Source organism: Petromyzon marinus, unplaced genomic scaffold (assembly GCF_048934315.1).
Source record: "Petromyzon marinus isolate PM22_M1 ecotype Great Lakes invasive population unplaced genomic scaffold, UKy_Petmar_22M1.pri1.0 PM_Scaffold_47, whole genome shotgun sequence".
In the NCBI taxonomy this organism is placed as follows: Eukaryota; Metazoa; Chordata; class Hyperoartia; order Petromyzontiformes; family Petromyzontidae; genus Petromyzon; species Petromyzon marinus.
The window spans coordinates 9105-297462 of record NW_027423468.1 but is presented as its reverse complement, the minus strand read 5'-3'; the positions used below and the strand labels follow the sequence as shown (position 1 = coordinate 297462).

At 42.2% G+C, this 288358-nt stretch overlaps 1 long non-coding RNA gene across 1 annotated transcript; it reads right to left on the bottom strand.

Moving 5' to 3' along the window:
- Positions 1 to 202059: 202059 nt before the first annotated feature.
- Positions 202060 to 202873, bottom strand: LOC142923376 (uncharacterized). The gene is made up of 2 exons (XR_012940707.1): positions 202722 to 202873; positions 202060 to 202264 (listed from the first exon to the last, which is right to left on the bottom strand). It is a non-coding gene; the product is annotated as an uncharacterized LOC142923376 (long non-coding RNA).
- Between the last annotated feature and the right edge of the window lie 85485 nt (positions 202874 to 288358).

The window sequence follows — 288358 nt, the reverse complement described above, 5'->3', positions numbered from 1 at the left end:
TCTACCACAGGCCGTGCCGACGAATGTGGCCTTGGGATAGCTCCCGGTAGAACTTTCAAAGACATCCCAATAGGTTTTGTAGTGAGTCCAACCGAATGGCGAGACGTTGCCTTGGGAGCAACGCTATTCATTAAATCGATGTAACACAACGCCACCCACACTTTGGGTGTTGAGTGCTCACCTGGCCACGCCACGACAGAACTGGACAAGGTTCCCTATCCCCGGCCCGGACTCCATGAGCCGGGTCCTGGACCGCGTGGCCAGAGGCTTCGTTTACCCCACCGTGGATCTTCATCGCCAGCAACACGAAGGACCCCCGAGCCCCTTCACGGGGGCCCCCCCCCCCCGTTACATCGGCCTGGGGCTGGGCCCGGCTCCACCCCTTGCCCCGCCCACCTTCCAGACCTCTCCGGCTCTTTCCCAAAGGGCTCCCCGAGAGCTCCTCTAGACCACGTGACCGCCCAGCGGCCCCCCCCCCCCGGTCCACCGGCGGGCCCCCCCCCCCCCGCCCGATATCGTCCGGTCGCGCGTCGGCAGGTCAGCCGGCGTACCGTGCCCCAACGTGACCCTGGCTGGCCGACGCTCAACCCAGGCCCCGCCGGGGCCGGTGGTACTACGATCAGTGAGCGGGGCTGCACGTGATGGCAACACGTTACCCGCCGTGGCTTCGTAAGCCCGGCGCCACGCGGTGACGGTCGCAGTCACCGCAGATTCGCAGATATTCCCAATGGTTTTACGGATGTCCCCTTAGTTTAGTTTCACAGATATTCCCAATGGTTTCACGGATGTCCCCTTAGTTTAGTTTCACAGATATTCTCAATGGTTTCACGGATGTCCCCTTAGTTTAGTTTCACAGATATTCCCAATGGTTTCACGGATGTCCCCTTAGTTTAGTTTCACAGATGTCCAGGCGGTTTCACAGATTTAACACGTAGGCTTTCGTGACCAACATCGTCCACAATATATATTTTTTATGCGCGCGCTGTGCCAGCCTTCATGGACGCTGCTAGTCGCCAACAGCGCGAGCACCGACAGCCATGCTAACTCTACACGGGGGTGGGGGGGGGGGATTTTTGTCTTTATCCACAGACGCCAAAGCCTCCTGCCGTGAGCAAGAGCATCTCGGATGTCTGGAGCAGGATGAGGGAGCCAGTTAAAAGGGTAAAAACCTATTCCTGTATCTTGTTACTGGCAAAGGAGGTCCCATAATGTAAATGCTCACCCCGAGCCCTCAATACTCTGATAGTGGCGCTGTTTTTGAGTTGTACGCCTTTTGGCGTCTTCTGGTCCAACACCAATGGAGACTAGGCTCTTAAGAAAAGCCGTCTCGGGTGTGGACCAATCAAATTCAAGGACAGTGCCAATATTATTATCAGAGTTGTCTTTTTTTTTTGCATTTTTACTGCTTGTGTTGTGGTTATTGCAAACATGATGCCTTGAATAAAGGTGTCAGTTTTTGTGCCAGTTAAAAGGGTAAAACCTATACCTATACAGGGACATCTGTTAAACTCCTGGGACATCTGTGAAACTATTGGGACATCTGTGAAACTACTGGGACATCTGTGAAACTATGGGGACATCTGTGAAACTAATGGGACATCTGTGAAACTATTGGGACATCTGTGAAACTATTGGGACATCTGTGAAACTATGGGGACATCTGTGAAATTAATGGGACATATGTGAAACTATTGGGACATCTGTGAAACTACTAGTACATCTGTGAAACTATTGGGACATCTGTGATACTATGGGGACATCTGTGAAACTAATGGGACATATGTGAAACTATTGGGGTGTCTGTGAAACTACTGGGACATGTGTGAAACTACTGGGACATCTGTAAAACTACTGGGACATCTGTTAAACTATTGGGACATCTGTGAAACTATGGGGACATCTGTGAAACTAATGGGACATATGTGAAACTATTGGGACACGTGTGAAACTATTGGGACATCTGTGAAACTATTGGGACATCTGTGAAACTACTGGTACATCTGTGAAACTATGGGGACATCTGTTAACCTACTGGGACATCTGTGAAACTACTGGGACATCTGTTAAACTACTGGGAGATCTGTTAAACTATTGGGACATCTGTGAAACTACTGGGACATCTGTAAAACTACTGGGACATATGTGAACCTATTGGGACATCTGTGAAACTATTGGGACATCTGTGAAAGTATTGGGACATCTGTTAAACTCCTGGGACATCTGTGAAACTATTGGGACATGGGTGAAACTATTGGGACATCTGTTAAACTATTGGGACATCTGTGAAACTACTGGTACATCTGTGAAACTATTGGGACATCTGTGAAACTATGGGGACATCTGTGAAACTAATGGGACATATGTGAAACAACTGGGACATCTGTTAAACTATTGGGAGATCTGTTAAACTCCTGGGACATCTGTGAAACTATTGGGACATGGGTGAAACTATTGGGACATCTGTTAAACTATTGGTACATCTGTGAAACTATTGGTACATTTGTGAAACTATTGGGACATCTGTGAAACTATGGGGACATCTGTGAAACTAATGGGACATATGTGAAACTATTGGGGCGTCTGTGAAACTACTGGGACATGTGTAAAACTACTGGGACATCTGTAAACTACTGGGACATCTGTTAAACTATTGGGACATCTGTGAAACTATAGGGACATCTGTGAAACTAATGGGACATATGTGAAACTGTTGGGGCGTCTGTTTAACTACTGGGACATGTGTGAAACTACTGGGACATCTGTTAAACTATTGGGACATCTGTGAAACTATGGGGACATCTGTGAAACTAATGGGACATATGTGAAACTATTGGGACATCTGTGAAACTACTGGTACATCTTTGAAACTATCAGGACATCTGTTAACCTACTGGGATGTCTGTAAAACTTCTGGGACATCTGTGAAACTATTGGGACATCTGTGAAACTATCGGGACATCTGTGAAACTATGGGGACATCTGTGAAACTATTGGGACATCTGGGAAACTACTAGTACATCTGTGAAACTATTGGGACATCTGTGAAACTATTGGGACATCTGTGAAACTACTGGTACATCTGTGAAACTATGGGGACATCTGTGAAACTATTGGGACATCTGGGAAACTATTGGGACATCTGTGAAACTATGGGGACATCTGTGAAACTAATGGAACATCTGTGAAACTACTGGGACATCTGTAAAACTACTGGGACATATGTGAACCTATTGGGACATCTGTGAAACTATGGGGACATCTCTTAACCTACTGGCACATCTGTGAAACTACTGGGACATCTGTTAAACTACTGGGACATCTGTTAAACTATTGGGACATCTGTGAAACTATGGGGACATCTGTTAACCTACTGGGATATCTGTAAAACTACTGGGACATCTGTGAAACGATTGGGACATCTGTGAAACTATGGGGACATCTGTTAACCTACTGGGACATCTGTGAAACTGCTGGCACATCTGTTAATCTACTGGGACATCTGTTAAACTATTGGGACATATGTGAAACTACTGGGACATATGCGAACCTATTGGGACATCTGTGAAACTATTGGGACATTTGTGAAACTATTGGGACATCTGTGAAACAACTGGGACATCTGTTAAACTATTGGGACATCTGTTAAACTCCTGGGACATCTGTGAAACTATTGGAACATGGGTGAAACTATTGGGACATCTGTTAAACTATTGGGACACCTGTGAAACTATTGGTACATCTGTGAAACTATTGGGACATCTGTGAAACTATGGGGACATCTGTGAAACTAATGGGACATATGTAAAACTATTGGGGCGTCTGTGAAACTACTGGGACATGTGTGAAACTACTGGGACATCTGTAAAACTACTGGGACATCTGTTAAACTATTGGAACATCTGTGAAACAATGGGGACATCTGTGAAACTATGGGGACATCTGGGAAACTAATGGGACATATGTGAAACTATTGGGGCGTCTGTGAAACTACTGGGACATGTGTGAAACTACTGGGCCATCTGTAATACTACTGGGACATCTGTTAAACTATTGAGACATCTGTGAAACTATGGGGAGATCTGTGAAACTAATGGGACATATGTGAAACTATTGGGACATCTGTGAAACTACTGGTACATCTGTGAAACTATCGGGACATGTGTTAACCTACTGGGATGTCTGTAAAACTTCTGGGACATCTGTGAAACTATTGGGACATCTGTGAAACTATTGGGACATCTGTGAAACTACTGGTACATCTGTGAAACTATTGGGACATCTGTGAAACTATGGGGACATCTGTGAAACAAATGGGACATAGGTGAAACTATTGGGACATCTGTGAAACTATTGGGACATCTGTGAAACTATTGGGACATCTGTGAAACTAATGGGACATATGTGAAACTATTGGGACATCTGTGAAACTATGGGGACATCTGTTAACCTACTGGGATATCTGTAAAACTACTGGGACATCTGTGAAACGATTGGGACATCTGTGAAACTATGGGAACATCTGTTAACCTACTGGGACATCTGTGAAACTACTGGGACATCTGTGAAACTACTGGGACATCTGTTAAACTATTGGGACATCTGTGAAACTACTGGGACATCTGTAAAACTACTGGGACATATGTGAACCTATTGGGACATCTGTGAAACTATTGGGACATCTGTGAAACTATTGGGACATCTGTGAAACAACTGGGACATCTGTTAAACTATTGGGACATCTGTGAAACGATTGGGACATCTGTGAAACTATGGGGACATCTGTTAACCTACTGGGACATCTGTGAAAAAAACTGGGACATCTGTTAAACTACTGTGACATTTGTTAAACTATTGGGACATCTGTGAAACTACTGGGACATCTGTAAAACTACTGGGACATCTGTTAAACTATTGGGACATCTGTGAAACTATGGGGACATCTGTGAAACTAATGGGACATCTGTGAAACTATTGGGAGATCTGTGAAACTATGGGGACATCTGTGAAACTAATGGGACATATGTGAAACTATTGGGACATCTGTGAAACTACTAGTACATCTGTGAAACTATTGGGACATCTGTGAAACTATGGGGACATCTGTGAAACTAATGGGACATATGTGAAACTATTGGGGCGTCTGTGAAACTACTGGGACATGTGTGAAACTACTGGGACATCTGTAAAACTACTGGGACATCTGTTAAACTATTGGGACATCTGTGAAACTATTGGGACATCTGTGAAACTACTGGGACATCTGTAAAACTACTGGGACATGTGTGAACCTATTGGGACATCTGTGAAACTATTGGGACATCTGTGAAACTATTGGGACATCTGTGAAACAACTGGGAAATCTGTTAAACTATTGGGACATCTGTTAAACTCCTGGGACATCTGTTAAACTATTGGGACATCTGTGAAACTATTGGTACATCTGTGAAACTATTGGGACATCTGTGAAACTATGGGGACATCTGTGAAACTAATGGGACATATGTGAAACTATTGGGGCGTCTGTGAAACTACTGGGACATGTGTGAAACTACTGGGACATCTGTAAAACTACTGGGACATCTGTTAAACTATTGGGACATCTGTGAAACTATTGGGACATCTGTGAAACTACTGGGACATCTGTAAAACTACTGGGACATATGTGAACCTATTGGGGCGTCTGTGAAACTACTGGGACATGTGTGAAACTACTGGGACATCTGTAAAACTACTGGGACATCTGTTAAACTATTGGCACATCTGTGAAACTATGGGGACATCTGTGAAACTAATGGGACATCTGTGAAACTATTTGGAGATCTGTGAAACTATGGGGACATCTGTGAAACTAATGGGACATATGTGAAACTATTGGGGCGTCTGTGAAACTACTGGGACATGTGTGAAACTACTGGGACATCTGTAAAACTACTGGGACATTTGTTAAACTATTGGGACATCTGTGAAACTATGGGGACATCTGTGAAACTAATGGGACATCTGTGAAACTATTGGGACATCTGTGAAACAACTGGGACATCTGTTAAACTATTGGGACATCTGTTAAACTCCTGGGACATCTGTGAAACTATTGGGACATGGGTGAAACTATTGGGATATCTGTTAAACTATTGGGACATCTGTGAAACTATGGGGACATCTGTGAAACTAATGGGACATCTGTGAAACTATTTGGAGATCTGTGAAACTATGGGGACATCTGTGACACTAATGGGACATGCAAAACTATTGGGGCGTCTGTGAAACTACTGGAACATGTGTGAAACTACTGGGACATCTGTAAAACTACTGGGACATCTGTTAAACTAGTGGGACATCTGTGAAACTATGGGGACATCTGTGAAACTAATGGGACATCTGTGAAACTATTGGGAGATCTGCGAAACTATTGGGACATCTGTTAAACTAGTGGGACATCTGTTAAACTATTGGGACATCTGTGAAACTATTGAGACATCTGTGAAACAACTGGGACATCTGTGAAACAACTGGGACATCTGTTAAACTATTGGGACATCTGTTAAACTATTGGGACATCTGTTAAACTCCTGGGACATCTGTGAAACTATTGGGACATGGGTGAAACTATTGGGACATCTGTTAAACTATTGGGACATCTGTGAAACTATTGGTACATCTGTGAAACTAATGGGACATATGTAAAACTATTGGGGCGTCTGTGAAAATACTGGGACATGTGTGAAACTACTGGGACATCTGTAAAACTACTGGGACATCTGTTAATCTATTGGGACATCTGTGAAACTATGGGGACATCTGTGAAACTATGGGGACATCTGTTAACCTACTGGGATATCTGTAAAACGACTGGGACATCTGTGAAACAATTGGGACATCTGTGAAACTACTGGTACATCTGTGAAACTATTGGGACATCTGTGAAACTACTGGGACATCTGTTAAACTACTGGGACATCTGTTAAACTATTGGGACATCTGTGAAACTACTGGGACATCTGTAAAACTACTGGGACATATGTGAACCTATTGGGACATCTGTGAAACTATTGGGACATCTGTGAAACAACTGGGACATCTGTTAAACTATTGGGACATCTGTTAAACTCCTGAGACATCTGTGGGACATCTGTGAAACTACTGGGACATCTGTAAAACTACTGGGACATCTGTTAAACTATTGGGACATCTGTGAAACTATTGGGACATCTGTGAAACTACTGGGACATCTGTAAAACTACTGGGACATATGTGAACCTATTGGGGCGTCTGTGAAACTACTGGGACATGTGTGAAACTACTGGGACATCTGTAAAACTATTGGGACATCTGTTAAACTATTGGCACTTCTGTGAAACTATGGGGACATCTGTGAAACTAATGGGACATCTGTGAAACTATTTGGAGATCTGTGAAACTATGGGGACATCTGTGAAACTAATGGGACATATGTGAAACTATTGGGGCGTCTGTGAAACTACTGGGACATGTGTGAAACTATTGGGACATCTGTGAAACTATGGGGACATCTGTGAAACTAATGGGACATCTGTGATACTATTGGGACATCTGTGAAACTACTGGGACATCCGTAAAACTACTGGGACATATGTGAACCTATTGGGACATCTGTGAAACTATTGGGACATCTGTGAAACTATTGGGACATCTGTGAAACAACTGGGACATCTGTTAAACTATTGGGACATCTGTTAAACTCCTGGGACATCTGTGAAACTATTGGGACATGGGTGAAACTATTGGGATATCTGTTAAACTATTGGGACATCTGTAAAACTATGGGGACATCTGTGAAACTAATGGGACATCTGTGAAACTATTTGGAGATCTGTGAAACTATGGGGACATCTGTGACACTAATGGGACCTATGCAAAACTATTGGGGCTTCTGTGAAACTACTGGAACATGTGTGAAACTACTGGGACATCTGTAAAACTACTAGGACATCTGTTAAACTAGTGGGACATCTGTGAAACTATGGGGACATCTGTGAAACTAATGGGACATCTGTGAAACTATTGGGAGATCTGGGAAACTATTGGGACATCTGTTAAACTAGTGGGACATCTGTTAAACTATTGGGACATCTGTGAAACTATTGGGACATATGTGAAACAACTGGGACATCTGTGAAACAACTGGGACATCTGTTAAACTATTGGGACATCTGTTAAACTATTGGAACATCTGTTAAACTCCTGGGACATCTGTGAAACTATTGGGACATGGGTGAAACTATTGGGACATCTGTTAAACTATTGGGACATCTGTGAAACTATTGGTACATCTGTGAAACTAATGGGACATATGTAAAACTATTGGGGCGTCTGTGAAAATACTGGGACATGTGTGAAACTACTGGGACATCTGTAAAACTACTGGGACATCTGTTAAACTATTGGGACATCTGTGAAACTATGGGGACATCTGTGAAACTATGGGGACATCTGTTAACCTACTGGGATATCTGTAAAACGACTGGGACATCTGTGAAACGATTGGGACATCTGTGAAACTACTGGTACATCTGTGAAACTATTGGGACATCTGTGAAACTACTGGGACATCTGTTAAACTACTGGGACATCTGTTAAACTATTGGGACATCTGTGAAACTACTGGGACATCTGTAAAACTACTGGGACATATGTGAACCTATTGGGACATCTGTGAAACTATTGGGACATCTGTGAAACAATTGGGACATCTGTTAAACTATTGGGACATCTGTTAAACTCCTGAGACATCTGTGGGACATCTGTGAAACTACTGGGACATCTGTTAAACTACTGGGACATCTGTTAAACTCTTGGGACATCTGTGAAACTACTGGGACATCTGTAAAACTACTGGGACATATGTGAACCTATTGGGACATCTGTGAAACTATTGGGACATCTGTGAAACAATTGGGACATCTGTTAAACTATTGGGACATCTGTTAAACTCCTGAGACATCTGTGGGACATCTGTGAAACTACTGGGACATCTGTTAAACTACTGGGACATCTGTTAAACTCTTGGGACATCTGTGAAACTACTGGGACATCTGTAAAACTACTGGGACATATGTGAACCTATTGGGACATCTGTTAAACTTTTGGGACATCTATGAAACTAATGGGACATCTGTTAAACTACTGGGACATCTGTTAAACTATTGGGACATCTTTAAAACTACTGGGACATCTGTAAAACTACTGGAACATATGTGAACCTATTGGGACATCTGTGAAACTATTGGGACATCTGTGAAACTATTGGGACATCTGTGAAACAACTGGGACATCTGTTAAACTATTGGGACATCTGTTAAACTTCTGGGACATCTGTGAAACTATTGGGACATGGGTGAAACTATTGGGACATCTGTTAAACTATTGGGACATCTGTGAAACTACTGGTACATCTGTGAAACTATTGGGACATCTGTGAAACTATGGGGACATCTGTGAAACTAATGGGACATATGTGAAACTATTGGGGCGTCTGTGAAACTACTGGGACATGTGTGAAACTACTGGGACATCTGTAAAACTACTGGGACATCTGTTAAACTATTGGGATATCTGTGAAACTATGGGGACATCTGTGAAACTAATGGGACATCTGTGAAACTATTGGGACATCTGTGAAACTAATGGAACATATGTGAAACTATTGGGGCGTCTGTGAAATTACTGGGACATGTGTGAAACTACTGGGACATCTGTAAAACTACTGGGACATCTGTTAAACTATTGGGACATCTGTGAAACTATGGGGACATCTGTGAAACTAATGGGACATCTGTGAAACTATTGGGACATCTGTGAAACAACTGGGACATCTGTTAAACTATTGGGACATCTGTTAAACTCCTGGGACATCTGTGAAACTATTGGGACATGGGTGAAACTATTGGGATATCTGTTAAACTATTGGGACATCTGTGAAACTATGGGGACATCTGTGAAACTAATGGGACATCTGTGAAACTATTTGGAGATCTGTGAAACTATGGGGACATCTGTGACACTAATGGGACATGCAAAACTATTGGGGCGTCTGTGAAACTACTGGAACATGTGTGAAACTACTGGGACATCTGTAAAACTACTGGGACATCTGTTAAACTAGTGGGACATCTGTGAAACTATGGGGACATCTGTGAAACTAATGGGACATCTGTGAAACTATTGGGAGATCTGCGAAACTATTGGGACATCTGTTAAACTAGTGGGACATCTGTTAAACTATTGGGACATCTGTGAAACTATTGAGACATCTGTGAAACAACTGGGACATCTGTGAAACAACTGGGACATCTGTTAAACTATTGGGACATCTGTTAAACTATTGGGACATCTGTTAAACTCCTGGGACATCTGTGAAACTATTGGGACATGGGTGAAACTATTGGGACATCTGTTAAACTATTGGGACATCTGTGAAACTATTGGTACATCTGTGAAACTAATGGGACATATGTAAAACTATTGGGGCGTCTGTGAAAATACTGGGACATGTGTGAAACTACTGGGACATCTGTAAAACTACTGGGACATCTGTTAATCTATTGGGACATCTGTGAAACTATGGGGACATCTGTGAAACTATGGGGACATCTGTTAACCTACTGGGATATCTGTAAAACGACTGGGACATCTGTGAAACAATTGGGACATCTGTGAAACTACTGGTACATCTGTGAAACTATTGGGACATCTGTGAAACTACTGGGACATCTGTTAAACTACTGGGACATCTGTTAAACTATTGGGACATCTGTGAAACTACTGGGACATCTGTAAAACTACTGGGACATATGTGAACCTATTGGGACATCTGTGAAACTATTGGGACATCTGTGAAACAACTGGGACATCTGTTAAACTATTGGGACATCTGTTAAACTCCTGAGACATCTGTGGGACATCTGTGAAACTACTGGGACATCTGTAAAACTACTGGGACATCTGTTAAACTATTGGGACATCTGTGAAACTATTGGGACATCTGTGAAACTACTGGGACATCTGTAAAACTACTGGGACATATGTGAACCTATTGGGGCGTCTGTGAAACTACTGGGACATGTGTGAAACTACTGGGACATCTGTAAAACTATTGGGACATCTGTTAAACTATTGGCACTTCTGTGAAACTATGGGGACATCTGTGAAACTAATGGGACATCTGTGAAACTATTTGGAGATCTGTGAAACTATGGGGACATCTGTGAAACTAATGGGACATATGTGAAACTATTGGGGCGTCTGTGAAACTACTGGGACATGTGTGAAACTATTGGGACATCTGTGAAACTATGGGGACATCTGTGAAACTAATGGGACATCTGTGATACTATTGGGACATCTGTGAAACTACTGGGACATCCGTAAAACTACTGGGACATATGTGAACCTATTGGGACATCTGTGAAACTATTGGGACATCTGTGAAACTATTGGGACATCTGTGAAACAACTGGGACATCTGTTAAACTATTGGGACATCTGTTAAACTCCTGGGACATCTGTGAAACTATTGGGACATGGGTGAAACTATTGGGATATCTGTTAAACTATTGGGACATCTGTAAAACTATGGGGACATCTGTGAAACTAATGGGACATCTGTGAAACTATTTGGAGATCTGTGAAACTATGGGGACATCTGTGACACTAATGGGACCTATGCAAAACTATTGGGGCTTCTGTGAAACTACTGGAACATGTGTGAAACTACTGGGACATCTGTAAAACTACTAGGACATCTGTTAAACTAGTGGGACATCTGTGAAACTATGGGGACATCTGTGAAACTAATGGGACATCTGTGAAACTATTGGGAGATCTGGGAAACTATTGGGACATCTGTTAAACTAGTGGGACATCTGTTAAACTATTGGGACATCTGTGAAACTATTGGGACATATGTGAAACAACTGGGACATCTGTGAAACAACTGGGACATCTGTTAAACTATTGGGACATCTGTTAAACTATTGGAACATCTGTTAAACTCCTGGGACATCTGTGAAACTATTGGGACATGGGTGAAACTATTGGGACATCTGTTAAACTATTGGGACATCTGTGAAACTATTGGTACATCTGTGAAACTAATGGGACATATGTAAAACTATTGGGGCGTCTGTGAAAATACTGGGACATGTGTGAAACTACTGGGACATCTGTAAAACTACTGGGACATCTGTTAAACTATTGGGACATCTGTGAAACTATGGGGACATCTGTGAAACTATGGGGACATCTGTTAACCTACTGGGATATCTGTAAAACGACTGGGACATCTGTGAAACGATTGGGACATCTGTGAAACTACTGGTACATCTGTGAAACTATTGGGACATCTGTGAAACTACTGGGACATCTGTTAAACTACTGGGACATCTGTTAAACTATTGGGACATCTGTGAAACTACTGGGACATCTGTAAAACTACTGGGACATATGTGAACCTATTGGGACATCTGTGAAACTATTGGGACATCTGTGAAACAATTGGGACATCTGTTAAACTATTGGGACATCTGTTAAACTCCTGAGACATCTGTGGGACATCTGTGAAACTACTGGGACATCTGTTAAACTACTGGGACATCTGTTAAACTCTTGGGACATCTGTGAAACTACTGGGACATCTGTAAAACTACTGGGACATATGTGAACCTATTGGGACATCTGTGAAACTATTGGGACATCTGTGAAACAATTGGGACATCTGTTAAACTATTGGGACATCTGTTAAACTCCTGAGACATCTGTGGGACATCTGTGAAACTACTGGGACATCTGTTAAACTACTGGGACATCTGTTAAACTCTTGGGACATCTGTGAAACTACTGGGACATCTGTAAAACTACTGGGACATATGTGAACCTATTGGGACATCTGTTAAACTTTTGGGACATCTATGAAACTAATGGGACATCTGTTAAACTACTGGGACATCTGTTAAACTATTGGGACATCTTTAAAACTACTGGGACATCTGTAAAACTACTGGAACATATGTGAACCTATTGGGACATCTGTGAAACTATTGGGACATCTGTGAAACTATTGGGACATCTGTGAAACAACTGGGACATCTGTTAAACTATTGGGACATCTGTTAAACTTCTGGGACATCTGTGAAACTATTGGGACATGGGTGAAACTATTGGGACATCTGTTAAACTATTGGGACATCTGTGAAACTACTGGTACATCTGTGAAACTATTGGGACATCTGTGAAACTATGGGGACATCTGTGAAACTAATGGGACATATGTGAAACTATTGGGGCGTCTGTGAAACTACTGGGACATGTGTGAAACTACTGGGACATCTGTAAAACTACTGGGACATCTGTTAAACTATTGGGATATCTGTGAAACTATGGGGACATCTGTGAAACTAATGGGACATCTGTGAAACTATTGGGACATCTGTGAAACTAATGGAACATATGTGAAACTATTGGGGCGTCTGTGAAATTACTGGGACATGTGTGAAACTACTGGGACATCTGTAAAACTACTGGGACATCTGTTAAACTATTGGAACATCTGTGAAACTATGTAGAAATCTGTGAAACTAATGGGACATTTTTGAAACTACTAGTACATCTGTGAAACTATTGGGACATATGTGAAACTATTGGGGCGTCTGTGAAACTACTGGGACATGTGTGAAACTACTGTGATAACTGTAAAACTACTGGGACATCTGTTAAATATTGGGACATCTGTAAAACTACTGGGACATCTGTTAAAATATTGGGACATCTGTGAAACTATGGGGACATCTGTGAAACAAATGGGACATAGGTGAAACTATTGGGACATCTGTGAAACTATTGGCACATCTGTGAAACTATGGGGTCATCTGTGAAACTAATGGGACATATGTGAAACTATTGGGACATCTGTGAAACTACTGGTACATCTGTGAAACTATCAGGACATCTGTTAACCTGCTGGGATGTCTGTAAAACTTCTGGAACATTTGTGAAACTATTGGGACATCTGTGAAACTATTGGGGCATCTGTTAAACTACTGGTTCATCTGTGAAACTATTGGGACATCTGTGAAACTATGGGGACATCTGTGAAACAAATGGGACATAGGTGAAACTATTGGTACATCTGTGAAACTATTGGGACATCTGTGAAACTATGGGGTCATCTGTGAAACTAATGGGACATATGTGAAACTATTGGGACATATGTGAAACTTTTGGGACATCTGTGAAACTATTGGGACATCTGTGAAACTACTGGTACATCTGTGAAACTGTCGGGACATCTGTTAACCTATTGGGATATTTGTAAAACTACTGGGACATCTGTGAAACTATGGGGACATCTGTGAAACTATGGGGACATCTGTTAACCTACTGGGACATCTGTGATGCTACTGGGACATCTGTTAAACTACTGGGACATGTGTTAAACTATTGGGACATCTGTGGAACTATGGGGACATCTGTTAACCTACTGGGATATCTGTAAAACTACTGGGACATCTGTGAAACGATTGGGACATCTGTGAAACTATGGGGACATCTGTGAAACAACTGGGACATCTGTTAAACTATTGGGACATCTGTTAAACTATTGGGACATCTGTTAAACTCCTGGGACATCTGTGAATCTATTGGGACATGGGTGAAACTATTGGGACATCTGTTAACCTACTGGGATATCTGTAAAACTACTGGGACATCTGTGAAACGATTGGGACATCTGTGAAACTATGGGGAAATCTGTGAAACAACTGGGACATCTGTGAAACAACTGGGACATCTGTTAAACTATTGGGACATCTGTTAAACTTCTGGGACATCTGTGAAACTATTGGGACATGGGTGAAACTATTGGGACATCTGTTAAACTATTGGGACATCTGTGAAACTACTGGTACATCTGTGAAACTATTGGGACATCTGTGAAACTATGGGGACATCTGTGAAACTAATGGGACATATGTGAAACTATTGGGGCGTCTGTGAAACTACTGGGACATGTGTGAAACTACTGGGACATCTGTAAAACTACTGGGACATCTGTTAAACTATTGGGATATCTGTGAAACTATGGGGACATCTGTGAAACTAATGGGACATCTGTGAAACTAATGGGACATCTGTGAAACTAATGGGACATATGTGAAACTATTGGGGCGTCTGTGAAATTACTGGGACATGTGTGAAACTACTGGGACATCTGTAAAACTACTGGGACATCTGTTAAACTATTGGAACATCTGTGAAACTATGTAGAAATCTGTGAAACTAATGGGACATTTTTGAAACTACTAGTACATCTGTGAAACTATTGGGACATATGTGAAACTATTGGGGCGTCTGTGAAACTACTGGGACATGTGTGAAACTACTGTGATAACTGTAAAACTACTGGGACATCTGTTAAATATTGGGACATCTGTAAAACTACTGGGACATCTGTTAAAATATTGGGACATCTGTGAAACTATGGGGACATCTGTGAAACAAATGGGACATAGGTGAAACTATTGGGACATCTGTGAAACTATTGGCACATCTGTGAAACTATGGGGTCATCTGTGAAACTAATGGGACATATGTGAAACTATTGGGACATCTGTGAAACTACTGGTACATCTGTGAAACTATCAGGACATCTGTTAACCTGCTGGGATGTCTGTAAAACTTCTGGAACATTTGTGAAACTATTGGGACATCTGTGAAACTATTGGGGCATCTGTTAAACTACTGGTTCATCTGTGAAACTATTGGGACATCTGTGAAACTATGGGGACATCTGTGAAACAAATGGGACATAGGTGAAACTATTGGTACATCTGTGAAACTATTGGGACATCTGTGAAACTATGGGGTCATCTGTGAAACTAATGGGACATATGTGAAACTATTGGGACATATGTGAAACTTTTGGGACATCTGTGAAACTATTGGGACATCTGTGAAACTACTGGTACATCTGTGAAACTGTCGGGACATCTGTTAACCTATTGGGATATTTGTAAAACTACTGGGACATCTGTGAAACTATGGGGACATCTGTGAAACTATGGGGACATCTGTTAACCTACTGGGACATCTGTGATGCTACTGGGACATCTGTTAAACTACTGGGACATGTGTTAAACTATTGGGACATCTGTGGAACTATGGGGACATCTGTTAACCTACTGGGATATCTGTAAAACTACTGGGACATCTGTGAAACGATTGGGACATCTGTGAAACTATGGGGACATCTGTGAAACAACTGGGACATCTGTTAAACTATTGGGACATCTGTTAAACTATTGGGACATCTGTTAAACTCCTGGGACATCTGTGAATCTATTGGGACATGGGTGAAACTATTGGGACATCTGTTAACCTACTGGGATATCTGTAAAACTACTGGGACATCTGTGAAACGATTGGGACATCTGTGAAACTATGGGGAAATCTGTGAAACAACTGGGACATCTGTGAAACAACTGGGACATCTGTTAAACTATTGGGACATCTGTTAAACTCCTGGGACATCTGTGAATCTATTGGGACATGGGTGAAACTATTGGGACATCTGTTAAACTATTGGGACATCTGTGAAACTACTGGTACATCTGTGAAACTATTGGGACATCTGTGAAACTATGGGGACATCTGTGAAACTAATGGAACATATGTGAAACTATTGGGACATATGTTAAACTATTGGGACATCTGTGAAACTATTGGGACATCTGTGAAACTATTGGGACATCTGTGAAACTACTGGTACATCTGTGAAACTGTGGGGACATCTGTTAACCTATTGGGATATCTGTAAAACTACTGGGACATCTGTGAAACTATTGGGACATCTGTGAAACTATTGGGACATCTGTGAAACTACTGGTACATCTGTGAAACTATTGGGACATCTGTGAAACTATGGGGACATCTGTGAAACAAATTGGACATAGGTGAAACTATTGGGACATCTGTGAAACTATTGGAACATCTGTGAAACTATGGGGTCATCTGTGAAACTAATGGGACATATGTGAAACTATTGGGACATCTGTGAAACTATTGGGACATCTGTGAAACTACTGCTACATCTGTGAAACTATGGGGACATCTGTTAACCTATTGGGATATCTGTAAAACTACTGGGACATCTGTGAATCTATTGGGACATCTGTGAAACTGTGGGGACATCTGTTAACCTAATGGGACATCTGTGAAACTACTGGGAAATCTGTAAAACTTCTGGGACATCTTTTAAACTATTGGGACATCTGTGAAACTATGGGGACATCTGTTAACCTACTGGGATATCTGTAAAACTACTGGGACATCTATGAAACTATTGGGACATCTGTGAAACTATGGGGACATCTGTTAACCTACTGGGACATCTATGAAACTAATGGGACATCTGTTAAACTACTGGGACATCTGTTAAACTATTGGGACATCTTTGAAACTACTGGGACATCTGTAAAACTACTGGAACATATGTGAACCTATTGGGACATCTGTGAAACTATTGGGACATCTGTGAAACTATTGGGACATCTGTGAAACAACTGGGACATCTGTTAAACTATTGGGACATCTGTTAAACTCCTGGGACATCTGTGAAACTATTGGGACATGGGTGAAACTATTGGGACATCTGTGAAACTATGGGGACATCTGTGAAACTAATGGGACATATGTGAAACTATTGGGGCGTCTGTGAAACTACTGGGACATGTGTGAAACTACTGGGACATCTGTAAAACTACTGGGACATCTGTTAAACTATTGGGATATCTGTGAAACTATGGGGACATCTGTGAAACTAATGGGACATCTGTGAAACTATTGGGACATCTGTGAAACTATGGGGACATCTGTGAAACTATGGGGACATATGTGAAACTATTGGGGCGTCTGTGAAACTACTGGGACATGTGTGAAACTACTGGGACATCTGTAAAACTACTGGGTCATCTGTTACACTATTGGGACATCTGTGAAACTATGGGGACATCTGTGAAACTAATGGGACATATGTGAAACTATTGGGACATCTGTGAAACTACTGGTACATCTGTGAAACTATTGGAACATCTGTTAACCTACTGGGATGTCTGTAAAACTTCTGGGACATCTGTGAAACTATTGGGACATCTGTGAAACTATTGGGACATCTGTGAAACTACTGGTACATCTGTGAAACTATTGAGACATCTGTTAAACTATTGGAACATCTGTGAAACTATGGGGTCATCTGTGAAACTAATGGGACATATGTGAAACTATTGGGACATCTGTGAAACTACTAGTACATGTGTGAAACTATTGGGACATCTGTGAAACTATGGGGACATCTGTGAAACTAATGGGACATATGTGAAACTATTGGGGCGTCTGTGAAACTACTGGGACATGTGTGAAACTACTGGGACATCTGTAAAACTACTGGGACATCTGTTAAACTATTGGGACATCTGTAAAACTACTGGGACATCTGTTAAACTATTGGGACATCTGTGAAACTATGGGGACATCTGTGAAACAAATGGGACATAGGTGAAACTATTGGGACATCTGTGAAACTACTAGTACATCTGTGAATCTATTGGGAAATCTGTGAAACTATGGGGACATCTGTGAAACTAATGGGACATATGTGAAACTATTGGGGCGTCTGTGAACTACTGGGACATGTGTGAAACTACTGGGACATCTGTAAAACTACTGGGACATTTGTTAACTATTGGGACATCTGTGAAACTATGGGGACATCTGTGAAACTATTGGGACATCTGTGAAACAACTGGGACATCTGTTAAACTATTGGGACATCTGTTAAACTCCTGGGACATCTGTGAAACTATTGGGACATGGGTGAAACTATTGGGACATCTGTTAAACTATTGGGACATCTGTGAAACTACTGGTACATCTGTGAAACTATTGGGACATCTGTGAAACTATGGGGACATCTGTGAAACGAATGGGACATATGTGAAACTATTGGGGCGTCTGTGAAACTACTGGGACATGTGTGAAACTACTGGGACATCTGTAAAACTACTGGGACATCTGTTAAACTATTGGGATATCTGTGAAACTATGGGGACATCTGTGAAACTAATGGGACATCTGTGAAACTATTGGGACATCTGTGAAACTATGGGGACATCTGTGAAACTATGGGGACATATGTGAAACTATTGGGGCGTCTGTGAAACTACTGGGACATGTGTGAAACTACTGGGACATCTGTAAAACTACTGGGTCATCTGTTAAACTATTGGGACATCTGTGAAACTATGGGGACATCTGTGAAACTAATGGGACATATGTGAAACTATTGGGACATCTGTGAAACTACTGGTACATCTGTGAAACTATTGGAACATCTGTTAACCTACTGGGATGTCTGTAAAACTTCTGGGACATCTGTGAAACTATTGGGACATCTGTGAAACTATTGGGACATCTGTGAAACTACTGGTACATCTGTGAAACTATTGAGACATCTGTTAAACTATTGGAACATCTGTGAAACTATGGGGTCATCTGTGAAACTAATGGGACATATGTGAAACTATTGGGACATCTGTGAAACTACTAGTACATGTGTGAAACTATTGGGACATCTGTGAAACTATGGGGACATCTGTGAAACTAATGGGACATATGTGAAACTATTGGGGCGTCTGTGAAACTACTGGGACATGTGTGAAACTACTGGGACATCTGTAAAACTACTGGGACATCTATTAAACTATTGGGACATCTGTAAAACTACTGGGACATCTGTTAAACTATTGGGACATCTGTGAAACTATGGGGACATCTGTGAAACAAATGGGACATAGGTGAAACTATTGGGACATCTGTGAAACTACTAGTACATCTGTGAATCTATTGGGACATCTGTGAAACTATGGGGACATCTGTGAAACTAATGGGACATATGTGAAACTATTGGGACATCTGTGAAACTATGGGGACATCTGTGAAACTATGGGGACATATGTGAAACTATTGGGGCGTCTGTGAAACTACTGGGACATGTGTGAAACTACTGGGACATCTGTAAAACTACTGGGTCATCTGTTAAACTATTGGGACATCTGTGAAACTATGGGGACATCTGTGAAACTAATGGGACATATGTGAAACTATTGGGACATCTGTGAAACTACTGGTACATCTGTGAAACTATTGGAACATCTGTTAACCTACTGGGATGTCTGTAAAACTTCTGGGACATCTGTGAAACTATTGGGACATCTGTGAAACTATTGGGACATCTGTGAAACTACTGGTACATCTGTGAAACTATTGAGACATCTGTTAAACTATTGGAACATCTGTGAAACTATGGGGTCATCTGTGAAACTAATGGGACATATGTGAAACTATTGGGACATCTGTGAAACTACTAGTACATGTGTGAAACTATTGGGACATCTGTGAAACTATGGGGACATCTGTGAAACTAATGGGACATATGTGAAACTATTGGGGCGTCTGTGAAACTACTGGGACATGTGTGAAACTACTGGGACATCTGTAAAACTACTGGGACATCTATTAAACTATTGGGACATCTGTAAAACTACTGGGACATCTGTTAAACTATTGGGACATCTGTGAAACTATGGGGACATCTGTGAAACAAATGGGACATAGGTGAAACTATTGGGACATCTGTGAAACTACTAGTACATCTGTGAATCTATTGGGACATCTGTGAAACTATGGGGACATCTGTGAAACTAATGGGACATATGTGAAACTATTGGGACATGGGTGAAACTATTGGGACATCTGTGAAACTATGGGGACATCTGTGAAACTAATGGGACATATGTGAAACTATTGGGGCGTCTGTGAAACTACTGGGACATGTGTGAAACTACTGGGACATCTGTAAAACTACTGGGACATCTGTTAAACTATTGGGATATCTGTGAAACTATGGGGACATCTGTGAAACTAATGGGACATCTGTTAAACTATTGGGACATCTGTGAAACTATGGGGACATCTGTGAAACTATGGGGACATATGTGAAACTATTGGGGCGTCTGTGAAACTACTGGGACATGTGTGAAACTACTGGGACATCTGTAAAACTACTGGGTCATCTGTTAAACTATTGGGACATCTGTGAAACTATGGGGACATCTGTGAAACTAATGGGACATATGTGAAACTATTGGGACATCTGTGAAACTACTGGTACATCTGTGAAACTATTGGAACATCTGTTAACCTACTGGGATGTCTGTAAAACTTCTGGGACATCTGTGAAACTATTGGGACATCTGTGAAACTATTGGGACATCTGTGAAACTACTGGTACATCTGTGAAACTATTGAGACATCTGTTAAACTATTGGAACATCTGTGAAACTATGGGGTCATCTGTGAAACTAATGGGACATATGTGAAACTATTGGGACATCTGTGAAACTACTAGTACATGTGTGAAACTATTGGGACATCTGTGAAACTATGGGGACATCTGTGAAACTAATGGGACATATGTGAAACTATTGGGGCGTCTGTGAAACTACTGGGACATGTGTGAAACTACTGGGACATCTGTAAAACTACTGGGACATCTGTTAAACTATTGGGACATCTGTGAAACTATGGGGACATCTGTGAAATTAATGGGACATATGTGAAACTATTGGGACATCTGTGAAACTACTGGTACATCTGTGAAACTATTGGAACATCTGTTAACCTACTGGGATGTCTGTAAAACTTCTGGGACATCTGTGAAACTATTGGGACATCTGTGAAACTATTGGGACATCTGTGAAACTACTGGTACATCTGTGAAACTATTGAGACATCTGTTAAACTATTGGAACATCTGTGAAACTATGGGGTCATCTGTGAAACTAATGGGACATATGTGAAACTATTGGGACATCTGTGAAACTACTAGTACATGTGTGAAACTATTGGGACATCTGTGAAACTATGGGGACATCTGTGAAACTAATGGGACATATGTGAAACTATTGGGGCGTCTGTGAAACTACTGCGACATGTGTGAAACTACTGGGACATCTGTAAAACTACTGGGACATCTGTTAAACTATTGGGACATCTGTGAAACTATGGGGACATCTGTGAAACAAATGGGACATAGGTGAAACTATTGGGACATCTGTGAAACTACTAGTACATCTGTGAATCTATTGGGACATCTGTGAAACTATGGGGACATCTGTGAAACTAATGGGACATATGTGAAACTATTGGGACATGGGTGAAACTATTGGGACATCTGTGAAACTATGGGGACATCTGTGAAACTAATGGGACATATGTGAAACTTTTGGGGCGTCTGTGAAACTACTGGGACATGTGTGAAACTACTGGGACATCTGTAAAACTACTGGGACATCTGTTAAACTATTGGGATATCTGTGAAACTATGGGGACATCTGTGAAACTAATGGGACATCTGTTAAACTATTGGGACATCTGTGAAACTATGGGGACATCTGTGAAACTATGGGGACATATGTGAAACTATTGGGGCGTCTGTGAAACTACTGGGACATGTGTGAAACTACTGGGACATCTGTAAAACTACTGGGTCATCTGTTAAACTATTGGGACATCTGTGAAACTATGGGGACATCTGTGAAACTAATGGGACATATGTGAAACTATTGGGACATCTGTGAAACTACTGGTACATCTGTGAAACTATTGGAACATCTGTTAACCTACTGGGATGTCTGTAAAACTTCTGGGACATCTGTGAAACTATTGGGACATCTGTGAAACTATTGGGACATCTGTGAAACTACTGGTACATCTGTGAAACTATTGAGACATCTGTTAAACTATTGGAACATCTGTGAAACTATGGGGTCATCTGTGAAACTAATGGGACATATGTGAAACTATTGGGACATCTGTGAAACTACTAGTACATGTGTGAAACTATTGGGACATCTGTGAAACTATGGGGACATCTGTGAAACTAATGGGACATATGTGAAACTATTGGGGCGTCTGTGAAACTACTGGGACATGTGTGAAACTACTGGGACATCTGTAAAACTACTGGGACATCTGTTAAACTATTGGGACATCTGTGAAACTATGGGGACATCTGTGAAATTAATGGGACATATGTGAAACTATTGGGACATCTGTGAAACTACTGGTACATCTGTGAAACTATTGGAACATCTGTTAACCTACTGGGATGTCTGTAAAACTTCTGGGACATCTGTGAAACTATTGGGACATCTGTGAAACTATTGGGACATCTGTGAAACTACTGGTACATCTGTGAAACTATTGAGACATCTGTTAAACTATTGGAACATCTGTGAAACTATGGGGTCATCTGTGAAACTAATGGGACATATGTGAAACTATTGGGACATCTGTGAAACTACTAGTACATGTGTGAAACTATTGGGACATCTGTGAAACTATGGGGACATCTGTGAAACTAATGGGACATATGTGAAACTATTGGGGCGTCTGTGAAACTACTGGGACATGTGTGAAACTACTGGGACATCTGTAAAACTACTGGGACATCTGTTAAACTATTGGGACATCTGTAAAACTACTGGGACATCTGTTAAACTATTGGGACATCTGTGAAACTATGGGGACATCTGTGAAACAAATGGGACATAGGTGAAACTATTGGGACATCTGTGAAACTACTAGTACATCTGTGAATCTATTGGGAAATCTGTGAAACTATGGGGACATCTGTGAAACTAATGGGACATATGTGAAACTATTGGGGCGTCTGTGAACTACTGGGACATGTGTGAAACTACTGGGACATCTGTAAAACTACTGGGACATCTGTTAACTATTGGGACATCTGTGAAACTATGGGGACATCTGTGAAACTATTGGGACATCTGTGAAACAACTGGGACATCTGTTAAACTATTGGGACATCTGTTAAACTCCTGGGACATCTGTGAAACTATTGGGACATGGGTGAAACTATTGGGACATCTGTTAAACTATTGGGACATCTGTGAAACTACTGGTACATCTGTGAAACTATTGGGACATCTGTGAAACTATGGGGACATCTGTGAAACGAATGGGACATATGTGAAACTATTGGGGCGTCTGTGAAACTACTGGGACATGTGTGAAACTACTGGGACATCTGTAAAACTACTGGGACATCTGTTAAACTATTGGGATATCTGTGAAACTATGGGGACATCTGTGAAACTAATGGGACATCTGTGAAACTATTGGGACATCTGTGAAACTATGGGGACATCTGTGAAACTATGGGGACATATGTGAAACTATTGGGGCGTCTGTGAAACTACTGGGACATGTGTGAAACTACTGGGACATCTGTAAAACTACTGGGTCATCTGTTAAACTATTGGGACATCTGTGAAACTATGGGGACATCTGTGAAACTAATGGGACATATGTGAAACTATTGGGACATCTGTGAAACTACTGGTACATCTGTGAAACTATTGGAACATCTGTTAACCTACTGGGATGTCTGTAAAACTTCTGGGACATCTGTGAAACTATTGGGACATCTGTGAAACTATTGGGACATCTGTGAAACTACTGGTACATCTGTGAAACTATTGAGACATCTGTTAAACTATTGGAACATCTGTGAAACTATGGGGTCATCTGTGAAACTAATGGGACATATGTGAAACTATTGGGACATCTGTGAAACTACTAGTACATGTGTGAAACTATTGGGACATCTGTGAAACTATGGGGACATCTGTGAAACTAATGGGACATATGTGAAACTATTGGGGCGTCTGTGAAACTACTGGGACATGTGTGAAACTACTGGGACATCTGTAAAACTACTGGGACATCTGTTAAACTATTGGGACATCTGTAAAACTACTGGGACATCTGTTAAACTATTGGGACATCTGTGAAACTATGGGGACATCTGTGAAACAAATGGGACATAGGTGAAACTATTGGGACATCTGTGAAACTACTAGTACATCTGTGAATCTATTGGGACATCTGTGAAACTATGGGGACATCTGTGAAACTAATGGGACATATGTGAAACTATTGGGACATGGGTGAAACTATTGGGACATCTGTGAAACTATGGGGACATCTGTGAAACTAATGGGACATATGTGAAACTATTGGGGCGTCTGTGAAACTACTGGGACATGTGTGAAACTACTGGGACATCTGTAAAACTACTGGGACATCTGTTAAACTATTGGGATATCTGTGAAACTATGGGGACATCTGTGAAACTAATGGGACATCTGTTAAACTATTGGGACATCTGTGAAACTATGGGGACATCTGTGAAACTATGGGGACATATGTGAAACTATTGGGGCGTCTGTGAAACTACTGGGACATGTGTGAAACTACTGGGACATCTGTAAAACTACTGGGTCATCTGTTAAACTATTGGGACATCTGTGAAACTATGGGGACATCTGTGAAACTAATGGGACATATGTGAAACTATTGGGACATCTGTGAAACTACTGGTACATCTGTGAAACTATTGGAACATCTGTTAACCTACTGGGATGTCTGTAAAACTTCTGGGACATCTGTGAAACTATTGGGACATCTGTGAAACTATTGGGACATCTGTGAAACTACTGGTACATCTGTGAAACTATTGAGACATCTGTTAAACTATTGGAACATCTGTGAAACTATGGGGTCATCTGTGAAACTAATGGGACATATGTGAAACTATTGGGACATCTGTGAAACTACTAGTACATGTGTGAAACTATTGGGACATCTGTGAAACTATGGGGACATCTGTGAAACTAATGGGACATATGTGAAACTATTGGGGCGTCTGTGAAACTACTGGGACATGTGTGAAACTACTGGGACATCTGTAAAACTACTGGGACATCTGTTAAACTATTGGGACATCTGTGAAACTATGGGGACATCTGTGAAATTAATGGGACATATGTGAAACTATTGGGACATCTGTGAAACTACTGGTACATCTGTGAAACTATTGGAACATCTGTTAACCTACTGGGATGTCTGTAAAACTTCTGGGACATCTGTGAAACTATTGGGACATCTGTGAAACTATTGGGACATCTGTGAAACTACTGGTACATCTGTGAAACTATTGAGACATCTGTTAAACTATTGGAACATCTGTGAAACTATGGGGTCATCTGTGAAACTAATGGGACATATGTGAAACTATTGGGACATCTGTGAAACTACTAGTACATGTGTGAAACTATTGGGACATCTGTGAAACTATGGGGACATCTGTGAAACTAATGGGACATATGTGAAACTATTGGGGCGTCTGTGAAACTACTGGGACATGTGTGAAACTACTGGGACATCTGTAAAACTACTGGGACATCTGTTAAACTATTGGGACATCTGTAAAACTACTGGGACATCTGTTAAACTATTGGGACATCTGTGAAACTATGGGGACATCTGTGAAACAAATGGGACATAGGTGAAACTATTGGGACATCTGTGAAACTACTAGTACATCTGTGAATCTATTGGGACATCTGTGAAACTATGGGGACATCTGTGAAACTAATGGGACATATGTGAAACTATTGGGGCGTCTGTGAACTACTGGGACATGTGTGAAACTACTGGGACATGTGTGAAACTACTGGGACATCTGTAAAACTACTGGGACATCTGTTAAACTATTGGGACATCTGTGAAACTATGGGGACATCTGTGAAACTAATGGGACATATGTGAAACTATTGGGACATCTGTGAAACTACTGGTACATCTGTGAAACTATTGGAACATCTGTTAACCTACTGGGATGTCTGTAAAACTTCTGGGACATCTGTGAAACTATTGGGACATCTGTGAAACTATTGGGACATCTGTGAAACTACTGGTACATCTGTGAAACTATTGAGACATCTGTTAAACTATTGGAACATCTGTGAAACTATGGGGTCATCTGTGAAACTAATGGGACATATGTGAAACTATTGGGACATCTGTGAAACTACTAGTACATGTGTGAAACTATTGGGACATCTGTGAAACTATGGGGACATCTGTGAAACTAATGGGACATATGTGAAACTATTGGGGCGTCTGTGAAACTACTGGGACATGTGTGAAACTACTGGGACATCTGTAAAACTACTGGGACATCTGTTAAACTATTGGGACATCTGTAAAACTACTGGGACATCTGTTAAACTATTGGGACATCTGTGAAACTATGGGGACATCTGTGAAACAAATGGGACATAGGTGAAACTATTGGGACATCTGTGAAACTACTAGTACATCTGTGAATCTATTGGGACATCTGTGAAACTATGGGGACATCTGTGAAACTAATGGGACATATGTGAAACTATTGGGGCGTCTGTGAACTACTGGGACATGTGTGAAACTACTGGGACATCTGTAAAACTACTGGGACATCTGTTAACTATTGGGACATCTGTGAAACTATGGGGACATCTGTGAAACTATTGGGACATCTGTGAAACAACTGGGACATCTGTTAAACTATTGGGACATCTGTTAAACTCCTGGGACATCTGTGAAACTATTGGGACATGGGTGAAACTATTGGGACATCTGTTAAACTATTGGGACATCTGTAAAACTACTGGGACATCTGTTAAACTATTGGGACATCTGTGAAACTATGGGGACATCTGTGAAACAAATGGGACATAGGTGAAACTATTGGGACATCTGTGAAACTACTAGTACATCTGTGAATCTATTGGGACATCTGTGAAACTATGGGGACATCTGTGAAACTAATGGGACATATGTGAAACTATTGGGACATGGGTGAAACTATTGGGACATCTGTGAAACTATGGGGACATCTGTGAAACTAATGGGACATATGTGAAACTATTGGGGCGTCTGTGAAACTACTGGGACATGTGTGAAACTACTGGGACATCTGTAAAACTACTGGGACATCTGTTAAACTATTGGGATATCTGTGAAACTATGGGGACATCTGTGAAACTAATGGGACATCTGTTAAACTATTGGGACATCTGTGAAACTATGGGGACATCTGTGAAACTATGGGGACATATGTGAAACTATTGGGGCGTCTGTGAAACTACTGGGACATGTGTGAAACTACTGGGACATCTGTAAAACTACTGGGTCATCTGTTAAACTATTGGGACATCTGTGAAACTATGGGGACATCTGTGAAACTAATGGGACATATGTGAAACTATTGGGACATCTGTGAAACTACTGGTACATCTGTGAAACTATTGGAACATCTGTTAACCTACTGGGATGTCTGTAAAACTTCTGGGACATCTGTGAAACTATTGGGACATCTGTGAAACTATTGGGACATCTGTGAAACTACTGGTACATCTGTGAAACTATTGAGACATCTGTTAAACTATTGGAACATCTGTGAAACTATGGGGTCATCTGTGAAACTAATGGGACATATGTGAAACTATTGGGACATCTGTGAAACTACTAGTACATGTGTGAAACTATTGGGACATCTGTGAAACTATGGGGACATCTGTGAAACTAATGGGACATATGTGAAACTATTGGGGCGTCTGTGAAACTACTGGGACATGTGTGAAACTACTGGGACATCTGTAAAACTACTGGGACATCTGTTAAACTATTGGGACATCTGTGAAACTATGGGGACATCTGTGAAACTAATGGGACATATGTGAAACTATTGGGACATCTGTGAAACTACTGGTACATCTGTGAAACTATTGGAACATCTGTTAACCTACTGGGATGTCTGTAAAACTTCTGGGACATCTGTGAAACTATTGGGACATCTGTGAAACTATTGGGACATCTGTGAAACTACTGGTACATCTGTGAAACTATTGAGACATCTGTTAAACTATTGGAACATCTGTGAAACTATGGGGTCATCTGTGAAACTAATGGGACATATGTGAAACTATTGGGACATCTGTGAAACTACTAGTACATGTGTGAAACTATTGGGACATCTGTGAAACTATGGGGACATCTGTGAAACTAATGGGACATATGTGAAACTATTGGGGCGTCTGTGAAACTACTGGGACATGTGTGAAACTACTGGGACATCTGTAAAACTACTGGGACATCTGTTAAACTATTGGGACATCTGTAAAACTACTGGGACATCTGTTAAACTATTGGGACATCTGTGAAACTATGGGGACATCTGTGAAACAAATGGGACATAGGTGAAACTATTGGGACATCTGTGAAACTACTAGTACATCTGTGAATCTATTGGGACATCTGTGAAACTATGGGGACATCTGTGAAACTAATGGGACATATGTGAAACTATTGGGGCGTCTGTGAACTACTGGGACATGTGTGAAACTACTGGGACATGTGTGAAACTACTGGGACATCTGTAAAACTACTGGGACATCTGTTAAACTATTGGGACATCTGTGAAACTATGGGGACATCTGTGAAACTAATGGGACATATGTGAAACTATTGGGACATCTGTGAAACTACTGGTACATCTGTGAAACTATTGGAACATCTGTTAACCTACTGGGATGTCTGTAAAACTTCTGGGACATCTGTGAAACTATTGGGACATCTGTGAAACTATTGGGACATCTGTGAAACTACTGGTACATCTGTGAAACTATTGAGACATCTGTTAAACTATTGGAACATCTGTGAAACTATGGGGTCATCTGTGAAACTAATGGGACATATGTGAAACTATTGGGACATCTGTGAAACTACTAGTACATGTGTGAAACTATTGGGACATCTGTGAAACTATGGGGACATCTGTGAAACTAATGGGACATATGTGAAACTATTGGGGCGTCTGTGAAACTACTGGGACATGTGTGAAACTACTGGGACATCTGTAAAACTACCAGGACATCTGTTAAACTATTGGGACATCTGTAAAACTACTGGGACATCTGTTAAACTATTGGGACATCTGTGAAACTATGGGGACATCTGTGAAACAAATGGGACATAGGTGAAACTATTGGGACATCTGTGAAACTACTAGTACATCTGTGAATCTATTGGGACATCTGTGAAACTATGGGGACATCTGTGAAACTAATGGGACATATGTGAAACTATTGGGGCGTCTGTGAACTACTGGGACATGTGTGAAACTACTGGGACATCTGTAAAACTACTGGGACATCTGTTAACTATTGGGACATCTGTGAAACTATGGGGACATCTGTGAAACTATTGGGACATCTGTGAAACAACTGGGACATCTGTTAAACTATTGGGACATCTGTTAAACTCCTGGGACATCTGTGAAACTATTGGGACATGGGTGAAACTATTGGGACATCTGTTAAACTATTGGGACATCTGTGAAACTACTGGTACATCTGTGAAACTATTGGGACATCTGTGAAACTATGGGGACATCTGTGAAACGAATGGGACATATGTGAAACTATTGGGGCGTCTGTGAAACTACTGGGACATGTGTGAAACTACTGGGACATCTGTAAAACTACTGGGACATCTGTTAAACTATTGGGATATCTGTGAAACTATGGGGACATCTGTGAAACTAATGGGACATCTGTGAAACTATTGGGACATCTGTGAAACTATGGGGACATCTGTGAAACTATGGGGACATATGTGAAACTATTGGGGCGTCTGTGAAACTACTGGGACATGTGTGAAACTACTGGGACATCTGTAAAACTACTGGGTCATCTGTTAAACTATTGGGACATCTGTGAAACTATGGGGACATCTGTGAAACTAATGGGACATATGTGAAACTATTGGGACATCTGTGAAACTACTGGTACATCTGTGAAACTATTGGAACATCTGTTAACCTACTGGGATGTCTGTAAAACTTCTGGGACATCTGTGAAACTATTGGGACATCTGTGAAACTATTGGGACATCTGTGAAACTACTGGTACATCTGTGAAACTATTGAGACATCTGTTAAACTATTGGAACATCTGTGAAACTATGGGGTCATCTGTGAAACTAATGGGACATATGTGAAACTATTGGGACATCTGTGAAACTACTAGTACATGTGTGAAACTATTGGGACATCTGTGAAACTATGGGGACATCTGTGAAACTAATGGGACATATGTGAAACTATTGGGGCGTCTGTGAAACTACTGGGACATGTGTGAAACTACTGGGACATCTGTAAAACTACTGGGACATCTGTTAAACTATTGGGACATCTGTAAAACTACTGGGACATCTGTTAAACTATTGGGACATCTGTGAAACTATGGGGACATCTGTGAAACAAATGGGACATAGGTGAAACTATTGGGACATCTGTGAAACTACTAGTACATCTGTGAATCTATTGGGACATCTGTGAAACTATGGGGACATCTGTGAAACTAATGGGACATATGTGAAACTATTGGGACATGGGTGAAACTATTGGGACATCTGTGAAACTATGGGGACATCTGTGAAACGAATGGGACATATGTGAAACTATTGGGGCGTCTGTGAAACTACTGGGACATGTGTGAAACTACTGGGACATCTGTAAAACTGCTGGGACATCTGTTAAACTATTGGGATATCTGTGAAACTATGGGGACATCTGTGAAACTAATGGGACATCTGTTAAACTATTGGGACATCTGTGAAACTATGGGGACATCTGTGAAACTATGGGGACATATGTGAAACTATTGGGGCGTCTGTGAAACTACTGGGACATGTGTGAAACTACTGGGACATCTGTAAAACTACTGGGTCATCTGTTAAACTATTGGGACATCTGTGAAACTATGGGGACATCTGTGAAACTAATGGGACATATGTGAAACTATTGGGACATCTGTGAAACTACTGGTACATCTGTGAAACTATTGGAACATCTGTTAACCTACTGGGATGTCTGTAAAACTTCTGGGACATCTGTGAAACTATTGGGACATCTGTGAAACTATTGGGACATCTGTGAAACTACTGGTACATCTGTGAAACTATTGAGACATCTGTTAAACTATTGGAACATCTGTGAAACTATGGGGTCATCTGTGAAACTAATGGGACATATGTGAAACTATTGGGACATCTGTGAAACTACTAGTACATGTGTGAAACTATTGGGACATCTGTGAAACTATGGGGACATCTGTGAAACTAATGGGACATATGTGAAACTATTGGGGCGTCTGTGAAACTACTGGGACATGTGTGAAACTACTGGGACATCTGTAAAACTACCAGGACATCTGTTAAACTATTGGGACATCTGTAAAACTACTGGGACATCTGTTAAACTATTGGGACATCTGTGAAACTATGGGGACATCTGTGAAACAAATGGGACATAGGTGAAACTATTGGGACATCTGTGAAACTACTAGTACATCTGTGAATCTATTGGGACATCTGTGAAACTATGGGGACATCTGTGAAACTAATGGGACATATGTGAAACTATTGGGGCGTCTGTGAACTACTGGGACATGTGTGAAACTACTGGGACATCTGTAAAACTACTGGGACATCTGTTAACTATTGGGACATCTGTGAAACTATGGGGACATCTGTGAAACTATTGGGACATCTGTGAAACAACTGGGACATCTGTTAAACTATTGGGACATCTGTTAAACTCCTGGGACATCTGTGAAACTATTGGGACATGGGTGAAACTATTGGGACATCTGTTAAACTATTGGGACATCTGTAAAACTACTGGGACATCTGTTAAACTATTGGGACATCTGTGAAACTATGGGGACATCTGTGAAACAAATGGGACATAGGTGAAACTATTGGGACATCTGTGAAACTACTAGTACATCTGTGAATCTATTGGGACATCTGTGAAACTATGGGGACATCTGTGAAACTAATGGGACATATGTGAAACTATTGGGACATGGGTGAAACTATTGGGACATCTGTGAAACTATGGGGACATCTGTGAAACTAATGGGACATATGTGAAACTATTGGGGCGTCTGTGAAACTACTGGGACATGTGTGAAACTACTGGGACATCTGTAAAACTACTGGGACATCTGTTAAACTATTGGGATATCTGTGAAACTATGGGGACATCTGTGAAACTAATGGGACATCTGTTAAACTATTGGGACATCTGTGAAACTATGGGGACATCTGTGAAACTATGGGGACATATGTGAAACTATTGGGGCGTCTGTGAAACTACTGGGACATGTGTGAAACTACTGGGACATCTGTAAAACTACTGGGTCATCTGTTAAACTATTGGGACATCTGTGAAACTATGGGGACATCTGTGAAACTAATGGGACATATGTGAAACTATTGGGACATCTGTGAAACTACTGGTACATCTGTGAAACTATTGGAACATCTGTTAACCTACTGGGATGTCTGTAAAACTTCTGGGACATCTGTGAAACTATTGGGACATCTGTGAAACTATTGGGACATCTGTGAAACTACTGGTACATCTGTGAAACTATTGAGACATCTGTTAAACTATTGGAACATCTGTGAAACTATGGGGTCATCTGTGAAACTAATGGGACATATGTGAAACTATTGGGACATCTGTGAAACTACTAGTACATGTGTGAAACTATTGGGACATCTGTGAAACTATGGGGACATCTGTGAAACTAATGGGACATATGTGAAACTATTGGGGCGTCTGTGAAACTACTGGGACATGTGTGAAACTACTGGGACATCTGTAAAACTACTGGGACATCTGTTAAACTATTGGGACATCTGTGAAACTATGGGGACATCTGTGAAACTAATGGGACATATGTGAAACTATTGGGACATCTGTGAAACTACTGGTACATCTGTGAAACTATTGGAACATCTGTTAACCTACTGGGATGTCTGTAAAACTTCTGGGACATCTGTGAAACTATTGGGACATCTGTGAAACTATTGGGACATCTGTGAAACTACTGGTACATCTGTGAAACTATTGAGACATCTGTTAAACTATTGGAACATCTGTGAAACTATGGGGTCATCTGTGAAACTAATGGGACATATGTGAAACTATTGGGACATCTGTGAAACTACTAGTACATGTGTGAAACTATTGGGACATCTGTGAAACTATGGGGACATCTGTGAAACTAATGGGACATATGTGAAACTATTGGGGCGTCTGTGAAACTACTGGGACATGTGTGAAACTACTGGGACATCTGTAAAACTACTGGGACATCTGTTAAACTATTGGGACATCTGTAATACTACTGGGACATCTGTTAAACTATTGGGACATCTGTGAAACTATGGGGACATCTGTGAAACAAATGGGACATAGGTGAAACTATTGGGACATCTGTGAAACTACTAGTACATCTGTGAATCTATTGGGACATCTGTGAAACTATGGGGACATCTGTGAAACTAATGGGACATATGTGAAACTATTGGGGCGTCTGTGAACTACTGGGACATGTGTGAAACTACTGGGACATGTGTGAAACTACTGGGACATCTGTAAAACTACTGGGACATCTGTTAAACTATTGGGACATCTGTGAAACTATGGGGACATCTGTGAAACTAATGGGACATATGTGAAACTATTGGGACATCTGTGAAACTACTGGTACATCTGTGAAACTATTGGAACATCTGTTAACCTACTGGGATGTCTGTAAAACTTCTGGGACATCTGTGAAACTATTGGGACATCTGTGAAACTATTGGGACATCTGTGAAACTACTGGTACATCTGTGAAACTATTGAGACATCTGTTAAACTATTGGAACATCTGTGAAACTATGGGGTCATCTGTGAAACTAATGGGACATATGTGAAACTATTGGGACATCTGTGAAACTACTAGTACATGTGTGAAACTATTGGGACATCTGTGAAACTATGGGGACATCTGTGAAACTAATGGGACATATGTGAAACTATTGGGGCGTCTGTGAAACTACTGGGACATGTGTGAAACTACTGGGACATCTGTAAAACTACCAGGACATCTGTTAAACTATTGGGACATCTGTAAAACTACTGGGACATCTGTTAAACTATTGGGACATCTGTGAAACTATGGGGACATCTGTGAAACAAATGGGACATAGGTGAAACTATTGGGACATCTGTGAAACTACTAGTACATCTGTGAATCTATTGGGACATCTGTGAAACTATGGGGACATCTGTGAAACTAATGGGACATATGTGAAACTATTGGGGCGTCTGTGAACTACTGGGACATGTGTGAAACTACTGGGACATCTGTAAAACTACTGGGACATCTGTTAACTATTGGGACATCTGTGAAACTATGGGGACATCTGTGAAACTATTGGGACATCTGTGAAACAACTGGGACATCTGTTAAACTATTGGGACATCTGTTAAACTCCTGGGACATCTGTGAAACTATTGGGACATGGGTGAAACTATTGGGACATCTGTTAAACTATTGGGACATCTGTGAAACTACTGGTACATCTGTGAAACTATTGGGACATCTGTGAAACTATGGGGACATCTGTGAAACGAATGGGACATATGTGAAACTATTGGGGCGTCTGTGAAACTACTGGGACATGTGTGAAACTACTGGGACATCTGTAAAACTACTGGGACATCTGTTAAACTATTGGGATATCTGTGAAACTATGGGGACATCTGTGAAACTAATGGGACATCTGTGAAACTATTGGGACATCTGTGAAACTATGGGGACATCTGTGAAACTATGGGGACATATGTGAAACTATTGGGGCGTCTGTGAAACTACTGGGACATGTGTGAAACTACTGGGACATCTGTAAAACTACTGGGTCATCTGTTAAACTATTGGGACATCTGTGAAACTATGGGGACATCTGTGAAACTAATGGGACATATGTGAAACTATTGGGACATCTGTGAAACTACTGGTACATCTGTGAAACTATTGGAACATCTGTTAACCTACTGGGATGTCTGTAAAACTTCTGGGACATCTGTGAAACTATTGGGACATCTGTGAAACTATTGGGACATCTGTGAAACTACTGGTACATCTGTGAAACTATTGAGACATCTGTTAAACTATTGGAACATCTGTGAAACTATGGGGTCATCTGTGAAACTAATGGGACATATGTGAAACTATTGGGACATCTGTGAAACTACTAGTACATGTGTGAAACTATTGGGACATCTGTGAAACTATGGGGACATCTGTGAAAATAATGGGACATATGTGAAACTATTGGGGCGTCTGTGAAACTACTGGGACATGTGTGAAACTACTGGGACATCTGTAAAACTACTGGGACATCTGTTAAACTATTGGGACATCTGTAAAACTACTGGGACATCTGTTAAACTATTGGGACATCTGTGAAACTATGGGGACATCTGTGAAACAAATGGGACATAGGTGAAACTATTGGGACATCTGTGAAACTACTAGTACATCTGTGAATCTATTGGGACATCTGTGAAACTATGGGGACATCTGTGAAACTAATGGGACATATGTGAAACTATTGGGACATGGGTGAAACTATTGGGACATCTGTGAAACTATGGGGACATCTGTGAAACGAATGGGACATATGTGAAACTATTGGGGCGTCTGTGAAACTACTGGGACATGTGTGAAACTACTGGGACATCTGTAAAACTGCTGGGACATCTGTTAAACTATTGGGATATCTGTGAAACTATGGGGACATCTGTGAAACTAATGGGACATCTGTTAAACTATTGGGACATCTGTGAAACTATGGGGACATCTGTGAAACTATGGGGACATATGTGAAACTATTGGGGCGTCTGTGAAACTACTGGGACATGTGTGAAACTACTGGGACATCTGTAAAACTACTGGGTCATCTGTTAAACTATTGGGACATCTGTGAAACTATGGGGACATCTGTGAAACTAATGGGACATATGTGAAACTATTGGGACATCTGTGAAACTACTGGTACATCTGTGAAACTATTGGAACATCTGTTAACCTACTGGGATGTCTGTAAAACTTCTGGGACATCTGTGAAACTATTGGGACATCTGTGAAACTATTGGGACATCTGTGAAACTACTGGTACATCTGTGAAACTATTGAGACATCTGTTAAACTATTGGAACATCTGTGAAACTATGGGGTCATCTGTGAAACTAATGGGACATATGTGAAACTATTGGGACATCTGTGAAACTACTAGTACATGTGTGAAACTATTGGGACATCTGTGAAACTATGGGGACATCTGTGAAACTAATGGGACATATGTGAAACTATTGGGGCGTCTGTGAAACTACTGGGACATGTGTGAAACTACTGGGACATCTGTAAAACTACTGGGACATCTGTTAAACTATTGGGACATCTGTAAAACTACTGGGACATCTGTTAAACTATTGGGACATCTGTGAAACTATGGGGACATCTGTGAAACAAATGGGACATAGGTGAAACTATTGGGACATCTGTGAAACTACTAGTACATCTGTGAATCTATTGGGACATCTGTGAAACTATGGGGACATCTGTGAAACTAATGGGACATATGTGAAACTATTGGGGCGTCTGTGAACTACTGGGACATGTGTGAAACTACTGGGACATCTGTAAAACTACTGGGACATCTGTTAACTATTGGGACATCTGTGAAACTATGGGGACATCTGTGAAACTATTGGGACATCTGTGAAACAACTGGGACATCTGTTAAACTATTGGGACATCTGTTAAACTCCTGGGACATCTGTGAAACTATTGGGACATGGGTGAAACTATTGGGACATCTGTTAAACTATTGGGACATCTGTGAAACTACTGGTACATCTGTGAAACTATTGGGACATCTGTGAAACTATGGGGACATCTGTGAAACGAATGGGACATATGTGAAACTATTGGGGCGTCTGTGAAACTACTGGGACATGTGTGAAACTACTGGGACATCTGTAAAACTACTGGGACATCTGTTAAACTATTGGGATATCTGTGAAACTATGGGGACATCTGTGAAACTAATGGGACATCTGTGAAACTATTGGGACATCTGTGAAACTATGGGGACATCTGTGAAACTATGGGGACATATGTGAAACTATTGGGGCGTCTGTGAAACTACTGGGACATGTGTGAAACTACTGGGACATCTGTAAAACTACTGGGTCATCTGTTAAACTATTGGGACATCTGTGAAACTATGGGGACATCTGTGAAACTAATGGGACATATGTGAAACTATTGGGACATCTGTGAAACTACTGGTACATCTGTGAAACTATTGGAACATCTGTTAACCTACTGGGATGTCTGTAAAACTTCTGGGACATCTGTGAAACTATTGGGACATCTGTGAAACTATTGGGACATCTGTGAAACTACTGGTACATCTGTGAAACTATTGAGACATCTGTTAAACTATTGGAACATCTGTGAAACTATGGGGTCATCTGTGAAACTAATGGGACATATGTGAAACTATTGGGACATCTGTGAAACTACTAGTACATGTGTGAAACTATTGGGACATCTGTGAAACTATGGGGACATCTGTGAAAATAATGGGACATATGTGAAACTATTGGGGCGTCTGTGAAACTACTGGGACATGTGTGAAACTACTGGGACATCTGTAAAACTACTGGGACATCTGTTAAACTATTGGGACATCTGTAAAACTACTGGGACATCTGTTAAACTATTGGGACATCTGTGAAACTATGGGGACATCTGTGAAACAAATGGGACATATGTGAAACTATTGGGACATCTGTGAAACTACTAGTACATCTGTGAATCTATTGGGACATCTGTGAAACTATGGGGACATCTGTGAAACTAATGGGACATATGTGAAACTATTGGGACATGGGTGAAACTATTGGGACATCTGTGAAACTATGGGGACATCTGTGAAACGAATGGGACATATGTGAAACTATTGGGGCGTCTGTGAAACTACTGGGACATGTGTGAAACTACTGGGACATCTGTAAAACTGCTGGGACATCTGTTAAACTATTGGGATATCTGTGAAACTATGGGGACATCTGTGAAACTAATGGGACATCTGTTAAACTATTGGGACATCTGTGAAACTATGGGGACATCTGTGAAACTATGGGGACATATGTGAAACTATTGGGGCGTCTGTGAAACTACTGGGACATGTGTGAAACTACTGGGACATCTGTAAAACTACTGGGTCATCTGTTAAACTATTGGGACATCTGTGAAACTATGGGGACATCTGTGAAACTAATGGGACATATGTGAAACTATTGGGACATCTGTGAAACTACTGGTACATCTGTGAAACTATTGGAACATCTGTTAACCTACTGGGATGTCTGTAAAACTTCTGGGACATCTGTGAAACTATTGGGACATCTGTGAAACTATTGGGACATCTGTGAAACTACTGGTACATCTGTGAAACTATTGAGACATCTGTTAAACTATTGGAACATCTGTGAAACTATGGGGTCATCTGTGAAACTAATGGGACATATGTGAAACTATTGGGACATCTGTGAAACTACTAGTACATGTGTGAAACTATTGGGACATCTGTGAAACTATGGGGACATCTGTGAAACTAATGGGACATATGTGAAACTATTGGGGCGTCTGTGAAACTACTGGGACATGTGTGAAACTACTGGGACATCTGTAAAACTACTGGGACATCTGTTAAACTATTGGGACATCTGTAAAACTACTGGGACATCTGTTAAACTATTGGGACATCTGTGAAACTATGGGGACATCTGTGAAACAAATGGGACATAGGTGAAACTATTGGGACATCTGTGAAACTACTAGTACATCTGTGAATCTATTGGGACATCTGTGAAACTATGGGGACATCTGTGAAACTAATGGGACATATGTGAAACTATTGGGGCGTCTGTGAACTACTGGGACATGTGTGAAACTACTGGGACATCTGTAAAACTACTGGGACATCTGTTAACTATTGGGACATCTGTGAAACTATGGGGACATCTGTGAAACTATTGGGACATCTGTGAAACAACTGGGACATCTGTTAAACTATTGGGACATCTGTTAAACTCCTGGGACATCTGTGAAACTATTGGGACATGGGTGAAACTATTGGGACATCTGTTAAACTATTGGGACATCTGTGAAACTACTGGTACATCTGTGAAACTATTGGGACATCTGTGAAACTATGGGGACATCTGTGAAACGAATGGGACATATGTGAAACTATTGGGGCGTCTGTGAAACTACTGGGACATGTGTGAAACTACTGGGACATCTGTAAAACTACTGGGACATCTGTTAAACTATTGGGATATCTGTGAAACTATGGGGACATCTGTGAAACTAATGGGACATCTGTGAAACTATTGGGACATCTGTGAAACTATGGGGACATCTGTGAAACTATGGGGACATATGTGAAACTATTGGGGCGTCTGTGAAACTACTGGGACATGTGTGAAACTACTGGGACATCTGTAAAACTACTGGGTCATCTGTTAAACTATTGGGACATCTGTGAAACTATGGGGACATCTGTGAAACTAATGGGACATATGTGAAACTATTGGGACATCTGTGAAACTACTGGTACATCTGTGAAACTATTGGAACATCTGTTAACCTACTGGGATGTCTGTAAAACTTCTGGGACATCTGTGAAACTATTGGGACATCTGTGAAACTATTGGGACATCTGTGAAACTACTGGTACATCTGTGAAACTATTGAGACATCTGTTAAACTATTGGAACATCTGTGAAACTATGGGGTCATCTGTGAAAAAAATGGGACATATGTGAAACTATTGGGACATCTGTGAAACTACTAGTACATGTGTGAAACTATTGGGACATCTGTGAAACTATGGGGACATCTGTGAAACTAATGGGACATATGTGAAACTATTGGGGCGTCTGTGAAACTACTGGGACATGTGTGAAACTACTGGGACATCTGTAAAACTACTGGGACATCTGTTAAACTATTGGGACATCTGTAAAACTACTGGGACATCTGTTAAACTATTGGGACATCTGTGAAACTATGGGGACATCTGTGAAACAAATGGGACATAGGTGAAACTATTGGGACATCTGTGAAACTACTAGTACATCTGTGAATCTATTGGGACATCTGTGAAACTATGGGGACATCTGTGAAACTAATGGGACATATGTGAAACTATTGGGACATGGGTGAAACTATTGGGACATCTGTGAAACTATGGGGACATCTGTGAAACTAATGGGACATATGTGAAACTATTGGGGCGTCTGTGAAACTACTGGGACATGTGTGAAACTACTGGGACATCTGTAAAACTACTGGGACATCTGTTAAACTATTGGGATATCTGTGAAACTATGGGGACATCTGTGAAACTAATGGGACATCTGTTAAACTATTGGGACATCTGTGAAACTATGGGGACATCTGTGAAACTATGGGGACATATGTGAAACTATTGGGGCGTCTGTGAAACTACTGGGACATGTGTGAAACTACTGGGACATCTGTAAAACTACTGGGTCATCTGTTAAACTATTGGGACATCTGTGAAACTATGGGGACATCTGTGAAACTAATGGGACATATGTGAAACTATTGGGACATCTGTGAAACTACTGGTACATCTGTGAAACTATTGGAACATCTGTTAACCTACTGGGATGTCTGTAAAACTTCTGGGACATCTGTGAAACTATTGGGACATCTGTGAAACTATTGGGACATCTGTGAAACTACTGGTACATCTGTGAAACTATTGAGACATCTGTTAAACTAGTGGAACATCTGTGAAACTATGGGGTCATCTGTGAAACTAATGGGACATATGTGAAACTATTGGGACATCTGTGAAACTACTAGTACATGTGTGAAACTATTGGGACATCTGTGAAACTATGGGGACATCTGTGAAACTAATGGGACATATGTGAAACTATTGGGGCGTCTGTGAAACTACTGGGACATGTGTGAAACTACTGGGACATCTGTAAAACTACTGGGACATCTGTTAAACTATTGGGACATCTGTGAAACTATGGGGACATCTGTGAAACTAATGGGACATATGTGAAACTATTGGGACATCTGTGAAACTACTGGTACATCTGTGAAACTATTGGAACATCTGTTAACCTACTGGGATGTCTGTAAAACTTCTGGGAAATCTGTGAAACTATTGGGACATCTGTGAAACTATTGGGACATCTGTGAAACTACTGGTACATCTGTGAAACTATTGAGACATCTGTTAAACTATTGGAACATCTGTGAAACTATGGGGTCATCTGTGAAACTAATGGGACATATGTGAAACTATTGGGACATCTGTGAAACTACTAGTACATGTGTGAAACTATTGGGACATCTGTGAAACTATGGGGACATCTGTGAAACTAATGGGACATATGTGAACTATTGGGGCGTCTGTGAAACTACTGGGACATGTGTGAAACTACTGGGACATCTGTAAAACTACTGGGACATCTGTTAAACTATTGGGACATCTGTAAAACTACTGGGACATCTGTTAAACTAGTGGGACATCTGTGAAACTATGGGGACATCTGTGAAACTAATGGGACATCTGTGAAACTATTGGGAGATCTGGGAAACTATTGGGACATCTGTTAAACTAGTGGGACATCTGTTAAACTATTGGGACATCTGTGAAACTATTGAGACATCTGTGAAACAACTGGGACATCTGTGAAACAACTGGGACATCTGTTAAACTATTGGGACATCTGTTAAACTATTGGGACATCTGTTAAACTCCTGGGACATCTGTGAAACTATTGGGACATGGGTGAAACTATTGGGACATCTGTTAAACTATTGGGACATCTGTGAAACTATTGGTACATCTGTGAAACTAATGGGACATATGTAAAACTATTGGGGCGTCTGTGAAAATACTGGGACATGTGTGAAACTACTGGGACATCTGTAAAACTACTGGGACATCTGTTAATCTATTGGGACATCTGTGAAACTATGGGGACATCTGTGAAACTATGGGGACATCTGTTAACCTACTGGGATATCTGTAAAATGACTGGGACATCTGTGAAACAATTGGGACATCTGTGAAACTACTGGTACATCTGTGAAACTATTGGGACATCTGTGAAACTACTGGGACATCTGTTAAACTACTGGGACATCTGTTAAACTATTGGGACATCTGTGAAACTACTGGGACATCTGTAAAACTACTGGGACATATGTGAACCTATTGGGACATCTGTGAAACTATTGGGACATCTGTGAAACAACTGGGACATCTGTTAAACTATTGGGACATCTGTTAAACTCCTGAGACATCTGTGGGACATCTGTGAAACTACTGGGACATCTGTAAAACTACTGGGACATCTGTTAAACTATTGGGACATCTGTGAAACTATTGGGACATCTGTGAAACTACTGGGACATCTGTAAAACTACTGGGACATATGTGAACCTATTGGGGCGTCTGTGAAACTACTGGGACATGTGTGAAACTACTGGGACATCTGTAAAACTACTGGGACATCTGTTAAACTATTGGCACTTCTGTGAAACTATGGGGACATCTGTGAAACTAATGGGACATCTGTGAAACTATTTGGAGATCTGTGAAACTATGGGGACATCTGTGAAACTAATGGGACATATGTGAAACTATTGGGGCGTCTGTGAAACTACTGGGACATGTGTGAAACTATTGGGACATCTGTGAAACTATGGGGACATCTGTGAAACTAATGGGACATCTGTGATACTATTGGGACATCTGTGAAACTACTGGGACATCCGTAAAACTACTGAGACATATGTGAACCTATTGGGACATCTGTGAAACTATTGGGACATCTGTGAAACTATTGGGACATCTGTGAAACAACTGGGACATCTGTTAAACTATTGGGACATCTGTGAAACTATTGAGACATCTGTGAAACAACTGGGACATCTGTGAAACAACTGGGACATCTGTTAAACTATTGGGACATCTGTTAAACTATTGGGACATCTGTTAAACTCCTGGGACATCTGTGAAACTATTGGGACATGGGTGAAACTATTGGGACATCTGTTAAACTATTGGGACATCTGTGAAACTATTGGTACATCTGTGAAACTAATGGGACATATGTAAAACTATTGGGGCGTCTGTGAAAATACTGGGACATGTGTGAAACTACTGGGACATCTGTAAAACTACTGGGACATCTGTTAATCTATTGGGACATCTGTGAAACTATGGGGACATCTGTGAAACTATGGGGACATCTGTTAACCTACTGGGATATCTGTAAAACGACTGGGACATCTGTGAAACAATTGGAACATCTGTGAAACTACTGGTACATCTGTGAAACTATTGGGACATCTGTGAAACTACTGGGACATCTGTTAAACTACTGGGACATCTGTTAAACTATTGGGACATCTGTGAAACTACTGGGACATCTGTAAAACTACTGGGACATATGTGAACCTATTGGGACATCTGTGAAACTATTGGGACATCTGTGAAACAACTGGGACATCTGTTAAACTATTGGGACATCTGTTAAACTCCTGAGACATCTGTGGGACATCTGTGAAACTACTGGGACATCTGTAAAACTACTGGGACATCTGTTAAACTATTGGGACATCTGTGAAACTATTGGGACATCTGTGAAACTACTGGGACATCTGTAAAACTACTGGGACATATGTGAACCTATTGGGGCGTCTGTGAAACTACTGGGACATGTGTGAAACTACTGGGACATCTGTAAAACTACTGGGACATCTGTTAAACTATTGGCACTTCTGTGAAACTATGGGGACATCTGTGAAACTAATGGGACATCTGTGAAACTATTTGGCGATCTGTGAAACTATGGGGACATCTGTGAAACTAATGGGACATATGTGAAACTATTGGGGCGTCTGTGAAACTACTGGGACATGTGTGAAACTATTGGGACATCTGTGAAACTATGGGGACATCTGTGAAACTAATGGGACATCTGTGATACTATTGGGACATCTGTGAAACTACTGGGACATCCGTAAAACTACTGAGACATATGTGAACCTATTGGGACATCTGTGAAACTATTGGGACATCTGTGAAACTATTGGGACATCTGTGAAACAACTGGGACATCTGTTAAACTATTGGGACATCTGTTAAACTCCTGGGACATCTGTGAAACTATTGGGACATGGGTGAAACTATTGGGATATCTGTTAAACTATTGGGACATCTGTAAAACTATGGGGACATCTGTGAAACTAATGGGACATCTGTGAAACTATTTGGAGATCTGTGAAACTATGGGGACATCTGTGACACTAATGGGACATATGCAAAACTATTGGGGCTTCTGTGAAACTACTGGAACATGTGTGAAACTACTGGGACTTCTGTAAAACTACTGGGACATCTGTTAAACTAGTGGGACATCTGTGAAACTATGGGGACATCTGTGAAACTAATGGGACATCTGTGAAACTATTGGGAGATCTGGGAAACTATTGGGACATCTGTTAAACTAGTGGGACATCTGTTAAACTATTGGGACATCTGTGAAACTATTGGGACATATGTGAAACAACTGGGACATCTGTGAAACAACTGGGACATCTGTTAAACTATTGGGACATCTGTTAAACTATTGGAACATCTGTTAAACTCCTGGGACATCTGTGAAACTATTGGGACATGGGTGAAACTATTGGGACATCTGTTAAACTATTGGGACATCTGTGAAACTTTTGGTACATCTGTGAAACTAATGGGACATATGTAAAACTATTGGGGCGTCTGTGAAAATACTGGGAAATGTGTGAAACTACTGGGACATCTGTAAAACTACTGGGACATCTGTTAAACTATTGGGACATCTGTGAAACTATGGGGACATCTGTGAAACGATTGGGACATCTGTGAAACTACTGGTACATCTGTGAAACTATTGGGACATCTGTGAAACTACTGGGACATCTGTTAAACTACTGGGACATCTGTTAAACTATTGGGACATCTGTGAAACTACTGGGACATCTGTAAAACTACTGGGACATATGTGAACCTATTGGGACATCTGTGAAACTATTGGGACATCTGTGAAACAATTGGGACATCTGTTAAACTATTGGGACATCTGTTAAACTCCTGAGACATCTGTGGGACATCTGTGAAACTACTGGGACATCTGTTAAACTACTGGGACATCTGTTAAACTCTTGGGACATCTGTGAAACTACTGGGACATCTGTAAAACTACTGGGACATATGTGAACCTATTGGGACATCTGTGAAACTATTGGGACATCTGTGAAACAATTGGGACATCTGTAAAACTACTGGGACATCTGTTAAACTATTGGGATATCTGTGAAACTATGGGGACATCTGTGAAACTAATGGGACATCTGTTAAACTATTGGGACATCTGTGAAACTATGGGGACATCTGTGAAACTATGGGGACATATGTGAAACTATTGGGGCGTCTGTGAAACTACTGGGACATGTGTGAAACTACTGGGACATCTGTAAAACTACTGGGTCATCTGTTAAACTATTGGGACATCTGTGAAACTATGGGGACATCTGTGAAACTAATGGGACATATGTGAAACTATTGGGACATCTGTGAAACTACTGGTACATCTGTGAAACTATTGGAACATCTGTTAACCTACTGGGATGTCTGTAAAACTTCTGGGACATCTGTGAAACTATTGGGACATCTGTGAAACTATTGGGACATCTGTGAAACTACTGGTACATCTGTGAAACTATTGAGACATCTGTTAAACTATTGGAACATCTGTGAAACTATGGGGTCATCTGTGAAACTAATGGGACATATGTGAAACTATTGGGACATCTGTGAAACTACTAGTACATGTGTGAAACTATTGGGACATCTGTGAAACTATGGGGACATCTGTGAAACTAATGGGACATATGTGAAACTATTGGGGCGTCTGTGAAACTACTGGGACATGTGTGAAACTACTGGGACATCTGTAAAACTACTGGGACATCTGTTAAACTATTGGGACATCTGTGAAACTATGGGGACATCTGTGAAACTAATGGGACATATGTGAAACTATTGGGACATCTGTGAAACTACTGGTACATCTGTGAAACTATTGGAACATCTGTTAACCTACTGGGATGTCTGTAAAACTTCTGGGAAATCTGTGAAACTATTGGGACATCTGTGAAACTATTGGGACATCTGTGAAACTACTGGTACATCTGTGAAACTATTGAGACATCTGTTAAACTATTGGAACATCTGTGAAACTATGGGGTCATCTGTGAAACTAATGGGACATATGTGAAACTATTGGGACATCTGTGAAACTACTAGTACATGTGTGAAACTATTGGGACATCTGTGAAACTATGGGGACATCTGTGAAACTAATGGGACATATGTGAAACTATTGGGGCGTCTGTGAAACTACTGGGACATGTGTGAAACTACTGGGACATCTGTAAAACTACTGGGACATCTGTTAAACTATTGGGACATCTGTAAAACTACTGGGACATCTGTTAAACTAGTGGGACATCTGTGAAACTATGGGGACATCTGTGAAACTAATGGGACATCTGTGAAACTATTGGGAGATCTGGGAAACTATTGGGACATCTGTTAAACTAGTGGGACATCTGTTAAACTATTGGGACATCTGTGAAACTATTGAGACATCTGTGAAACAACTGGGACATCTGTGAAACAACTGGGACATCTGTTAAACTATTGGGACATCTGTTAAACTATTGGGACATCTGTTAAACTCCTGGGACATCTGTGAAACTATTGGGACATGGGTGAAACTATTGGGACATCTGTTAAACTATTGGGACATCTGTGAAACTATTGGTACATCTGTGAAACTAATGGGACATATGTAAAACTATTGGGGCGTCTGTGAAAATACTGGGACATGTGTGAAACTACTGGGACATCTGTAAAACTACTGGGACATCTGTTAATCTATTGGGACATCTGTGAAACTATGGGGACATCTGTGAAACTATGGGGACATCTGTTAACCTACTGGGATATCTGTAAAATGACTGGGACATCTGTGAAACAATTGGGACATCTGTGAAACTACTGGTACATCTGTGAAACTATTGGGACATCTGTGAAACTACTGGGACATCTGTTAAACTACTGGGACATCTGTTAAACTATTGGGACATCTGTGAAACTACTGGGACATCTGTAAAACTACTGGGACATATGTGAACCTATTGGGACATCTGTGAAACTATTGGGACATCTGTGAAACAACTGGGACATCTGTTAAACTATTGGGACATCTGTTAAACTCCTGAGACATCTGTGGGACATCTGTGAAACTACTGGGACATCTGTAAAACTACTGGGACATCTGTTAAACTATTGGGACATCTGTGAAACTATTGGGACATCTGTGAAACTACTGGGACATCTGTAAAACTACTGGGACATATGTGAACCTATTGGGGCGTCTGTGAAACTACTGGGACATGTGTGAAACTACTGGGACATCTGTAAAACTACTGGGACATCTGTTAAACTATTGGCACTTCTGTGAAACTATGGGGACATCTGTGAAACTAATGGGACATCTGTGAAACTATTTGGAGATCTGTGAAACTATGGGGACATCTGTGAAACTAATGGGACATATGTGAAACTATTGGGGCGTCTGTGAAACTACTGGGACATGTGTGAAACTATTGGGACATCTGTGAAACTATGGGGACATCTGTGAAACTAATGGGACATCTGTGATACTATTGGGACATCTGTGAAACTACTGGGACATCCGTAAAACTACTGAGACATATGTGAACCTATTGGGACATCTGTGAAACTATTGGGACATCTGTGAAACTATTGGGACATCTGTGAAACAACTGGGACATCTGTTAAACTATTGGGACATCTGTGAAACTATTGAGACATCTGTGAAACAACTGGGACATCTGTGAAACAACTGGGACATCTGTTAAACTATTGGGACATCTGTTAAACTATTGGGACATCTGTTAAACTCCTGGGACATCTGTGAAACTATTGGGACATGGGTGAAACTATTGGGACATCTGTTAAACTATTGGGACATCTGTGAAACTATTGGTACATCTGTGAAACTAATGGGACATATGTAAAACTATTGGGGCGTCTGTGAAAATACTGGGACATGTGTGAAACTACTGGGACATCTGTAAAACTACTGGGACATCTGTTAATCTATTGGGACATCTGTGAAACTATGGGGACATCTGTGAAACTATGGGGACATCTGTTAACCTACTGGGATATCTGTAAAACGACTGGGACATCTGTGAAACAATTGGAACATCTGTGAAACTACTGGTACATCTGTGAAACTATTGGGACATCTGTGAAACTACTGGGACATCTGTTAAACTACTGGGACATCTGTTAAACTATTGGGACATCTGTGAAACTACTGGGACATCTGTAAAACTACTGGGACATATGTGAACCTATTGGGACATCTGTGAAACTATTGGGACATCTGTGAAACAACTGGGACATCTGTTAAACTATTGGGACATCTGTTAAACTCCTGAGACATCTGTGGGACATCTGTGAAACTACTGGGACATCTGTAAAACTACTGGGACATCTGTTAAACTATTGGGACATCTGTGAAACTATTGGGACATCTGTGAAACTACTGGGACATCTGTAAAACTACTGGGACATATGTGAACCTATTGGGGCGTCTGTGAAACTACTGGGACATGTGTGAAACTACTGGGACATCTGTAAAACTACTGGGACATCTGTTAAACTATTGGCACTTCTGTGAAACTATGGGGACATCTGTGAAACTAATGGGACATCTGTGAAACTTTTTGGCGATCTGTGAAACTATGGGGACATCTGTGAAACTAATGGGACATATGTGAAACTATTGGGGCGTCTGTGAAACTACTGGGACATGTGTGAAACTATTGGGACATCTGTGAAACTATGGGGACATCTGTGAAACTAATGGGACATCTGTGATACTATTGGGACATCTGTGAAACTACTGGGACATCCGTAAAACTACTGAGACATATGTGAACCTATTGGGACATCTGTGAAACTATTGGGACATCTGTGAAACTATTGGGACATCTGTGAAACAACTGGGACATCTGTTAAACTATTGGGACATCTGTTAAACTCCTGGGACATCTGTGAAACTATTGGGACATGGGTGAAACTATTGGGATATCTGTTAAACTATTGGGACATCTGTAAAACTATGGGGACATCTGTGAAACTAATGGGACATCTGTGAAACTATTTGGAGATCTGTGAAACTATGGGGACATCTGTGACACTAATGGGACATATGCAAAACTATTGGGGCTTCTGTGAAACTACTGGAACATGTGTGAAACTACTGGGACTTCTGTAAAACTACTGGGACATCTGTTAAACTAGTGGGACATCTGTGAAACTATGGGGACATCTGTGAAACTAATGGGACATCTGTGAAACTATTGGGAGATCTGGGAAACTATTGGGACATCTGTTAAACTAGTGGGACATCTGTTAAACTATTGGGACATCTGTGAAACTATTGGGACATATGTGAAACAACTGGGACATCTGTGAAACAACTGGGACATCTGTTAAACTATTGGGACATCTGTTAAACTATTGGAACATCTGTTAAACTCCTGGGACATCTGTGAAACTATTGGGACATGGGTGAAACTATTGGGACATCTGTTAAACTATTGGGACATCTGTGAAACTTTTGGTACATCTGTGAAACTAATGGGACATATGTAAAACTATTGGGGCGTCTGTGAAAATACTGGGACATGTGTGAAACTACTGGGACATCTGTAAAACTACTGGGACATCTGTTAAACTATTGGGACATCTGTGAAACTATGGGGACATCTGTGAAACGATTGGGACATCTGTGAAACTACTGGTACATCTGTGAAACTATTGGGACATCTGTGAAACTACTGGGACATCTGTTAAACTACTGGGACATCTGTTAAACTATTGGGACATCTGTGAAACTACTGGGACATCTGTAAAACTACTGGGACATATGTGAACCTATTGGGACATCTGTGAAACTATTGGGACATCTGTGAAACAATTGGGACATCTGTTAAACTATTGGGACATCTGTTAAACTCCTGAGACATCTGTGGGACATCTGTGAAACTACTGGGACATCTGTTAAACTACTGGGACATCTGTTAAACTCTTGGGACATCTGTGAAACTACTGGGACATCTGTAAAACTACTGGGACATATGTGAACCTATTGGGACATCTGTGAAACTATTGGGACATCTGTGAAACAATTGGGACATCTGTTAAACTATTGGGACATCTGTTAAACTCCTGAGACATCTGTGGGACATCTGTGAAACTACTGGGACATCTGTTAAACTACTGGGACATCTGTTAAACTCTTGGGACATCTGTGAAACTACTGGGACATCTGTAAAACTACTGGGACATATGTGAACCTATTGGGACATCTGTTAAACTTTTGGGACATCTATGAAACTAATGGGACATCTGTTAAACTACTGGGACATCTGTTAAACTATTGGGACATCTTTGAAACTACTGGGACATCTGTAAAACTACTGAAACATATGTGAACCTATTGGGACATCTGTGAAACTATTGGGACATCTGTGAAACTATTGGGACATCTGTGAAACAACTGGGACATCTGTTAAACTATTGGGACATCTGTTAAACTTCTGGGACATCTGTGAAACTATTGGGACATGGGTGAAACTATTGGGACATCTGTTAAACTATTGGGACATCTGTGAAACTACTGGTACATCTGTGAAACTATTGGGACATCTGTGAAACTATGGGGACATCTGTGAAACTAATGGGACATATGTGAAACTATTGGGGCGTCTGTGAAACTACTGGGACATGTGTGAAACTATTGGGACATCTGTTAAACTATTGGGACATCTGTGAAACTATTGGTACATCTGTGAAACTAATGGGACATATGTAAAACTATTGGGGCGTCTGTGAAAATACTGGGACATGTGTGAAACTACTGGGACATCTGTAAAACTACTGGGACATCTGTTAAACTATTGGGACATCTGTGAAACTATGGGGACATCTGTGAAACTATGGGGACATCTGTTAACCTACTGGGATATCTGTAAAACGACTGGGACATCTGTGAAACGATTGGGACATCTGTGAAACTACTGGTACATCTGTGAAACTATTGGGACATCTGTGAAACTACTGGGACATCTGTTAAACTACTGGGACATCTGTTAAACTATTGGGACATCTGTGAAACTACTGGGACATCTGTAAAACTACTGGGACATTTGTGAACCTATTGGGACATCTGTGAAACTATTGGGACATCTGTGAAACAATTGGGACATCTGTTAAACTATTGGGACATCTGTTAAACTCCTGAGACATCTGTGGGACATCTGTGAAACTACTGGGACATCTGTTAAACTACTGGGACATCTGTTAAACTCTTGGGACATCTGTAAAACTACTGGGACATATGTGAACCTATTGGGACATCTGTGAACCTATTGGGACATCTGTGAAACAATTGGGACATCTGTTAAACTATTGGGACATCTGTTAAACTCCTGAGACATCTGTGGGACATCTGTGAAACTACTGGGACATCTGTTAAACTACTGGGACATCTGTTAAACTCTTGGGACATCTGTGAAACTACTGGGACATCTGTAAAACTACTGGGACATATGTGAACCTATTGGGACATCTGTTAAACTTTTGGGACATCTATGAAACTAATGGGACATCTGTTAAACTACTGGGACATCTGTTGAACTATTGGGACATCTTTGAAACTACTGGGACATCTGTAAAACTACTGAAACATATGTGAACCTATTGGGACATCTGTGAAACTATTGGGACATCTGTGAAACTATTGGGACATCTGTGAAACAACTGGGACATCTGTTAAACTATTGGGACATCTGTTAAACTTCTGGGACATCTGTGAAACTATTGGGACATGGGTGAAACTGTTGGGACATCTGTTAAACTATTGGGACATCTGTGAAACTACTGGTACATCTGTGAAACTATTGGGACATCTGTGAAACTATGGGGACTTCTGTGAAACTAATGGGACATATGTGAAACTATTGGGGCGTCTGTGAAACTACTGGGACATGTGTGAAACTACTGGGACATCTGTAAAACTACTGGGACATCTGTTAAACTATTGGGATATCTGTGAAACTATGGGGACATCTGTGAAACTAATGGGACATCTGTGAAACTATTGGGACATCTGTGAAACTAATGGGACATATGTGAAACTATTGGGGCGTCTGTGAAACTATTGGGACATCTGTGAAACTATTGGGACATCTGTGAAACTATTGGGACATCTGTGAAACTATTGGGACATCTGTGAAACAACTGGGACATCTGTTAAACTATTGGGACATCTGTTAAACTTCTGGGACATCTGTGAAACTATTGGGACATGGGTGAAACTGTTGGGACATCTGTTAAACTATTGGGACATCTGTGAAACTACTGGTACATCTGTGAAACTATTGGGACATCTGTGAAACTATGGGGACATCTGTGAAACTAATGGGACATATGTGAAACTATTGGGGCGTCTGTGAAACTACTGGGACATGTGTGAAACTATTGGGACATCTGTTAAACTATTGGGACATCTGTGAAACTATTGGTACATCTGTGAAACTAATGGGACATATGTAAAACTATTGGGGCGTCTGTGAAAATACTGGGACATGTGTGAAACTACTGGGACATCTGTAAAACTACTGGGACATCTGTTAAACTATTGGGACATCTGTGAAACTATGGGGACATCTGTGAAACTATGGGGACATCTGTTAACCTACTGGGATATCTGTAAAACGACTGGGACATCTGTGAAACGATTGGGACATCTGTGAAACTACTGGTACATCTGTGAAACTATTGGGACATCTGTGAAACTACTGGGACATCTGTTAAACTACTGGGACATTTGTTAAACTATTGGGACATCTGTGAAACTACTGGGACATCTGTAAAACTACTGGGACATATGTGAACCTATTGGGACATCTGTGAAACTATTGGGACATCTGTGAAACAATTGGGACATCTGTTAAACTATTGGGACATCTGTTAAACTCCTGAGACATCTGTGGGACATCTGTGAAACTACTGGGACATCTGTTAAACTACTGGGACATCTGTTAAACTCTTGGGACATCTGTGAAACTACTGGGACATCTGTAAAACTACTGGGACATATGTGAACCTATTGGGACATCTGTGAAACTATTGGGACATCTGTGAAACAATTGGGACATCTGTTAAACTATTGGGACATCTGTTAAACTCCTGAGACATCTGTGGGACATCTGTGAAACTACTGGGACATCTGTTAAACTACTGGGACATCTGTTAAACTCTTGGGACATCTGTGAAACTACTGGGACATCTGTAAAACTACTGGGACATATGTGAACCTATTGGGACATCTGTTAAACTTTTGGGACATCTATGAAACTAATGGGACATCTGTTAAACTACTGGGACATCTGTTAAACTATTGGGACATCTTTGAAACTACTGGGACATCTGTAAAACTACTGAAACATATGTGAACCTATTGGGACATCTGTGAAACTATTGGGACATCTGTGAAACTATTGGGACATCTGTGAAACAACTGGGACATCTGTTAAACTATTGGGACATCTGTTAAACTTCTGGGACATCTGTGAAACTACTGGTACATCTGTGAAACTATTGGGACATCTGTGAAACTATGGGGACATCTGTGAAACTAATGGGACATATGTGAAACTATTGGGGCGTCTGTGAAACTACTGGGACATGTGTGAAACTACTGGGACATCTGTAAAACTACTGGGACATCTGTTAAACTATTGGGATATCTGTGAAACTATGGGGACATCTGTGAAACTAATGGGACATCTGTGAAACTATTGGGACATCTGTGAAACTAATGGGACATCTTTGAAACTACTGGGACATCTGTAAAACTACTGAAACATATGTGAACCTATTGGGACATCTGTGAAACTATTGGGACATCTGTGAAACTATTGGGACATCTGTGAAACAACTGGGACATCTGTTAAACTATTGGGACATCTGTTAAACTTCTGGGACATCTGTGAAACTATTGGGACATGGGTGAAACTATTGGGACATCTGTTAAACTATTGGGACATCTGTGAAACTACTGGTACATCTGTGAAACTATTGGGACATCTGTGAAACTATGGGGACATCTGTGAAACTAATGGGACATATGTGAAACTATTGGGGCGTCTGTGAAACTACTGGGACATGTGTGAAACTATTGGGACATCTTATTCTTAGTTTTTTCGGTAAAGTCACGTTGAAGAGAAACAACAAAATAACAAAATATATATAAAACTAAGAATATGAATTACTGCAGTCACGAAAGCTTTAAATCAAAATTTATTGGGACATCTGTTAAACTATTGGGACATCTGTGAAACTATTGGTACATCTGTGAAACTAATGGGACATATGTAAAACTATTGGGGCGTCTGTGAAAATACTGGGACATGTGTGAAACTACTGGGACATCTGTAAAACTACTGGGACATCTGTTAAACTATTGGGACATCTGTGAAACTATGGGGACATCTGTGAAACTATGGGGACATCTGTTAACCTACTGGGATATCTGTAAAACGACTGGGACATCTGTGAAACGATTGGGACATCTGTGAAACTACTGGTACATCTGTGAAACTATTGGGACATCTGTGAAACTACTGGGACATCTGTTAAACTACTGGGACATCTGTTAAACTATTGGGACATCTGTGAAACTACTGGGACATCTGTAAAACTACTGGGACATATGTGAACCTATTGGGACATCTGTGAAACTATTGGGACATCTGTGAAACAATTGGGACATCTGTTAAACTATTGGGACATCTGTTAAACTCCTGAGACATCTGTGGGACATCTGTGAAACTACTGGGACATCTGTTAAACTACTGGGACATCTGTTAAACTCTTGGGACATCTGTAAAACTACTGGGACATATGTGAACCTATTGGGACATCTGTGAACCTATTGGGACATCTGTGAAACAATTGGGACATCTGTTAAACTATTGGGACATCTGTTAAACTCCTGAGACATCGGTGGGACATCTGTGAAACTACTGGGACATCTGTTAAACTACTGGGACATCTGTTAAACTCTTGGGACATCTGTGAAACTACTGGGACATCTGTAAAACTACTGGGACATATGTGAACCTATTGGGACATCTGTTAAACTTTTGGGACATCTATGAAACTAATGGGACATCTGTTAAACTACTGGGACATCTGTTAAACTATTGGGGCATCTTTGAAACTACTGGGACATCTGTAAAACTACTGAAACATATGTGAACCTATTGGGACATCTGTGAAACTATTGGGACATCTGTGAAACTATTGGGACATCTGTGAAACAACTGGGACATCTGTTAAACTATTGGGACATCTGTTAAACTTCTGGGACATCTGTGAAACTATTGGGACATGGGTGAAACTGTTGGGACATCTGTTAAACTATTGGGACATCTGTGAAACTACTGGTACATCTGTGAAACTATTGGGACATCTGTGAAACTATGGGGACATCTGTGAAACTAATGGGACATATGTGAAACTATTGGGGCGTCTGTGAAACTACTGGGACATGTGTGAAACTACTGGGACATCTGTAAAACTACTGGGACATCTGTTAAACTATTGGGATATCTGTGAAACTATGGGGACATCTGTGAAACTAATGGGACATCTGTGAAACTATTGGGACATCTGTGAAACTAATGGGACATATGTGAAACTATTGGGGCGTCTGTGAAACTATTGGGACATCTGTGAAACTATTGGGACATCTGTGAAACTATTGGGACATCTGTGAAACTATTGGGACATCTGTGAAACAACTGGGACATCTGTTAAACTATTGGGACATCTGTTAAACTTCTGGGACATCTGTGAAACTATTGGGACATGGGTGAAACTGTTGGGACATCTGTTAAACTATTGGGACATCTGTGAAACTACTGGTACATCTGTGAAACTATTGGGACATCTGTGAAACTATGGGGACATCTGTGAAACTAATGGGACATATGTGAAACTATTGGGGCGTCTGTGAAACTACTGGGACATGTGTGAAACTATTGGGACATCTGTTAAACTATTGGGACATCTGTGAAACTATTGGTACATCTGTGAAACTAATGGGACATATGTAAAACTATTGGGGCGTCTGTGAAAATACTGGGACATGTGTGAAACTACTGGGACATCTGTAAAACTACTGGGACATCTGTTAAACTATTGGGACATCTGTGAAACTATGGGGACATCTGTGAAACTATGGGGACATCTGTTAACCTACTGGGATATCTGTAAAACGACTGGGACATCTGTGAAACGATTGGGACATCTGTGAAACTACTGGTACATCTGTGAAACTATTGGGACATCTGTGAAACTACTGGGACATCTGTTAAACTACTGGGACATCTGTTAAACTATTGGGACATCTGTGAAACTACTGGGACATCTGTAAAACTACTGGGACATATGTGAACCTATTGGGACATCTGTGAAACTATTGGGACATCTGTGAAACAATTGGGACATCTGTTAAACTATTGGGACATCTGTTAAACTCCTGAGACATCTGTGGGACATCTGTGAAACTACTGGGACATCTGTTAAACTACTGGGACATCTGTTAAACTCTTGGGACATCTGTGAAACTACTGGGACATCTGTAAAACTACTGGGACATATGTGAACCTATTGGGACATCTGTGAAACTATTGGGACATCTGTGAAACAATTGGGACATCTGTTAAACTATTGGGACATCTGTTAAACTCCTGAGACATCTGTGGGACATCTGTGAAACTACTGGGACATCTGTTAAACTACTGGGACATCTGTTAAACTCTTGGGACATCTGTGAAACTACTGGGACATCTGTAAAACTACTGGGACATATGTGAACCTATTGGGACATCTGTTAAACTTTTGGGACATCTATGAAACTAATGGGACATCTGTTAAACTACTGGGACATCTGTTAAACTATTGGGACATCTTTGAAACTACTGGGACATCTGTAAAACTACTGAAACATATGTGAACCTATTGGGACATCTGTGAAACTATTGGGACATCTGTGAAACTATTGGGACATCTGTGAAACAACTGGGACATCTGTTAAACTATTGGGACATCTGTTAAACTTCTGGGACATCTGTGAAACTATTGGGACATGGGTGAAACTATTGGGACATCTGTTAAACTATTGGGACATCTGTGAAACTACTGGTACATCTGTGAAACTATTGGGACATCTGTGAAACTATGGGGACATCTGTAAAACTAATGGGACATATGTGAAACTATTGGGGCGTCTGTGAAACTACTGGGACATGTGTGAAACTACTGGGACATCTGTAAAACTACTGGGACATCTGTTAAACTATTGGGATATCTGTGAAACTATGGGGACATCTGTGAAACTAATGGGACATCTGTGAAACTATTGGGACATCTGTGAAACTAATGGGACATATGTGAAACTATTGGGGCGTCTGTGAAATTACTGGGACATGTGTGAAACTACTGGGACATCTGTAAAACTACTGGGACATCTGTTAAACTATTGGAACATCTGTGAAACTATGTGGAAATCTGTGAAACTAATGGGACATTTTTGAAACTACTAGGACATCTGTGAAACTATTGGGACATATGTGAAACTATTGGGGCGTCTGTGAAACTACTGGGACATGTGTGAAACTACTGTGATAACTGTAAAACTACTGGGACATCTGTTAAATATTGGGACATCTGTAAAACTACTGGGACATCTGTTAAAATATTGGGACATCTGTGAAACTATGGGGACATCTGTGAAACAAATGGGACATAGGTGAAACTATTGGGACATCTGTGAAACTATTGGCACATCTGTGAAACTATGGGGTCATCTGTGAAACTAATGGGACATATGTGAAACTATTGGGACATCTGTGAAACTACTGGTACATCTGTGAAACTATCAGGACATCTGTTAACCTGCTGGGATGTCTGTAAAACTTCTGGAACATTTGTGAAACTATTGGGACATCTGTGAAACTATTGGGGCATCTGTTAAACTACTGGTTCATCTGTGAAACTATTGGGACATCTGTGAAATTATGGGGACATCTGTGAAACAAATGGGACATAGGTGAAACTATTGGTACATCTGTGAAACTATTGGGACATCTGTGAAACTATGGGGTCATCTGTGAAACTAATGGGACATATGTGAAACTATTGGGACATATGTGAAACTTTTGGGACATCTGTGAAACTATTGGGACATCTGTGAAACTACTGGTACATCTGTGAAACTGTCGGGACATGTGTTAACCTATTGGGATATTTGTAAAACTACTGGGACATCTGTGAAACTATGGGGACATCTGTGAAACTATGGGGACATCTGTTAACCTACTGGGACATCTGTGATGCTACTGGGACATCTGTTAAACTACTGGGACATGTGTTAAACTATTGGGACATCTGTGGAACTATGGGGACATCTGTTAACCTACTGGGATATCTGTAAAACTACTGGGACATCTGTGAAACGATTGGGACATCTGTGAAACTATGGGGACATCTGTGAAACAACTGGGACATCTGTTAAACTATTGGGACATCTGTTAAACTATTGGGACATCTGTTAAACTCCTGGGACATCTGTGAATCTATTGGGACATGGGTGAAACTATTGGGACATCTGTTAACCTACTGGGATATCTGTAAAACTACTGGGACATCTGTGAAACGATTGGAACATCTGTGAAACTATGGGGAAATCTGTGAAACAACTGGGACATCTGTGAAACAACTGGGACATCTGTTAAACTATTGGGACATCTGTTAAACTCCTGGGACATCTGTGAATCTATTGGGACATGGGTGAAACTATTGGGACATCTGTTAAACTATTGGGACATCTGTGAAACTACTGGTACATCTGTGAAACTATTGGGACATCTGTGAAACTATGGGGACATCTGTGAAACTAATGGGACATATGTGAAACTATTGGGACATATGTGAAACTATTGGGACATCTGTGAAACTATTGGGACATCTGTGAAACTATTGGGACATCTGTGAAACTACTGGTACATCTGTGAAACTGTGGGGACATCTGTTAACCTATTGGGATATCTGTAAAACTACTGGGACATCTGTGAAACTATTGGGACATCTGTGAAACTATTGGGACATCTGTGAAACTACTGGTACATCTGTGAAACTATTGGGACATCTGTGAAACTATGGGGACATCTGTGAAACAAATTGGACATAGGTGAAACTATTGGGACATCTGTGAAACTATTGGAACATCTGTGAAACTATGGGGTCATCTGTGAAACTAATGGGACATATGTGAAACTATTGGGACATCTGTGAAACTATTGGGACATCTGTGAAACGACTGCTACATCTGTGAAACTATGGGGACATCTGTTAACCTATTGGGATATCTGTAAAACTACTGGGACATCTGTGAATCTATTGGGACATCTGTGAAACTGTGGGGACATCTGTTAACCTAATGGGACATCTGTGAAACTACTGGGAAATCTGTTAAACTTCTGGGACATCTTTTAAACTATTGGGACATCTGTGAAACTATGGGGACATCTGTTAACCTACTGGGATATCTGTAAAACTACTGGGACATCTATGAAACTATTGGGACATCTGTGAAACTATGGAGACATCTGTTAACCTACTGGGACATCTATGAAACTAATGGGACATCTGTTAAACTACTGGGACATCTGTTAAACTATTGGGACATCTTTGAAACTACTGGGACATCTGTAAAACTACTGGAACATATGTGAACCTATTGGGACATCTGTGAAACTATTGGGACATCTGTGAAACTATTGGGACATCTGTGAAACAACTGGGACATCTGTTAAACTATTGGGACATCTGTTAAACTCCTGGGACATCTGTGAAACTATTGGGACATGGGTGAAACTATTGGGACATCTGTGAAACTATGGGGACATCTGTGAAACTAATGGGACATATGTGAAACTATTGGGGCGTCTGTGAAACTACTGGGACATGTGTGAAACTACTGGGACATCTGTAAAACTACTGGGACATCTGTTAAACTATTGGGATATCTGTGAAACTATGGGGACATCTGTGAAACTAATGGGACATCTGTGAAACTATTGGGACATCTGTGAAACTATGGGGACATCTGTGAAACTATGGGGACATATGTGAAACTATTGGGGCGTCTGTGAAACTACTGGGACATGTGTGAAACTACTGGGACATCTGTAAAACTACTGGGTCATCTGTTAAACTATTGGGACATCTGTGAAACTATGGGGACATCTGTGAAACTAATGGGACATATGTGAAACTATTGGGACATCTGTGAAACTACTGGTACATCTGTGAAACTATTGGAACATCTGTTAACCTACTGGGATGTCTGTAAAACTTCTGGGACATCTGTGAAACTATTGGGACATCTGTGAAACTATTGGGACATCTGTGAAACTACTGGTACATCTGTGAAACTATTGGGACATCTGTGAAACTACTAGTACATGTGTGAAACTATTGGGACATCTGTGAAACTATGGGGACATCTGTGAAACTAATGGGACATATGTGAAACTATTGGGGCGTCTGTGAAACTACTGGGACATGTGTGAAACTACTGGGACATCTGTAAAACTACTGGGACATCTGTTAAACTATTGGGACATCTGTAAAACTACTGGGACATCTGTTAAACTATTGGGACATCTGTGAAACTATGGGGACATCTGTGAAACAAATGGGACATAGGTGAAACTATTGGGACATCTGTGAAACTACTAGTACATCTGTGAATCTATTGGGACATCTGTGAAACTATGGGGACATCTGTGAAACTAATGGGACATATGTGAAACTATTGGGGCGTCTGTGAACTACTGGGACATGTGTGAAACTACTGGGACATCTGTAAAACTACTGGGACATCTGTTAACTATTGGGACATCTGTGAAACTATGGGGACATCTGTGAAACTATTGGGACATCTGTGAAACAACTGGGACATCTGTTAAACTATTGGGACATCTGTTAAACTCCTGGGACATCTGTGAAACTATTGGGACATGGGTGAAACTATTGGGACATCTGTTAAACTATTGGGACATCTGTGAAACTACTGGAACATCTGTGAAACTATTGGGACATCTGTGAAACTATGGGGACATCTGTGAAACGAATGGGACATATGTGAAACTATTGGGGCGTCTGTGAAACTACTGGGACATGTGTGAAACTACTGGGACATCTGTAAAACTACTGGGACATCTGTTAAACTATTGGGATATCTGTGAAACTATGGGGACATCTGTGAAACTAATGGGACATCTGTGAAACTATTGGGACATCTGTGAAACTATGGGGACATCTGTGAAACTATGGGGACATATGTGAAACTATTGGGGCGTCTGTGAAACTACTGGGACATGTGTGAAACTACTGGGACATCTGTAAAACTACTGGGTCATCTGTTAAACTATTGGGACATCTGTGAAACTATGGGGACATCTGTGAAACTAATGGGACATATGTGAAACTATTGGGACATCTGTGAAACTACTGGTACATCTGTGAAACTATTGGAACATCTGTTAACCTACTGGGATGTCTGTAAAACTTCTGGGACATCTGTGAAACTATTGGGACATCTGTGAAACTATTGGGACATCTGTGAAACTACTGGTACATCTGTGAAACTATTGAGACATCTGTTAAACTATTGGAACATCTGTGAAACTATGGGGTCATCTGTGAAACTAATGGGACATATGTGAAACTATTGGGACATCTGTGAAACTACTAGTGCATGTGTGAAACTATTGGGACATCTGTGAAGCTATGGGGACATCTGTGAAACTAATGGGACATATGTGAAACTATTGGGGCGTCTGTGAAACTACTGGGACATGTGTGAAACTACTGGGACATCTGTAAAACTACTGGGACATCTGTTTAACTATTGGGACATCTGTAAAACTACTGGGACATCTGTTAAACTATTGGGACATCTGTGAAACTATGGGGACATCTGTGAAACAAATGGGACATAGGTGAAACTATTGGGACATCTGTGAAACTACTAGTACATCTGTGAATCTATTGGGACATCTGTGAAACTATGGGGACATCTGTGAAACTAATGGGACATATGTGAAACTATTGGGACATGGGTGAAACTATTGGGACATCTGTGAAACTATGGGGACATCTGTGAAACTAATGGGACATATGTGAAACTATTGGGGCGTCTGTGAAACTACTGGGACATGTGTGAAACTACTGGGACATCTGTAAAACTACTGGGACATCTGTTAAACTATTGGGATATCTGTGAAACTATGGGGACATCTGTGAAACTAATGGGACATCTGTTAAACTATTGGGACATCTGTGAAACTATGGGGACATCTGTGAAACTATGGGGACATATGTGAAACTATTGGGGCGTCTGTGAAACTACTGGGACATGTGTGAAACTACTGGGACATCTGTAAAACTACTGGGTCATCTGTTAAACTATTGGGACATCTGTGAAACTATGGGGACATCTGTGAAACTAATGGGACATATGTGAAACTATTGGGACATCTGTGAAACTACTGGTACATCTGTGAAACTATTGGAACATCTGTTAACCTACTGGGATGTCTGTAAAACTTCTGGGACATCTGTGAAACTATTGGGACATCTGTGAAACTATTGGGACATCTGTGAAACTACTGGTACATCTGTGAAACTATTGAGACATCTGTTAAACTATTGGAACATCTGTGAAACTATGGGGTCATCTGTGAAACTAATGGGACATATGTGAAACTATTGGGACATCTGTGAAACTACTAGTACATGTGTGAAACTATTGGGACATCTGTGAAACTATGGGGACATCTGTGAAACTAATGGGACATATGTGAAACTATTGGGGCGTCTGTGAAACTACTGGGACATGTGTGAAACTACTGGGACATCTGTAAAACTACTGGGACATCTGTTAAACTATTGGGACATCTGTGAAACTATGGGGACATCTGTGAAACTAATGGGACATATGTGAAACTATTGGGACATCTGTGAAACTACTGGTACATCTGTGAAACTATTGGAACATCTGTTAACCTACTGGGATGTCTGTAAAACTTCTGGGACATCTGTGAAACTATTGGGACATCTGTGAAACTATTGGGACATCTGTGAAACTACTGGTACATCTGTGAAACTATTGAGACATCTGTTAAACTATTGGAACATCTGTGAAACTATGGGGTCATCTGTGAAACTAATGGGACATATGTGAAACTATTGGGACATCTGTGAAACTACTAGTACATGTGTGAAACTATTGGGACATCTGTGAAACTATGGGGACATCTGTGAAACTAATGGGACATATGTGAAACTATTGGGGCGTCTGTGAAACTACTGGGACATGTGTGAAACTACTGGGACATCTGTAATACTACTGGGACATCTGTTAAACTATTGGGACATCTGTAAAACTACTGGGACATCTGTTAAACTATTGGGACATCTGTGAAACTATGGGGACATCTGTGAAACTATGGGGACATATGTGAAACTATTGGGGCGTCTGTGAAACTACTGGGACATGTGTGAAACTACTGGGACATCTGTAAAACTACTGGGTCATCTGTTAAACTATTGGGACATCTGTGAAACTATGGGGACATCTGTGAAACTAATGGGACATATGTGAAACTATTGGGACATCTGTGAAACTACTGGTACATCTGTGAAACTATTGGAACATCTGTTAACCTACTGGGATGTCTGTAAAACTTCTGGGACATCTGTGAAACTATTGGGACATCTGTGAAACTATTGGGACATCTGTGAAACTACTGGTACATCTGTGAAACTATTGAGACATCTGTTAAACTATTGGAACATCTGTGAAACTATGGGGTCATCTGTGAAACTAATGGGACATATGTGAAACTATTGGGACATCTGTGAAACTACTAGTACATGTGTGAAACTATTGGGACATCTGTGAAACTATGGGGACATCTGTGAAACTAATGGGACATATGTGAAACTATTGGGGCGTCTGTGAAACTACTGGGACATGTGCGAAACTACTGGGACATCTGTAAAACTACTGGGACATCTGTTAAACTATTGGGACATCTGTGAAACTATGGGGACATCTGTGAAACTAATGGGACATATGTGAAACTATTGGGACATCTGTGAAACTACTGGTACATCTGTGAAACTATTGGAACATCTGTTAACCTACTGGGATGTCTGTAAAACTTCTGGGACATCTGTGAAACTATTGGGACATCTGTGAAACTATTGGGACATCTGTGAAACTACTGGTACATCTGTGAAACTATTGAGACATCTGTTAAACTATTGGAACATCTGTGAAACTATGGGGTCATCTGTGAAACTAATGGGACATATGTGAAACTATTGGGACATCTGTGAAACTACTAGTACATGTGTGAAACTATTGGGACATCTGTGAAACTATGGGGACATCTGTGAAACTAATGGGACATATGTGAAACTATTGGGGCGTCTGTGAAACTACTGGGACATGTGTGAAACTACTGGGACATCTGTAATACTACTGGGACATCTGTTAAACTATTGGGACATCTGTAAAACTACTGGGACATCTGTTAAACTATTGGGACATCTGTGAAACTATGGGGACATCTGTGAAACAAATGGGACATAGGTGAAACTATTGGGACATCTGTGAAACTACTAGTACATCTGTGAATCTATTGGGACATCTGTGAAACTATGGGGACATCTGTGAAACTAATGGGACATATGTGAAACTATTGGGGCGTCTGTGAACTACTGGGACATGTGTGAAACTACTGGGACATCTGTAAAACTACTGGGACATCTGTTAACTATTGGGACATCTGTGAAACTATGGGGACATCTGTGAAACTATTGGGACATCTGTGAAACAACTGGGACATCTGTTAAACTATTGGGACATCTGTTAAACTCCTGGGACATCTGTGAAACTATTGGGACATGGGTGAAACTATTGCGACATCTGTTAAACTATTGGGACATCTGTGAAACTATGGGGACATCTGTGAAACGAATGGGACATATGTGAAACTATTGGGGCGTCTGTGAAACTACTGGGACATGTGTGAAACTACTGGGACATCTGTAAAACTACTGGGACATCTGTTAAACTATTGGGATATCTGTGAAACTATGGGGACATCTGTGAAACTAATGGGACATCTGTGAAACTATTGGGACATCTGTGAAACTATGGGGACATCTGTGAAACTATGGGGACATATGTGAAACTATTGGGGCGTCTGTGAAACTACTGGGACATGTGTGAAACTACTGGGACATCTGTAAAACTACTGGGTCATCTGTTAAACTATTGGGACATCTGTGAAACTATGGGGACATCTGTGAAACTAATGGGACATATGTGAAACTATTGGGACATCTGTGAAACTACTGGTACATCTGTGAAACTATTGGAACATCTGTTAACCTACTGGGATGTCTGTAAAACTTCTGGGACATCTGTGAAACTATTGGGACATCTGTGAAACTATTGGGACATCTGTGAAACTACTGGTACATCTGTGAAACTATTGAGACATCTGTTAAACTATTGGAACATCTGTGAAACTATGGGGTCATCTGAGAAACTAATGGGACATATGTGAAACTATTGGGACATCTGTGAAACTACTAGTACATGTGTGAAACTATTGGGACATCTGTGAAACTATGGGGACATCTGAGAAACTAATGGGACATATGTGAAACTATTGGGGCGTCTGTGAAACTACTGGGACATGTGTGAAACTACTGGGACATCTGTAAAACTACTGGGACATCTGTTAAACTATTGGGACATCTGTAAAACTACTGGGACATCTGTTAAACTATTGGGACATCTGTGAAACTATGGGGACATCTGTGAAACAAATGGGACATAGGTGAAACTATTGGGACATCTGTGAAACTACTAGTACATCTGTGAATCTATTGGGACATCTGTGAAACTATGGGGACATCTGTGAAACTAATGGGACATATGTGAAACTATTGGGACATGGGTGAAACTATTGGGACATCTGTGAAACTATGGGGACATCTGTGAAACTAATGGGACATATGTGAAACTATTGGGGCGTCTGTGAAACTACTGGGACATGTGTGAAACTACTGGGACATCTGTAAAACTACTGGGTCATCTGTTAAACTATTGGGACATCTGTGAAACTATGGGGACATCTGTGAAACTAATGGGACATATGTGAAACTATTGGGACATTTGTGAAACTACTGGTACATCTGTGAAACTATTGGAACATCTGTTAACCTACTGGGATGTCTGTAAAACTTCTGGGACATCTGTGAAACTATTGGGACATCTGTGAAACTATTGGGACATCTGTGAAACTACTGGTACATCTGTGAAACTATTGAGACATCTGTTAAACTATTGGAACATCTGTGAAACTATGGGGTCATCTGTGAAACTAATGGGACATATGTGAAACTATTGGGACATCTGTGAAACTACTAGTACATGTGTGAAACTATTGGGACATCTGTGAAACTATGGGGACATCTGTGAAACTAATGGGACATATGTGAAACTATTGGGGCGTCTGTGAAACTACTGGGACATGTGTGAAACTACTGGGACATCTGTAAAACTACTGGGACATCTGTTAAACTATTGGGATATCTGTGAAACTATGGGGACATCTGTGAAACTAATGGGACATCTGTTAAACTATTGGGACATCTGTGAAACTATGGGGACATCTGTGAAACTATGGGGACATATGTGAAACTATTGGGGCGTCTGTGAAACTACTGGGACATGTGTGAAACTACTGGGACATCTGTAAAACTACTGGGTCATCTGTTAAACTATTGGGACATCTGTGAAACTATGGGGACATCTGTGAAACTAATGGGACATATGTGAAACTATTGGGACATCTGTGAAACTACTGGTACATCTGTGAAACTATTGGAACATCTGTTAACCTACTGGGATGTCTGTAAAACTTCTGGGACATCTGTGAAACTATTGGGACATCTGTGAAACTATTGGGACATCTGTGAAACTACTGGTACATCTGTGAAACTATTGAGACATCTGTTAAACTATTGGAACATCTGTGAAACTATGGGGTCATCTGTGAAACTAATGGGACATATGTGAAACTATTGGGACATCTGTGAAACTACTAGTACATGTGTGAAACTATTGGGACATCTGTGAAACTATGGGGACATCTGTGAAACTAATGGGACATATGTGAAACTATTGGGGCGTCTGTGAAACTACTGGGACATGTGTGAAACTACTGGGACATCTGTAAAACTACTGGGACATCTGTTAAACTATTGGGACATCTGTGAAACTATGGGGACATCTGTGAAACTAATGGGACATATGTGAAACTATTGGGACATCTGTGAAACTACTGGTACATCTGTGAAACTATTGGAACATCTGTTAACCTACTGGGATGTCTGTAAAACTTCTGGGACATCTGTGAAACTATTGGGACATCTGTGAAACTATTGGGACATCTGTGAAACTACTGGTACATCTGTGAAACTATTGAGACATCTGTTAAACTATTGGAACATCTGTGAAACTATGGGGTCATCTGTGAAACTAATGGGACATATGTGAAACTATTGGGACATCTGTGAAACTACTAGTACATGTGTGAAACTATTGGGACATCTGTGAAACTATGGGGACATCTGTGAAACTAATGGGACATATGTGAAACTATTGGGGCGTCTGTGAAACTACTGGGACATGTGTGAAACTACTGGGACATCTGTAATACTACTGGGACATCTGTTAAACTATTGGGACATCTGTAAAACTACTGGGACATCTGTTAAACTATTGGGACATCTGTGAAACTATGGGGACATCTGTGAAACTATGGGGACATATGTGAAACTATTGGGGCGTCTGTGAAACTACTGGGACATGTGTGAAACTACTGGGACATCTGTAAAACTACTGGGTCATCTGTTAAACTATTGGGACATCTGTGAAACTATGGGGACATCTGTGAAACTAATGGGACATATGTGAAACTATTGGGACATCTGTGAAACTACTGGTACATCTGTGAAACTATTGGAACATCTGTTAACCTACTGGGATGTCTGTAAAACTTCTGGGACATCTGTGAAACTATTGGGACATCTGTGAAACTATTGGGACATCTGTGAAACTACTGGTACATCTGTGAAACTATTGAGACATCTGTTAAACTATTGGAACATCTGTGAAACTATGGGGTCATCTGTGAAACTAATGGGACATATGTGAAACTATTGGGACATCTGTGAAACTACTAGTACATGTGTGAAACTATTGGGACATCTGTGAAACTATGGGGACATCTGTGAAACTAATGGGACATATGTGAAACTATTGGGGCGTCTGTGAAACTACTGGGACATGTGCGAAACTACTGGGACATCTGTAAAACTACTGGGACATCTGTTAAACTATTGGGACATCTGTGAAACTATGGGGACATCTGTGAAACTAATGGGACATATGTGAAACTATTGGGACATCTGTGAAACTACTGGTACATCTGTGAAACTATTGGAACATCTGTTAACCTACTGGGATGTCTGTAAAACTTCTGGGACATCTGTGAAACTATTGGGACATCTGTGAAACTATTGGGACATCTGTGAAACTACTGGTACATCTGTGAAACTATTGAGACATCTGTTAAACTATTGGAACATCTGTGAAACTATGGGGTCATCTGTGAAACTAATGGGACATATGTGAAACTATTGGGACATCTGTGAAACTACTAGTACATGTGTGAAACTATTGGGACATCTGTGAAACTATGGGGACATCTGTGAAACTAATGGGACATATGTGAAACTATTGGGGCGTCTGTGAAACTACTGGGACATGTGTGAAACTACTGGGACATCTGTAATACTACTGGGACATCTGTTAAACTATTGGGACATCTGTAAAACTACTGGGACATCTGTTAAACTATTGGGACATCTGTGAAACTATGGGGACATCTGTGAAACAAATGGGACATAGGTGAAACTATTGGGACATCTGTGAAACTACTAGTACATCTGTGAATCTATTGGGACATCTGTGAAACTATGGGGACATCTGTGAAACTAATGGGACATATGTGAAACTATTGGGGCGTCTGTGAACTACTGGGACATGTGTGAAACTACTGGGACATCTGTAAAACTACTGGGACATCTGTTAACTATTGGGACATCTGTGAAACTATGGGGACATCTGTGAAACTATTGGGACATCTGTGAAACAACTGGGACATCTGTTAAACTATTGGGACATCTGTTAAACTCCTGGGACATCTGTGAAACTATTGGGACATGGGTGAAACTATTGCGACATCTGTTAAACTATTGGGACATCTGTGAAACTATGGGGACATCTGTGAAACGAATGGGACATATGTGAAACTATTGGGGCGTCTGTGAAACTACTGGGACATGTGTGAAACTACTGGGACATCTGTAAAACTACTGGGACATCTGTTAAACTATTGGGATATCTGTGAAACTATGGGGACATCTGTGAAACTAATGGGACATCTGTGAAACTATTGGGACATCTGTGAAACTATGGGGACATCTGTGAAACTATGGGGACATATGTGAAACTATTGGGGCGTCTGTGAAACTACTGGGACATGTGTGAAACTACTGGGACATCTGTAAAACTACTGGGTCATCTGTTAAACTATTGGGACATCTGTGAAACTATGGGGACATCTGTGAAACTAATGGGACATATGTGAAACTATTGGGACATCTGTGAAACTACTGGTACATCTGTGAAACTATTGGAACATCTGTTAACCTACTGGGATGTCTGTAAAACTTCTGGGACATCTGTGAAACTATTGGGACATCTGTGAAACTATTGGGACATCTGTGAAACTACTGGTACATCTGTGAAACTATTGAGACATCTGTTAAACTATTGGAACATCTGTGAAACTATGGGGTCATCTGTGAAACTAATGGGACATATGTGAAACTATTGGGACATCTGTGAAACTACTAGTACATGTGTGAAACTATTGGGACATCTGTGAAACTATGGGGACATCTGAGAAACTAATGGGACATATGTGAAACTATTGGGGCGTCTGTGAAACTACTGGGACATGTGTGAAACTACTGGGACATCTGTAAAACTACTGGGACATCTGTTAAACTATTGGGACATCTGTAAAACTACTGGGACATCTGTTAAACTATTGGGACATCTGTGAAACTATGGGGACATCTGTGAAACAAATGGGACATAGGTGAAACTATTGGGACATCTGTGAAACTACTAGTACATCTGTGAATCTATTGGGACATCTGTGAAACTATGGGGACATCTGTGAAACTAATGGGACATATGTGAAACTATTGGGACATGGGTGAAACTATTGGGACATCTGTGAAACTATGGGGACATCTGTGAAACTAATGGGACATATGTGAAACTATTGGGGCGTCTGTGAAACTACTGGGACATGTGTGAAACTACTGGGACATCTGTAAAACTACTGGGTCATCTGTTAAACTATTGGGACATCTGTGAAACTATGGGGACATCTGTGAAACTAATGGGACATATGTGAAACTATTGGGACATTTGTGAAACTACTGGTACATCTGTGAAACTATTGGAACATCTGTTAACCTACTGGGATGTCTGTAAAACTTCTGGGACATCTGTGAAACTATTGGGACATCTGTGAAACTATTGGGACATCTGTGAAACTACTGGTACATCTGTGAAACTATTGAGACATCTGTTAAACTATTGGAACATCTGTGAAACTATGGGGTCATCTGTGAAACTAATGGGACATATGTGAAACTATTGGGACATCTGTGAAACTACTAGTACATGTGTGAAACTATTGGGACATCTGTGAAACTATGGGGACATCTGTGAAACTAATGGGACATATGTGAAACTATTGGGGCGTCTGTGAAACTACTGGGACATGTGTGAAACTACTGGGACATCTGTAAAACTACTGGGACATCTGTTAAACTATTGGGACATCTGTAAAACTACTGGGACATCTGTTAAACTATTGGGACATCTGTGAAACTATGGGGACATCTGTGAAACAAATGGGACATAGGTGAAACTATTGGGACATCTGTGAAACTACTAGTACATCTGTGAATCTATTGGGACATCTGTGAAACTATGGGGACATCTGTGAAACTAATGGGACATATGTGAAACTATTGGGACATGGGTGAAACTATTGGGACATCTGTGAAACTATGGGGACATCTGTGAAACTAATGGGACATATGTGAAACTATTGGGGCGTCTGTGAAACTACTGGGACATGTGTGAAACTATGGGGACATCTGTGAAACTAATGGGACATCTGTTAAACTATTGGGACATCTGTGAAACTATGGGGACATCTGTGAAACTATGGGGACATATGTGAAACTATTGGGGCGTCTGTGAAACTACTGGGACATGTGTGAAACTACTGGGACATCTGTAAAACTACTGGGTCATCTGTTAAACTATTGGGACATCTGTGAAACTATGGGGACATCTGTGAAACTAATGGGACATATGTGAAACTATTGGGACATCTGTGAAACTACTGGTACATCTGTGAAACTATTGGAACATCTGTTAACCTACTGGGATGTCTGTAAAACTTCTGGGACATCTGTGAAACTATTGGGACATCTGTGAAACTATTGGGACATCTGTGAAACTACTGGTACATCTGTGAAACTATTGAGACATCTGTTAAACTATTGGAACATCTGTGAAACTATGGGGTCATCTGTGAAACTAATGGGACATATGTGAAACTATTGGGACATCTGTGAAACTACTAGTACATGTGTGAAACTATTGGGACATCTGTGAAACTATGGGGACATCTGTGAAACTAATGGGACATATGTGAAACTATTGGGGCGTCTGTGAAACTAGTGGGACATGTGTGAAACTACTGGGACATCTGTAAAACTACTGGGACATCTGTTAAACTATTGGGACATCTGTAAAACTACTGGGACATCTGTTAAACTATTGGGACATCTGTGAAACTATGGGGACATCTGTGAAACAAATGGGACATAGGTGAAACTATTGGGACATCTGTGAAACTACTAGTACATCTGTGAATCTATTGGGACATCTGTGAAACTATGGGGACATCTGTGAAACTAATGGGACATATGTGAAACTATTGGGACATGGGTGAAACTATTGGGACATCTGTGAAACTATGGGGACATCTGTGAAACTAATGGGACATATGTGAAACTATTGGGGCGTCTGTGAAACTACTGGGACATGTGTGAAACTACTGGGACATCTGTAAAACTACTGGGACATCTGTTAAACTATTGGGATATCTGTGAAACTATGGGGACATCTGTGAAACTAATGGGACATCTGTTAAACTATTGGGACATCTGTGAAACTATGGGGACATCTGTGAAACTATGGGGACATATGTGAAACTATTGGGGCGTCTGTGAAACTACTGGGACATGTGTGAAACTACTGGGACATCTGTAAAACTACTGGGTCATCTGTTAAACTATTGGGACATCTGTGAAACTATGGGGACATCTGTGAAACTAATGGGACATATGTGAAACTATTGGGACATCTGTGAAACTACTGGTACATCTGTGAAACTATTGGAACATCTGTTAACCTACTGGGATGTCTGTAAAACTCCTGGGACATCTGTGAAACTATTGGGACATCTGTGAAACTATTGGGACATCTGTGAAACTACTGGTACATCTGTGAAACTATTGAGACATCTGTTAAACTATTGGAACATCTGTGAAACTATGGGGTCATCTGTGAAACTAATGGGACATATGTGAAACTATTGGGACATCTGTGAAACTACTGGGACATGTGTGAAACTACTGGGACATCTGTGAAACTATGGGGACATCTGTGAAACAAATGGGACATAGGTGAAACTATTGGGACATCTGTGAAACTACTAGTACATCTGTGAATCTATTGGGACATCTGTGAAACTATGGGGACATCTGTGAAACTAATGGGACATATGTGAAACTATTGGGACATGGGTGAAACTATTGGGACATCTGTGAAACTATGGGGACATCTGTGAAACTAATGGGACATATGTGAAACTATTGGGGCGTCTGTGAAACTACTGGGACATGTGTGAAACTATGGGGACATCTGTGAAACTAATGGGACATCTGTTAAACTATTGGGACATCTGTGAAACTATGGGGACATCTGTGAAACTATGGGGACATATGTGAAACTATTGGGGCGTCTGTGAAACTACTGGGACATGTGTGAAACTACTGGGACATCTGTAAAACTACTGGGTCATCTGTTAAACTATTGGGACATCTGTGAAACTATGGGGACATCTGTGAAACTAATGGGACATATGTGAAACTATTGGGACATCTGTGAAACTACTGGTACATCTGTGAAACTATTGGAACATCTGTTAACCTACTGGGATGTCTGTAAAACTTCTGGGACATCTGTGAAACTATTGGGACATCTGTGAAACTATTGGGACATCTGTGAAACTACTGGTACATCTGTGAAACTATTGAGACATCTGTTAAACTATTGGAACATCTGTGAAACTATGGGGTCATCTGTGAAACTAATGGGACATATGTGAAACTATTGGGACATCTGTGAAACTACTAGTACATGTGTGAAACTATTGGGACATCTGTGAAACTATGGGGACATCTGAGAAACTAATGGGACATATGTGAAACTATTGGGGCGTCTGTGAAACTACTGGGACATGTGTGAAACTACTGGGACATCTGTAAAACTACTGGGACATCTGTTAAACTATTGGGACATCTGTAAAACTACTGGGACATCTGTTAAACTATTGGGACATCTGTGAAACTATGGGGACATCTGTGAAACAAATGGGACATAGGTGAAACTATTGGGACATCTGTGAAACTACTAGTACATCTGTGAATCTATTGGGACATCTGTGAAACTATGGGGACATCTGTGAAACTAATGGGACATATGTGAAACTATTGGGACATGGGTGAAACTATTGGGACATCTGTGAAACTATGGGGACATCTGTGAAACTAATGGGACATATGTGAAACTATTGGGGCGTCTGTGAAACTACTGGGACATGTGTGAAACTACTGGGACATCTGTAAAACTACTGGGTCATCTGTTAAACTATTGGGACATCTGTGAAACTATGGGGACATCTGTGAAACTAATGGGACATATGTGAAACTATTGGGACATTTGTGAAACTACTGGTACATCTGTGAAACTATTGGAACATCTGTTAACCTACTGGGATGTCTGTAAAACTTCTGGGACATCTGTGAAACTATTGGGACATCTGTGAAACTATTGGGACATCTGTGAAACTACTGGTACATCTGTGAAACTATTGAGACATCTGTTAAACTATTGGAACATCTGTGAAACTATGGGGTCATCTGTGAAACTAATGGGACATATGTGAAACTATTGGGACATCTGTGAAACTACTAGTACATGTGTGAAACTATTGGGACATCTGTGAAACTATGGGGACATCTGTGAAACTAATGGGACATATGTGAAACTATTGGGGCGTCTGTGAAACTACTGGGACATGTGTGAAACTACTGGGACATCTGTAAAACTACTGGGACATCTGTTAAACTATTGGGACATCTGTAAAACTACTGGGACATCTGTTAAACTATTGGGACATCTGTGAAACTATGGGGACATCTGTGAAACAAATGGGACATAGGTGAAACTATTGGGACATCTGTGAAACTACTAGTACATCTGTGAATCTATTGGGACATCTGTGAAACTATGGGGACATCTGTGAAACTAATGGGACATATGTGAAACTATTGGGACATGGGTGAAACTATTGGGACATCTGTGAAACTATGGGGACATCTGTGAAACTAATGGGACATATGTGAAACTATTGGGGCGTCTGTGAAACTACTGGGACATGTGTGAAACTATGGGGACATCTGTGAAACTAATGGGACATCTGTTAAACTATTGGGACATCTGTGAAACTATGGGGACATCTGTGAAACTATGGGGACATATGTGAAACTATTGGGGCGTCTGTGAAACTACTGGGACATGTGTGAAACTACTGGGACATCTGTAAAACTACTGGGTCATCTGTTAAACTATTGGGACATCTGTGAAACTATGGGGACATCTGTGAAACTAATGGGACATATGTGAAACTATTGGGACATCTGTGAAACTACTGGTACATCTGTGAAACTATTGGAACATCTGTTAACCTACTGGGATGTCTGTAAAACTTCTGGGACATCTGTGAAACTATTGGGACATCTGTGAAACTATTGGGACATCTGTGAAACTACTGGTACATCTGTGAAACTATTGAGACATCTGTTAAACTATTGGAACATCTGTGAAACTATGGGGTCATCTGTGAAACTAATGGGACATATGTGAAACTATTGGGACATCTGTGAAACTACTAGTACATGTGTGAAACTATTGGGACATCTGTGAAACTATGGGGACATCTGTGAAACTAATGGGACATATGTGAAACTATTGGGGCGTCTGTGAAACTAGTGGGACATGTGTGAAACTACTGGGACATCTGTAAAACTACTGGGACATCTGTTAAACTATTGGGACATCTGTAAAACTACTGGGACATCTGTTAAACTATTGGGACATCTGTGAAACTATGGGGACATCTGTGAAACAAATGGGACATAGGTGAAACTATTGGGACATCTGTGAAACTACTAGTACATCTGTGAATCTATTGGGACATCTGTGAAACTATGGGGACATCTGTGAAACTAATGGGACATATGTGAAACTATTGGGACATGGGTGAAACTATTGGGACATCTGTGAAACTATGGGGACATCTGTGAAACTAATGGGACATATGTGAAACTATTGGGGCGTCTGTGAAACTACTGGGACATGTGTGAAACTACTGGGACATCTGTAAAACTACTGGGACATCTGTTAAACTATTGGGATATCTGTGAAACTATGGGGACATCTGTGAAACTAATGGGACATCTGTTAAACTATTGGGACATCTGTGAAACTATGGGGACATCTGTGAAACTATGGGGACATATGTGAAACTATTGGGGCGTCTGTGAAACTACTGGGACATGTGTGAAACTACTGGGACATCTGTAAAACTACTGGGTCATCTGTTAAACTATTGGGACATCTGTGAAACTATGGGGACATCTGTGAAACTAATGGGACATATGTGAAACTATTGGGACATCTGTGAAACTACTGGTACATCTGTGAAACTATTGGAACATCTGTTAACCTACTGGGATGTCTGTAAAACTCCTGGGACATCTGTGAAACTATTGGGACATCTGTGAAACTATTGGGACATCTGTGAAACTACTGGTACATCTGTGAAACTATTGAGACATCTGTTAAACTATTGGAACATCTGTGAAACTATGGGGTCATCTGTGAAACTAATGGGACATATGTGAAACTATTGGGACATCTGTGAAACTACTGGGACATGTGTGAAACTACTGGGACATCTGTGAAACTATGGGGACATCTGTGAAACAAATGGGACATAGGTGAAACTATTGGGACATCTGTGAAACTACTAGTACATCTGTGAATCTATTGGGACATCTGTGAAACTATGGGGACATCTGTGAAACTAATGGGACATATGTGAAACTATTGGGACATGGGTGAAACTATTGGGACATCTGTGAAACTATGGGGACATCTGTGAAACTAATGGGACATATGTGAAACTATTGGGGCGTCTGTGAAACTACTGGGACATGTGTGAAACTATGGGGACATCTGTGAAACTAATGGGACATCTGTTAAACTATTGGGACATCTGTGAAACTATGGGGACATCTGTGAAACTATGGGGACATATGTGAAACTATTGGGGCGTCTGTGAAACTACTGGGACATGTGTGAAACTACTGGGACATCTGTAAAACTACTGGGTCATCTGTTAAACTATTGGGACATCTGTGAAACTATGGGGACATCTGTGAAACTAATGGGACATATGTGAAACTATTGGGACATCTGTGAAACTACTGGTACATCTGTGAAACTATTGGAACATCTGTTAACCTACTGGGATGTCTGTAAAACTTCTGGGACATCTGTGAAACTATTGGGACATCTGTGAAACTATTGGGACATCTGTGAAACTACTGGTACATCTGTGAAACTATTGAGACATCTGTTAAACTATTGGAACATCTGTGAAACTATGGGGTCATCTGTGAAACTAATGGGACATATGTGAAACTATTGGGACATCTGTGAAACTACTAGTACATGTGTGAAACTATTGGGACATCTGTGAAACTATGGGGACATCTGTGAAACTAATGGGACATATGTGAAACTATTGGGGCGTCTGTGAAACTAGTGGGACATGTGTGAAACTACTGGGACATCTGTAAAACTACTGGGACATCTGTTAAACTATTGGGACATCTGTAAAACTACTGGGACATCTGTTAAACTATTGGGACATCTGTGAAACTATGGGGACATCTGTGAAACAAATGGGACATAGGTGAAACTATTGGGACATCTGTGAAACTACTAGTACATCTGTGAATCTATTGGGACATCTGTGAAACTATGGGGACATCTGTGAAACTAATGGGACATATGTGAAACTATTGGGACATGGGTGAAACTATTGGGACATCTGTGAAACTATGGGGACATCTGTGAAACTAATGGGACATATGTGAAACTATTGGGGCGTCTGTGAAACTACTGGGACATGTGTGAAACTACTGGGACATCTGTAAAACTACTGGGACATCTGTTAAACTATTGGGATATCTGTGAAACTATGGGGACATCTGTGAAACTAATGGGACATCTGTTAAACTATTGGGACATCTGTGAAACTATGGGGACATCTGTGAAACTATGGGGACATATGTGAAACTATTGGGGCGTCTGTGAAACTACTGGGACATGTGTGAAACTACTGGGACATCTGTAAAACTACTGGGTCATCTGTTAAACTATTGGGACATCTGTGAAACTATGGGGACATCTGTGAAACTAATGGGACATATGTGAAACTATTGGGACATCTGTGAAACTACTGGTACATCTGTGAAACTATTGGAACATCTGTTAACCTACTGGGATGTCTGTAAAACTCCTGGGACATCTGTGAAACTATTGGGACATCTGTGAAACTATTGGGACATCTGTGAAACTACTGGTACATCTGTGAAACTATTGAGACATCTGTTAAACTATTGGAACATCTGTGAAACTATGGGGTCATCTGTGAAACTAATGGGACATATGTGAAACTATTGGGACATCTGTGAAACTACTGGGACATGTGTGAAACTACTGGGACATCTGTAAAACTACTGGGACATCTGTTAAACTATTGGGACATCTGTGAAACTATGGGGACATCTGTGAAACTAATGGGACATATGTGAAACTATTGGGACATCTGTGAAACTACTGGTACATCTGTGAAACTATTGGAACATCTGTTAACCTACTGGGATGTCTGTAAAACTTCTGGGACATCTGTGAAACTATTGGGACATCTGTGAAACTATTGGGACATCTGTGAAACTACTGGTACATCTGTGAAACTTTTGAGACATCTGTTAAACTATTGGAACTTCTGTGAAACTATGGGGTCATCTGTGAAACTAATGGGACATATGTGAAACTATTGGGACATCTGTGAAACTACTAGTACATGTGTGAAACTATTGGGACATCTGTGAAACTATGGGGACATCTGTGAAACTAATGGGACATATGTGAAACTATTGGGGCGTCTGTGAAACTACTGGGACATGTGTGAAACTACTGGGACATCTGTAAAACTACTGGGACATCTGTTAAACTATTGGGACATCTGTAAAACTACTGGGACATCTGTTAAACTATTGGGACATCTGTGAAACTATGGGGACATCTGTGAAACAAATGGGACATAGGTGAAACTATTGGGACATCTGTGAAACTACTAGTACATCTGTGAATCTATTGGGACATTTGTGAAACTATGGGGACATCTGTGAAACTAATGGGACATATGTGAAACTATTGGGGCGTCTGTGAACTACTGGGACATGTGTGAAACTACTGGGACATCTGTAAAACTACTGGGACATCTGTTAACTATTGGGACATCTGTGAAACTATGGGGACATCTGTGAAACTATTGGGACATCTGTGAAACAACTGGGACATCTGTTAAACTATTGGGACATCTGTTAAACTCCTGGGACATCTGTGAAACTATTGGGACATGGGTGAAACTATTGGGACATCTGTTAAACTATTGGGACATCTGTGAAACTACTGGTACATCTGTGAAACTATTGGGACATCTGTGAAACTATGGGGACATCTGTGAAACGAATGGGACATATGTGAAACTATTGGGGCGTCTGTGAAACTACTGGGACATGTGTGAAACTACTGGGACATCTGTAAAACTACTGGGACATCTGTTAAACTATTGGGATATCTGTGAAACTATGGGGACATCTGTGAAACTAATGGGACATCTGTGAAACTATTGGGACATCTGTGAAACTATGGGGACATCTGTGAAACTATGGGGACATATGTGAAACTATTGGGGCATCTGTGAAACTACTGGGACATGTGTGAAACTACTGGGACATCTGTAAAACTACTGGGTCATCTGTTAAACTATTGGGACATCTGTGAAACTATGGGGACATCTGTGAAACTAATGGGACATATGTGAAACTATTGGGACATCTGTGAAACTACTGGTACATCTGTGAAACTATTGGAACATCTGTTAACCTACTGGGATGTCTGTAAAACTTCTGGGACATCTGTGAAACTATTGGGACATCTGTGAAACTATTGGGACATCTGTGAAACTACTGGTACATCTGTGAAACTATTGAGACATCTGTTAAACTATTGGAACATCTGTGAAACTATGGGGTCATCTGTGAAACTAATGGGACATATGTGAAACTATTGGGACATCTGTGAAACTACTAGTACATGTGTGAAACTATTGGGACATCTGTGAAACTATGGGGACATCTGAGAAACTAATGGGACATATGTGAAACTATTGGGGCGTCTGTGAAACTACTGGGACATGTGTGAAACTACTGGGACATCTGTAAAACTACTGGGACATCTGTTAAACTATTGGGATATCTGTGAAACTATGGGGACATCTGTGAAACTAATGGGACATCTGTGAAACTATTGGGACATCTGTGAAACTATGGGGACATCTGTGAAACTATGGGGACATATGTGAAACTATTGGGGCATCTGTGAAACTACTGGGACATGTGTGAAACTACTGGGACATCTGTAAAACTACTGGGTCATCTGTTAAACTATTGGGACATCTGTGAAACTATGGGGACATCTGTGAAACTAATGGGACATATGTGAAACTATTGGGACATCTGTGAAACTACTGGTACATCTGTGAAACTATTGGAACATCTGTTAACCTACTGGGATGTCTGTAAAACTTCTGGGACATCTGTGAAACTATTGGGACATCTGTGAAACTATTGGGACATCTGTGAAACTACTGGTACATCTGTGAAACTATTGAGACATCTGTTAAACTATTGGAACATCTGTGAAACTATGGGGTCATCTGTGAAACTAATGGGACATATGTGAAACTATTGGGACATCTGTGAAACTACTAGTACATGTGTGAAACTATTGGGACATCTGTGAAACTATGGGGACATCTGAGAAACTAATGGGACATATGTGAAACTATTGGGGCGTCTGTGAAACTACTGGGACATGTGTGAAACTACTGGGACATCTGTAAAACTACTGGGACATCTGTTAAACTATTGGGACATCTGTAAAACTACTGGGACATCTGTTAAACTATTGGGACATCTGTGAAACTATGGGGACATCTGTGAAACAAATGGGACATAGGTGAAACTATTGGGACATCTGTGAAACTACTAGTACATCTGTGAATCTATTGGGACATCTGTGAAACTATGGGGACATCTGTGAAACTAATGGGACATATGTGAAACTATTGGGACATGGGTGAAACTATTGGGACATCTGTGAAACTATGGGGACATCTGTGAAACTAATGGGACATATGTGAAACTATTGGGGCGTCTGTGAAACTACTGGGACATGTGTGAAACTACTGGGACATCTGTAAAACTACTGGGACATCTGTTAAACTATTGGGACATCTGTAAAACTACTGGGACATCTGTTAAACTATTGGGACATCTGTGAAACTATGGGGACATCTGTGAAACAAATGGGACATAGGTGAAACTATTGGGACATCTGTGAAACTACTAGTACATCTGTGAATCTATTGGGACATCTGTGAAACTATGGGGACATCTGTGAAACTAATGGGACATATGTGAAACTATTGGGACATGGGTGAAACTATTGGGACATCTGTGAAACTATGGGGACATCTGTGAAACTAATGGGACATATGTGAAACTATTGGGGCGTCTGTGAAACTACTGGGACATGTGTGAAACTACTGGGACATCTGTAAAACTACTGGGACATCTGTTAAACTATTGGGATATCTGTGAAACTATGGGGACATCTGTGAAACTAATGGGACATCTGTTAAACTATTGGGACATCTGTGAAACTATGGGGACATCTGTGAAACTATGGGGACATATGTGAAACTATTGGGGCGTCTGTGAAACTACTGGGACATGTGTGAAACTACTGGGACATCTGTAAAACTACTGGGTCATCTGTTAAACTATTGGGACATCTGTGAAACTATGGGGACATCTGTGAAACTAATGGGACATATGTGAAACTATTGGGACATCTGTGAAACTACTGGTACATCTGTGAAACTATTGGAACATCTGTTAACCTACTGGGATGTCTGTAAAACTTCTGGGACATCTGTGAAACTATTGGGACATCTGTGAAACTATTGGGACATCTGTGAAACTACTGGTACATCTGTGAAACTATTGAGACATCTGTTAAACTATTGGAACATCTGTGAAACTATGGGGTCATCTGTGAAACTAATGGGACATATGTGAAACTATTGGGACATCTGTGAAACTACTAGTACATGTGTGAAACTATTGGGACATCTGTGAAACTATGGGGACATCTGTGAAACTAATGGGACATATGTGAAACTATTGGGGCGTCTGTGAAACTACTGGGACATGTGTGAAACTACTGGGACATCTGTAAAACTACTGGGACATCTGTTAAACTATTGGGACATCTGTAAAACTAATGGGACATCTGTTAAACTATTGGGACATCTGTGAAACTATGGGGACATCTGTGAAACAAATGGGACATAGGTGAAACTATTGGGACATCTGTGAAACTATGGGGACATCTGTGAAACTAATGGGACATATGTGAAACTATTGGGGCGTCTGTGAAACTACTGGGACATGTGTGAAACTACTGGGACATCTGTAAAACTACTGGGACATCTGTTAAACTATTGGGACATCTGTAAAACTACTGGGACATCTGTTAAACTATTGGGACATCTGTGAAACTATGGGGACATCTGTGAAACAAATGGGACATAGGTGAAACTATTGGGACATCTGTGAAACTACTAGTACATCTGTGAATCTATTGGGACATCTGTGAAACTATGGGGACATCTGTGAAACTAATGGGACATATGTGAAACTATTGGGGCGTCTGTGAACTACTGGGACATGTGTGAAACTACTGGGACATCTGTAAAACTACTGGGACATCTGTTAACTATTGGGACATCTGTGAAACTATGGGGACATCTGTGAAACTATTGGGACATCTGTGAAACAACTGGGACATCTGTTAAACTATTGGGACATCTGTTAAACTCCTGGGACATCTGTGAAACTATTGGGACATGGGTGAAACTATTGGGACATCTGTTAAACTATTGGGACATCTGTGAAACTACTGGTACATCTGTAAAACTTCTGGGACATCTGTGAAACTATTGGGACATCTGTGAAACTATTGGGACATCTGTGAAACTACTGGTACATCTGTGAAACTATTGAGACATCTGTTAAACTATTGGAACATCTGTGAAACTATGGGGTCATCTGTGAAACTAATGGGACATATGTGAAACTATTGGGACATCTGTGAAACTACTAGTACATGTGTGAAACTATTGGGACATCTGTGAAACTATGGGGACATCTGTGAAACTAATGGGACATATGTGAAACTATTGGGGCGTCTGTGAAACTACTGGGACATGTGTGAAACTACTGGGACATCTGTAAAACTACTGGGACATCTGTTAAACTATTGGGACATCTGTAAAACTAATGGGACATCTGTTAAACTATTGGGACATCTGTGAAACTATGGGGACATCTGTGAAACAAATGGGACATAGGTGAAACTATTGGGACATCTGTGAAACTATGGGGACATCTGTGAAACTAATGGGACATATGTGAAACTATTGGGGCGTCTGTGAAACTACTGGGACATGTGTGAAACTACTGGGACATCTGTAAAACTACTGGGACATCTGTTAAACTATTGGGACATCTGTAAAACTACTGGGACATCTGTTAAACTATTGGGACATCTGTGAAACTATGGGGACATCTGTGAAACAAATGGGACATAGGTGAAACTATTGGGACATCTGTGAAACTACTAGTACATCTGTGAATCTATTGGGACATCTGTGAAACTATGGGGACATCTGTGAAACTAATGGGACATATGTGAAACTATTGGGGCGTCTGTGAACTACTGGGACATGTGTGAAACTACTGGGACATCTGTAAAACTACTGGGACATCTGTTAACTATTGGGACATCTGTGAAACTATGGGGACATCTGTGAAACTATTGGGACATCTGTGAAACAACTGGGACATCTGTTAAACTATTGGGACATCTGTTAAACTCCTGGGACATCTGTGAAACTATTGGGACATGGGTGAAACTATTGGGACATCTGTTAAACTATTGGGACATCTGTGAAACTACTGGTACATCTGTGAAACTATTGGGACATCTGTGAAACTATGGGGACATCTGTGAAACGAATGGGACATATGTGAAACTATTGGGGCGTCTGTGAAACTACTGGGACATGTGTGAAACTACTGGGACATCTGTAAAACTACTGGGACATCTGTTAAACTATTGGGATATCTGTGAAACTATGGGGACATCTGTGAAACTAATGGGACATCTGTGAAACTATTGGGACATCTGTGAAACTATGGGGACATCTGTGAAACTATGGGGACATATGTGAAACTATTGGGGCATCTGTGAAACTACTGGGACATGTGTGAAACTACTGGGACATCTGTAAAACTACTGGGTCATCTGTTAAACTATTGGGACATCTGTGAAACTATGGGGACATCTGTGAAACTAATGGGACATATGTGAAACTATTGGGACATCTGTGAAACTACTGGTACATCTGTGAAACTATTGGAACATCTGTTAACCTACTGGGATGTCTGTAAAACTTCTGGGACATCTGTGAAACTATTGGGACATCTGTGAAACTATTGGGACATCTGTGAAACTACTGGTACATCTGTGAAACTATTGAGACATCTGTTAAACTATTGGAACATCTGTGAAACTATGGGGTCATCTGTGAAACTAATGGGACATATGTGAAACTATTGGGACATCTGTGAAACTACTAGTACATGTGTGAAACTATTGGGACATCTGTGAAACTATGGGGACATCTGAGAAACTAATGGGACATATGTGAAACTATTGGGGCGTCTGTGAAACTACTGGGACATGTGTGAAACTACTGGGACATCTGTAAAACTAATGTGACATCTGTTAAACTATTGGCACATCTGTAAAACTACTGGGACATCTGTTAAACTATTGGGACATCTGTGAAACTATGGGGACATCTGTGAAACAAATGGGACATAGGTGAAACTATTGGGACATCTGTGAAACTACTAGTACATCTGTGAATCTATTGGGACATCTGTGAAACTATGGGGACATCTGTGAAACTAATGGGACATATGTGAAACTATTGGGACATGGGTGAAACTATTGGGACATCTGTGAAACTATGGGGACATCTGTGAAACTAATGGGACATATGTGAAACTATTTGGGCGTCTGTGAAACTACTGGGACATGTGTGAAACTACTGGGACATCTGTAAAACTACTGGGACATCTGTTAAACTATTGGGATATCTGTGAAACTATGGGGACATCTGTGAAACTAATGGGACATCTGTTAAACTATTGGGACATCTGTGAAACTATGGGGACATCTGTGAAACTATGGGGACATATGTGAAACTATTGGGGCGTCTGTGAAACTACTGGGACATGTGTGAAACTACTGGGACATCTGTAAAACTACTGGGTCATCTGTTAAACTATTGGGACATCTGTGAAACTATGGGGACATCTGTGAAACTAATGGGACATATGTGAAACTATTGGGACATCTGTGAAACTACTGGTACATCTGTGAAACTATTGGAACATCTGTTAACCTACTGGGATGTCTGTAAAACTTCTGGGACATCTGTGAAACTATTGGGACATCTGTGAAACTATTGGGACATCTGTGAAACTACTGGTACATCTGTGAAACTATTGAGACATCTGTTAAACTATTGGAACATCTGTGAAACTGTGGGGTCATCTGTGAAACTAATGGGACATATGTGAAACTATTGGGACATCTGTGAAACTACTAGTACATGTGTGAAACTATTGGGACATCTGTGAAACTATGGGGACATCTGTGAAACTAATGGGACATATGTGAAACTATTGGGGCGTCTGTGAAACTACTGGGACATGTGTGAAACTACTGGGACATCTGTAAAACTACTGGGACATCTGTTAAACTATTGGGACATCTGTAAAACTACTGGGACATCTGTTAAACTATTGGGACATCTGTGAAACTATGGGGAAATCTGTGAAACAAATGGGACATAGGTGAAACTATTGGGACATCTGTGAAACTACTAGTACATCTGTGAATCTATTGGGACATCTGTGAAACTATGGGGACATCTGTGAAACTAATGGGACATATGTGAAACTATTGGGGCGTCTGTGAACTACTGGGACATGTGTGAAACTACTGGGACATCTGTAAAACTACTGGGACATCTGTTAACTATTGGGACATCTGTGAAACTATGGGGACATCTGTGAAACTATTGGGACATCTGTGAAACAACTGGGACATCTGTTAAACTATTGGGACATCTGTTAAACTCCTGGGACATCTGTGAAACTATTGGGACATGGGTGAAACTATTGGGACATCTGTTAAACTATTGGGACATCTGTGAAACTACTGGTACATCTGTGAAACTATTGGGACATCTGTGAAACTATGGGGACATCTGTGAAACGAATGGGACATATGTGAAACTATTGGGGCGTCTGTGAAACTACTGGGACATGTGTGAAACTACTGGGACATCTGTAAAACTACTGGGACATCTGTTAAACTATTGGGATATCTGTGAAACTATGGGGACATCCGTGAAACTAATGGGACATCTGTGAAACTAATGGGACATCTGTGAAACTATTGGGACATCTGTGAAACTATGGGGACATCTGTGAAACTATGGGGACATATGTGAAACTATTGGGGCGTCTGTGAAACTACTGGGACATGTGTGAAACTACTGGGACATCTGTAAAACTACTGGGTCATCTGTTAAACTATTGGGACATCTGTGAAACTATGGGGACATCTGTGAAACTAATGGGACATATGTGAAACTATTGGGACATCTGTGAAACTACTGGTACATCTGTGAAACTATTGGAACATCTGTTAACCTACTGGGATGTCTGTAAAACTTCTGGGACATCTGTGAAACTATTGGGACATCTGTGAAACTATTGGGACATCTGTGAAACTACTGGTACATCTGTGAAACTATTGGGACATCTGTGAAACTATGGGGACATCTGTGAAACTAATGGGACATATGTGAAACTATTGGGGCGTCTGTGTTCTACTGGGACATGTGTGAAACTACTGGGACATCTGTAAAACTACTGGGACATCTGTTAACTATTGGGACATCTGTGAAACTATGGGGACATCTGCGAAACTACTGGGACATCTGTAAAACTACTGGGACATCTGTTAAACTATTGGGACATCTGTGAAACTATGGGGACATCTGTGAAACTAATGGGACATATGTGAAACTATTGGGACATCTGTGAAACTACTAGTACATCTGTGAAACTATTGGGACATCTGTGAAACTATGGGGACATCTGTGAAACTAATGGGACATATGTGAAACTATTGGGACATCTGTGAAACTACTAGTACATCTGTGAAACTATGGGGACATCTGTGAAACTATTGGGACATCTGGGAAACTATTGGGACATCTGTGAAACTATGGGGACATCTGTGAAACTACTGCTACATCTGTGAAACTATGGGGACATCTGTTAACCTATTGGGATATCTGTAAAACTACTGGGACATCTGTGAATCTATTGGGACATCTGTGAAACTATGGGGACATCTGTTAACCTAATGGGACATCTGTGAAACTACTGGGAAATCTGTTAAACTTGTGGGACATCTGTTAAACTATTGGGACATCTGTGAAACTATGGGGACATCTGTTAACCTACTGGGATATCTGTAAAACTACTGGGACATCTATGAAACTATTGGGACATCTGTGAAACTATGGGGACATCTGTTAACCTACTGGGACATCTATGAAACTACTGGGACATCTGTTAAACTACTGGGACATCTGTTAAACTATTGGGACATCTTTGAAACTACTGGGACATCTGTAAAACTACTGGAACATATGTGAACCTATTGGGACATCTGTGAAACTATTGAGACATCTGTGAAACTATTAGGACATCTGTGAAACAACTGGGACATCTGTTAAACTATTGGGACATCTGTTAAACTCCTGGGACATCTGTGAAACTATTGAGACATGGGTGAAACTATTGGGACATCTGTTAAACTATTGGGACATCTGTGAAACTACTGGTACATCTGTGAAACTATTGGGACATCTGTGAAACTATGGGGACATCTGTGAAACTAATGGGACATATGTGAAACTATTGGGGCGTCTGTGAAACTACTGGGACATGTGTGAAACTACTGGGACATCTGTAAAACTACTGGGACATCTGTTAAACTATTGGGATATCTGTGAAACTATGGGGACATCTGTGAAACTAATGGGACATCTGTGAAACTATTGGTACATCTGTGAAACTATGGGGACATCTGTGAAACTATGGGGACATATGTGAAACTATTGGGGTGTCTGTGAAACTACTGGGACATGTGTGAAACTACTGGGACATCTGTAAAACTAGTGGGTCATCTGTTAAACTATTGGGACATCTGTGAAACTATGGGGACATCTGTGAAACTAATGGGACATATGTGAAACTATTGGGACATCTGTGAAACTACTGGTACATCTGTGAAACTATTGGAACATCTGTTAACCTACTGGGATGTCTGTAAAACTTCTGGGACATCTGTGAAACTATTGGGACATCTGTGAAACTATTGGGACATCTGTGAAACTACTGGTACATCTGTGAAACTATTGAGACATCTGTGAAACTATTGGAACATCTGTGAAACTATGGGGTCATCTGTGAAACTAATGGGACATATGTGAAACTATTGGGACATCTATGAAACTACTAGTACATGTGTGAAACTATTGGGACATCTGTGAAACTATGGGGACATCTGTGAAACTAATGGGACATATGTGAAACTATTGGGGCGTCTGTTAACCTACTGGGACATCTGTGAAACTACTGGGACATCTGTTAAACTACTGAGACATCTGTTAAACTATTGGGACATCTGTGAAACTACTGGGACATCTGTAAAACTACTGGGACATATGTGAACCTTTTGGGACATCTGTGAAACTATTGGGACATCTGTGAAACAACTGGGACATCTGTTAAACTTTTGGGACATCTGTTAAACTCCTGGGACATCTGTGAAACTATTGGGACATGGGTGAAACTATGGGGACATCTCTTAAACTCTTGGGACATCTGTGAAACTATTGGTACATCTGTGAAACTATTGGGACATCTGTGAAACTAATGGGACATATGTGAAACTATTGGGGCGTCTGTGAAACTACTGGGAAATGTGTGAAACTACTGGGACATCTGTAAAACTACTGGGACATCTGTTAAACTATTGGAACATCTGTGAAACTATGTGGACATCTGTGAAACCAATGGGACATCTGTGAAACTATTGGGAGATCTGTGAAACTGTGGGGACATCTGTGAAACTAATGGGACATATGTGAAACTATTGGGGCGTCTGTGGAACTACTGAGACATGTGTGAAACTACTGGGCCATCTGTAATACTACTGGGACATCTGTTAAACTATTGGGACATCTGTGAAACTATGGGGACATCTGTGAAACTAATGAGACATATGTGAAACTATTGGGACATCTGTGAAACTACTGGTACATCTGTGAAACTTTCGGGACATCTGTTAACCTACTGGGATGTCTGTAAAACTTCTGGGACATCTGTGAAACTATGGGGACATCTCTGAAACTAATGGGACATATGTGAAACTTCTGGGACATCTGTAAAACTACTGGAACATATGTGACCCCATTGGGACATCTGTGAAACTATGGGTACATCTGTTAACCTACTGGGACATCTGCGAAACTACTGGGACATCTGTTAAACTACTGGGACATCTGTTAAACTATTGGGACATCTGTGAAACTATGGGGACATCTGTTAACCTACTGGGATAACTGTAAAACTACTGGGACATCTGTGAAACGATTGGGACATCTGTGAAACTATGGGGACATCTGTTAACCTACTGGGACATCTGTGAAACTACTGGGACATCTGTTAAACTACTGAGACATCTGTTAAACTATTGGGACATCTGTGAAACTACTGGGACATCTGTAAAACTACTGGGACATATGTGAACCTATTGGGACATCTGTGAAACTATTGGGACATCTGTAAAACAACTGGGACATCTGTTAAACTTTTGGGACATCTGTTAAACTCCTGGGACATCTGTGAAACTATTGGGACATGGGTGAAACTATGGGGACATCTCTTAAACTATTGGGACATCTGTGAAACTATTGGTACATCTGTGAAACTATTGGGACATCTGTGAAACTAATGGGACATATGTGAAACTATTGGGGCGTCTGTGAAACTACTGGGAAATGTGTGAAACTACTGGGACATCTGTAAAACTACTGGGACATCTGTTAAACTATTGGAACATCTGTGAAACTATGTGGACATCTGTGAAACCAATGGGACATCTGTGAAACTATTGGGAGATCTGTGAAACTGTGGGGACATCTGTGAAACTAATGGGACATATGTGAAACTATTGGGGCGTCTGTGGAACTACTGAGACATGTGTGAAACTACTGGGCCATCTGTAATACTACTGGGACATCTGTTAAACTATTGGGACATCTGTGAAACTATGGGGACATCTGTGAAACTAATGAGACATATGTGAAACTATTGGGACATCTGTGAAACTACTGGTACATCTGTGAAACTTTCGGGACATCTGTTAACCTACTGGGATGGCTGTAAAACTTCTGGGACATCTGTGAAACTATTGGGACATCTGTGAAACTATTGGGACATCTGTGAAACAAATGGGACATAGGTGAAACTATTGGGACATATGTGAAACTATTGGGACATCTGTGAAACTATTTGGACATCTGTGAAACTACTGGTACATCTGTGAAACTATGGGGACATCTGTTAACCTATTGGGATATCTGTAAAACTACTGGGACATTTGTGAAACTATGGGAACATCTGTGAAACTATGGGGACATCTGTTAACCTACTGGGACATCTGTGAAACTACTGGGACATCTGTTAAACTACTGGGACATGTGTTAAACTATTGGTACATCTGTGAAACTATGGGGACATCTGTTAACCTACTGGGATTTCTGTAAAACTACTGGGACATCTGTGAAACGATTGGGACATCTGTGAAACTATGGGGACATCTGTTAACCTACTGGAACATCTGTGAAACTACTGGGACATCTGTTAAACTACTGGGACATCTGTTAAACTATTGGGACATCTGTGAAAAAACGCCAACCCATAAACAAACCCTTTAACGCCAACCCTTAAACGCCAACCCTTAAACGCCAACCCTTAAACGCCAACCCTTAAACGCCAACCCTTAAACGCCAACCCTTAAACGCCAACGTTTAAAGGCCAACCCTTAAAAACCAACCCTTAAACGCCATCCCTTAAACACCAAGTTTTAAACACCAACCATTTGAACGCCAACCCATAAACGCCCACCTCTAAACACCAACCCTTAAACGCCAACCCTTAAACACCAACCCTTAAACTCCAAGCCTTAAACGCCAACCCTTAAACGCCAACCCGTAAACACCAACCCTTAATCGCCAACCCTTTAACGCCAGCCGTTAAAGGCAAACCTTTACACGCCAAACCCTTAAACACCAACCCTTAAACGCCATCCATTAAACACCAACCATTAAACGCCAACCATTAAACGCCAAAACCTAAACACGCTTTTAACGCCAACCCTTAAATGCCAACCCTTAAACGCCAACCCTTAAACCCCAACCATTAAACGTCAACGCTTAAACGCCAACCCTTAAACGCCAACGTTTAAAGGCCAACCCTTAAACACCAACCCTTAAACGCCAACCCTTAAACACCAAGCCTTAAACACCAACCGTTTGAACGCCAACCCATAAACGCCCACCCCTAAACACCAACCCTTAAACGCCAACCCTTAAACGCCAACCCTTAAATGCCAACCCTTAAATGCCAACGTTTAAATGCCAACCCTTAAACACCAACACTTATACGCCAACCCTTAAACACCAACCCTTAAACGCCAACCCGTAAACGCAAACCCTTTTACGCCAACCCTTAAACACCAAGCCTTAAACACCAACCGTTTGAACGCCAACCCATAAACGCCCACCCCTAAACACCAACCCTTAAACGCCAACCCTTAAACGCCAACCCTTAAACGCCAACCCTTAAACGCCAACCCTTAAACGCCAACGTTTAAATGCCAACCCTTAAACACCATCCCTTGAACGCCAACCCTCAAACACCAAGCCTTAAACACCAACCGTTTTTAATGCCAACCCATAAACGCCCACCCCTAAACACCAACCCTTAAGCGCCAACCCTTAAACGCCAACCCTTAAACGCCAAGCCTTAAACACCAACCGTTTGAACGCCAACCCATAAACGCCCACCCCTAAACACCAACCCTTAAACGCCAACCCTTAAACGCCAACCCTTAAACGCCAACCCTTAAACGCCAACCCTTCAACGCCAACGTTTAAATGCCAACCCTTAAACACCAACCCTTGAACGCCAACCCTTGAACGCCAACCCTTAAACGCCAACCCTTAAACGCCAACCCTTAAACGCCAACCCTTAAACGCCAACCCTTAAACGCCAACCCTTAAACATCAACCCTAAAACGCCAACCCGTAAACACCAACCCTTAAACGCCAACCCTTAAACGCCAACCCTTAAATGCCAACCCTTAAACGCCAACCCTTAAACACCAACCCTTAATGGCTAACTCTTTAAATGCCAACCCTTAAACGCAAACCCTTAAACACCAATCCTTAAACGCAAAACCCTTAAACACCAACCTTTAAACACCAACCCTAAAACGCCAACCCTTAAACGCCAACCCTTAAACACCAACCTTAAACGTCAACCCTTAAAGGCCAAACTTACATGCCAAACCTTTAAACACCAACCTGTAAACACCAACTCTTAAGCACCAACACTTAAACGAAAACGCTTAAACACCAACCCTTAAACACCAACCCTTAAATGCCAACCCTTAAACACCAACCCTAAATCGCCAACCCTTAAAAACAAACCTTAAAACACCAACCTTTAAACACCAACCGTTAAAGACAAATCTTAAACGCCAAACCCATAAACACAAACCCTTAAACGCCAACCCTTTAAAACGCCAACCCTTAAACGCCAACCCTTAAACCCCTACCCTTAAACGTCAACGCTTAAACGCCAACTATTAAAGACCAACCCTTAAACACTAAACCCTAAAACACCAACCCTATAACGCCAACCCATAAACAAACCCTTTAACGCCAACCCTTAAACGCCAACCCTTAAACGCCAACCCTTAAACGCCCACCCTTAAATGCCAACCCTTAAACGCCAACCCTTAAACACCAACCCTTAATGGCTAACTCTTTAAATGCCAACCCTTAAACGCAAACCCTTAAACACCAATCCTTAAACGCAAAACCCTTAAACACCAACCTTTAAACACCAACCCTAAAACGCCAACCCTTAAACGCCAACCCTTAAACACCAACCTTAAACGTCAACCCTTAAAGGCCAAACTTACACGCCAAACCTTTAAACACCAACCTGTAAACACCAACTCTTAAGCACCAACACTTAAACGAAAACGCTTAAACACCAACCCTTAAACACCAACCCTTAAATGCCAACCCTTAAACACCAACCCTAAATCGCCAACCCTTAAAAACAAACCTTAAAACACCAACCTTTAAACACCAACCGTTAAAGACAAATCTTAAACGCCAAACCCATAAACACAAACCCTTAAACGCCAACCCTTTAAAACGCCAACCCTTAAACGCCAACCCTTAAACCCCTACCCTTAAACGTCAACGCTTAAACGCCAACTATTAAAGACCAACCCTTAAACACTAAACCCTAAAACACCAACCCTATAACGCCAACCCATAAACAAACCCTTTAACGCCAATCCTTAAACGCCAACCCTTAAACGCCAACCCTTAAACGCCAACCATTAAACGCCCACCCTTAAACGCCAACGTTTAAAGGCCAACCCTTAAACACCAGCCCTTAAACGCCATCCCTTAAACACCAAGCCTTAAACACCAACCATTTGAACGCCAACCCATAAACGCCCACCTCCAAACACCAACCCTTAAACGCCAACCCTTAAACGCCAACCCTTAAACTCCAACCCTTAAACGCCAACCCTTAAACGCCAACCCGTAAACACCAACCCTTAATCGCCAACCCTTTAACGCCAACCGTTAAAGGCAAACCTTTACACGCCAAACCCTTAAACACCAACCCTTAAACGCCATCCATTAAACACCAACCATTAAACGCCAATCCTTAAACGCCAAACCCTTAAACCCCAACCCTTAAACGTCAACGCTTAAACGCCAGCCCTTAAACGCCAACGTTTAAAGGCCAACCCTTAAACACCAAGCCTTAAACACCAACCGTTTGAACGCCAACCCATAAACGCCCACCCCTAAACACCAACCCTTAAACGCCAACGCTTAAACGCCAACCCTTAAATGCCAACGTTTAAATGCCAACCCTTAAACACCAACCCTTAAACGCCAACCCTTAAACACCAACCCTTAAACACCAACCCGTAAACGCAAACCCTTTAACGCCAACCCTTAAACACCAAGCCTTAAACACCAACCGTTTGAATGCCAACCCATAAACGCCCACCCCTAAACACCAACCCTTAACCGCCAACCCTTAAACGCCAACCCTTAAACGCCAACCCGTAAACGCCAACCCTTAAAACGCCAACCCTTAAACGCCAACCCTTAAACACCAACCCTTAATCGCCAACCCTTTAAACGCCCACCCCTAAACACCAACACTTAAACGCCAACCCTTAAACGCCAACCCTTAAATGCCAACCCTTAAACGCCAACCCTTAAACGCCAACCCTTAAAAGCCAACCCTTAAACGCCAACCCTTAAACGCCAACCCTTAAACGCCAACCCTTAAATGGCAACCCTTAAACGCCAAACCTTAAACAACAACCCTTAATCGCTAACTCTTTAAATGCCAACCCTTAAACGCAAACCCTTAAACACCAATCCTTAAACGCCAACCCTTAAACGCCAACCCTTAAACGCCAACCCTTAAACGCCAACCCTTAAACGCCAACCCTTAAAATGCCAACCCTTAAACGCCAACCCTTAAACACCAACCCTTAATCACTAACTCTTTAAATGCCAACCCTTAAACGCAAACCCTTAAATACCAATCCTTAAACGCAAACCCTTAAACACCAACCTTTAAACACCAACCCTAAAACGCCAACCCTAAAACGCGAACCCTTAAACACCAACCGTAAACGTCAACCCTTAAAGGCCAAACTTACACGCCAAACCTTTAAACACCAACCTGTAAACACCAACTCTTAAGCACCAACACTTAAACGAAAACGCTTAAACACCAACCATTAAACGCCAACCCTTAAAACGTCAACCATCATCCGGAAAACCTTAAACGCTAACACTTTAAAGACCAACCCTTAAACACCAACCCTTAAATGCCAACCCTTAAACACCAACCCTAAATCGCCAACCCTTAAAAACAAACCTTAAAACACCAACCTTTAAACACCAACCGTTAAAGACAAACCTTAAACGCCAAACCCTTAAACACCAACCCTTAAACGCCATCCATTAAACACCAACCATTAAACGCCAACTCTTAAACGCCAAACCATAAACACGCTTAAACACCAACCCTTAAAAGCCAACCCTTAAACGCCAACCTTTAAACACCAACCTTTAAACATCAACCCTAAAACGCCAACCCTTAAACGCCAACCCTTTAAAACGCCAACCCTTAAACGCCAACCCTTAAACCCCAACCCTTAAACGTCAACGCTTAAACGCCAACTATTAAAGACCAACCCTTAAACACTAAACCCTAAAACACCAACCCTAAAACGCCAACCCATAAACAAACCCTTTAACGCCAACCCTTAAATGCCAACCCTTAAACGCCAACCCTTAAATGCCAAACCTTAAACGCCAACCCTTAAACACCAACCCTTAATCGCTAACTCTTCAAATGCCAACCCTTAAACGCCAACCCTTAAACACCAATACTTAAACGCAAACCCTTAAACACCAACCTTTAAACACCGACCCTAAAACGCCAACCCTTAAACGCCAACCCTTAAACACCAACCCCTTAAAGGCCAAACTTACACACCAAACCTTTAAACATCAACCTGAAAACACCAACTCTTAAGCACCAACACTTAAACGAAAACGCTTAAACGCCAACCCTTAAACACCAACCATTAAACGCCAACCCTTAAACGCCAACCCTTAAACGCCAACCCTTAAACGCCAACCCTTAAATACCAACCTGTAAACACCACCTCTTAAGCACCAACCCTTAAAGGACAACCCTTAAACGCCAAAACCTAAACACGCTAAAATTCAAACCCTAAAACGTCAACCTTTAAACACCAACCCTTAAACACCAAGCCTTAAACACCAACCATTAAACGCCAATCCTTCAACACCAAACCTCATCCGGCAAACCTTAAACGCTAACTCTTTAAAGACCAACCCTTAAACACGAACCCTTGAAAGCCAACCCTTACAAACCGACGGTTAAACACCAACCCTTAAATGCCAACCATTGAACACCAACCCTAAATCGCCAACCGTTAAAAACCAACCTTAAAACACCAACCTTTAAACACCTACCGTTAAAGCTAACCCTAAAACGCCAACCCGTAAACGCCAACCCTTGAACACCAAACCTTAAACGCCATCTCTTAAACACCAACCTTTAAACACCAACCCTTAAAGGCCAAACCTTACCCGCCAAACTATTAAACACCAACCTGTAAACACCAACTCTTAAGCACCAACCCTTATACGCCAACCCTTAAACACCAACCCTTAAACGCCAACCCGTAAACGCAAACCCTTTTACGCCAACCCTTAAACACCAAGCCTTAAACACCAACCGTTTGAACGCCAACCCATAAACGCCCACCCCTAAACACCAACCCTTAAACGCCAACCCTTAAACGCCAACCCTTGAACGCCAACCCTTAAACACCAAGCCTTAAACACCAACCGTTTTTAATGCCAACCCATAAACGCCCACCCCTAAACACCAACCCTTAAGCGCCAACCCTTAAACGCCAAGCCTTAAACACCAACCGTTTGAACGCCAACCCATAAACGCCCACCCCTAAACACCAACCCTTAAACGCCAACCCTTAAACGCCAACCCTTAAACGCCAACCCTTAAACGCCAACGTTTAAATGCCAACCCTTAAACACCAACCCTTGAACGCCAACCCTTGAACGCCAACCCTTAAACGCCAACCCTTAAACGCCAACCCTTAAACGCCAACCCTTAAACGCCAACCCTTAAACGCCAACCCTTAAACGCCAACCCTTAAACATCAACCCTAAAACGCCAACCCGTAAACACCAACCCTTAAACACCAACCCTTAAACGCCAACCCTTAAACGCCAACCCTTAAATGCCAACCCTTAAACGCCAACCCTTAAACACCAACCCTTAATGGCTAACTCTTTAAATGCCAACCCTTAAACGCAAACCCTTAAACACCAATCCTTAAACGCAAAACCCTTAAACACCAACCTTTAAACACCAACCCTAAAACGCCAACCCTTAAACGCCAACCCTTAAACACCAACCTTAAACGTCAACCCTTAAAGGCCAAACTTACACGCCAAACCTTTAAACACCAACCTGTAAACACCAACTCTTAAGCACCAACACTTAAACGAAAACGCTTAAACACCAACCCTTAAACACCAACCATTAAACGCCAGCCTTAAACGTCAACCATCATCCGGCAAACCTTAAATGCTAACACTTTAAAGACCAACCCTTAAACACCAACCCTTAAATGCCAACCCTTAAACACCAACCCTAAATCGCCAACCCTTAAAAACAAACCTTAAAACACCAACCTTTAAACACCAACCGTTAAAGACAAATCTTAAACGCCAAACCCATAAACACAAACCCTTAAACGCCAACCCTTTAAAACGCCAACCCTTAAACGCCAACCCTTAAACCCCTACCCTTAAACGTCAACGCTTAAACGCCAACTATTAAAGACCAACCCTTAAACACTAAACCCTAAAACACCAACCCTATAACGCCAACCCATAAACAAACCCTTTAACACCAACCCTTAAACGCCAACCCTTAAACGCCAACCCTTAAACGCCCACCCTTAAACGCCAACGTTTAAAGGCCAACCATTAAACACCAACCCTTAAACGCCATCCCTTAAACACCAAGCCTTAAACACCAACCATTTGAACGCCAACCCATAAACGCCCACCTCCAAACACCAACCCTTAAATGCCAACCCTTAAACGCCAACCCTTAAACTCCAACCCTTAAACACCAACCCTTAAACGCCAACCCTTAAACGCCAACCCGTAAACACCAACCCTTAATCGCCAACCCTTTAACGCCAACCGTTAAAGGCAAACCTTTACACGCCAAACCCTTAAACACCAACCCTTAAACGCCATCCATTAAACACCAACCATTAAACGCCAATCCTTAAACGCCAAACCCTTAAACCCCAACCCTTAAACGTCAACGCTTAAACGCCAACCCTTAAACGCCAACGTTTAAAGGCCAACCCTTAAACACCAACCCTTAAACGCCAACCCTTAAACACCAAGCCTTAAACACCAACCGTTTGAACGCCAACCCATAAACGCACACCCCTAAACACCAACCCTTAAACGCCAACGCTTAAACGCCAACCCTTAAATGCCAATGTTTAAATGCCAACCCTTAAACACCAACCCTTAAACGCCAACTCTTAAACACCAACCCTTAAACACCAACCCGTAAACGCAAACCCTTTAACGCCAACCCTTAAACACCAAGCCTTAAACACCAACCGTTTGAATGCCAACCCATAAACGCCCACCCCTAAGCACCAACCCTTAAACGCCAACCCTTAAACGCCAACCCTTAAACGCCAACCCGTAAACGCCAACCCTTAAAACGCCAACCCTTAAACGCCAACCCTTAAACACCAACCCTTAAACACCAACCCTTAATCGCCAACCCTTTAAACGCCCACCCCTAAACACCAACACTTAAACGCCAACCCTTAAACGCCAACCCTTAAATGCCAACCCTTAAACGCCAACCCTTAAACGCCAACCCTTAAAAGCCAACCCTTAAACGCCAACCCTTAAACGCCAACCCTTAAACGCCAACCATTAAATGCCAACCCTTAAACGCCAAACCTTAAACAACAACCCTTAATCGCTAACTCTTTAAATGCCAACCCTTAAACGCAAACCCTTAAACACCAATCCTTAAACGCTAACCCTTAAACTTCAACCCTTAAACGCCAACCCTTAAAATGCCAACCCTTAAACGCCAACCCTTCAACACCAACCCTTAATCGCTAACTCTTTAAATGCCAACCCTTAAACGCAAACCCTTAAATACCAATCCTTAAACGCAAACCCTTAAACACCAACCTTTAAACACCAACCCTAAAACGCCAACCCTAAAACGCGAACCCTTAAACACCAACCTTAAACGTCAACCCTTAAAGGCCAAACTTACACGCCAAACCTTTAAACACCAACCTGTAAACACCAACTCTTAAGCACCAACACTTAAACGAAAACGCTTAAACACCAACCATTAAACGCCAACCCTTAAACGTCAACCATCATCCGGAAAACCTTAAACGCTAACACTTTAAAGACCAACCCTTAAACACCAACCCTTAAATGCCAACCCTTAAACACCAACCCTAAATCGCCAACCCTTAAAAACAAACCTCAAAACACCAACCTTTAAACACCAACCGTTAAAGACAAACCTTAAACGCCAAACCCTTAAACACCAACCCTTAAACGCCATCCATTAAACACCAACCATTAAACGCCAACTCTTAAACGCCAAACCATAAACACGCTTAAACACCAACCCTTAAAAGCCAACCCTTAAACGCCAACCTTTAAACACCAACCTTTAAACATCAACCCTAAAACGCCAACCCTTAAACGCCAACCCTTTAAAACGCCAACCCTTAAACGCCAACCCTTAAACCCCAACCCTTAAACGTCAACGCTTAAACGCCAACTATTAAAGACCAACCCTTAAACACTAAACCCTAAAACACCAACCCTAAAAGGCCAACCCATAAACAAACCCTTTAACGCCAACCCTTAAATGCCAACCCTTAAACGCCAACCCTTAAATGCCAAACCTTAAACGCCAACCCTTAAACACCAACCCTTAATCGCTAACTCTTCAAATGCCAACCCTTAAACGCCAACCCTTAAACACCAATACTTAAACGCAAACCCTTAAACACCAACCTTTAACACCGACCCTAAAACGCCAACCCTTAAACGCCAACCCTTAAACACCAACCCCTTAAAGGCCAAACTTACACACCAAACCTTTAAACATCAACCTGAAAACACCAACTCTTAAGCACCAACAGTTAAACGAAAACGCTTAAACGCCAACCCTTAAACACCAACCATTAAACGCCAACCCTTAAACGCCAACCCTTAAACGCCAACCCTTAAACGCCAACCCTTAAATACCAACCTGTAAACACCACCTCTTAAGCACCAACCCTTAAAGGACAACCCTTAAACGCCAAAACCTAAACACGCTAAAATTCAAACCCTAAAACGTCAACCTTTAAACACCAACCCTTAAACACCAACCCTTAAACACCAACCATTAAACGCCAATCCTTCAACACCAAACCTCATCCGGAAAACCTTAAACGCTAACTCTTTAAAGACCAACCCTTAAACACGAACCCTTGAAAGCCAACCCTTACAAACCGACGGTTAAACACCAACCCTTAAATGCCAACCATTGAACACCAACCCTAAATCGCCAACCCTTAAAAACCAACCTTAAACACCAACCTTTAAACACCTACCGTTAAAGCTAACCCTTAAACGCCAACCCGTAAACGCCAACCCTTAAACACCAAACCTAAAACGCCATCTCTTAAACACCAACCTTTAAACACCAACCCTTAAAGGCCAAACCTTACCCGCCAAACTATTAAACGCCAACCTGTAAACACCAACTCTTAAGCACCAACCCTTTAAACACCAACCTGTAAACACCACCGCTTAAGCACCAACCCTTAAACGACAACCCATGAACGCCAAAACCTAAACACGCTAAAACGCCAACGCTTAAACACCAACCCTTAAATGCCAACCCTTAAACACCAACCCTAAATCGCCAAACCTTAAAAACCAACCTTAAAACACCAACCCTAAACGCCATCTATTAAACACCAAGCTTTAAACACCAACACTTAAAGGCGAAACTTACACGCCAGACCTTTAAACACCAACCTGTAAACACCAACTCTTAAGAACCAAACCTTAAACGACAACCCTTAAACGCCAAAGCCTAAACACGATTAAACACCAACCCTTAAACACCAAGCCTTAAAAGCCAACCCGTAAACGCCAACCCTTTAACGCCAACCCTTAAACACCAACCCATTAAAGGCCAAACTTACATGCCAAACCTTTAAACACCAACCTGAAAACACCAACTCTTAAGCACCAACACTTAAACGAAAACGCTTAAACGCCAACCCTTAAACACCAACCATTAAACGCCAACCCTTAAACGCCAACCCTTAAACACTAACCGTTAAACACCAACCCTTTAACGCCAACCCTTAAACGCCAACGTTTAAAGGCCAACCCTTAAACACCAACCCTTAAACGCCAACCCTTAAACACCAAGCCTTAAACACCAACCGTTTGAACGCCAACCCATAAACGCACACCCCTAAACAACAACCCTTAAACGCCAACGCTTAAACGCCAACCCTTAAATGCCAATGTTTAAATGCCAACCCTTAAACACCAACCCTTAAACGCCAACTCTTAAACACCAACCCTTAAACACCAACCCGTAAACGCAAACCCTTTAACGCCAACCCTTAAACACCAAGCCTTAAACACCAACCGTTTGAATGCCAACCCATAAACGCCCACCCCTAAGCACCAACCCTTAAACGCCAACCCTTAAACGCCAACCCTTAAACGCCAACCCGTAAACGCCAACCCTTAAAACGCCAACCCTTAAACGCCAACCCTTAAACACCAACCCTTAAACACCAACCCTTAATCGCCAACCCTTTAAACGCCCACCCCTAAACACCAACACTTAAACGCCAACCCTTAAACGCCAACCCTTAAATGCCAACCCTTAAACGCCAACCCTTAAACGCCAACCCTTAAAAGCCAACCCTTAAACGCCAACCCTTAAACGCCAACCCTTAAACGCCAACCATTAAATGCCAACCCTTAAACGCCAAACCTTAAACAACAACCCTTAATCGCTAACTCTTTAAATGCCAACCCTTAAACGCAAACCCTTAAACACCAATCCTTAAACGCTAACCCTTAAACTTCAACCCTTAAACGCCAACCCTTAAAATGCCAACCCTTAAACGCCAACCCTTCAACACCAACCCTTAATCGCTAACTCTTTAAATGCCAACCCTTAAACGCAAACCCTTAAATACCAATCCTTAAACGCAAACCCTTAAACACCAACCTTTAAACACCAACCCTAAAACGCCAACCCTAAAACGCGAACCCTTAAACACCAACCTTAAACGTCAACCCTTAAAGGCCAAACTTACACGCCAAACCTTTAAACACCAACCTGTAAACACCAACTCTTAAGCACCAACACTTAAACGAAAACGCTTAAACACCAACCATTAAACGCCAACCCTTAAACGTCAACCATCATCCGGAAAACCTTAAACGCTAACACTTTAAAGACCAACCCTTAAACACCAACCCTTAAATGCCAACCCTTAAACACCAACCCTAAATCGCCAACCCTTAAAAACAAACCTCAAAACACCAACCTTTAAACACCAACCGTTAAAGACAAACCTTAAACGCCAAACCCTTAAACACCAACCCTTAAACGCCATCCATTAAACACCAACCATTAAACGCCAACTCTTAAACGCCAAACCATAAACACGCTTAAACACCAACCCTTAAAAGCCAACCCTTAAACGCCAACCTTTAAACACCAACCTTTAAACATCAACCCTAAAACGCCAACCCTTAAACGCCAACCCTTTAAAACGCCAACCCTTAAACGCCAACCCTTAAACCCCAACCCTTAAACGTCAACGCTTAAACGCCAACTATTAAAGACCAACCCTTAAACACTAAACCCTAAAACACCAACCCTAAAAGGCCAACCCATAAACAAACCCTTTAACGCCAACCCTTAAATGCCAACCCTTAAACGCCAACCCTTAAATGCCAAACCTTAAACGCCAACCCTTAAACACCAACCCTTAATCGCTAACTCTTCAAATGCCAACCCTTAAACGCCAACCCTTAAACACCAATACTTAAACGCAAACCCTTAAACACCAACCTTTAACACCGACCCTAAAACGCCAACCCTTAAACGCCAACCCTTAAACACCAACCCCTTAAAGGCCAAACTTACACACCAAACCTTTAAACATCAACCTGAAAACACCAACTCTTAAGCACCAACAGTTAAACGAAAACGCTTAAACGCCAACCCTTAAACACCAACCATTAAACGCCAACCCTTAAACGCCAACCCTTAAACGCCAACCCTTAAACGCCAACCCTTAAATACCAACCTGTAAACACCACCTCTTAAGCACCAACCCTTAAAGGACAACCCTTAAACGCCAAAACCTAAACACGCTAAAATTCAAACCCTAAAACGTCAACCTTTAAACACCAACCCTTAAACACCAACCCTTAAACACCAACCATTAAACGCCAATCCTTCAACACCAAACCTCATCCGGAAAACCTTAAACGCTAACTCTTTAAAGACCAACCCTTAAACACGAACCCTTGAAAGCCAACCCTTACAAACCGACGGTTAAACACCAACCCTTAAATGCCAACCATTGAACACCAACCCTAAATCGCCAACCCTTAAAAACCAACCTTAAACACCAACCTTTAAACACCTACCGTTAAAGCTAACCCTTAAACGCCAACCCGTAAACGCCAACCCTTAAACACCAAACCTAAAACGCCATCTCTTAAACACCAACCTTTAAACACCAACCCTTAAAGGCCAAACCTTACCCGCCAAACTATTAAACGCCAACCTGTAAACACCAACTCTTAAGCACCAACCCTTTAAACACCAACCTGTAAACACCACCGCTTAAGCACCAACCCTTAAACGACAACCCATGAACGCCAAAACCTAAACACGCTAAAACGCCAACGCTTAAACACCAACCCTTAAATGCCAACCCTTAAACACCAACCCTAAATCGCCAAACCTTAAAAACCAACCTTAAAACACCAACCCTAAACGCCATCTATTAAACACCAAGCTTTAAACACCAACACTTAAAGGCGAAACTTACACGCCAGACCTTTAAACACCAACCTGTAAACACCAACTCTTAAGAACCAAACCTTAAACGACAACCCTTAAACGCCAAAGCCTAAACACGATTAAACACCAACCCTTAAACACCAAGCCTTAAAAGCCAACCCGTAAACGCCAACCCTTTAACGCCAACCCTTAAACACCAACCCATTAAAGGCCAAACTTACATGCCAAACCTTTAAACACCAACCTGAAAACACCAACTCTTAAGCACCAACACTTAAACGAAAACGCTTAAACGCCAACCCTTAAACACCAACCATTAAACGCCAACCCTTAAACGCCAACCCTTAAACACTAACCGTTAAACACCAACCCTTTAACGCCAACCCTTAAACGCCAACCTTTAAACACCAACCCTTAAACGCCAACCCTTAAATACCAACCTGTAAACACCACCTCTTAAGCACCAACACTTAAAGGACAACCCTTAAACGCCAAAACCTAAACACGCTAAAATTCAAACCCTAAAACGTCAACCTTTAAACACCAACCCTTAAACACCAACTCTTAAACACCAACCATTAAACGCCAATCCTTCAACACCAAACCTCATCCGGCAAACCTTAAACGCTAACTCTTTAAAGACCAACCCTTAAACACGAACCCTTGAAAGCCAACCCTTACAAACCGACGGTTAAACACCAACCCTTAAATGCCAACCATTGAACACCAACCCTAAATCGCCAACCCTTAAAAACCAACCTTAAAACACCAACCTTTAAACACATTACCGTTAAAGCTAACCCTAAAACGCCAACCCGTAAACGCCAACCCTTAAACACCAAACCTTAAACGCCATCTCTTAAACACCAACCTTTAAACACCAACCCTTAAAGGCCAAACCTTACCCGCCAAACTATTAAACACCAACCTGTAAACACCAACTCTTAAGCACCAACCCTTTAAACACCAACCTGTAAACACCACCTCTTAAGCACCAACCCTTAAACGCCAACCCTTAAATGCCAACCCTTAAACGCCAAACCTTAAACAACAACCCTTAATCGCTAACTCTTTAAATGCCAACCCTTAAACGCAAACCCTTAAACACCAATCCTTAAACGCAAACCCTTAAACACCAAACTTTAAACACCAACCCTAAAACGCCAACCCTAAAACGCGAACCCTTAAACACCAACCTTAAACGTCAACCCTTAAAGGCCAAACTTACACGCTAAATTTTAAACACCAACCTGTAAACACCAACTCTTAAGCACCAACACTTAAACCAAAACGCTTAAACACCAACCCTTAAACACCAACCATTAAACGCCAACCCTTAAACGTCAACCATCATCCGGCAAACCTTAAATGCTAACACTTTAAAGACCAACCCTTAAACACCAACCCTTAAATGCCAACCCTTAAACACCAACCCTAAATCGCCAACCCTTAAAAACAAACCTTAAAACACCAACCTTTAAACACCAACCGTTAAAGACAAACCTTAAACGCCAAACCCTTAAACACCAACCCTTAAACGCCATCCATTAAACACCAACCATTAAACGCCAACCCTTAAACGCCAAAACATAAACACGCTTAAACACCAACCCTTAAAGGCCAACGCTTTAATGCCAACCTTTAAACACCAACCCTTAATACCAACCCTTAAACGCCAACCCTTAAACACCAACCTTTAAACACCAACCCTTAATGCCAACCCTTAAACACCAACCCTAAAACGCCAACCCTTAAACGCCACCTCTTTAAAACGCCAACCCTTAAACGCCAACCTTTAAACCCCAACCATTAAACGTCAACGCTTAAACGCCAACTATTAAAGACCAACCCTTAAACACTAAACCCTAAAACACCAACCCTAAAACGCCAACCCATAAACAAACCCTTTAACGCCAACCCTTAAACGCCAACCCTTAAACGCCAACCCTTATATGCCAACCCTTAAACGCCAACCCTTAAACACCAACCCTTAATCGCTAACTCTTCAAATGCCAACCCTTAAACGCCAACCCTTAAACACCAATACTTAAACGCAAACCCTTAAACACCAACCTTTAAACACCGACCCTAAAACGCCAACCCTTAAACGCCAACCGTTAAACACCAACACTTAAAGTCCAAACTTACACGCCAAACCTTTAAACACCAACCTGTAAACACCAACTCTTAAGAACCAAACCTTAAACGACATCCCTTAAACGCCAAAGCCTAAACACGATTAAACACCAACCCTTAAACACCAAGCCTTAAAAGCCAACCCGTTAACGCCAACCCTTTAACGCCAACCCTTAAACACCAACCCCTTAAAGGCCAAACTTACACGCCAAACCTTTAAACATCAACCTGAAAACACCAACTCTTAAGCACCAACACTTAAACGAAAACGCTTAAACGCCAACCCTTAAACACCAACCATTAAACGCCAACCCTTAAACGCCAACCCTTAAACGCCAACCCTTAAACGCCAACCCTTAAATACCAACCTGTAAACACCACCTCTTAAGCACCAACCCTTAAAGGACAACCCTTAAACGCCAAAACCTAAACACGCTAAAATTCAAACCCTAAAACGTCAACCTTTAAACACCAACCCTTAAACACCAACCCTTAAACACCAACCATTAAACGCCAATCCTTCAACACCAAACCTCATCCGGAAAACCTTAAACGCTAACTCTTTAAAGACCAACCCTTAAACACGAACCCTTGAAAGCCAACCCTTACAAACCGACGGTTAAACACCAACCCTTAAATGCCAACCATTGAACACCAACCCTAAATCGCCAACCCTTAAAAACCAACCTTAAAACACCAACCTTTAAACACCTACCGTTAAAGCTAACCCTTAAACGCCAACCCGTAAACGCCAACCCTTAAACACCAAACCTTAAACGCCATCTCTTAAACACCAACCTTTAAACACCAACCCTTAAAGGCCAAACCTTACCCGCCAAACTATTAAACGCCAACCTGTAAACACCAACTCTTAAGCACCAACCCTTTAAACACCAACCTGTAAACACCACCGCTTAAGCACCAACCCTTAAACGACAACCCATGAACGCCAAAACCTAAACACGCTAAAACGCCAACGCTTAAACACCAACCCGTAAATGCCAACCCTTAAACACCAACCCTAAATCGCCAAACCTTAAAAACCAACCTTAAAACACCAACCCTAAACGCCATCTATTAAACACCAAGCTTTAAACACCAACACTTAAAGGAGAAACTTACACGCCAGACCTTTAAACACCAACCTGTAAACACCAACTCTTAAGAACCAAACCTTAAACGACAACCCTTAAACGCCAAAGCCTAAACACGATTAAACACCAACCCTTAAACACCAAGCCTTAAAAGCCAACCCGTAAACGCCAACCCTTTAACGCCAACCCTTAAACACCAACCCATTAAAGGCCAAACTTACATGCCAAACCTTTAAACACCAACCTGAAAACACCAACTCTTAAGCACCAACACTTAAACGAAAACGCTTAAACGCCAACCCTTAAACACCAACCATTTAACGCCAACCCTTAAACGCCAACCCTTAAACACTAACCGTTAAACACCAACCCTTTAACGCCAACCCTTAAACGCCAACCTTTAAACACCAACCCTTAAACGCCAACCCTTAAATACCAACCTGTAAACACCACCTCTTAAGCACCAACACTTAAAGGACAACCCTTAAACGCCAAAACCTAAACACGCTAAAATTCAAACCCTAAAACGTCAACCTTTAAACACCAACCCTTAAACACCAACCCTTAAACACCAACCATTAAACGCCAATCCTTCAACACCAAACCTCATCCGGCAAACCTTAAACGCTAACTCTTTAAAGACCAACCCTTAAACACGAACCCTTGAAAGCCAACCCTTACAAACCGACGGTTAAACACCAACCCTTAAATGCCAACCATTGAACACCAAACCTAAATCGCCAACCCTTAAAAACCAACCTTAAAACACCAACCTTTAAACACCTACCGTTAAAGCTAACCCTAAAACGCCAACCCGTAAACGCCAACCCTTAAACACCAAACCTTCAACGCCATCTCTTAAACACCAACCTTTAAACACCAACCCTTAAAGGCCAAACCTTACCTGCCAAACTATTAAACACCAACCTGTAAACACCAACTCTTAAGCACCAACCCTTTAAACACCAACCTGTAAACACCACCTCTTAAGCACCAACCCTTATACGCCAACCCTTAAACACCAACCCTTAAACGCCAACCCGTAAACGCAAACCCTTTTACGCCAACCCTTAAACACCAAGCCTTAAACACCAACCGTTTGAACGCCAACCCATAAACGCCCACCCCTAAACACCAACCCTTAAACGCCAACCCTTAAACGCCAACCCTTAAACGCCAACCCTTAAACGCCAACGTTTAAATGCCAACCCTTAAACACCAACCCTTGAACGCCAACCCTTAAACACCAAGCCTTAAACACCAACCGTTTTTAATGCCAACCCATAAACGCCCACCCCTAAACACCAACCCTTAAGCGCCAACCCTTAAACGCCAACCCTTAAACGCCAAGCCTTAAACACCAACCGTTTGAACGCCAACCCATAAACGCCCACCCCTAAACACCAACCCTTAAACGCCAACCCTTAAACGCCAACCCTTAAACGCCAACGTTTAAATGCCAACCCTTAAACACCAACCCTTGAACGCCAACCCTTGAACGCCAACCCTTAAACGCCATCTCTTAAACACCAACCTTTAAACACCAACCCTTAAAGGCCAAACCTTACCCGCCAAACTATTAAACACCAACCTGTAAACACCAACTCTTAAGCACCAACCCTTTAAACACCAACCTGTAAACACCACCTCTTAAGCACCAACCCTTAAACGCCAACCCTTAAATGCCAACCCTTAAACGCCAAACCTTAAACAACAACCCTTAATCGCTAACTCTTTAAATGCCAACCCTTAAACGCAAACCCTTAAACACCAATCCTTAAACGCAAACCCTTAAACACCAATCTTTAAACACCAACCCTAAAACGCCAACCCTAAAACGCGAACCCTTAAACACCAACCTTAAACGTCAACCCTTAAAGGCCAAACTTACACGCTAAACTTTTAAACACCAACCTGTAAACACCAACTCTTAAGCACCAACACTTAAACCAATACGCTTAAACACCAACCCTTAAACACCAACCATTAAACGCCAACCCTTAAACGTCAACCATCATCCGGCAAACCTTAAATGCTAACACTTTAAAGACCAACCCTTAAACACCAACCCTTAAATGCCAACCCTTAAACACCAACCCTAAATCGCCAACCCTTAAAAACAAACCTTAAAACACCAACCTTTAAACACCAACCGTTAAAGACAAACCTTAAACGCCAAACCCTTAAACACCAACCCTTAAACGCCATCCATTAAACACCAACCATTAAACGCCAACCCTTAAACGCCAAAACATAAACACGCTTAAACACCAACCCTTAAAGGCCAACGCTTTAATGCCAACCTTTAAACACCAACCCTTAATGCCAACCCTTAAACGCCAACCCTTAAACACCAACCTTTAAACACCAACCCTTAATGCCAACCCTTAAACACCAACCCTAAAACGCCAACCCTTAAACGCCAACTCTTTAAAACGCCAACCCTTAAACGCCAACCCTTAAACCCCAACCGTTAAACGTCAACGCTTAAACGCCAACTATTAAAGACCAACCCTTAAACACTAAACCCTAAAACACCAACCCTAAAACGCCAACCCATAAACAAACCCTTTAACGCCAACCCTTAAACGCCAACCCTTAAACGCCAACCCTTAAACGCCAACCCTTAAACGCCAACCCTTAAACACCAACCCTTAATCGCTAACTCTTCAAATGCCAACCCTTAAACGCCAACCCTTAAACACCAATACTTAAACGCAAACCCTTAAACACCAACCCATTAAAGGCCAAACTTACATGCCAAACCTTTAAACACCAACCTGAAAACACCAACTCTTAAGCACCAACACTTAAACGAAAACGCTTAAACGCCAACCCTTAAACACCAACCATTAAACGCCAACCCTTAAACGCCAACCCTTAAACACTAACCGTTAAACACCAACCCTTTAACGCCAACCCTTAAACGCCAACCTTTAAACACCAACCCTTAAACGCCAACCCTTAAATACCAACCTGTAAACACCACCTCTTAAGCACCAACACTTAAAGGACAACCCTTAAACGCCAAAACCTAAACACGCTAAAATTCAAACCCTAAAACGTCAACCTTTAAACACCAACCCTTAAACACCAACCCTTAAACACCAACCATTAAACGCCAATCCTTCAACACCAAACCTCATCCGGCAAACCTTAAACGCTAACTCTTTAAAGACCAACCCTTAAACACGAACCCTTGAAAGCCAACCCTTACAAACCGACGGTTAAACACCAACCCTTAAATGCCAACCATTGAACACCAAACCTAAATCGCCAACCCTTAAAAACCAACCTTAAAACACCAACCTTTAAACACCTACCGTTAAAGCTAACCCTAAAACGCCAACCCGTAAACGCCAACCCTTAAACACCAAACCTTCAACGCCATCTCTTAAACACCAACCTTTAAACACCAACCCTTAAAGGCCAAACCTTACCTGCCAAACTATTAAACACCAACCTGTAAACACCAACTCTTAAGCACCAACCCTTTAAACACCAACCTGTAAACACCACCTCTTAAGCACCAACCCTTATACGCCAACCCTTAAACACCAACCCTTAAACGCCAACCCGTAAACGCAAACCCTTTTACGCCAACCCTTAAACACCAAGCCTTAAACACCAACCGTTTGAACGCCAACCCATAAACGCCCACCCCTAAACACCAACCCTTAAACGCCAACCCTTAAACGCCAACCCTTAAACGCCAACCCTTAAACGCCAACGTTTAAATGCCAACCCTTAAACACCAACCCTTGAACGCCAACCCTTAAACACCAAGCCTTAAACACCAACCGTTTTTAATGCCAACCCATAAACGCCCACCCCTAAACACCAACCCTTAAGCGCCAACCCTTAAACGCCAACCCTTAAACGCCAAGCCTTAAACACCAACCGTTTGAACGCCAACCCATAAACGCCCACCCCTAAACACCAACCCTTAAACGCCAACCCTTAAACGCCAACCCTTAAACGCCAACGTTTAAATGCCAACCCTTAAACACCAACCCTTGAACGCCAACCCTTGAACGCCAACCCTTAAACGCCATCTCTTAAACACCAACCTTTAAACACCAACCCTTAAAGGCCAAACCTTACCCGCCAAACTATTAAACACCAACCTGTAAACACCAACTCTTAAGCACCAACCCTTTAAACACCAACCTGTAAACACCACCTCTTAAGCACCAACCCTTAAACGCCAACCCTTAAATGCCAACCCTTAAACGCCAAACCTTAAACAACAACCCTTAATCGCTAACTCTTTAAATGCCAACCCTTAAACGCAAACCCTTAAACACCAATCCTTAAACGCAAACCCTTAAACACCAATCTTTAATCACCAACCCTAAAACGCCAACCCTAAAACGCGAACCCTTAAACACCAACCTTAAACGTCAACCCTTAAAGGCCAAACTTACACGCTAAACTTTTAAACACCAACCTGTAAACACCAACTCTTAAGCACCAACACTTAAACCAATACGCTTAAACACCAACCCTTAAACACCAACCATTAAACGCCAACCCTTAAACGTCAACCATCATCCGGCAAACCTTAAATGCTAACACTTTAAAGACCAACCCTTAAACACCTTCCCTTAAATGCCAACCCTTAAACACCAACCCTAAATCGCCAACCCTTAAAAACAAACCTTAAAACACCAACCTTTAAACACCAACCGTTAAAGACAAACCTTAAACGCCAAACCCTTAAACACCAACCCTTAAACGCCATCCATTAAACACCAACCATTAAACGCCAACCCTTAAACGCCAAAACATAAACACGCTTAAACACCAACCCTTAAAGGCCAACGCTTTAATGCCAACCTTTAAACACCAACCCTTAATGCCAACCCTTAAACGCCAACCCTTAAACACCAACCTTTAAACACCAACCCTTAATGCCAACCCGTAAAACACCAACCCTAAAACGCCAACCCTTAAACGCCAACTCTTTAAAACGCCAACCCTTAAACGCCAACCCTTAAACCCCAACCGTTAAACGTCAACGCTTAAACGCCAACTATTAAAGACCAACCCTTAAACACTAAACCCTAAAACACCAACCCTAAAACGCCAACCCATAAACAAACCCTTTAACGCCAACCCTTAAACGCCAACCCTTAAACGCCAACCCTTAAACGCCAACCCTTAAACACCAACCCTTAATCGCTAACTCTTCAAATGCCAACCCTTAAACGCCAACCCTTAAACACCAATACTTAAACGCAAACCCTTAAACACCAACCTTTAAACACCGACCCTAAAACGCCAACCCTTAAACGCCAACCGTTAAACACCAACACTTAAAGTCCAAACTTACACGCCAAACCTTTAAACACCAACCTGTAAACACCAACTCTTAAGAACCAAACCTTAAACGACATCCCTTAAACGCCAAAGCCTAAACACGATTAAACACCAACCCTTAAACACCAAGCCTTAAAAGCCAACCCGTTAACGCCAACCCTTTAACGCCAACCCTTAAACACCAACCCCTTAAAGGCCAAACTTACATGCCAAACCTTTAAACACCAACCTGAAAACACCAACTCTTAAGCACCAACACTTAAACGAAAACGCTTAAACGCCAACCCTTAAACACCAACCATTAAACGCCAACCCTTAAACGCCAACCCTTAAACACTAACCTTAAACACCAACCATTAAACGCCAACCCTTAAACGCCAACCCTTAAACACTAACCGTTAAACGCCAACCCTTTAACGCCAACCCTTAAACGCCAACCTTTAAACACCAACCCTTAAACGCCAACCCTTAAATACCAACCTGTAAACACCACCTCTTAAGCACCAACACTTAAAGGACAACTCTTAAACGCCAAAACCTAAACACCCTAAAATTTCAACCCTAAAACGTCAACCTTTAAACACCAACCCTTAAACACCAACCATTAAACGCCAATCCTTCAACACCAAACCTCATCCGGCAAACCTTAAACGCTAACTCTTTAAAGACCAACCCTTAAACACGAACCCTTGAAAGCCAACCCTTACAAACCGACGGTTAAACACCAACCCTTAAATGCTAACCATTGAACACCAACCCTAAATCGCCAACCCTTAAAAACCAACCTTAAAACACCAACCTTTAAACACCTACCGTTAAAGCTAACCCTAAAACGCCAACCCGTAAACGCCAACCCTTAAACACCAAACCTTAAACGCCATCTCTTAAACACCAACCTTTAAACACCAACCCTTAAAGGCCAAACCTTACCCGCCAAACTATTAAACACCAATCTGTAAACACCAACTCTTAAGCACCAACCCTTTAAACACCAACCTGTAAACACCACCTCTTAAGCACCAACCCTTAAACGCCAACCCTTAAATGCCAACCCTTAAACGCCAACCCTTAAATACCAACCCTTAATCGCCAACCCTTTAAACGCCAACCCTTAAACGCCAACCCTTAAACGCCAACCCTTAAACGCCAACCCTTAAACGCCAACCCTTTAACGCCAACTCTTAAACGCCAACCCTTAAATGCCAACCCTTAAACGCCATCTCTTAAACACCAACCTTTAAACACCAACCCTTAAACGCCAACCCTTAAATACCAACCTGTAAACACCACCTCTTAAGCACCAACACTTAAAGGACAACTCTTAAACGCCAAAACCTAAACACCCTAAAATTTCAACCCTAAAACGTCAACCTTTAAACACCAACCCTTAAACACCAACCATTAAACGCCAATCCTTCAACACCAAACCTCATCCGGCAAACCTTAAACGCTAACTCTTTAAAGACCAACCCTTAAACACGAACCCTTGAAAGCCAACCCTTACAAACCGACGGTTAAACACCAACCCTTAAATGCTAACCATTGAACACCAACCCTAAATCGCCAACCCTTAAAAACCAACCTTAAAACACCAACCTTTAAACACCTACCGTTAAAGCTAACCCTAAAACGCCAACCCGTAAACGCCAACCCTTAAACACCAAACCTTAAACGCCATCTCTTAAACACCAACCTTTAAACACCAACCCTTAAAGGCCAAACCTTACCCGCCAAACTATTAAACACCAATCTGTAAACACCAACTCTTAAGCACCAACCCTTTAAACACCAACCTGTAAACACCACCTCTTAAGCACCAACCCTTAAACGCCAACCCTTAAATGCCAACCCTTAAACGCCAACCCTTAAATACCAACCCTTAATCGCCAACCCTTTAAACGCCAACCCTTAAACGCCAACCCTTAAACGCCAACCCTTAAACGCCAACCCTTTAACGCCAACTCTTAAACGCCAACCCTTAAATGCCAACCCTTAAACGCCATCTCTTAAACACCAACCTTTAAACACCAACCCTTAAAGGCCAAACCTTACCCGCCAAACTATTAAACGCCAACCTGTAAACACCAACTCTTAAGCACCAACCCTTTAAACACCAACCTGTAAACACCACCGCTTAAGCACCAACCCTTAAACGACAACCCATGAACGCCAAAACCTAAACACGCTAAAACGCCAACGCTTAAACACCAACCCTTAAATGCCAACCCTTAAACACCAACCCTAAATCGCCAAACCTTAAAAACCAACCTTAAAACACCAACCCTAAACGCCATCTATTAAACACCAAGCTTTAAACACCAACACTTAAAGGCGAAACTTACACGCCAGACATTTAAACACCAACCTGTAAACACCAACTCTTAAGAACCAAACCTTAAACGACAACCCTTAAACGCCAAAGCCTAAACACGATTAAACACCAACCCTTAAACACCAAGCCTTAAAAGCCAACCCGTAAACGCCAACCCTTTAACGCCAACCCTTAAACACCAACCCATTAAAGGCCAAACTTACATGCCAAACCTTTAAACACCAACCTGAAAACACCAACTCTTAAGCACCAACACTTAAACGAAAACGCTTAAACGCCAACCCTTAAACACCAACCATTAAACGCCAACCCTTAAACGCCAACCCTTAAACACTAACCGTTAAACACCAACCCTTTAACACCAACCCTTAAACGCCAACCTTTAAACACCAACCCTTAAACGCCAACCCTTAAATACCAACCTGTAAACACCACCTCTTAAGCACCAACACTTAAAGGACAACCCTTAAACGCCAAAACCTAAACACGCTAAAATTCAAACCCTAAAACGTCAACCTTTAAACACCAACCCTTAAACACCAACCCTTAAACACCAACTATTAAACGCCAATCCTTCAACACCAAACCTCATCCGGCAAACCTTAAACGCTAACTCTTTAAAGACCAACCCTTAAACACGAACCCTTGAAAGCCAACCCTTACAAACCGACGGTTAAACACCAACCCTTAAATGCCAACCATTGAACACCAACCCTAAATCGCCAACCCTTAAAAACCAACCTTAAAACAACAACCTTTAAACACCTACCGTTAAAGCTAACCCTAAAACGCCAACCCGTAAACGCCAACCCTTAAACACCAAACCTTAAACGCCATCTCTTAAACACCAACCTTTAAACACCAACCCTTAAAGGCCAAACCTTACCCGCCAAACTATTAAACACCAACCTGTAAACACCAACTCTTAAGCACCAACCCTTTAAACACAAACCTGTAAACACCACCTCTTAAGCACCAACCCTTAAACGCCAACCCTTAAATGCCAACCCTTAAACGCCAAACCTTAAACAACAACCCTTAATCGCTAACTCTTTAAATGCCAACCCTTAAACGCAAACCCTTAAACACCAATCCTTAAACGCAAACCCTTAAACACCAACCTTTAAACACCAACCCTAAAACGCCAACCCTAAAACGCGAACCCTTAAACACCAACCTTAAACGTCAACCCTTAAAGGCCAAACTTACACGCTAAACTTTTAAACACCAACCTGTAAACACCAACTCTTAAGCACCAACACTTAAACCAAAACGCTTAAACACCAACCCTTAAACACCAACCATTAAACGCCAACCCTTAAACGTCAACCATCATCCGGCAAACCTTAAATGCTAACACTTTAAAGACCAACCCTTAAACACCAACCCTTAAATGCCAACCCTTAAACACCAACCCTAAATCGCCAACCCTTAAAAACAAACCTTAAAACACCAACCTTTAAACACCAACCGTTAAAGACAAACCTTAAACACCAACCATTAAACGCCAACCCTTAAACGCCAAAACATAAACACGCTTAAACACCAACCCTTAAAGGCCAACGCTTTAATGCCAACCTTTAAACACCAACCCTTAATGCCAACCCTTAAACGCCAACCCTTAAACACCAACCTTTAAACACCAACCCTTAATGCCAACCCTTAAACACCAACCCTAAAACGCCAACCCTTAAACGCCAACTCTTTAAAACGCCAACCCTTAAACTCCAACCGATAAACGTCAACGCTTAAACGCCAACTATTAAAGACCAACCCTTAAACACTAAACCCTAAAACACCAACCCTAAAACGCCAACCCATAAACAAACCCTTTAACGCCAACCCTTAAACGCCAACCCTTAAACGCCAACCCTTATATGCCAACCCTTAAACGCCAACCCTTAAACACCAACCCTTAATCGCTAACTCTTCAAATGCCAACCCTTAAACGCCAACCCTTAAACACCAATACTTAAGCGCAAACCCTTAAACACCAACCTTTAAACACCGGCCCTAAAACGCCAACCCTTAAACGCCAACCGTTAAACACCAACACTTAAAGTCCAAACTTACACGCCAAACCTTTAAACACCAACCTGTAAACACCAACTCTTAAGAACCAAACCTTAAACGACATCCCTTAAACGCCAAAGCCTAAACACGATTAAACACCAACCCTTAAACACCAAGCCTTAAAAGCCAACCCGTTAACGCCAACCCTTTAATGCCAACCCTTAAACACCAACCCCTTAAAGGCCAAACTTACATGCCAAACCTTTAAACACCAACCTGAAAACACCAACTCTTAAGCACCAACACTTAAACGAAAACGCTTAAATGCCAACCCTTAAACGCCAACCTTTAAACACCAACCCTTTAACGCCAACCCTTAAATACCAACCTGTAAACACCACCTCTTAAGCACCAACACTTAAAGGATAAGTCTTAAACGCCAAAACCTAAACACCCTAAAATTTCAACCCTAAAACGTCAACCTTTAAACACCAACCCTTAAACACCAACCCTTAAACACCAACCATTAAACGCCAATCCTTCAACACCAAACCTCATCCGGCAAACCTTAAACGCTAACTCTTTAAAGACCAACCCTTAAACACGAACCCTTGAAAGCCAACCCTTACAAACCGACGGTTAAACACCAACCCTTAAATGCTAACCATTGAACACCAACCCTAAATCGCCAACCCTTAAAAACCAACCTTAAAACACCAACCTTTAAACACCTACCGTTAAAGCTAACCCTAAAACGCCAACCCGTAAACGCCAACCCTTAAACACCAAACCTTAAACGCCATCTCTTAAACACCAACCTTTAAACACCAACCCTTAAAGGCCAAACCTTACCCGCCAAACTATTAAACACCAATCTGTAAACACCAACTCTTAAGCACCAACCCTTTAAACACCAACCTGTAAACACCACCTCTTAAGCACCAACCCTAAAACGCCAACCCTTAAATGCCAACCCTTAAACGCCAACCCTTAATCGCCAACCCTTTAAACGCCAACCCTTAAACGCCAACCCTTAAACGCCAACCCTTAAACGCCAACCCTTAAACGCCAACCCTTAAATGCCAACCCTTAAACGCCATCTCTTAAACACCAACCTTTAAACACCAACCCTTAAAGGCCAAACCTTACCCGCCAAACTATTAAACGCCAACCTGTAAACACCCACTCTTAAGCACCAACCCTTTAAACACCAACCTGTAAACACCACCGCTTAAGCACCAACCCTTAAACGACAACCCATGAACGCCAAAACCTAAACACGCTAAAACGCCAACGCTTAAACACCAACCCTTAAATGCCAACCCTTAAACACCAACCCTAAATCGCCAAACCTTAAAAACCAACCTTAAAAGACCAACCCTAAACGCCATCTATTAAACACCAAGCTTTAAACACCAACACTTAAAGGCGAAACTTACACGCCAGACCTTTAAACACCAACCTGTAAACACCAACTCTTAAGAACCAAACCTTAAACGACAACCCTTAAACGCCAAAGCCTAAACACGATTAAACACCAAGCCTTAAAAGCCAACCCGTAAACGCCAACCCTTTAACGCCAACCCTTAAACACCAACCCATTAAAGGCCAAACTTACATGCCAAACCTTTAAACACCAACCTGAAAACACCAACTCTTAAGCACCAACACTTAAACGAAAACGCTTAAACGCCAACCCTTAAACACCAACCATTAAACGCCAACCCTTAAACACCAACCCTTAAACGCCAACCCTTAAATACCAACCTGTAAACACCACCTCTTAAGCACCAACACTTAAAGGACAACCCTTAAACGCCAAAACCTAAACACGCTAAAATTCTAACCCTAAAACGTCAAACTTTAAACACCAACCCTTAAACACCAACCCTTAAACACCAACCATTAAACGCCAATCCTTCAACACCAAACCTCATCCGGCAAACCTTAAACGCTAACTCTTTAAAGACCAACCCTTAAACACGAACCCTTGAAAGCCAACCCTTACAAACCGACGGTTAAACACCAACCCTTAAATGCCAACCATTGAACACCAACCCTAAATCGCCAACCCTTAAAAACCAACCTTAAAACACCAACCTTTAAACACCTACCGTTAAAGCTAACCCTAAAACGCCAACCCATAAACGCCAACCCTTAAACACCAAACCTTAAACGCCATCTCTTAAACACCAACCTTTAAACACCAACCCTTAAAGGCAAAACCTTACCCGCCAAACTATTAAACACCAACCTGTAAACACCAACTCTTAAGCACCAACCCTTTAAACACCAACCTGTAAACACCACCTCTTAAGCAGCAACCCTTAAACGCCAACCCTTAAATGCCAACCCTTAAACGCCAAACCTTAAACAACAACCCTTAATCGCTAACTCTTTAAATGCCAACCCTTAAACGCAAACCCTTAAACACCAATCCTTAAACGCAAACCCTTAAACACCAACCTTTAAACACCAACCCTAAAACGCCAACCCTAAAACGCGAACCCTTAAACACCAACCTTAAACGTCAACCCTTAAAGGCCAAACTTACACGCTAAACCTTTAAACACCAACCTGTAAACACCAACTCTTAAGCACCAACACTTAAACCAAAACGCTTAAACACCAACCCGTAAACACCAACCATTAAACGCCAACCCTTAAACGTCAACCATCATCCGGCAAACCTTAAATGCTAACACTTTAAAGACCAACCCTTAAACACCAACCCTTAAATGCCAACCCTTAAACACCAACCCTAAATCGCCAACCCTTAAAAACAAACCTTAAAACACCAACCTTTAAACACCAACCGTTAAAGACAAACCTTAAACGCCAAACCCTTAAACACCAACCCTTAAACGCCATCCATTAAACACCAACCATTAAACGCCAACCCTTAAACGCCAAAACATAAACACGCTTAAACACCAACCCTTAAAGGCCAACGCTTTAATGCCAACCTTTAAACACCAACCCTTAATGCCAACCCTTAAACGCCAACCCTTAAACACCAACCTTTAAACACCAACCCTTAATGCCAACCCTTAAACACCAACCCTAAAACGCCAACCCTTAAACGCCAACTCTTTAAAACGCCAACCCTTAAACGCCAACCCTTAAACCCCAACCGTTAAACGTCAACGCTTAAACGCCAACTATTAAAGACCAACCCTTAAACACTAAACCCTAAAACACCAACCCTAAAACGCCAACCCATAAACAAACCCTTTAACTCCAACCCTTAAACGCCAACCCTTAAACGCCAACCCTTATATGCCAACCCTTAAACGCCAACCCTTAAACACCAACCCTTAATCGCTAACACTTCAAATGCCAACCCTTAAACGCCAACCCTTAAACACCAATACTTAAACGCAAACCCTTAAACACCAACCTTTAAACACCGACCCTAAAACGCCAACCCTTAAACGCCCACCGTTAAACACCAACACTTAAAGTCCAAACTTACACGCCAAACCTTTAAACACCAACCTGTAAACACCAACTCTTAAGAACCAAACCTTAAACGACATCCCTTAAACGCCAAAGCCTAAACACGATTAAACACCAACCCTTAAACGCCAACCCTTAAATGCCAACCCTTAAACGCCAAACCTTAAACAACAACCCTTAATCGCCAACTCTTTAAATGCCAACCCTTAAACGCAAACCCTTAAACACCAATCCTTAACCGCAAACCCTTAAACACCAACCTTTAAACACCAACCCTAAAACGCCAACCCTAAAACGCGAACTCTTAAACACCAACCTTAAACGTTAACCCTTAAAGGCCAAACTTACACGCCAAACCTTTAAACACCAACCTGTAAACACCAACTCTTAAGCACCAACACTTAAACGAAAACGCTTAAACACCAACCCTTAAACACCAACCATTAAACGCCAACCCTTAAACGTCAACCATCATCCGGCAAACCTTAAACGCTAACACTTTAAAAACCAACCCTTAAACACCAACCCTTAAATGCCAACCCTTAAACACCAACCCTAAATCGCCAACCCTTAAAAACAAACCTTAAAACACCAACCTTTAAACACCAACCGTTAAAGACAAACCTTAAACGCCAAACCCTTAAACACCAACACTTAAACGCCATCCATTAAACACCAATCATTAAACGGCAACCCTTAAACGCCAAAACATAAACACGCTTAAACACCAACCCTTAAAGGCCAACCCTTTAATGCCAACCTTTAAACACCAACCCTTAATGCCAACCCTTAAACGCCAACCCTTAAACACCAACCTTTAAACACCAACCCTAAAACGCCAACCCTTAAACGCCAACCCTTTAAAACGCCAACCATTAAACGCCAACCCTTAAACCCCAACCCTTAAACGTCAACGCTTAAACGCCAACTATTAAAGACCAACCCTTAAACACTAAACCCTAAAACACCAACCCTAAAACGCCAATCCATAAACAAACCCTTTAACGCCAACCCTTAAACGCCAACCCTTAAACGCCAACCCTTAAATGCCAACCCTTAAATGCCAACCCTTAAACACCAACCCTTAAACACCAACCCTTAATCGCTAACTCTTCAAATGCCAACCCTTAAACGCCAAACCTTAAACACCAATACTTAAACGCAAACCCTTAAACACCAACCTTTAAACACCGACCCTAAAACGCCAACCCTTAAATGCCAACCGTTAAACACCAACCCCTTAAAGGCCAAACTTACACGCCAAACCTTTAAACACCAACCTGTAAACACCACCTCTTAAGCACCAACCCTTAAACGACAACCCATGAACGCCAAAACCTAAACACGCTAAAACGCCAACGCTTAAACACCAACCCTTAAATGCCAACCCTTAAACACCAACCCTAAATCGTCAAACCTTAAAAACCAAACCTTAAAACACCAACCCTAAACGCCATCTATTAAACACCAAGCTTTAAACACCAACACTTAAACGAAAACGCTTAAACGCCAACCCTTAAACGCCAACCTTTAAACACCAACCCTTAAACGCCAACCCTTAAATACCAACCTGTAAACACCACCTCTTAAGCACCAACACTTAAAGGATAAGTCTTAAACGCCAAAACCTAAACACCCTAAAATTTCAACCCTAAAACGTCAACCTTTAAACACCAACCCTTAAACACCAACCCTTAAACACCAACCATTAAACGCCAATCCTTCAACACCAAACCTCATCCGGCAAACCTTAAACGCTAACTCTTTAAAGACCAACCCTTAAACACGAACCCTTGAAAGCCAACCCTTACAAACCGACGGTTAAACACCAACCCTTAAATGCTAACCATTGAACACCAACCCTAAATCGCCAACCCTTAAAAACCAACCTTAAAACACCAACCTTTAAACACCTACCGTTAAAGCTAACCCTAAAACGCCAACCCGTAAACGCCAACCCTTAAACACCAAACCTTAAACGCCATCTCTTAAACACCAACCTTTAAACACCAACCCTTAAAGGCCAAACCTTACCCGCCAAACTATTAAACACCAATCTGTAAACACCAACTCTTAAGCACCAACCCTTTAAACACCAACCTGTAAACACCACCTCTTAAGCACCAACCCTAAAACGCCAACCCTTAAATGCCAACCCTTAAACGCCAACCCTTAATCGCCAACCCTTTAAACGCCAACCCTTAAACGCCAACCCTTAAACGCCAACCCTTAAACGCCAACCCTTAAACGCCAACCCTTTAACGCCAACCCTTAAACGCCAACCCTTAAATGCCAACCCTTAAACGCCATCTCTTAAACACCAACCTTTAAACACCAACCCTTAAAGGCCAAACCTTACCCGCCAAACTATTAAACGCCAACCTGTAAACACCAACTCTTAAGCACCAACCCTTTAAACACCAACCTGTAAACACCACCGCTTAAGCACCAACCCTTAAACGACAACCCATGAACGCCAAAACCTAAACACGCTAAAACGCCAACGCTTAAACACCAACCCTTAAATGCCAACCCTTAAACACCAACCCTAAATCGCCAAACCTTAAAAACCAACCTTAAAAGACCAACCCTAAACGCCATCTATTAAACACCAAGATTTAAACACCAACACTTAAAGGCAAAACTTACACGCCAGACCTTTAAACACCAACCTGTAAACACCAACTCTTAAGAACCAAACCTTAAACGACAACCCTTAAACGCCAAAGCCTAAACACGATTAAACACCAAGCCTTAAAAGCCAACCCGTAAACGCCAACCCTTTAACGCCAACCCTTAAACACCAACCCATTAAAGGCCAAACTTACATGCCAAACCTTTAAACACCAACCTGAAAACACCAACTCTTAAGCACCAACACTTAAACGAAAACGCTTAAACGCCAACCCTTAAACACCAACCATTAAACGCCAACCCTTAAACACCAACCCTTAAACGCCAACCCTTAAATACCAACCTGTAAACACCACCTCTTAAGCACCAACACTTAAAGGACAACCCTTAAACGCCAAAACCTAAACACGCTAAAATTCAAACCCTAAAACGTCAAACTTTAAACACCAACCCTTAAACACCAACCCTTAAACACCAACCATTAAACGCCAATCCTTCAACACCAAACCTCATCCGGCAAACCTTAAACGCTAACTCTTTAAAGACCAACCCTTAAACACGAACCCTTGAAAGCCAACCCTTACAAACCGACGGTTAAACACCAACCCTTAAATGCCAACCATTGAACACCAACCCTAAATCGCCAACCCTTAAAAACCAACCTTAAAACACCAACCTTTAAACACCTACCGTTAAAGCTAACCCTAAAACGCCAACCCGTAAACGCCAACCCTTAAACACCAAACCTTAAACGCCATCTCTTAAACACCAACCTTTAAACACCAACCCTTAAAGGCAAAACCTTACCCGCCAAACTATTAAACACCAACCTGTAAACACCAACTCTTAAGCACCAACCCTTTAAACACCAACCTGTAAACACCACCTCTTAAGCAGCAACCCTTAAACGCCAACCTGTGAACACCACCTCTTAAGCACCAACCCTTAAACAACAACCCTTAAACGCCAAAACCTAAACACGCTAAAACACCAACCCTTAAACACCAACCCTTAAACGCCAACCCATAAACGCCAACCCGTAAACGCCAACCCTTTAACGCCAACTCTTAAACACCAACCCTTAAATTCCATCTCTTAAACACCAACCTTTAAATACCAACCCTTAAAGGCCGAACTTACACACCAAACCTTTAAACACTAACCTGTCAATACCAACTTCTAAGCACCAACCCTTAAACGAAAACCCTTAAAACGCCAACCCTTAAACACTAACCCTTAAACGGCAACCCTTAAACGCCAACCTTTAAACGCCAACCCATAAATGCCAACCCTTAAATACCAACCCTTAAACACCAACCCTTAAACGCCAACCCTTTAAAGCCAAGCCTTAAAAACCAACGTTTAAATGCCAACTGTTACACGCCAAACCTTAAATGCCAACCCTTAAACACCAACTCTTAAACGCCAACCCTTTTTCGCCAACCCTTAAACGCCAACCCTTAAACACCAACCTGTAAACACCAACTCTTAAGCACCAACCCTTAAACGAAAACCCTTAAACGCCAACCCTTAAACACCAACCCTTTAACGCCAACCCTTAAACGCCAACCCTTAAACACGAACCTTTAAACACCAACCCTTATACGCCAACCCTTAAACGCCAACCCTTAATAGCCAACCCTTAAATGCCAACCCTTTAACGCCAACCCTTAAACGCCAAACGTTAAACACCAACCTGTAAACACCAACACTTAAGTACCAACCTTTGACAACCTTTAAACGCCAAAACCTAAACACGCTTAAACACCAACCTGTAAACACCAACCCTTAAACGCCAACCCTCGAACGCCAACTCTTTAAACACCAACCTTTAAACGCCATCTCTTAAACACTAACCTTTAAACACCAACCCTTAAAGGCAAAACTTACACGCTAAACATTTAAACACCAACCTGTAATCACCAACTCTTAAGCACCAACCCTTAAACGAAAACCCTTAAACGCCAACCCTTAAACACCAACCTTTAAACACCAATCCTTTAATGCCAACCCTTAAACGCCAACCCTTAAACGCAAACCCTTAAATACCAACCCTTAGTCGCCAACCCTTTAAATGTCAACCCTTAAACGCCAACCCTTAAACACTAATCCTTAAACGCAAACCCTTAAACACCAACCTTTAAACACCAACCCTAAAACGCCAACCCTTAAACGCCAACCCTTTAAATGCCAACCCTTAAACGCCAAGCCTTAAACACTAATCCTTAAACGCAAACCCTTAAACACCAACCTTTAAACACCAACTTTTAAACACCAACCCTTAAAGGCCAAACCTTACCCGCCAAACCTTTAAACACTAACCTGCAAACACCAACTCTTAAGCACCAACCCTTTAAACACCAACCTGTGAACACCACCTCTTAAGCACCAACCCTTAAACAACAACCCTTAAACGCCAAAACCTAAACACGCTAAAACACCAACCCTTAAACACCAACCCTTAAACGCCAACCCGTAAACGCAAACCCTTTAACGCCAACCCTTAAACGCCAACCCTTAAACGCCAACCCGTAAACGCCAACCCTTAAACGCCATCCATTAAACACCAACCATTAAACGCCAACCCTTAAACGCCAACGTTTAAATGCCAACCCTTAAACACCAACCCTTAAACGCCAACCCTTAAACACCAAGCCTTAAACACCAACCGTTTGAATGCCAACCCATAAACGCCCACCCCTAAACACCAACCCTTAAACGCCAACCCTTAAACGCCAACCCTTAAACGCCAACCCGTAAACGCCAACCCTTAAACGCCATCCATTAAACACCAACCATTAAACGCCAACCCTTAAACGCCAAAACCTAAACACGCTTAAACGCCAACCCTTAAATGCCAAACCTTAAACGCCAACCCTTAAACCCCAACGCTTAAACGTCAACGCTTAAACGCCAACCCTAAACGCCAACGTTTAAAGGCCAACCCTTAAACACCAACCCTTAAACGCCAACCCTTAAACGCCAACCCTTAAATGCCAACCCTTAAATGCCAACGTTTAAATGCCAACCCTTAAACACCAACCCTTATACGCCAACCCTTAAACACCAACCCTTAAACGCCAACCCGTAAACGCAAACCCTTTTACGCCAACCCTTAAACACCAAGCCTTAAACACCAACCGTTTGAACGCCAACCCATAAACGCCCACCCCTAAACACCAAACCTTAAACGCCAACCCTTAAACGCCAACCCTTAAACGCCAACGTTTAAATGCCAACCCTTAAACACCAACCCTTGAACGCCAACCCTTAAACACCAAGCCTTAAACACCAACCGTTTTTAATGCCAACCCATAAACGCCCACCCCTAAACACCAACCCTTAAACGCCAACCCTTAAACGCCAACCCTTGAACGCCAACCCATAAACGCCTACCCTTAAACGCCAACCCTTAAACGCCAACCCTTAAACGCCAACCCTTAAACGCCAACCCTTAAACGCCAACCCTTAAACGCCAACCCTTAAACGCCAACCCTAAAACGCTAACCCTTAAACACCAACCTTTAAACGCCAACCCTTAAACGCCAACCCTTTAAACGCCAACCCTTAAACGCCAACCCTTAAACGCCAACCCTTAAACGCCAACCCTTAAACACCAACCCTTAATCGCTAACTCTTTAAATGCCAACCCTTAAACGCAAACCCTTAAACACCAATCCTTAAACGCAAACCCTTAAACACCAACCTTTAAACACCAACCCTAAAACGCCAACCCTTAAACGCCAACCCTTAAACACCAACCTTAAACGTCAACCCTTAAAGGCCAAACTTACACGCCCAAACCTTTAAACACCAACCTGTAAACACCAACTCTTAACCACCAACACTTAAACGAAAACGCTTAAACACCAACCCTTAAACACCAACCATTAAACGCCAACCCTTAAACGTCAACCATCATCCGGCAAACCTTAAACGCTAACACTTTAAAGACCAACCCTTAAACACCAACCCTTAAATGCCAACCCTTAAACACCAACCCTTAATCGCAAACCCTTAAAAACAAACCTTAAAACACCAACCTTTAAACACCAACCGTTAAAGACAAATCTTAAATGCCAAACCCTTAAACACAAACACTTAAACGCCAACCCTTTAAAACGCCAACCCTTAAACGCCAACCCTTAAACCCCTACCCTTAAACGTCAACGCTTAAACGCCAACTATTAAAGACCAGCCCTTAAACACTAAACCCTAAAACACCAACCCTAAAACGCCAACCCATAAACAAACCCTTTAACGCCAACCCTTAAACGCCAACCCTTAAACCCCAACCCTTAAACGCCAACCCTTAAACGCCCACGTTTAAAGGCCAACCCTTAAACACCAACCCTTAAACGCCATCCCTTAAACACCAAGCCTTAAACACCAACCATTTGAATGCCAACCCATAAACGCCCACCTCCAAACACCAACCTTTAAACGCCAAACCTTAAACGCCAACCATTAAACTCCAACCCTTAAACGCCAACCCTTAAACGCCAACCCGTAAACACCAACCCTTAATCGCCAACCCTTTAACGCCAACCGTTAAAGGCAAACCTTTACACGCCAAACCCTTAAACACCAACCCTTAAACGCCATCCATTAAACACCAACCATTAAACGCCAACCCTTAAACGCCAAAACCTAAACACGCTTAAACGCCAACCCTTAAATGCCAACCCTTAAACGCCAAACCCTTAAACACAAACCCTTAAACGCCAACCCTTTAAAACGCCAACCCTTAAACGCCAACCTTTAAACCCCTACCCTTAAACGTCAACGCTTAAACGCCAACTATTAACGACCAACCCTTAAACACTAAACCATAAAACACCAACCCTAAAACGCCAACCCATAAACAAACCCTTTAACGCCAACCCTTAAACGCCAACCCTTAAACCCCAACCCTTAAACGCCAACCCTTAAACGCCCACGTTTAAAGGCCAACCCTTAAACACCAACCCTTAAACGCCATCCCTTAAACACCAAGCCTTAAACACCAACCATTTGAACGCCAACCCATAAACGCCCACCTCCAAACACCAACCCTTAAACGCCAACCCTTAAACGCCAACCCTTAAACTCCAACCCTTAAACGCCAACCCTTAAACGCCAACCCGTAAACACCAACCCTTAATCGCCAACCCTTTAACGCCAACCGTTAAAGGCAAACCTTTACACGCCAAACCCTTAAACACCAACCCTTAAACGCAATCCATTAAACACCAACCATTAAACGCCAACCCTTAAACGCCAAAACCTAAACACGCTTAAACGCCAACCCTTAAATGCCAACCCTTAAACGCCAAACCCTTAAACACAAACCCTTAAACGCCAACCCTTTAAAACGCCAACCCTTAAACGCCAACCTTTAAACCCCTACCCTTAAACGTCAACGCTTAAACGCCAACTATTAACGACCAACCCTTAAACACTAAACCATAAAACACCAACCCTAAAACGCCAACCCATAAACAAACCCTTTAACGCCAACCCTTAAACGCCAACCCTTAAACCCCAACCCTTAAACGCCAACCCTTAAACGCCCACGTTTAAAGGCCAACCCTTAAACACCAACCCTTAAACGCCATCCCTTAAACACCAAGCCTTAAACACCAACCATTTGAACGCCAACCCATAAACGCCCACCTCCAAACACCAACCCTTAAACGCCAACCCTTAAACGCCAACCCTTAAACTCCAACCCTTAAACGCCAACCCTTAAACGCCAACCCGTAAACACCAACCCTTAATCGCCAACCCTTTAACGCCAACCGTTAAAGGCAAACCTTTACACGCCAAACCCTTAAACACCAACCCTTAAACGCAATCCATTAAACACCAACCATTAAACGCCAACCCTTAAACGCCAAAACCTAAACACGCTTAAACGCCAACCCTTAAATGCCAACCCTTAAACGCCAAACCCTTAAACCCCAACCCTTAAACATCAACGCTTAAACGCCAACCCTTTAACGCCAACGTTTAAAGGCCAACCCTTAAACACCAACCCTTAAGCGCGAACCCTTAAACACCAAGCCTTAAACACCAACCGTTTGAACGCCAACCCATAAACGCCCACCCCTAAACACCAACCCTTAAACGCCAACCCTTAAACGCCAACCCTTAAATGCCAACGTTTAAATGCCAACCCTTAAACACCAACCCTTAAACGCCAACCCTTAAACACCAACCCTTAAGCGCCAACCCGTAAACGCAAACCCTTTAACGCCAACCCTTAAACACCAAGCCTTAAACACCAACCGTTTGAACGCCAACCCATAAACGCCCACCCCTAAACACCAACTCTTAAACGCCAACCCTTAAACGCCAACCCTTAAACCCCAACCCTTAAACGCCAACCCTTAAACGCCCACGTTTAAAGGCCAACCCTTAAACACCAACCCTTAAACGCCATCCCTTAAACACCAAGCCTTAAACACCAACCATTTGAACGCCAACCCATAAACGCCCACCTCCAAACACCAACCCTTAAACGCCAACCCTTAAACGCCAACCCTTAAACTCCAACCCTTAAACGCCAACCCTTAAACGCCAACCCGTAAACACCAACCCTTAATCGCCAACCCTTTAACGCCAACCGTTAAAGGCAAACCTTTACACGCCAAACCCTTAAACACCAACCCTTAAACGCAATCCATTAAACACCAACCATTAAACGCCAACCCTTAAACGCCAAAACCTAAACACGCTTAAACGCCAACCCTTAAATGCCAACCCTTAAACGCCAAACCCTTAAACACAAACCCTTAAACGCCAACCCTTTAAAACGCCAACCCTTAAACGCCAACCTTTAAACCCCTACCCTTAAACGTCAACGCTTAAACGCCAACTATTAACGACCAACCCTTAAACACTAAACCATAAAACACCAACCCTAAAACGCCAACCCATAAACAAACCCTTTAACGCCAACCCTTAAACGCCAACCCTTAAACCCCAACCCTTAAACGCCAACCCTTAAACGCCCACGTTTAAAGGCCAACCCTTAAACACCAACCCTTAAACGCCATCCCTTAAACACCAAGCCTTAAACACCAACCATTTGAACGCCAACCCATAAACGCCCACCTCCAAACACCAACCCTTAAACGCCAACCCTTAAACGCCAACCCTTAAACTCCAACCCTTAAACGCCAACCCTTAAACGCCAACCCGTAAACACCAACCCTTAATCGCCAACCCTTTAACGCCAACCGTTAAAGGCAAACCTTTACACGCCAAACCCTTAAACACCAACCCTTAAACGCAATCCATTAAACACCAACCATTAAACGCCAACCCTTAAACGCCAAAACCTAAACACGCTTAAACGCCAACCCTTAAATGCCAACCCTTAAACGCCAAACCCTTAAACCCCAACCCTTAAACATCAACGCTTAAACGCCAACCCTTTAACGCCAACGTTTAAAGGCCAACCCTTAAACACCAACCCTTAAGCGCGAACTCTTAAACACCAAGCCTTAAACACCAACCGTTTGAACGCCAACCCATAAACGCCCACCCCTAAACACCAACCCTTAAACGCCAACCCTTAAACGCCAACCCTTAAATGCCAACGTTTAAATGCCAACCCTTAAACACCAACCCTTAAACGCCAACCCTTAAACACCAACCCTTAAGCGCCAACCCGTAAACGCAAACCCTTTAACGCCAACCCTTAAACACCAAGCCTTAAACACCAACCGTTTGAACGCCAACCCATGAACGCCCACCCCTAAACACCAACTCTTAAACGCCAACCCTTAAACGCCAACCCTTAAACGCCAACCCTTAAACGCCAACCCTTAAACGCCAACGTTTAAATGCCAACCCTTAAACACCAACCCTTAAACGTCAACCCTTAAACACCAAGCCGTAAACACCAACCGTTTGAATGCCAACCCATAAACGCCCACCCCTAAACACCAACCTTTAAACGCCAACCCTTAAACGCCAACCCTTAAACGCCATCCCGTAAACGCCAACCCTTAAAACGCCAACCCTTAAACGCCAACCCTTTAAACGCCCACCCCTAAACGCCAACACTTAAACGCCAACCCTTAAACGCCAACCCTTAAACGCCAACCCTTAAACGCCAACCCTTAAACGCCAACCCTTAAACGCCAACCCTTAAACGCCAACCCTTAAACGCCAACCCTTTAAACGCCCACCCCTAAACACCAACACTTAAACACCAACCCTTAAACGCCAACCCTTAAACGCCAACCCTTAAACGCCAAACCTTAAACAACAACCCTTAATCGCTAACTCTTTAAATGCCAACCCTTAAACGCAAACTCTTAAACACCAATCCTTAAACGCAAACCCTTAAACACCAACCTTTAAACACCAACCCTAAAACGCCAACCCTAAAACGCGAACCCTTAAACACCAACCTTAAACGTCAACCCTTAAAGGCCAAACTTACACGCCAAACCTTTAAACACCAACCTGTAAACACCAACTCTTAAGCACCAACACTTAAACGAAAACGCTTAAACACCAACCCTTAAACACCAACCATTAAACGCCAACCCTTAAACGTCAACCATCATCCGGAAAACCTTAAACGCTAATACTTTAAAGACCAACCCTTAAACACCAACCCTTAAATGCCAACCCTTAAACACCAACCCTAAATCGCCAACCCTTAAAAACAAACCTTAAAACACCAACCTTTAAACACCAACCGTTAAAGACAAACCTTAAACGCCAAACCCTTAAACACCAACCCTTAAACGCCATCCATTAAACACCAACCATTAAACGCCAACTCATAAACGCCAAAACATAAACACGCTTAAACACCAACCCTTAAAGGCCAACCCTTTAATGCCAACCTTTAAACACCAACCCTTAATGCCAACCCTTAAACGCCAACCCTTAAACACCAACCTTTAAACATCAACCCTAAAACGCCAACCCTTAAACGCCAACCCTTTAAAACGCCAACCCTTAAACGCCAACCCTTAAACCCCAACCCTTAAACGTCAACGCTTAAACGCCAACTATTAAAGACCAACCCTTAAACACTAAACCCTAAAACACCAACCCTAAAACGCCAACCCATAAACAAACCCTTTAACGCCAACCCTTAAACACCAACCCTTAAACGCCAACCCTTAAATGCCAACCCTTAAACGCCAACCCTTAAACACCAACCCTTAATCGCTAACTCTTCAAATGCCAACCCTTAAACGCCAACCCTTAAACACCAATACTTAAACGCAAACCCTTAAACACCAACCTTTAAACACTGACCCTAAAACGCCAACCCTTAAACGCCAACCCTTAAACACCAACCCCTTAAAGGCCAAACTTACACGCCAAACCTTTAAACACCAACCTGAAAACACCAACTCTTAAGCACCAACACTTAAACGAAAACGCTTAAACGCCAACCCTTAAACACCAACCATTAAACGCCAACCCTTAAACGTCAACCTTTAAACGCCAACCCTTAAACGCCAACCCTTAAACGACAACCCTTAAACGGCAAAGCCTAAACACGATTAAACACCAACCCTTAAACACCAAGCCTTAAAAGCCAACCCGTAAACGCCAACCCTTTAACGCCAACCCTTAAACACCAACCCCTTAAAGGCCAAACTTACATGCCAAACCTTTAAACACCTATCTGAAAACGCCAACTCTTAAGCACCAACACTTAAACGAAAACGCTTAAACGCCAACCCTTAAACACCAACCATTAAACGCCAACCCTTAAACGCCAACCCTTAAACACTAACCGTTAAACACCAACCCTTAAACGCCATCCCTTAAACACCAAGCCTTAAACACCAACCATTTGAACGCCAACCCATAAACGCCCACCTCCAAACACCAACCCTTAAACGCCAACCCTTAAACGCCAACCCTTAAACTCCAACCCTTAAACGCCAACCCTTAAACGCCAACCCGTAAACACCAACCCTTAATCGCCAACCCTTTAACGCCAACCGTTAAAGGCAAACCTTTACACGCCAAACCCTTAAACACCAACCCTTAAACGCCATCCATTAAACACCAACCATTAAACGCCAACCCTTAAACGCCAAAACCTAAACACGCTTAAACGCCAACCCTTAAATGCCAACCCTTAAACGCCAAACCCTTAAACCCCAACCCTTAAACGTCAACGCTTAAACGCCAACCCTTTAACGCCAACGTTTAAAGGCCAACCCTTAAACACCAACCCTTAAGCGCGAACCCTTAAACACCAAGCCTTAAACACCAACCGTTTGAACGCCAACCCATAAACGCCCACCCCTAAACACCAACCTTTAAACGCCAACCCTTAAACGCCAACCCTTAAATGCCAACGTTTAAATGCCAACCCTTAAACACCAACCCTTAAACGCCAACCCTTAAACACCAACCCTTAAGCGCCAACCCGTAAACGCAAACCCTTTAACGCCAACCCTTAAACACCAAGCCTTAAACACCAACCGTTTGAACGCCAACCCATAAACGCCCACCCCTAAACACCAACTCTTAAACGCCAACCCTTAAACGCCAACCCTTAAACGCCAACCCTTAAACGCCAACCCTTAAACGCCAACGTTTAAATGCCAACCCTTAAACACCAACCCTTAAACGTCAACCCTTAAACACCAAGCCGTAAACACCAACCGTTTGAATGCCAACCCATTAACGCCCACCCCTAAACACCAACCCTTAAACGCCAACCCTTAAACGCCAACGCTTAAACGCCATCCCGTAAACGCCAACCCTTGAAACGCCAACCCTTAAACGCCAACCCTTTAAACGCCCACCCCTAAACGCCAACACTTAAACGCCAACCCCTAAACGCCAACCCTTAAACGCCAACCCTTAAACGCCAACCCTTAAACGCCAACCCTTTAAACGCCCACCCCTAAACACCAACACTTAAACGCCAACCCTTAAACGCCAACCCTTAAACGCCAACCCTTAAACGCCAAACCTTAAACAACAACCCTTAATCGCTAACTCTTTAAATGCCAACCCTTAAACGCAAACTCTTAAACACCAATCCTTAAACGCAAACCCTTAAACACCAACCTTTAAACACCAACCCTAAAACGCCAACCCTAAAACGCGAACCCGTAAACACCAACCCTTAATCGCCAACCCTTTAACGCCAACCGTTAAAGGCAAACCTTTACACGCCAAACCCTTAAACACCAACCCTTAAACGCCATCCATTAAACACCAACCATTAAACGCCAACCCTTAAACGCCAAAACCTAAACACGCTTAAACGCCAACCCTTAAATGCCAACCCTTAAACGCCAAACCCTTAAACCCCAACCCTTAAACGTCAACGCTTAAACGCCAACCCTTTAACGCCAACGTTTAAAGGCCAACCCTTAAACACCAACCCTTAAGCGCGAACCCTTAAACACCAAGCCTTAAACACCAACCGTTTGAACGCCAACCCATAAACGCCCACCCCTAAACACCAACCCTTAAACGCCAACCCTTAAACGCCAACCCTTAAATGCCAACGTTTAAATGCCAACCCTTAAACACCAACCCTTAAACGCCAACCCTTAAACACCAACCCTTAAGCGCCAACCCGTAAACGCAAACCCTTTAACGCCAACCCTTAAACACCAAGCCTTAAACACCAACCGTTTGAACGCCAACCCATAAACGCCCACCCCTAAACACCAACTCTTAAACGCCAAACCTTAAACGCCAACCCTTAAACGCCAACCCTTAAACGCCAACGTTTAAATGCCAACCCTTAAACACCAACCCTTAAACGTCAACCCTTAAACACCAAGCCGTAAACACCAACCGTTTGAATGCCAACCCATTAACGCCCACCCCTAAACACCAACCCTTAAACGCCAACCCTTAAATGCCAACGCTTAAACGCCATCCCGTAAACGCCAACCCTTGAAACGCCAACCCTTAAACGCCAACCCTTTAAACGCCCACCCCTAAACGCCAACACTTAAACGCCAACCCCTAAACGCCAACCCTTAAACGCCAACCCTTAAACGCCAACCCTTAAACGCCAACCCTTTAAACGCCCACCCCTAAACACCAACACTTAAACGCCAACCCTTAAACGCCAACCCTTAAACGCCAACCCTTAAACGCCAAACCTTAAACAACAACCCTTAATCGCTAACTCTTTAAATGCCAACCCTTAAACGCAAACTCTTAAACACCAATCCTTAAACGCAAACCCTTAAACACCAACCTTTAAACACCAACCCTAAAACGCCAACCCTAAAACGCGAACCCTTAAACACCAACCTTAAACGTCAACCCTTAAAGGCCAAACTTACACGCCAAACCTTTAAACACCAACCTGTAAACACCAACTCTTAAGCACCAACACTTAAACGAAAACGCTTAAACACCAACCCTTAAACACCAACCATTAAACGCCAACCCTTAAATGTCAACCATCATCCGGAAAACCTTAAACGCTAATACTTTAAAGACCAACCCTTAAACACCAACCCTTAAATGCCAACCCTTAAACACCAACCCTAAATCGCCAACCCTTAAAAACAAACCTTAAAACACCAACCTTTAAACACCAACCGTTAAAGACAAACCTTAAACGCCAAACCCTTAAACACCAACCCTTAAACGCCATCCATTAAACACCAACCATTAAACGCCAACTCATAAACGCCAAAACATAAACACGCTTAAACTCCAACCCTTAAAGGCCAACCCTTTAATGCCAACCTTTAAACACCAACCCTTAATGCCAACCCTTAAACGCCAACCCTTAAACACCAACCTTTAAACATCAACCCTAAAACGCCAACCCTTAAACGCCAACCCTTAAACCCCAACCCTTAAACGTCAACGCTTAAACGCCAACTATTAAAGACCAACCCTTAAACACTAAACCCTAAAACACCAACCCTAAAACGCCAACCCATAAACAAACCCTTTAACGCCAACCCTTAAACACCAACCCTTAAACGCCAACCCTTAAATGCCAACCCTTAAACGCCAACCCTTAAACACCAACCCTTAATCGCTAACTCTTCAAATGCCAACCCTTAAACGCCAACCCTTAAACACCAATACTTAAACGCAAACCCTTAAACACCAACCTTTAAACACCGACCCTAAAACGCCAACCCTTAAACGCCAACCCTTAAACACCAACCCCTTAAAGGCCAAACTTACACGCCAAACCTTTAAACACCAACCTGAAAACACCAACTCTTAATCACCAACACTTAAACGAAAACGCTTAAACACCAACCATTAAACGCCAACCCTTAAACGTCAACCTTTAAACGCCAACCCTTAAACGCCAACCCTTAAACGACAACCCTTAAACGACAACCCTTAAACGGCAAAGCCTAAACACGATTAAACACCAACCCTTAAACACCAAGCCTTAAAAGCCAACCCGTAAACGCCAACCCTTTAACGCCAACCCTTAAACACCAACCCCTTAAAGGCCAAACTTACATGCCAAACCTTTAAACACCAACCTGAAAACACCAACTCTTAAGCACCAACACTTAAACAAAAACGCTTAAACGCCAACCCTTAAACACCAACCATTAAACGCCAACCCTTAAACGCCAACCCTTAAACACTAACCGTTAAACGCCAACCCTTTAACGCCAACCCTTAAACGCCAACCTTTAAACACCAACCCTTAAACGCCAACCCTTAAATACCAACCTGTAAACACCACCTCTTAAGCACCAACCCTTAAAGGACAACCCTTAAACGCCAAAACCTAAACACGCTAAAATTCAAACCCTAAAACGTCAACCTTTAAACACCAACCCTTAAACACCAACCCTTAAACACCAACCATTAAACGCCAATCCTTCAACACCAAACCTCATCCGGAAAACCTTAAATGCTAACTCTTTAAAGACCAACCCTTAAACACGAACCCTTGAAAGCCAACCCTTACAAACCGACGGTTAAACACCAACCCTTAAATGCCAACAATTGAACACCAACCTTAAATCGCCAACCCTTAAAAACCAACCTTAAAACACCAACCTTTAAACACCTACCGTTAAAGCTAACCCTTAAACGCCATCTCTTAAACACCAACCTTTAAACACCAACCCTTAAAGGCCAAACCTTACCCGCCAAACTATTAAACACCAACCTGTAAACACCAACTCTTAAGCACCAACCCTTTAAACACCAACCTGTAAACACCACCTCTTAAGCACCAACCCTTAAACGCCAACCCTTAAATGCCAACCCTTAAACGCCAACCCTTAAATGCCAACCCTTAAACGCCAAACCTTAAACAACAACCCTTAATCGCTAACTCTTTAAATGCCAACCCTTAAACGCAAACCCTTAAACACCAATCCTTAAACGCAAACCCTTAAACACCAACCTTTAAACACCAACCCTAAAACGCCAATCATAAAACGCGAACCCTTAAACACCAACCTTAAACGTCAACCCTTAAAGGCCAAACTTACACGCCAAACCTTTAAACACCAACCTGTAAACACCAACTCTTAAGCACCAACACTTAAACGAAAACGCTTAAACACCAACCCTTAAACACCAACCATTAAACGCCAACCCTTAAACGTCAACCATCATCCGGCAAACCTTAAACGCTAACACTTTAAAGACCAACCCTTAAACACCAACCCTTAAATGCCAACCCTTAAACACCAACCCTAAATCGCCAACCCTTAAAAACAAACCTTAAAACACCAACCTTTAAACACCAACCGTTAAAGACAAACCTTAAACGCCAAACCCTTAAACACCAACCCTTAAACGCCATCCATTAAACACCAACCATTAAACGCCAACCCTTAAACGCCAAAACATAAACACGCTTAAACACCAACCCTTAAAGGCCAACCCTTTAATGCCAACCTTTAAACACCAACCCTTAATGCCAACCCTTAAACGCCAACCCTTAAACACCAACCTTTAAACACCAACCCTAAAACGCCAACCCTTAAACGCCAACCCTTTAAAACGCCAACCCTTAAACGCCAACCCTTAAACGCCAACCCTTAAACCCCAACCCTTAAACGTCAACGCTTAAACGCCAACTATTAAAGACCAACCCTTAAACACTAAACCCTAAAACACCAACCCTAAAACACCAACCCATAAACAAACCCTTTAACGCCAACCCTTAAACGCCAACCCTTAAACGCCAACCCTTAAACGCCAACCTTTAAACACCAACCCTTAAACGCCAACCCTTAAATACCAACCTGTAAACACCACCTCTTAAGCACCAACCCTTAAAGGACAACCCTTAAACGCCAAAACCTAAACACGCTAAAATTCAAACCCTAAAACGTCAACCTTTAAACACCAACCCTTAAACACCAACCCTTAAACACCAACCATTAAACGCCAATCCTTCAACACCAAACCTCATCCGGAAAACCTTAAATGCTAACTCTTTAAAGACCAACCCTTAAACACGAACCCTTGAAAGCCAACCCTTACAAACCGACGGTTAAACACCAACCCTTAAATGCCAACCATTGAACACCAACCTTAAATCACCAACCCTTAAAAACCAACCTTAAAACACCAACCTTTAAACACCTACCGTTAAAGCTAACCCTTAAACGCCATCTCTTAAACACCAACCTTTAAACGCCAACCCTTAAAGGCCAAACCTTACCCGCCAAACTATTAAACACCAACCTGTAAACACCAACTCTTAAGCACCAACCCTTTAAACACCAACCTGTAAACACCACCTCTTAAGCACCAACCCTTAAACGCCAACCCTTAAATGCCAACCCTTAAACGCCAACCCTTAAATGCCAACCCTTAAACGCCAAACCTTAAACAACAACCCTTAATCGCTAACTCTTTAAATGCCAACCCTTAAACGCAAACCCTTAAACACCAATCCTTAAACGCAAACCCTTAAACACCAACCTTTAAACACCAACCCTAAAACGCCAATCATAAAACGCGAACCCTTAAACACCAACCTTAAACGTCAACCCTTAAAGGCCAAACTTACACGCCAAACCTTTAAACACCAACCTGTAAACACCAACTCTTAAGCACCAACACTTAAACGAAAACGCTTAAACACCAACCCTTAAACACCAACCATTAAACGCCAACCCTTAAACGTCAACCATCATCCGGCAAACCTTAAACGCTAACACTTTAAAGACCAACCCTTAAACACCAACCCTTAAATGCCAACCCTTAAACACCAACCCTAAATCGCCAACCCTTAAAAACAAACCTTAAAACACCAACCTTTAAACACCAACCGTTAAAGACAAACCTTAAACGCCAAACCCTTAAACACCAACCCTTAAACGCCATCCATTAAACACCAACCATTAAACGCCAACCCTTAAACGCCAAAACATAAACACGCTTAAACACCAACCCTTAAAGGCCAACCCTTTAATGCCAACCTTTAAACACCAACCCTTAATGCCAACCCTTAAACGCCAACCCTTAAACACCAACCTTTAAACACCAACCCTAAAACGCCAACCCTTAAACGCCAACCCTTTAAAACGCCAACCCTTAAACGCCAACCCTTAAACGCCAACCCTTAAACCCCAACCCTTAAACGTCAACGCTTAAACGCCAACTATTAAAGACCAACCCTTAAACACTAAACCCTAAAACACCAACCCTAAAACACCAACCCATAAACAAACCCTTTAACGCCAACCCTTAAACGCCAACCCTTAAACGCCAACCCTTAAACGCCAACCCTTAAATGCCAACCCTTAAATGCCAACCATTAATCGCTAACTCTTCAAATGCCAACCCTTAAACGCCAACCCTTAAACACCAATACTTAAACGCAAACCCTTGAACACCAACCTTTAAACACCGACCCTAAAACGCCAACCCTTAAACGTCAACCCTTAAAGGCCAAACTTACACGCCAAACCTTTAAACACCAACCTGAAAACACCAACTCTTAAGCACCAACACTTAAACGAAAACGCTTAAACGCCAACCCTTAAACGCCAACCCTTAAACGTCAACCCTTAAACACTAACCGTTAAACGCCAACCCTTTAACGCCAACCCTTAAACGCCAACCTTTAAACACCAACCCTTAAACGCCAACCCTTAAATACCAACCTGTAAACACCACCTCTTAAGCACCAACCCTTAAAGGACAACCCATAAACGCCAAAACCTAAAAACGCTAAAATTCAAACCCTAAAACGTCAACCTTTAAACACCAACCCTTAAACACCAACCCTTAAACACCAACCATTAAACGCCAATCCTTCAACACCAAACCTCATCCGGAAAACCTTAAACGCTAATTCTTTAAAGACCAACCCTTAAACACGAACCCTTGAAAGCCAACCCTTACAAACCGACGGTTAAACACCAACCCTTAAATGCCAACCATTGAACACCAACCCTAAATCGCCAACCCTTAAAAACCAACCTTAAAACACCAACCTTTAAATACCTACCGTTAAAGCTAACCCTAAAACGCCAACCCGTAAACGCCAACCCTTAAACACCAAACCTTAAACGCCATCTCTTAAACACCAACCTTTAAACACCAACCCTTAAAGGCCAAACCTCACCCACCAAACTATTAAACACCAAGTTGTAAACACGAACTCTTAAGCACCAACCCTTTAAACACCAACCTGTAAACACCACCGCTTAAGCACCAACCCTTAAACGACAACCCATGAACGCCAAAACCTAAACACGCTAAAACGCCAACGCTTAAACACCAACCCTTAAATGCCAACCCTTAAACACCAACCCTAAATCGCCAAACCTTAAAAACCAACCTTAAAACACCAACCCTAAACGCCATCTATTAAACAGCAAGCTTTAAACACCAACACTTAAAGGCCAAACTTACACGCCAAACCTTTAAACACCAACCTGTAAACACCAACTCTTAAGAACCAAACCTTAAACGACAACCCGTAAACGCCAACCCTTTAACGCCAACCCTTAAAAGCCAACCCGTAAACGCCAACCCTTTAACGCCAACCCTTAAACACCAACCCCTTAAAGGCCAAACTTACATGCCAAACCTTTAAACACCAACCTGAAAACACCAACTCTTAAGCACCAACACTTAAACGAAAACGCTTAAACGCCAACCCTTAAACACCAACCATTAAACGCCAACCCTTAAACGCCAACCCTTAAACACTAACCGTTAAACGCCAACCCTTTAACGCCAACCCTTAAACGCCAACCTTTAAACACCAACCCTTAAACGCCAACCCTTAAATACCAACCTGTAAACACCACCTCTTAAGCACCAACCCTTAAAGGACAACCCTTAAACGCCAAAACCTAAACACGCTAAAATTCAAACCCTAAAACGTCAACCTTTAAACACCAACCCTTAAACACCAACCCTTAAACACCAACCATTAAACGCCAATCCTTCAACACCAAACCTCATCCGGAAAACCTTAAACGCTAACTTTTTAAAGACCAACCCTTAAACACGAACCCTTGAAAGCCAACCCTTACAAACCGACGGTTAAACACCAACCCTTAAATGCCAACCATTGAACACCAACCTTAAATCGCCAACCCTTAAAAACCAACCTTAAAACACCAACCTTTAAACACCTACCGTTAAAGCTAACCCTTAAACGCCAACCCGTAAACGCCAACCCTTAAACACCAAACCTTAAACGCCATCTCTTAAACACCAACCTTTAAACACCAACCCTTAAAGGCCAAACCTTACCCGCCAAACTATTAAACACCAACCTGTAAACACCAACTCTTAAGCACCAACCGTTTAAACACCAACCTGTAAACACCACCTCTTAAGCACCAACCCTTAAACGCCAACCCTTAAATGCCAACCCTTAAACGCCAAACCTTAAACAACAACCCTTAATCGCTAACTCTTTAAATGCCAACCCTTAAACGCAAACCCTTAAACACCAATCCTTAAACGCAAACCCTTAAACACCAACCTTTAAACACCAACCCTAAAACGCCAACCATAAAACACGAACCCTTAAACACCAACCTTAAACGTCAACCCTTAAAGGCCAAACTTACACGCCAAACCTTTAAACACCAACCTGTAAACACCAACTCTTAAGCATCAACACTTAAACGAAAACGCTTAAACACCAACCCTTAAACACCAACCATTAAACGCCAACCCTTAAACGTCAACCATCATCCGGCAAACCTTAAACGCTAACACTTTAAAGACCAACCCTTAAACACCAACCCTTAAATGCCAACCCTTAAACACCAATCCTAAATCGCCAACCCTTAAAAACAAACCTTAAAACACCAACCTTTAAACACCAACCGTTAAAGACAAACCTTAAACGCCAAACCCTTAAACACCAACCCTTAAACACCATCCATTAAACACCAACCATTAAACGCCAACCCTTAAACGCCAAAACATAAACACGCTTAAACACCAACCCTTAAAGGCCAACCCTTTAATGCCAACCTTTAAACACCAACCCTTAATGCCAACCCTTAAACACCAACCTTTAAACACCAACCCTAAAACGCCAACCCTTAAACGCCAACCCTTTAAAACGCCAACCCTTAAACGCCAACCCTTAAACGCCAACCCTTAAACCCCAACCCTTAAACGTCAACGCTTAAACGCCAACTATTAAAGACCAACCCTTAAACACTAAACCCTAAAACACCAACCCTAAAACGCCAACCCATAAACAAACCCTTTAACGCCAACCCTTAAACGCCAACCCTTAAACGCCAACCCTTAAACGCCAACCCTTAAATGCCAACCCTTAAATGCCAACCATTAAACACCAACCCTTAATGGCTAACTCTTCAAATGCCATCCCTTAAACGCCAACCCTTAAACACCAATACTTAAACGCAAACTATTAAACACCAACCTTTAAACACCGACCCTAAAACGCCAACCCTTAAACGCCAACCCTTAAACACCAACCCCTTAAAGGCCAAACCTTAAACGCCAAACCTTTAAACACCAACCTGAAAACACCAACTCTTAAGCACCAACACTTAAACGAAAACGCTTAAATGCCAACCCTTAAACACCAACCATTAAACGCCAACCCTTAAACGTCAACTTTTAAACGCCAACCCTTAAACGCCAACCCTTAAACGCCATCCCTTAAACACTAACCGTTAAACGCCAACCCTTTAACGCCAACCCTTAAACGCCAACCTTTAAACACCAACCCTTAAATGCCAACCCTTAAACACCAACCTGAAAACACCAACTCTTAAGCACCAACCCTTAAAGGACAACCCTTAAACGCCAAAACCTAAAAACGCTAAAATTCAAACCCTAAAACGTCAACCTTTAAACACCAACCCTTAAACACCAACCCTTAAACACCAACCATTAAACGCCAATCCTTCAACACCAAACCTCATCCGGAAAACCTTAAACGCTAACTCTTTAAAGACCAACCCTTAAACACGAACCCTTGAAAGCCAACCCTTACAAACCGACGGTTAAACACCAACCCTTAAATGCCAACCATTGAACACCAACCCTAAATTGCCAACCCTTAAAAACCAACCTTAAAACACCAACCTTTAAACACCTACCGTTAAAGCTAACCCTAAAACGCCAACCCGTAAACGCCAACCCTTAAACACCAAACCTTAAACGCCATCTCTTAAACACCAACCTTTAAACACCAACCCTTAAAGGCCAAACCTTACCCGCCAAACTATTAAACACCAACCTGTAAACACCAACTCTTAAGCACCAACCCTTTAAACACCAACCTGTAAACACCACCTCTTAAGCACCAACCCTTAAACGACAACCCATGAATGCCAAAACCTAAACACGCTAAAACGCCAACGCTTAAACACCAACCCTTAAATGCCAACCCTTAAACACCAACCCTAAATCGTCAAACCTTAAAAACCAAACCTTAAAACACCAACCCTAAACGGCATCTATTAAACACCAAGCTTTAAACACCAACACTTGAAGGCCAAACTTACACGCCAAACCTTTAAACACCAACCTGTAAACACCAACTCTTAAGAACCAAACCTTAAACGACAACCCTTAAACGCCAAAGCCTAAACACGATTAAACACCAACCCTTAAATGCCAAGCCTTAAAAGCCAACCCGTAAACGCCAACCCTTTAATGCCAACCTTTAAACACCAACCCTTAATGCCAACCCTTAAACGCCAACCCTTAAACACCAACCTTTAAACATCAACCCTAAAACGCCAACCCTTAAACGCCAACCCTTTAAAACGCCAACCCTTAAACGCCAACCCTTAAACCCCAACCCTTAAACGTCAACGCTTAAACGCCAACTATTAAAGACCAACCCTTAAACACTAAACCCTAAAACACCAACCCTAAAACGCCAACCCATAAACAAACCCTTTAACGCCAACCCTTAAACACCAACCCTTAAACGCCAACCCTTAAATGCCAACCCTTAAACGCCAACCCTTAAACACCAACCCTTAATCGCTAACTCTTCAAATGCCAACCCTTAAACGCCAACCCTTAAACACCAATACTTAAACGCAAACCCTTAAACACCAACCTTTAAACACCGACCCTAAAACGCCAACCCTTAAACGCCAACCCTTAAACACCAACCCCTTAAAGGCCAAACTTACACGCCAAACCTTTAAACACCAACCTGAAAACACCAACTCTTAAGCACCAACACTTAAACGAAAACGCTTAAACGCCAACCCTTAAACACCAACCATTAAACGCCAACCCTTAAACGTCAACCTTTAAACGCCAACCCTTAAACGCCAACCCTTAAACGACAACCCTTAAACGGCAAAGCCTAAACACGATTAAACACCAACCCTTAAACACCAAGCCTTAAAAGCCAACCCTTTAACGCCAACCCTTAAACACCAACCCCTTAAAGGCCAAACTTACATGCCAAACCTTTAAACACCAACCTGAAAAAACCAACTCTTAAGCACCAACACTTAAACGAAAACGCTTAAACGCCAACCCTTAAACACCAACCATTAAACGCCAACCCTTAAACGCCAACCCTTAAACACTAACCGTTAAACGCAAACCCTTTAACGCCAACCCTTAAACGCCAACCTTTAAACACCAACCCTTAAACGCCAACCCTTAAATACCAACCTGTAAACACCACCTCTTAAGCACCAACCCTTAAAGGACAACCCTTAAACGCCAAAACTTAAACACGCTAAAATTCAAACCCTAAAACGTCAACCTTTAAACACCAACCCTTAAACACCAACCCTTAAACACCAACCATTAAACGCCAATCCTTCAACACCAAACCTCATCCGGAAAACCTTAAATGCTAACTCTTTAAAGACCAACCCTTAAACACGAACCCTTGAAAGCCAACCCTTACAAACCGACGGTTAAACACCAACCCTTAAATGCCAACCATTGAACACCAACCTTAAATCGCCAACCCTTAAAAACCAACCTTAAAACACCAACCTTTAAACACCTACCGTTAAAGCTAACCCTTAAACGCCATCTCTTAAACACCAACCTTTAAACACCAACCCTTAAAGGCCAAACCTTACCCGCCAAACTATTAAACACCAACCTGTAAACACCAACTCTTAAGCACCAACCCTTTAAACACCAACCTGTAAACACCACCTCTTAAGCACCAACCCTTAAACGCCAACCCTTAAATGCCAACCCTTAAACGCCAACCCTTAAATGCCAACCCTTAAACGCCAAACCTTAAACAACAACCCTTAATCGCTAACTCTTTAAATGCCAACCCTTAAACGCAAACCCTTAAACACCAATCCTTAAACGCAAACCCTTAAACACCAACCTTTAAACACCAACCCTAAAACGCCAATCATAAAACGCGAACCCTTAAACACCAACCTTAAACGTCAACCCTTAAAGGCCAAACTTACACGCCAAACCTTTAAACACCAACCTGTAAACACCAACTCTTAAGCACCAACACTTAAACGAAAACGCTTAAACACCAACCCTTAAACACCAACCATTAAACGCCAACCCTTAAACGTCAACCATCATCCGGCAAACCTTAAACGCTAACACTTTAAAGACCAACCCTTAAACACCAACCCTTAAATGCCAACCCTTAAACACCAACCCTAAATCGCCAACCCTTAAAAACAAACCTTAAAACACCAACCTTTAAACACCAACCGTTAAAGACAAACCTTAAACGCCAAACCCTTAAACACCAACCCTTAAACGCCATCCATTAAACACCAACCATTAAACGCCAACCCTTAAACGCCAAAACATAAACACGCTTAAACACCAACCCTTAAAGGCCAACCCTTTAATGCCAACCTTTAAACACCAACCCTTAATGCCAACCCTTAAACGCCAACCCTTAAACACCAACCTTTAAACACCAACCCTAAAACGCCAACCCTTAAACGCCAACCCTTTAAAACGCCAACCCTTAAACGCCAACCGTTAAACGCCAACCCTTAAACCCCAACCCTTAAACGTCAACGCTTAAACGCCAACTATTAAAGACCAACCCTTAAACACTAAACCCTAAAACACCAACCCTAAAACACCAACCCATAAACAAACCCTTTAACGCCAACCCTTAAACGCCAACCCTTAAACGCCAACCCTTAAACGCCAACCCTTAAATGCCAACCCTTAAATGCCAACCATTAAACACCAACCCTTAATCGCTAACTCTTCAAATGCCAACCCTTAAACGCCAACCCTTAAACACCAATACTTAAACGCAAACCCTTGAACACCAACCTTTAAACACCGACCCTAAAACGCCAACCCTTAAACGTCAACCCTTAAAGGCCAAACTTACACGCCAAACCTTTAAACACCAACCTGAAAACACCAACTCTTAAGCACCAACACTTAAACGAAAACGCTTAAACGCCAACCCTTAAACGTCAACCCTTAAACACTAACCGTTAAACGCCAACCCTTTAACGCCAACCCTTAAACGCCAACCTTAAACGCCAAACCCTTAAACACCAACCCTTAAACACCATCCATTAAACACCAACCATTAAACGCCAACCCTTAAACGCCAAAACATAAACACGCTTAAACGCCAACCCTTAAATGCCAACCCTTAAATGCCAACCATTAAACACCAACCCTTAATCGCTAACTCTTCAAATGCCAACCCTTAAACGCCAACCCTTAAACACCAATACTTAAACGCAAACCCTTAAACACCAACCTTTAAACACCGACCCTAAAACGCCAACCCTTAGACGCCAACCCTTAAACACCAACCCCTTAAAGGCCAAACTTACACGCCAAACCTTTAAACACCAACCTGAAAACACCAACTCTTAAGCACCAACACTTAAACGAAAACGCTTAAACGCCAACCCTTAAACACCAACCATTAAACGCCAACCCTTAAACGTCAACCTTTAAACGCCAACCCTTAAACGCCAACCCTTAAACGACAACCCTTAAACGGCAAAGCCTAAACACGATTAAACACCAACCCTTAAACACCAAGCCTTAAAAGCCAACCCGTAAACGCCAACCCTTTAACGCCAACCCTTAAACACCAACCCCTTAAAGGCCAAACTTACATGCCAAACCTTTAAACACCAACCTGAAAACACCAACTCTTAAGCACCAACACTTAAACGAAAACGCTTAAACGCCAACCCTTAAACACCAACCATTAAACGCCAACCCTTAAACGCCAACCCTTAAACACTAACCGTTAAACGCCAACCCTTTAATGCCAACCCTTAAACGCCAACCTTTAAACACCAACCCTTAAACGCCAACCCTTAAATACCAACCTGTAAACACCACCTCTTAAGCACCAACCCTTAAAGGACAACCCTTAAACGCCAAAACCTAAACACGCTAAAATTCAAACCCTAAAACGTCAACCTTTAAACACCAACCCTTAAACACCAACCCTTAAACACCAACCATTAAACGCCAATCCTTCAACACCAAACCTCATCCGGAAAACCTTAAATGCTAACTCTTTAAAGACCAACCCTTAAACACGAACCCTTGAAAGCCAACCATTACAAACCGACGGTTAAACACCAACCCTTAAATGCCAACCATTGAACACCAACCTTAAATCGCCAACCCTTAAAAACCAACCTTAAAACACCAACCTTTAAACACCTACCGTTAAAGCTAACCCTTAAACGCCATCTCTTAAACACCAACCTTTAAACACCAACCCTTAAAGGCCAAACCTTACCCGCCAAACTATTAAACACCAACCTGTAAACACCAACTCTTAAGCACCAACCCTTTAAACACCAACCTGTAAACACCACCTCTTAAGCACCAACCCTTAAACGCCAACCCTTAAATGCCAACCCTTAAACGCCAACCCTTAAATGCCAACCCTTAAACGCCAAACCTTAAACAACAACCCTTAATCGCTAACTCTTTAAATGCCAACCCTTAAACGCAAACCCTTAAACACCAATCCTTAAACGCAAACCCTTAAACACCAACCTTTAAACACCGACCCTAAAACGCCAACCCTTAGACGCCAACCCTTAAACACCAACCCCTTAAAGGCCAAACTTACACGCCAAACCTTTAAACACCAACCTGAAAACACCAACTCTTAAGCACCAACACTTAAACGAAAACGCTTAAACGCCAACCCTTAAACACCAACGCTTAAACGCCAACTATTAAAGACCAACCCTTAAACACTAAACCCTAAAACACCAACCCTAAAACGCCAACCCATAAACAAACCCTTTAACGCCAACCCTTAAACACCAACCCTTAAACGCCAACCCTTAAATGCCAACCCTTAAACGCCAACCCTTAAACACCAATACTTAAACGCAAACCCTTAAACACCAACCTTTAAACACCGACCCTAAAACGCCAACCCTTAGACGCCAACCCTTAAACACCAACCCCTTAAAGGCCAAACTTACACGCCAAACCTTTAAACACCAACCTGAAAACACCAACTCTTAAGCACCAACACTTAAACGAAAACGCTTAAACGCCAACCCTTAAACACCAACCATTAAACGCCAACCCTTAAACGTCAACCTTTAAACGCCAACCCTTAAACGCCAACCCTTAAACGACAACCCTTAAACGGCAAAGCCTAAACACGATTAAACACCAACCCTTAAACACCAAGCCTTAAAAGCCAACCCGTAAACGCCAACCCTTTAACGCCAACCCTTAAACACCAACCCCTTAAAGGCCAAACTTACATGCCAAACCTTTAAACACCAACCTGAAAACACCAACTCTTAAGCACCAACACTTAAACGAAAACGCTTAAACGCCAACCCTTAAACACCAACCATTAAACGCCAACCCTTAAACGCCAACCCTTAAACACTAACCGTTAAACGCCAACCCTTTAATGCCAACCCTTAAACGCCAACCTTTAAACACCAACCCTTAAACGCCAACCCTTAAATACCAACCTGTAAACACCACCTCTTAAGCACCAACCCTTAAAGGACAACCCTTAAACGCCAAAACCTAAACACGCTAAAATTCAAACCCTAAAACGTCAACCTTTAAACACCAACCCTTAAACACCAACCCTTAAACACCAACCATTAAACGCCAATCCTTCAACACCAAACCTCATCCGGAAAACCTTAAATGCTAACTCTTTAAAGACCAACCCTTAAACACGAACCCTTGAAAGCCAACCATTACAAACCGACGGTTAAACACCAACCCTTAAATGCCAACCATTGAACACCAACCTTAAATCGCCAACCCTTAAAAACCAACCTTAAAACACCAACCTTTAAACACCTACCGTTAAAGCTAACCCTTAAACGCCATCTCTTAAACACCAACCTTTAAACACCAACCCTTAAAGGCCAAACCTTACCCGCCAAACTATTAAACACCAACCTGTAAACACCAACTCTTAAGCACCAACCCTTTAAACACCAACCTGTAAACACCACCTCTTAAGCACCAACCCTTAAACGCCAACCCTTAAATGCCAACCCTTAAACGCCAACCCTTAAATGCCAACCCTTAAACGCCAAACCTTAAACAACAACCCTTAATCGCTAACTCTTTAAATGCCAACCCTTAAACGCAAACCCTTAAACACCAATCCTTAAACGCAAACCCTTAAACACCAACCTTTAAACACCAACCCTAAAACGCCAATCATAAAACGCGAACCCTTAAACACCAACCTTAAACGTCAACCCTTAAAGGCCAAACTTACACGCCAAACCTTTAAACACCAACCTGTAAACACCAACTCTTAAGCACCAACACTTAAACGAAAACGCTTAAACACCAACCCTTAAACACCAACCATTAAACGCCAACCCTTAAACGTCAACCATCATCCGGCAAACCTTAAACGCTAACACTTTAAAGACCAACCCTTAAACACCAACCCTTAAATGCCAACCCTTAAACACCAACCCTAAATCGCCAACCCTTAAAAACAAACCTTAAAACACCAACCTTTAAACACCAACCGTTAAAGACAAACCTTAAACGCCAAACCCTTAAACACCAACCCTTAAACGCCATCCATTAAACACCAACCATTAAACGCCAACCCTTAAACGCCAAAACATAAACACGCTTAAACACCAACCCTTAAAGGCCAACCCTTTAATGCCAACCTTTAAACACCAACCCTTAATGCCAACCCTTAAACGCCAACCCTTAAACACCAACCTTTAAACACCAACCCTAAAACGCCAACCCTTAAACGCCAACCCTTTAAAACGCCAACCCTTAAACGCCAACCGTTAAACGCCAACCCTTAAACCCCAACCCTTAAACGTCAACGCTTAAACGCCAACTATTAAAGACCAACCCTTAAACACTAAACCCTAAAACACCAACCCTAAAACACCAACCCATAAACAAACCCTTTAACGCCAACCCTTAAACGCCAACCCTTAAACGCCAACCCTTAAACGCCAACCCTTAAATGCCAACCCTTAAATGCCAACCATTAAACACCAACCCTTAATCGCTAACTCTTCAAATGCCAACCCTTAAACGCCAACCCTTAAACACCAATACTTAAACGCAAACCCTTGAACACCAACCTTTAAACACCGACCCTAAAACGCCAACCCTTAAACGTCAACCCTTAAAGGCCAAACTTACACGCCAAACCTTTAAACACCAACCTGAAAACACCAACTCTTAAGCACCAACACTTAAACGAAAACGCTTAAACGCCAACCCTTAAACGTCAACCCTTAAACACTAACCGTTAAACGCCAACCCTTTAACGCCAACCCTTAAACGCCAACCTTAAACGCCAAACCCTTAAACACCAACCCTTAAACACCATCCATTAAACACCAACCATTAAACGCCAACCCTTAAACGCCAAAACATAAACACGCTTAAACGCCAACCCTTAAATGCCAACCCTTAAATGCCAACCATTAAACACCAACCCTTAATCGCTAACTCTTCAAATGCCAACCCTTAAACGCCAACCCTTAAACACCAATACTTAAACGCAAACCCTTAAACACCAACCTTTAAACACCGACCCTAAAACGCCAACCCTTAGACGCCAACCCTTAAACACCAACCCCTTAAAGGCCAAACTTACACGCCAAACCTTTAAACACCAACCTGAAAACACCAACTCTTAAGCACCAACACTTAAACGAAAACGCTTAAACGCCAACCCTTAAACACCAACCATTAAACGCCAACCCTTAAACGTCAACCTTTAAACGCCAACCCTTAAACGCCAACCCTTAAACGACAACCCTTAAACGGCAAAGCCTAAACACGATTAAACACCAACCCTTAAACACCAAGCCTTAAAAGCCAACCCGTAAACGCCAACCCTTTAACGCCAACCCTTAAACACCAACCCCTTAAAGGCCAAACTTACATGCCAAACCTTTAAACACCAACCTGAAAACACCAACTCTTAAGCACCAACACTTAAACGAAAACGCTTAAACGCCAACCCTTAAACACCAACCATTAAACGCCAACCCTTAAACGCCAACCCTTAAACACTAACCGTTAAACGCCAACCCTTTAATGCCAACCCTTAAACGCCAACCTTTAAACACCAACCCTTAAACGCCAACCCTTAAATACCAACCTGTAAACACCACCTCTTAAGCACCAACCCTTAAAGGACAACCCTTAAACGCCAAAACCTAAACACGCTAAAATTCAAACCCTAAAACGTCAACCTTTAAACACCAACCCTTAAACACCAACCCTTAAACACCAACCATTAAACGCCAATCCTTCAACACCAAACCTCATCCGGAAAACCTTAAATGCTAACTCTTTAAAGACCAACCCTTAAACACGAACCCTTGAAAGCCAACCATTACAAACCGACGGTTAAACACCAACCCTTAAATGCCAACCATTGAACACCAACCTTAAATCGCCAACCCTTAAAAACCAACCTTAAAACACCAACCTTTAAACACCTACCGTTAAAGCTAACCCTTAAACGCCATCTCTTAAACACCAACCTTTAAACACCAACCCTTAAAGGCCAAACCTTACCCGCCAAACTATTAAACACCAACCTGTAAACACCAACTCTTAAGCACCAACCCTTTAAACACCAACCTGTAAACACCACCTCTTAAGCACCAACCCTTAAACGCCAACCCTTAAATGCCAACCCTTAAACGCCAACCCTTAAATGCCAACCCTTAAACGCCAAACCTTAAACAACAACCCTTAATCGCTAACTCTTTAAATGCCAACCCTTAAACGCAAACCCTTAAACACCAATCCTTAAACGCAAACCCTTAAACACCAACCTTTAAACACCAACCCTAAAACGCCAATCATAAAACGCGAACCCTTAAACACCAACCTTAAACGTCAACCCTTAAAGGCCAAACTTACACGCCAAACCTTTAAACACCAACCTGTAAACACCAACTCTTAAGCACCAACACTTAAACGAAAATGCTTAAACACCAACCCTTAAACACCAACCATTAAACGCCAACCCTTAAACGTCAACCATCATCCGGCAAACCTTAAACGCTAACACTTTAAAGACCAACCCTTAAACACCAACCCTTAAATGCCAACCCTTAAACACCAACCCTAAATCGCCAACCCTTAAAAACAAACCTTAAAACACCAACCTTTAAACACCAACCGTTAAAGACAAACCTTAAACGCCAAACCCTTAAACACCAACCCTTAAACGCCATCCATTAAACACCAACCATTAAACGCCAACCCTTAAACGCCAAAACATAAACACGCTTAAACACCAACCCTTAAAGGCCAACCCTTTAATGCCAACCTTTAAACACCAACCCTTAATGCCAACCCTTAAACGCCAACCCTTAAACACCAACCTTTAAACACCAACCCTAAAACGCCAACCCTTAAACGCCAACCCTTTAAAACGCCAACCCTTAAACGCCAACCGTTAAACGCCAACCCTTAAACCCCAACCCTTAAACGTCAACGCTTAAACGCCAACTATTAAAGACCAACCCTTAAACACTAAACCCTAAAACACCAACCCTAAAACACCAACCCATAAACAAACCCTTTAACGCCAACCCTTAAACGCCAACCCTTAAACGCCAACCCTTAAACGCCAACCCTTAAATGCCAACCCTTAAATGCCAACCATTAAACACCAACCCTTAATCGCTAACTCTTCAAATGCCAACCCTTAAACGCCAACCCTTAAACACCAATACTTAAACGCAAACCCTTGAACACCAACCTTTAAACACCGACCCTAAAACGCCAACCCTTAAACGTCAACCCTTAAAGGCCAAACTTACACGCCAAACCTTTAAACACCAACCTGAAAACACCAACTCTTAAGCACCAACACTTAAACGAAAACGCTTAAACGCCAACCCTTAAACGTCAACCCTTAAACACTAACCGTTAAACGCCAACCCTTTAACGCCAACCCTTAAACGCCAACCTTAAACGCCAAACCCTTAAACACCAACCCTTAAACACCATCCATTAAACACCAACCATTAAACGCCAACCCTTAAACGCCAAAACATAAACACGCTTAAACACCAACCCTTAAAGGCCAACCCTTTAATGCCAACCTTTAAACACCAACCCTTAATGCCAACCCTTAAACGCCAACCCTTAAACACCAACCTTTAAACACCAACCCTAAAACGCCAACCCTTAAACGCCAACCCTTTAAAACGCCAACCCTTAAACGCCAACCCTTAAACGCCAACCCTTAAACCCCAACCCTTAAACGTCAACGCTTTAACGCCAACTATTAAAGACCAACCCTTAAACACTAAACCCTAAAACACCAACCCTAAAACGCCAACCCATAAACAAACCCTTTAACGCCAACCCTTAAACGCCAACCCTTAAACGCCAACCCTTAAACGCCAACCCTTAAATGCCAACCCTTAAATGCCAACCATTAAACACCAACCCTTAATGGCTAACTCTTCAAATACCATCCCTTAAACGCCAACCCTTAAACACCAATACTTAAACGCAAACCATTAAACACCAACCTTTAAACACCGACCCTAAAACGCCAACCCTTAAACGCCAACCCTTAAACACCAACCCCTTAAAGGCCAAACCTTAAACGCCAAACCTTTAAACACCAACCTGAAAACACCAACTCTTAAGCACCAACACTTAAACGAAAACGCTTAAATGCCAACCCTTAAACACCAACCATTAAACGCCAACCCTTAAACGTCAACTTTTAAACGCCAACCCTTAAACGCCAACCCTTAAACGCCATCCCTTAAACACTAACCGTTAAACGCCAACCCTTTAACGCCAACCCTTAAACGCCAACCTTTAAACACCAACCCTTAAACGCCAACCCTTAAACACCAACCTGAAAACACCAACTCTTAAGCACCAACCCTTAAAGGACAACCCTTAAATGCCAAAACCTAAAAACGCTAAAATTCAAACCCTAAAACGTCAACCATTAAACACCAACCCTTAAACACCAACCCTTAAACACCAACCATTAAACGCCAATCCTTCAACACCAAACCTCATCCGGAAAACCTTAAACGCTAACTCTTTAAAGACCAACCCTTAAACACGAACCCTTGAAAGCCAACCCTTACAAACCGACGGTTAAACACCAACCCTTAAATGCCAACCATTGAACACCAACCCTAAATTGCCAACCCTTAAAAACCAACCTTAAAACACCAACCTTTAAACACCTACCGTTAAAGCTAACCCTAAAACGCCAACCCGTAAACGCCAACCCTTAAACACCAAACCTTAAACGCCATCTCTTAAACACCAACCTTTAAACACCAACCCTTAAAGGCCAAACCTTACCCGCCAAACTATTAAACACCAACCTGTAAACACCAACTCTTAAGCACCAACCCTTTAAACACCAACCTGTAAACACCACCTCTTAAGCACCAACCCTTAAACGACAACCCATGAATGCCAAAACCTAAACACGCTAAAACGCCAACGCTTAAACACCAACCCTTAAATGCCAACCCTTAAACACCAACCCTAAATCGTCAAACCTTAAAAACCAAACCTTAAAACACCAACCCTAAACGGCATCTATTAAACACCAAGCTTTAAACACCAACACTTGAAGGCCAAACTTACACGCCAAACCTTTAAACACCAACCTGTAAACACCAACTCTTAAGAACCAAACCTTAAACGACAACCCTTAAACGCCAAAGCCTAAACACGATTAAACACCAACCCTTAAATGCCAAGCCTTAAAAGCCAACCCGTAAACGCCAACCCTTTAATGCCAACCTTTAAACACCAACCCTTAATGCCAACCCTTAAACGCCAACCCTTAAACACCAACCTTTAAACATCAACCCTAAAACGCCAACCCTTAAACGCCAACCCTTTAAAACGCCAACCCTTAAACGCCAACCCTTAAACCCCAACCCTTAAACGTCAACGCTTAAACGCCAACTATTAAAGACCAACCCTTAAACACTAAACCCTAAAACACCAACCCTAAAACGCCAACCCATAAACAAACCCTTTAACGCCAACCCTTAAACACCAACCCTTAAACGCCAACCCTTAAATGCCAACCCTTAAACGCCAACCCTTAAACACCAACCCTTAATCGCTAACTCTTCAAATGCCAACCCTTAAACGCCAACCCTTAAACACCAATACTTAAACGCAAACCCTTAAACACCAACCTTTAAACACCGACCCTAAAACGCCAACCCTTAGACGCCAACCCTTAAACACCAACCCCTTAAAGGCCAAACTTACACGCCAAACCTTTAAACACCAACCTGAAAACACCAACTCTTAAGCACCAACACTTAAACGAAAACGCTTAAACGCCAACACTTAAACACCAACCATTAAACGCCAACCCTTAAACGTCAACCTTTAAACGCCAACCCTTAAACGCCAACCCTTAAACGACAACCCTTAAACGGCAAAGCCTAAACACGATTAAACACCAACCCTTAAACACCAAGCCTTAAAAGCCAACCCGTAAACGCCAACCCTTTAACGCCAACCCTTAAACACCAACCCCTTAAAGGCCAAACTTACATGCCAAACCTTTAAACACCAACCTGAAAACACCAACTCTTAAGCACCAACACTTAAACGAAAACGCTTAAACGCCAACCCTTAAACACCAACCATTAAACGCCAACCCTTAAACGCCAACCCTTAAACACTAACCGTTAAACGCCAACCCTTTAATGCCAACCCTTAAACGCCAACCTTTAAACACCAACCCTTAAACGCCAACCCTTAAATACCAACCTGTAAACACCACCTCTTAAGCACCAACCCTTAAAGGACAACCCTTAAACGCCAAAACCTAAACACGCTAAAATTCAAACCCTAAAACGTCAACCTTTAAACACCAACCCTTAAACACCAACCCTTAAACACCAACCATTAAACGCCAATCCTTCAACACCAAACCTCATCCGGAAAACCTTAAATGCTAACTCTTTAAAGACCAACCCTTAAACACGAACCCTTGAAAGCCAACCATTACAAACCGACGGTTAAACACCAACCCTTAAATACCAACCATTGAACACCAACCTTAAATCGCCAACCCTTAAAAACCAACCTTAAAACACCAACCTTTAAACACCTACCGTTAAAGCTAACCCTTAAACGCCATCTCTTAAACACCAACCTTTAAACACCAACCCTTAAAGGCCAAACCTTACCCGCCAAACTATTAAACACCAACCTGTAAACACCAACTCTTAAGCACCAACCCTTTAAACACCAACCTGTAAACACCACCTCTTAAGCACCAACCCTTAAACGCCAACCCTTAAATGCCAACCCTTAAACGCCAACCCTTAAATGCCAACCCTTAAACGCCAAACCTTAAACAACAACCCTTAATCGCTAACTCTTTAAATGCCAACCCTTAAACGCAAACCCTTAAACACCAATCCTTAAACGCAAACCCTTAAACACCAACCTTTAAACACCAACCCTAAAACGCCAATCATAAAACGCGAACCCTTAAACACCAACCTTAAACGTCAACCCTTAAAGGCCAAACTTACACGCCAAACCTTTAAACACCAACCTGTAAACACCAACTCTTAAGCACCAACACTTAAACGAAAACGCTTAAACACCAACCCTTAAACACCAACCATTAAACGCCAACCCTTAAACGTCAACCATCATCCGGCAAACCTTAAACGCTAACACTTTAAAGACCAACCCTTAAACACCAACCCTTAAATGCCAACCCTTAAACACCAACCCTAAATCGCCAACCCTTAAAAACAAACCTTAAAACACCAACCTTTAAACACCAACCGTTAAAGACAAACCTTAAACGCCAAACCCTTAAACACCAACCCTTAAACGCCATCCATTAAACACCAACCATTAAACGCCAACCCTTAAACGCCAAAACATAAACACGCTTAAACACCAACCCTTAAAGGCCAACCCTTTAATGCCAACCTTTAAACACCAACCCTTAATGCCAACCCTTAAACGCCAACCCTTAAACACCAACCTTTAAACACCAACCCTAAAACGCCAACCCTTAAACGCCAACCCTTTAAAACGCCAACCCTTAAACGCCAACCCTTAAACGCCAACCCTTAAACCCCAACCCTTAAACGTCAACGCTTAAACGCCAACTATTAAAGACCAACCCTTAAACACTAAACCCTAAAACACCAACCCTAAAACACCAACCCATAAACAAACCCTTTAACGCCAACCCTTAAACGCCAACCCTTAAACGCCAACCCTTAAACGCCAACCCTTAAATGCCAACCCTTAAATGCCAACCATTAAACACCAACCCTTAATCGCTAACTCTTCAAATGCCAACCCTTAAACGCCAACCCTTAAACACCAATACTTAAACGCAAACCCTTGAACACCAACCTTTAAACACCGACCCTAAAACGCCAACCCTTAAACGTCAACCCTTAAAGGCCAAACTTACACGCCAAACCTTTAAACACCAACCTGAAAACACGAACTCTTAAGCACCAACACTTAAACGAAAACGCTTAAACGCCAACCCTTAAACGCCAACCCTTAAACGTCAACCCTTAAACACTAACCGTTAAACGCCAACCCTTTAACGCCAACCCTTAAACGCCAACCTTTAAACACCAACCCTTAAACGCCAACCCTTAAATACCAACCTGTAAACACCACCTCTTAAGCACCAACCCTTAAAGGACAACCCTTAAACGCCAAAACCTAAAAATGCTAAAATTCAAACCCTAAAACGTCAACCTTTAAACACCAACCCTTAAACACCAACCCTTAAACACCAACCATTAAACGCCAATCCTTCAACACCAAACCTCATCCGGAAAACCTTAAACGCTAACTCTTTAAAGACCAACCCTTAAACACGAACCCTTGAAAGCCAACCCTTACAAACCGACGGTTAAACACCAACCCTTAAATGCCAACCATTGAACACCAACCCTAAATCGCCAACCCTTAAAAACCAACCTTAAAACACCAACCTTTAAATACCTACCGTTAAAGCTAACCCTAAAACGCCAACCCGTAAACGCCAACCCTTAAACACCAAACCTTAAACGCCATCTCTTAAACACCAACCTTTAAACACCAACCCTTAAAGGCCAAACCTTACCCACCAAACTATTAAACACCAAGTTGTAAACACCAACTCTTAAGCACCAACCCTTTAAACACCAACCTGTAAACACCACCGCTTAAGCACCAACCCTTAAACGACAACCCATGAACGCCAAAACCTAAACACGCTAAAACGCCAACGCATAAACACCAACCCTTAAATGCCAACCCTTAAACACCAACCCTAAATCGCCAAACCTTAAAAACCAACCTTAAAACACCAACCCTAAACGCCATCTATTAAACAGCAAGCTTTAAACACCAACACTTAAAGGCCAAACTTACACGCCAAACCTTTAAACACCAACCTGTAAACACCAACTCTTAAGAACCAAACCTTAAACGACAACCCTTAAACGCCAAAGCCTAAACACGATTAAACACCAACCCTTAAACACCAAGCCTTAAAAGCCAACCCGTAAACGCCAACCCTTTAACGCCAACCCTTAAACACCAACCCCTTAAAGGCCAAACTTACATGCCAAACCTTTAAACACCAACCTGAAAACACCAACTCTTCAGCACCAACACTTAAACGAAAACGCTTAAACGCCAACCCTTAAACACCAACCATTAAACGCCAACCCTTAAACGCCAACCCTTAAACACTAACCGTTAAACGCCAACCCTTTAACGCCAACCCTTAAACGCCAACCTTTAAACACCAACCCTTAAACGCCAACCCTTAAATACCAACCTGTAAACACCACCTCTTAAGCACCAACCCTTAAAGGACAACCCTTAAACGCCAAAACCTAAACACGCTAAAATTCAAACCCTAAAACGTCAACCTTTAAACACCAACCCTTAAACACCAACCCTTAAACACCAACCATTAAACGCCAATCCTTCAACACCAAACCTCATCCGGAAAACCTTAAACGCTAACTTTTTAAAGACCAACCCTTAAACACGAACCCTTGAAAGCCAACCCTTACAAACCGACGGTTAAACACTAACCCTTAAATGCCAACCATTGAACACCAACCTTAAATCGCCAACCCTTAAAAACCAACCTTAAAACACCAACCTTTAAACACCTACCGTTAAAGCTAACCCTTAAACGCCAACCCGTAAACGCCAACCCTTAAACACCAAACCTTAAACGCCATCTCTTAAACACCAACCTTTAAACACCAACCCTTAAAGGCCAAACCTTACCCGCCAAACTATTAAACACCAACCTGTAAACACCAACTCTTAAGCACCAACCCTTTAAACACCAACCTGTAAACACCACCTCTTAAGCACCAACCCTTAAACGCCAACCCTTAAATGCCAACCCTTAAACGCCAAACCTTAAACAACAACCCTTAATCGCTAACTCTTTAAATGCCAACCCTTAAACGCAAACCCTTAAACACCAATCCTTAAACGCAAACCCTTAAACACCAACCTTTAAACACCAACCCTAAAACGCCAACCATAAAACGCGAACCCTTAAACACCAACCTTAAACGTCAACCCTTAAAGGCCAAACTTACACGCCAAACCTTTAAACACCAACATGTAAACACCAACTCTTAAGCACCAACACTTAAACGAAAACGCTTAAACACCAACCCTTAAACACCAACCATTAAACGCCAACCCTTAAACGTCAACCATCATCCGGCAAACCTTAAACGCTAACACTTTAAAGACCAACCCTTAAACACCAACCCTTAAATGCCAACCCTTAAACACCAATCCTAATTCGCCAACCCTTAAAAACAAACCTTAAAACACCAACCTTTAAACACCAACCGTTAAAGACAAACCTTAAACGCCAAACCCTTAAACACCAACCCTTAAACACCATCCATTAAACACCAACCATTAAACGCCAACCCTTAAACGCCAAAACATAAACACGCTTAAACACCAACCCTTAAAGGCCAACCCTTTAATGCCAACCTTTAAACACCAACCCTTAATGCCAACCCTTAAACGCCAACCCTTAAACACCAACCTTTAAACACCAACCCTAAAACGCCAACCCTTAAACGCCAACCCTTTAAAACGCCAACCCTTAAACGCCAACCCTTAAACGCCAACCCTTAAACCCCAACCCTTAAACGTCAACGCTTAAACGCCAACTATTAAAGACCAACCCTTAAACACTAAACCCTAAAACACCAACCCTAAAACGCCAACCCATAAACAAACCCTTTAACGCCAACCCTTAAACGCCAACCCTTAAACGCCAACCCTTAAACGCCAACCCTTAAATGCCAACCCTTAAATGCCAACCATTAAACACCAACCCTTAATGGCTAACTCTTCAAATGCCATCCCTTAAACGCCAACCCTTAAACACCAACCCCTTAAAGGCCAAACTTACACGCCAAACCTTTAAACACCAACCTGAAAACACCAACTCTTAAGCACCAACACTTAAACGAAAACGCTTAAATGCCAACCCTTAAACACCAACCATTAAACGCCAACCCTTAAACGTCAACTTTTAAACGCCAACCCTTAAACGCCAACCCTTAAACGCCATCCCTTAAACACTAACCGTTAAACGCCAACCCTTTAACGCCAACCCTTAAACGCCAACCTTTAAACACCAACCCTTAAACGCCATCCCTTAAACACCAACCTGAAAACACCAACTCTTAAGCACCAACCCTTAAAGGACAACCCTTAAACGCCAAAACCTAAAAACGCTAAAATTCAAACCCTAAAACGTCAACCTTTAAACACCAACCCTTAAACACCAACCCTTAAACACCAACCATTAAACGCCAATCCTTCAACACCAAACCTCATCCGGAAAACCTTAAACGCTAACTCTTTAAAGACCAACCCTTAAACACGAACTCTTGAAAGCCAACCCTTACAAACCGACGGTTAAACACCAACCCTTAAATGCCAACCATTGAACACCAACCCTAAATTGCCAACCCTTAAAAACCAACCTTAAAACACCAACCTTTAAACACCTACCGTTAAAGCTAACCCTAAAACGCCAACCCGTAAACGCCAACCCTTAAACACCAAACCTTAAACGCCATCTCTTAAACACCAACCTTTAAACACCAACTCTTAAAGGCCAAACCTTACCCGCCAAACTATTAAACACCAACCTGTAAACACCAACTCTTAAGCACCAACCCTTTAAACACCAACCTGTAAACACCACCTCTTAAGCACCAACCCTTAAACGACAACCCATGAATGCCAAAACCTAAACACGCTAAAACGCCAACGCTTAAACACCAACCCTTAAATGCCAACCCTTAAACACCAACCCTAAATCGTCAAACCTTAAAAACCAAACCTTAAAACACCAACCCTAAACGCCATCTATTAAACACCAAGCTTTAAACACCAACACTTGAAAGCCAAACTTACACGCCAAACCTTTAAACACCAACCTGTAAACACCAACTCTTAAGAACCAAACCTTAAACGACAACCCTTAAACGCCAAAGCCTAAACACGATTAAACACCAACCCTTAAATGCCAAGCCTTAAAAGCCAACCCGTAAACGCCAACCCTTTAATGCCAACCCTTAAACTCCATCTCTTAAACACCATACTTTAAACAGCAAACCTTAAAGGCCAAACTAACACGCCAAACCTTTAAACACCAACCTGTAAATACCAACTCTTAAGCACAAATCCTAAAAACTAAAACCCTTAAACGTCAACCCTTAAACACCAACCCTTATACGCCAACCCTTAAACGCCAACCCGTAAACACCAACCCTTAATCGCCAACCCTTTAACGCCAACCGTTAAAGGCAAACCTTTACACGCCAAACCCTTAAACACCAACCCTTAAACGCAATCCATTAAACACCAACCATTAAACGCCAACCCTTAAACGCCAAAACCTAAACACGCTTAAACGCCAACCCTTAAATGCCAACCCTTAAACGCCAAACCCTTAAACCCCAACCCTTAAACATCAATGCTTAAACGCCAACCCTTTAACGCCAACGTTTAAAGGCCAACCCTTAAACACCAACCCTTAAGCGCGAACCCTTAAACACCAAGCCTTAAACACCAACCGTTTGAACGCCAACCCATAAACGCCCACCCCTAAACACCAACCCTTAAACGCCAACCCTTAAACGCCAACCCTTAAATGCCAACGTTTAAATGCCAACCCTTAAACACCAACCCTTAAACGCCAACCCTTAAACACCAACCCTTAAGCGCCAACCCGTAAACGCAAACCCTTTAACGCCAACCCTTAAACACCAAGCCTTAAACACCAACCGTTTGAACGCCAACCCATAAACGCCCACCCCTAAACACCAACTCTTAAACGCCAACCCTTAAACGCCAACCCTTAAACGCCAACCCTTAAACGCCAACCCTTAAACGCCAACGTTTAAATGCCAACCCTTAAACACCAACCCTTAAACGTCAACCCTTAAACACCAAGCCGTAAACACCAACCGTTTGAATGCCAACCCATAAACGCCCACCCCTAAACACCAACCCTTAAACGCCAACCCTTAAACGCCAACCCTTAAACGCCATCCCGTAAACGCCAACCCTTAAAACGCCAACCCTTAAACGCCAACCCTTTAAACGCCCACCCCTAAACGCCAACACTTAAACGCCAACCCTTAAACGCCAACCCTTAAACGCCAACCCTTAAACGCCAACCCTTAAACGCCAACCCTTAAACGCCAACCCTTAAACGCCAACCCTTAAACGCCAACCCTTTAAACGCCCACCCCTAAACACCAACACTTAAACGCCAACCCTTAAACGCCAACCCTTAAACGCCAACCCTTAAACGCCAAACCTTAAACAACAACCCTTAATCGCTAACTCTTTAAATGCCAACCCTTAAACGCAAACTCTTAAACACCAATCCTTAAACGCAAACCCTTAAACACCAACCTTTAAACACCAACCCTAAAACGCCAACCCTAAAACGCGAACCCTTAAACACCAACCTTAAACGTCAACCCTTAAAGGCCAAACTTACACGCCAAACCTTTAAACACCAACCTGTAAACACCAACTCTTAAGCACCAACACTTAAACGAAAACGCTTAAACACCAACCCTTAAACACCAACCATTAAACGCCAACCCTTAAACGTCAACCATCATCCGGAAAACCTTAAACGCTAATACTTTAAAGACCAACCCTTAAACACCAACCCTTAAATGCCAACCCTTAAACACCAACCCTAAATCGCCAACCCTTAAAAACAAACCTTAAAACACCAACCTTTAAACACCAACCGTTAAAGACAAACCTTAAACGCCAAACCCTTAAACACCAACCCTTAAACGCCATCCATTAAACACCAACCATTAAACGCCAACTCATAAACGCCAAAACATAAACACGCTTAAACACCAACCCTTAAAGGCCAACCCTTTAATGCCAACCTTTAAACACCAACCCTTAATGCCAACCCTTAAACGCCAACCCTTAAACACCAACCTTTAAACATCAACCCTAAAACGCCAACCCTTAAACGCCAACCCTTTAAAACGCCAACCCTTAAACGCCAACCCTTAAACCCCAACCCTTAAACGTCAACGCTTAAACGCCAACTATTAAAGACCAACCCTTAAACACTAAACCCTAAAACACCAACCCTAAAACGCCAACCCATAAACAACCCTTTAACGCCAACCCTTAAACGCCAACCCTTAAATGCCAACCCTTAAACGCCAACCCTTAAACACCAACCCTTAATCGCTAACTCTTCAAATGCCAACCCTTAAACGCCAACCCTTAAACACCAATACTTAAACGCAAACCCTTAAACACCAACCTTTAAACACTGACCCTAAAACGCCAACCCTTAAACGCCAACCCTTAAACACCAACCCCTTAAAGGCCAAACTTACACGCCAAACCTTTAAACACCAACCTGAAAACACCAACTCTTAAGCACCAACACTTAAACGAAAACGCTTAAACGCCAACCCTTAAACACCAACCATTAAACGCCAACCCTTAAACGTCAACCTTTAAACGCCAACCCTTAAACGCCAACCCTTAAACGACAACCCTTAAACGGCAAAGCCTAAACACGATTAAACACCAACCCTTAAACACCAAGCCTTAAAAGCCAACCCGTAAACGCCAACCCTTTAACGCCAACCCTTAAACACCAACCCCTTAAAGGCCAAACTTACATGCCAAACCTTTAAACACCAACCTGAAAACACCAACTCTTAAGCACCAACACTTAAACGAAAACGCTTAAACGCCAACCCTTAAACACCAACCATTAAACGCCAACCCTTAAACGCCAACCCTTAAACACTAACCGTTAAACACCAACCCTTAAACGCCATCCCTTAAACACCAAGCCTTAAACACCAACCATTTGAACGCCAACCCATAAACGCCCACCTCCAAACACCAACCCTTAAACGCCAACCCTTAAACGCCAACCCTTAAACTCCAACCCTTAAACGCCAACCCTTAAACGCCAACCCGTAAACACCAACCCTTAATCGCCAACCCTTTAACGCCAACCGTTAAAGGCAAACCTTTACACGCCAAACCCTTAAACACCAACCCTTAAACGCCATCCATTAAACACCAACCATTAAACGCCAACCCTTAAACGCCAAAACCTAAACACGCTTAAACGACAACCCTTAAATGCCAACCCTTAAACGCCAAACCCTTAAACCCCAACCCTTAAACGTCAACGCTTAAACGCCAACCCTTTAACGCCAACGTTAAAAGGCCAACCCTTAAACACCAACCCTTAAGCGCGAACCCTTAAACACCAAGCCTTAAACACCAACCGTTTGAACGCCAACCCATAAACGCCCACCCCTAAACACCAACCCTTAAACGCCAACCCTTAAACGCCAACCCTTAAATGCCAACGTTTAAATGCCAACCCTTAAACACCAACCCTTAAACGCCAACCCTTAAACACCAACCCTTAAGCGCCAACCCGTAAACGCAAACCCTTTAACGCCAACCCTTAAACACCAAGCCTTAAACACCAACCGTTTGAACGCCAACCCATAAACGCCCACCCCTAAACACCAACTCTTAAACGCCAACCCTTAAACGCCAACCCTTAAACGCCAACCCTTAAACGCCAACCCTTAAACGCCAACGTTTAAATGCCAACCCTTAAACACCAACCCTTAAACGTCAACCCTTAAACACCAAGCCGTAAACACCAACCGTTTGAATGCCAACCCATAAACGCCCACCCCTAAACACCAACCCTTAAACGCCAACCCTTAAACGCCAACCCTTAAACGCCATCCCGTAAACGCCAACCCTTGAAACGCCAACCCTTAAACGCCAACCCTTTAAACGCCCACCCCTAAACGCCAACACTTAAACGCCAAACCTTAAACGCCAACCCTTAAACGCCAACCCTTAAACGCCAACCCTTAAACGCCAACCCTTTAAACGCCCACCCCTAAACACCAACACTTAAACGCCAACCCTTAAACGCCAACCCTTAAACGCCAACCCTTAAACGCCAAACCTTAAACAACAACCCTTAATCGCTAACTCTTTAAATGCCAACCCTTAAACGCAAACTCTTAAACACCAATCCTTAAACGCAAACCCTTAAACACCAACCTTTAAACACCAACCCTAAAACGCCAACCCTAAAACGCGAACCCTTAAACACCAACCTTAAACGTCAACCCTTAAAGGCCAAACTTACACGCCAAACCTTTAAACACCAACCTGTAAACACCAACTCTTAAGCACCAACACTTAAAGGAAAACGCTTAAACACCAACCCTTAAACACCAACCATTAAACGCCAACCCTTAAACGTCAACCATCATCCGGAAAACCTTAAACGCTAATACTTTAAAGACCAACCCTTAAACACCAACCCTTAAATGCCAACCCTTAAACACCAACCCTAAATCGCCAACCCTTAAAAACAAACCTTAAAACACCAACCTTTAAACACCAACCGTTAAAGACAAACCTTAAACGCCAAACCCTTAAACACCAACCCTTAAACGCCATCCATTAAACACCAACCATTAAACGCCAACTCATAAACGCCAAAACATAAACACGCTTAAACACCAACCCTTAAAGGCCAACCCTTTAATGCCAACCTTTAAACACCAACCCTTAATGCCAACCCTTAAACGCCAACCCTTAAACACCAACCTTTAAACATCAACCCTAAAACGCCAACCCTTAAACGCCAACCCTTTAAAACGCCAACCCTTAAACGCCAACCCTTAAACCCCAACCCTTAAACGTCAACGCTTAAACGCCAACTATTAAAGACCAACCCTTAAACACTAAACCCTAAAACACCAACCCTAAAACGCCAACCCATAAACAAACCCTTTAACGCCAACCCTTAAACACCAACCCTTAAACGCCAACCCTTAAATGCCAACCCTTAAATGCCAACCCTTAAACACCAACCCTTAATCGCTAACTCTTCAAATGCCAACCCTTAAACGCCAACCCTTAAACACCAATACTTAAACGCAAACCCTTAAACACCAACCTTTAAACACCGACCCTAAAACGCCAACCCTTAAACGCCAACCCTTAAACACCAACCCCTTAAAGGCCAAACTTACACGCCAAACCTTTAAACACCAACCTGAAAACACCAACTCTTAAGCACCAACACTTAAACGAAAACGCTTAAACGCCAACCCTTAAACACCAACCATTAAACGCCAACCCTTAAACGTCAACCTTTAAACGCCAACCCTTAAACGCCAACCCTTAAACGACAACCCTTAAACGGCAAAGCCTAAACACGATTAAACACCAACCCTTAAACACCAAGCCTTAAAAGCCAACCCGTAAACGCCAACCCTTTAACGCCAACCCTTAAACGCCAACCTTTAAACACCAACCCTTAAACGCCAACCCTTAAATACCAACCTGTAAACACCACCTCTTAAGCACCAACCCTTAAAGGACAACCCTTAAACGCCAAAACCTAAACACGCTAAAATTCAAACCCTAAAGCGTCAACCTTTAAACACCAACCCTTAAACACCAACCCTTAAACACCAACCATTAAACGCCAATCCTTCAACACCAAACCTCATCCGGAAAACCTTAAATGCTAACTCTTTAAAGACCAACCCTTAAACACGAACCCTTGAAAGCCAACCCTTACAAACCGACGGTTAAACACCAACCCTTAAATGCCAACCATTGAACACCAACCTTAAATCGCCAACCCTTAAAAACCAACCTTAAAACACCAACCTTTAAACACCTACCGTTAAAGCTAACCCTTAAACGCCATCTTTTAAACACCAACCTTTAAACACCAACCCTTAAAGGCCAAACCTTACCCGCCAACTATTAAACACCAACCTGTAAACACCAACTCTTAAGCACCAGCCCTTTAAACACCAACCTGTAAACACCACCTCTTAAGCACCAACCCTTAAACGCCAACCCTTAAATGCCAACCCTTAAACGCCAAACCTTAAACAACAACCCTTAATCGCTAACTCTTTAAATGCCAACCCTTAAACGCAAACCCTTAAACACCAATCCTTAAACGCAAACCCTTAAACACCAACCTTTAAACACCAACCCTAAAACGCCAATCATAAAACGCGAACCCTTAAACACCAACCTTAAACGTCAACCCTTAAAGGCCAAACTTACACGCCAAACCTTTAAACACCAACCTGTAAACACCAACTCTTAAGCACCAACACTTAAACTAAAACGCTTAAACACCAACCCTTAAACACCAACCATTAAACGCCAACCCTTAAACGTCAACCATCATCCGGCAAACCTTAAACGCTAACACTTTAAAGACCAACCCTTTAACACCAACCCTTAAATGCCAACCCTTAAACACCAACCCTAAATCGCCAACCCTTAAAAACAAACCTTAAAACACCAACCTTTAAACACCAACCGTTAAAGACAAACCTTAAACGCCAAACCCTTAAACACCAACCCTTAAACGCCATCCATTAAACACCAACCATTAAACGCCAACCCTTAAACGCCAAAACATAAACACGCTTAAACACCAACCCTTAAAGGCCAACCCTTTAATGCCAACCTTTAAACACCAACCCTTAATGCCAACCCTTAAACGCCAACCCTTAAACACCAACCTTTAAACACCAACCCTAAAACGCCAACCCTTAAACGCCAACCCTTTAAAACGCCAACCCTTGAATGCCAACCCTTAAACGCCAACCCTTATACCCCAACCCTTAAACGTCAACGCTTAAACGCCAACTATTAAAGACCAACCCTTAAACACTAAACCCTAAAACACCAACCCTAAAACGCCAACCCATAAACAAACCCTTTAACGCCAACCCTTAAACGCCAACCCTTAAACGCCAACCCTTAAACGCCAACCCTTAAATGCCAACCCTTAAATGCCAACCATTAAACACCAACCCTTAATCGCTAACTCTTCAAATGCCAACCCTTAAACGCCAACCCTTAAACACCAATACTTAAACGCAAACCCTTAAACACCAACCTTTAAACACCGACCCTAAAACGCCAACGCTTAAACGTCAACCCTTAAAGGCCAATCTTACACGCCAAACCTTTAAACACCAACCTGAAAACACCAACTCTTAAGCACCAACACTTAAACGAAAACGCTTAAACGCCAACCCTTAAACGCCAACCCTTAAACGCCAACCCTTTAAACGCCCACCCCTAAACGCCAACACTTAAACGCCAACCCTTAAACGCCAACCCTTAAACGCCAACCCTTTAAACGCCCACCCCTAAACACCAACACTTAAACGCCAACCCTTAAACGCCAACCCTTAAACGCCAACCCTTAAACGCCAACCCTTTAAACGCCCACCCCTAAACACCAACACTTAAACGCCAACCCTTAAACGCCAACCCTTAAACGCCAACCCTTAAACGCCAAACCTTAAACAACAACCCTTAATCGCTAACTCTTTAAATGCCAACCCTTAAACGCAAACTCTTAAACACCAATCCTTAAACGCAAACCCTTAAACACCAACCTTTAAACACCAACCCTAAAACGCCAACCCTAAAACGCGAACCCTTAAACACCAACCTTAAACGTCAACCCTTAAAGGCCAAACTTACACGCCAAACCTTTAAACACCAACCTGTAAACACCAACTCTTAAGCACCAACACTTAAACGAAAACGCTTAAACACCAACCCTTAAACACCAACCATTAAACGCCAACCCTTAAACGTCAACCATCATCCGGAAAACCTTAAACGCTAATACTTTAAAGACCAACCCTTAAACACCAACCCTTAAATGCCAACCCTTAAACACCAACCCTAAATCGCCAACCCTTAAAAACAAACCTTAAAACACCAACCTTTAAACACCAACCGTTAAAGACAAACCTTAAACGCCAAACCCTTAAACACCAACCCTTAAACGCCATCCATTAAACACCAACCATTAAACGCCAACTCATAAACGCCAAAACATAAACACGCTTAAACACCAACCCTTAAAGGCCAACCCTTTAATGCCAACCTTTAAACACCAACCCTTAATGCCAACCCTTAAACGCCAACCCTTAAACACCAACCTTTAAACATCAACCCTAAAACGCCAACCCTTAAACGCCAACCCTTTAAAACGCCAACCCTTAAACGCCAACCCTTAAACCCCAACCCTTAAACGTCAACGCTTAAACGCCAACTATTAAAGACCAACCCTTAAACACTAAACCCTAAAACACCAACCCTAAAACGCCAACCCATAAACAAACCCTTTAACGCCAACCCTTAAACACCAACCCTTAAACGCCAACCCTTAAATGCCAACCCTTAAACGCCAACCCTTAAACACCAACCCTTAATCGCTAACTCTTCAAATGCCAACTCTTAAACGCCAACCCTTAAACACCAATACTTAAACGCAAACCCTTAAACACCAACCTTTAAACACTGACCCTAAAACGCCAACCCTTAAACGCCAACCCTTAAACACCAACCCCTTAAAGGCCAAACTTACACGCCAAACCTTTAAACACCAACCTGAAAACACCAACTCTTAAGCACCAACACTTAAACGAAAACGCTTAAACGCCAACCCTTAAACACCAACCATTAAACGCCAATCCTTAAACGTCAACCTTTAAACGCCAACCCTTAAACGCCAACCCTTAAACGACAACCCTTAAACGGCAAAGCCTAAACACGATTAAACACCAACCCTTAAACACCAAGCCTTAAAAGCCAACCCGTAAACGCCAACCCTTTAACGCCAACCCTTAAACACCAACCCCTTAAAGGCCAAACTTACATGCCAAACCTTTAAACACCAACCTGAAAACACCAACTCTTAAGCACCAACACTTAAACGAAAACGCTTAAACGCCAACCCTTAAACACCAACCATTAAACGCCAACCCTTAAACGCCAACCCTTAAACACTAACCGTTAAACGCCAACCCTTTAACGCCAACCCTTAAACGCCAACCTTTAAACACCAACCCTTAAACGCCAACCCTTAAATACCAACCTGTAAACACCACCTCTTAAGCACCAACCCTTAAAGGACAACCCTTAAACGCCAAAACCTAAACACGCTAAAATTCAAACCCTAAAACGTCAACCTTTAAACACCAACCCTTAAACACCAACCCTTAAACACCAACCATTAAACGCCAATCCTTCAACACCAAACCTCATCCGGAAAACCTTAAATGCTAACTCTTTAAAGACCAACCCTTAAACACGAACCCTTGAAAGCCAACCCTTACAAACCGACGGTTAAACACCAACCCTTAAATGCCAACCATTGAACACCAACCTTAAATCGCCAACCCTTAAAAACCAACCTTAAAACACCAACCTTTAAACACCTACCGTTAAAGCTAACCCTTAAACGCCATCTCTTAAACACCAACCTTTAAACACCAACCCTTAAAGGCCAAACCTTACCCGCCAAACTATTAAACACCAACCTGTAAACACCAACTCTTAAGCACCAACCCTTTAAACACCAACCTGTAAACACCACCTCTTAAGCACCAACCCTTAAACGCCAACCCTTAAATGCCAACCCTTAAACGCCAACCCTTAAATGCCAACCCTTAAACGCCAAACCTTAAACAACAACCCTTAATCGCTAACTCTTTAAATGCCAACCCTTAAACGCAAACCCTTAAACACCAATCCTTAAACGCAAACCCTTAAACACCAACCTTTAAACACCAACCCTAAAACGCCAATCATAAAACGCGAACCCTTAAACACCAACCTTAAACGTCAACCCTTAAAGGCCAAACTTACACGCCAAACCTTTAAACACCAACCTGTAAACACCAACTCTTAAGCACCAACACTTAAACGAAAACGCTTAAACACCAACCCTTAAACACCAACCATTAAACGCCAACCCTTAAACGTCAACCATCATCCGGCAAACCTTAAACGCTAACACTTTAAAGACCAACCCTTAAACACCAACCCTTAAATGCCAACCCTTAAACACCAACCCTAAATCGCCAACCCTTAAAAACAAACCTTAAAATACCAACCTTTAAACACCAACCGTTAAAGACAAACCTTAAACGCCAAACCCTTAAACACCAACCCTTAAACGCCATCCATTAAACACCAACCATTAAACGCCAACCCTTAAACGCCAAAACATAAACACGCTTAAACACCAACCCTTAAAGGCCAACCCTTTAATGCCAACCTTTAAACACCAACCCTTAATGCCAACCCTTAAACGCCAACCCTTAAACACCAACCTTTAAACACCAACCCTAAAACGCCAACCCTTAAACGCCAACCCTTTAAAACGCCAACCCTTAAACGCCAACCCTTAAACGCCAACCCTTAAACCCCAACCCTTAAACGTCAACGCTTAAACGCCAACTATTAAAGACCAACCCTTAAACACTAAACCCTAAAACACCAACCCTAAAACACCAACCCATAAACAAACCCTTTAACGCCAACCCTTAAACGCCAACCCTTAAACGCCAACCCTTAAACGCCAACCCTTAAATGCCAACCCTTAAATGCCAACCATTAAACACCAACCCTTAATCGCTAACTCTTCAAATGCCAACCCTTAAACGCCAACCCTTAAACACCAATACTTAAACGCAAACCCTTGAACACCAACCTTTAAACACCGACCCTAAAACGCCAACCCTTAAACGTCAACCCTTAAAGGCCAAACTTACACGCCAAACCTTTAAACACCAACCTGAAAACACCAACTCTTAAGCACCAACACTTAAACGAAAACGCTTAAACGCCAACCCTTAAACGCCAACCCTTAAACGTCAACCCTTAAACACTAACCGTTAAACGCCAACCCTTTAACGCCAACCCTTAAACGCCAACCTTTAAACACCAACCCTTAAACGCCAACCCTTAAATACCAACCTGTAAACACCACCTCTTAAGCACCAACCCTTAAAGGACAACCCTTAAACGCCAAAACCTAAAAACGCTAAAATTCAAACCCTAAAACGTCAACCTTTAAACACCAACCCTTAAACACCAACCCTTAAACACCAACCATTAAACGCCAATCCTTCAACACCAAACCTCATCCGGAAAACCTTAAACGCTAACTCTTTAAAGACCAACCCTTAAACACGAACCCTTGAAAGCCAACCCTTACAAACCGACGGTTAAACACCAACCCTTAAATGCCAACCATTGAACACCAACCCTAAATCGCCAACCCTTAAAAACCAACCTTAAAACACCAACCTTTAAATACCTACCGTTAAAGCTAACCCTAAAACGCCAACCCGTAAACGCCAACCCTTAAACACCAACCTGTAAACACCACCTCTTAAGCACCAACCCTTAAAGGACAACCCTTAAATGCCAACCCTTAAACGCCAACCCTTAAACGCCAACCCTTAAATGCCAACCCTTAAATGCCAACCATTAAACACCAACCCTTAATCGCTAACTCTTCAAATGCCAACCCTTAAACGCCAACCCTTAAACACCAATACTTAGACGCAAACCCTTAAACACCAACCTTTAAACACCGACCCTAAAACGCCAACCCTTAAACGTCAACCCTTAAAGGCCAAACTTACACGCCAAACCTTTAAACACCAACCTGAAAACACCAACTCTTAAGCACCAACACTTAGACGAAAACGCTTAAACGCCAACCCTTAAACGCCAACCCTTAAACGCCAACCCTTTAAACGCCCACCCCTAAACGCCAACACTTAAACGCCAACCCTTAAACACCAAACCTTAAACGCCATCTCTTAAACACCAACCTTTAAACACCAACCCTTAAAGGCCAAACCTTACCCGCCAAACTATTAAACACCAACCTGTAAACACCAACTCTTAAGCACCAACCCTTTAAACACCAACCTGTAAACACCACCTCTTAAGCACCAACCCTTAAACGCCAACCCTTAAATGCCAACCCTTAAACGCCAAACCTTAAACAACAACCCTTAATCGCTAACTCTTTAAATGCCAACCCTTAAACGCAAACCCTTAAACACCAATCCTTAAACGCAAACCCTTAAACACCAACCTTTAAACACCAACCCTAAAACACCAACCATAAAACGCGAACCCTTAAACACCAACCTTAAACGTCAACCCTTAAAGGCCAAACTTACACGCCAAACCTTTAAACACCAACCTGTAAACACCAACTCTTAAGCACCAACACTTAAACGAAAACGCTTAAACACCAACCCTTAAACACCAACCATTAAACGCCAACCCTTAAACGTCAACCATCATCCGGCAAACCTTAAACGCTAACACTTTAAAGACCAACCCTTAAACACCAACCCTTAAATGCCAACCCTTAAACACCAATCCTAAATCGCCAACCCTTAAAAACAAACCTTAAAACACCAACCTTTAAACACCAACCGTTAAAGACAAACCTTAAACGCCAAACCCTTAAACACCAACCCTTAAACACCATCCATTAAACACCAACCATTAAACGCCAACCCTTAAACGCCAAAACATAAACACGCTTAAACACCAACCCTTAAAGGCCAACCCTTTAATGCCAACCTTTAAACACCAACCCTTAATGCCAACCCTTAAACGCCAACCCTTAAACTCCAACCTTTAAACACCAACCCTAAAACGCCAACCCTTAAACGCCAACCCTTTAAAACGCCAACCCTTAAACGCCAACTCTTAAACGCCAACCCTTAAACCCCAACCCTTAAACGTCAACGCTTAAACGCCAACTATTAAATACCAACCCTTAAACACTAAACCCTAAAACACCAACCCTAAAACGCCAACCCATAAACAAACCCTTTAACGCCAACCCTTAAACGCCAACCCTTAAACGCCAACCCTTAAACGCCAACCCTTAAATGCCAACCCTTAAATGCCAACCATTAAACACCAACCCTTAATGGCTAACTCTTCAAATGCCATCCCTTAAACGCCAACCCTTAAACACCAATACTTAAACGCAAACCATTAAACACCAACCTTTAAACACCGACCCTAAAACGCCAACCCTTAAACGCCAACCCTTAAACACCAACCCCTTAAAGGCCAAACCTCAAACGCCAAACCTTTAAACACCAACCTGAAAACACCAACTCTTAAGCACCAACACTTAAACGAAAACGCTTAAATGCCAACCCTTAAACACCAACCATTAAACGCCAACCCTTAAACGTCAACTTTTAAACGCCAACCCTTAAACGCCAACCCTTAAACGTCATCCCTTAAACACTAACCGTTAAACGCCAACCCTTTAACGCCAACCCTTAAACGCCAACCTTTAAACACCAACCCTTAAACGCCAACCCTTAAACACCAACCTGAAAACACCAACTCTTAAGCACCAACCCTTAAAGGACAACCCTTAAACGCCAAAACCTAAAAACGCTAAAATTCAAACCCTAAAACGTCAACCTTTAAACACCAACCCTTAAACACCAACCCTTAAACACCAACCATTAAACGCCAATCCTTCAACACCAAACCTCATCCGGAAAACCTTAAACGCTAACTCTTTAAAGACCAACCCTTAAACACGAACCCTTGAAAGCCAACCCTTACAAACCGACGGTTAAACACCAACCCTTAAATGCCAACCATTGAACACCAACCCTAAATTGCCAACCCTTAAAAACCAACCTTAAAACACCAACCTTTAAACACCTACCGTTAAAGCTAACCCTAAAACGCCAACCCGTAAACGCCAACCCTTAAACACCAAACCTTAAACGCCATCTCTTAAACACCAACCTTTAAACACCAACCCTTAAAGGCCAAACCTTACCCGCCAAACTATTAAACACCAACCTGTAAACACCAACTCTTAAGCACCAACCCTTTAAACACCAACCTGTAAACACCACCTCTTAAGCACCAACCCTTAAACGACAACCCATGAATGCCAAAACCTAAACACGCTAAAACGCCAACGCTTAAACACCAACCCTTAAATGCCAACCCTTAAACACCAACCCTAAATCGTCAAACCTTAAAAACCAAACCTTAAAACACCAACCCTAAACGCCATCTATTAAACACCAAGCTTTAAACACCAACACTTGAAGGCCAAACTTACACGCCAAACCTTTAAACACCAACCTGTAAACACCAACTCTTAAGAACCAAACCTTAAACGACAACCCTTAAACGCCAAAGCCTAAACACGATTAAACACCAACCCTTAAATGCCAAGCCTTAAAAGCCAACCCGTAAACGCCAACCCTTTAATGCCAACCCTTAAACTCCATCTCTTAAACACCAAGCTTTAAACAGCAAACCTTAAAGGCCAAACTAACACGCTAAACCTTTAAACACCAACCTGTAAATACCAACTCTTAAGCACAAATCCTAAAAACTAAAACCCTTAAACGTCAACCCTTAAACACCAACCCTTATACGCCAACCCTTAATCGCCAACCCTTAAACGCCAACCCTTAAGCACCAACCCTTAAACGCCAACCCTTAAATGCCAACCCTTAAACGCCAAACCTTAAACAACAACCCTTAATCGCTAACTCTTTAAACACCAATCCTTAAACGCAAACCCTTAAACACCAACCTTTAAACACCAACCCTAAAACGCCAACCCTAAAACGCGAACCCTTAAACACCAACCTTAAACGTCAACCCTTAAAGGCCAAACTTACACGCCAAACCTTTAAACACCAACCTGTAAACACCAACTCTTAAGCACCAACACTTAAACGAAAACGCTTAAACACCAACCCTTAAACACCAACCATTAAACGCCAACCCTTAAACGTCAACCATCATCCGGCAAACGTTAAACGCTAACACTTTAAAGACCAACCCTTAAACACCAACCCTTAAATGCCAACCCTTAAACACCAACCCTAAATCGCCATCCCTTAAAAACAAACCTTAAAACACCAACCTTTAAACACCAACCGTTAAAGACAAACCTTAAACGCCAAACCCTTAAACACCAACCCTTAAACGCCATCCATTAAACACCAACCATTAAACGCCAACCCCTAAACGCCAAAACATAAACACGCTTAAACACCAACCCTTAAAGGCCAACCCTTTAATGCCAACCTTTAAACACCAACCCTTAATGCCAACCCTTAAACGCCAACCCTTAAACACCAACCTTTAAACACCAACCCTAAAACGCCAACCCTTAAACGCCAACCCTTTAAAACGCCAACCCTTAAACGCCAACCCTTAAACCCCAACCCTTAAACGTCAACGCTTAAACGCCAACTATTAAAGACCAACCCTTAAACACTAAACCCTAAAACACCAACCCTAAAACGCCAACCCATAAACAAACCCTTTAACGCTAACCCTTAAACGCCAACCCTTAAACGCCAACCCTTAAATGCCAATCCTTAAACGCCAACCCTTAAACACCAACCCTTCATCGCTAACTCTTCAAATGCCAACCCTTAAACGCCAACGCTTAAACACCAATACTTAAACGCAAACCCTTAAACACCAACCTTTAAACACCGACCCTAAAACGCCAACCCTTAAACGCCAACCCTTAAACACCAACCCCTTAAAGGCCAAACTTACACGCCAAACCTTTAAACGCCAACCCTTAAACGCCAACCCTTAAACGCCAACCGTTAAACGCCAACCCTTTAACGCCAACCCTTAAACGCCAACCCTTAAATACCAACCTGTAAACACCACCTCTTAAGCACCAACCCTTAAAGGACAACCCTTAAACGCCAAAACCTAAACACGCTAAAATTCAAACCCTAAAACGTCAACCTTTAAACACCAACCCTTAAACACCAACCCTTAAACACCAACCATTAAACGCCAATCCTTCAACACCAAACCTCATCCGGCAAACCTTAAACGCTAACTCTTTAAAGACCAACCCTTAAAAACGAACCCTTGAAAGCCAACCCTTACAAACCGACGGTTAAACACCAACCCTAAATCGTCAAACCTTAAAAACCAAACCTTAAAACACAAACCCTAAACGCCATCTATTAAACACCAAGCTTTAAACACCAACACTTAAAGGCCAAACTTACACGCCATACCTTTAAACACCAACCTGTAAACACCAACTCTTAAGAACCAAACCTTAAACGACAACCCTTAAACACCAAAGCCTAAACACGATTAAACACCAACCCTTAAATACCAAGCCTTAAAAGCCAACCCGTAAACGCCAACCCTTTAACGCCAACCCTTAAACTCCAACCCTTAAACTCCATCTCTTAAACACCAACCTTTAAACAGCAAACCTTAAAGGCCAAACTAACACACCAAACCTTTAAACACCAACCTGTAAATACCAACTCTTAAGCACCAACCCTAAAAACGAAAACACCTTAAACGCCAACCCTTAAACACCAACCCTTAAAGGCCAACCCTTAAACGCCAACCTTTAAACACCAACCCTTAAATGCCAACCCTTAAACGCCAACCCTTAAACACCAACCTTTAAACACCAACCCTAAAACGCCAACCCTTAAACGCCAACCCTCTAAACACCAACCCTTAAACGTCAACCCTTAAACACCAACCATCATCCAGAAAACCTTAAACGCTAACACTTTAAAGACCAACCCTTAAACACCAACCCTTAAATGCCAACACTTAAACACCAACCCTAAATCGCCAACCCTTAAAAACAAACCTTAAAACACCAACCCTTAAACTCCAACCCTTAAACGCCAACCCTTAAACGCCAACCAGTAAACGCCAACCAGTAAACGCCAACCCTTAAACGCCAACCCTTAAATGCCAACCCTTAAACGCCAACCCTTAATGGCCAACCCTTTAAACGCCAACCCTTAGACGCCAACCCTTTAACGCCAACCCTTAAACGCCAACCCTTAAATGCCAACCCTTAAACGCCAACCATAAATCGCCAACCCTTAAAAACAAACCTTAAAACACCAACCTTTAAACACCAACCGTTAAAGACAAACCTTAAACGCCAAACCCTTAAACACCAACCCTTAAACGCCATCCATTAAACACCAACCGTTAAACGCCAACCCTTAAACGCCAAAACATAAACACGCTTAAACACCAACCCTTAAAGGCCAACCCTTTAATTCCAACCTTTAAACACCAACCCTTAATGCCAACCCTTAAACGCCAACCCTTAAACACCAACCTTTAAACACCAACCCTTAAACGCCAACCCTTAAACGCCAACCCTTTAAAACGCCAACCCTTAAACGCCAACCCTTAAACCCCTACCCTTAAACGTCAACGCTTAAATGCCAACTATTAAAGACCAACCCTTAAACACTAAACCCTAAAACACCAACCCTAAAACGCCAATCCATAAACAAACGCTTTAACGCCAACCCTTAAACGCCAACCCTTAAACGCCAACCCTTAAACGCCAACCCTTTAACGCCCACCCTTAAACGCCAACGTTTAAAGGCCAACCCTTAAACACCGACGCTTAAACGCCATCCCTTAAACACCAAGCCTTAAACACCAACCATTTGAACGCCAACCCATAAACGCCTACCTATAAACACCAACCCTTAAACGCCAACCCTTAAACGCCAACCAGTAAACGCCAACCCTTAAACGCCAACCCTTAAACTCCAACCCTTAAACGCCAACCCTTAAACGCCAACCAGTAAACGCCAACCCTTAAACGCCAACCCTTAATCGCCAACCCTTTAAACGCCAACCCTTTAACGCCAACCCTTAAACGCCAACCCTTAAATGCCAACCCTTAAACGCCAACCCTTAAACACCAACCCTTAATCGCCAACCCTTTAAACACCAACCCTTTAACGCCAACCCTTAAACGCCAACCCTTAAACACCAACCCTTAAACGCCATCTCTTAAACACCACCATTTAAACACCAACCCTTAAAGGCCAAACCTTACCCGCCAAACCCTTAAACACCAACCCTTAAACGCCATCCATTAAACACCAACCGTTAAACGCCAACCCTTAAACGCCAAAACATAAACACGCTTAAACACCAACCCTTAAAGGCCAACCCTTTAATGCCAACCTTTAAACACCAACCCTTAATGCCAACCCTTAAACGCCAACCCTTAAACACCAACCTTTAAACACCAACCCTTAAACGCCAACCCTTAAACGCCAACCCTTTAAAACGCCAACCCTTAAACACCAACCCTTAAACCCCTACCCTTAAACGTCAACGCTTAAATGCCAACTATTAAAGACCAACCCTTAAACACTAAACCCTAAAACACCAACCCTAAAACGCCAATCCATAAACAAACCCTTTAACGCCAACCCTTAAACGCCAACCCTTAAACGCCAACCCTTAAACGCCAACCCTTAAACGCCCACCCTTAAACGCCAACGTTTAAAGGCCAACCCTTAAACACCGACGCTTAAACGCCATCCCTTAAACACCAAGCCTTAAACACCAACCATTTGAACGCCAACCCATAAACGCCCACCTATAAACACCAACCCTTAAACGCCAACCCTTAAACGCCAACCAGTAAACGCCAACCCTTAAACGCCAACCCTTAAACTCCAACCCTTAAACGCCAACCCTTAAACGCCAACCAGTAAACGCCAACCCTTAAACGCCAACCCTTAATCGCCAACCCTTTAAACGCCAACCCTTTAACGCCAACCCTTAAACACCAACCATTAAACGCCAATCCTTCAACACCAAACCTCATCCGGCAAAACTTAAACGCTAACTCTTTAAAGACCAACCCTTAAACACGAACCCTTGAAAGCCAACCCTTACAAACCGACGGTTAAACACCAACCCTAAATCGTCAAACCTTAAAAACCAAACCTTAAAACACCAACCCTAAACGCCATCTATTAAACACCAAGCCTTAAACACCAACACTTAAAGGCCAAACTTACACGCCAAACTTTTAAACACCAACCTGTAAACACCAACTCTTAAGAACCAAACCTTAAACGACAACCCTTAAACACCAAAGCCTAAACACAATTAAACACCAACCCTTAAATACCAAGCCTTAAAAGCCAACCCGTAAACGCCAACCCTTTAACGCCAACCCTTAAACTCCAACCCTTAAACTCCATCTCTTAAACACCAACCTTTAAACAGCAAACCTTAAAGGCCAAACTAACACACCAAACCTTTAAACACCAACCTGTAAATACCAACTCTTAAGCACCAACCCTAAAAACGAAAACACCTTAAACGCCAACCCTTAAACACCAACCCTTAAAGGCCAACCCTTAAACGCCAACCTTTAAACACCAACCCTTAAATGCCAACCCTTAAACGCCAACCCTTAAACACCAACCTTTAAACACCAACCCTAAAACGCCAACCCTTAAACGCCAACCCTCTAAACACCAACCCTTAAACGTCAACCCTTAAACACCAACCATCATCCAGAAAACCTTAAACGCTAACACTTTAAAGACCAACCCTTAAACACCAACCCTTAAATGCCAACACTTAAACACCAACCCTAAATCGCCAACCCTTAAAAACAAACCTTAAAACACCAACCCTTAAACTCCAACCCTTAAACGCCAACCCTTAAACGCCAACCAGTAAACGCCAACCCTTAAACGCCAACCCTTAAATGCCAACCCTTAAACGCCAACCCTTAATCGCCAACCCTTTAAACGCCAACCCTTAGACGCCAACCCTTTAACGCCAACCCTTAAACGCCAACCCTTAAATGCCAACCCTTAAACGCCAACCCTAAATCGCCAACCCTTAAAAACAAACCTTAAAACACCAACCTTTAAACACCAACCGTTAAAGACAAACCTTAAACGCCAAACCCTTAAACACCAACCCTTAAACGCCATCCATTAAACACCAACCGTTAAACGCCAACCCTTAAACGCCAAAACATAAACACGCTTAAACACCAACCCTTAAAGGCCAACCCTTTAATGCCAACCTTTAAACACCAACCCTTAATGCCAACCCTTAAACCCCAACCCTTAAACACCAACCTTTAAACACCAACCCTTAAACGCCAACCCTTAAACGCCAACCCTTTAAAACGCCAACCCTTAAACGCCAACCCTTAAACCCCTACCCTTAAACGTCAACGCTTAAATGCCAACTATTAAAGACCAACCTTTAAACACTAAACCCTAAAACACCAACCCTAAAACGCCAATCCATAAACAAACCCTTTAACGCCAACCCTTAAACGCCAACCCTTAAACGCCAACCCTTAAACGCCAACCCTTAAACGCCAACCCTTAAACGCCCACCCTTAAATGCCAACGTTTAAAGGCCAACCCTTAAACACCGACGCTTAAACGCCATCCCTTAAACACCAAGCCTTAAACACCAACCATTTGAACGCCAACCCATAAACGCCTACCTATAAACACCAACCCTTAAACGCCAACCCTTAAACGCCAACCAGTAAACGCCAACCCTTAAACGCCAACCCTTAAACTCCAACCCTTAAACGCCAACCCTTAAACGCCAACCAGTAAACGCCAACCCTTAAACGCCAACCCTTAATCGCCAACCCTTTAAACGCCAACCCTTTAACGCCAACCCTTAAACGCCAACCCTTAAATGCCAACCCTTAAACGCCAACCCTTAAACACCAACCCTTAATCGCCAACCCTTTAAACACCAACCCTTTAACGCCAACCCTTAAACGCCAACCCTTAAACACCAACCCTTAAACGCCATCTCTTAAACACCACCATTTAAACACCAACCCTTAAAGGCCAAACCTTACCCGCCAAACCCTTAAACACCAACCCTTAAACGCCATCCATTAAACACCAACCGTTAAACGCCAACCCTTAAACGCCAAAACATAAACACGCTTAAACACCAACCCTTAAAGGCCAACCCTTTAATGCCAACCTTTAAACACCAACCCTTAATGCCAACCCTTAAACGCCAACCCTTAAACACCAACCTTTAAACACCAACCCTTAAACGCCAACCCTTAAACGCCAACCCTTTAAAACGCCAACCCTTAAACACCAACCCTTAAACCCCTACCCTTAAACGTCAACGCTTAAATGCCAACTATTAAAGACCAACCCTTAAACACTAAACCCTAAAACACCAACCCTAAAACGCCAATCCATAAACAAACCCTTTAACGCCAACCCTTAAACGCCAACCCTTAAACGCCAACCCTTAAACGCCAACCCTTAAACGCCCACCCTTAAACGCCAACGTTTAAAGGCCAACCCTTAAACACCGACGCTTAAACGCCATCCCTTAAACACCAAGCCTTAAACACCAACCATTTGAACGCCAACCCATAAACGCCCACCTATAAACACCAACCCTTAAACGCCAACCCTTAAACGCCAACCAGTAAACGCCAACCCTTAAACGCCAACCCTTAAACTCCAACCCTTAAACGCCAACCCTTAAACGCCAACCAGTAAACGCCAACCCTTAAACGCCAACCCTTAATCGCCAACCCTTTAAACGCCAACCCTTTAACGCCAACCCTTAAACACCAACCATTAAACGCCAATCCTTCAACACCAAACCTCATCCGGCAAAACTTAAACGCTAACTCTTTAAAGACCAACCCTTAAACACGAACCCTTGAAAGCCAACCCTTACAAACCGACGGTTAAACACCAACCCTAAATCGTCAAACCTTAAAAACCAAACCTTAAAACACCAACCCTAAACGCCATCTATTAAACACCAAGCCTTAAACACCAACACTTAAAGGCCAAACTTACACGCCAAACTTTTAAACACCAACCTGTAAACACCAACTCTTAAGAACCAAACCTTAAACGACAACCCTTAAACACCAAAGCCTAAACACAATTAAACACCAACCCTTAAATACCAAGCCTTAAAAGCCAACCCGTAAACGCCAACCCTTTAACGCCAACCCTTAAACTCCAACCCTTAAACTCCATCTCTTAAACACCAACCTTTAAACAGCAAACCTTAAAGGCCAAACTAACACACCAAACCTTTAAACACCAACCTGTAAATACCAACTCTTAAGCACCAACCCTAAAAACGAAAACACCTTAAACGCCAACCCTTAAACACCAACCCTTAAAGGCCAACCCTTAAACGCCAACCTTTAAACACCAACCCTTAAATGCCAACCCTTAAACGCCAACCCTTAAACACCAACCTTTAAACACCAACCCTAAAACGCCAACCCTTAAACGCCAACCCTCTAAACACCAACCCTTAAACGTCAACCCTTAAACACCAACCATCATCCAGAAAACCTTAAACGCTAACACTTTAAAGACCAACCCTTAAACACCAACCCTTAAATGCCAACACTTAAACACCAACCCTAAATCGCCAACCCTTAAAAACAAACCTTAAAACACCAACCCTTAAACTCCAACCCTTAAACGCCAACCCTTAAACGCCAACCAGTAAACGCCAACCCTTAAACGCCAACCCTTAAATGCCAACCCTTAAACGCCAACCCTTAATCGCCAACCCTTTAAACGCCAACCCTTAGACGCCAACCCTTTAACGCCAACCCTTAAACGCCAACCCTTAAATGCCAACCCTTAAACGCCAACCCTAAATCGCCAACCCTTAAAAACAAACCTTAAAACACCAACCTTTAAACACCAACCGTTAAAGACAAACCTTAAACGCCAAACCCTTAAACACCAACCCTTAAACGCCATCCATTAAACACCAACCGTTAAACGCCAACCCTTAAACGCCAAAACATAAACACGCTTAAACACCAACCCTTAAAGGCCAACCCTTTAATGCCAACCTTTAAACACCAACCCTTAATGCCAACCCTTAAACGCCAACCCTTAAACACCAACCTTTAAACACCAACCCTTAAACGCCAACCCTTAAACGCCAACCCTTTAAAACGCCAACCCTTAAACGCCAACCCTTAAACCCCTACCCTTAAACGTCAACGCTTAAATGCCAACTATTAAAGACCAACCCTTAAACACTAAACCCTAAAACACCAACCCTAAAACGCCAATCCATAAACAAACCCTTTAATGCCAACCCTTAAACGCCAACCCTTAAACGCCAACCCTTAAACGCCAACCCTTAAACACCCACCCTTAAACGCCAACGTTTAAAGGCCAACCCTTAAACACCGACGCTTAAACGCCATCCCTTAAACACCAAGCCTTAAACACCAACCATTTGAACGCCAACCCATAAACGCCCACCTATAAACACCAACCCTTAAACGCCAACCCTTAAACGCCAACCAGTAAACGCCAACCCTTAAACGCCAACCCTTAAACTCCAACCCTTAAACGCCAACCCTTAAACGCCAACCAGTAAACGCCAACCCTTAAACGCCAACCCTTAATCGCCAACCCTTTAAACGCCAACCCTTTAACGCCAACCCTTAAACGCCAACGCTTAAATGCCAACCCTTAAACGCCAACCCTTAAACACCAACCCTTAATCGCCAACCCTTTAAACACCAACCCTTTAACGCCAACCCTTAAACGCCAACCCTTAAACACCAACCCTTAAACGCCATCTCTTAAACACCACCATTTAAACACCAACCCTTAAAGGCCAAACCTTACCCGCCAAACCTTTAAACACCAACCTGTAAACACCAACTCTTAAGCACCAACCCTTAAACGCCAACCTGTAAACACCAACCCTTAAAGGCCAAACTAACACGCCAAACCTTTAAACACTAACCTGTCAACACCAACTCTTAAGCACCAACCCTTAAACGAAAACCCTTAAAACGCCAACCCTTAAACACCAACCCTTAAACGCCAACCCTTAAACGCCAACCCTTAAACGCCAACCTTTAAACGCCAACCCTTAAATGCCAACCCTTAAACGCCAACCCTTAAACGCCAACCATTTAACGCCAACCCTTAAACGATAACCCTTAAACACCAACCCTTAAACACCAATGTTTAAATGCCAACTCTTACACGCCAACCCTTTAACGCCAACCCTTAAACGCCAACCCTTAAACACCAACCTGTAAACACCAACTCTTAAGTACCAACTCTTAAACGACAACCCTTAAACGCCAAAACCTAAATACGCTTAAACATTAACCCTTAAACACCAACCCTTAAACGCCAACCCTTTAAACACCAACCTTTAAACACCAACCTTTAAACACCAACCCTTAAAGGCAAAACTTACATGCTAAACCTTTAAACACCAACCTGTAATCACCAACTCTTAAGCACCAACCCTTAAACGAAAACCCTTAAACGCCAACCCTTAAATACCAATCTTTAAACACCAATCCTTTAACGCCAACCCTTAAACGCCAACCCTTAAACGCAAACCCTTAAACGCCAACCCTTAAATGCCAACCCTTAAACGCCAACCCTTAAACGCCAACCCTTTAAATGCCAACCCTTAAACACCAACCCTTAAACACTAATCCTTAAACGCAAACCCTTAAACACCAACCTTTAAACACCAACCTTTAAACACCAACCCTTAAAGGCCAAACCTTACCCTCCAAACCTTTAAACACTAACCTGTAAACACCAACTCTTAAGCACCAACCCTTTAAACACCAACCTGTGAACACCACCTCTTAAGCACCAACCCTTAAACGACAACCCTTAAACGCCAAAACCTAAACACGCTAAAACACCAACCCTTAAACACCAACCCTTAAACGCCAACCCTTTAACGCCAACTCTTAAACACCAACCCTTAAACGCCAACCCTTAAATACCAACCTGTAAACACCACCTCTTAAGCACCAACCCTCAAAGGACAACCCTTAAACACCAAAACCTAAACACGCTAAAACACCAACCCTTAAACGCCAACCCTTTAACGCCAACTCTTAAACACCAACCCTTAAACGCCATCTCTTAAACAACAACCTTTAAACACCAACCCTTAAAGGCCGAACTTACACGCCAAATCTTTAAACACTAACCTGTCAATACCAACTCTTAAGCACCAACCCTTAAACGAAAACCCTTAAAACGCCAACCCTTAAACACTAACCCTTAAATGCCAACCCTTAAACACCAACCCTTAAACGCCAACCCTTTAAAGCCAAGCCTTAAACACCAACGTTTAAATGCCAACTGTTACACGCCAAACCTTAAATGCCAACCCTTAAACACCAACTCTTAAACGCCAACCCTTTAACGCCAACCCTTAAACGCCAACCCTTAAACACCAACCTGTAAACACCAACTCTTAAGCACCAACCCTTAAACGAAAAACCTTAAACGCCAACCCTTAAACACCAACCCTTTAACGCCAACCCTTAAACGCCAACCCTTAAACACGAACCTTTAAACACCAACCCTTATACGCCAACCCTTAAACGCCAACCCTTAATAGCCAACCCTTAAATGCCAACCCTTTAACGCCAACCCTTAAACGCCAACCGTTAAACACCAACCTGTAAACACCAACACTTAAGTACCAACCCTTGACAACCTTTAAACGCCAAAACCTAAACACGCTTAAACACCAACCTGTAAACACCAACCCTTAAACGCCAACCCTCAAACGCCAACTCTTTAAACACCAACCTTTAAACGCCATCTCTTAAACACCAATCTTTAAACACCAACCCTTAAAGGCAAAACTTACACGCTAAACCTTTAAACAGCAACCGGTAAACACCAACTCTTAAGCACACATCCCTTAAACGAAAAACCTTAAACACCAACCCTTAAACACCAACCCTTATACGCCAACCCTTAAACGCCAACCCTTAAACGCCAAACCCTTAAACACCAACCCTTAAACGCCAACCCTTAAACACCAACCTTTAAACACCAACCCTTAAACGCCAACCCTTAAACGCTAACCCTTAAACGCCAACCCTTAAATGCGGGAACCTGTACCAAAACGGTCAGGCCGATCTGCTACAGAGCAAACAAATCAGGGAGACACATGGAAGGGGAGCTTTATTGACATTGGGACATTGCTTAAGAACTGGATAAAATGGTACAAACGCGAAAACGATGTAAAAACTTCAGAAATAGCTACGCTGAACTCAGACCCTCTCGCACAGACAGACAAACAGAGATTATAGAATGAGGAAAAATTCGGAAAAGAAACGGGTGGGGCTGACAACCCCGATGTCAGAGGTGGACTGAATATTAAGTCACCAGGGGATTCTGTACTGATAACGCGAGAAAGGGTGGAGCCGAAGCTCCGAGGCAACTCTCCAGGAAAACGCACACAACGCACAGACGGCCGACACAAACATCGCGACAGGCACGACGCACCAGACAAATATAAATCAAACACCCCACAAAAACCACATAAGTATGAGCCATGGGATAAACAGGAGTCACCGAGCAAAGCTGACCCACGTTACAGGCGCAAAAGACACTACAAAAATCATGTTAAGCAACGCCACCGTGATATTAATAACTCATCCGAATCTGACTCGGATGACGATGATCAACTTTCCGATTACTTGTTCAGTAGTAAAACTCTGAAATCGATGGACAAAGCTCTCGCCAGAATTCCCTATTTTGATCGACACAATAAGAACAGAGACATACACACTCACATTGCAATGGTAGAAGCAGAAGCAATGATCAGGGGTCTGAGAAAAACGGATGAGAAAGCCAGTTTGCTGAAACGCAGCTTGCATGGACAGTCCATATCATGGGTAAAGTTGCTACCATACGAGGTTCGGAACGATTTTTAAAAGCTGAGCTTGGCAGTGATTCGGAAGTTTGGACAATATCTAATACTGTCTGAGGGAATTAACGCTGCAAAATCTATGACCCAGTGCGCAGATGAGGATCCTCGAGAGTACCTCATACGATTTAAAAGAGCGTACTATGCTGGATCAGTATCACGAAGGTGACAAAAGATTAAAAATTATGTTTTTCGGATCCTTGGGTCCAGAGATTACAAAAATCGTGGGAATGGTTTTGGATCCAGAGACGGCCTCCTTACACCGCATAGTGAATAAGGCTCACATGGCTTGGCTGTACAGGGATAAGAACAATAATTCCACAACACACAGTGAACAAGGCAAGGCAACCAGTATTTCAGAAGGAAATAAAAATCAGGGGAGCAGAAACAAAACATCACCTGCGAGGCACTCAAGACACGCAGGCCCACAGTGCAGGAAACAAAAAGCACCCGCGAATTACCAACGTAATTACATACCCAGGTGGCCAGATAGCAATTACACGAGACAATGGCACACAGACCAGGAGCGATCGCAGCGTGCAGGGACGCGTATTTGCGAGAATCGCAATGTGTGGAGACCACGAGCAAAGTCAGACCAGTTCCCAATTCCACGGCACACAGACCGAGAGCGTTCGCAGCGTGCAGGGACGCGTATTTGCGAAAATCGCCACGGGTAGAAGCCAAGAGCAGGACCAATGCCACGGCACACAGCTAGCCAAAATTACCCACACAGATGGCGAGATAACAATTCCACAATTCCACGGCACACAGGCCGGGAGCGTCCGAAGCGTGCAAGGACGCGTATTTGCGAAAATCGCCACGGGTGGAAGCCAAGAGCAGGACCATATCTATACCCAATGCCACGGCACACTGCTGGCCAAAATTACCCACACAGATGGCGAGATAACAATTACGATCGACAGTGGCACATAAATAATGGGCGATCGCAACACACAAAGACACAATCACGAGAATCACGGCGCGTATAGGCCAAGAGCAGAATCACGCCGATTCCCAACTGCTGTGACAAAGAGGGTGACATGGGCACGTGATGAATCGCTCACAGGGGTTGAGATGAAAATGACAGGAAGAGCAGTGTCCGCTGAGCTGGAAAAAAATTCACAGCCCTTGAAAAAAATCAAGCAGGCTGGAGGTGACGAACAAAACCAGGAGGGTAACCATGATTGTGGAAAACTAAATGCACCATGCACCCGTTCTGATAATGTGGTGGAGAACGCGAGAGTCGCTCCCGTGGTGAATACACCTATTGAACAGGGAAAAATAACAATGAAGTGTGATCCAACGAGATATGATAAGCAACAGGATCGGGGGGGAGAAACCTGCTTGTTTGGTAAATGGAAACGCGATCAATTGTGTCGCGAAATTGCGTGAGAGTACTGCGAATGTGGCAGAGAAAGATGCTACGGAGACAGAAATCCATGATGGATCGGGGAATGTGTTGAAATCCAGCACATGCAAAAACATGGAATCGAATCGTGGTACGGAGTCATCAAATCAGCACATGGCTGCGGAGAAGGCAAATGACCCCAACAGTCGAGCACGGAAACTCGTGGTGTGTACTAATCCTGGTGGCGCACGACATCGCTTCACGCCACATAAACCCACAGGGAAGGCGAGGGATAAAAAAAAATACCGATACGAACCAAGGAACCGTGCTCATTTGGCTAAAGCCATACCGACGATGAACCAAAACGACGTTGTGATGATGTTGCATGGAAAGGTCACAGGTTACTCTAAAATACCTGGCCATGAGAAAAAAATATTCTGCACTCTTGACCAAAGGTGGCAGTAAGGTTGCCAATAACTTGGTAAACATTAAACAAAGAGATGCCAGGAGGGAAACGGTGTACCACCGGGCTCGAAACTGCTATCCAGTGTTTCCCAGGAACTGAAACAAAAATCAAAGTAGCAATAATTGATAAGAACCGATGTAACATGTTGCCTTAATTTTTTATTTTTCCTGTTCTTTTATTTTCTTATTTCAAATGTAATCATGCTAAGTTGTGACACGTACGCGCGCGTTGTAAGGAAAATCACAAACTCGAGGACAATCAATGCTTATGATGGGAAAAGGCATTTTTCTTTTATTTTAAAAATAATCCGTGGCAGACCACAGATCATTTTTAAAAGGGTGGTGTGTTGGATATGAGCCTTTTTCCAAAATTGATATTAACAATAATATCTGCCGATATATATAATTTTTTTAAATAATAACAAAGAGAAATAATGCATAAAACGCATCAACCCAAAAACACGCAAACACAGATGGAGATCATAAACAGACCATAAATAAAAAAAGAAATAATAAAACTCTCGAGGCGAGGATGTTAACAGCTATCTGCGAAGATCTCCAGATGAACAAGAGTTTGATGTGCCCCTTTGGAAAGGTCACCCAGAGGCGAGCCTCAGGAAGACAGACGCGAGTTAAACCAATTTTTTTATTTTCATTATTTGCCATTAAAACAACGGTTTTAATTTAAAATGCAACAACAAGAATAAGCTAAAATTAGCAATCCTCACGATCACTCCAATTAAGACCAGGCCACCAGATGCATCAGTGAATCCTTATCCAATTATTAATTCGATATCAAATTATTTTCACCTTTAATACGTTTTACTGTTAAAACAAAGCTTGGAGACAGAAATACCGAGTCACATCAAAGATTTTCGAGAAGGAATGAGACAACGGGCAAACTTACGAAACGAGTTAAACAATACTCCAAGAAACCCCGACCACCTTTGTCTCTCTCGCAGCGCGGAGAAACAGGAATTCCACCCTGGCAAGGGGCCATCTGGAAGCAGCCGGGTTTAATGAGAAAACAAAGATCCCCCATATAGCCTTAACAGACTGTAGGGGCAAGTGCTGTTAGCGAGCACCTATGAAGGCCGGAACGGTACACGAGGGGGTGGGTGGCCAGCACCACGCCCGACCGCCTTTGTCTCCCTAGTGGCAATGTTTACACACCGCACCAGGTACTCATTTGAGGCTGAGTCGACCTAGGGGAGGCCCGGGACCGGTTCAGATAATCGTCACTGGTGTTGGCCGTGAGCGGGAATCGAACCCGGGTCACCCCACACACAAACTCACCCCCCCCCCTCCCTCCACGATACCCTTCGGAAACAAAGGAAGATGAGGGCGGGGGGGGGGGGGGGGAACAACTCCCAAAGCCATAACCGCCAGCAAACAATTTTTTTTTAAAGAAAATTGTTTAACAGGTTTTCCCTGCCAGGGATCTGAACACAATTAATTAAAAGATTGGTTCAAGATAAGAATCTCAAAGGAATACATTGCGGCCATTTGAGTTACGTGGTTACGGTCACTTGGGGGTATTTGAATGGTTCGGTTTTTTTTCTATTGCGTAATCTTGCTGGTATCCATGAATGAACAAGACGAATCTATGAACGCATATTTGTGCCTTTAGGAATAATAATGGTTTGAGTGTCTTTCCATATGAACAGCGTTGCATAATAATCAATCGTCCTACTGTTAACAACGTGACAAGAATCTGCATTAAGGGTCGCATATGATCAATGACCGAATGCCGTGTTGTGTAACAATTTAAATACGAATTACATATTATAAGGTTAAGGTTTTGATAGAATAGTTTGCATGTTTTAATCTCTCTCTCTCAACAACCGATCAATTGCGTTACGCGTCGGGAATTAAACACAGGTGCCGTTATCGAAGTGAAACAACGCAATCGTGATGTGTACCTTGTTAATGCTGTGTTGAAATTCCGAGGTTGAGAGTTCTCATATTATCCAAAAATTAAAGTTTAGCTAGAAAATAAAATTGATTAAAGCAGAAGAGTTGTGTGTGATTCTTTCCGTGATTCTGCATAGAATTGTTCTGCGAATGAGATCTGAATCTTGGGGACCTATCATAAGCACACTAATCACTAATCCAGCACATAATCAATAAGCGTTAAATCGAAGATAATTGTATCCTTATTGAAAACACGGAATTAAATAACAAGTCGAGTCGACTCTCTCTCATTCACGCTCACAATACCTGCACAACTGCATACGATTAATTGCGTTGTTCCAATTAATAACCAACCTTCGTCACCGAGGCTGGACCTAATTATCATAACGACCTGCATCATAACCACGCCCACTCGCATAAATTAATACGATTATCTCTCGAATTAGCATAGTTTATGCACATAATTACACCAATTAATTCGGATAAATTATGCAGATTTCAAATTTAATCAAATTTTCATTATTTTCATCAAATTTTCATAACCTACATAAACAACAACCTTCGAGCACCCATATCTCACAGAGCGGGCCCTAACCTATAACAGCTGGCAGTTCACCAGCATTGCTTCAAGTGAGCTGGAGCGTGCTGATGAATATAAAAACCGGACCAGAGCTTGGTTTGTGTACAACCAATACTGCTGAAATGATGCACTCCCAGCAGGAAAGCCGTGTGGCTAATGGGATGTGTACAAATACTTGTATTTTTTAAGTGGAAAGACAGATATGTGAAGGAGGGGAATCATCGTTTGCGTGTTAATTTTGTTACTCATATCCACGATGTAAGCGAATTATTATATTGAAACTTCGCAGAGCTTTCATGAGTAAGAAAGTTGTACCAACAATAATTATTATCGGTTCTATTGCGATCGAGGGCTGCACGTTTCAACGGGCACACATGTGTCATGCTGCGATGGTGACGGTGCTCCCGGTTTTTTAAGACCGGGAGGAAGTGAGGGCTTCACCTTTCTGGCAAATTGCCCGATGATGCTGGATGTAATTACCAGCGAAACGTCGTACTCAAAAATTGTAAATGTTGTGGATTCACTCTTCAACACACCGGTGGGCTGAAGGAGTGATCTATTTCTCTTTTGTCAATGTGACACTTTTTTACTGATTGGCCGTGTCGGGTAGTGGAGGGTTACGACACATTTATGAGTAATGCGATCTAACCCAAAAACGTTTATTATGAATAATATTGGTCGTGAAAGCCTACGGCCTTTCTGGCCGTGATTTTTATTTCAGCAGCATTGGTTCAACACGAGCAAACGTCAGAATGGTTTTCAGCTCTGCAAAGCTCATGATGACTTTTTGTGAAGTATTCCACAGTTTTGCATAGAACTAGGACCTGTAACTAACAGAGAGCATCCTTGCCTGCAAATATCTGGCAGTTCACCAGCGTCGGTTTGAGACACTGAATGCTCAAACGAACGCAAATGTGGTAATGATTATTTTGTGTTATCTCCATATATATAAAAGTTGTGAATATGTGTGCCTGTTCAAAATGTTTAGCATACTTCCCGACATGCAACAAACTTGAAATTTGCCATGTGGGTACTTTCCAGACTCTACACCATGCAAAAGTTATGAAAATACACTTTTTTGTGTATGGGGGGGGGAGCTCAATAATGCATTTATTTTTTGTACGGCAAGTGAGCTGTGACGTCAAATCTGTCACGTGACCCGCACATGTGGAAGCGTAATGCATTGTGTAGTGGTTAGCGCGCTGCGCTGCGAATCCGGCCACCCGAGTTCGATTCCCGCTCACGGCCACTACCAGTGACGATTAGTTTAACCGGTCCTGGGCCTCCCCTACGTCGACTCAGCCTCAAAACGAGTAACTGCTGTGGTGTGTAAACATCGCCACTGGGGAGACAAAGGCGGCCGGGCGTGGTGGATCCAAGTCCCAGGAGAAGCTGGGTAGTACAGCTAGTGTATTCATACTCTTTGGTTCTATTGGGTAAAGTCACGTAGGTGAAAATAAAATAACAAAAAATCACGACGTTTTGGCCACAACACAAGCGGCCTTCATCAGGTGAAGGGACGAGACTGTCTGGAGGACAGCGCTGGAGTGGAAGAAGCCACGCTTAGATCACGACCTTTAAGCTGTGTGACAAGAAAAACACCAAGCACCTTGACAAAGGAATTAGCATAGAATTCAGCATGGAAATAGCTGAGTGATTAGCTTGTAACTGGTCACAGAAATAGCTATGTTAAAGATAGAGCATATACATTCACCGAGGCACCTAGTACTCATCAAACAGGAGAATTTAGCGAAACACAACCACGCTCAGACAGCGGACCTTTAAACTGTGTGCGAGCAAACTAGGTGTTCTGACAAAAAAAATAGCATAAAAATTAGCATTTGATTGGCGGATTTTAGGAAAGAGGTGGTGTACGTGCCGATGGACTTGCCGTTTGGCGCGGGGGGGAAAGGGGGGAGGGGGAGTTTACCTATTGATGGTGTGAAAAGGGAATTTATAGCTGCGAAAGTTTGGGGTACCACTACTTGAAAAATATACTGTACCATTGAAATTAGTTTAATGTTTAGTTCAATTTAGAACATCTTTCCAATGGTTGCTTAATTTGAAACCATTCTCTCGGTTGAAATTGTGTCTGTGTTTGTAGATCTGAATTGCTTCATGAACAAATCTCTGATAAAAGCCCGTGGGTTTGCAAAGAACCTTGGTATCGGAGAAAATTATATCGTGATCCCCCACAGCGTTGTAACAGTGATCAGCCACGGCAGAAGAATTCGTTTTGCCGTGTTTCAAATCTGATTTGTGCTCGCGAATTCGGTCAGAGACATGTCGCTTTGTCTCACCGATATAGCAATTACCGCAGGTACAACTCAATTTGTAAACCCCGGGGTACTGTAAATCAGGAATGACATCCTTCACGGATGGGATCAGATCACGAATTTTGTGTACTGTATTGAACCGGACCTGGATCTTGTGTTTGTTTAGAATTTTGGAAATCTTTTTAGTAACGCCTGCTATATATGGAAGTGTGATGGTTTTGACCGGAGTATCAAGTGGTTGTTTCTGTATGGAGGGAGAGACAGCTTGGCGGATGGTACGGTTAGAGTAACCATTCCTTTTGAGGGCCAGGTGTACATGTTTTAATTCACTGGTCAGGTGGTGTTGGTCCGAAATGCAATGAGCCCTATGGTATAAAGTTTTGATGAGATAATTATTTTGGGCTGGGTGGTGGTGGGAATCAGGTTTCAAGTAGGAATCTGTGTGGGTGGGTTTCCTGTAGACAGAATGCCCCAATGAGCCATCAGGTCTCCTCTCAAACATAACATCTAAGAATGATAGCTTGCCATCTTTCTCCACGGCAAGTCCATCGGCACGTATACCACCTCTTTCCTAAAATCCGCCAATCAAATGCTAATTTTTATGCTAATTTTTTTTGTCAGAACACCTTGTTTGCTCGCACACAGTTTAAAGGTCCGCTGTCTGAGCGTGGTTGTGTTTCGCTAAATTCTCCTGTTTGATGAGTACTAGGTGCCTCGGTGAATGTATATGCTCTAACTTTAACATAGCTATTTCTGTGACCAGTTACAAGCTAATCACTCAGATATTTCAATGCTAACTTCTATGCTAATTCCTTTGTCAAGGGGTACCTCTGCGGATGTGTATACTTTAACTTAGCTATTTCAATTAGCCATTTGAATGCTAAATTATATGCTAATTCCTTTGTCAAGGCGCTTGGTGTTTTTCTTCTCACACAGCTTAAAGGTCGTGATCTAAGCGTGGCTTCTTCCACTCCAGCGCTGTCCTCCAGACAGTTTCGTCCCTTCACCTGATGAAGGCCGCTTGTGTTGTGGCCGAAATGTCGTGATATTTTGTTATTTTATTTTCACCTACGTGACTTTACCCAATAGAACCAAAGAGTATGGATCCTAGCAGTCACGAAAGCTTTAAATCTAGAATAGCTAGTGTATTATATGCGCGAGTACTAAAGCTGGAACGATTCGATTACCAAGTCGATTATAACCGATTCCTTGTGTATGGTCAATTACTCAGACCCCTTTAAAATGACAGCCATCCCCACATCTTACTTCCTGTGACGCGGCTGATGTGATCAAGTCCCTCCCATCAGGTGGGACAACCACAGCAAGAAAAAACTTCTGAAGTAGGCGAGAGATCTGCCGTGGCACGAGGTTATATAGGCCTCGGCAGTAGGGGGGAGAGAGAAGGGGGGGGGAAGGAGGCGGGGCAGAAAGTGGACCCCGCAGCACCACCCGGGTCACTGGAGTAAAGTGGGCCACCACTCATTGATCCGTACATTTAACTCGATGAGTCGATTCGATTCCGTGCCCCGTTGGGTCCTCCCCACTTTTGTGCTTTTGGGTGTGCTGGGTTTCAACATAATTCCCGATCCATTGTGAATCTTCCCTCCCCCCATTTCAGCAATCCGATCTACATCCGACAGGAGATGATAAACAGCAGGGAGGCGGAGTAAAACCTAATCGCCAGGTAATTGGAAAAGTCGCCCATTGTCTCGCGGATTTGCATGATTGTACGATGGACGGGGCAGGGGAACGTGCTACAGGGACACGCCCTGAGGAATGCAGGCATCGGCCTTTGGATGGAAAACTTTTATTTTTCAGTAATTCAGTGGGCAGTGCTCTCACTGGCAGCTCATTCTCAATTAATGTGGGTGATTCACCACCACGTGTTTGTGCCACATTTTGTATCTGAGTTGAGTCCATTTTTGTTTCCTTTCCTGTTTCTCTACTCCCTCCTGGTATAGCCGGGTGGGGGTATCGAAGGGGGAATGGGCAGATTGTGTTTAACCTTGAGTTTGTCGTGGCATGGGGTGCTGGTATGATTCCGCTCTTGGCTTCCACACCCTGAAATTCCAATAATTACCTGTCTTTGTGCGCTGTGGTTGCCTCGGATTGGTGTGCCACTCTCTCGCTGGATTGTTACCTTGCCATCTCTGCGTGTAATTATGTTGGTAGTTCGTGGGTGCTTGCTCCTCTCTGAAAAAAAATTCCGCAGACTACCTACTGGATCTCCTCTCTGTTTCAAAGAACAAATTTGACCTCAGGTCTTCGCTCATTTACAAGCTTCACATTCCCTATTGCCGTACAAAAACTGGAGGAAGGGCCTTTGCTATTGATGCCCCCAGGGTCTGGAATGCTATTGCCAATAAACTGCAACTTGAATCACTACCTATGAGATCTTCACTCAAAACTGCTCTAGAGGAGTTGTACAACCCTAGCTGCCACTGCTATTCAGTGGCCTAAAATATGGCTCTAGATTTTGGTGTTATAATTTATTTATGTAGTTTATTGTTAAAAATTCGGTCACAGTCCCTATGATCACTGTTACATTGGATTTATGGCTTTTATTTTGGTGATTTCGAAAAGTTTTTTTGTTTTGGCCATGTTTTTGTTTTTTGTAGTACGGAGTTAGACTGATGGCTTTAATCTTAGTTGTCTTGTGGTTGTTGTTATTTGACTTGCATCCCACTGGGATTTTTGCACACAGCGTTGGTGTGCGGTGCTATTTCAGGAATATTTTGATATTTTTTTCCTGTATTTTCTGTTTGCACAGTCACATAATCACTTTAAGATGTTTTCTTGTTCATGTTTTTTGTTTGTTGCGGTTGCACCCGATTCAAGAGCGAATGGCTCACAGGGCTATACCAAATAAATGAACTATGAACTAACTAACTAACTCTGTATTGTGGGGCTTGGTGTGAGGTGCTGTAGCTGCTCACGTGATTTTTACTTCCCTCTGGATGGCGGGGTGCATTATCTCTCTCCCTGTGTTTTGTCCGAATTATGGCTCCTAATTCTATATAGCCATGCCGTGTGAACCCTATTCTGTATGTGGTGTAAGGAGGCCGTCTCTGGGTCCAAGACCATACCCACAATTTCTGTAATCTCTGGACTCAAGGATTAAAAAAACAATCTTGAACATTTTGTCACCTTCGTGGTATTGATCAACATCACCTGCGTAATACACTCCTCGTTTACGCACTGGGTCATACATTTGGCAGCATTAAACCCCTCAGTGTTGAATATTCTCCAAACTTCGTAATCACTGTTAGGCTGAGTTGTTTGAAATAATTCCTAACCTTGTATGGTAGCGACTTTACCCATGGTATAGAATATTCATGTAACCTTCTTTTCAGCACTTGTTTTCTCGTCCAACTTCCTCAGACCTCTGATCATTGCCTCCACTTCGACTGTTGTGATATGAGTGTATGTCTCTGTTCCTATTGTGTGGATCAAAATAGGGGATTCTGACGAGAGCTTTCTCCGTCAATTTAAGAGTCTTACTACTGAATGAGTATTCGGAAAGTTGGTCGTTGTGAGAGGAGTCAGTGTCAGATGAGCTATCACTCAAACTTTGCCGCTGCTTAACATAACTTCTGTAATGTATTTTGCGTCTGTGTTGTGGGTATGAACGTAGAGCGAGACTTCTCTTGGAGGCAATGCGTTTATTACAATAAACGATAACAACACCAATAGCCGTAACACGACTGGTGTCTGTTAAAAACACTGCTGCAGTCAATCACAGTTGGTTTTGAGTGATTACATTGGGGTGGGGGGGGATGGCAAGTGATGGGTGATGGGAGGAGACCAGGGACGCAACGTGACCGTCCATGTACGAGGATAAGAGTTGCCATCTGTGACGTACACAACCTGGGGACACATCATGGGAAGAAGGATCTCTCAAAACCCGAAGAGGGGAGAACTACATGGAAATGCATTGTCTTGAGCAATGAATTAGCACAAGGGGACGAACAGGGGTTGGAGTCATGTTCTTCGAATGGTCGACGTTTATGTAGAGCAACAACTATATTGGATTGAGGTGGTTGAGCCAGATCATTGTGTAAGAAGTAGAGTTGGTGCATCGCTGTGATGATGCCTCCGAATTTGTGAATTGGACATTGAGTTTTCATATATTCCATAGTCTATTCAGGCTTGGAGTTAGGGATAGGGCTACAGATTTGCTGCAGAAATATTTTTCAGAGCGTCAGTGTTTGGCACTACATGTAGGGCAGTTCCACATATTAGGCAAACATCACAATTTCAGCATCATCTTAATTTTATATATTTATATGGGATATAATATAGAAGGTAATTATTGCTTTAGAAATGACATTATTCACACAGATGATTTATATCTGAATCTCTTGGTTGAAATACTTTGCCCAAGGTAAGATAACTGTGCGATTATGGTAATGAGTATCCACGTCCGTCTGAGACCGTGGAACTGACCTCCAGCACTGCCGCTCACATCAGGGGACGTAGGAACGACTATGGTTGCTGGCTTCACCGTGGCCAACTAGTTTATTGATGGGCATCTCCTCCTTGCCATCCTCCTAAATTTCCACCACCATCACCACCTCCACAACCTTGTGCTTGTCGCCCCCAACTCAAGCTCAGTGCAAACCCCTTGGAGGGCTGGCATTACCCAAGGGACACAGAACTCTGCCTCACATTTGGTTTCTAGAAGCTCCGCAACAGCCACACTGTGGATGTAGACAGCCCTTAGCGTTATAAATGTGAGCCACTCGCGTGTCCCAAACACTCAAAAGAATTGAGACGAGGCGATAGTATTAGATACAAATATTTATTATTAAAACACGACGCCTTGTAAGGAAGGGGAGGTGCTGGTGGGGGTGGGTGGTGCTGGAAGTGTGGGGGGCTGTGAGATGCTCAGAGGGTGTTCGAGGCCTGCGGGGGCAGGTCTTGGGAGGCTTCTTGAATGCCGGGCTCCAGTGAGCAGCCAGAGATGTCCTCTTCCTCCTCAACCGTGACAAGCTGTGGAAATACTGACCCATTAGACACTACACACAACTCAGTACTTCTACCAGCTCAACTGGGATTACACACAACAATCAGCACCCCCTACTGGCAGACAAATGCCAATTGCACACCAGGTGCTGAGTCACCTTGTGCCCACAGGGACATCTGTCATTGGGGGTGCCCTTTCACACGTGTTGAGATGAGATGTGATGTAAAGCGCTCTGAGATGCCCCGGTGTACAGAAAGGTGCTAAATCATTCTCATCATTATCACTGTGTCCAGCAATAATGAAATTGTCTATAGATAGATAATCTGTATTTGTAAACGGGGACCATGACGGCTTAACGTGATGGTTAGACCAGCTCATCATAATCATAATACACTGAATCGTGTGTGCATGAATCTATTATTTACGTTAAACGCAAATTATATACGTGTGTGTGTGTGCGATGCGCGAGTGCTGTGCACTCACCTCCACCTCGCTCTGCAGACGCTGCTGCTCCGAGTGTTCACTCTGCTCGTTGTCGCGGTAGGGCGCCAGCTCAGCGTGCAGCTCCGCCACTACACGTTGATACCACTGAATCTCTGCCTGCAGAGATTCCAGTTGCCAATTCCTGTCAATGAGCTGCGTGGGCCACGGGCAAATGGCGGCAGAGGGACACAGGAAAGAATTTTAACGACTGCGTGAGGTTATTGCAGAATATACAGGTATAATAACACACACACAACCAGGATCTTCATTTATAATTGAGTAATGTAATGAGCTACGAAGCTCTTTTACACATGTCCATACACCACCTTTGACCAAATAAACCGAAATGCATCCAATCATCTCAGATCTTGGAAGAAAAGCATGGTTGAACCTCAAGTGCTTGGATGGGCAACCACCATCAATACAAACCAAGATAACACCTATAAAAGCATGATGAAGACCGCTTGTGTTGCAATCGAAACGTCGTGGGTTTTTTTATATTATTAAAAAAAAGTACGTGACTTTACCGAAAGAATCAAGAATATGAATTCCTGCAGTCACGAAAGTTTTATGTTAAACATTTTTTAGGAATTAATTAACCCAAAATCTGGATTAAAATAATAGATTAAGATCGCTTCCCAACCAAAAAGAGGGAGGGGATGGAGATGCATGTAGCAGAGGGGAGCAGATGGTCTAGTAGTCGTAGGTACTTCTACTAGAGGTGGGATGGTGGATCGTAACGTGGTACAGTCCCTAAACAGAGAATGCTCAGTAACCTAGTGCGCATCCATTCTGTACAACCATCAGTGTGAAAAATAAGTGTATACATACAGTCCTCGACTTAGGAACACCATACTTACGGAGACCCGACTTACGGATACCCGACTTCCGAATCTGTTTCTATGAAATATATTAATTTTTGGTTACCATTGACTTTAAAACGCGAACTTGCACTTCCAAACTGAACCACAGAACTATTTTGTTCAGTGCTGCGATCCTCCACGAGATGTCATGAGTCAGCCTCGTGCACGCGCACATGTGCGTATATGTGAAAGTGATTGTGTGGGGAGCGGTAGTGTTGCAATTCACGCGCTGCGCTACAAACCCACCGACCCAAGTTCAATTCCAACTCACGGCCAACACCAGTGACGATTATCTGAACCATTCCTGGGCCTCCCGTAGGTCAACTCGGCCTCAAATGAGCACCTAGCGCGCTGTATAAACATCACCACTCGGGACACAAATGCAGCTGGGTGTGGTGCTGGCACACAACCCCTCGCATGCCGTGCTGGCTTTCATAGGCTATCGCTAACAGCACGTGCCCCAACAGCCTATTAAAGCTACACGGTGGATCTTTGTGCGGATCGGAAGTGTAGCGGTGAGCACGCTTGTGATTTGAAAGCGGTGAGTGAAAATAAAAAAAATATTTTACTACATTTTATGTATTACTTACGATACACTATAATTTTAGTGTTAATGCAAATGTACATGATTTCTTATTTACGAGTTTAACAATGCTTGACTCTTTTGTTGAACCTTAACACATTTTATAACACTGACAATATGGGAATTTAAATATCGCACATTATTGTATTCCGACTTACGAACCGTTCCGACTTATGAATGGGCCTCAGGAACTAAATGCGTTCGTAAGTCGAGGACTGCCATATTATTGATACATTTGTCTATTATACTATGTGTATTATTAGTTGTTTATCATGTAAAATTAGTTTACACTTGAAAAATATTCACCATAAATCCGGTATGTGGGGAACAAATATTGATAGAGTATGTGTAGTGGCATAGCGCTGGCTGCTGGTAAAAAAGGGTAACTGCGGTGTATGGTAGTACCCACGTCAGCAGGCCACGATAGACACGAGAGGGGGACATCTAGGGGAAAGGTCACAGAGGTGGGCCATCGGGAACCCGCTAGTAGGTTCCAGAGAGGGGGCGTGGCCGTGGCGGAGCGAGGCCACGCTGAGAGTATAAGAAGGGCCCCTGTGAGGGACCTTGTGGCTGTTGCTGGAAGTGGGATCCTCGTCGTGCTGTTCGTATATATGAGATAGTCGTCGTCACCATCTCGTCATCGTCGTTGTCGTCTCGTCGCTGTCGTCTTGTCGCCATCGTCGCTGCCGTCTTCACTCGATATTATGCTGCTAGATAGGTGTTCGCTGTCTCCGTTCAGTGCTGTCAGTGTTAGATGGTTAGTGTTTTGTATAGGCAAGCAACGGTAATAGTGTGTACCCACGTAGGGTGTCTGTCTTATCCCAATGGTGCTCGTTCAATAAAAGAAGCGCCTAAAAGTCTTACTGTCTCTGAGTTAGTCACTACACATGTACACATGAAAGTGACTACTGTAGTCAGAGATGCAAACGCTTGGGCGTCATCTGGTGCCTTACTGTCGCCATCCAGCGTAAACTATTTGGGTCTTTATAGTAAAGTTCGTAAATCTCAAGTACGCTATGGCAAGGTACCACAGTACATAACATGTGATTGGCTATCAATGACTTGAGTACGTTAATAGTGAAAGTACGTACAACGGGAGGGCGTAAATAATGGTATTACTGTATATATGTGCGTTTGTGCCATGCCGGACTTCATAGGTGCTCGCTAACAGCACTTGCTCACCTTCGCCTCACTCTGCTGGTGCAGCACTTGCAGATCCTGGAGCTGACAGTGAATGCTCTGCAGGTTTTCTTGGCATGGCGCCAGCTCAGCGTGCAGCTCCGCCACCACACGCTGGTAACCCAAAATCCCCACCTGCAGGGATCCCAGGTGCTCATTCTTTTCGATGAGCTGCATGGGCCACGGACAAACGGCAGCAGAAGGACATGGCTAAGCATTTTAACGACTGCGTGCAGTTGTTAAAGAACATACAAATCCAACAAACACATACAGAACCAGTATCTTTATTTTAAATGAAGGAATCTGATAAGCTATGAAACTCTTTTTCACAGATGTCCATACACCACACCACCTGTGACCAAATGACCCGGAATGCACCCAATATTATGAGATCTTGGAAGAAAAGCAGGGTTGAACTTTGATGGTACTTGGATGGGTGACCACCATCCATACAACCCAAGATAACACCTATGAAAGCCCAGATATATGGATTAATTAACCCAAAAGCTACTTTAAAATGTCCGATTATAATTGCTTCCCAACCAAAAATAGGGAGGGGATGGAGATGCACGTAGCAGAGGGGAGCAGATGTTCTAGTAGTAGTAGGTACTTTTACTAGAGGTGGGATGGTGGATTGTAATGTGGTACAGTCCCTAAACAGAGGATGCTCAGAAACCCAGTGCGCATATACACATCTGTGTGAAAAATAAGTGTATATATAGGCAGTCCTCAACTTACAAACATCTGCACTTACGAACCTGCTTCCATCAAATATATATTTTATAACATTGACTTTAAACGCGAACTCGCACTTGAAAATTGAACCGCGTCACTATTTTGTTCAGTGGAGCAATCCTCCGCGACATGTAATAATTCAGGATGGCGCTTGGAGCAAGTGTTTGCCTATAAGTGTGTGTGTGTGCACGCGCACGTGTCTATGTGTATGAAAGTGAATGTGTGGGGAGCGGTAGTGTAGCGATTAGCCTTCGAAAGCGGCGACCCGAGTTCGATTCCCGTTCATGGCCAACACCAGTGACGATTATGTGAACCGGTCCTGGGCGTCCCCTAGATCGACCCAGCCTCAAATGAGTACCTGGTGCGATGTGTAAACACCACCACTGGAGAGACAAAGGCAGCGAGGCATGGTGCTGGCCAATCACCCCCTTGTGTGCCATGCCGGCCTTCATAGGTGCTGCTCACTAACAGTACTTTCCCCAACAGTCTATTAAGGCTATACGGGGAGTCTTTGTCTGCGACGTGCGAATGCAGTGTACTCACCTCCGCCTCGCTCTGCTGGCGCAGCATGTCCAAATGCTGCAGCTGTGAGCGTGCGATCTGTGCGTTTTCGCGGTACTGCTCCAGCTCTGTGTGCAGCTCGGCCAGCATACGCTGATACCAAAGAATCCCCGCATGCAGGGATCCCAGCTCTTGGCTCCTTTCGAACAGCTGCTTGGGCCACAGGCAGAGGGACAGAGAAAAGCATTTTAACGACTGTGTGCGGTTATTGTAGAACATACAGATGCAACAACAGACACATTTAGAACCAGAATCTTTATTCATATTGGAGGAGTCTGATGAGCTGTGAAAATATTTTTCACAGATGTCCATACACCATGTTTGACCAAATCACCCAGGATGCACCCAATCTTGTCAGACCATCATGCACAAAACCCATGATTACGCCTATAAAAGCCCACATATATGGATTAAGTAACCCAAAATCTGCAGTAAAAGGTCAGATTAAAATCGCTTCCCAAACCAGGACAGGGAGGGCATGGACATGCACGTAGCAGAGGGGAGCAGATGGTCAGACCCTACACAGCCTGACGACTCAAGTGCTGTGTCACGGTCAGACCTGGGCCGTTCCGGGGCCAGGAGAGCCTGGGTTCTCAGCGGCCGTGGGAACGAGGCTGGGAGCATTACCTGACGCAGAGTGTCCTCATTCTCAGCTTGGGACGTGGTCAGCTGATCCTGCAGCGCCGACAGTCCCTGTTGGGGGGTGGAGAGCTCCGGCTGGGCACTGGCGCGCTCCGCCTCACTCGCTGCGAGCTCCTCCTTGCTCGCCTTGAGCTCCTCCCTCAGCCGAGTGATTGTGTCCTCGTCCTCCTGAGCCTTAATACAGGCAACGTTCGTTTTACCATCGTAATCATCACCATCATCATCATGAACAGCCATGATCCGTCCACCGCTGAATGTGCTTTTGTGATACTGCTGGATGAAAGTTTCCCTGAGTCATACCGGTCATGGGAATTAATTGATCATACTTCATCACACTGGTCAGCACGAAGTGGTACACCCAAGACTGGGTCAGATTTCACTGGCCACCAATGCTAGCCATGGTTGGTAATCAAACTCGGACATCTTGGTTCAGAGTGCAGAAGGCTCATCACAGTAAATTAATACGTTGTATATCATCATAAATATTTCGCCGCACAAGGGTCTCCTCCTCTTGTGATCGCTGCCACAAATGTCTTAAAACTCAAACTTTAATTATCTTTATTTTACCAGCTAAGGCCTACTGAACTATATAGCTCTTTTTCAGAAGCGACCTGCCCACAAATGAAAGTTCAACGAAGTGGCTTATCATGTGGAAATGTATTGCAGCTATAGAATCTAAACGCACGTTTCTAAATGTGGAGGAAGAACCGGAGGACCCGGAAAAAAATCCACGTGACCACAGGGAGAACATGCAAACTCCAAATATACAGGTGTCGGGGTTGGGATCAAACCCACAACCTCCTGCATACAGGCGAGGTAGTTAACATCTCGCCACCGTGGCGCCCCTCTTCAGTGCCAATCGCGGCTTCACCACGCGTGCCCTTGCGAGCCGATACCTTCTTGGAGTTGCGCTCGAACTGCTTAAAAGCATCGGTGAGGGTGAGCCGGACCTCCTCCAGCCCTGTCGCCAGCTCGCAGGCCTCTTTTCGATGCGCGTCCTGCTGCTGCGCCTTCTCCATCCCAAGTGCCTGGACGTGCCCCTCCGACTCCTTCAGCTACAGGCACGCACACGTTCCACAATGTTGGATTCATGTCTGGGGAAGTATACTGAATATGGTGTGCAGAATGTGGAAATATTTTCTGGGTTGGAAAAGACCCAGCTGTAATTAAGCCCGGCTTGCAAACAGATAAATAATTACCACTTAAGTCATTTAAACTCTGTGGTTTGCATATAGCTGTGTGTCTGCAAGCCTATATTGTTTCTCTAGCAAATGCAAGCCAATCACATTTTAGAAAAAGTCCTGTAAACTGCAGCTGACTTTATAATTTAATTGTATTTATTCTAACTGAAAGTATTAAAATGTGAGAAAATACATTCGCAACTCTGAATCATGACAAATTATGAGAGGGAGTGAATTAGTTAAAGGGCTAGTCAGGGATTGCCTTGTCTAGTGTAATTACCTCATCCAACATTCACCTATCTGCAGACAAAATTAAGAGCCATGAGGGGAGGACCGATCCTGTGGTCACAATTATACCTTTTGCCATATAGAAATGCATTATCATACTACATTCGAAAAAAAAACATTCTGGCTGTCTGCCTTCCTGGCTGCATCCATATTACTTATATAACCACTTCAGGTTTCAGCCACCTGTGATTAAGCCAGGTTCACATGTGCAGTGAGTTAATGATCTCAGCCTGATCATCAATGACTTCACAGAAAAGCCCATGAAAACAATGTCGGCTTTACACTAAATCGAGCTAAGTTCCAGCTCTGAAAACCAAAGATCAGACTGTTTTGTGATGAACATTACTCATTACTCTCCATAGCAGGGCAGATATCAAAGTATTTCCTCCTATTGTGTGGGTACCAGAGGGCACTTAAATATTTCTCAGAAGTAGTTATGTGATTTATGCTTCTGCAAACCATTCTCTAACATGAAACTTGAATTTGGAGCTTTCGTGACTGCAGGAATTACTACGTGACTTTACCGAAAAAAACAAAGAATAATTCCTGCAGTCACGAAAGCTCCAAATTCAAGTTTCAACCACCTCTTCGGGGAGGTATGAAGTCTGTGTCTTTGTGTTCTCTGCTGGTGTGTCTACCTTTGTGTCTTGACTTAAGTTTGTGTCTCTGTGGTGTCTCTGCCTGTGTTTGTGCCTTGGTGTTACAGTCTCTGCCTGTGTTTGTGCCTTGGTGTTACAGTCTCCGCGCCGCACCTTGCTGCATGCTCCATGCTAATTTGTGTCCCATTGCATCTCAGCCCCACCTTCTCTGTCTATTTAAAACCTTGACACAGATTACTGTGTGCTTGCCTCTCTCCATGTGTCTCTGTGCTAACTCTTTCTGCTTGGATGTCTATATATGTGTATGCGGTCTGTATATATAAATTTCACACTTAACTTGCAATTTAGCAATCTTTGAAATAGCGTAATCAACCAGACCATGCGTTAATTGTGTTTTGACCGACTGTCTGTGTTGCGTTATATGCTTTCCAAATTTTGCTAAACCTTGTTTGATTTAGTGTGCTCCCCCCGTCTATCTCTCTCTGTATCCCCTGTTGTATGTGTGTCTGTATATATATCTGCGGTTATGTGTCTCCTCTCTCTCGTAAATTTAGCTCTTCTGTACCTGATGATGATTGCTTGTGTTGCAATCGAAACGTCGTACACTATTATGTAATTTTATTATTTCTTATTTCTACGTGACTTTACCTAAAAAAACATTCTCTAACATGCGATGGTGCACTGCTCAGGCGATGAGGACAGGCCTCATGCACACACATGGAGGTGGGGGGGGGGGCTGCCGCATAAGGCTCTGGTTACCTGGTGCTGCAGCCCGGCGATCTGGCCGTGCATGCACTCCATCTGGTGAGTGACTATGAGTGACTAATTGACTGTGAGAATGACTGAGTGACTATGAGTGACTATGAGTGACTGAGTGACTGTGTGAGTGACTGTGAGTGACTGTATGTGTGACTGTAATTGACTGTGAGTGACTATGAGTGACTGTGTGAGTGACTGTGTGAGTGAATGAGTGACTGTGTGAGTGACTGAGTGACTAATTGACTGTGAATGACTGTGAATGACTATGAGTGACTGTGTGAGTGACGATGAGTGACTTGTGTGAGCGACCCACCCACTCAATCACCTACTCAATCACCCACTTACTCACCCACTCACTCACCCACTCACTCACTCACCCACTCACCCACACACTCACCCACTCACCCAATCACACACTCACCCACTCACTCACCCACTCACCCACTCACTCACCCACTCACACACTCACTCACTCACCCACTCCCTCACCCACTTTACTCACCCACCCACTCACTCACCCACTCACACACTCACTCACCAACTCACTTACGCACTCACTTACCCACTCACCCACTCACTCACCCACTCACCCATTCACTCACTCACCCACTCACCCACTCACTCACCCACTCACTCACCAATTCACCCACCCACTCACTCACCCACTCACCACGCACTCACCCACTCACCCACTCACTCACCCATTCACTCACCAACTCACTCACCCACTCACTCACCAACCCACCCACTCACTCACCCTATCACTCGCTCACCCACTCACTCACTCACCCATTCACCCATCCACTCACGCACTCACTCACCCACTCACCACCCACTCACTCACCCACCCACTCACTCACCCACGCACTCGCTCACCCACTAAATCACCCACTCACTCACCATCTCACTCACCCACTCGCTCACCATCTCACTCACCCACTCACTCACCCTCTCATTCCCCCACTCAATCACCCACTCCCTCGACATCTCACTCACTCACCCACTCACTCACCCACCCCACTCACTCACTCACCCACTCACTCACCATCTCACTCACCCTCTCATTCACCCACTCACTCACCATCTTACTCACCATCTCCCTCACCCACTCATTCACCATCTCACTCACTCACCATCTCACTCACCCACTCACTCACCATCTCACCCACCCACTGTAGCCTTAACAAACTGTTGTGGCAAGTGGTGCTAGACAGTAACTATGAAGGCCGGCACGGCACTCGTGTGGGTGGGTGGCCAGCACCACGCGTGGACACCTTCCTCACCCCTGTGGGTGACTGTGAGTGACTGTGTGAGTGACTGTGAGTGACTGTGTGAGTGACTGTGAGTGACTGTGTGAGCGACTATGAGTGACTGTGTGAGTGACTGTGAGTGACTGTGTGAGTGACTGTGAGTGACTGTGTGAGTGACTGTGTGAGTGAATGTGTGTGTGACTGTGTGAGTGACTGTGTGAGTGACTGTGAGTGACTGTGTGAGTGACTGTGAGTGGCTGACTGTGTGAGTGACTGTGTGAGTGACTGTGAGTGACTGTGTGAGTGACTGTGAGTGACTGTGTGAGTGACTGTGTGAGTGACTGTGAGTGACTGTGTGAGTGACTGTGTGAGTGACTGTGTGAGTGACTGTGAGTGACTGTGTGAGTGACTGTGTGAGTGACTGTGAGTGACTGTGTGAGTGACTGTGAGTGACTGTGTGAGTGACTGTGTGAGTGACTGTGTAATTGACTGTGTGAGTGACTGAGTGACTGTGAGTGACTGTGTGAGTGACTGTGTGAGTGACCATGAGTGAATGTGAGTGACTCTGAGTGACTGTGTGAGTGACTATGAGTGACTGTATGTGTGACTGTAATTGACTGTGAGTGACTGTGTAAGTAACTGTGTGAGTGACTGTGACTGTGTGAGTGACTGTGTGAGTGACTGTGAGTGACTGTGAGTGACTGTGTGAGGGACTGTGAGTGACTGTGTGAGTGACTGTGTGACTGTGTGAGTGACTGTGAGTGACTGTGTGACTGTGTAACTGTGTGAGTGACTAAATTTTGATTTAAAGCTTTCGTGACTGCAGTAATTCATATTCTTAGTTTTTTCGGTAAAGTCACGTTGAAGAGAAACAACAAAATAACAAAATATATATAAAACAATAAAAAATTCTCACGACGTTTCGTGTGACTGTCGACTTCGCCCCTCCCCCCTCGGCTCCGCCCATCCCCCTCCCCTTTCCCCGCCCCTCCAAGTGGGCGGGGCCAGCCGCAGTCACGTGGCACCGAGTTCCGGTCACGTGGCGCCGAGTTCCGCTCGCGTGACGTCACTCGGCGTCACGTGACGCGCCACGTGACAGGTGTCGACAGCGAGTGGACGAGGCGCGGAGGAGTTGGTGGTGGTGAGATTCTCGTCTCTTAGACTTGAGCCTTTGGTGGCCTGCGGGGACTTCCTTATTATTCTTCGCCTCTTTCGGGAGAAAAGTCACTTAGCTAGGGAAATAATTATTACATTTTTGTGTTAATTTAAATTATTAGAAAATGTAAAATTTAATCAAATAAAAAAACTATTTTTTTAAAATAATAAATTTTAAATTAAAGCAACGCAAGCGGCCTTCATCAGGGTCGTGTGTTGCGATCGAAACGTCGTGGAGTGTGTGTGTGTGTCTCTGTGTGTGTGTCTGTGTGTGTGTCTTTGTGTGTGTGTCTCTGTGTGTTACGCAACCGATCTTTTCATCGGTTGCGTAACGCTGTGTGGAAGCTACCTGGTCTGTCGCTCCGCACTAAGCTTCAGGTCTTCTCGGCCACGGTCATTCCCTCCCTTCTCTACGCTTGCGAAACGTGGACCCCCCTAATGGAACATCTTCGCCGGTTAGAAACATTTAGGCTGGCCTGCCTACGATCCATCCTGGGTTTAACCAGACTGGATTGTGTGAGGAGCTCACAAATCCTTGAAAGATCTGGGCAGGGTCCCATCGGTGAGCTCCTCCGGCAGGCAAGGCTGCGATGGCTGGGTCATGTAGCCCGCATGCCCAGCTACCGCATGCCGAAACAGCTTTTGTTTGGCCGGATTGAGGGGGCTAAGCGGGCGCGGCACGGGCTAGAGAAGAGATGGAGTGATGTGGTACAGGAGGACGTGGAGCTGAGTGGACTTGCCGATGACTGGTACCAGCGGTGTCAAGATCGGCCTCTGTGGAGGAGGCTCGTGAAGGATGCTACTGGGCAGTTGGAGGCAGTCGCCCTCCAACAACAACGGAGGGCGGAGGAGCGACGCTCACAACAACGAGCGGAGCGCCGAGTGGCTAAAGCACAGCAGGTTGGCACAGTAGGGGGCACAGGTGGTGCATCAGCCAGTCATCTCAGTCAGTCGACCCGTGGCACCTGGGTCTGCTCCGTGACATCCTGCCAGCGGGCGTTCGACACTTCACGTGGCCTCAGGGTGCACATAGCCTGGCACAAGCGTCGTGGTGACGTCACCGCCACTTAGTGGCGAATGGCGGTTGTTGTTGTTGTGTGTCTGTGTGTCTCTGTGTGTGTGTGTCTGTGTGTGTGTCTGTGTGTGTGTCTGTGTGTGTGTCTGTGTGTGTGTGTCTGTGTGTGTGTCTCTGTGTGTGTGTCTGTGTGTGTCTGTGTGTGTGTCTGTGTGTGTCTGTGTGTGTGTGCCTCTGTGTGTCTGTGTGTGTGTCTGTGTGTGTGTGTGTGTCTGTGTCTGTCTCTGTGTGTGTGTCTGTGTGTGTGTCTGTGTGTGTGTGTGTGTCTCTGTGTGTGTGTCTGTGTGTGTGTGTCTCTGTGTGTGTCTGTGTGTGTCTGTGTGTGTGTGTCTGTGTGTGTGTCTCTGTGTGTGTCTGTGTGTGTGTCTCTGTGTGTGTGTCTGTGTGTGTGTCTGTGTCTGTCTGTGTGTGTGTGTCTCTGTGTGTGTGTGTCTGTGTCTCTGTGTCTCTGTGTGTATGTGTCTCTGTGTCTGTGTGTCTCTGTGTGTGTGTGTGTCTGTGTGTGTGAGTCTCTGTCTGTGTGTGTGTCTGCTTGTGTGTGTCTCTGTCTGTGTGTCTGTGTGTGTGTATCTGTGTGTGTGTCTGTGTGTCTGTGTGTGTGTCTCTGTGTGTGTCTGTGTGTCTCTGTGTGTGTCTGTGTGTCTCTGTGTGTGTCTGTGTGTGTCTGTGTGTCTCTGTCTGTGTGTGTGTGTCTGTGTGTGTGTGTCTCTGTGTGTGTCTGTGTGTGTATGTGTGTGTCTGTGTGTGTGTCTGTGTGTCTCTGTGTGTCTGTGTGTGTTTCTGTCTGCGTGTCTCTGTGTGTCTATGTGTGTCTCTGTGTCTGTGTGTCTCTGTGTGTATAGTGTAGTGTATAGTGTAGTGTAGAGTGTATAGTGTAGTGTATAGTGTAGTGTATAGTATAGTGTATAGTGTAGTGTATAGTGTAGTGTATAATGTAGTGTATAGTGTAGTGTATAGTGTAGTGTATAGTGTAGTGTATAGTGTAGTGTATAGTGTAGTGTGTAGTGTAGTGTATAGTGTAGTGTACAGTGTAGTTTATAGTGTAGTTTATAGTGTATAGTGTAGTGTATAGTGTAGTGTATAGTGTAGTGTGTAGTGTATAGTGTAGTGTATAGTGTAGTGTATAGTGTATAGTGTAGTATATAGTGTAGTGTATAGTGTAGTGTAAAGTGTAGTGTATAGTGTAGTGTATAGTGTAGTGTATAGTGTAGTGTATAGTGTAGTGTATAGTGCGGTGTATAGTGCAGTGTATAGTGTGTATAGTGTAGTGTATAGTGTAGTGTATAGTGTAGTGTATAGTGTAGTGTATAGTGTAGTGTATAGTGTATAGTATAGTGTAGTGTATAATGTATAGTGTAGTGTATAGTGTAGTGTATAGTGTAGTGTATAGTGTAGTGTATAGGGTAGTGTATAGTGTAGTGTATAGTGTAGTGTATAGAGTATAGTGTAGTGTATAGTGCAGTGTAGTGTGTAGTGTATAGTGTAGTGTATAGTGTAGTGTATAGTGTAGTGTATAGTGCAGTGTATAGTGTAGTGTATAGTGTAGTGTATAGTGCATAGTGTAGTGTGTAGTGTATAGTGTAGTGTATAGTGTATAATGTATAGTGTAGTGTATAGTGTAGTGTATAGTTATAGTGTAGTGTATAGTGTAGTGTATAATGTAGTGTATAGTGTAGTGTATAGTGTAGTGTATAGTGTATAGCTTAGTGTGTAGTGTATAGTGTAGTGTATAGTGTAGTGTATAGTGTAGTGTATAGTGTAGTGTATAGTGTATAGTATAGTGTAGTGTATAGTGTAGTGTATAGTGTAGTGTATAGTGTAGTGTATAGTGTAGTGTAGTGTATAGTGTAGTGTATAGTGTAGTGTATAGTGTAGTGTATAGTGTATGGTGTAGTGTATAGTATAGTGTATAGTGTAGTGTATAGTGTATAGGGTAGTGTATAGTGTATAGTGTAGTGTATAGTGTAGTATATAGTGTAGTGTATAGTGTAGTGTATAGTTTATAGTGTAGTGTATAGTGTAGTGTATAGTGTAGTGTATAGGGTAGTGTATAGTGTAGTGTATAGTGTAGTGTATAGTTTATAGTGTAGTGTATAGTGTAGTGTATAGTGTAGTGTATAGTGTAGTGTATAGTGTAGTGTTAATGCTCTACGGGGGGAGGGTCATCTTTTTTCTTTGTCCACTCAGATACAAATCTCCCCGTCACCTGCAAGAGCATTGTGACGTAGGTGAGGAGGGTCAGGGAGCGGGTCCTGACCAAGGCCACCAGCAACAGCAGCGCCACCACCACCACCATCACCATAACCACCATCACCATCACCACCACCACCATCACCACCACCCCCACCATCACCACCACCACCACCCCCACCACCACCACCATCACCACCACCACCATCACCACCACCCCCACCATCACCACCACCCCCACCATCACCATCACCACCCCCACCACCACCACCATCACCACCCCCACCACCACCACCATCACCACCACCATCACCACCACCATCACCACCACCACCACCATCACCACCACCATCACCACCACCACCACCATCACCACCACCATCACCACCACCACCACCATCACCACCACCACCATCACCACCACCACCATCATCACCATCACCACCACCATCACCACCACCCCCACTTTCACCACCACCACCATCACCACCACCACTATCACCACCATCACCACCACCATCACCACCACCATCACCACCACCACCACCATCACCACCACCATCATCACCCCCACCATCACCACCACCACCACCCCCCCACCACCACCACCACCCCCACCACCACCCCCACCACCCCCACCACCACCATCACCACCCCCACCACCACCACCATCACCACCCCCACCACTACCACCACCATCACCACCATCACCATCACCACCATCACCACCACCATCACCACCACCACCCCCACCACCATCACCCCCACCACCACCACCATCACCACCATCACCACCACCACCATCACCACCACCACCACCCCCACCACCACCACCATCACCACCACCATCACCACCATCACCACCACCATCACCACCACCACCCCCACTATCACCACCACCACCACCAAAGACAAAGACAAAGATCCTCCGTATAGCCTTAACAGACTGTAGGGGCAAGTGCTGTTAGCGAGCACCTATGAAGGCCGGAACGGTACACGAGGGGGTGGGTGGCCAGCACCACGCACGACCGCCTTTGTCTCCCTAGTGGCAATGTTTACACACCGCACCAGGTACTCATTTGAGGTTGAGTCGACCTATGGGAGGCCCGGGACCGGTTCAGATAATCGTCACTGGTGTTGGCCGTGAGCGGGAATCGAACCCGAGTCGCCAGGTTCATAGCGCAGTGCGCTAACCGCTACACTATCGCTCCCCCCTACCATCACCACCACCACCATCACCACCACCATCACCACCACCACCACCATCATCACCCCCACCATCACCACCACCACCACCATCACCACCACCACCATCACCACCCCCACCACCACCCCCACCACTACCACCACCATCACCACCATCACCACCACCATCACCATCACCACCACCATCACCACCACCATCACCAACACCACCACCACCACCCCCACCACCACCATCACCACCACCACCCCCACCACCATCACCACCACCACCATCACCACCACCACCACCCCCACCACCATCACCACCACCATCACCACCACCCCCACCACCATCACCATCACCACCACCACCATCACCACCATCACCCCCACCACCACCCCCATCACCACCACCATCACCACCACCCCCCCCACCACAACCACCCCCACCACCACCACTACCACCCCCACCACCCCCCCACCACCACCACTACCACCACCACCACCCCCACCATCACCACCACCACCACCATTGTGCCAGGAGTTGCTGCTCTAGCCCACGGTGCGTACGCACGCGGGATGTTTGTAGGAACACCGACAGATGGTTCTGTGGGATCTCTGCGAGACGAGACCGAGTGGAGTGGGAACCGATCCGGTGATTGGAGGTGTCCGGCACGTGGCGAATATTTGAATAATGCAAAGCTGCTACTTTTGAAATTGTGTTATTCCCCCGTTCGTCTGCTTCAGTGTCATCTTGTTCTAGGACCTTTCTCCTGCAGGCTCCTCCTCCCCCTCCTCCGGTTCCGCCCACCTCCACCTTTGGAGAGGCGCGTTGAGAGCGCCGGGCCGCGGCCGTGAACGACTCCCCACGTGCGGCGACGGAGCTTTGCCGGTGTTCGTCGGAGCCCCTCGCCGACTTCGCCTGCCCCCCCGGCGGTCCGCTAATGCGCCGCGTGGGGGGATTGTCGCCTCCCTGCGCGCACGGATGCCGATCCCTCCCCGCCATGAGCGAGGGCGCCCCGCACGCGAGGAGGATGGGCGGCGGCGGCGGCGGCGGTGGCAACGGCGGTGGCAAGGACGGCATCGGCCCGCCCGACCGCGACGTCCGTAGGGGTGACGGTGCGGCGACTCCGACCGCCCCCCGCTGACGAAGCGACGGTGGCCGTGGGGATTCCGGGGAGAGGGGTGAGGCGCACGGCCGAGATCTAGCGACAGGCGATCGTCGTTCCCGCTCGGCTTCCACCAAGACCCTGGTACTGGTGAGCTGCGCGTCAACCTCACGGCTCGTGGTCACGTTGGGGGGCTGCACCAGGGGAAGGCGACGACTGGACATGAGTGAAACTATTGGGCATCTGTAAAACTATTGGGCATCTCTAAACCTATTGGGCATCTCTAAAACTATTGGGCATCTGTAAAACTATTGGGCATCTCTAAAACTATTGGGCATCTCTAAAACTATTGGGCATCTGTAAAACTATTGGGCATCTCTAAAACTATTGGGCATCTCTAAAACTATTGGGCATCTGTGAAACTATTGGATATCTGTAAAACTATTGAGCATCTCTGAAACTATTGGATATCTGTAAAACTATTGGGCATCTCTAAAACTATTGGGCATCTCTAAAACTATTGGGCATCTGTAAAACTATTGGGCATCTCTAAAACTATTGGGCATCTGTAAAACTATTGGGCATCTGTGAAACTATTGGATATCTGTAAAACTATTGGGCATCTCTGAAACTATTGGGCACCTCTGAAACTATTGGACATCTCTGAAACTATTGGGCATCTGTAAAACTATTGGGCATCTGTAAAACTATTGGACATTTCTGAAACTATTGGGACATCTGTAAAACTATTGGGCATCTGTAAAACTATTGGGCATCTGTAAAACTATTGGACATCTCTGAAACTATTGGGCATCTGTAAAACTATTGGACATCTCTGAAACTATTGGGCATCTGTAAAACTATTGGGCATCTCTGAAACTATTGGACATCTGTAAAACTATTGAGCATCTCTGAAACTATTGGATATCTGTAAAACTATTGGGCATCTCTAAAACTATTGGGCATCTCTAAAACTATTGGGCATCTGTAAAACTATTGGGCATCTCTAAAACTATTGGGCATCTGTAAAACTATTGGGCATCTGTGAAACTATTGGATATCTGTAAAACTATTGGGCATCTCTGAAACTATTGGGCACCTCTGAAACTATTGGACATCTTTGAAACTATTGGGCATCTGTAAAACTATTGGGCATCTGTAAAACTATTGGACATTTCTGAAACTATTGGGACATCTGTAAAATTATTGGCCATCTGTAAAACTATTGGGCATCTGTAAAACTATTGGACATCTCTGAAACTATTGGGCATCTGTAAAACTATTGGACATCTCTGAAACTATTGGGCATCTGTAAAACTATTGGGCATCTCTGAAACTATTGGACATCTGTAAAACTATTGGGACATATGTGAACCTATTGGGACATCTGTAAAACTACTGGTACATATGTGAAACTATTGGGACATCTGTGAAACTATTGGGCATCTCTGAAACTATTGGACATCTGTAAAACTATTGGGACATATGTGAACCTATTGGGACATCTGTAGAACTATTGGGCATCTGTAAAACTATTGGACATCTCTGAAACGATTGGGCATCTCTGAAACTATTGGGCATCTCTGAAACTATTGGACATCTCTGAAACTATTGGACACCTGTTATAATTATTTTACATTTGCGAAAAAGAGCTTCATAGATCATCGTATTCCTCCAGTATAAATAAAGATTCTGATTCTGGCTGCAGTGCCACGGTGCACAGCGATGATTCTACCACAGGCCGTGCCGACGAATGTGGCCTTGGGATAGCTCCCGGTAGAACTTTCAAAGACATCCCAATAGGTTTTGTAGTGAGTCCAACCGAATGGCGAGACGTTGCCTTGGGAGCAACGCTATTCATTAAATCGACGTAACACAACGCCACCCACACTTTGGGTGTTGAGTGCTCACCTGGCCACGCCACGACAGAACTGGACAAGGTTCCCTATCCCCGGCCCGGACTCCATGAGCCGGGTCCTGGACCGCGTGGCTAGAGGCTTCGTTTACCCCACCGTGGATCTTCATCGCCAGCAACACGAAGGACCCCCGAGCCCCTTCACGTGGCCCCCCCCCCGTTACGGTGGCCTGGGGCTGGGCCCGGCTCCGCCCCTCGCCCCGCCCACCTTCCAGACCTCTCCGGCTCTTTCCCAAAGGGCTCCCCGAGAGCTCCTCTAGACCACGTGACTGCCCAGCGGCCCCACCCCGGTCCACCGGCGGGCCCCCCCCCCCCCGCCCGATATCGTCCGGTCGCGCGTCGGCAGGTCAGCCGGCGTACCGTGCCCCAACGTGACCCTGGCTGGCCGACGCTCAACCCAGGCCCCGCTGGGGCCGGTGGTACTACGATCAGTGAGCGGGGCTGCACGTGATGGCAACACGTTACCCGCCGTGGCTTCGTAAGCCCGGCGCCACGCGGTGACGGTCGCAGTCACCGCAGATTCGCAGATATTCCCAATGGTTTCACGGATGTCCCCTTAGTTTAGTTTCACAGATGTCCAGGCGGTTTCACCGATTTAACACGTAGGCTTTCGTGACCAACATCGTCCACAATATATATATATTTTTTTAATGCGCGTGCTGTGCCAGCCTTCATGGACGCTGCTAGTCGCCAACAGCGCGAGCACCGACAGCCATGCTAACTCTATACGGGGGGGGGATTTTTGTCTTTATCCACAGACGCCAAAGCCTCCTGCCGTGAGCAAGAGCATCTCGGATGTCTGGAGCAGGATGAGGGAGCCAGTTAAAAGGGTAAAAACCTATTCCTGTATCTTGTTACTGGCAAAGGAGGTCCCATAATGTAAATGCTCACCCCGAGCCCTCAATACTCTGATAGTGGCGCTGTTTTTGAGTTGTACGCCTTTTGGCGTCTTCTGGTCCAACACCAATGGAGACTAGGCTCTTAAGAAAAGCCGTCTCGGGTGTGGACCAATCAAATTCAAGGACAGTGCCAATATTATTATCAGAGTTGTCTTTTTTTTTTTGCATTTTGACTGCTTGTGTTGTGGTTATTGCAAACATGATGCCTTGAATAAAGGTGTCAGTTTTTGTGCCAGTTAAAAGGGTAAAACCTATTCCTATACGGGGACATCTGTTAAACTCCTGGGACATCTGTGAAACTATTGGGACATCTGTGAAACTATGGGGACATCTGTTAACCTACTGGGATATCTGGAAAACTACTGGGACATCTGTGGAACTATTGGGACATCTGTGAAACTATGGGGACATCTGTTAACCTACTGGGACATCTGTGAAACTACTGGGACATCTGTTAAACTATTGGGACATCTGGTAAACTACTGGGACATCTGTTAGACTATTGGGACATCTGTGAAACTACTGGTACATCTGTGAAACTATTGGGACATCTGTGAAACTATGGGGACATCTGTGAAACTAATGGGACATCTGTGAAACTATGGGGACATCTTTTAACCTACTGGGACATCTGTGAAACTACTGGGACATCTGTTAAACTACTGGGACATCTGTTAAACTATTGGGACATCTGTTAAACTATGGGGACATCTGTTAACCTACTGGGATATCTGTAAAACTACTGGGACATCTGTGAAACTATTGGGACATCTGTGAAACTATGGGGACATCTGTTAACCTACTGGGACATCTGTGAAACTATGGGGACATCTGTGAAACTAATGGGACATCTGTGAAACTATTGGGACATCTGTGAAACTATTGGGACATCTGTGAAACTATGGGGACATCTGTGAAACTAATGGGACATATGTGAAACTATTGGGGCGTCTGTGAAACTACTGGGACATGTGTGAAACTACTGAGACATCTGTAAAACTACTGGGACATCTGTTAAACTATTGGGACATCTGTGAAACTATGGGGACATCTGTGAAACTACTGGGACATCTGTAAAACTATTGGGACATCTGTTAAACTATTGGGACATCTGTGAAACTATGGGGACATCTGTTAAACTAATGGGACATATGTGAAACTATTGGGACATCTGTGAAACTACTAGTACATCTGTGAAACTATTGGGACATCTGTGAAAATATTGGGACATCTGTGAAACTACTGGTACATCTGTGAAACTATTGGGCATCTCTAAAACTATTGGATATCTGTAAAACTATTGGGCATCTGTAAAACTATTGGGCATCTCTAAAACTATTGGGCATCTCTAAAACTATTGGGCATCTGTAAAACTATTGGGCATCTGTAAAACTATTGGGCATCTCTAAAACTATTGGGCATCTCTAAAACTATTGGGCATCTGTAAAACTATTGGGCATCTCTAAAACTATTTGGCATCTGTAAAACTATTGGGCATCTGTAAAACTATTGGATATCTGTAAAACTATTGGGCATCTCTGAAACTATTGGATATCTGTAAAACTATTGGGCATCTCTAAAACTATTGGGCATCTCTAAAACTATTGGGCATCTGTAAAACTATTGGGCATCTCTAAAACTATTGGGCATCTGTAAAACTATTGGGCATCTGTGAAACTATTGGATATCTGTAAAACTATTGGGCATCTCTGAAACTATTGGGCACCTCTGAAACTATTGGACATCTCTGAAACTATTGTATATCTGTAAAACTATTGGACATCTCTGAAACTATTGGACATCTGTAAAACTATTGGGCATCTGTAAAACTATTGGGCATCTGTAAAACTATTGGGCATCTGTAAAACTATTGGACATTTCTGAAATTATTGGGACATCTGTAAAACTATTGGGCATCTGTAAAACTATTGGGCATCTGTAAAACTATTGGACATCTCTGAAACTATTGGGCATCTGTAAAACTATTGGACATCTCTGAAACTATTGGGCATCTTTATTATTCTTAGTTTTTTCGGTAAAGTCACGTTGAAGAGAAACAACAAAATATATATAAAACAATAAAAAATAATTCTCACGACGTTTCGACCATAACTCAAACGGTCATCATCACACCTGATGATGACCGTTTGAGTTATGGTCGAAACGTCGTGAGAATTATTTTTTATTGTTTTATATATATTTTGTTGTTTCTCTTCAACGTGACTTTACCGAAAAAACTAAGAATATGAATTACTGCAGTCACGAAAGCTTTAAATCAAAATTTATTGGGCATCTGTAAAAACTATTGGACATCTGTAAAACTATTGGGACATATGTGAACCTATTGGGACATCTGTAAAACTATTGGGCATCTGTAAAACTATTGGACATCTCTGAAACTATTGGGCATCTCTGAAACTATTGGACACCTGTTATAATTATTTTACATTTGTGAAAAAGAGCTTCATAGCTCATCGTATTCCTCCAGTATAAATAAAGATTCTGATTCTGGCTGCAGTGCCACGGTGCGCAGCGATGATTCTACCACAGGCCGTGCCGACGAATGTGGCCTTGGGATAGCTCCCGGTAGAACTTTCATTGGTAAAGATTCACACGAGGGCGCACAACAGGTCGTCACATAACTACCTGGTCCGGTTTGGAAACGTGGCTGCTGGTGTGGCCGAAGACTGCCGGGCGTGTTGCTGGCCAATCGTTTCAAAGACATCCCAATAGGTTTTGTAGTGAGTCCAACCGAATGGCGAGACGTTGCCTTGGGAGCAACGCTATTCATTAAATCGACGTAACACAACGCCACCCACACTTTGGGTGTTGAGTGCTCACCTGGCCACGCCACGACACAACTGGACAAGGTTCCCTATCCCCGGCCCGGACTCCATGAGCCGGGTCCCGGACCGCGTGGCCAGAGGCTTCGTTTACCCCACCGTGGATCTTCATCGCCAGCAACACGAAGGACCCCCGAGCCCCTTCACGGGGGCCCCCCCCCCCCCGTTACGGCGGCCTGGGGCTGGGCCCGGCTCCGCCCCTCGCCCCGCCCACCTTCCAGACCTCTCCGGCTCTTTCCCAAAGGGCTCCCCGAGAGCTCCTCTAGACCACGTGACCGCCCAGCGGCCCCCCCCCCCCGGTCCACCGGCGGGCCCCCCCCCCCCCGCCCGATATCGTCCGGTCGCGCGTCGGCAGGTCAGCCGGCGTACCGTGCCCCAACGTGACCCTGGCTGGCCGACGCTCAACCCAGGCCCCGCCGGGGCCGGTGGTACTACGATCAGTGAGCGGGGCTGCACGTGATGGCAACACGTTACCCGCCGTGGCTTCGTAAGCCCGGCGCCACGCGGTGACGGTCGCAGTCACCGCAGATTCACAGATATTCCCAATGGTTTCACGGATGTCCCCTTAGTTTAGTTTCACAGATATTCCCAATGGTTTTACGGATGTCCCCTTAGTTTAGTTTCACAGATATTCCCAATGGTTTCACGGATGTCCCCTTAGTTTAGTTTCACAGATATTCTCAATGGTTTCACGGATGTCCCCTTAGTTTAGTTTCACAGATGTCCAGGCGGTTTCACAGATTTAACACGTAGGCTTTCGTGACCAACATCGTCCACAATATATATTTTTTCATGCGCGCGCTGTGCCAGCCTTCATGGACGCTGCTAGTCGCCAACAGCGCGAGCACCGACAGCCATGCTAACTATGCGGGGGGGTGGGGGGATTTTTGTCTTTATCCACAGACGCCAAAGCCTCCTGCCGTGAGCAAGAGCATCTCGGATGTCTGGAGCAGGATGAGGGAGCCAGTTAAAAGGTAAAAACCTATTCCTGTATCTTGTTACTGGCAAAGGAGGTCCCATAATGTAAATGCTCACCCCGAGCCCTCAATACTCTGATAGTGGCGCTGTTTTTGAGTTGTACGCCTTTTGGCGTCTTCTGGTCCAACACCAATGGAGACTAAAGGGCTCTTAAGAAAAGCCGTCTCGGGTGTGGACCAATCAAATTCAAGGACAGTACCAATATTATTATCAGAGTTGTCTTTTGTTTTGTTTGCATTTTGACTGCTTGTGTTGTGGTTATTGCAAACATGATGCCTTGAATAAAGGTGTCAGTTTTTGTGCCAGTTAAAAGGGTAAAACCTATTCCTATACTGGGACATCTGTTAAACTCCTGGGACATCTGTGAAACTATTGGGACATCTGTGAAACTACTGGGACATCTGTCAAACTACTGGGACATCTGTTAAACTACTGGACATCTATTAAACTATTGGGACATCTGTGAAACTATGGGGACATATGTTAACCTACTGGGATATTTGTAAAACTACTGGGACATCTGTGAAACTATTGGGACATCTGTGAAACTTTGGGGACATCTGTTAACCTACTGGGACATCTGTGAAACTATTGGGACATCTGTTAAACTACTGGGACATCTGTGAAACTACTGGGACATCTGTGAAACTACTGGGACATCTGTGAAACTACTGGGACATCTGTTAAACTATTGGAACATCTGTTAAACTACTGGTACATCTGTGAAACTATTGGGACATCTGGGAAACTATTGGGACATCTGTGAAACTATGGGGACATCTGTGAAACTAATGGGACATATGTGAAACTATTGGGAAATGTGTAAAACTACTGGTACATATGTGAAACTATTGGGAAATCTGTGAAACTATTGGGACATCTGTTAAACTACTGGGACATCTGTGAAACTATGGGGACATCTGTAAAACTAATGGGACATATGTGAAACTATTGGGGCGTCTGTGAAACTACTGGGACATGTGTGAAACTACTGGGACATCTGTAAAACTATTGGGGCATCTGTTAAACTATTGGGACATCTGTGAAACTATGGGGACATCTGTGAAACTAATGGGACATATGTGAAACTATTGGGAGATCTGTGAAACTACTGGTACATCTGTGAAACTATCGGGACATCTGTTAACCTACTGGGATGTCTGTAAAACTTCTGGGACATCTGTGAAACTATTGGGACATCTGTGAAACTATTGGGATATCTGTGAAACTACTGGTACATCTGTGAAACTATTGGGACATCTGTGAAACTACTGGGACATCTGTGAAACTACTTGGACATCTGTGAAACTATCGGGACATCTGTTAACCTACTGGGACATCTGTGAAACTATTGGGACATCTGTTAAACTACTGGGACATCTGTGAAAATACTGGGACATCTGTGAAACTACTGGGACATATGTGAAACTATTGGGAAATGTGTAAAACTACTGGGACATATGTGAAACTATTGGGAAATCTGTGAAACTATTGGGACATCTGTGAAACTATTGGGACATCTGTGAAACTACTGGTACATCTGTGAAACTATGGGGACATCTGTTAACCTACTGGGATATCTGTAAAACTACTGGGACATCTGTTAACTATTGGGACATCTGTGAAACTATGGGGACATCTGTTAACCTACTGGGACATCTGTGAAACTATTGGCACATCTATGAAACTAGTGGGACATCTGTGAAACTATGGGGACATCTGTTAACCTACTGGGACATCTGTGAAACGATTGGGACATCTGTTAAACTACTGTCACATCTGTGAAACTACTGGGACATCTGTGAAACTACTGGGACATCTGTGAAACTACTGGGACATCTGTTAAACTATTGGAACATCTGTTAAACTACTGGGACATCTGTTAAACTATTGGAACATCTGTTAAACTACTGTTACATCTGTGAAACTATTGGGACATCTGGGAAACTATTGGGACATCTGTGAAACTATGTGGACATCTGTGAAACTAATGGGACATATGTGAAACTATTGGGAAATGTGTAAAACTACTGGTACATATGTGAAACTATTGGGAATTCTGTGAAACTATTGGGACATCTGTTAAACTACTGGGACATCTGTGAAACTATGGGGACATCTGTAAAACTAATGGGACATATGTGAAGCTATTGGGGCGTCTGTGAAACTACTGGGACATGTGTGAAACTACTGGGACATCTGTAAAACTACTGGGACATCTGTTAAACTATTGGGACATCAGTGAAACTATGGGGACATCTGTGAAACTAATGGGACATATGTGAAACTATTGGGAGATCTGTGAAACTACTGGTACATCTGTGAAACTATCGGGACATCTGTTAACCTACTGGGATGTCTGTAAAACTTCTGGGACATCTGTGAAACTATTGGGACATCTGTGAAACTACTGGTACATCTGTGAAACTATTGGGACATCTGTGAAACTACTGGGACATCTGTTAACCTACTGGGACATCTGTGAAACTATTGGAACATCTGTTAAACTACTGGTACATCTGTGAAACTATTGGGACATCTGGGAAACTATTGGGACATCTGTGAAACTATGGGGACATCTGTGAAACTAATGGGACATATGTGAAACTATTGGGAAATGTGTAAAACTACTGGTACATATGTGAAACTATTGGGAAATCTGTGAAACTATTGGGACATCTGTTAAACTACTGGGACATCTGTGAAACTATGGGGACATCTGTAAAACTAATGGGACATATGTGAAACTATTGGGGCGTCTGTGAAACTACTGGGACATGTGTGAAACTACTGGGACATCTGTAAAACTATTGGGACATCTGTTAAACTATTGGGACATCTGTGAAACTATGGGGACATCTGTGAAACTAATGGGACATATGTGAAACTATTGGGAGATCTGTGAAACTACTGGTACATCTGTGAAACTATCGGGACATCTGTTAACCTACTGGGATGTCTGTAAAACTTCTGGGACATCTGTGAAACTATTGGGACATCTGTGAAACTATTGGGATATCTGTGAAACTACTGGTACATCTGTGAAACTATTGGGACATCTGTGAAACTACTGGGACATCTGTGAAACTACTTGGACATCTGTGAAACTATCGGGACATCTGTTAACCTACTGGGACATCTGTGAAACTATTGGGACATCTGTTAAACTACTGGGACATCTGTGAAAATACTGGGACATCTGTGAAACTACTGGGACATATGTGAAACTATTGGGAAATGTGTAAAACTACTGGGACATATGTGAAACTATTGGGAAATCTGTGAAACTATTGGGACATCTGTGAAACTATTGGGACATCTGTGAAACTACTGGTACATCTGTGAAACTATGGGGACATCTGTGAAACTACTGGGACATATGTGAAACTATTGGGAAATGTGTAAAACTACTGGGACATATGTGAAACTATTGGGAAATCTGTGAAACTATTGGGACATCTGTGAAACTATTGGCACATCTATGAAACTAGTGGGACATCTGTGAAACTATGGGGACATCTGTTAACCTACTGGGACATCTGTGAAACGATTGGGACATCTGTTAAACTACTGTCACATCTGTGAAACTACTGGGACATCTGTGAAACTACTGGGACATCTGTGAAACTACTGGGACATCTGTTAAACTATTGGAACATCTGTTAAACTACTGGGACATCTGTTAAACTATTGGAACATCTGTTAAACTACTGTTACATCTGTGAAACTATTGGGACATCTGGGAAACTATTGGGACATCTGTGAAACTATGTGGACATCTGTGAAACTAATGGGACATATGTGAAACTATTGGGAAATGTGTAAAACTACTGGTACATATGTGAAACTATTGGGAATTCTGTGAAACTATTGGGACATCTGTTAAACTACTGGGACATCTGTGAAACTATGGGGACATCTGTAAAACTAATGGGACATATGTGAAACTATTGGGGCGTCTGTGAAACTACTGGGACATGTGTGAAACTACTGGGACATCTGTAAAACTACTGGGACATCTGTTAAACTATTGGGACATCAGTGAAACTATGGGGACATCTGTGAAACTAATGGGACATATGTGAAACTATTGGGAGATCTGTGAAACTACTGGTACATCTGTGAAACTATCGGGACATCTGTTAACCTACTGGGATGTCTGTAAAACTTCTGGGACATCTGTGAAACTATTGGGACATCTGTGAAACTACTGGTACATCTGTGAAACTATTGGGACATCTGTGAAACTACTGGGACATCTGTTAACCTACTGGGACATCTGTGAAACTATTGGAACATCTGTTAAACTACTGGTACATCTGTGAAACTATTGGGACATCTGGGAAACTATTGGGACATCTGTGAAACTATGGGGACATCTGTGAAACTAATGGGACATATGTGAAACTATTGGGAAATGTGTAAAACTACTGGTACATATGTGAAACTATTGGGAAATCTGTGAAACTATTGGGACATCTGTTAAACTACTGGGACATCTGTGAAACTATGGGGACATCTGTAAAACTAATGGGACATATGTGAAACTATTGGGGCGTCTGTGAAACTACTGGGACATGTGTGAAACTACTGGGACATCTGTAAAACTATTGGGACATCTGTTAAACTATTGGGACATCTGTGAAACTATGGGGACATCTGTGAAACTAATGGGACATATGTGAAACTATTGGGAGATCTGTGAAACTACTGGTACATCTGTGAAACTATCGGGACATCTGTTAACCTACTGGGATGTCTGTAAAACTTTTGGGACATCTGTGAAACTATTGGGACATCTGTGAAACTATTGGGATATCTGTGAAACTACTGGTACATCTGTGAAACTATTGGGACATCTGTGAAACTACTGGGACATCTGTGAAACTACTTGGACATCTGTGAAACTATCGGGACATCTGTTAACCTACTGGGACATCTGTGAAACTATTGGGACATCTGTTAAACTACTGGGACATCTGTGAAAATACTGGGACATCTGTGAAACTACTGGGACATATGTGAAACTATTGGGAAATGTGTAAAACTACTGGGACATATGTGAAACTATTGGGAAATCTGTGAAACTATTGGGACATCTGTGAAACTATTGGGACATCTGTGAAACTACTGGTACATCTGTGAAACTATGGGGACATCTGTTAACCTACTGGGATATCTGTAAAACTACTGGGACATCTGTTAACTATTGGGACATCTGTGAAACTATGGGGACATCTGTTAACCTACTGGGACATCTGTGAAACTATTGGCACATCTATGAAACTAGTGGGACATCTGTGAAACTATGGGGACATCTGTTAACCTACTGGGACATCTGTGAAACGATTGGGACATCTGTTAAACTACTGTCACATCTGTGAAACTACTGGGACATCTGTGAAACTACTGGGACATCTGTGAAACTACTGGGACATCTGTTAAACTATTGGAACATCTGTTAAACTACTGGGACATCTGTTAAACTATTGGAACATCTGTTAAACTACTGTTACATCTGTGAAACTATTGGGACATCTGGGAAACTATTGGGACATCTGTGAAACTATGTGGACATCTGTGAAACTAATGGGACATATGTGAAACTATTGGGAAATGTGTAAAACTACTGGTACATATGTGAAACTATTGGGAATTCTGTGAAACTATTGGGACATCTGTTAAACTACTGGGACATCTGTGAAACTATGGGGACATCTGTAAAACTAATGGGACATATGTGAAACTATTGGGGCGTCTGTGAAACTACTGGGACATGTGTGAAACTACTGGGACATCTGTAAAACTACTGGGACATCTGTTAAACTATTGGGACATCAGTGAAACTATGGGGACATCTGTGAAACTAATGGGACATATGTGAAACTATTGGGAGATCTGTGAAACTACTGGTACATCTGTGAAACTATCGGGACATCTGTTAACCTACTGGGATGTCTGTAAAACTTCTGGGACATCTGTGAAACTATTGGGACATCTGTGAAACTACTGGTACATCTGTGAAACTATTGGGACATCTGTGAAACTACTGGGACATCTGTTAACCTACTGGGACATCTGTGAAACTATTGGGACATCTGTGAAACTACTGGGACATCTGTTAAACTATTGGAACATCTGTTAAACTACTGGTACATCTGTGAAACTTTTGGGACATCTGGGAAACTATTGGCACATCTGTGAAACTATGGGGACATCTGTGAAACTAATGGGACATATGTGAAACTATTGGGAAATGTGTAAAACTACTGGGACATATGTGAAACTATTGGGAAATCTGTGAAACTATTGGGACATCTGTGAAACTATTGGGACATCTGTGAAACTACTGGTACATCTGTGAAACTATGGGGACATCTGTTAACCTACTGGGATATCTGTAAAACTACTGGGACATCTGTTAACTATTGGGACATCTGTGAAACTATGGGGACATCTGTTAACCTACTGGGACATCTGTGAAACTATTGGCACATCTATGAAACTAGTGGGACATCTGTGAAACTATGGGGACATCTGTTAACCTACTGGGACATCTGTGAAACTATTGGGACATCTGTTAAACTACTGGGACATATGTGAAACTACTGGGACATCTGTGAAACTACTGGGACATCTGTGAAACTACTGGGACATCTGTTAAACTATTGGAACATCTGTTAAACTACTGGTAAATCTGTGAAACTATTGGGACATCTGGGAAACTATTGGGACATCTGTGAAACTATGGGGACATCTGTGAAACTAATGGGACATATGTGAAACTATTGGGAAATGTGTAAAACTACTGGTACATATGTGAAACTATAGGGAAATCTGTGAAACTATTGGGACATCTGTTAAACTACTGGGACATCTGTGAAACTATGGGGACATCTGTAAAACTAATGGGACATATGTGAAACTATTGGGGCGTCTGTGAAACTACTGGGACATGTGTGAAACTACTGGGACATCTGTAAAACTACTGGGACATCTGTTAAACTATTGGGACATCTGTGAAACTATGGGGACATCTGTGAAACTAATGGGACATATGTGAAACTATTGGGAGATCTGTGAAACTACTGGTACATCTGTGAAACTATCGGGACATCTGTTAACCTACTGGGATGTCTGTAAAACTTCTGGGACATCTGTGAAACTATTGGGACATCTGTGAAACTATTGGGACATCCGTGAAACTACTGGTACATCTGTGAAACTATTGGGACATCTGTGAAACTATGGGGACATCTGTGAAACAAATGGGACATAGGTGAAACTATTGGGACATCTGTGAAACTATTGGGACATCTGTGAAACTATGGGGTCATCTGTGAAACTAATGGGACATATGTGAAACTATTGGGACATCTGTGAAACTATTGGGACATCTGTGAAACTATTGGGACATCTGTGAAACTACTGGTACATCTGTGAAACTATGGGGACATCTGTGAAACTATGGGGACATCTGTAAAACTAATGGGACATATGTGAAACTATTGGGGCGTCTGTGAAACTACTGGGACATGTGTGAAACTACTGGGACATCTGTAAAACTACTGGGACATCTGTTAAACTATTGGGACATCTGTGAAACTATGGGGACATCTGTGAAACTAATGGGACGTATGTGAAACTATTGGGAGATCTGTGAAACTACTGGTACATCTGTAAAACTATCGGGACATCTGTTAACCTACTGGGATGTCTCTAAAACTTCTGGGACATCTGTGAAACTATTGGGACATCTGTGAAACTATTGGGACATCTGTGAAACTACTGGTACATCTGTGAAACTATTGGGACATCTGTGAAACTATGGGGACATCTGTGAAACAAATGGGACATAGGTGAAACTATTGGGACATCTGTGAAACTATTGGGACATCTGTGAAACTATGGGGTCATCTGTGAAACTAATGGGACATATGTGAAACTATTGGGACATCTGTGAAACTATTGGGACATCTGTGAAACTATTGGGACATCTGTGAAACTACTGGTACATCTGTGAAACTATGCGGACATCTGTGAAACTATTGGGACATCTATGAAACTAGTGGGACATCTGTGAAACTATGGGGACATCTGTTATCCTACTGGGCCATCTGTGAAACTACTGGGACATCTGTGAAACTACTGAGACATCTGTGAAACTACTGGGACATCTGTTAAACTATTGGAACATCTGTTAAACTACTGGTACATCTGTGAAACTATTGGGACATCTGGGAAACTATTGGGACATCTGTGAAACTATGTGGACATCTGTGAAACTACTGGGACATCTGTGAAACTATTGGGAAATGTGTAAAACTACTGGTACATATGTGAAACTATTGGGAAATCTGTGAAACTATTGGGACATGTGTGAAACTACTGGTACATCTGTGAAACTATGGGGACATCTGATAACCTACTGGGATATCTGTAAAACTACTGGGACATCTGTTAACTATTGGGACATCTGCGAAACTATGGGGACATCTGTTAACCTACTGGAACATCTGTGAAACTACTGGGACATCTGTGAAACTACTGGGACATCTGTAAAACTACTGGGACATATGTGAACCTACTGGGACATCTGTAAAACTACTGGGACATCTGTTAATCTATTGGGACATCTGTGAAACTATGGGGACATCTGTGAAACTAATGGGACATATGTGAAACTATTGGGAGATCTGTGAAACTACTGGTACATCTGTGAAACTATCGGGACATCTGTTAACCTACTGGGATGTCTGTAAAACTTCTGGGACATCTGTGAAACTATTGGGACATCTGTGAAACTATTGGGACATCTGTGAAACTACTGGTACATCTGTGAAACTATTGGGACATCTGTGAAACTACTGGGACATCTGTGAAACTACTGGGACATCTGTGAAACTATCGGGACATCTGTTAACCTACTGGGACATCTGTGAAACTATTGGGACATCTGTTAAACTACTGGGACATCTGTGAAACTACTGTGACATCTGTGAAACTACTGGGACATCTGTGAAACTACTGGGACATCTGTTAAACTATTGGAACATCTGTTAAACTACTGGTACATCTGTGATACTATTGGGACATCTGGGAAACTATTGGCACATCTGTGAAACTATGGGGACATCTGTGAAACTAATGGGACATATGTGAAACTATTGGGAAATGTGTAAAACTACTGGGACATATGTGAAACTATTGGGAAATCTGTGAAACTATTGGGACATCTGTGAAACTATTGGGACATCTGTGAAACTACTGGTACATCTATGAGACTATGGGGACATCTGTTAACCTACTGGGATATCTGTAAAACTACTGGGACATCTGTTAACTATTGGGACATCTGTGAAACTATGGGGACATCTGTTAACCTTCCTGGACATCTGTGAAACTATTGGCACATCTATGAAACTAGTGGGACATCTGTGAAACTATGGGGACATCTGTTAACCTACTGGGATATCTGTAAAACTACTGGGACATCTGTTAACTATTAGGACATCTGTGAAACTATGGGGACATCTTTTAACCTACTGGGACATCTGTGAAACTATTGGGACATCTATGAAACTAGTGGGACATCTGTGAAACTATGGGGACATCTGTTAACCTACTGGGACATCTGTAAAACTATTGGGACATCTGTTAAACTACTGGGACATCTGTGAAACTACTGGGACATCTGTGAAACTACTGGGACATCTGTGAAACTACTGTGACATCTGTTAAACTATTGGAACATCTGTTAAACTACTGGTATATCTGTGAAACTATTGGGACATCTGGGAAACTATTGGGACATCTGTGAAACTATGGGGACATCTGTGAAACTAATGGGACATATGTGAAACTATTGGGAAATGTGTAAAACTACTGGTACATATGTGAAACTATTGGGAAATCTGTGAAACTATCGGGACATCTGTTAACCTACTGGGATGTCTGTAAAACTTCTGTGACATCTGTGAAACTATTGGGACATCTGTGAAACTATTGGGACATCTGCGAAACTACTGGTACATCTGTGAAACTATTGGGACATCTGTGAAACTATGGGGACATCTGTGAAACAAATGGGACATAGGTGAAACTATTGGGACATCTGTGAAACTATTGGGACATCTGTGAAACTATGGGGTCATCTGTGAAACTAATGGGACATATGGGAAACTATTGGGACATCTGTGAAACTATTGGGACATCTGTGAAACTATTGGGATATCTGTGAAACTACTGGTACATCTGTGAAACTATGGGGATATCTGTTAACCTACTGGGACATCTGTGAAACTATTGGGACATCTGTTAAACTACTGGGACATCTGTGAAGCTACTGGAACATCTGTGAAACTACTGGGACATCTGTGAAACTACTGGGACATTTGTTAAACTATTGGAACATCTGTTAAACTACTGGTACATCTGTGAAACTATGGGGACATCTGTGAAACTAATGGGACGTATGTGAAACTATTGGGAAATGTGTAAAACTACTGGGACATATGTGAAACTATTGGGAAATCTGTGAAACTATTGGGACATCTGTGAAACTATTGGGACATCTGTGAAACTACTGGTACATCTGTGAAACTATGGGGACATCTGTTAACCTACTGGGATATCTGTAAAACTACTGGGACATCTGTTAACTATTGGGACATCTGTGAAACTATGGGGACATCTTTTAACCTACTGGGACATATGTTAAACTATTGGGACATCTATGAAACTAGTGGGACATCTGTGAAACTATTGGGACATCTGTGAAACTACTGGGACATCTGTGAAACTACTGGGACATCTGCGAAACTATCGGGACATCTGTTAACCTACTGGGACATCTGTGAAACTATTGGGACATCTGTGAAACTACTGGGACATCTGTAAAACTACTGGGACATATGTGAACCTACTGGGACATCTGTAAAACTACTGGGACATCTGTTAAACTATTGGGACATCTGTGAAACTATGGGGACATCTGTGAAACTAATGGGACATATGTGAAACTATTGGGAGATCTGTGAAACTACTGGTACATCTGTGAAACTATCGGGACATCTGTTAACCTACTGGGATGTCTGTAAAACTTCTGGGACATCTGTGAAACTATTGGGACATCTGTGAAACTATTGGGACATCTGTGAAACTACTGGTACATCTGTGAAACTATTGGGACATCTGTGAAACTACTGGGACATCTGTGAAACTACTGGGACATCTGTGAAACTATCGGGCCATCTGTTAACCTACTGGGACATCTGTGAAACTATTGGGACATCTGTTAAACTACTGGGACATCTGTGAAACTACTGTGACATCTGTGAAACTACTGGGACATCTGTGAAACTACTGGGACATCTGTTAAACTATTGGAACATCTGTTAAACTACTGGTACATCTGTGATACTATTGGGACATCTGGGAAACTATTGGCACATCTGTGAAACTATGGGGACATCTGTGAAACTAATGGGACATATGTGAAACTATTGGGAAATGTGTAAAACTACTGGGACATATGTGAAACTATTGGGAAATCTGTGAAACTATTGGGACATCTGTGAAACTATTGGGACATCTGTGAAACTACTGGTACATCTATGAGACTATGGGGACATCTGTTAACCTACTGGGATATCTGTAAAACTACTGGGACATCTGTTAACTATTGGGACATCTGTGAAACTATGGGGACATCTGTTAACCTTCCTGGACATCTGTGAAACTATTGGCACATCTATGAAACTAGTGGGACATCTGTGAAACTATGGGGACATCTGTTAACCTACTGGGATATCTGTAAAACTACTGGGACATCTGTTAACTATTAGGACATCTGTGAAACTATGGGGACATCTTTTAACCTACTGGGACATCTGTGAAACTATTGGGACATCTATGAAACTAGTGGGACATCTGTGAAACTATGGGGACATCTGTTAACCTACTGGGACATCTGTAAAACTATTGGGACATCTGTTAAACTACTGGGACATCTGTGAAACTACTGGGACATCTGTGAAACTACTGGGACATCTGTGAAACTACTGTGACATCTGTTAAACTATTGGAACATCTGTTAAACTACTGGTATATCTGTGAAACTATTGGGACATCTGGGAAACTATTGGGACATCTGTGAAACTATGGGGACATCTGTGAAACTAATGGGACATATGTGAAACTATTGGGAAATGTGTAAAACTACTGGTACATATGTGAAACTATTGGGAAATCTGTGAAACTATCGGGACATCTGTTAACCTACTGGGATGTCTGTAAAACTTCTGTGACATCTGTGAAACTATTGGGACATCTGTGAAACTATTGGGACATCTGCGAAACTACTGGTACATCTGTGAAACTATTGGGACATCTGTGAAACTATGGGGACATCTGTGAAACAAATGGGACATAGGTGAAACTATTGGGACATCTGTGAAACTATTGGGACATCTGTGAAACTATGGGGTCATCTGTGAAACTAATGGGACATATGGGAAACTATTGGGACATCTGTGAAACTATTGGGACATCTGTGAAACTATTGGGATATCTGTGAAACTACTGGTACATCTGTGAAACTATGGGGATATCTGTTAACCTACTGGGACATCTGTGAAACTATTGGGACATCTGTTAAACTACTGGGACATCTGTGAAGCTACTGGAACATCTGTGAAACTACTGGGACATCTGTGAAACTACTGGGACATTTGTTAAACTATTGGAACATCTGTTAAACTACTGGTACATCTGTGAAACTATGGGGACATCTGTGAAACTAATGGGACGTATGTGAAACTATTGGGAAATGTGTAAAACTACTGGGACATATGTGAAACTATTGGGAAATCTGTGAAACTATTGGGACATCTGTGAAACTATTGGGACATCTGTGAAACTACTGGTACATCTGTGAAACTATTGGCACATCTATGAAACTAGTGGGACATCTGTGAAACTATGGGGACATCTGTTAACCTACTGGGACATCTGTGAAACTATTGGGACATCTGTTAAACTACTGGGACATATGTGAAACTACTGGGACATCTGTGAAACTACTGGGACATCTTTTAACCTACTGGGACATATGTTAAACTATTGGGACATCTATGAAACTAGTGGGACATCTGTGAAACTATTGGGACATCTGTGAAACTACTGGGACATCTGTGAAACTACTGGGACATCTGTGAAACTATCGGGACATCTGTTAACCTACTGGGACATCTGTGAAACTATTGGGACATCTGTGAAACTACTGGGACATCTGTTAAACTATTGCAACATCTGTTAAACTACTGGTACATCTGTGAAACTATTGGGACATCCGGGAAACTATTGGCACATCTGTGAAACTATGGGGACATCTGTGAAACTAATGGGACATATGTGAAACTATTGGGAAATGTGTAAAACTACTGGGACATATGTGAAACTATTGGGAAATCTGTGAAACTATTGGGACATCTGTGAAACTATTGGGACATCTGTGAAACTACTGGTACATCTGTGAAACTATGGGGACATCTGTTAACCTACTGGGATATCTGTAAAACTACTGGGACATCTGTTAACTATTGGGACATCTGTGAAACTATGGGGACATCTGTTAACCTACTGGGACATCTGTGAAACTATTGGCACATCTATGAAACTAGTGGGACATCTGTGAAACTATGGGGACATCTGTTAACCTACTGGGACATCTGTGAAACTATTGGGACATCTGTTAAACTAATGGGACATATGTGAAACTACTGGGACATCTGTGAAACTACTGGGACATCTGTGAAACTACTGGGACATCTGTTAAACTATTGGAACATCTGTTAAACTACTGGTAAATCTTGATTTAAAGCTTTCGTGACTGCAGTAATTCATATTCTTAGTTTTTTCGGTAAAGTCACGTTGAAGAGAAATATATATTTTGTTATTTTGTTGTTTCTCTTCAACGTGACTTTACCGAAAAAACTAAGAATATACTGGTAAATCTGTGAAACTATTGGGACATCTGGGAAACTATTGGGACATCTGTGAAACTATGGGGACATCTGTGAAACTAATGGGACATATGTGAAACTATTGGGAAATGTGTAAAACTACTGGTACATATGTGAAACTATAGGGAAATCTGTGAAACTATTGGGACATCTGTTAAACTACTGGGACATCTGTGAAACTATGGGGACATCTGTAAAACTAATGGGACATATGTGAAACTATTGGGGCGTCTGTGAAACTACTGGGACATGTGTGAAACTACTGGGACATCTGTAAAACTACTGGGACATCTGTTAAACTATTGGGACATCTGTGAAACTATGGGGACATCTGTGAAACTAATGGGACATATGTGAAACTATTGGGAGATCTGTGAAACTACTGGTACATCTGTGAAACTATCGGGACATCTGTTAACCTACTGGGATGTCTGTAAAACTTCTGGGACATCTGTGAAACTATTGGGACATCTGTGAAACTATTGGGACATCCGTGAAACTACTGGTACATCTGTGAAACTACTGTGACATCTGTTAAACTATTGGAACATCTGCTAAACTACTGGTATATCTGTGAAACTATTGGGACATCTGGGAAACTATTGGGACATCTGTGAAACTATGGGGACATCTGTGAAACTAATGGGACATATGTGAAACTATTGGGAAATGTGTAAAACTACTGGTACATATGTGAAACTATTGGGAAATCTGTGAAACTATCGGGACATCTGTTAACCTACTGGGATGTCTGTAAAACTTCTGGGATATCTGTGAAACTATTGGGACATCTGTGAAACTATTGGGACATCTGCGAAACTACTGGTACATCTGTGAAACTATTGGGACATCTGTGAAACTATGGGGACATCTGTGAAACAAATGGGACATAGGTGAAACTATTGGGACATCTGTGAAACTATTGGGACATCTGTGAAACTATGGGGTCATCTGTGAAACTAATGGGACATATGGGAAACTATTGGGACATCTGTGAAACTATTGGGACATCTGTGAAACTATTGGGACATCTGTGAAACTATCGGGACATCTGTTAACCTACTGGGACATCTGTGAAACTATTGGGACATCTGTGAAACTACTGGGACATCTGTGAAACTATTGCAACATCTGTTAAACTACTGGTACATCTGTGAAACTATTGGGACATCCGGGAAACTATTGGCACATCTGTGAAACTATGGGGACATCTGTGAAACTAATGGGACATATGTGAAACTATTGGGAAATGTGTAAAACTACTGGGACATATGTGAAACTATTGGGAAATCTGTGAAACTATTGGGACATCTGTGAAACTATTGGGACATCTGTGAAACTACTGGTACATCTGTGAAACTATGGGGACATCTGTTAACCTACTGGGATATCTGTAAAACTACTGGGACATCTGTTAACTATTGGGACATCTGTGAAACTATGGGGACATCTGTTAACCTACTGGGACATCTGTGAAACTATTGGCACATCTATGAAACTAGTGGGACATCTGTGAAACTATGGGGACATCTGTTAACCTACTGGGACATCTGTGAAACTATTGGGACATCTGTTAAACTACTGGGACATATGTGAAACTACTGGGACATCTGTGAAACTACTGGGACATCTGTGAAACTACTGGGACATCTGTTAAACTATTGGAACATCTGTTAAACTACTGGTAAATCTGTGAAACTATTGGGACATCTGGGAAACTATTGGGACATCTGTGAAACTATGGGGACATCTGTGAAACTAATGGGACATATGTGAAACTATTGGGAAATGTGTAAAACTACTGGTACATATGTGAAACTATAGGGAAATCTGTGAAACTATTGGGACATCTGTTAAACTACTGGGACATCTGTGAAACTATGGGGACATCTGTAAAACTAATGGGACATATGTGAAACTATTGGGGCGTCTGTGAAACTACTGGGACATGTGTGAAACTACTGGGACATCTGTAAAACTACTGGGACATCTGTTAAACTATTGGGACATCTGTGAAACTATGGGGACATCTGTGAAACTAATGGGACATATGTGAAACTATTGGGAGATCTGTGAAACTACTGGTACATCTGTGAAACTATCGGGACATCTGTTAACCTACTGGGATGTCTGTAAAACTTCTGGGACATCTGTGAAACTATTGGGACATCTGTGAAACTATTGGGACATCCGTGAAACTACTGGTACATCTGTGAAACTACTGTGACATCTGTTAAACTATTGGAACATCTGTTAAACTACTGGTATATCTGTGAAACTATTGGGACATCTGGGAAACTATTGGGACATCTGTGAAACTATGGGGACATCTGTGAAACTAATGGGACATATGTGAAACTATTGGGAAATGTGTAAAACTACTGGTACATATGTGAAACTATTGGGAAATCTGTGAAACTATCGGGACATCTGTTAACCTACTGGGATGTCTGTAAAACTTCTGGGACATCTGTGAAACTATTGGGACATCTGTGAAACTATTGGGACATCTGCGAAACTACTGGTACATCTGTGAAACTATTGGGACATCTGTGAAACTATGGGGACATCTGTGAAACAAATGGGACATAGGTGAAACTATTGGGACATCTGTGAAACTATTGGGACATCTGTGAAACTATGGGGTCATCTGTGAAACTAATGGGACATATGGGAAACTATTGGGACATCTGTGAAACTATTGGGACATCTGTGAAACTATTGGGACATCTGTGAAACTACTGGTACATCTGTGAAACTATGGGGATATCTGTTAACCTACTGGGACATCTGTGAAACTATTGGGACATCTGTTAAACTACTGGGACATCTGTGAAACTACTGGAACATCTGTGAAACTACTGGGACATCTGTGAAACTACTGGGACATTTGTTAAACTATTGGAACATCTGTGAAACCACTGGTACATCTGTGAAACTATGGGGACATCTGTTAACCTACTGGGATATCTGTAAAACTACTGGGACATCTGTTAACTATTGGGACATCTGTGAAACTATGGGGACATATTTTAACCTACTGGGACATCTGTTAAACTATTGGGACATCTATGAAACTAGTGGGACATCTGTGAAACTATTGGGACATCTGTGAAACTACTGGGACATCTGTGAAACTACTGGGACATCTTTGAAACTATCGGGACATCTGTTAACCTACTGGGACATCTGTGAAACTATTGGGACATCTGTGAAACTACTGGGACATCTGTTAAACTATTGGAACATCTGTTAAACTACTGGTACATCTGTGAAACTATTGGGACATCCGGGAAACTATTGGCACATCTGTGAAACTATGGGGACATCTGTGAAACTAATGGGACATATGTGAAACTATTGGGAAATGTGTAAAACTACTGGGACATATGTGAAACTATTGGGAAATCTGTGAAACTATTGGGACATCTGTGAAACTATTGGGACATCTGTGAAACTACTGGTACATCTGTGAAACTATGGGGACATCTGTTAACCTACTGGGATATCTGTAAAACTACTGGGACATCTGTTAACTATTGGGACATCTGTGAAACTATGGGGACATCTGTTAACCTACTGGGACATCTGTGAAACTATTGGCACATCTATGAAACTAGTGGGACATCTGTGAAACTATGGGGACATCTGTTAACCTACTGGGACATCTGTGAAACTATTGGGACATATGTTAAACTACTGGGACATATGTGAAACTACTGGGACATCTGTGAAACTACTGGGACATCTGTGAAACTACTGGGACATCTGTTAAACTATTGGAACATCTGTTAAACTACTGTTAAATCTGTGAAACTATTGGGACATCTGGGAAACTATTGGGACATCTGTGAAACTATGGGGACATCTGTGAAACTAATGGGACATATGTGAAATTATTGGGAAATGTGTAAAACTACTGGTACATATGTGAAACTATAGGGAAATCTGTGAAACTATTGGGACATCTGTTAAACTACTGGAACATCTGTGAAACTATGGGGACATCTGTAAAACTAATGGGACATATGTGAAACTATTGGGAGATCTGTGAAACTACTGGTACATCTGTGAAACTATCGGGACATCTGTTAACCTACTGGGATGTCTGTAAAACTTCTGGGACATCTGTTAAACTATTGGGACATCTGTGAAACTATTGGGACATCCGTGAAACTACTGGTACATCTGTGAAACTATTGGGACATCTGTGAAACTATGGGGACATCTGTGAAACAAATGGGACATAGGTGAAACTATTGGGACATCTGTGAAACTATTGGGACATCTGTGAAACTATGGGGTCATCTGTGAAACTAATGGGACATCTGTGAAACTATTGGGACATCTGTGAAACTATGGGGACATCTGTGAAACAAATGGGACATAGGTGAAACTATTGGGACATCTGTGAAACTATTGGGACATCTGTGAAACTATGGGGACATCTGTTAACCTACTGGTACATCTGTGAAACTATTGGGACATCTGTGAAACTATGGGGACATCTGTGAAACAAATGGGACATAGGTGAAACTATTGGGACATCTGTGAAACTATTGGGACATCTGTGAAACTATGGGGTCATCTGTGAAACTAATGGGACATATGGGAAACTATTGGGACATCTGTGAAACTATTGGGACATCTGTGAAACTATTGGGATATCTGTGAAACTACTGGTACATCTGTGAAACTATGGGGATATCTGTTAACCTACTGGGACATCTGTGAAACTATTGGGACATCTGTTAAACTACTGGGACATCTGTGAAGCTACTGGAACATCTGTGAAACTACTGGGACATCTGTGAAACTACTGGGACATTTGTTAAACTATTGGAACATCTGTTAAACTACTGGTACATCTGTGAAACTATGGGGACATCTGTGAAACTAATGGGACGTATGTGAAACTATTGGGAAATGTGTAAAACTACTGGGACATATGTGAAACTATTGGGAAATCTGTGAAACTATTGGGACATCTGTGAAACTATTGGGACATCTGCGAAACTACTGGTACATCTGTGAAACTATTGGGACATCTGTGAAACTATGGGGACATCTGTGAAACAAATGGGACATAGGTGAAACTATTGGGACATCTGTGAAACTATTGGGACATCTGTGAAACTATGGGGACATCTGTTAACCTACTGGTACATCTGTGAAACTATTGGGACATCTGTGAAACTATGGGGACATCTGTGAAACAAATGGGACATAGGTGAAACTATTGGGACATCTGTGAAACTATTGGGACATCTGTGAAACTATGGGGTCATCTGTGAAACTAATGGGACATATGGGAAACTATTGGGACATCTGTGAAACTATTGGGACATCTGTGAAACTATTGGGATATCTGTGAAACTACTGGTACATCTGTGAAACTATGGGCATATCTGTTAACCTACTGGGACATCTGTGAAACTATTGGGACATCTGTTAAACTACTGGGACATCTGTGAAGCTACTGGAACATCTGTGAAACTACTGGGACATCTGTGAAACTACTGGGACATTTGTTAAACTATTGGAACATCTGTTAAACTACTGGTACATCTGTGAAACTATGGGGACATCTGTGAAACTAATGGGACGTATGTGAAACTATTGGGAAATGTGTAAAACTACTGGGACATATGTGAAACTATTGGGAAATCTGTGAAACTATTGGGACATCTGTGAAACTATTGGGACATCTGTGAAACTACTGGTACATCTGTGAAACTATTGGCACATCTATGAAACTAGTGGGACATCTGTGAAACTATGGGGACATCTGTTAACCTACTGGGACATCTGTGAAACTATTGGGACATCTGTTAAACTACTGGGACATATGTGAAACTACTGGGACATCTGTGAAACTACTGGGACATCTTTTAACCTACTGGGACATATGTTAAACTATTGGGACATCTATGAAACTAGTGGGACATCTGTGAAACTATTGGGACATCTGTGAAACTACTGGGACATCTGTGAAACTACTGGGACATCTGTGAAACTATCGGGACATCTGTTAACCTACTGGGACATCTGTGAAACTATTGGGACATCTGTGAAACTACTGGGACATCTGTTAAACTATTGCAACATCTGTTAAACTACTGGTACATCTGTGAAACTATTGGGACATCCGGGAAACTATTGGCACATCTGTGAAACTATGGGGACATCTGTGAAACTAATGGGACATATGTGAAACTATTGGGAAATGTGTAAAACTACTGGGACATATGTGAAACTATTGGGAAATCTGTGAAACTATTGGGACATCTGTGAAACTATTGGGACATCTGTGAAACTACTGGTACATCTGTGAAACTATGGGGACATCTGTTAACCTACTGGGATATCTGTAAAACTACTGGGACATCTGTTAACTATTGGGACATCTGTGAAACTATGGGGACATCTGTTAACCTACTGGGACATCTGTGAAACTATTGGCACATCTATGAAACTAGTGGGACATCTGTGAAACTATGGGGACATCTGTTAACCTACTGGGACATCTGTGAAACTATTGGGACATCTGTTAAACTAATGGGACATATGTGAAACTACTGGGACATCTGTGAAACTACTGGGACATCTGTGAAACTACTGGGACATCTGTTAAACTATTGGAACATCTGTTAAACTACTGGTAAATCTTGATTTAAAGCTTTCGTGACTGCAGTAATTCATATTCTTAGTTTTTTCGGTAAAGTCACGTTGAAGAGAAATATATATTTTGTTATTTTGTTGTTTCTCTTCAACGTGACTTTACCGAAAAAACTAAGAATATACTGGTAAATCTGTGAAACTATTGGGACATCTGGGAAACTATTGGGACATCTGTGAAACTATGGGGACATCTGTGAAACTAATGGGACATATGTGAAACTATTGGGAAATGTGTAAAACTACTGGTACATATGTGAAACTATAGGGAAATCTGTGAAACTATTGGGACATCTGTTAAACTACTGGGACATCTGTGAAACTATGGGGACATCTGTAAAACTAATGGGACATATGTGAAACTATTGGGGCGTCTGTGAAACTACTGGGACATGTGTGAAACTACTGGGACATCTGTAAAACTACTGGGACATCTGTTAAACTATTGGGACATCTGTGAAACTATGGGGACATCTGTGAAACTAATGGGACATATGTGAAACTATTGGGAGATCTGTGAAACTACTGGTACATCTGTGAAACTATCGGGACATCTGTTAACCTACTGGGATGTCTGTAAAACTTCTGGGACATCTGTGAAACTATTGGGACATCTGTGAAACTATTGGGACATCCGTGAAACTACTGGTACATCTGTGAAACTACTGTGACATCTGTTAAACTATTGGAACATCTGCTAAACTACTGGTATATCTGTGAAACTATTGGGACATCTGGGAAACTATTGGGACATCTGTGAAACTATGGGGACATCTGTGAAACTAATGGGACATATGTGAAACTATTGGGAAATGTGTAAAACTACTGGTACATATGTGAAACTATTGGGAAATCTGTGAAACTATCGGGACATCTGTTAACCTACTGGGATGTCTGTAAAACTTCTGGGATATCTGTGAAACTATTGGGACATCTGTGAAACTATTGGGACATCTGCGAAACTACTGGTACATCTGTGAAACTATTGGGACATCTGTGAAACTATGGGGACATCTGTGAAACAAATGGGACATAGGTGAAACTATTGGGACATCTGTGAAACTATTGGGACATCTGTGAAACTATGGGGTCATCTGTGAAACTAATGGGACATATGGGAAACTATTGGGACATCTGTGAAACTATTGGGACATCTGTGAAACTATTGGGACATCTGTGAAACTATCGGGACATCTGTTAACCTACTGGGACATCTGTGAAACTATTGGGACATCTGTGAAACTACTGGGACATCTGTGAAACTATTGCAACATCTGTTAAACTACTGGTACATCTGTGAAACTATTGGGACATCCGGGAAACTATTGGCACATCTGTGAAACTATGGGGACATCTGTGAAACTAATGGGACATATGTGAAACTATTGGGAAATGTGTAAAACTACTGGGACATATGTGAAACTATTGGGAAATCTGTGAAACTATTGGGACATCTGTGAAACTATTGGGACATCTGTGAAACTACTGGTACATCTGTGAAACTATGGGGACATCTGTTAACCTACTGGGATATCTGTAAAACTACTGGGACATCTGTTAACTATTGGGACATCTGTGAAACTATGGGGACATCTGTTAACCTACTGGGACATCTGTGAAACTATTGGCACATCTATGAAACTAGTGGGACATCTGTGAAACTATGGGGACATCTGTTAACCTACTGGGACATCTGTGAAACTATTGGGACATCTGTTAAACTACTGGGACATATGTGAAACTACTGGGACATCTGTGAAACTACTGGGACATCTGTGAAACTACTGGGACATCTGTTAAACTATTGGAACATCTGTTAAACTACTGGTAAATCTGTGAAACTATTGGGACATCTGGGAAACTATTGGGACATCTGTGAAACTATGGGGACATCTGTGAAACTAATGGGACATATGTGAAACTATTGGGAAATGTGTAAAACTACTGGTACATATGTGAAACTATAGGGAAATCTGTGAAACTATTGGGACATCTGTTAAACTACTGGGACATCTGTGAAACTATGGGGACATCTGTAAAACTAATGGGACATATGTGAAACTATTGGGGCGTCTGTGAAACTACTGGGACATGTGTGAAACTACTGGGACATCTGTAAAACTACTGGGACATCTGTTAAACTATTGGGACATCTGTGAAACTATGGGGACATCTGTGAAACTAATGGGACATATGTGAAACTATTGGGAGATCTGTGAAACTACTGGTACATCTGTGAAACTATCGGGACATCTGTTAACCTACTGGGATGTCTGTAAAACTTCTGGGACATCTGTGAAACTATTGGGACATCTGTGAAACTATTGGGACATCCGTGAAACTACTGGTACATCTGTGAAACTACTGTGACATCTGTTAAACTATTGGAACATCTGTTAAACTACTGGTATATCTGTGAAACTATTGGGACATCTGGGAAACTATTGGGACATCTGTGAAACTATGGGGACATCTGTGAAACTAATGGGACATATGTGAAACTATTGGGAAATGTGTAAAACTACTGGTACATATGTGAAACTATTGGGAAATCTGTGAAACTATCGGGACATCTGTTAACCTACTGGGATGTCTGTAAAACTTCTGGGACATCTGTGAAACTATTGGGACATCTGTGAAACTATTGGGACATCTGCGAAACTACTGGTACATCTGTGAAACTATTGGGACATCTGTGAAACTATGGGGACATCTGTGAAACAAATGGGACATAGGTGAAACTATTGGGACATCTGTGAAACTATTGGGACATCTGTGAAACTATGGGGTCATCTGTGAAACTAATGGGACATATGGGAAACTATTGGGACATCTGTGAAACTATTGGGACATCTGTGAAACTATTGGGACATCTGTGAAACTACTGGTACATCTGTGAAACTATGGGGATATCTGTTAACCTACTGGGACATCTGTGAAACTATTGGGACATCTGTTAAACTACTGGGACATCTGTGAAACTACTGGAACATCTGTGAAACTACTGGGACATCTGTGAAACTACTGGGACATTTGTTAAACTATTGGAACATCTGTGAAACCACTGGTACATCTGTGAAACTATGGGGACATCTGTTAACCTACTGGGATATCTGTAAAACTACTGGGACATCTGTTAACTATTGGGACATCTGTGAAACTATGGGGACATATTTTAACCTACTGGGACATCTGTTAAACTATTGGGACATCTATGAAACTAGTGGGACATCTGTGAAACTATTGGGACATCTGTGAAACTACTGGGACATCTGTGAAACTACTGGGACATCTGTGAAACTATCGGGACATCTGTTAACCTACTGGGACATCTGTGAAACTATTGGGACATCTGTGAAACTACTGGGACATCTGTTAAACTATTGGAACATCTGTTAAACTACTGGTACATCTGTGAAACTATTGGGACATCCGGGAAACTATTGGCACATCTGTGAAACTATGGGGACATCTGTGAAACTAATGGGACATATGTGAAACTATTGGGAAATGTGTAAAACTACTGGGACATATGTGAAACTATTGGGAAATCTGTGAAACTATTGGGACATCTGTGAAACTATTGGGACATCTGTGAAACTACTGGTACATCTGTGAAACTATGGGGACATCTGTTAACCTACTGGGATATCTGTAAAACTACTGGGACATCTGTTAACTATTGGGACATCTGTGAAACTATGGGGACATCTGTTAACCTACTGGGACATCTGTGAAACTATTGGCACATCTATGAAACTAGTGGGACATCTGTGAAACTATGGGGACATCTGTTAACCTACTGGGACATCTGTGAAACTATTGGGACATATGTTAAACTACTGGGACATATGTGAAACTACTGGGACATCTGTGAAACTACTGGGACATCTGTGAAACTACTGGGACATCTGTTAAACTATTGGAACATCTGTTAAACTACTGTTAAATCTGTGAAACTATTGGGACATCTGGGAAACTATTGGGACATCTGTGAAACTATGGGGACATCTGTGAAACTAATGGGACATATGTGAAATTATTGGGAAATGTGTAAAACTACTGGTACATATGTGAAACTATAGGGAAATCTGTGAAACTATTGGGACATCTGTTAAACTACTGGAACATCTGTGAAACTATGGGGACATCTGTAAAACTAATGGGACATATGTGAAACTATTGGGAGATCTGTGAAACTACTGGTACATCTGTGAAACTATCGGGACATCTGTTAACCTACTGGGATGTCTGTAAAACTTCTGGGACATCTGTTAAACTATTGGGACATCTGTGAAACTATTGGGACATCCGTGAAACTACTGGTACATCTGTGAAACTATTGGGACATCTGTGAAACTATGGGGACATCTGTGAAACAAATGGGACATAGGTGAAACTATTGGGACATCTGTGAAACTATTGGGACATCTGTGAAACTATGGGGTCATCTGTGAAACTAATGGGACATATGTGAAACTATTGGGACATCTGTGAAACTATTGGAACATCTGTGAAACTATTGGGACATCTGTGAAACTACTGGTACATCTGTGAAACTATGGGGACATCTGTGAAACTAATGGGACATATGTGAAACTATTGGGAAATGTGTAAAACTACTGGGACATATGTGAAACTATTGGGAAATCTGTGAAACTATTGGGACATCTGTGAAACTACTGGTACATCTGTGAAACTATGGGGACATCTGTTAACCTACTGGGATATCTGTAAAACTACTGGGACATCTGTTAACTATTGGGACATCTGTGAAACTATGGGGACATCTGTTAACCTTCCTGGACATCTGTGAAACTATTGGCACATCTATGAAACTAGTGGGACATCTGTGAAACTATGGGGACATCTGTTAACCTACTGGGATATCTGTAAAACTACTGGGACATCTGTTAACTATTGGGACATCTGTGAAACTATGGGGACATCTTTTAACCTACTGGGACATCTGTGAAACTATTGGGACATCTATGAAACTAGTGGGACATCTGTGAAACTATGGGGACATCTGTTAACCTACTGGGACATCTGTAAAACTATTGGGACATCTGTTAAACTACTGGGACATCTGTGAAACTACTGGGACATCTGTGAAACTACTGGGACATCTGTGAAACTACTGTGACATCTGTTAAACTATTGGAACATCTGTTAAACTACTGGTATATCTGTGAAACTATTGGGACATCTGGGAAACTATTGGGACATCTGTGAAACTATGGGACATCTGTGAAACTAATGGGACATATGTGAAACTATTGGGAAATGTGTAAAACTACTGGTACATATGTGAAACTATTGGGAAATCTGTGAAACTATCGGGACATCTGTTAACCTACTGGGATGTCTGTAAAACTTCTGGGACATCTGTGAAACTATTGGGACATCTGTTAAACTATTGGGACATCTGCGAAACTACTGGTACATCTGTGAAACTATTGGGACATCTGTGAAACTATGGGGACATCTGTGAAACAAATGGGACATAGGTGAAACTATTGGGACATCTGTGAAACTATTGGGACATCTGTGAAACTATGGGGTCATCTGTGAAACTAATGGGACATATGGGAAACTATTGGGACATCTGTGAAACTATTGGGACATCTGTGAAACTATTGGGACATCTGTGAAACTACTGGTACATCTGTGAAACTATGGGGATATCTGTTAACCTACTGGGACATCTGTGAAACTATTGGGACATCTGTTAAACTACTGGGACATCTGTGAAACTACTGGAACATCTGTGAAACTACTGGGACATCTGTGAAACTACTGGGACATTTGTTAAACTATTGGAACATCTGTTAAACTACTGGTACATCTGTGAAACTATGGGGACATCTGTGAAACTAATGGGACATATGTGAAACTATTGGGAAATGTGTAAAACTACTGGGACATATGTGAAACTATTGGGAAATCTGTGAAACTATTGGGACATCTGTGAAACTATTGGGACATCTGTGAAACTACTGGTACATCTGTGAAACTATGGGGACATCTGTTAACCTACTGGGATATCTGTAAAACTACTGGGACATCTGTTAACTATTGGGACATCTGTGAAACTATGGGGACATCTTTTAACCTACTGGGACATCTGTTAAACTATTGGGACATCTATGAAACTAGTGGGACATCTGTGAAACTATTGGGACATCTGTGAAACTACTGGGACATCTGTGAAACTACTGGGACATCTGTGAAACTATCGGGACATCTGTTAACCTACTGGGACATCTGTTAAACTATTGGAACATCTGTGAAACTACTGGTACATCTGTGAAACTATTGGGACATCCGGCAAACTATTGGCACATCTGTGAAACTATGGGGACATCTGTGAAACTAATGGGACATATGTGAAACTATTGGGAAATGTGTAAAACTTCTGGGACATATGTGAAACTATTGGGAAATCTGTGAAACTATTGGGACATCTGTGAAACTATTGGGACATCTGTGAAACTACTGGTACATCTGTGAAACTATGGGGACATCTGTTAACCTACTGGGATATCTGTAAAACTACTGGGACATCTGTTAACTATTGGGACATCTGTGAAACTATGGGGACATCTGTTAACCTACTGGGACATCTGTGAAACTATTGGCACATCTATGAAACTAGTGGGACATCTGTGAAACTATGGGGACATCTTTTAACCTACTGGGACATCTGTGAAACTATTGGGACATCTGTTAAACTACTGGGACATATGTGAAACTACTGGGACATCTGTGAAACTACTGGGACATCTGTGAAACTACTGGGACATCTGTTAAACTATTGGAACATCTGTTAAACTACTGGTAAATCTGTGAAACTATTGGGACATCTGGGAAACTATTGGGACATCTGTGAAACTATGGGGACATCTGTAAAACTAATGGGACATAAGTGAAACTATTGGGAAATGTGTAAAACTACTGGTACATATGTGAAACTATAGGGAAATCTGTGAAACTATTGGGACATCTGTTAAACTACTGGGACATCTGTGAAACTATGGGGACATCTGTAAAACTAATGGGACATATGTGAAACTATTGGGGCGTCTGTGAAACTACTGGGACATCTGTAAAACTACTGGGACATCTGTTAAACTATTGGGACATCTGTGAAACTATGGGGACATCTGTGAAACTAATGGGACATATGTGAAACTATTGGGAGATCTGTGAAACTACTGGTACATCTGTGAAACTATCGGGACATCTGTTAACCTACTGGGATGTCTGTAAAACTTCTGGGACATCTGTGAAACTATTGGGACATCTGTGAAACTATTGGGACATCCGTGAAACTACTGGTACATCTGTGAAACTACTGTGACATCTGTTAAACTATTGGAACATCTGTTAAACTACTGGTATATCTGTGAAACTATTGGGACATCTGGGAAACTATTGGGACATCTGTGAAACTATGGGGACATCTGTGAAACTAATGGGACATATGTGAAACTATTGGGAAATGTGTAAAACTACTGGTACATATGTGAAACTATTGGGAAATCTGTGAAACTATCGGGACATCTGTTAACCTACTGGGATGTCTGTAAAACTTCTGGGACATCTGTGAAACTATTGGGACATCTGTGAAACTATTGGGACATCTGCGAAACTACTGGTACATCTGTGAAACTATTGGGACATCTGTGAAACTATGGGGACATCTGTGAAACAAATGGGACATAGGTGAAACTATTGGGACATCTGTGAAACTATTGGGACATCTGTGAAACTATGGGGTCATCTGTGAAACTAATGGGACATATGGGAAACTATTGGGACATCTGTGAAACTATTGGGACATCTGTGAAACTATTGGGACATCTGTGAAACTACTGGTACATCTGTGAAACTATGGGGATATCTGTTAACCTACTGGGACATCTGTGAAACTATTGGGACATCTGTTAAACTACTGGGACATCTGTGAAACTACTGGAACATCTGTGAAACTACTGGGACATCTGTGAAACTACTGGGACATATGTGAAACTATTGGGAGATCTGTGAAACTACTGGTACATCTGTGAAACTATCGGGACATCTGTTAACCTACTGGGATGTCTGTAAAACTTCTGGGACATCTGTGAAACTATTGGGACATCTGTGAAACTATTGGGACATCCGTGAAACTACTGGTACATCTGTGAAACTATTGGGACATCTGTGAAACTATGGGGACATCTGTGAAACAAATGGGACATAGGTGAAACTATTGGGACATCTGTGAAACTATTGGGACATCTGTGAAACTATGGGGTCATCTGTGAAACTAATGGGACATATGTGAAACTATTGGGACATCTGTGAAACTATTGGAACATCTGTGAAACTATTGGGACATCTGTGAAACTACTGGTACATCTGTGAAACTATGGGGACATCTGTGAAACTAATGGGACATATGTGAAACTATTGGGAAATGTGTAAAACTACTGGACATATGTGAAACTATTGGGAAATCTGTGAAACTATTGGGACATCTGTGAAACTACTGGTACATCTGTGAAACTATGGGGACATCTGTTAACCTACTGGGATATCTGTAAAACTACTGGGACATCTGTTAACTATTGGGACATCTGTGAAACTATGGGGACATCTGTTAACCTTCCTGGACATCTGTGAAACTATTGGCACATCTATGAAACTAGTGGGACATCTGTGAAACTATGGGGACATCTGTTAACCTACTGGGATATCTGTAAAACTACTGGGACATCTGTTAACTATTGGGACATCTGTGAAACTATGGGGACATCTTTTAACCTGCTGGGACATCTATGAAACTATTGGGACATCTATGAAACTAGTGGGACATCTGTGAAACTATGGGGACATCTGTTAACCTACTGGGACATCTGTAAAACTATTGGGACATCTGTTAAACTACTGGGACATCTGTGAAACTACTGGGACATCTGTGAAACTACTGGGACATCTGTGAAACTACTGTGACATCTGTTAAACTATTGGAACATCTGTTAAACTACTGGTATATCTGTGAAACTATTGGGACATCTGGGAAACTATTGGGACATCTGTGAAACTATGGGGACATCTGTGAGACTAATGGGACATATGTGAAACTATTGGGAAATGTGTAAAACTACTGGTACATATGTGAAACTATTGGGAAATCTGTGAAACTATCGGGACATCTGTTAACCTACTGGGATGTCTGTAAAACTTCTGGGACATCTGTGAAACTATTGGGACATCTGTGAAACTATTGGGACATCTGCGAAACTACTGGTACATCTGTGAAACTATTGGGACATCTGTGAAACTATGGGTACATCTGTGAAACAAATGGGACATAGGTGAAACTATTGGGACATCTGTGAAACTATTGGGACATCTGTGAAACTATGGGGTCATCTGTGAAACTAATGGGACATATGGGAAACTATTGGGACATCTGTGAAACTATTGGGACATCTGTGAAACTATTGGGACATCTGTGAAACTACTGGTACATCTGTGAAACTATGGGGATATCTGTTAACCTACTGGGACATCTGTGAAACTATTGGGAAATCTGTTAAACTACTGGGACATCTGTGAAACTACTGGAACATCTGTGAAACTACTGGGACATCTGTGAAACTACTGGGACATTTGTTAAACTATTGGAACATCTGTTAAACTACTGGTACATCTGTGAAACTATGGGGACATCTGTGAAACTAATGGGACATATGTGAAACTATTGGGAAATGTGTAAAACTACTGGGACATATGTGAAACTATTGGGAAATCTGTGAAACTATTGGGACATCTGTGAAACTATTGGGACATCTGTGAAACTACTGGTACATCTGTGAAACTATGGAGACATCTGTTAACCTACTGGGATATCTGTAAAACTACTGGGACATCTGTTAACTATTGGGACATCTGTGAAACTATGGGGACATCTTTTAACCTACTGGGACATCTGTTAAACTATTGGGACATCTATGAAACTAGTGGGACATCTGTGAAACTATTGGGACATCTGTGAAACTACTGGGACATCTGTGAAACTACTGGGACATCTGTGAAACTATCGGGACATCTGTTAACCTACTGGGACATCTGTGAAACTATTGGGACATCCGGGAAACTATTGGCACATCTGTGAAACTATGGGGACATCTGTGAAACTAATGGGACATATGTGAAACTATTGGGAAATGTGTAAAACTACTGGGACATATGTGAAACTATTGGGAAATCTGTGAAACTATTGGGACATCTGTGAAACTATTGGGACATCTGTGAAACTACTGGTACATCTGTGAAACTATGGGGACATCTGTTAACCTACTGGGATATCTGTAAAACTACTGGGACATCTGTTAACTATTGGGACATCTGTGAAACTATGGGGACATCTGTTAACCTACTGGGACATCTGTGAAACTATTGGCACATCTATGAAACTAGTGGGACATCTGTGAAACTATGGGGACATCTGTTAACCTACTGGGACATCTGTGAAACTATTGGGACATCTGTTAAACTACTGGGACATATGTGAAACTACTGGGACATCTGTGAAACTACTGGGACATCTGTGAAACTACTGGGACATCTGTTAAACTATTGGAACATTTGTTAAACTACTGGTAAATCTGTGAAACTATTGGGACATCTGGGAAACTATTGGGACATCTGTGAAACTATGGGGACATCTGTGAAACTAATGGGACATATGTGAAACTATTGGGAAATGTGTAAAACTACTGGTACATATGTGAAACTATAGGGAAATCTGTGAAACTATTGGGACATCTGTTAAACTACTGGGACATCTGTGAAACTATGGGGACATCTGTAAAACTAATGGGACATATGTGAAACTATTGGGGCGTCTGTGAAACTACTGGGACATGTGTGAAACTACTGGGACATCTGTAAAACTACTGGGACATCTGTTAAACTACTGGTACATCTGTGAAACTATTGGGACATCTGTGAAACTATTGGGACATCTGTGAAACTATTGGGACATCTGTGAAACTATGGGGTCATCTGTGAAACTAATGGGACATATGGGAAACTATTGGGACATCTGTGAAACTATTGGGACATCTGTGAAACTATTGGGACATCTGTGAAACTACTGGTACATCTGTGAAACTATGGGGATATCTGTTAACCTACTGGGACATCTGTGAAACTATTGGGACATCTGTTAAACTACTGGGACATCTGTGAAACTACTGGAACATCTGTGAAACTACTGGGACATCTGTGAAACTACTGGGACATTTGTTAAACTATTGGAACATCTGTTAAACTACTGGTACATCTGTGAAACTATGGGGACATCTGTGAAACTAATGGGACATATGTGAAACTATTGGGAAATGTGTAAAACTACTGGGACATATGTGAAACTATTGGGAAATCTGTGAAACTATTGGGACATCTGTGAAACTATTGGGACATCTGTGAAACTACTGGTACATCTGTGAAACTATGGGGACATCTGTTAACCTACTGGGATATCTGTAAAACTACTGGGACATCTGTTAACTATTGGGACATCTGTGAAACTATGGGGACATCTTTTAACCTACTGGGACATCTGTTAAACTATTGGGACATCTATGAAACTAGTGGGACATCTGTGAAACTATTGGGACATCTGTGAAACTACTGGGACATCTGTGAAACTACTGGGACATCTGTGAAACTATCGGGACATCTGTTAACCTACTGGGACATCTGTGAAACTATTGGGACATCTGTGAAACTACTGGGACATCTGTTAAACTATTGGAACATCTGTTAAACTACTGGTACATCTGTGAAACTATTGGGACATCCGGGAAACTATTGGCACATCTGTGAAACTATGGGGACATCTGTGAAACTAATGGGACATATGTGAAACTATTGGGAAATGTGTAAAACTACTGGGACATATGTGAAACTATTGGGAAATCTGTGAAACTATTGGGACATCTGTGAAACTATTGGGACATCTGTGAAACTACTGGTACATCTGTGAAACTATGGGGACATCTGTTAACCTACTGGGATATCTGTAAAACTACTGGGACATCTGTTAACTATTGGGACATCTGTGAAACTATGGGGACATCTGTTAACCTACTGGGACATCTGTGAAACTATTGGCACATCTATGAAACTAGTGGGACATCTGTGAAACTATGGGGACATCTGTTAACCTACTGGGACATCTGTGAAACTATTGGGACATCTGTTAAACTACTGGGACATATGTGAAACTACTGGGACATCTGTGAAACTACTGGGACATCTGTGAAACTACTGGGACATCTGTTAAACTATTGGAACATCTGTTAAACTACTGGTAAATCTGTGAAACTATTGGGACATCTGGGAAACTATTGGGACATCTGTGAAACTATGGGGACATCTGTGAAACTAATGGGACATATGTGAAACTATTGGGAAATGTGTAAAACTACTGGTACATATTTGAAACTATAGGGAAATCTGTGAAACTATTGGGACATCTGTTAAACTACTGGGACATCTGTGAAACTATGGGGACATCTGTAAAACTAATGGGACATATGTGAAACTATTGGGGCGTCTGTGAAACTACTGGGACATGTGTGAAACTACTGGGACATCTGTAAAACTACTGGGACATCTGTTAAACTATTGGGACATCTGTGAAACTATGGGGACATCTGTGAAACTAATGGGACATATGTGAAACTATTGGGAGATCTGTGAAATTACTGGTACATCTGTTAAACTATCGGGACATCTGTTAACCTACTGGGATGTCTGTAAAACTTCTGGGACATCTGTGAAACTATTGGGACATCTGTGAAACTATTGGGACATCCGTGAAACTACTGGTACATCTGTGAAACTATTGGGACATATGTGAAACTATTGGGAAATGTGTAAAACTACTGGTTCATATGTGAAACTATTGGGAAATCTGTGAAACTATCGGGACATCTGTTAACCTACTGGGATGTCTGTAAAACTTCTGGGACATCTGTGAAACTATTGGGACATCTGTGAAACTATTGGGACATCTGCGAAACTACTGGTACATCTGTGAAACTATTGGGACATCTGTGAAACTATGGGGACATCTGTGAAACAAATGGGACATAGGTGAAACTATTGGGACATCTGTGAAACTATTGGGACATCTGTGAAACTATGGGGTCATCTGTGAAACTAATGGGACATATGGGAAACTATTGGGACATCTGTGAAACTATTGGGACATCTGTGAAACTATTGGGACATCTGTGAAACTACTGGTACATCTGTGAAACTATGGGGATATCTGTTAACCTACTGGGACATCTGTGAAACTATTGGGACATCTGTTAAACTACTGGGACATCTGTGAAACTACTGTAACATCTGTGAAACTACTGGGACATCTGTGAAACTACTGGGACATTTGTTAAACTATTGGAACATCTGTTAAACTACTGGTACATCTGTGAAAATATGGGGACATCTGTGAAACTAATGGGACATATGTGAAACTATTGGGAAATGTGTAAAACTACTGGGACATATGTGAAACTATTGGGAAGTCTGTGAAACTATTGGGACATCTGTGAAACTATTGGGACATCTGTGAAACTACTGGTACATCTGTGAAACTATGGGGACATCTGTTAACCTACTGGGATATCTGTAAAACTACTGGGACATCTGTTAACTATTGGGACATCTGTGAAACTATGGGGACATCTTTTAACCTACTGGGACATCTGTTAAACTATTGGGACATCTATGAAACTAGTGGGACATCTGTGAAACTATTGGGACATCTGTGAAACTACTGGGACATCTGTGAAACTACTGGGACATCTGTGAAACTATCGGGACATCTGTTAACCTACTGGGACATCTGTGAAACTATTGGGACATCTGTTAAACTACTGGGACATCTGTTAAACTATTGGAACATCTGTTAAACTACTGGTACATCTGTGAAACTATTGGGACATCCGGGAAACTATTGGCACATCTGTGAAACTATGGGGACATCTGTGAAACTAATGGGACATATGTGAAACTATTGGGAAATGTGTAAAACTACTGGGACATATGTGAAACTATTGGGAAATCTGTGAAACTATTGGGACATCTGTGAAACTATTGGGACATCTGTGAAACTACTGGTACATCTGTAAAACTATGGGGACATCTGTTAACCTACTGGGATATCTGTAAAACTACTGGGACATCTGTTAACTATTGGGACATCTGTGAAACTATGGGGACATCTGTTAACCTACTGGGACATCTGTGAAACTATTGGCACATCTATGAAACTAGTGGGACATCTGTGAAACTATGGGGACATCTGTTAACCTACTGGGACATCTGTGAAACTATTGGGACATCTGTTAAACTACTGGGACATATGTGAAACTACTGGGACATCTGTGAAACTACTGGGACATCTGTGAAACTACTGGGACATCTGTTAAACTATTGGAACATCTGTTAAACTACTGGTAAATCTGTGAAACTATTGGGACATCTGGGAAACTATTGGGACATCTGTGAAACTATGGGGACATCTGTGAAACTAATGGGACATATGTGAAACTATTGGGAAATGTGTAAAACTACTGGTACATATGTGAAACTATAGGGAAATCTGTGAAACTATTGGGACATCTGTTAAACTACTGGGACATCTGTGAAACTATGGGGACATCTGTAAAACTAATGGGACATATGTGAAACTATTGGGGCGTCTGTGAAACTACTGGGACATGTGTGAAACTACTGGGACATCTGTAAAACTACTGGGACATCTGTTAAACTATTGGGACATCTGTGAAACTATGGGGACATCTGTGAAACTAATGGGACATATGTGAAACTATTGGGAGATCTGTGAAACTACTGGTACATCTGTGAAACTATCGGGACATCTGTTAACCTACTGGGATGTCTGTAAAACTTCTGGGACATCTGTGAAACTATTGGGACATCTGTGAAACTATTGGGACATCCGTGAAACTACTGGTACATCTGTGAAACTATTGGGACATCTGTGAAACTATGCGGACATCTGTGAAACAAATGGGACATAGGTGAAACTATTGGGACATCTGTGAAACTATTGGGACATCTGTGAAACTATGGGGACATCTTTTAACCTACTGGGACATCTGTTAAACTATTGGGACATCTATGAAACTAGTGGGACATCTGTGAAACTATTGGGACATCTGTGAAACTACTGGGACATCTGTGAAACTACTGGGACATCTGTGAAACTATCGGGACATCTGTTAACCTACTGGGAGATCTGTGAAACTATTGGGACATCCGGGAAACTATTGGCACATCTGTGAAACTATGGGGACATCTGTGAAACTAATGGGACATATGTGAAACTATTGGGAAATGTGTAAAACTACTGGGACATATGTGAAACTATTGGGAAATCTGTGAAACTATTGGGACATCTGTGAAACTATTGGGACATCTGTGAAACTACTGGTACATCTGTGAAACTATGGGGACATCTGTTAACCTACTGGGATATCTGTAAAACTACTGGGACATCTGTTAACTATTGGGACATCTGTGAAACTATGGGGACATCTGTTAACCTACTGGGACATCTGTGAAACTATTGGCACATCTATGAAACTAGTGGGAAATCTGTGAAACTATGGGGACATCTGTTAACCTACTGGGACATCTGTGAAACTATTGGGACATCTGTTAAACTACTGGGACATATGTGAAACTACTGGGACATCTGTGAAACTACTGGGACATCTGTGAAACTACTGGGACATCTGTTAAACTATTGGAACATTTGTTAAACTACTGGTAAATCTGTGAAACTATTGGGACATCTGGGAAACTATTGGGACATCTGTGAAACTATGGGGACATCTGTGAAACTAATGGGACATATGTGAAACTATTGGGAAATGTGTAAAACTACTGGTACATTTGTGAAACTATAGGGAAATCTGTGAAACTATTGGGACATCTGTTAAACTACTGGGACATCTGTGAAACTATGGGGACATCTGTAAAACTAATGGGACATATGTGAAACTATTGGGGCGTCTGTGAAACTACTGGGACATGTGTGAAACTACTGGGACATCTGTAAAACTACTGGGACATCTGTTAAACTACTGGTACATCTGTGAAACTATTGGGACATCTGTGAAACTATTGGGACATCTGTGAAACTATTGGGACATCTGTGAAACTATGGGGTCATCTGTGAAACTAATGGGACATATGGGAAACTATTGGGACATCTGTGAAACTATTGGGACATCTGTGAAACTATTGGGACATCTGTGAAACTACTGGTACATCTGTGAAACTATGGGGATATCTGTTAACCTACTGGGACATCTGTGAAACTATTGGGACATCTGTTAAACTACTGGGACATCTGTGAAACTACTGGAACATCTGTGAAACTACTGGGACATCTGTGAAACTACTGGGACATTTGTTAAACTATTGGAACATCTGTTAAACTACTGGTACATCTGTGAAACTATGGGGACATCTGTGAAACTAATGGGACATATGTGAAACTATTGGGAAATGTGTAAAACTACTGGGACATATGTGAAACTATTGGGAAATCTGTGAAACTATTGGGACATCTGTGAAACTATTGGGACATCTGTGAAACTACTGGTACATCTGTGAAACTATGGGGACATCTGTTAATCTACTGGGATATCTGTAAAACTACTGGGACATCTGTTAACTATTGGGACATCTGTGAAACTATGGGGACATCTTTTAACCTACTGGGACATCTGTTAAACTATTGGGACATCTATGAAACTAGTGGGACATCTGTGAAACTATTGGGACATCTGTGAAACTACTGGGACATCTGTGAAACTACTGGGACATCTGTGAAACTATCGGGACATCTGTTAACCTACTGGGACATCTGTGAAACTATTGGGACATCTGTGAAACTACTGGGACATCTGTTAAACTATTGGAACATCTGTTAAACTACTGGTACATCTGTGAAACTATTGGGACATCCGGGAAACTATTGGCACATCTGTGAAACTATGGGTACATCTGTGAAACTAATGGGACATATGTGAAACTATTGGGAAATGTGTAAAACTACTGGGACATATGTGAAACTATTGGGAAATCTGTGAAACTATTGGGACATCTGTGAAACTATTGGGACATCTGTGAAACTACTGGTACATCTGTGAAACTATGGGGACATCTGTTAACCTACTGGGATATCTGTAAAACTACTGGGACATCTGTTAACTATTGGGACATCTGTGAAACTATGGGGACATCTGTTAACCTACTGGGACATCTGTGAAACTATTGGCACATCTATGAAACTAGTGGGACATCTGTGAAACTATGGGGACATCTGTTAACCTACTGGGACATCTGTGAAACTATTGGGACATCTGTTAAACTACTGGGACATATGTGAAACTACTGGGACATCTGTGAAACTACTGGGACATCTGTGAAACTACTGGGACATCTGTTAAACTATTGGAACATCTGTTAAACTACTGGTAAATCTGTGAAACTATTGGGACATCTGGGAAACTATTGGGACATCTGTGAAACTATGGGGACATCTGTGAAACTAATGGGACATATGTGAAACTATTGGGAAATGTGTAAAACTACTGGTACATATGTGAAACTATAGGGAAATCTGTGAAACTATTGGGACATCTGTTAAACTACTGGGACATCTGTGAAACTATGGGGACATCTGTAAAACTAATGGGACATATGTGAAACTATTGGGGCGTCTGTGAAACTACTGGGACATGTGTGAAACTACTGGGACATCTGTAAAACTACTGGGACATCTGTTAAACTATTGGGACATCTGTGAAACTATGGGGACATCTGTGAAACTAATGGGACATATGTGAAACTATTGGGAGATCTGTGAAATTACTGGTACATCTGTGAAACTATCGGGACATCTGTTAACCTACTGGGATGTCTGTAAAACTTCTGGGACATCTGTGAAACTATTGGGACATCTGTGAAACTATTGGGACATCCGTGAAACTACTGGTACATCTGTGAAACTATTGGGACATATGTGAAACTATTGGGAAATGTGTAAAACTACTGGTTCATATGTGAAACTATTGGGAAATCTGTGAAACTATCGGGACATCTGTTAACCTACTGGGATGTCTGTAAAACTTCTGGGACATCTGTGAAACTATTGGGACATCTGTGAAACTATTGGGACATCTGCGAAACTACTGGTACATCTGTGAAACTATTGGGACATCTGTGAAACTATGGGGACATCTGTGAAACAAATGGGACATAGGTGAAACTATTGGGACATCTGTGAAACTATTGGGACATCTGTGAAACTATGGGGTCATCTGTGAAACTAATGGGACATATGGGAAACTATTGGGACATCTGTGAAACTATTGGGACATCTGTGAAACTATTGGGACATCTGTGAAACTACTGGTACATCTGTGAAACTATGGGGATATCTGTTAACCTACTGGGACATCTGTGAAACTATTGGGACATCTGTTAAACTACTGGGACATCTGTGAAACTACTGTAACATCTGTGAAACTACTGGGACATCTGTGAAACTACTGGGACATTTGTTAAACTATTGGAACATCTGTTAAACTACTGGTACATCTGTGAAACTATGGGGACATCTGTGAAACTAATGGGACATATGTGAAACTATTGGGAAATGTGTAAAACTACTGGGACATATGTGAAACTATTGGGAAATCTGTGAAACTATTGGGACATCTGTGAAACTATTGGGACATCTGTGAAACTACTGGTACATCTGTGAAACTATGGGGACATCTGTTAACCTACTGGGATATCTGTAAAACTACTGGGACATCTGTTAACTATTGGGACATCTGTGAAACTATGGGGACATCTTTTAACCTACTGGGACATCTGTTAAACTATTGGGACATCTATGAAACTAGTGGGACATCTGTGAAACTATTGGGACATCTGTGAAACTACTGGTACATCTGTGAAACTACTGGGACATCTGTGAAACTATCGGGACATCCGTTAACCTACTGGGACATCTGTGAAACTATTGGGACATCTGTGAAACTACTGGGACATCTGTTAAACTATTGGAACATCTGTTAAACTACTGGTACATCTGTGAAACTATTGGGACATCCGGGAAACTATTGGCACATCTGTGAAACTATGGGGACATCTGTGAAACTAATGGGACATATGTGAAACTATTGGGAAATGTGTAAAACTACTGGGACATATGTGAAACTATTGGGAAATCTGTGAAACTATTGGGACATCTGTGAAACTATTGGGACATCTGTGAAACTACTGGTACATCTGTGAAACTATGGGGACATCTGTTAACCTACTGGGATATCTGTAAAACTACTGGGACATCTGTTAACTATTGGGACATCTGTGAAACTATGGGGACATCTGTGAAACTATTGGGACATCTGTTAAACTACTGGGACATATGTGAAACTACTGGGACATCTGTGAAACTACTGGGACATCTGTGAAACTACTGGGACATATGTTAAACTATTGGAACATCTGTTAAACTACTGGTAAATCTGTGAAACTATTGGGACATCTGGGAAACTATTGGGACATCTGTGAAACTATGGGGACATCTGTGAAACTAATGGGACATATGTGAAACTATTGGGAAATGTGTAAAACTACTGGTACATATGTGAAACTATAGGGAAATCTGTGAAACTATTGGGACATCTGTTAAACTACTGGGACATCTGTGAAACTATGGGGACATCTGTAAAACTAATGGGACATATGTGAAACTATTGGGGCGTCTGTGAAACTACTGGGACATGTGTGAAACTACTGGGACATCTGTAAAACTACTGGGACATCTGTTAAACTATTGGGACATCTGTGAAACTATGGGGACATCTGTGAAACTAATGGGACATATGTGAAACTATTGGGAGATCTGTGAAATTACTGGTACATCTGTGAAACTATCGGGACATCTGTTAACCTACTGGGATGTCTGTAAAACTTCTGGGACATCTGTGAAACTATTGGGACATCTGTGAAACTATTGGGACATCCGTGAAACTACTGGTACATCTGTGAAACTATTGGGACATCTGTGAAACTATGCGGACATCTGTGAAACAAATGGGACATAGGTGAAACTATTGGGACATCTGTGAAACTATTGGGACATCTGTGAAACTATGGGGTCATCTGTGAAACTAATGGGACATATGTGAAACTATTGGGACATCTGTGAAACTATTGGAACATCTGTGAAACTATTGGGACATCTGTGAAACTATTGGGACATCTGTTAAACTACTGGGACATCTGTGAAACTATGGGGACATCTGTAAAACTAATGGGACATATGTGAAACTATTGGGGCGTCTGTGAAACTACTGGGACATGTGTGAAACTACTGGGACATCTGTAAAACTACTGGGACATCTGTTAAACTATTGGGACATCTGTGAAACTATGGGGACATCTGTGAAACTAATGGGACATATGTGAAACTATTGGGAGATCTGTGAAATTACTGGTACATCTGTGAAACTATCGGGACATCTGTTAACCTACTGGGATGTCTGTAAAACTTCTGGGACATCTGTGAAACTATTGGGACATCTGTGAAACTATTGGGACATCCGTGAAACTACTGGTACATCTGTGAAACTATTGGGACATATGTGAAACTATTGGGAAATGTGTAAAACTACTGGTTCATATGTGAAACTATTGGGAAATCTGTGAAACTATCGGGACATCTGTTAACCTACTGGGATGTCTGTAAAACTTCTGGGACATCTGTGAAACTATTGGGACATCTGTGAAACTATTGGGACATCTGCGAAACTACTGGTACATCTGTGAAACTATTGGGACATCTGTGAAACTATGGGGACATCTGTGAAACAAATGGGACATAGGTGAAACTATTGGGACATCTGTGAAACTATTGGGACATCTGTGAAACTATGGGGTCATCTGTGAAACTAATGGGACATATGGGAAACTATTGGGACATCTGTGAAACTATTGGGACATCTGTGAAACTATTGGGACATCTGTGAAACTACTGGTACATCTGTGAAACTATGGGGATATCTGTTAACCTACTGGGACATCTGTGAAACTATTGGGACATCTGTTAAACTACTGGGACATCTGTGAAACTACTGTAACATCTGTGAAACTACTGGGACATCTGTGAAACTACTGGGACATTTGTTAAACTATTGGAACATCTGTTAAACTACTGGTACATCTGTGAAACTATGGGGACATCTGTGAAACTAATGGGACATATGTGAAACTATTGGGAAATGTGTAAAACTACTGGGACATATGTGAAACTATTGGGAAATCTGTGAAACTATTGGGACATCTGTGAAACTATTGGGACATCTGTGAAACTACTGGTACATCTGTGAAACTATGGGGACATCTGTTAACCTACTGGGATATCTGTAAAACTACTGGGACATCTGTTAACTATTGGGACATCTGTGAAACTATGGGGACATCTTTTAACCTACTGGGACATCTGTTAAACTATTGGGACATCTATGAAACTAGTGGGACATCTGTGAAACTATTGGGACATCTGTGAAACTACTGGTACATCTGTGAAACTACTGGGACATCTGTGAAACTATCGGGACATCCGTTAACCTACTGGGACATCTGTGAAACTATTGGGACATCTGTGAAACTACTGGGACATCTGTTAAACTATTGGAACATCTGTTAAACTACTGGTACATCTGTGAAACTATTGGGACATCCGGGAAACTATTGGCACATCTGTGAAACTATGGGGACATCTGTGAAACTAATGGGACATATGTGAAACTATTGGGAAATGTGTAAAACTACTGGGACATATGTGAAACTATTGGGAAATCTGTGAAACTATTGGGACATCTGTGAAACTATTGGGACATCTGTGAAACTACTGGTACATCTGTGAAACTATGGGGACATCTGTTAACCTACTGGGATATCTGTAAAACTACTGGGACATCTGTTAACTATTGGGACATCTGTGAAACTATGGGGACATCTGTGAAACTATTGGGACATCTGTTAAACTACTGGGACATATGTGAAACTACTGGGACATCTGTGAAACTACTGGGACATCTGTGAAACTACTGGGACATATGTTAAACTATTGGAACATCTGTTAAACTACTGGTAAATCTGTGAAACTATTGGGACATCTGGGAAACTATTGGGACATCTGTGAAACTATGGGGACATCTGTGAAACTAATGGGACATATGTGAAACTATTGGGAAATGTGTAAAACTACTGGTACATATGTGAAACTATAGGGAAATCTGTGAAACTATTGGGACATCTGTTAAACTACTGGGACATCTGTGAAACTATGGGGACATCTGTAAAACTAATGGGACATATGTGAAACTATTGGGGCGTCTGTGAAACTACTGGGACATGTGTGAAACTACTGGGACATCTGTAAAACTACTGGGACATCTGTTAAACTATTGGGACATCTGTGAAACTATGGGGACATCTGTGAAACTAATGGGACATATGTGAAACTATTGGGAGATCTGTGAAATTACTGGTACATCTGTGAAACTATCGGGACATCTGTTAACCTACTGGGATGTCTGTAAAACTTCTGGGACATCTGTGAAACTATTGGGACATCTGTGAAACTATTGGGACATCCGTGAAACTACTGGTACATCTGTGAAACTATTGGGACATCTGTGAAACTATGCGGACATCTGTGAAACAAATGGGACATAGGTGAAACTATTGGGACATCTGTGAAACTATTGGGACATCTGTGAAACTATGGGGTCATCTGTGAAACTAATGGGACATATGTGAAACTATTGGGACATCTGTGAAACTATTGGAACATCTGTGAAACTATTGGGACATCTGTGAAACTACTGGTACATCTGTGAAACTATGGGGACATCTGTGAAACTATGGGGACATCTGTAAAACTAATGGGACATATGTGAAACTATTGGGGCGTCTGTGAAACTACTGGGACATCTGTTAAACTATTGGGACATCTGTGAAACTACTGGGACATCTGTTAAACTATTGGGACATCTGTGAAACGATGGGGACATCTGTGAAACTAATGGGACGTATCTGAAACTATTGGGAGATCTGTGAAACTACTGGTACATCTGTGAAACTATCGGGACATCTGTTAACCTACTGGGATGTCTGTAAAACTTCTGGGACATCTGTGAAACTATTGGGACATCTGTGAAACTTTTTGGACATCTGTGAAACTACTGGTACATCTGTGAAACTATTGGGACATCTGTGAAACTATGGGGACATCTGTGAAACAAATGGGACATAGGTGAAACTTTTGGGACATCTGTGAAACTATTGGGACATCTGTGAAACTATGGGGTCATCTGTGAAACTAATGGGACATATGTGAAACTATTGGGACATCTGTGAAACTATTGGGACATCTGTGAAACTATTGGGACATCTGTGAAACTACTGGTACATCTGTGAAACTATGCGGACATCTGTGAAACTATTGGGACATCTATGAAACTAGTGGGACATCTGTGAAACTATGGGGACATCTGTTATCCTACTGGGCCATCTGTGAAACTACTGGGACATCTGTGAAACTACTGAGACATCTGTGAAACTACTGGGACATCTGTTAAACTATTGGAACATCTGTTAAACTACTGGTACATCTGTGAAACTATTGGGACATCTGGGAAACTATTGGGACATCTGTGAAACTATGGGGACATCTGTGAAACTAATGGGACATATGTGAAACTATTGGGACATCTGTGAAACTACTGGTACATCTGTGAAACTATGGGGATATCTGTTAACCTACTGGGACATCTGTGAAACTATTGGGACATCTGTTAAACTACTGGGACATCTGTGAAACTACTGTAACATCTGTGAAACTACTGGGACATCTGTGAAACTACTGGGACATTTGTTAAACTATTGGAACATCTGTTAAACTACTGGTACATCTGTGAAACTATGGGGACATCTGTGAAACTAATGGGACATATGTGAAACTATTGGGAAATGTGTAAAACTACTGGGACATATGTGAAACTATTGGGAAATCTGTGAAACTATTGGGACATCTGTGAAACTATTGGGACATCTGTGAAACTACTGGTACATCTGTGAAACTATGGGGACATCTGTTAACCTACTGGGATATCTGTAAAACTACTGGGACATCTGTTAACTATTGGGACATCTGTGAAACTATGGGGACATCTTTTAACCTACTGGGACATCTGTTAAACTATTGGGACATCTATGAAACTAGTGGGACATCTGTGAAACTATTGGGACATCTGTGAAACTACTGGTACATCTGTGAAACTACTGGGACATCTGTGAAACTATCGGGACATCTGTTAACCTACTGGGACATCTGTGAAACTATTGGGACATCTGTGAAACTACTGGGACATCTGTTAAACTATTGGAACATCTGTTAAACTACTGGTACATCTGTGAAACTATTGGGACATCCGGGAAACTATTGGCACATCTGTGAAACTATGGGGACATCTGTGAAACTAATGGGACATATGTGAAACTATTGGGAAATGTGTAAAACTACTGGGACATATGTGAAACTATTGGGAAATCTGTGAAACTATTGGGACATCTGTGAAACTATTGGGACATCTGTGAAACTACTGGTACATCTGTGAAACTATGGGGACATCTGTTAACCTACTGGGATATCTGTAAAACTACTGGGACATCTGTTAACTATTGGGACATCTGTGAAACTATGGGGACATCTGTGAAACTATTGGGACATCTGTTAAACTACTGGGACATATGTGAAACTACTGGGACATCTGTGAAACTACTGGGACATCTGTGAAACTACTGGGACATATGTTAAACTATTGGAACATCTGTTAAACTACTGGTAAATCTGTGAAACTATTGGGACATCTGGGAAACTATTGGGACATCTGTGAAACTATGGGGACATCTGTGAAACTAATGGGACATATGTGAAACTATTGGGAAATGTGTAAAACTACTGGTACATATGTGAAACTATAGGGAAATCTGTGAAACTATTGGGACATCTGTTAAACTACTGGGACATCTGTGAAACTATGGGGACATCTGTAAAACTAATGGGACATATGTGAAACTATTGGGGCGTCTGTGAAACTACTGGGACATGTGTGAAACTACTGGGACATCTGTAAAACTACTGGGACATCTGTTAAACTATTGGGACATCTGTGAAACTATGGGGACATCTGTGAAACTAATGGGACATATGTGAAACTATTGGGAGATCTGTGAAATTACTGGTACATCTGTGAAACTATCGGGACATCTGTTAACCTACTGGGATGTCTGTAAAACTTCTGGGACATCTGTGAAACTATTGGGACATCTGTGAAACTATTGGGACATCCGTGAAACTACTGGTACATCTGTGAAACTATTGGGACATCTGTGAAACTATGCGGACATCTGTGAAACAAATGGGACATAGGTGAAACTATTGGGACATCTGTGAAACTATTGGGACATCTGTGAAACTATGGGGTCATCTGTGAAACTAATGGGACATATGTGAAACTATTGGGACATCTGTGAAACTATTGGAACATCTGTGAAACTATTGGGACATCTGTGAAACTACTGGTACATCTGTGAAACTATGGGGACATCTGTGAAACTATGGGGACATCTGTAAAACTAATGGGACATATGTGAAACTATTGGGGCGTCTGTGAAACTACTGGGACATCTGTTAAACTATTGGGACATCTGTGAAACTACTGGGACATCTGTTAAACTATTGGGACATCTGTGAAACGATGGGGACATCTGTGAAACTAATGGGACGTATCTGAAACTATTGGGAGATCTGTGAAACTACTGGTACATCTGTGAAACTATCGGGACATCTGTTAACCTACTGGGATGTCTGTAAAACTTCTGGGACATCTGTGAAACTATTGGGACATCTGTGAAACTTTTTGGACATCTGTGAAACTACTGGTACATCTGTGAAACTATTGGGACATCTGTGAAACTATGGGGACATCTGTGAAACAAATGGGACATAGGTGAAACTTTTGGGACATCTGTGAAACTATTGGGACATCTGTGAAACTATGGGGTCATCTGTGAAACTAATGGGACATATGTGAAACTATTGGGACATCTGTGAAACTATTGGGACATCTGTGAAACTATTGGGACATCTGTGAAACTACTGGTACATCTGTGAAACTATGCGGACATCTGTGAAACTATTGGGACATCTATGAAACTAGTGGGACATCTGTGAAACTATGGGGACATCTGTTATCCTACTGGGCCATCTGTGAAACTACTGGGACATCTGTGAAACTACTGAGACATCTGTGAAACTACTGGGACATCTGTTAAACTATTGGAACATCTGTTAAACTACTGGTACATCTGTGAAACTATTGGGACATCTGGGAAACTATTGGGACATCTGTGAAACTATGGGGACATCTGTGAAACTAATGGGACATATGTGAAACTATTGGGAAATGTGTAAAACTACTGGTACATATGTGAAACTATTGGGAAATCTGTGAAACTATTGGGACATGTGTGAAACTACTGGTACATCTGTGAAACTATGGGGACATCTGATAACCTACTGGGATATCTGTAAAACTACTGGGACATCTGTTAACTATTGGGACATCTGCGAAACTATGGGGACATCTGTTAACCTACTGGGACATCTGTGAAACTACTGGGACATCTGTGAAACTACTGGGACATCTGTAAAACTACTGGGACATATGTGAACCTACTGGGACATCTGTAAAACTACTGGGACATCTGTTAAACTATTGGGACATCTGTGAAACTATGGGGACATCTGTGAAACTAATGGGACATCTGTGAAACTATTGGGACATCTGTGAAACTACTGGTACATCTGTGAAACTATTGGGACATCTGTTAAACTACTGGGACATTTGTGAAACTACTGGGACATCTGTGAAACTATCGGGACATCTGTTAATCTACTGGGACATCTGTGAAACTATTGGGACATCTGTTAAACTCCTGGGACATCTGTGAAACTACTGGGACATTTGTTAAACTACTGGGACATCTGTGAAACTACTGGGACATCTGTTAAACTATTGGAACATCTGTTAAACTACTGGTACATCTGTGATACTATTGGGACATCTGGGAAACTATTGGCACATCTGTGAAACTATGGGGACATCTGTGAAACTACTGGTACATCTGTGAAACTATGGGGACATCTGTTAACCTACTGGGATATCTGTAAAACTACTGGGACATCTGTTAACTATTGGAACATCTGTTAAACTACTGGTACATCTGTGCAACTATTGGGACATCTGGGAAACTATTGGGACATCTGTGAAAATATGGGGACATCTGTGAAACTATGGGGACATCTGTAAAACTAATGGGACATATGTGAAACTATTGAGGGGGGCCTGTGAAACTACTGGGACATGTGTGAAACTACTGGGACATCTGTAAAACTACTGGGACATCTGTTAAACTATTGGGACATCTGTGAAACTATGGGGACATCTGTTAAACTACTGGAACATCTGTGAAACTACTGGGACATTTGTGAAACTACTGGGACATCTGTGAAACTACTGGGACATCTGTTAAACTATTGGAACATCTGTTAAACTACTGGTACATCTGTGATACTATTGGGACATCTGCGAAACTATTGGCACATCTGTGAAACTATGGGGACATCTGTGAAACTAATGGGACATATGTGAAATTATTGGGAAATGTGTAAAACTACTGGGACATATGTGAAACTATTGGGAAATCTCTGAAACTATTGGGACATCTGTGAAACTATTGGGACATCTGTGAAACTACTGGTACATCTGTGAAACTATGGGGACATCTGTTAACCTACTGGGATATCTGTAAAACTACTGGGACATCTGTTAACTATTGGGACATCTGTGAAACTATGGGGACATCTGTTAACCTTCCTGGACATCTGTGAAACTATTGGCACATCTATGAAACTAGTGGGACATCTGTGAAACTATGGGGACATCTGTTAACCTACTGGGACATCTGTGAAACTATTGGGACATCTGTTAAACTACTGGGACATCTGTGAAACTACTGGGACATCTGTGAAACTACTGGGACATCTGTGAAACTACTGGGACATCTGTTAAACTATTGGAACATCTGTTAAACTACTGGTACATCTGTGAAACTATTGGGACATCTGGGAAACTATTGGGACATCTGTGAAAATATGGGGACATCTGTGAAACTATGGGGACATCTGTAAAACTAATGGGACATATGTGAAACTATTGGGGCGTCTGTGAAACTACTGGGACATGTGTGAAACTATTGGGACATCTGTGAAACTATGGGGACATCTGTGAAACTAATGGGACGTATGTGAATCTATTGGGAGATCTGTGAAACTACTGGTACATCTGTGAAACTATTGGGACATCTGTGAAACTATGGGGACATCTGTGAAACAAATGGGACATAGGTGAAACTATTGGGACATCTGTGAAACTATTGGGACATCTGTGAAACTATTGGAACATCTGTGAAACTACTGGTACATCTGTGAAACTATGGGGACATCTGTGAAACTATTGGGACATCTATGAAACTAGTGGGACATCTGTGAAACTATGGGGACATCTGTTAACCTACTGGGACATCTGTGAAACTATAGGGACATCTGTTAAACTACTGGGATATCTGTGAAACTACTGGGACATCTGTGAAACTACTGGGACATCTGTGAAACTACTGGGACATCTGTTAAACTATTGGAACATCTGTTAAACTACTGGTACATCTGTGAAACTATTGGGACATCTGGGAAACTATTGGGACATCTGTGAAACTATGGGGACATCTGTGAAACTAATGGGACATATGTGAAACTATTGGGAAATGTGTAAAACTACTGGTACATATGTGAAACTATTGGGAAATCTGTGAAACTATTGGAACATCTGTGAAACTACTGGTACATCTGTGAAACTATGGGGATATCTGTTAACCTACTGGGACATCTGTGAAACTATTGGGACATCTGTTAAACTACTGGGACATCTGTGAAACTACTGGAACATCTGTGAAACTACTGGGACATCTGTGAAACTACTGGGACATCTGTTAAACTATTGGAACATCTGTTAAACTACTGGTACATCTGTGAAACTATTGGGACATCTGGGAAACTATTGGCACATCTGTGAAACTATGGGGACATCTGTGAAACTAATGGGACATATGTGAAACTATTGGGACATCTGTGAAACTATTGGGACATCTGTGAAACTATTGGGACATCTGTGAAACTACTGGTACATCTGTGAAACTATGCAGACATCTGTGAAACTATTGGGACATCTATGAAACTAGTGGGACATCTGTGAAACTATTGGGACATCTGTGAAACTATTGGGACATCTGTGAAACTACTGGTACATCTGTGAAACTATGGGGACATCTGTGAAACTATTGGGACATCTATGAAACTAGTGGGACATCTGTGAAACTATGGGGACATCTGTTAACCTACTGGGACATCTGTGAAACTATAGGGACATCTGTTAAACTACTGGGATATCTGTGAAACTACTGGGACATCTGTGAAACTACTGGGACATCTGTGAAACTACTGGGACATCTGTTAAACTATTGGAACATCTGTTAAACTACTGGTACATCTGTGAAACTATTGGGACATCTGGGAAACTATTGGGACATCTGTGAAACTATGGGGACATCTGTGAAACTAATGGGACATATGTGAAACTATTGGGAAATGTGTAAAACTACTGGTACATATGTGAAACTATTGGGAAATCTGTGAAACTATTGGAACATCTGTGAAACTACTGGTACATCTGTGAAACTATGGGGATATCTGTTAACCTACTGGGACATCTGTGAAACTATTGGGACATCTGTTAAACTACTGGGACATCTGTGAAACTACTGGAACATCTGTGAAACTACTGGGACATCTGTGAAACTACTGGGACATCTGTTAAACTATTGGAACATCTGTTAAACTACTGGTACATCTGTGAAACTATTGGGACATCTGGGAAACTATTGGCACATCTGTGAAACTATGGGGACATCTGTGAAACTAATGGGACATATGTGAAACTATTGGGACATCTGTGAAACTATTGGGACATCTGTGAAACTATTGGGACATCTGTGAAACTACTGGTACATCTGTGAAACTATGCAGACATCTGTGAAACTATTGGGACATCTATGAAACTAGTGGGACATCTGTGAAACTATGGGGACATCTGTTATCCTACTGGGCCATCTGTGAAACTACTGGGACATCTGTGAAACTACTGAGACATCTGTGAAACTACTGGGACATCTGTTAAACTATTGGAACATCTGTTAAACTACTGGTACATCTGTGAAACTATTGGGACATCTGGGAAACTGTTGGGACATCTGTGAAACTATGGGGACATCTGTGAAACTAATGGGACATATGTGAAACTATTGGGAAATGTGTAAAACTACTGGTACATATGTGAAACTATTGGGAAATCTGTGAAACTATTGGGACATGTGTGAAACTACTGGTACATCTGTGAAACTATGGGGACATCTGATAACCTACTGGGATATCTGTAAAACTACTGGGACATCTGTTAACTATTGGGACATCTGTGAAACTATGGGGAAATCTGTTAACCTACTGGGACATCTGTGAAACTACTGGGACATCTGTGAAACTACTGGGACATCTGTAAAACTACTGGGACATATGTGAACCTACTGGGACATCTGTAAAACTACTGGGACATCTGTTAAACTATTGGGACATCTGTGAAACTACTGGTACATCTGTGAAACTATTGGGACATCTGTTAAACTACTGGGACATCTGTGAAACTACTGGGACATTTGTGAAACTATCGGGACATCTGTTAAACTACTGGGACATCTGTGAAACTACTGGGACATTTGTGAAACTATCGGGACATCTGTTAACCTACTGGGACATCTGTGAAACTATTGGGACATCTGTTAAACTACTGGAACATCTGTGAAACTACTGGGACATTTGTGAAACTACTGGGACATCTGTGAAACTACTGGGACATCTGTTAAACTATTGGAACATCTGTTAAACTACTGGTACATCTGTGATACTATTGGGACATCTGGGAAACTATTGGCACATCTGTGAAACTATGGGGACATCTGTGAAACTAATGGGACATATGTGAAACTATTGGGAAATGTGTAAAACTACTGGGACATATGTGAAACTATTGGGAAATCTCTGAAACTATTGGGACATCTGTGAAACTATTGGGACATCTGTGAAACTACTGGTACATCTGTGAAACTATGGGGACATCTGTTAACCTACTGGGATGTCTGTAAAACTTCTGGGACATCTGTGAAACTATTGGGACATCTGTGAAACTATTGGGACATCTGTTAACCTACTGGGACATCTGTGAAACTATAGGGACATCTGTTAAACTACTGGGATATCTGTGAAACTACTGGGACATCTGGGAAACTATTGGGACATCTGTGAAACTATGGGGACATCTGTGAAACTAATGGGACATATGTGAAACTATTGGGAAATGTGTAAAACTACTGGTACATATGTGAAACTATTGGGAAATCTGTGAAACTATTGGAACATCTGTTAAACTACTGGGACATCTGTGAAACTATGGGGACATCTGTAAAACTACTGGGACATCTGTTAAACTATTGGGACATCTTTCAAACTATGGGGACATCTGTGAAACTAATGGGACATATGTGAAACTATCGTGACATCTGTTAACCTACTGGGATGTCTGTAAAACTTCTGGGACATCTGTGAAACTATTGGGACATCTGTGAAACTATTGGGACATCTGTGAAACTACTGGTACATCTGTGAAACTATTGGGACATCTGTGAAACTATGGGGACATCTGTGAAACAAATGGGACATAGGTGAAACTATTGGAACATCTGTCAAACTATTGGGACATCTGTGAAACTATGGGGTCATCTGTGAAACTAATGGGACATATGGGAAACTATTGGGACATCTGTGAAACTATTGGGACATCAGTCAAACTATTGGGACATCTGTGAAACTACTGGTACATCTGTGAAACTATGGGGATATCTGTTAACCTACTGGGACATCTGTGAAACTATTGGGACATCTGTTAAACTACTGGGACATCTGTGAAACTACTGGGACATCTGTTAAACTATTGGAACATCTGTTAAACTACTGGTACATCTGTGAAACTATTGGGACATCTGGGAAACTATTGGCACATCTGTGAAACTATGGGGACATCTGTGAAACTACTGGGACATCTGTGAAACTATCGGGACATCTGTTAACCTACTGGGACATCTGTGAAACTATTGGGACATCTGTTAAACTCCTGGGACATCTGTGAAACTACTGGGACATTTGTTAAACTACTGGGACATCTGTGAAACTACTGGGACATCTGTTAAACTATTGGAACATCTGTTAAACTACTGGTACATCTGTGATACTATTGGGACATCTGGGAAACTATTGGCACATCTGTGAAACTATGGGGACATCTGTGAAACTAATGGGACATATGTGAAACTATTGGGAAATGTGTAAAACTACTGGGACATATGTGAAACTATTGGGAAATCTCTGAAACTATTGGGACATCTGTGAAACTATTGGGACATCTGTGAAACTACTGGGACATTTGTTAAACTACTGGGACATCTGTGAAACTACTGGGACATCTGTTAAACTATTGGAACATCTGTTAAACTACTGGTACATCTGTGATACTATTGGGACATCTGGGAAACTATTGGCACATCTGTGAAACTATGGGGACATCTGTGAAACTAATGGGACATATGTGAAACTATTGGGAAATGTGTAAAACTACTGGGACATATGTGAAACTATTGGGAAATCTCTGAAACTATTGGGACATCTGTGAAACTATGGGGACATCTGTTAACCTACTGGGATATCTGTAAAACTACTGGGACATCTGTTAACTATTGGGACATCTGTGAAACTATGGGGACATCTGTTAACCTTCCTGGACATCTGTGAAACTATTGGCACATCTATGAAACTAGTGGGACATCCTTGAAACTATGGGGACATCTGTTAACCTACTGAGACATCTGTGAAACTATTGGGACATCTGTTAAACTACTGGGACATCTGTGAAACTACTGGGACATCTGTGAAACTACTGGGACATCTGTGAAACTACTGGGACATCTGTTAAACTATTGGAACATCTGTTAAACTACTGGTACATCTGTGAAACTATTGGGACATCTGGGAAACTATTGGGACATCTGTGAAAATATGGGGACATCTGTGAAATTATGGGGACATCTGTAAAACTAATGGGACATATGTGAAACTATTGGGGCGTCTGTGAAACTACTGGGACATGTGTGAAACTACTGGGACATCTGTAAAACTACTGGGACATCTGTTAAACTATTGGGACATCTGTGAAACTATGGGGACATCTGTGAAACTAATGGGACGTATGTGAATCTATTGGGAGATCTGTGAAACTACTGGTACATCTGTGAAACTATCGGGACATCTGTTAACCTACTGGGATGTCTGTAAAACTTCTGGGACATCTGTGAAACTATTGGGACATCTGTGAAACTATTGGGACATCTGTGAAACTACTGGAACATCTGTCAAACTATTGGGACATCTGTGAAACTATGGGGTCATCTGTGAAACTAATGGGACATATGGGAATCTATTGGGACATCTGTGAAACTATTGGGACATCAGTGAAACTATTGGGACATCTGTGAAACTACTGGTACATCTGTGAAACTATGGGGATATCTGTTAACCTACTGGGACATCTGTGAAACTATTGGGACATCTGTTAAACTACTGGGACATCTGTGAAACTACTGGAACATCTGTGAAACTACTGGGACATCTGTGAAACTACTGGGACATCTGTTAAACTATTGGAACATCTGTTAAACTACTGGTACATCTGTGAAACTATTGGGACATCTGGGAAACTATTGGCACATCTGTGAAACTATGGGGACATCTGTGAAACTACTGGGACATCTGTGAAACTATCGGGACATCTGTTAACCTACTGGGACATCTGTGAAACTATTGGGACATCTGTTAAACTCCTGGGACATCTGTGAAACTACTGGGACATTTGTTAAACTACTGGGACATCTGTGAAACTACTGGGACATCTGTTAAACTATTGGAACATCTGTTAAACTACTGGTACATCTGTGATACTATTGGGACATCTGGGAAACTATTGGCACATCTGTGAAACTATGGGGACATCTGTGAAACTAATGGGACATATGTGAAACTATTGGGAAATGTGTAAAACTACTGGGACATATGTGAAACTATTGGGAAATCTCTGAAACTATTGGGACATCTGTGAAACTATTGGGACATCTGTGAAACTACTGGTACATCTGTGAAACTATGGGGACATCTGTTAACCTACTGGGATATCTGTAAAACTACTGGGACATCTGTTAACTATTGGGACATCTGTGAAACTATGGGGACATCTGTTAACCTTCCTGGACATCTGTGAAACTATTGGCACATCTATGAAACTAGTGGGACATCCTTGAAACTATGGGGACATCTGTTAACCTACTGGGACATCTGTGAAACTATTGGGACATCTGTTAAACTACTGGGACATCTGTGAAACTACTGGGACATCTGTGAAACTACTGGGACATCTGTGAAACTACTGGGACATCTGTTAAACTATTGGAACATCTGTTAAACTACTGGTACATCTGTGAAACTATTGGGACATCTGGGAAACTATTGGGACATCTGTGAAAATATGGGGACATCTGTGAAATTATGGGGACATCTGTAAAACTAATGGGACATATGTGAAACTATTGGGGCGTCTGTGAAACTACTGGGACATGTGTGAAACTACTGGGACATCTGTAAAACTACTGGGACATCTGTGAAACTATGGGGACATCTGTGAAACTAATGGGACGTATGTGAATCTATTGGGAGATCTGTGAAACTACTGGTACATCTGTGAAACTATCGGGACATCTGTTAACCTACTGGGATGTCTGTAAAACTTCTGGGACATCTGTGAAACTATTGGGACATCTGTGAAACTATTGGGACATCTGTGAAACTACTGGTACATCTGTGAAACTATTGGGACATCTGTGAAACTATGGGGACATCTGTGAAACAAATGGGACATAGGTGAAACTATTGGAACATCTGTCAAACTATTGGGACATCTGTGAAACTATGGGGTCATCTGTGAAACTAATGGGACATATGGGAAACTATTGGGACATCTGTGAAACTATTCGGACATCAGTCAAACTATTGGGACATCTGTGAAACTACTGGTACATCTGTGAAACTATGGGGATATCTGTTAACCTACTGGGACATCTGTGAAACTATTGGGACATCTGTTAAACTACTGGGACATCTGTGAAACTACTGGGACATCTGTTAAACTATTGGAACATCTGTTAAACTACTGGTACATCTGTGAAACTATTGGGACATCTGGGAAACTATTGGCACATCTGTGAAACTATGGGGACATCTGTGAAACTACTGGGACATCTGTGAAACTATCGGGACATCTGTTAACCTACTGGGACATCTGTGAAACTATTGGGACATCTGTTAAACTCCTGGGACATCTGTGAAACTACTGGGACATTTGTTAAACTACTGGGACATCTGTGAAACTACTGGGACATCTGTTAAACTATTGGAACATCTGTTAAACTACTGGTACATCTGTGATACTATTGGGACATCTGGGAAACTATTGGCACATCTGTGAAACTATGGGGACATCTGTGAAACTAATGGGACATATGTGAAACTATTGGGAAATGTGTAAAACTACTGGGACATATGTGAAACTATTGGGAAATCTCTGAAACTATTGGGACATCTGTGAAACTATTGGGACATCTGTGAAACTACTGGGACATTTGTTAAACTACTGGGACATCTGTGAAACTACTGGGACATCTGTTAAACTATTGGAACATCTGTTAAACTACTGGTACATCTGTGATACTATTGGGACATCTGGGAAACTATTGGCACATCTGTGAAACTATGGGGACATCTGTGAAACTAATGGGACATATGTGAAACTATTGGGAAATGTGTAAAACTACTGGGACATATGTGAAACTATTGGGAAATCTCTGAAACTATTGGGACATCTGTGAAACTATGGGGACATCTGTTAACCTACTGGGATATCTGTAAAACTACTGGGACATCTGTTAACTATTGGGACATCTGTGAAACTATGGGGACATCTGTTAACCTTCCTGGACATCTGTGAAACTATTGGCACATCTATGAAACTAGTGGGACATCCTTGAAACTATGGGGACATCTGTTAACCTACTGAGACATCTGTGAAACTATTGGGACATCTGTTAAACTACTGGGACATCTGTGAAACTACTGGGACATCTGTGAAACTACTGGGACATCTGTGAAACTACTGGGACATCTGTTAAACTATTGGAACATCTGTTAAACTACTGGTACATCTGTGAAACTATTGGGACATCTGGGAAACTATTGGGACATCTGTGAAAATATGGGGACATCTGTGAAATTATGGGGACATCTGTAAAACTAATGGGACATATGTGAAACTATTGGGGCGTCTGTGAAACTACTGGGACATGTGTGAAACTACTGGGACATCTGTAAAACTACTGGGACATCTGTTAAACTATTGGGACATCTGTGAAACTATGGGGACATCTGTGAAACTAATGGGACGTATGTGAATCTATTGGGAGATCTGTGAAACTACTGGTACATCTGTGAAACTATCGGGACATCTGTTAACCTACTGGGATGTCTGTAAAACTTCTGGGACATCTGTGAAACTATTGGGACATCTGTGAAACTATTGGGACATCTGTGAAACTACTGGAACATCTGTCAAACTATTGGGACATCTGTGAAACTATGGGGTCATCTGTGAAACTAATGGGACATATGGGAATCTATTGGGACATCTGTGAAACTATTGGGACATCAGTGAAACTATTGGGACATCTGTGAAACTACTGGTACATCTGTGAAACTATGGGGATATCTGTTAACCTACTGGGACATCTGTGAAACTATTGGGACATCTGTTAAACTACTGGGACATCTGTGAAACTACTGGAACATCTGTGAAACTACTGGGACATCTGTGAAACTACTGGGACATCTGTTAAACTATTGGAACATCTGTTAAACTACTGGTACATCTGTGAAACTATTGGGACATCTGGGAAACTATTGGCACATCTGTGAAACTATGGGGACATCTGTGAAACTACTGGGACATCTGTGAAACTATCGGGACATCTGTTAACCTACTGGGACATCTGTGAAACTATTGGGACATCTGTTAAACTCCTGGGACATCTGTGAAACTACTGGGACATTTGTTAAACTACTGGGACATCTGTGAAACTACTGGGACATCTGTTAAACTATTGGAACATCTGTTAAACTACTGGTACATCTGTGATACTATTGGGACATCTGGGAAACTATTGGCACATCTGTGAAACTATGGGGACATCTGTGCAACTAATGGGACATATGTGAAACTATTGGGAAATGTGTAAAACTACTGGGACATATGTGAAACTATTGGGAAATCTCTGAAACTATTGGGACATCTGTGAAACTATTGGGACATCTGTGAAACTACTGGTACATCTGTGAAACTATGGGGACATCTGTTAACCTACTGGGATATCTGTAAAACTACTGGGACATCTGTTAACTATTGGGACATCTGTGAAACTATGGGGACATCTGTTAACCTTCCTGGACATCTGTGAAACTATTGGCACATCTATGAAACTAGTGGGACATCCTTGAAACTATGGGGACATCTGTTAACCTACTGGGACATCTGTGAAACTATTGGGACATCTGTTAAACTACTGGGACATCTGTGAAACTACTGGGACATCTGTGAAACTACTGGGACATCTGTGAAACTACTGGGACATCTGTTAAACTATTGGAACATCTGTTAAACTACTGGTACATCTGTGAAACTATTGGGACATCTGGGAAACTATTGGGACATCTGTGAAAATATGGGGACATCTGTGAAATTATGGGGACATCTGTAAAACTAATGGGACATATGTGAAACTATTGGGGCGTCTGTGAAACTACTGGGACATGTGTGAAACTACTGGGACATCTGTAAAACTACTGGGACATCTGTGAAACTATGGGGACATCTGTGAAACTAATGGGACGTATGTGAATCTATTGGGAGATCTGTGAAACTACTGGTACATCTGTGAAACTATCGGGACATCTGTTAACCTACTGGGATGTCTGTAAAACTTCTGGGACATCTGTGAATCTATTGGGACATCTGTGAAACTATTGGGACATCTGTGAAACTACTGGTACATCTGTGAAACTATTGGGACATCTGTGAAACTATGGGGACATCTGTGAAACAAATGGGACATAGGTGAAACTATTGGGACATCTGTGAAACTATTGGGACATCTGTGAAACTATTGGGACATCTGTGAAACTACTGGTACATCTGTGAAACTATGGGGACATCTGTGAAACTATTGGGACATCTATGAAACTAGTGGGACATCTGTGAAACTATGGGGACATCTGTTAACCTACTGGGACATCTGAAACTATAGGGACATCTGTTAAACTACTGGGATATCTGTGAAACTACTGGGACATCTGTGAAACTACTGGGACATCTGTGAAACTACTGGGACATCTGTTAAACTATTGGAACATCTGTTAAACTACTGGTACATCTGTGAAACTATTGGGACATCTGGGAAACTATTGGGACATCTGTGAAACTATGGGGACATCTGTGAAACTAATGGGACATATGTGAAACTATTGGGAAATGTGTAAAACTACTGGTACATATGTGAAACTATTGGGAAATCTGTGAAACTATTGGAACATCTGTTAAACTACTGGGACATCTGTGAAACTATGGGGACATCTGTAAAACTACTGGGACATCTGTTAAACTATTGGGACATCTTTCAAACTATGGGGACATCTGTGAAACTAATGGGACATATGTGAAACTATCGTGACATCTGTTAACCTACTGGGATGTCTGTAAAACTTCTGGGACATCTGTGAAACTATTGGGACATCTGTGAAACTATTGGGACATCTGTGAAACTACTGGTACATCTGTGAAACTATTGGGACATCTGTGAAACTATGGGGACATCTGTGAAACAAATGGGACATAGGTGAAAATATTGGAACATCTGTCAAACTATTGGGACATCTGTGAAACTATGGGGTCATCTGTGAAACTAATGGGACATATGGGAAACTATTGGGACATCTGTGAAACTATTGGGACATCAGTGAAACTATTGGGACATCTGTGAAACTACTGGTACATCTGTGAAACTATGGGGATATCTGTTAACCTACTGGGACATCTGTGAAACTATTGGGACATCTGTTAAACTACTGGGACATCTGTGAAACTACTGGAACATCTGTGAAACTACTGGGACATCTGTGAAACTACTGGGACATCTGTTAAACTATTGGAACATCTGTTAAACTACTGGTACATCTGTGAAACTATTGGGACATCTGGGAAACTATTGGCACATCTGTGAAACTATGGGGACATTTGTGAAACTAATGGGACATATGTGAAACTATTGGGACATCTGTGAAACTATTGGGACATCTGTGAAACTATTGGGACATCTGTGAAACTACTGGTACATCTGTGAAACTATGCAGACATCTGTGAAACTATTGGGACATCTATGAAACTAGTGGGACATCTGTGAAACTATGGGGACATCTGTTATCCTACTGGGCCATCTGTGAAACTACTGGGACATCTGTGAAACTACTGAGACATCTGTGAAACTACTGGGACATCTGTTAAACTATTGGAACATCTGTTAAACTACTGGTACATCTGTGAAACTATTGGGATATCTGGGAAACTGTTGGGACATCTGTGAAACTATGGGGACATCTGTGAAACTAATGGGACATATGTGAAACTATTGGGAAATGTGTAAAACTACTGGTACATATGTGAAACTATTGGGAAATCTGTGAAACTATTGGGACATGTGTGAAACTACTGGTACATCTGTGAAACTTTGGGGACATCTGATAACCTACTGGGATATCTGTAAAACTACTGGGACATCTGTTAACTATTGGGACATCTGCGAAACTATGGGGACATCTGGTAACCTACTGGGACATCTGTGAAACTACTGGGACATCTGTGAAACTACTGGGACATCTGTGAAACTATCGGGACATCTGTTAACCTACTGGGATGTCTGTAAAACTTCTGGGACATCTGTGAAACTATTGGGACATCTGTGAAACTACTGGTACATCTGTGAAACTATTGGGACATCTGTTAAACTACTGGGACATCTGTGAAACTACTGGGACATCTGTGAAACTATCGGGACATCTGTTAACCTACTGGGACATCTGTGAAACTATTGGGACATCTGTTAAACTACTGGAACATCTGTGAAACTACTGGGACATTTGTGAAACTACTGGGACATCTGTGAAACTACTGGGACATCTGTTAAACTATTGGAACATCTGTTAAACTACTGGTACATCTGTGATACTATTGGGACATCTGGGAAACTATTGGCACATCTGTGAAACTATGGGGACATCTGTGAAACTAATGGGACATATGTGAAACTATTGGGAAATGTGTAAAACTACTGGGACATATGTGAAACTATTGGGAAATCTCTGAAACTATTGGGACATCTGTGAAACTATTGGGACATCTGTGAAACTACTGGTACATCTGTGAAACTATGGGGACATCTGTTAACCTACTGGGATATCTGTAAAACTACTGGGACATCTGTTAACTATTGGGACATCTGTGATACTATGGGGACATCTGTTAACCTTCCTGGACATCTGTGAAACTATTGGCACATCTATGAAACTAGTGGGACATCTGTGAAACTATGGGGACATCTGTTAACCTACTGGGACATCTGTGAAACTATTGGGACATCTGTTAAACTACTGGGACATCTGTGAAACTACTGGGACATCTGTGAAACTACTGGGACATCTGTGAAACTACTGGGACATCTGTTAAACTATTAGAACATCTGTTAAACTACTGGTACATCTGTGAAACTATTGGGACATCTGGGAAACTATTGGGACATCTGTGAAAATATGGGGACATCTGTGAAACTATGGGGACATCTGTAAAACTAATGGGACATATGTGAAACTATTGGGGCGTCTGTGAAACTACTGGCACATGTGTGAAACTACTGGGACATCTGTAAAACTACTGGGACATCTGTTAAACTATTGGGACATCTGTGAAACTATGGGGACATCTGTGAAACTAATGGGACGTATGTGAATCTATTGGGAGATCTGTGAAACTACTGGTACATCTGTGAAACTATCGGGACATCTGTTAACCTACTGATATGTCTGTAAAACTTCTGGGACATCTGTGAAACTATTGGGACATCTGTGAAACTATTGGGACATCTGTGAAACTACTGGTACATCTGTGAAACTATTGGGACATCTGTGAAACTATGGGGATATCTGTGAAACAAATGGGACATAGGTGAAACTACTGGGACATCTGTTAAACTATTGGGACATCTGTGAAACTATGGGGACATCTGTTAAACTACTGGGATATCTGTGAAACTATTGGGAGATCTGTGAAACTACTGGTACATCTGTGAAACTATCGGGACATCTGTTAACCTACTGGGATGTCTGTAAAACGTCTGGGACATCTGTGAAACTATTGGGACATCTGTGAACCTATTGGGACATCTGTGAAACTACTGGTACATCTGTGAAACTATTGGGACATCTGTGAAACTATGGGGACATCTGTGAAACAAATGGGACATAGGTGAAACTATTGGGACATCTGTGAAACTATTGGGACATCTGTGAAACTATGGGGTCATCTGTGAAACTAATGGGACATATGTGAAACTATTGGGACATCTGTGAAACTATTGGGACATCTGTGAAACTACTGGTACATCTGTGAAACTATTGGGACATCTGTTAAACTACTGGGACATCTGTGAAACTACTGGGACATCTGTGAAACTATCGGGACATCTGTTAACCTACTGGGACATCTGTGAAACTATTGGGACATCTGTTAAACTACTGGAACATCTGTGAAACTACTGGGACATTTGTGAAACTACTGGGACATCTGTGAAACTACTGGGACATCTGTTAAACTATTGGAACATCTGTTAAACTACTGGTACATCTGTGATACTATTGGGACATCTGGGAAACTATTGGCACATCTGTGAAACTATGGGGACATCTGTGAAACTAATGGGACATATGTGAAACTATTGGGAAATGTGTAAAACTACTGGGACATATGTGAAACTATTGGGAAATCTCTGAAACTATTGGGACATCTGTGAAACTATTGGGACATCTGTGAAACTACTGGTACATCTGTGAAACTATGGGGACATCTGTTAACCTACTGGGATATCTGTAAAACTACTGGGACATCTGTTAACTATTGGGACATCTGTGAAACTATGGGGACATCTGTTAACCTTCCTGGACATCTGTGAAACTATTGGCACATCTATGAAACTAGTGGGACATCTGTGAAAC